At 41.5% G+C, this 257726-nt stretch overlaps 11 protein-coding genes and 3 non-coding genes across 21 annotated transcripts; 8 read left to right on the forward strand and 6 right to left on the reverse strand.

Annotated features, from left to right (window-relative positions):
- Nucleotides 1–5647: 5647 nt before the first annotated feature.
- Nucleotides 5648–9108, forward strand: fkbpl (FKBP prolyl isomerase like). 4 transcript variants are annotated; one of them, XM_049582388.1, is made up of 5 exons: nt 5648–5757; nt 6515–6588; nt 6831–6992; nt 7119–7411; nt 7712–9108. In XM_049582388.1, exons 3-5 carry the CDS (start codon nt 6833–6835, stop codon nt 8348–8350), a joined length of 1092 nt encoding a protein of 363 aa, XP_049438345.1. In that variant the 5' UTR covers nt 5648–5757; nt 6515–6588; nt 6831–6832; the 3' UTR covers nt 8351–9108. The 4 variants fall into 4 exon arrangements, with proteins under 4 accessions (XP_049438345.1, XP_049438346.1, XP_049438347.1 ...); XM_049582390.1 differs by lacking the exon at nt 5648–5757 and adding an exon at nt 5764–5941; XM_049582389.1 differs by lacking the exon at nt 6515–6588 and having other exon boundaries at nt 5673–5757.
- A 202-nt stretch (nt 9109–9310) lies between these two features.
- trnaf-gaa (transfer RNA phenylalanine (anticodon GAA)) lies at nt 9311–9383 on the reverse strand. The gene has a single exon. It is a non-coding gene; the product is annotated as a tRNA-Phe (tRNA).
- Nucleotides 9384–11086: 1703 nt separating this feature from the next.
- Nucleotides 11087–12686, reverse strand: LOC125892405 (EBP cholestenol delta-isomerase). Its single transcript, XM_049582410.1, has 5 exons — nt 12542–12686; nt 12027–12339; nt 11907–11943; nt 11693–11823; nt 11087–11614 (listed from the first exon to the last, which is right to left on the reverse strand). The coding sequence occupies exons 2-5, from the start codon at nt 12337–12339 to the stop codon at nt 11394–11396; spliced, it is 702 nt and encodes a 233-aa protein (XP_049438367.1). The 5' UTR covers nt 12542–12686; the 3' UTR covers nt 11087–11393.
- A 2342-nt stretch (nt 12687–15028) lies between these two features.
- trnah-gug (transfer RNA histidin (anticodon GUG)) lies at nt 15029–15100 on the reverse strand. Its single transcript has one exon. It is a non-coding gene; the product is annotated as a tRNA-His (tRNA).
- Nucleotides 15101–16235: 1135 nt separating this feature from the next.
- trnae-uuc (transfer RNA glutamic acid (anticodon UUC)) lies at nt 16236–16307 on the forward strand. Its single transcript has one exon. It is a non-coding gene; the product is annotated as a tRNA-Glu (tRNA).
- Nucleotides 16308–16695: 388 nt separating this feature from the next.
- Nucleotides 16696–20173, forward strand: ccdc115 (coiled-coil domain containing 115). Of its 2 annotated transcripts, none has more exons than XM_049582411.1 (5): nt 16696–17090; nt 17670–17773; nt 17878–17990; nt 18077–18283; nt 19680–20173. In XM_049582411.1, the coding sequence occupies exons 1-5, from the start codon at nt 16971–16973 to the stop codon at nt 19817–19819; spliced, it is 684 nt and encodes a 227-aa protein (XP_049438368.1). In that variant the 5' UTR covers nt 16696–16970; the 3' UTR covers nt 19820–20173. The 2 variants fall into 2 exon arrangements, with proteins under 2 accessions (XP_049438368.1, XP_049438369.1); XM_049582412.1 differs by having other exon boundaries at nt 16727–17090; nt 18092–18283.
- Nucleotides 20174–21723: 1550 nt separating this feature from the next.
- si:dkey-109j17.5 (zinc finger BED domain-containing protein 4) lies at nt 21724–25918 on the forward strand. 2 transcript variants are annotated; one of them, XM_049582371.1, is made up of 6 exons: nt 21724–22154; nt 22289–22383; nt 22622–22870; nt 22975–23234; nt 23329–23935; nt 24474–25918. In XM_049582371.1, exons 3-6 carry the CDS (start codon nt 22637–22639, stop codon nt 25314–25316), a joined length of 1944 nt encoding a protein of 647 aa, XP_049438328.1. In that variant the 5' UTR covers nt 21724–22154; nt 22289–22383; nt 22622–22636; the 3' UTR covers nt 25317–25918. The 2 variants fall into 2 exon arrangements, with proteins under 2 accessions (XP_049438328.1, XP_049438327.1); XM_049582370.1 differs by having other exon boundaries at nt 21724–22383.
- Nucleotides 25919–28158: 2240 nt separating this feature from the next.
- On the forward strand, nt 28159–32714 carry apobec2b (apolipoprotein B mRNA editing enzyme, catalytic polypeptide-like 2b). Its single transcript, XM_049582406.1, has 4 exons — nt 28159–28544; nt 30963–31143; nt 31310–31653; nt 31756–32714. Exons 1-3 carry the CDS (start codon nt 28279–28281, stop codon nt 31649–31651), a joined length of 789 nt encoding a protein of 262 aa, XP_049438363.1. The 5' UTR covers nt 28159–28278; the 3' UTR covers nt 31652–31653; nt 31756–32714.
- LOC125892375 (hemicentin-1-like) lies at nt 31896–53136 on the reverse strand. Its single transcript, XM_049582354.1, has 20 exons — nt 53104–53136; nt 52941–53002; nt 52778–52816; nt 51151–51222; nt 49101–49391; nt 48731–49003; nt 46343–46627; nt 44542–44805; nt 42177–42467; nt 40925–41197; nt 40488–40757; nt 39881–40171; nt 35399–35671; nt 35191–35317; nt 34949–35106; nt 34753–34854; nt 33799–33867; nt 33530–33589; nt 33327–33395; nt 31896–33199 (listed from the first exon to the last, which is right to left on the reverse strand). The coding sequence occupies exons 2-20, from the start codon at nt 52969–52971 to the stop codon at nt 33135–33137; spliced, it is 3303 nt and encodes a 1100-aa protein (XP_049438311.1). The 5' UTR covers nt 52972–53002; nt 53104–53136; the 3' UTR covers nt 31896–33134.
- Nucleotides 53137–56894: 3758 nt separating this feature from the next.
- Nucleotides 56895–83452, reverse strand: mybpha (myosin binding protein Ha). Of its 3 annotated transcripts, XM_049582376.1 has the most exons (15): nt 83225–83452; nt 82035–82085; nt 81551–81610; nt 81192–81257; nt 80527–80661; nt 79442–79609; nt 72424–72512; nt 72127–72322; nt 71569–71708; nt 69528–69687; nt 67254–67390; nt 61187–61373; nt 60806–60862; nt 57336–57378; nt 56895–57233 (listed from the first exon to the last, which is right to left on the reverse strand). In XM_049582376.1, exons 1-13 carry the CDS (start codon nt 83415–83417, stop codon nt 60828–60830), a joined length of 1617 nt encoding a protein of 538 aa, XP_049438333.1. In that variant the 5' UTR covers nt 83418–83452; the 3' UTR covers nt 56895–57233; nt 57336–57378; nt 60806–60827. The 3 variants fall into 3 exon arrangements, with proteins under 3 accessions (XP_049438333.1, XP_049438334.1, XP_049438335.1); XM_049582377.1 differs by lacking the exons at nt 81192–81257; nt 81551–81610; XM_049582378.1 differs by lacking the exons at nt 81192–81257; nt 81551–81610; nt 82035–82085.
- A 1661-nt stretch (nt 83453–85113) lies between these two features.
- On the reverse strand, nt 85114–233716 carry LOC125892374 (neuron navigator 1-like). Its single transcript, XM_049582353.1, has 33 exons — nt 231399–233716; nt 226649–226752; nt 195693–196600; nt 194863–194954; nt 180422–181246; nt 160653–160755; nt 158307–158633; nt 119628–119766; nt 112905–113208; nt 106874–107663; nt 106228–106755; nt 104578–104619; nt 103848–103996; nt 103544–103723; nt 103364–103443; nt 103124–103147; nt 102836–102913; nt 99540–99623; nt 97230–97338; nt 96998–97119; nt 94669–94853; nt 94397–94559; nt 94126–94303; nt 93948–94036; nt 93750–93848; nt 93466–93637; nt 90400–90665; nt 90162–90313; nt 90002–90073; nt 89683–89888; nt 89460–89578; nt 89158–89346; nt 85114–87758 (listed from the first exon to the last, which is right to left on the reverse strand). The coding sequence occupies exons 1-33, from the start codon at nt 231466–231468 to the stop codon at nt 87663–87665; spliced, it is 7044 nt and encodes a 2347-aa protein (XP_049438310.1). The 5' UTR covers nt 231469–233716; the 3' UTR covers nt 85114–87662.
- On the forward strand, nt 225483–234181 carry csrp1a (cysteine and glycine-rich protein 1a). The gene is made up of 7 exons (XM_049582426.1): nt 225483–225666; nt 225756–225831; nt 228837–228946; nt 230130–230298; nt 230384–230513; nt 230602–230698; nt 233726–234181. Exons 3-7 carry the CDS (start codon nt 228838–228840, stop codon nt 233800–233802), a joined length of 582 nt encoding a protein of 193 aa, XP_049438383.1. The 5' UTR covers nt 225483–225666; nt 225756–225831; nt 228837; the 3' UTR covers nt 233803–234181.
- An 842-nt stretch (nt 234182–235023) lies between these two features.
- phlda3 (pleckstrin homology-like domain, family A, member 3) lies at nt 235024–237448 on the forward strand. The gene is made up of 2 exons (XM_049582429.1): nt 235024–235811; nt 236849–237448. The coding sequence occupies exon 1, from the start codon at nt 235373–235375 to the stop codon at nt 235799–235801; it is 429 nt and encodes a 142-aa protein (XP_049438386.1). The 5' UTR covers nt 235024–235372; the 3' UTR covers nt 235802–235811; nt 236849–237448.
- Nucleotides 237449–250411: 12963 nt separating this feature from the next.
- On the forward strand, nt 250412–253657 carry tnni1a (troponin I type 1a (skeletal, slow); the record flags this gene model as incomplete). Its single annotated transcript, XM_049580966.1, has 5 exons — nt 250412–250471; nt 250711–250842; nt 251969–252058; nt 252196–252372; nt 253025–253657. Coding segments are annotated over 5 exons (564 nt in total), but the record flags the coding sequence as incomplete, so codon positions are not given.
- Nucleotides 253658–257726: the final 4069 nt, after the last annotated feature.

A 257726-nucleotide genomic window follows, 5' to 3' on the forward strand; every position in this document is an offset into this window, starting at 1 on the left:
CTCAGATCATTGTTGCACATAACACTACATTAATACACTCAGCAGTCATTATAAACTCGAAAAAGCAATCAACTGAAAAAGGGCTTTGGTTCCGCCTCACAGAAAAAAACCCAAATATATTCTTGAGAAGTGTGTGTTATCTCCTTAAGCTGAATAAACTTTTAAAAAACTCTCTTTGATCAGCTGGAAATTTCATCGTGTAGAGATCCATTTCAGAGATCCATGCTTCTTATAGAACAGCGACAGGTGTGATAAACTTATAGAATAGATTGTAAAGAGAAAAAAAACACTTTATTTACTTTATTTTGAAATACAGTGAATTTTCCGAGTTTTGACATTGAAGTGCTGTTACCTGCTGTAGAGTGAGTAACTAATGGACAGCTATTTGACAGAGACAACAAACTAGCTCAATAACATGACCAAACATAAGTATGATGCTGAATATATTAAACTGTGTGGACCTTGAACAAATGACTGAAGAGAAATTTGGACCCTGTGGCTGGACCAGTTTGGAAACACTGGCTTAAACTACCCAACAATATATGAAAGAGCTAAAATCAGCACAACTTTAAACATCAACAGACACATTAATACAGCAGTAATATTCATCCAGAAACATCAAAAATAACAGTAAAACACTGACAGGGAACATTTTACTGCACAATGAGCACTTTTACTTTTAATAAAGTAAATTTTGCTGATAATACTTTCACAAGTGTGGTTTTAAATGCAGGACTTTTACTTGTAGTATTTTCAAAGTGTAGTATTAAAGGCTACTTTTACTTAAATATTTTATCTGTAAACGTCTTTTGTATTAATAATAATAATATGACTAAAAAACAGCAAATGTTTCCCAATTTCCTGTATTTTAATAACAATTTTATTACATTTTTATAGTGTCACTGTGAGAGAAATGGGTCGATTGTAAACTCTAAAATAAAATATATATATATATTTCTTTTTGTATTTTTTTTAATTATTATTTTTTATTATCAGTAGTTTGTGGCATTTGTGGAGTCAGTTGCATTGTATTAAAGTGTCTACAAATGTTTATGCTTGTTTAAACAAATCTTTTTTTTAAAGAATTTAACATAGTTTCTCAAAAATAATATATATTGCAAAACTTTTATATTGATTTGCTTACCATTGACCTCCATTGCCATCAACAAACAAACTGAAAAGTCAAAAGTCATGTATTTTTAAGGTGATTTACTTCATGCCTGTTCCTCACAGGTATATACAAATGTCCACATGTTAAAATATCAGGTGTTCAAATTGGTTTCAGCAGCAGCAGCATTATCTCTGTAAGTCAGTTTATCCCAGGGCAATAAAACACAGTTGAGGAGCAGCCTTATGTCCTCACTTATTCACTCCACATAAAACATATTTTTTTTCCTTTTCTTTTTCTCTCCGTATTTGGCTGCAGCTGCGTGTGCACCGTACATTTGGGAGTAACTGCTACAAGCATTATGATACACATGCTGCAAGTCTGCTGGAGTTTATGAACATTTCAAAAACTTCATATTGCAAAATATCTGAAATTGGGTTACGTCACCCAGCCAGTGATACTGACTACACTGCACAGTCTATGTACGACTTTACCTGTCCAAGTTTTGTCGCGTGTGTGTGTTTATTGCTGTGAGGAGAGAGACCCCTACTGAAACATTATGTTCTTACAGTAAATAATGAAACAAGTGGCTGACAGCAGGCTTCTATACAAAAATACACTCACTGGCCACTTTATTAGGTACACCTTCCTTGTATCAGGTTGGACTCCTTTTGCCTTCAGACCTGCCTTAATTCTTGGTGGCATAGATTCAACAAGGTGCTGGAGACATTCCTCTGAGATTTTGGTCCATATTGACATGATGACATCACACAGTTGCTGTAGATTTTTCAGCTGCACATCCGTGATGTGAATCTCCTGTTCCACCACATCTCAAGGGTGCTGTATTAGATTGAGACCTGGTGACTGTGGAGGCCATTGGAGTACAGTGAACTCACTGTCATGTTCAAGAAACCAGTTTGAGATGATGTGAGCTTTGTGACATGGTGCATTATCCTGCTGGAAGTAGCCATGAGAAGATGGGTACACTGTGGTCATAAAGGGATGGACATGGTCTGCAACAATACTCAGGTAGGCTGTGGTGTTTAAACCATGCTCAGTTGGTACTAAGGGGCCCAAAGTGTGCCAAGAAAATATCCCCCACACCATTACACCACCACCAGCAGCCTGAACTGTTGATACAAGGCAGGATGGATCCATGCTTTCATGTTGTTGTTCTGACCCTACCATCTGAATGTGGCAGCAGAAATCCAGACTCATCAGACCAGGCAACGTTTTTCCAATCTTCTATTGTCCAGTTTTGGTGAGCCTGTGTGAACTGTAGCCTCAGTTTCCTGTTGTTAGCTGACAGGAGTGGCACCTGGTGTGGTCTTCTGCTGCTGTAGCCCATCTGCTTCAAGGTTGGATGTGTTGTTGGTTCAGAGATGGTCTTCTGCAAACCTTGGTTGTAACGAGTGGTTATTTGAGTTACTGTTGCCTTTCTATCATCTTGAACCAGTCTGGCCATTCTCCTCTGACCTCTGGCATCAACACTGGATATTTTCTCTTGTTCGGACCATCCTCTGTAAACCCTAGAGATTGTTGTGTGTGAAAATCCCAGTAGATCAGCAGTTTCTGAAATACTCAGACCAGCCCATCTGGCACCAACAACAATTTTCAAAGTCACTTAAATCACTTTTCTTCCCCATTCTGATGCTCAGTTTGAACTTCAGCAGGTCGTCTTGACCATGTCTACATGCCTAAATGCATGGAGTTGCTGCCATGTGATTGGCTGATTCGCTATTTGTGTTAATGGGCAGTTGAACAGGTGTACCTAATAAAGTGGCTGGTGAGTGTATATACAGTCTGTGGGTGGGTTTCTACTACAATGTGTTTACATGCTTTAATGTTCTCATACTGTCTGCCTGAGTACACCTGTGATCACTCTCTGTCTGACACGCTCAGTTTTTCTATCTTTATAGACCATTTCACCGGAATTACATCACTAGGCAACAGCTTGAATTCGTTTTCGCTTCCTGTCAGCTGATGTTGTTCACACACACACTGCAGAACATTCAAACAAGAAATCCAAAAGCACCCATTTACACTGTTTATGTTTCAAACTGTCTTTGAAGTACAGTTGTGACATCATAAAGTCACAGAACTCCGTGTTTGTTTGCGACTAAGATATTGAATTGATCATGTTGGAACACAGTTGCTAGGTAACCGCTGCAAAAGAAAAAGCAGCTACATAGTTCTTTTTATTATCATTTAGCAAGCTGTGACCATAAGACATCATCATCTGTCATGTCAATGTCATTCCTTTTCAGCAACAGTTTGCATCATGAGTCAGAACAGCAACTATAGATTATTGTTAAATACTGCCACCTACTGACATAAAAAAGCACAACAGGACACATGGTAGACAGCAATACTTACAGTTTGTGGTGGTCACATTTTTTTGTACAGTAAGACAAACAGAAGGGACTCATGTATAAATTACAACCTCAGAAATCTTATATGTAATTTTATGAGCATCTGTTATCTATTTATGAGAATTTCATCAAGGTATTTTTCAATGTTAGGAAGAATAGTTAACTCCTTTGATTCATTGTTTCATGATGTAAGGATAAACTTGGAACTTTATGAACCTTCTTGTGAACTCTTTGACACATGTGAAGCCTTCCATGATTTCACCTCTGTATGCAGAGACGTGCATGGTTCTCACTAGCTCATTAGTGAAGCAAGTTTATTACCTCGTCTCGTGCTCATCAAGGGTCAGACAGGCCCCATATAAGAGGACAGATTGCATCTCAGATGACCTTCCTTTCTGTCTCTGTTTCTCTCTCTAACACACACACACACACACACACACACACACACACACACACACACCACATGTTGGTCCTCCTCTGACAGACCTAATAGTCTCTAGTGTTCAGAAGATAGAGCCCAACTCATACTGACAGGACAGATTAACACACAGGCCTTAAACATGAGTGGAACAAGTCAAAGGTCAATACACAGAGAGAGATGTAAACTGTGTGTGTGTGTGTGTGTGTGTGTGTGTGTGTGTGTGTGTGTATTTGAGAGTGCAAACCATAGGTACAAAATCATTTTCTAAATCCTGTGTTGTAATCTAACACATCACACACTGCATAGTTTGTGTTACACTCCATGTAATTGCTTCAGTAATTTGAATTATAGCATATTTCAATATGTATCAGTAATAAAACAATCAAGCGTCTCTTTTAAACATTTTTCTGCAAGATGTACTGTAGAAGCATAGACCTTTTTATTACTTAAGGCAGAAATCTTCAAGATGTGTGTGTGCTCAGAAATCTGCCTCAGTGATGAGAGTTAAAACCCAATAACACAGTCTGTGTTTCAGACTGTTTCAACTGTACCTACGCAACGTTTTCCTCTTTTGCTGCAACTTCACAGTCATCTTTGATGCTTACAGACAGACGACATATAAAATGGTTGAGATTAAAGATTGTAGGAGGTTATATTTATGAGAGAGAAATTAGATGAAGTAGAGAACAAATAAGTCCGCCCACCATTTAGAAGGATTTTAATGCAGAGTGACGTTTCCAGCCTCTTCCTCAGACTTGTTTGTTTTCTACTTTGCCAGACGTTTCTTTGGTCCAGCACCCACTCCACTGGATGCTGGGATGTGTGTGTCTTTTGCACTGTTTTTGATTAGAGAAATTAGATGACACAGGTAAAACTGTTTATGATAAAGATGTGCATAGAATGTTGACAGGAAAATACATGAAGATTACAGTCCGGTAGGGGGGACTGGGGCTGGTCAGCAGCTGTTTTCTGGTCTTTTGAAGGTCACAGACACAATAATGTAACATCAGAATTTTGTATTCTTCACCTGCATCTCATCTAGTATGTTAAAACATCTGAGAGTCACTAACTTTTTGGTGAGGGCAATATTTCAGTTTCTTAGTATTAAAGGTCTGCAGTCTAAATGTTTTATAAAACTGTGTAAGACAGAGATACTGGAAAAGTATTACTTTGGCTTAATAGACAAACGAATCAGCTATATACTGATATAAGATTTAAGGGTCTGTGATGAGTGATAGTAGCTGGCTAAAATAATTTCATCATAAAGTTGGGTCAAATGTGAGCAGGGTTGGATGGCACAATTGTAAAAAATTATCATCTCTAACTGTAATTGTATTTTTGAGTGATTGGAATAATTTTAAAGGGTTTAAAACAATGTTTGTGTTGTTATTTTATCACTGATAATATCTTGAATGGTCATTGGCGAAAGTATTTTGACATTCCCACGGATAAAGTGTTTTTTAAATGGGCAGATATTCAGTGAAATGATTGTTTTCTTGTTGTTGTTTGGATTAAATGCTGACATTGTTTTTTATAGGTCACGTTTTTGAAACTATAACGTATTTATTCATAGCTGAGACCTTAAACTTTCATTTGCTGCTGGTTAGAATATTCTAACATAATTTTTGCCAGAGAAGTACAGCAGTGAAAAGTGTGCCAGCCAACCCCAGCAGCGCCGAGATCCCCCAGTAGGTGGCGGTAATGCTGTATACATCCATGCTTCGCACCTGTCACCACACACGAAGAAGAAGCAACATTAGGGGAGGGCGTAGAAGAAGAAAAGTACCCCGCGTTTGTTTACAGTTTATGTCCGACAGACTGAGCAGCCAGTCCTTCATGTCATACTTGTGCACTTGGTGAGATACATGTTTTAGTCACGTATAGCACGTTACCACTTTAACGTTACAGCTCAGACTTTGTAGCGTAACGAAATTTGGTAGCATTGGATTGCCGCCATAACGCTAGCTAACGTTATCTGATGCTATCTACCGTTAAAGGTGTCTCTTCATTGTTAACCACTGTCTTACCAGGCTAACTTAGGTGAGTTAATATACTTAGTAAAATGATGTTATACGTGTCTGTTGTAGTAACTGTCACGCTTTAACTACAGAGCCGACAACCCATTATTTACTGCACTGTCTCTGTTGTTATTGAATATTTTGTATGCAATATTAATTAGCGTTAGCTTGGTAATGTAACAGAAGCTAACTACGAGGTTGTAAATTAGCTGAGTGCTAATAGACAAGCTACATCCGCAGTTAACGCTGAATACTGGTTGTAAATCTCTCGATATTCTTCAAATCAAACGTCTAGCTTTCATAACTGACTTCTTAAAACTACAACACTGAGAAACACTCACTTCTTTGTGATTACATACTGCTGTTGTTGTGGCTGTGTAGCATGCTAATATTAAACGTGTAGGTACTGTTATTGTAACACTTTTCACCACGTAGTGTCACACCAAAAAATGTTTGCTTTCTTTCCAGATAAGAGAAGAAAGCATACCAAATTTTATAACGTCTTCGAGTGTCTTTTCAAAGCTTATCTTAATCCACAGAGTCTGTGTAGGACCTAAGATATGTATTTACCCTCTGTTATTTATTGTTTGTTTAGACTGCACACCTTCTATTGGTCACTTTTACTTCTGGTAGCTGTTACTGGTACCAGGCTGCTTTTAGACAAAGAGGGTGAGTTTTTGGCTCTAATATTTTCTGGTGACGTGATACTTCATTTCATCTCATTTTGCTTTAGTTATCTTAGTTGTTTGTTTAATAAATCATCATAAAATGCACAGTCACAAGCCTACTCGGCATGGTGCATGGTCCCTCAGGAAACACTCCTTGGATGGGAGCATTGGTGCATTCAAACTGGTGTCTGAACAGAAGAAATGATCATCTTTTATTTTTGTCTTGACATTTCATGAAACCAGGGATGGATACTGATTACCATTTTGAAACACTGCATGGCAACGGCGATCATGACAGCGGTGATGTCACCTCCTGGGTTTCAGTGTGTCCCAGAGGCCTCTGGAAAGTCCAGCAAAAGCAAACACACGAAGGGAGTCAGCAGACTAACTCTGGAGATGATGCATGTATGATGCTTTTCTATTACTTTCTTCCTCAATATGAATTATTCAATTTTAGTACATATTTTTGAAATTAAAGTGTAGTCAGTGTGTAGTAATGTAGCTCATATTATGTCCTTTTGTCTCCTCCAGCATGTTCATCCAGTTACTGTCCAAGGTTGGGTTCACTGTGTCAAGTCCGAGTGCGGCTCAAAGCCAACATGGATGAAGCAGACAGTTTAGTATCTGAAAAGGGAAATGAGCAGCTGTCAGCCCAACTGGAACAGTCAGCCACTGAGGTTGCAGAAGCTACAGCCTTCCCGAGGTGTCTGGACTCTGTGCTGCAGGTCCCACTGGGTGACTGGATAACACTGAGGCTAGGTGACGGGCAGTGCGATATCACAGAAAGGTGCGTGGAGGGGATGACAACGGGAGAGAAATGTGAGGTAAGAGTGAACAGAGTGTCTGTGTGTCAACTTTTGGTGGAATTCTCTGCAAATTGTCTTTAAAAACTGACTAAATCCATCATTTTGATCATTATTGGTTTTTAGTTTTACATATGTGAAGAGTGTATATTTGCAGTATCCTGACATATATATTGACAGCTTACAGTCAGTGGTGAAAGAGGGTTTCTCTCTTGAATATGGATTGCAGGCTCAGTAGTTGCACATATCTTCCTTTGGTCATTATTTTTCCAAACAGGTGAAAGGATCCAGTCAGTCTAATCATTGTGTCTTGCTTCTCAGATACTGATTTCTCCAGCGGGACCAGATGTGTCTGTTTCCCATCCCACTGAGGAAAACCTGCCTTTATGTGCCACAGTTGAACTCAAAGCTTTCACACCAGGCAAGGAATCCTGGGAGGTGTGTCCTCGTGATAAGTGGCAGTGGGTGAAGTCACACAAGGAGAGGGGTGGAGTGAGATTCAGAGGCGGGGATGTGTGGGGAGCAGCAGACAGCTACAGCCGCGCCCTCAAGCTTCTCATCACTCTCCATTACCACGTTAGAGAGGCAACACCAGAAGCGGAGGAGCAGACAGACACAGACACTGGTCACCTTCCTTCAACTAATGAATTCAGAACCATCAAAGCAGAGCTCCACTCAAATCTGTCCCTGTGCCAGCTCAAACTGAGCCAGCCAGAGCGAGCTAAGGCCAGTGCGACTAAAGCTACTGAGCTGGAACCAGGCGGGGCTAAAGCCTGGTACCGACTGGGCCAAGCATGTCAGATGTTGAATGAGCTGGAGGAGGCCAGGCAGGCGTTTAGGAAACTGTTGGAGATACAGCCAGAATCACCTGCTGCTTTGAAGGCCCTTAAAGACGTAGCAAGTAGAGAGAAGGAGAGAAATGCACAGTTGGGACTTAGACTCAGCAAAATGTTCAGCTGAGGATGAATTATGGTAGTGTATTATCGAATGTTACATGTGAAACGGTATGTTTCTTTCTCAACATTCACCATGAAATGGAAGTGCACCTACAGCCACTGGGCTCAAGAGTATAGCCATTAGGGTATGGTCACACATGAGCCAAACTAACACTGGCGAATATTCACCTCCTGCTCACTTACCCTGTGTGCTGCTATCCAATGCTGCAGGAATCTTAATTTCCCTGAGGGAGTCTTCTCAAGGGATTAATAAAGTTCTATCTAATCTAATCTCTAATCTTCCATTCAGTTCGAGGATAAAACATTTGCTTCTGGTGGTATCGCAAATTCACATCTTCACATCGCGTGGAACTTTGGTGAACTTTGGCCGGCAAAGTTGAAGCCTCAACCAACAGCAAAGAAGTATGTGTGGAAGACACTGACTGTTGCCAAGACTGCCTGATATGTGACATGATGACATGAATACGAACTGCCCCATGTAAGAGGTGCTACCTGGCTGGCATATGTTGGGAGACAGGCATGGCAGGCAACCAGTAACATCATATTTTACAATATTTAACAGCAAGCTAGCCTTCGGTGTTCGTCAGATCAGGCAGCGCCCACATTGAGCTAGAATACAGCCTTGGTTAGCAAATGTCACTGGCCTGCATTTGTTCATGTGTAACTGTACCCTTAATCTGTGACTGCACGATATTATCCCAGCTCTTGTGAGTGAGATGCCTGAATGTAACTTCAAAGTAAAAATGAGATGTGAAAAACTTATTTTGGTGTAATTCATAAATTTGAACAGGAGTGAGGAGAGTGTGGGATCATGGTGGTATTCTTTGTGTGCATTATATGAAATAAGCTCTGCAACTACAGTCGATGTAGTTCCTCCAGGTAGCCACAAGGTGTCAGACTTTGCCCTGTTACATGGTAAATGCTGTTGGTGGTCGATCACACTGTACAGCGTACTGTGTCAAAATGCCGAAACCCGGGATCGAACCAGGGACCTTTAGATCTTCAGTCTAACGCTCTCCCAACTGAGCTATTTCGGCGTGTTTCAATTTGGAACATATCCGTTTTAAGAAGTATTCATGTGTTAATTCGTGAAAATAGGTCGATTTTGCATTATGATAAACATATATTGCTCACACAACATACATATGGAGTAAATGTGGTTATGTCCTCATCAGGGCGGAAACTCGACGAACCTGTTATCCAGTTCAGTGCTGATGTAACGTTTCCACAGGCTGAGCTTTCTCCTATCTAACTCAAGTGAAATCAGTATTTTCTACATATTTCTGCTGCGTACAACTATGGAAGACAGAAAATGGCATAAGTATAAATAAATGTAGAAATGTATAAATAAATACATAAATAAGTAAATGTGGAAATAAATTATTAAATATGTGAATAAAAATATAAATAAATATATTTACATGTATTTATTTATTTTCTACATTTATACATTTATTAATTTATTTCCACATTTATTCATTTCTGTATTATTTCCACATTTATTTATTTATTTATTTATTTATTTCTACATTTATTTCTGTATTTAGTTATGTATTTCTATATTTATTTATTTATTTCTACAAGGACAAAACATGACAAGTATAAATAAATACATGTAGAAATGCATAAATAAATAAATATATTTATTTATATTTTTATTCAAGTATTTAATTATTTCCACATTTATTTATTTATTTATATATTTATTTTTGCATTTATACATTTATATATTTATTTAACTATTTATACTTGTCATTTTCTGTCCGCCATATACAACAACGTAACACATATTGTTTACTGAGCTGTGCCTCTGCCTTGTTACAAGTTATTAATATCCCATATTTCTTGAAAGTCTGCATTGCATTAGAATTTAAAGATATTTTTATATAACATTGGTGTGATTTTTATGAACAACCCTTTTGATTCTTTTGATCCATGGACCCTTCCAGACTAAAGGAATATGAGTAACTTACAAGTAATTAAGGAATGGACACATAATTCGAGGTAGCCAACAACCCATTTTTTTCCATCCAAAGATCTTCCATTAGAAAACATGAATTGCTTGGCAACCAGAGGAGGCATCTAATTGAGACAGGCCTTAATTTGTCAAAATGTGTAGCCACACCGGGCTAAAATAAGAGACTGGGTGTTTCATTGGGACTGGGCTTTTAATTGAAGTTTTACAGTATTCACAAATGTAAAATACCGGGGTGTAGCAGGAAATGGTGTAAAAGCACATAACTAGTGGTCATGGATATTTTAGTATGACTAAAAGGGATTAAAGATACTCAGGTAAATTTCATAAAGAGAGCTATCCATTACAGTGAAGCTTGTCAGTTAAAGCATCAAATACAAATACTTCAGACAAACACTTGAATATGAGTTCCATGTTAAAGAGTCACTTTATATCCCCAAAAGTAGTGTTGTTCAGTCTATTCATGATCAGAGTTGAGGAGTAACTAGTTACCTGTAATTGTAATCTCTTACAGCTAATGAGAAAAACAAGCAATTTAATTAAAGATAGCCTACTAATAAAAATGCCAATGATTTTGCTTTTTTTTCTGCCATGCAGGAATGTCTTGTTTTGCCACAGTCTATTTCCTGATATTTTTCAGCTTTATTGCCCAGTTTGAAACATTTGTTAAAAAGTAATCAAATGTAGTAGTAATCTGCTACATTTCAAAAGTAACCTTCCCAACATTGTATGTTGTGCAAAATCCAAAAACAAATGAGGATGGTATTGAGAAAACAGATCATTTATTTGCTCCTCTCCCTGAGGCTCCACAAAGCCTGAATAAAATAGAAAGCTTTTAATGTCACATACACAAGGAACAAGTTACACTTTAAAATGAAAATATTAGCTTGCTGACAATTATTGGATATTCAGATGTAAAAGGCACATAATGCAACAACATGCCACACCTTAGCTGAGGCATGTAACTCCAGAAAACTCAATTTCTTTTGTCCCCTGTTTTAACATAGTTGTCTTTCCCCTCCTATCTCCTGTATTCATTGTCCTACTGTCCCACAGTCTGTCCTTCCTGTTGTCAGTTCCTCTTAGACTTGTGTGTCCTGGTGTTGTCAGCGTGCGTCTGGGCTGCTGACAGCTGCCTCCATGCATCCATGATGAGTGCCAGCGGTATGACGATCCACAGCACGTTCATGAACACAAAGTAGAACCAGAAGTAGATTGGGTGTCCCAGCTCACTGTGAGCGTAACTGTCTCTGTGCTCTGTGTAGAAGTAAAGCACTGCTCCGTACAGCTGACCTGCAATCAGATTATGTAATGAGACACCTCATGGTAAGAAATAATCAACAGCTTTTTTGGTATTTTTTGTCATCTTACCTAATGAAATGATGAGCTGCAGAACAAATCTGTAGGGCTTGTTAGTCAAGAAGGCAAACACAGCCCAAAAGCTGAAAGGTCCCCATAACCATGCAGTCACAGTCTCCATACACACAGTGAAGTTATCCGCTCTAGATAGAAAAGACATATGCAGCTATAATCTTTATTTTTTTATGCAAACATTCAATATAGTTCTGTGCAAAGATGAACTCACATTACATATCGACTGTCTCCTTTGGAGTACTCTTTCCCTGTGACAGAAAAATACAAACATATAGACTCAGTTTACAGCTTTTGCATTTTTCCAAACATGTTTTATTCTGTCTATACTCACACAACTGTGACAGGAAGCTCTGGTCTCCTGGAATAACATGATAATACAGTGAGAACCATCCCTCAATGACACCATGGATGAACCCACAAACAGCAAACCAGCACACAGCCAGACGTCTCCACGTCCCCAGCCTGCCGCTGGCCCCTCTGCGGCCGGTGATCAGCCAGGTGACGAGCAGAAACACCCCAGACACAGAGAACAGGAACACCAGAATCTCTGACATAGATCGGTCATTGGCCACATATGTGGGGATGTGAAGGTCCCGTGGCCAGTAGGGATGAAGAACTCCAGTGTGTGATGTGGCGTCCATCATCTGTCAGGAGAGGATGGTCAATACACTGCATCCACAGTAGGCTTAAAATTAATTTAATTAATTTTACAATGTTACATTAAAAATAACACTTTGTCAGTTTAATGATGAAATAGCAACAAATGTACAAACTAAGTTATTACATGTAAGGTTTTATTCAATGAGCCCTATATCAGACTGATACATGTGTTTATGTTGTTCTTACCAGTGATGAAACAAAAACAGGTGTCCAGCTGCACAGAGTTTAACCTCTGTATTAAATATAAAGTATTAGATTAACTGAAAAGTATAACTATATTGAAGACCCAACAGTCCACTGCTGTCTGTGAGCCATATGAGTGCAGATACACTCTAACCCGGAACGAACAAGAGCAGTGGGCGGTTCCTTGTTGCTACAAGAACCAATCAGAAGGCCGTGTTCATAGAGCTAGCAGCAACTTGTGATCTGCCGGCTTGTTGATTGGCTCGCCACCTCGGAACATGGACGTTGTCGTTGGCAACCACCAATGAATATGTGGCTCTTACTCGAGAAGACCGTCCCCTCTTTTCACGGACAAAGTTATAAAGTATTTCAAATGTTGGTAAAGGGTGAAATACGGCGCCTGAAATGAAGCTATTGCATTTCAATAAATAAATAAATAAATAAATAAAGCTTTTATAAACTGTTCCTGACAAATATCTTTCACTTTGACTTTGCTGTACGAGACAAGGAGGTGAGATTTCTAAAAATTAAAATGACAAAAATCATGTCAGTAAAGGACCATAAAGCATCAGGCAATCAAAAATTTTAAATGAAAATTATTATTATTTACATTTTATTAATAAACACAATATATGCATAAACAGATAATGTCAGGGGATCAGCACTAACATCATACATCAGCTCATGAAACTTATATAGGGTGCACATATTTTTCAGTAGCTTTTCTATTTTTTAAAAAATATAATTGATTTAATGTATTGTTTGAGCTCATTTTCAAAAATTAAAAACTTAATTTATATCGCACCTTTCATACAAACATTCAGACCAAAGTGCTTCACATGGCAAAAACTGGAATGACAAAGACACAAAACAATAAAATATTTTAAAAAGCAAACCAACCAAAACAGAACAAATTAACAAAAAAGATTATTATCATTCCATAGAATAAAAAGAGACTAAGTACGTAAATAAATAAATAGAATAAAAATGAAAGGAGAGATAAAAAGAAGGTAAAAACCAATGATTAAAACTTAAAAATCAAGACTTTAATGTTACTCCACATTAAAAGCCAGATTAAAATGATAGGTCTTTAATATACATTTAAAAATACAGAGAGAAGGGAAGAATATGATATTTTACAAGTACTAGAATCAAATTGATGATATAGCATTGATTTGCTTTAGTAGAAGGGTAGGTAAAAAGCCAAACGATACATTTTCATAAGTAAGGGAAAATTCAAAATCAATGTACTGGGAAATTAAAGAACAGACATCCTGTGAAAAAAATATAAGAGTGGGGACAAGACCAAAACAGATGGCGTAAATCCTTTGGAATAAGTTGACAAAATGAGCAGTCCACAAGCATGTCCTTTTTATGTCCTTGTTGAAATACCTAGTGGGATAAAAAAGATGAATCATCGTAAAAGTCACTTTCTCATATAATAAGATATTTAGAAGCTAGGTCTGAAGTGAGGTTATTCCAGTAGGAAGCAACATTTGGGACAGAGACTATTTCATTTTGAAATAAAGCATGTACAGCACAGTTATTATTGTTCTATGCAGAGGAGAAACAGATCCTACCAATATCAACAAGATCCACAGGTAGTGAAGTCTACTGAGATACTACTGAGTTTTTAAGAAGCAATACGCTAACTAATACGACACCAGAAGGGGCTGCATCAAGAACTAAAGCATAATTCCTTGGTGGTGTAGAAATACCATACTTGTCCAAGAGTTCTAAAATATGACTTGAGGCTCCACTAGAGTTCATCACATTTTGGTTTACTGGACGTTACACTTCATTCTTCTTAACTTACACCTAATGTCCTCGTTTGTGGACGCTTTTTGTGCATAATACACTAATCTATGTAAAAACAAGATGGCAGCCATCTTTGCAAAGTCAGTCTACAGCTGACCCTGACACAAAAGAAGACAAGGTCCAAAACCTGATCACATTTTAATGTTTGAAAATTGTCTGTCTGTGATTATAATGTTTGTAGCTTGATATGGCAACAAATTTGACCAATTTTAGCAATAGTAACAAGCAGGCACTGTCAATTAGGAAGTACTTGTTTGAGGACATTGGGACTTAATTATTGTTTACAATGTTTAGCTTTTTATACTTATCTGGTTCTATTGATTCCAAAATAGCTAGAAAAAAACATAAAAATGCAAACCAAACAAAAGTTCGGGTCTCAGGAGGATATAATATGTAACGTTATCCATTATTTCAGATGTAATATCTGTGGGGGCAAAATTATGTTTATATAAATTAAAGACCAGGAAAAGAGCATCTGATTGTGAAAAATCTGACTATTTTCAGTGGATCTTTTACCGCCATTGTAGCTACAAAGAAAAAGAAATTTAAGGCCACTTCACTGATAAAGTTGTGTACATTGTTATTCGCTATTTTACGCAAAACACTCGCAGAGGGGTCTTTGTATGTACGGTAAGAAAAAGTAACTCCCAAGCCGTGTCAGGGAATCAACCCTGCCGTGACCCGGATTCGAACCGGGGTTGCTGCGGCCACAACGCAGAGTACTAACCACTATACGATCACGGCGAGCTACTGGGAGTCATGTAAGCGATGGGCTCAGTAGGCTTTATGAAGCCACATGAAGTCGGAAGTTGTCTTCTATATGGTCATATCACTCCATCTCTGTGAAAAGCAGTCTGCTGTCAGTTAACCCATGTGGCTCGCGCTCTCCAGAATCCTCCAGGACCTGTTAACACGACAACGAATAGGTTAGTTTGTTAGCATGCTAACTTATCAGCTACACCAGCGACTAGCGTTATTAAGTTAGCACAGCTCAGATAACATGTCTTTACTATTACTACACGTTTCTTCGACGTTAAACAGGCTTTCCACATCAAGTAGTGCTACATGAAACATTAAATTGTGAGTTCGTTAACGTCAAGTTGCTTGATAAGTTACTTTTAACGTTAGCAAAGCAAGCTAACCGTTAAGATAAGTTACAGCAAACTTAGCTAGAGGTTATCAAGGTATGGAATATAACGTTAGCTGTACCCTTCACTGCCATTGGTGGAATGTAGTTACTCAAGTACTGTAAGTACAGGGTGGTACTGTTTTACGCTACTTTATATTTTACTCTACAATATTAAGGAAGACAGTATTGTAGTTTTTACTCCACTGTATTTATCTGGCAGCTTACTTTGCAGACTCAGTTATTCATTATTAGCACAAAATATAAATCAACTAATAAATTATGATAAATGAGTGTAGATTTAACTACCCAGCAGTATATGAAGTTAGTGAAATAAGCTCCACTTTTACCAGCTGCAACAATAAACTGATGTACACATTAATGCATTAGCGTTGCATTATAATCCAGTGATATTACATAATGCTATATGATTATAAAATGGACCATTCTGCGTAATGGCTAGGCTAAAGTCACTTTTACTTTAGGTATTAAGTACATTTTGGTGCCATTACTTTTGTAAAGACTTAGATTTTCAATGCAGGACTTTTACTTGTAATGTTAATAGAGTAACGTTATTTGTAATTTTACTTTACTGTTACGTACTAAGTAAAATGTTTGAGTACTTCTTCCACTACTGATAGCTGCACATCGCTTTAACGTTTCCGTTACATCGTGGAGTATACCCTATTTTATGATACGGAGCTGGGGCCGTATTAACTGTAAAAGAAATGGACATTGAGGTGTGTACAACAGTCCCATATGGTCTAGCGGTTAGGATTCCTGGTTTTCACCCAGGCGGCCCGGGTTCGACTCCCGGTATGGGAACTACTCTTTTGCATTATATAGTATTTAATGTCATAGGATGCCTACCTAACACACAGAATTTATTTCATATTAACAGAGTGTGATTTTACGTAATATAATTTGAAGTCAGAACCAGTAAAAAAAGTGATTGATGGGACTGTTTAAAAAAACAACAACATTATTTTGTCATTTTTGAAAAGACAAAAAGTGGAGAAGCAAAGCCACAACTTTTCTCCACCTAATTCAATAATGGGGATACATTTGCTCTAGTTGCTCCTTTGAATAGGCCACAGGGGCACAGAAATAGTACAGAAATGTAGGTGTACATTCAAGATAAATGTAAAAATATATATATATATATATATATTTAAATATTGATGTCCTGTTTAATTATCATCTATTTATGTTTTTATCTATTAATTTCCATATTGTTATTTAGACATGTATTTAGTTATTATTTTATTTATTTATGTTTTATTTCGTTGTCGTCCTCCATACAGTTCTGCGCAGAGCTGTGTCATGTGATCTTAATTACGTGACCCCCGTGTCATGTGACGCTATGCGGAAGCAGTAAGCGTCTTCTGTGCTCTGACGTTACATGGGTCAGTGTGGTCTATTTTAGCGTCGAACGGGTGATTTTCAGTAGAAAAGTCGGCGGTATTTGAGCTGGTATAAAGAGTCGACATGGGTGTGTCACAACTGGAGGAATCTTCTCTGTTACTGGACGAAAAGCTGCTCCGTTTCATGGACCAGCTGGAGTTACTGGAGGAGAAACGAGCCGCCCTCAACTCTCTCATAGAGCAGGTAGCACTCAGAAAACCACCATTTGAAAGTGTAACGTTAATCCTTTTTGAAATCGAGCTGAAATACCTTTTAGCCCCTCACATGTAAGGCTCTGCTTTTTTTTGGTGGTAATCTAATACAGTGATGACTATTTCTGGGCTTTGTACTGTTGATGTTGCACCGTCACGTTTCAACTGTAGCCCAGAGTGGACAAACCAAACACAAGTCACTATAATTAGCATTCCCTTCATGACAAGCAGTGTTGGAAAAACACTGGCTGCCAGGCTTTATTTAATGATTTTACTGGTTTAAATACCCTGGTCCATTTGTGTTGGAGAGGAAGTGATCTCTGAATAATCCGACACACTGTAAAACATCCTGAATTTAACACAGAAATTGTAATCAGGTGAAGTTTCAGCTGGTTGTCTCTGCAGTCCTCACTGTTAGATGCCACTTAATCCCCCTAAATCTTACACACAATTGCTTTAAAGCTTTTTTTTTTTTTTTTTTAGTATTTAAAGGCTCGTATTTTACCCTGTATATTCTTCTCCCACTTAAACACCTGTGTAATGTAAGGTTACCATTGCATGTTCCCCACAGGGATGGTTCTCCATTTCCAAGGCTCGATATTCCATGGGAAACAAACACGTCTCTGCACTTCAGTATGCGAGTGAGATAGAGCCACTGGTCTGTGTTCATGCCAGGTAAGGAATTTGGCAAATTTATGGAATAAATGCTGCTGGGAAAATTGTTGTACATCGGAATTGAGTGACTGTCAATTTTTATGACTTGGATTTATGTGTTACAGAACACTGGACAGTGGTGAGGTGGATTTCTGCTCAGAAAGGGTCAAACAAAAGTGTAGTAATGAGGCTGAAAAAGATGCTAAGTCAATAGAGGATATTGGACCTCAAGAAGAAGGTCAGTCTGCCATAGTGCATGTGGTAATGGAAAAGGAATGTTTGCATTTACCAAAAACAAACACACTTTTAATGTAACAAATACAGGTTTTCTTTCTACAGGTGTCAGGAGAAGAATCAAACCAAAAAAGGATACCACAAAGAAAGAGGCGAGTGAAGAAGCAAGCAGTGACAAAGCTCCTAAAGTTACTCCAGTGAGGAAAATTGAGCAGAATCCTCAGCAAGATCCGCTGAAGTGGTTTGGGATTCTGGTGCCACAGTCTCTTAAACAAGCGCAGTCATCATTCAGGCAAGGTATGGTGTTATATTTCCCAAAGATCCTATACTTTGCTTTGGTTTTGCTTTAAAGCAACTGAATATTTGTTTTGCTAATATGTCAAGATATAGCCAGGATTATGTTATTATTTTGATTTCATATGTATGTACTAGATACTGTTAAGGATAGACATGGTTTTCTTTCTCTCCACATTGTACCAAAACAACCATGTGTCAGCAGTTGTACACATTGTATCTGTTGTCACATCAATTTATTTTTGCTGAGCTTCTTAAGGCGGCACTGAGAGCTGAACTCATTGCAGCTTAAGAAAACATATGCTTCATCAGTTTAACAGAATTTATGGATCATTTACAAAACACTGCAAAGAAATGAAACATGGGCAAAATGTGATACACACTCGGCAGTTTGAAAGCACATACACTCAGGGTTCCCATGGTCATGAATACGTGCTGCTGCACTGCATGACTGAAACGTGACTAGTGTCACATGATACATATTGGCACATGCAGCTCATTGGCAGGGGGGATGTCCACCATGCTAATAAAGTTAGCAAACCCTAGCAGTTTGCTTAACCACAAGTGCCTGGGAAGAGTGTGTATTAAAATGTGTGGCTTTTAAATGGCAAATATAATATGCAGATCTTAGCCGCGCTGGAGTGAGGCTCTGCCCCAAAACCTATGATGTTTTGTTGCAGAGCAGCATAGTGGCCAGATTTAGTTGTGGGGGAACAAAGTGTGTGTTCCTCTCCACATTTGGAAATGAGCCCTTCCTCAAATTGCCTTTTGTCAGAGAAGTATACAGGCTGATTATTTTAGATTACTGAGTCATGGAAAGGGCGGAAAATATTATGGAGAACTTTCAAAAATCCTGTATGCAGCATCACAAAGCACGTTGCAAATACAGAAACACACTTAAGTTGACTCCCTGGGAATCATGATTTTTTTTTTTTTTCTTTTCACACTGACAGCATGAATTAGAAATCATTGCAGATATTTGGTATGCACCTGGTGTTCACCTTACTAACCTCCTGATTCAAATAAGCTGACAAACTACAAACAGTTTACCAATTTGCCTTGGATACAGGCTAACCTAGCCTATATTTGTAGCATCTTACATTATGCGACATGAAGTATGTGTTATTAGATTGGTGAAGATGCTTTATTCATTTGCTTTTGTTTTGTATATTTGAATTCTTTAGTTGCAGTGTATTGAACTCTTGGTGCCACATTGGGTTCATGCACGACCTGCATGTGACATAATGCTCCTTACAAGGTGTTTAGGAAGAACGTTATCATTTTATTTGTATTTTTACGCATGTGTGCAAGATGAAACCTCAACCACAGCTCTTAATGACCCACTGGTAAATCCTTTTCCCCATCTTTAATTTTCTCTCCTTTCTCTGTAATATTACAGTGATCGAGCTGTCAGCTGAGATTGCAACCCTTCAGACTGCAGTGTTGAACACCAGACAGGAGCTGCAGCACAGCATGAAAAACAAACACAGTCTCCAGGAGGAAGCCTTAGCAGCCCAGTTGGACCAAGTGGCAGACTAAATAACTCTGTGGAGTCAAAGCTGGAGATGATCTGAGAAGAGTGTGTGGCCACAGAGAGTGACAGGTTGGAGTCAGTAGATTGTGCTTGATGGCCAAATGAACTCAAAAGTAGAGATTACAGATTGTTCTGTAATGACTTTGGGACTTAATAGTAGTAGATTACATTTCATCTTGTGTGTTTTTGACTGTCTCACTGTTAGATGTGTGGCCTGTTTGAGATGGATGTGTTTGTGGATGCTGGGTTTTAGGATTTAAATTAAAATCTGTGTTGTAGACTGTAAAATTAATTTATAAAGATAAACAGAACCTGTTTGAATTTTTTTCAATAAAAGTCCATTACGATTTCTAACAAGACGCTCTTTTGTAAAGGATTTTTATGTTATAATAAATGGATTTCTCTATTAAAAGTTTTCTAATACTTTATAGATCAATTATAAGCCATTGATAAGAACCAGTTTATGTTGCAGGGTTGTGAAAATTTCTTTTCAGGTCCTCTCTCTCTCAACATGATCTTGAGAAGGTCATCCATGCTTTAATTTCTTCACAGTTAGATTACTGTAACTCACTGTATTCAGGGTTGAGGGTTGGGTCTTCACTGGTTATCAGTCAGTTTTAGAATCGATTTCCAGATTTTAATGATCACTTTTAAAACACTTCATGGTTTACCCCCTAGCTGCAGTGCTGAGATGCTGCTCCCCTATGAGCCAGATGGCAGTCTCAGATCCTCCGGCAGCGCTCTGTTGGCTGTTCCTCAGGCCCAGCCCAAAACCAAAGATGACCAGGCTTTTTCAGTTGAGGCCCCTCAGCTCTCCCTGCCTGAGGATCTGAGGCTTGCTGAATCAGTGACATCCTATGACCTTATTAGTTCAAAAAGCCTTTTATTAATTTCAACACATTGTTTATTTTATATACATGTATGCCTCATTTGATTATTTTCATAGTTTTTATCTTGTGTTGTCAGCAGGCAATTAGTTGCCAACTTTGCTTAGCTGCTTCAGTGATGGAATTTTATCTTTTTTTTTGTTCTTTGTATTTTCTTAAAATGTATTATTATTTATTATTATGTTTATTATCATTATTATTACTATTATTAAGGTGTTAATAAATTGTGGTCTAGGTCATCTGCAGCCATTTTCCAGAAAGTAACTCACCCATATCACTTAGCATATCAATCATTTCAGTCATAATTAATCAGTACATTTTTAATGTTTATGTTATGACTCTCTGTTCTTAACTGTTTGTTTAGTATAAAACACTTCCTCATATTGGTTTTGAAGTGCTGTACAAAACAAAACAAAAACCTAAAAAATTACACTGTCCATAATCAGTAAGGGTATTTTTTTGCAACATTGTAAAGCATTGGTAAACAACTTATCAACCTTTAATAGTGCCATTATGATTATTATTATTGTTATTATTAATTCTTCACAAAGGAAGCCTTCTTAGAATGTGGCACTAAATTGTCTTTTAGACAGACAGACAGTAACTTGGAAATGCGTGTGACAGTAATATACATGTAAATATGAGAAGACAAAAACAGATGTAATGAAATAATAATAATAATAAAATTATGATAAAATATATGAGAATACAGAAATAGAAAATATATACAAAAAGAAGTAGCACTAAAATTTAAAATATACAAAACAAATATACAGGAATAAAATAAAAAATGTCAAAAATGCTTAAAAAGAGTATGAGAGTAGAAAAAATCAATTTTATATATATATATATATATATATATATATATATATATATATATTATACATAATATAGTGAGTGTATTTGTATTCTGTTTTTCCCTAAATAATTATTATTAACAATTATAATAAATAAATAAATGCTTAATAAAATAATAAATGGTTTATTCTATTCTCGATATAGAAATCCAGTCTCAATCTTATTGTTAGTATAATATCCGAGGAGAGCTCCCTCCTCTACACTGGGGACAGCCGAACATTGCCGAGAACTGCCGAAAGGGGAGACGAGACTCGGTTTATTGTGTGTACTTCCTGGTCCAATTATAATACTGTCTGTATGCCTCCATGAAACACGGCGCTCTGCCTCCCCTTCCCTCGCGTCCTAACGACGGCTGGGCGCGCAGAAACAACGCATGTAGCTTCACCACAATATCATTGATGTCTCCAGATATCCGCAGCAGCCCCGTGTACACAGATTGTGGTCGATTTCGGACGTGCAAGCGACGCAACTCCTGCTTGGAATCAATTTTCCTTTTGTCTGCGCAACTGGCATCAACATTTTTTTTCTTCTTTCTCATGTGTGATCAGAGATCGGGAAGTAAACACGCTGGCCTGCGCACATGATTAGAGGCGAGGTGAGATTGATATATCAGACTCAGATTGTCCTTGATCGCAAGTTGATTTCACTTCGGAGCAGAGGAACTGTGGGCTCCAATGGCGTCAGTTTCGAAGGTGTCTATTCTGGATTACTTTAATATTGTGTTTGAAGGTGAAAATGGCAAAATCGAGTCCAACTGCAAGGCGTGTGGCACCAGGATCCAGGCGAAGCGGAGTGTCACGTCCAACTTCGTAACGCATCTCAAGGTAATGACTTCAAAATGAAATGCTTTTATGGTGTACACTTATTCTCTGTCTTGTTATATTCCTGTCATCTTTATCTGTCAGCTGTATAAACCTGACAGTCTGTTGCTTCTGTGCTCACTGGATCCTCTTCCACAGATGTCACAACAAGACAGTATGGTGGAGATGACCAGCACAGTAACTCTTCTACCTGTCCGCCTCTAACATCACTGATCCTCTTCTCTGTCTCTCTCCCACTCAGCGGAAGCACCAGGCTATGTATGATGACTTTGTGAAAAGGAAGGATATGAAGAGAGAGGGCTACTCCTCCGGCTCCCTGCATAGTTTCACCACAAATGGAGGGAGCACCCGCTACACTGTCCCCATCAGCACTAGAGTGGGAGCTGGAGGAGGAGGAGGGAGTGTTGGAGGGATGGGAACTCTTGAGGGAGGAGTGGGAGGAGGCTCTGGAGGAGGGGTGACCAAGTTTGACAGGCATGACCCACGACAGGTGTGTTGTGATTCATCGTCGTTTGAGAAGCAAAAACTGGAGCTATCATGTCTGAAATCCTAAAAGTGTTAAAGGGTCATTTGTTGTTTTCTTTGTCGCCACAGGTTCTGATCTCCGAGGCGATAGCTAAGATGATCGTACGTGATCTGCAGCCAGTGTCCATAGTAGAAAACCAAGGCTTCAGAGAGCTGCTTCAGCTCCTGGAGCCACGCTACACCCCCGAGCCCCAGCACTACATCCAGAGCCAGCTCCTCCCAGCCTACGCCTACCAGGCCCAGCTTGCCACCCGTCAGGCCCTGACCTCAGCGCATGCCCTCAGCCTCAGCCTGGATCTCTGGAGGGGCTTAACTGGAGCCACTTCAGGGTAAGGAGGTAAAATCAACCAAAAACAACATGACCCCCTCTTGGTTTGATTCCCTCGCTGATGAATCCATTTCTCTTCCGCTCCCTCTCTGCAGGTACCTCGGTGTCACCTGCCATTTCCTCACATCTGATTGGCAGATGCGTTCAGCTCTCCTGGCGTGCCTCCCCCTGACTGGAGGCAGCTCCGGGAGCCGTGTGCTGTCAGATTTTGATGAAGTGTGTCACTCTCACGGCGTGTCAGGGAGGGCGTTTCGTGTGGTTGCGGACCCTTTTCTGGCAACGGCCACAGCAACTGTAAAGCCATGTTGTCTGCCCGGTTTCCTGGTTTCACCTCCTCTTGCTAACGGGCATGACGAGGATGATGAAGAAGAGGCGGACAATGGTAACAATGTGGAGGAGGGGATCAGGAACGGTCACGGTGAGGAAGGAGAGGAAGGGGAGTGGGAGGACTCGTGGGAGCAGGGTCTGGGTGTTTGTCGAGTGGACTGTTTCTCTCGCTCCCTTGAACAGTGTGTCAGAGAGGGGTTACGCTCCTCTCAGCAGGTCACCTCCACTCTGGCCAAGGCTGCGTGTTTCTACAACTACATTACCTCTGCTGTGCCACCTGAGAAGCTCAGCCAGGTGTTTGATGGTCCTGGGTTGAGCATGGGGGGACCAGGAAACACCCCGACTGCAGCAAGAGACTGGGCTGCTCAGCTTAAGGTATGCAAAGTATACAGGTAGCCCTTTACTGAAACTCCCCCTACTTAACCTTTACAAGAATGTAGACATTTAATAAATGATATGCAGATGTAAGGACTTTTTAATGCATGTTTAAAGCTTTATGATGATGTATTTTATTAATTACAACTATGTTATACTATCAATAAGAGCTGTGGTAGTTACTTGAGGAGTTATACTGACAAATATATTAATAAGCACTTGATACACTATGCAGGATTTTCCTGAAAACAAATGTGTGACTCATGAAGACGTAATCCCTCCCAGTCATCACTTATGGTCCTCTAGAAGTGTGTGCCAGTGTTTAAAGACTCTGCCCTCTACCTGTATTTTCTTATTTTCTGTGTTCGAGACATTTATGGGTGTGTACTCTCACAGTGCTTAGGTCATTGTCAAGACTTGCGTAGTCTTGACAATAGATGCGGCTGCTGCAATAACACCCCTGCAGATCTTGCCCATATGTCTGAGAGTATATTTCCATGGTTTTAAGTAGCATAGTTTTGTTTCATTTGTGATGCAGGTGCTTCGGCGGCTGCTGGACTCCGTGGAGTTCCTGGAGGAGGTGAGTGGTCCGGGGGAGCTGGCGCTGGGTGGTTCAGAGAGAGCCCTGCTGAGGGAGCTCACTGACACTTTGGAGCCCTTCACTGAAGCCTGGGACATGGTGCAAGGGGACAGACAGGCGGACATACAGACGGACAGACATGTCTCCATCAGCCTGGCTCTGCCGTGCGTTCTCGGCCTCCGTAAGCATCTCTCCGAGACGTCGACGCCCCACTGCCCCTCCCTCCTGGTGGGCCTCAGCCAGGCCGTAGAGCGCAGGCTGGCCCCCGTCCTGGAGGATCCTCTCTACATCACTGCCACCACCCTGGACCCCCAGTTCAAGCTCACTTGGAGCAGCAACCCTGACTGGCACAGACAAGTTCTCATAGAGGAGTTGTCCAAACATTCCACAGCCTCCAGCCCCACAGACCCCAACACAGACCTACACCCTCAATCCCAAACTCCTCCTGCCCCAGCTCCATCGCCAGTCTCCTCGCTTTCCCGGCCCTGTAAGCTGTTCTCTTTCATCAAGCAGAGACCCACAACACAAGCCAAGAGCCTGGAGCAGGAGCTGGCCGTCTACCTACGAGAGGAGCCCACAGACGAGGAGGCTTTGCATTACTGGCGGCGTAAGGCAATTGACTTTCCTCTGCTCGCCCAGGTGGCAAAGCGGGCGTTCACTATACCTGCTTGTGGCACTGTAGTCGAGAGCATTTTCACTGCTGCTGGGCGCTGTCTGCGGCCAGAGAGAGGCCGCGTCTTACCAAAGAACCTAGAGACGCTCATCTACCTCAAAGCAAACTACAGATTATTATGGACTTAAAGCTAGCAGTCAGGCATTTCTTTTACCAAAATAACAACTCACGGCTTTATACCTGCAGCAAAGTTACTTCTTGGATACGAACGTCTGTTCCTCTCGAAGGGAAACTGAGCTAGCAGCATAGCATAGTCCTCATCATTTGACGTGAGATGGAGTGAATCACCCAGAGGCTCAGTTGTCCAGGATTACTGTCTGTTCACCATGTAGCCTGCATACAGACTATCATACCACATGCTGCGGACCATGGGGACTAGAAGCAGATCAATACTAAAGCAGTTACTTCAACATTATTTTGCCTGGTCAGGGTCTTCAGACAACCGCAAGACCACAAAGCCTCCGCTCTCTATCCTCTGAACCCCGAACACAGCTTGTGTCTGTGCACTGACAAACCAACAATAACCAAATGGTCAATTACTGCATACTGTAGCACATGATTTATTTTCACTGATATACAATAACCCTAGAGGTTGTGACTAATTCATTTGTTGTTTTTTTAAAGGAAAGCATCAGCTGCTAAACAATATGCATCATCCACGTATTCTTTTCTCTCTCTGTATGTATGCCTCTTGACTGGGACATCATAATAAACGAGTTTCACTTCCTAACGCAGAGGTGTGTGCATTTTACAGATGCGGGTGCACTCACGCATGTATGTTACACACCTTTTTAAGCGGAAATCTGCTTCATATATCTAATTTTTGACCCTTTGACCCCTCCTTCATATTTTCCAATTCCAGTCTTAGTTTTTCCTTTTCCGCTCTGAGGGTCCAAGGACAGGAGGATGTTGTATGCTGTAAAGCCCCCTGAGGCAAACTGTTATTTGTGATACGGGGCTGTATAGATAAAATTGAAATTATTTGTACAGCCCTCTGAGGCATGTTTTGTGATTGGGCTCTAATGAACTTTGACTTGACTGGACTAATCAGCAAAGCACTTTGGATTGCCTTTGGGTTATGAAATGTGCTGTACAAATAAATTTGCCTTGCCTTATAACTCCACATGTGCTCCGTCAGAGTGGAGGTCAATTTCATTTCATTTTCTTCACCAGCACTTTCTTCCTTTTTCAATCAATGTCCAATTCTACTTCTGAACTTTGTGGAATTTAAATGGGTTTGACCCAGCGTCTGCCCCCAGACGGCTAGCTGAGGATGTTCAAGTGCGGCACAACTTTTGCTCTGTCTGACCTCACTGAAATATTTTGAAACCACTTTGCAGGGCACCGCTTTGAAGGAGAAACTGTGAACGTTGCTGTGTGCGTTTGCTTTTATTCAAGAACTCTGTTACTCTTGGCCGGGCCGGTGGGGATGCTGGGTAATTGCATGTAATTCCATTACAGTTAAATTTGAGTCAGCAGGCAGTCAGCAGTCGCATCCTACGCAGTCCTTTCCTTCAAAGCCAACTAGGCTCACAACATCTTATTACTAGATGGCAGGAGACTATATGTTGCTCCTGTACTCGTGCTGTCAAACACACGATCAGAGGGCACAAGCTGCTTCAATGCATTGATTATTTTTATGTGATAAATAGGGAGCAACAGCATCAATCGATATGAAGATGACTGGCTGTGAAGGAATTGCAATAGATCTGATTATAAAGACTGTCACGAGGATTAGATGTCTTCTTCACAGGCTGCAGAACAGCTTCATCCCCGTGTTACTGTTTTTGTTATAGTTGAAAAGCACTTCAGAGGAAGTGTGTTAATCTGTGTGAGATACAATGAGATTTCCCCCATAGATCATAATTATCAAAGATTGCTGTGATCCTAATGATTATCACCACGGGACGTCTCTGTGGATTTAGATACGTCGCTTGATATCCGTGTGGATGTGTCAGCGTGTTTATCTTTGAAAAGTGTTTTTGCTCATCCCCATGGGTGTGTTGTTGTTTGCGAGTGTATGTGGAGCAGCTTGAAGTGTCTCTCCCTCCCCTCCCTTTCCCTCCCCCCAGCTGTGACAGCTCATCCATTTGAGTTAGTCGAGCAGGCTGGGCTGCGGTCCTATTGGTAATTGCCTCTGAAATGAATTACTTGGCAGCGAGTGAGACTGAGGGAGGAAAGGAAATTGTAATTGAACTGCCCCCTCCCTCCCACCATCTCCCTTATGCCTCAAGTTATTACATCTGCAGTGCAGAAAGCCATTTTCTGTCCGCACATAGACACATACAGACGCAAAAATACACACACGCTTACAAAACCAATCTTTCCCCTTCCCCCCATACACTGGCCTCAGCAGAGGGCCATATTGATGCAGGGCGATTTCATAGATTGATTGTTCACGGGCACATGCACACTGGGCCACACTTCACTCTTGCACTCTTAGAGACAAATACTTACATACTGGTGTTTGTGTGTGTTTGTGCTGCACTGATTTCTCTTCTTCCCTATTTGGGGTGCCCTCTTGCTGGCCTTTGTGTATTGCTAACGTGCTGCAGGTCACTGGAGTTGGCACAAACAAACATGGTGTTCAGTATCAACAGACCCCTGGTTACCCCATACACACAGACGCATGCAGGCAAACATCGTTATTAATAACCTGCCTGTTGCTGGCCCGTTGACAGTTTAAGCCCGATGGATTAAAGAGCTGCCACTCATTTTATTTGGGGTTGTATATATTTATTTCTGTTTATACACAGAATATGGTACTTTCCTTTGTGAATTTGGCAACTTGGTAAAGTGTGTAAGAGATACAAGTCCAGCAACGCCCCTGAAGTTCCTCATGCAACACATGGTCACCCACTGTTGTGCTGTCCTTTGGCCTTTTAGCAGCCAAGGCATGGAAAGAGGAGGAGTATGTTAACCTATCCCTGCCCCGGCCAGACATGCATGTGTTGTGACTCCAACCAGGGCACACAATAGGATCTATTTCTGTAAGTGCACTAGGGTTATCACACTACTTACCCTGAGCTATCTCTCTCACTCTCTGTCCCTCCCTCTCTATCCAACACTCTCACCCACTTGCTCACAATCATGGCCGACAGAAACAGCCGGGTGTCTGTTAAGAAAAAAGACAAGAAGGTGGAAAACAAAACCAGCGATGAGAAGGACAAAGACAAGGGGAAAGAGAAAAGTGTGAAGAAGCCTGACAAACTTGTGAAAAAGCCTGAGCAGCCCAAGGCGGAAGAAGAGAAGAGGAATGGGGAAAGTGGAGGCGCAACAGGAGCAGAGGCGGCAAACAGTGAAGAAAATGGAGAGTTTCAGCCCATAGAACTGCCACCGTTTGAGATCATCACAGGGTGAGAGAGATTTAACACACACAACACAAGAGTTAGTGTGTCACACTTACCTGTTTTGCTTTTTAACACTTAGGTTATTAGTTGTTTTCTCTTGTATCTAAAGTAGTTTTTCATGTCTTTCTTTACATCATATTGTTCCCACTGCACGTTCTATAGTGGATTTTGGCGAGGAAGGATACTAATGGCTTGCACCTGCCATCCTTACTAACCCAACGGTAAGAATAGGGATGAGTCACAGAGCTGACAGATGCCGGCCCCTGCTTTATCACTCTGCCTAGCATCTGTTCCACAGTCTCCATCTCTCTGAGTATTAGCTGTTTGATACGAGAGATCTATTTGTGAAATCCATCTGGCTATTCATGCGCAATATAACAAAGGATTAATAAAGAAAGACAGGAGGGGAATGTGCTTTGTACAGTGGCTGAATCGTGAAGAGCCTCGCACATCTACAGATAATGGGATGATGTGGGAGCCAAAAATATTTATAGAAGCACCGGTTTACTCAGCAGTAGCCTCGTTAATATTCTATTCACTGTGTCACCATAGTTTATTTCCAAGACTCAATATCATCGCTCTTTTTTTGTGCCTTGGATGGTTGACAAATTCATCTCAAAATGAATGAGTCATGCTGCCACTGTTAAGCCTGGAAGTGAATGTCAGTCACGCTGTCATGCACTATCATTAAAGGTGACAGATAACTTTGGAAGTACTGTTGACACATCATGCTGATTGGGTTTATTTACTCTTTCATGCTCATCCAAAGGTCCAGTGTGAAGGATTTAGGGGGATATATCGGCAGGAATGGAATATCAGAAGTATGTTTTCTTTCGTTTATAATCACCTGAAAATAAGAATTGTTGTGTTTTTGTTACCTTAGAATGAGCCGTTTATTTCTACATAGGGAGCAGGTCCTCATCCATGGAGGCTGCCATGTTGCATTGCCATGTTTCTACAATAGCCCAGAACAGACAAACCAAACACTGGCTCTAGACAGGGCCATTTGAGTTTTTGCTTTCGCCACTTTAGTTATCAGCCCCTCCGCGATGAGTAGCATCACAAAAACATAGACTTTTTTTAGACATGAAACTGCTTTATTCGGTGTTTTTGCCGGTTTAAATCACCTGGTCTGCTTGTTTTGGAGAGGAAGAGACCTCTGCTGATAATTCGGCTCCTGGTAAAAACCTCCCGATCATTTGGATCGTAAGTTATCAGACAAAAAGATGAGCACACATAGCACTGATTTGTAACATGAAACTGCTTCATTCAGTGTCTTTATTGGTTTTAATCAGCTGGTCTGCTTGTTTTGGAGAGGAAGAGACCTCTGCTGATAACTCAGCTCCCTATGAAAACCTCCTGATCTATAAACACAAAAGGAATCCTAAGTGGGAGTTTACCTTCATGTTGGCACATGGGAAAAGTTTAAGCTGGTTGCAATTTGCAGTCCTCACCACTAGATGTCACTAAATCCTACACACTGCTCCTTTAAAGGAATACTTCACCCAGTAAATTCATAAAATAAACTTTGTTTTCCTTGCATGCCTCTGGTGAACAAAGAATAAAAAATGGAGAAATTTCTTAATGAATAAAGTCAAAGGGGGCTGTATTTATAAAAAGCAAAACTATATCAAAACGTGTGTTCACAAAATCTCACTCAACTTGTGCAGTACAAGCTAAGTCTCATTCATCTAGCTGTATGCTCAGTACTTCCCAAACAGACAGCCCTTTCCAATGGGGAACTGAATTCAAGTAAAACTTATTCATGTTCTTTTTAAAGCCAGACTCCATTGACAAAAACAGTCATTTTACCCCACTTAACATCAGAGCTGCTGATCTACTGCTGCCTTGATCAGATAGTTGGCTTGTGTTATTGTGTGACGTTGCTGAATCCAAACAAACACTTTAAAACACCAAAGTCACACAATGACACAAACAAACTAACTGATCAAGGCAGCATTAGACCAGCAGTGTCCATGTTCAGCGAGCTTTTTGTCAATGGAGTCTGGCTTAGAAGAGAAGACAGATAAGTTTCACCTTTAGTTCAGTTCCCCATCTGAAAGGGCGTCTGTTTAGGAAGTGCTGAGCATATGACTGCATAAATGAGACTTGGATTATACTGCATAAGTTTCTAAACTGATGTTTTCAGATAGTTTTGCCCCACTTGACTTCAATTCATCAAGATTGTTTTTGTTTTTTTGATTCTTTGTTCGCCAGAGGCATGCAAGAAAAATGTTTTCTTTACGAATGAAACATAACACAGGGTGCGTAATTGATATGGAAATGGGGGTGAGGTATTCCTTTAACCTCCATGCACTAAAAAGCCCCGTGATGACAGCTAGTGCTGTGCCTCATGAAACATTTGCTTTGGTATTTGCTAAAAGGCAAACATAGTTTTCAGATCTCATTTTCAATCTCCACCAGGGAACAGATGAGCCCGTTCTACTTCAAGTTTCAGTTCAGGAACGTGGAGTACTCATCAGGGAGGAACAAGACCCTGCTGTGTTTCAGAGTGGATACACCAGGAGGCACCACAGAGCCTCTGAAAGGTTATATGGAGGATGAACATGCCACAGCTCATGCTGAAGAGGCCTTCTTTCAACAGGTAATCCACGCTCTCACTTAGCTTTTCTTACTGGCCGTATCATGTAACACATACGTGAACTCCCTGCAAGCTTTGGTTTCTGTTAACTTCTTCTGTTGTGATAATGTTATATGATAATGTTTATTCTCTTTTATCCCTCTGTAAATCCCCTCTCTTTCCTCTCCAGGTGCTCCCTAATGCATCCCAGGAGTATGAGGTCACCTGGTACATAACATCCAGTCCCTGTGCAGCTTGTGCAGCCAAACTGGCCACCATCCTCCAGCAGCGCAAGAAGGTCCGTCTCTGCATGTTCTGCTCCCGTCTCTTTGAGTGGGAGCAGCCGGAGATAGTGGAGGGGCTCCGGGCTCTGGCGAGCGCCGGCTGCAAACTGCGGATGATGAAGCCGTCTGACTTCGTACACGTTTGGGAAACGTACGTGGAGAAGGAGGAGGAGAGCTTTGCACCTTGGGAGGATTGTCAGGAGAACTACAACTACTATGTGGAGAAACTGGCTGATATCCTCAAGTAGATGTGAGTCAGGGGCTCATTTGCGACTTGTGTGTTTAAAAGAAACATTGGATTTTGACGTTTGTCTGGATTATGATTGTCTCATACTTGTGTCTTTTGTTACAGGTGCACACGATGGACAAGATCTCCCCACTGACTGAACCACAAATCAGCCTACCTGTTATGTCCCCACTGGTTGAATGTGTGTTTCTTGCCGTCACAACTGACGGTGCAGATCAGTTTTAGTTTGAATGAACACTCATGGCGACATTTTGTATTTTTTATTTTGATAATTTCATCGGGAGACACAAATTGCTTGAATGGCAGTTGAGAGGAAGACAGCAATAACATAAACTGCTGTAACATTTAATATTAAATAAGCTGTGGTGTAGACTAACTTATATTTACTCAAATCTGGGGCCAGATGCACAACTGCGGCCATTTATAGCACCCATACCACTAATTCCTCACATGTACCTGTAAACCATCTTCGAGGTTATGTCTCAATCATCATTATTAAACATCAGAAAGGTTCATTTATAGCGCTCATATCATATCATCACTTCTTAAAGTGCTTTACAGTTGAGGATGAAAAGTAAAAAGAATGATTTACCACTCATAAATTATTTAAAAATTACTGTATAAATGTGCCTTTGATTGACATTTCACACAACGAGGTGTAGCCCGCAAATTAATAACATGACCAGTGAAATGTTTTTGGGCATACACAGTTTATACATCTGGCCCCAGGTGTTTGCTACAACAAGTAAAAAAACCAACCAAAGGAGGACTGATATATTCTCCTGCAGGTCAACACATATGTACAGTACACATAACTGCTAACAATGAAAGCCAACAATGTATATCATTGATGCATATCACATAATAATGTAAACAGTGCCTTTAACAGTTCATCAGTACAGTGACGTGGATTAAAATATGTACAGTTCTCAACAGTACTGTGCCGCCAGGTCATGTTCAGTGCAAAACAAATCTGTACACATTAAATGGCAGCCTGTTGTTCCAGGGTGCAATATTGTTAACTATTTTAATTTCCATTAAATTTGGTACCAATATTTACAGTGCCCGGAGGACGACTCCTAATTCATTTACTCGACTTTTATCCAGTACTGCAGACAAGTCAAAACTTTAAATTTTATATGCCGCTTGTAGCCTATAAACAGCGAGAAGGTCTCTCTAGTTTTAATACATCAAAAAAAAATTGTAACCCATCAAAGCCTCACAGGGCTGTGTCACCCAGTGGCTGAGTTGCTAGAGCAGGTGTCCCATATACAAAGGCAATGTCCTTTCTTTAGCAGCCATAGGTTCAATGCCAGCCTGCTGCCCTTTGCTACATGTCATCCCCTCTCTCCCTTCCCCGCTTCATGCTTAGACTGTCCTATCAAATAAAGACCAAAAAAAAAAAAAAATCTTAAAAAAAAAGCCTTAAACGTTTATAGACTTGTAATTATTTGCCAAAGTGATGCAATGAGAGCTTCAGTGACTCATTGTTTAAAGGAAACCAGTCCACCGTTGTTTTCTGTTGTGTCATGGTTCTCACTCGTCACAGCTAGAAAGGATGTCGAAATATGGATTAGAAATACTTTGTGTCTCAGTTATAAAGAAGTCAGCACAGAAAATGGGCGAAAAGAGGACATATTTCACTGGAAAGTGCATTTGGAGTATAACTTCATTACCTTGGTCCTCCTGTGAAGTTATTGGTAAGGGTGTTGTTTCACTGCAAATCGTGCCGTTCTCTTCTGCTTCTGTGGGTGGGATTGTTTTCAAAATGCAACCAAGCAAATACATCAGTGAGGGATGGACCCAGGGGACTTTACAAACACTCAAAGTAACACAGGATTTGTATCTTCAGCTTTACTTATCTGTGGGCTTTTTTTACCTTTAGGTGAAGCTCTCAGTTCTGCATCAGTAATGTACTTAACCAGTGGACAGGCTGCATCTGCAGGAGGGAGGAAGCAGCTTTAACACAACAGCACCAATGGCTACAGGCAATGAGAGTCAGACTGTGACTTGAAAATGTCAGTAGGTAGTTTCACAATTGGCATTTTCTACAATAGCTCTGAAATGAATCACTGGTGGAGCTGTATCTGCAGCATGTGTGGAAACGGTGACCAAAACCACAAGCCACGAGAGGCGGCGTCAACGTACCATCACGGTCCTTTAGCTGAGCCATGGTAGGAAACAGCTCTGTGTCTTCTGGCTTCTCATCATCATCAGCTATGAGGTAGAAAAGAATAATAGGTTGATGGGTCACCTCATTGTGGTTTTTGTTTAATTTGAGATGAAGTGGGCTGGCCACATCATGTGAAGCATGTCACATTTATACCTCCATTTTATCACCTTTTAGTTTATCATCTTTCTATTCACTTTGTGTAGTTAGGATGTCATAAAAAAACGTATAGTTAGTATGTCTTAAAAAACACAGTATAGTTAGTATGTCATAAAAAACACAGTATAGTTAGTATGTCTTAAAAAACATAGTGTAGTTAGTATGTCTTAAAAAACACAGTATAGTTAGTATGTCATAAAAAACACAGTATAGTTAGTATGTCTTAAAAAACAGTATAATTAGTATGTCTTAAAAAACATAGTGTAGTTACTATGTCATAAAAAACACAGTATAGTTAGTATGTCATAAAAATGTCATAGTATAGTATGTCATAAAAAAACAGTATAGTTAGTATGTCATAAAAAAACACATAGTATAGTTAGTATGTCATAAAAAACAGTATAGTTAGTATGTCATAAAAATGTCAGAGTATAGTATGTCATAAAAAACATAGTATAGTTAGTATGTCATAAAAAACAGTATAGTTAGTATGTCATAAAAATGTCAGAGTATAGTATGTCATTAAAAAACATAGTATAGTTAGTATGTCATAAAAAAAAGTAGAGTATGTCATAAAAAACGTCATAGTATAGAACAGTGAACAGTTTCATTGGAACTACTTGGGAATTAAGAGACACTATGCTGCCAATCAGAATCAAGTATTGTTTTCACATTGTAACTGATAAATTATTTAATAATATTGATTATAGGTGATTTAATTATGCAGATTTTTAGAATCCATGCACTCAAGGAGTCTCAAAACTTCATAACACCTGGTTTGCGGAAGATTCTGAGGGCAATGCATCCAATGAAGACAGCGATGATGCCAAAGAAGATACAGCCAGAGATGGAAAGAAGCACTCTCCTCTTCAAAACTGCAGATTAGAAATTAAAAACAAGAAGAATGAAAATGAGACATACTATTTGCTCTGTAATAACTCATTACTTCCAGACCTCAGTTATACTCACGAAGGTTCTTGGTCTTGAAAGAATCACTGATTTTTGAATATGATGGTCTGCCATTGCGAACGCCCCGGCAGGTGTACAGGCTCTGCTCAGGGTCATTCTGGGGTGTGACTGTATGTTTTTCAGTGAGCGGCTGAATGATTGGTTGGCCCTCTTTAAACCTGTGACAATCCACACAGTACACATGAGTGCATTCAGAATACTTCAATCTATAGTATTAAATTGTATTTTTTTCTGTGCATTACCACGTGTAGTTCCACACGTAGTTCAACTTGTCCGGACTTTCCTGCACCCCACATCTGAGCAGCAAGCTGTCGGTGGAGAAGACCTCGGACCAGCCAGTCAACAGGACGATATTAGCCTGTGGGCGCTCTGCAGAAACACAATCAAAACTGTGATGAACACATTCAACACATTCAGAAAAATGTTTGAGGGAAGTCTACAAAAACTTACCCTTAACCTCAAGCCTTGCAGCTTCACTCTCGTCTGAGAGGAACTCTGAACTTCCTACTCTTCTAACGAGGCATTGATATGATCCAGTGTTGGATGTTTCAACAGACCCGATCGTGTAATTTTTTCCAGATTCAGTGTTTTGAGTGCCATCTTTGTACCACAGGTATTCCCATCCAGACGAGACATTAGTGTGACAGCTGAAGGAGACTGAATCTCCACTATGCATCACATCGTGTGTGGGATTCTGCATCAGTCTGACTCTGGGTTTTGTATCTGTGGAGAGATAATAATGTCATTGCGATAAGTATGACAGCATTTTATTGGATATCACATTGCACAAACCAAAGTAGGAAGAAGCTGGCCTTTAACTAGATGCTTTAGGGGCCCGTACACATGCTGCAGTTTTTGTGCCCACACATCCATTGTTGTTAATGTAGATGCGCTCAAAAGCAAGAGCGATACCGTTCCCAAGCACCTATTTTTTTGCGCCCTGTGATAAAAAATGTCAACTTTTGGAATGCAGCAGTGCACACCACATGTAATGTGACAGGGAACAACCAATCACAGCTGGCAGATATCTTTCCTTTCCTAGTAGCTATCAGTCAAAAAATATGGAGGAGAAATTGATCATTTTGATGCAGCATTACCCAGAGGTTTACATCTGCCCCGAGACAATATATTAAACACCCTTTAAAAACAATGCCCAGCAGATAATCAGCTCCAAATTTGGCAAGTAGGTATTGATACTGTGATAGTTATGGTCGCAAAACAATGTCAGGAAGAACCTGCCTCTGTGCCCATCACAGACACTAAAATAAATAAACAAAAATCATGGCCTGTGATATAATGTCATAATATGTAAAAAAAAAAAAAAAAAGAACAAAACACAGTTTAGTGTGCCATAAGAAGTCAGTGTAATAAGTCATAAAACGTCATAGTATAGTTTGCCTTAAAAAAAAATGTCATAAGTCTCATAGTTTAGTATGTCATCGAAAATGTGACAAAAACGTCATAGTCTCTGTGATAAAAACATCATAGTATAGTACGTCATTGAAAATGTGACAAAAACGTCATAGTATAGTATGTCATAAAAAATGTGATTAAAAATGTCACAGTACAGTACATCATCAAAAATTTAACAAAAACGTCATAGTATATTATGGCATCAAAAATGTGATAAAAACATCACAGTATAGTATGTCATCAAAAATGTGATAAAAATGTCATAGTACAGTATGTCATCAAAAATGTCACAAAAATGTCATAGTATAGTAAGTCATCAAAAATGTGACAAAAACCTCATAGTATAGTATGTCATCAAAAATGGGTCCAAAACCTCATAGTATAGTATGTCATCAAAAATGTGACAAAAACGCTGTCATGAAAAATGTTGTAAAAATGTCAGAGTATAGTATTTCATCAAAAATGTCACAAAAACATCATAGTATACTATGTCATCAAAAATGTGATAAAAACATCATAGTATAGTATGCCATCAAAAATGTCACAAAAACGCTGTCATGAAAAATGTTGTAAAAAATGTCATAGTATAGTATGTTACCAAAAATTTGATAAAAACTTCATAGTATACTATGTCATCAAAAATGTGATAAAAACGTCATAGTATAGTATGTCATCAAAAATGTGACAAAAACGTCATAGTATAGTACGTCATCAAAAATGTGATAAAAACATCATAGTATAGTATGTCATAAAAAATGTGATTAAAAATGTCACAGTACAGTACGTAATCAAAAATTTAACAAAAACGTTAAAGTATATTTTGGCATCAAAAATGTGATAAAAACATCATAGTATAGTATGTCATCAAAAATTTGATAAAAATGTCATAGTATATAGTATGGCATCAAAAATGTGATAAAAATTTCATAGCATAGCATGTCATCAAAAATATGATAAAAATGTCATAGTATATAGTATGTCATCAAAAATGTGATAAAAACGTCATAGCATAGCATGTCATCAAAAATTTGATAAAAATGTCATAGTATATAGTATATCATCAAAAATGTGATAAAAATGTCATAGTATAGTATGTCATCAAAAATGTGATAAAAACATCATAGTATAGTATGTCATAAAAAATGTGATTAAAAATGTCACAGTACAGTACATCATCAAAAATTTAACAAAAACGTTAAAGTATATTATGGCATCAAAAATGTGATAAAAACATCATAGTATAGTATGTCATCAAAAATGTGATAAAAACGTCATAGTATAGTATGTCATCAAAAATGTGATAAAAACATAGTATAGTATGTCATGAAAAATGTGATAAAAACGTCATAGCATAGCATGTCATCAAAAATTTGATAAAAATGTCATAGTATATAGTATATCATCAAAAATGTGATAAAAATGTCATAGTATAGTATGTCATCAAAAATGTGACAAAAACGTCATAGTATAGTAAGTCATCAAAAATGTGATAAAAACGTCATAGTATAGTATGTCATAAAAAATGTGATTAAAAATGTCACAGTACAGTACATCATCAAAAATTTAACAAAAACGTTAAAGTATATTATGGCATCAAAAATGTGATAAAAACATCACAGTATAGTATGTCATCAAAAATTTGATAAAAATGTCGTAGTATACTGTATGTCATCAAAAATGTGATAAAAACGTCATAGTATAGTATGTCATAAAAAATGTGATTAAAAATGTCACAGTACAGTACATCATCAAAAATTTAACAAAAACGTTAAAGTATATTATGTCATCAAAAATGTGATGAAAACGTCATAGCATAGCATGTCATCAAAAATTTGATAAAAATGTCATAGTACAGTATGTCATCAAAAATGTCACAAAAATGTCATAGTATAGTATGTCATCAAAAATGTGATAAAAATGTCATAGTATATAGTATGTCATCAAAAATGTGATAAAAATGTCATAGTATAGTATGTCATCAAAAATGTCACAAAAACGTCATAGTATAGTAAGTCATCAAAAATGTGACAAAAACGTCATAGTATAGTATGACATCAAAAATGTGATAAAAATGTCATAGTATAGTATGACATCAAAAATGTGATAAAAACATCATAGTATAGTATGTCATGAAAAATGTCACAAAAACGCTGTCATGAAAAATGTTGTAAAAATGTCATAGTATAGTATGTCATGAAAAAATCCAATAAAAATGTCATAGTAAAGTATGATATGAAAAATGCAAGACAGATGTCATAGTGTATTATGCCATAAAAATGCAATCATTTCAAATCAAACATCTCATTAAATCACAATAAAATGAAAATATAATCAGGAAGTAAAAACCTCCTGAACATCTGGAGGTAAAATTATCTGCAAAGGTCACTTCTTCTTCAAAGCAAATGGACCCCTCCATGTAAACCAGTAAAAACACTGGATAATCTGACGTTAAAAAAAAATCTGTGTTTTTCTGGCACTGTTGCAAATGGCCCTATTTAGTGCCAGTGTTTGGTTTGTCTGTTCTGGGAACTGTAGAAACTATGTAGATATTAAAGGCTTATTGTAAAGTAACAAAAAGATAACTATTATTATTTTAATGTAAAGGAACATACTTATTATATTTCATTCTATTTCTGCCAGTATATCCCCCTGTATCCTACACACTGGACCTTTAACACGTAATTAGTCATTTGTTTTTTTCTGTCCAAAAGCCTTAGTGTGAAAATGACAATTTGTGATTTAATGGGAGCTTACATGCAACTAGAGCCCATCTGTTTCCCTTTACCTCCACTCTTTATGCTAAGCTATGCTAATTGTCCTGGCAGGACTGATAGTAGAGTGGTATCACAATCTCTGGCAAGGAAGTGAAAAGGTGCATTTACTGGTTTTGGTTAAAGGTTCACAGTGTGGGATTTAGGGGGATATATTGGCTGGCAGAAATGGAATTTAATATAATAGATATGTTTTCTTAAATGTATAATCACCTGAACATAAAAATTGTGTTTTCTCTAGATGGGACCATTCACGTTTCCACAGTGGCCACAGTAGTGAGCAGCTCCTACATGACAAGTAGTGTTGAAAAAACAGGTGTTTTTTTTTAACATGAACCTGCTTTTTTCAGTATTTTCACTGATTCAGATAACCGGGTCCATTTATTTTGGAGAAGAGGAGATCTCTGCGGACAACTCAGCTCATGGTAAAAACATCCTGAATGTCTGAAACTGAAGTTATCCAGCAAAGAAGATGAGCACACCTTAGCAGGTGCTGGACTTCAAGCCCATCTTTGTGTCAGAGAAACACTGATTTATAACATGAACTTGCTTTATTCAGTGTTTTAACTGGTTTAATTAACTTGGTCTGATTGTAATGGATTCAAATAGACCAGATCATTTAAAAAACGTGAACACTGAAGAAATTCTAACTGGGAGAAGTTTCAGTCAGTTGCTCACAACTAAATGTCACTAAATGCCTAAAAAAGTGTTCTGCTGAAGAACTGTGTAAAAAAACAAATCATCTCACCGTAAACATCAAGAGTTTGCTCAGAACTGAAAATGCTCTTGACAGGCCGGCTCTTGAGCTCTCCTAAACACTTGTATCGTCCACGGTGTGAGGGTGAAGCAGAATCGATGGAAAGAATGGCTCCATCCGACTTAAAAGACACACTATTTTTAGCCTGGACCTGCTGTCCATCTTTGTACCATGTGTACTTCCAGTCGGAGGTGCGGTCCATGTCACAGCTCAACTTCACACTCTCAGTGGGGAACACATCTGGCCATGGCGTTTCCAGCTTCAAGACTGGAACAGGAATTTCTGGAGAGAAACAAACACATTAGCCCATTTCTAATATCCTTAGATATATCCTTTTTTTTTAAATATTCATATCCATCTGGGCAATCATTTTTTGGCTTTTGCCTTTATAAGACAGAACTGATTCAAGCTAAGGGCCTAAATCAAACCCACAGCCACTGTGGCAAGGACAATACCTTATGCTCTAACCACTAAGCTACTGAGCGCCCGTAATATATCCTCTTTCTATTTCATTTTTAGCAAGACATTATATAACATAAAATCCATAAAAACAGATGAAGGCAGCATTACTCCTCTAACTCACACTGACACCACTTACCAGATACGCGCAAAGCCCGAGTATCACTGAACTCTGTACTGTACGTTGTTTTGTCTCTCAGGGCCACGCACTTATAAGTCCCACTGTCTGATACAGTGGCATCACGGATGGTATGAATACTGCTGTTCATAGAGAGTTGTGCTTCGTCTTTGTACCAGAGATACTTCCAACCAGACGAGAGTGTGACCTTACATTCGAAGGACACCAACTCTCCAGTGAACACCTTGTCAGCATTTGGCGTTTGAGTCATCGAAGGCTTAGGCTTGTTCCCTAAATACACAAAGAAGAAATATCAATAGTTATTATGATTAAACTGTTCATCAAAACATCCAACCAGCCAAATAATAGGATCGTATGTGACAGAAACACAACTGGAAAACTCGTTCAACACCTGCATAGTAAAAATAAGTGTTTCAAGGAATTAAACAGAAACGTACCTTCAACTTGAAGGCGTATAAGCTGAGTGGCGTCAGTGAGGAAGACTCGATCGGTGCCTCTTTTTACTTGACATGTATATAAACCACTATTTGTTGGTCCAACAGAGCTGATGGAGTATTTGTTTCCAGGTACGGTAAGTAGAGAGCCTCCTTTGAACCACAGGTACTCCCATCCACTGGAGACATTAATGTGACAGGTAAAGGAGACTGACTCTCCGGGGAACATCACCTTGTAGTCTGGATCCTGTGTCAGTACGAGTCTGGGTTTCTTATCTAAGGATATGAAAATGTGCCATTGCCATTAGTATATGACAGATATTTATCCTACGCCGACCCCCTTGCCCTAATCCCAAAAAATGTGTAACTGTAACTTAAATGAAAGAAACCATTAATATTATAAATTTTCCTTCAAATATATGTATTTTTATGTAAATTTAAAAAAGAAACTGAGTGCCTTTTTGCACCCAGGTGAAAATAGTCACACTGCAGCTATTCAGCTATTTACACCCATCTCGAAAGATTATCATAGATCCCACCCAGTGCTGTGATTGGCTACAACTTGTCATGTTGACAAGTCGAGGTCGGTTAGGATAAGGCCAAACAGATCATGGTTAGGGCCAGTACTAGATGTAAAAACAGAGGTAAATCAGTTAAATATTTATCCTCCTCAGACCTGAACTTTTGTTTGGAATGCATTTTTAATTCCCACTAGCTATTTGGGATCAGCAGGACCTGAGAAGTATAAAAAACTAAAAATAATCAACGATAATTAAGTCCCAGTGCTCTCAAATGAGACGACAATAAAGTCCCAACATCTTCAGATGAGTAGTTCCTAATAAATAGTGGCTTAGCTTACTACTGTTGCTAAAATTGGTCAAATTTGTTGCCATATCAAGCTACAAACATTATTAATCATAAATAAACAAGTTTCAGCCATAAAATGTGATCAGGTTTTGGACCTTGTCCACTTCTGTGTCAGGATCAGCTGCAGACTGACTCAGCAGAGATGGCTGCCATCTTGTTTTTATGTGGATTAGTGTATTGTGCTCTTACTACTACTAGGTGGCACAAAAAAAGTGTCCATGAACGAGGACAACAGGTCTAAGTTAAAGAGAACAAAAGATAAGGTCAAGTAAAGCGGAAATGTGTTGACCTCATATGAGGACGCCCAGGAATATACACCTGGGTGCAAATAACACTGTTGGCTAGAGACACCTGGGTGCAAACAGCATCTTCCAAAGAGAAAACTCACCATACACCGAGAGGGTAAGTCCAGAACTCGAGTTGCCTTTGACAGACCTTCCCATCAGGTGTCCCTTACAGTGATATTCTCCTGCGTGTGTAGCTGCAGCAGATCTGATGTCAAGGGTAGCTCCATTTGAGTGAAAAGACACAACAGCATCAGCCTGGACCTGCTGTCCGCCTTTTTCCCACGTGTAAGTCCAGTCAGAGATGCTGTTCATCTCACAGCTCAACTTCACACTCTCATCAGGGAATACGTCCAACCACTTTGTTTCCAGCTTCAAAGACGGAAGGGGAATTTCTAAAGAGAGAGAGACACTTCTGTCACTTTTTATATCCCAACCTGACTGTATTTGATTTTACCAAACAGGATAAAAGATACAAACTGATCTAAACTTTAAGCTTTAAGATGTCAAATCTACTTAAATACTGAATAATAATAATAAGTAAAAAGTAGATCCTCAAAAGTATAAGAAGCTAAATATATGGCAAGGCAAGGCAGCGTTATTTGTACAGCACATTTCATACACAAGGGCAATTCAAAGTGCTTTCGGAGCACTGACATATAAAACATAATAAAGGATACAGAAAAGAGTAAAGAGAAAAAGATATAAAAGGTAAAATTAATTACGTAATTAGTAGTAGTTAGTAATTTACAATTTAAAAAAATCATTAAAAATGGCAAACATGCAGACAAGAGGTGCAAAGATAAATATATATATTTATAATGATTTAAAATTGAGTTTTAAAATAAACTTGCAGTCATTACAAGGTAGAGTAGGCAGTGTAAAAAAGGAATGTTTTTAGCTTTGACTTAAAAGCGTTTATAGTCGGAGCTAACATCATCTAGGAGGTTATTCCAGGTTTGTGCTGCCTGATAACAAAACGCTGCTTCACCATGTTTTGTTCTGACTCTTGGGACAGTCAGTAGGCTGGCCCTAGATGTTCTCAAGGCGCTGAGCCACAGATTGATTTATACACAAGCAGCAAGATTTAAAATAAATTCTCTGAGTGACAGGTAACCAGTGTAAAGATTTTAGAACTGTAGTAATGTGGTCATATTCCCTAGTTTCTGTCAGAACCCCAGCAGAGGCATTCTGAATAAGGTGAAGTTGCAGAACAGCTTGTTCTGAAAGTCCTACAAACAGACCATTGCAGTAATCCAATCTGCTGGAAATAAAGGCGTGGATGAGCCTTTAAAGGTCTTGCTTTTTTCATTCCTCTGACTCTAGCAATGTTTTTCAAATGATAGTCGTCAGATGATGTCACAGATTTGATGTGGCTTTGGAAATTTAAATCTGAGTCCAGGATAACACCAAGGTTTCTTGCTTGACTCTTAGTTATAAGAGAGAGGGATTGGAGCTGACACTCTGTTTTTCTTGCTGTGGTCCAAAGACAATTATGTCGTTCTTATCTCTGTTGAGTTGGAGAAAATTTTGACACATCCATTCATTTATTTGCTCAGTTCAGTGACATAGGCATTCTACAGGTCCCTAATCACCTGGTGGTAGTGATATGTATATTTGCTTGTCATCTGCATAATTATAGAAGGCTACATTCTGATTTTGTATAATTTGGTCCAATGGAAGCATGTAGCGATTAAACAAGAGGGTTCCCAAAATGGATCCCTGAGGGACCCCACATGTCGCCGCCATCTGCTCTGACTTATAGTCACCAATATGAGAATAAAGTCAGAAGCAGAGCTGACATTGGCCACTTGGATTAACAATTTAATCACAGGTCATTAAATCTACAATGTGTTTAGACAGGTAAGTCAACCTGAACATCAAATGTACAGTGATGATGATGATGTCGACTGAAAGTACAATATTCCGTGACTCACATAGTTTATATAAACTATAAAAAGCACTGACTCATTTACGTTTTAACATGAAGGAAGCAGGGACCAGTTTCTTAACAGCTGCGAAACCTAAATGCCTTAAAATATAAAACTTTGGACTGAGTCAATAAACAGCAGGTCAGTTTTGTCCTCTAAACACTGAGAGGACAACAAGTTTAAAATGCAGCGGTGGCATGTTAACTGTTAAAATTTATAATTCTGACTTTTTTCACTTTGATAGCCAACAATCCCACCCTTACACAAATCATCCGTTTTCTCCCTGAGTGATATTTTACTGCTACTGTATGTACATATACACCTCTGAGCCATTCCTCATGCATCATGCTACACCACAACATCCTGTTTCAACAGGAAATGCATAAAATAACGGAAGCAAGATGCTCTCAAAATTCAGTTACACTGCATTTAAGAGCAGCATAGACGTTTCCTGACCTTGCAGTGAATTTTTACATATCTACAACAAACAATTGTACATTTTCTTAAACACAGTATTACTTTGCTTGTTTTTACCTACCAAGAACATCTTGTGGTATTTCCTCACTGAAGTCTGTTGATGTCATTTCATCTCTGGTGGCTGTGCACAGGTATTTCCCCTGATCAGAAAGACCAAGACGAATGCTGATGGTCTCGCTGGTGTGTTTAAGCATGTGTCCATCTCTGTACCACTGATACTTCCAGCCAGAGGACACACTGACTTTGCATGTGAAGGTCACAGTTTCTCCAACGTACATAGGGTTAAAAGCAGGAACCTTGGTCAATGTTGGTTTTGGTGTGTTTTCTAGAACAGAGAGGCAGTTCACGTCATTTTACTGCTACACAAAACTGTACCACAAAACCTGAGAAGCAGTCAAAGTATACATCAAAATTTCACAACCAAAATTAAGAGGTATGTGCATGAAGTTACATATTAACATTAAAAGGTATTAACTGTTTGACATGGAAATATGCTTTTTCACTCTGGAGAGCTGAGTAGATCGATACCACTTGTGTGGGTAGAGTAAATTAAATATGAAGCTACCGCCAACAGCCAGTTAGCTTAGCTTAGCAAGCAGACTGGAAACGAGGGAGTGAAAATGGATGTATTATAAAATAGAGAAACAGCTAGTCATGCTAGTAAAATATAATAAATCCATCAGTCTGGCAATCTCACAGTGATAATAAGACCCCATAAAATATCACTGTTCAGTGGTGTCTGTTTCCCCCTGTTTACAGTTTTGTGCTAAGCTAAGCTAACTTTGCCTGGCTCCACATCTTCAAATCGGCCCACTCCACTGAGTTCAAGTTGGCTGATTCATCTGGCATTGAGACATGAAACAGCAGTATGTTGGTTAAAATAAAGAACAACAAATAAGCACCGCGGTCAGGGAGATAAAAATGAGGGGAAGTCACAGCATCAAATTGCATCATACAAGTGGCATTTGTTTTTATCTCCAAGGTAACAGATATAAAAGCAAGAAGGTCAAGGTTTAAGGTTTAATGTTATGAGAAAGTGGTATGTCCCGATTGTGTGCAGACTGCACGTAACAGTATGTACTTTTTTAAGGACAGCTGTAGTACCTACTAAAAGTAAAAAGACAAAGTATGTGACTTGGAACGCAAAAGGCCCAATAGCTGGTGCACCATCACAGAACAAAGGTGTGTTTGATTCCTCTCTCTGAGGCATCCACAGCAGGCCGTGGGTCAGAATGTATTTTATGCAAAAAAAAAAAATAAAGATATGGGTGAAAATTACATCTCTGCAGTTACTGAATAGTCCTTGATAAAAGGCCATGAAAAAATGCTTTCCATATGAAAATGATCTATTGTACTTTTGTCAGGCCGAGAGCACCCAAAGATGCCAAAAGTAGAGCACCCAAAGAGCACCTAAGTGGATACCATCCCTTTATTTCAAGCACCATCTGCTGTAACCCTCCAGCATCATAGTTCCAGTTACACTGCGCATACATGTGACCCCATAACTCCCATGGGGTCAAAAAGGGTAACCCAGCCCTCGTTGAATAGCCTTGGCTGTACTGCTCAGTGCTGCATGGAAGACTGACACTGTAGTCAGTGTGGAGTTAAAATGACATTAGAATCAGGTTGATATGCTGTTTGCTAGTGATTGGTTAGGGAAAATCAAACCTCCCTCCCCGTGAAACATCAATGACAGACTGAAGATGGAAACACAGTGTAACAAGTTGACATATCTGTCTGGTATAAACCAAAAGCTAACTGGGTGTTGGTGGTATCTTGTTATGAGAGTGTTATCAATCTGCAAAAGATAGCTGAATTACTGTAACATTTGTGTAATAGTACACAGTGGAATGAAAGCTCACCATAAACGGTGATGTGAGTTGCATTGCTGATTCCAGAGCTGCGTCTCCTGGAACCGACTTGAACACCACAGGTATAGTCTCCTTGAGAAGCTCGAGTTATCCAAGTGATGTTGAGATATGAGTCCACTTTGTCAATGTTCATGTCGTCCGGTACCACTTCTTTATTTTTGTACCAGGTGTACGTCCAATCATCGTTGATGTCGACTTCACAGCTAAAAGCCAGCGTCTCATTTTCAAACACCTCCAGCCAGGGACTCACCATCTTCACAGACGGTCTAGGCTGGTCTGAAAATATGCACCGTGAAGAAATCTTAAAAAAGTTTAACGAAATGTAAGATAAAACCAAAATAAAGTGACTTGCTGCATCAGAGAAGTACTGAAGCCCATTTCCACTGCCAGTGCGATGAAAAAAAATCCTGTAAGTCATTATGATAGAAAACTTTGTCGAAATAATTTGAGAAAGCTCCTCATTTTTTAAAAAAAAATATTAACTCATGTTGAGATACAAACTCAATTTTTCAAGAACATTTCTCATTATAATGACTTACATGATCTGTTTTTGGTAGGAATGGACTTCAATACAAAAATAGGAGACAGGAACACATAAATGTGCAGTGTATTATTATTATTATTATTAGCTATTTAAACTTAAAATTTCACAGATGAAAATACTATAGATACAGGTCAGGGGTAGGCAACCTGCAGCTCTGGAGCCATGTGCTGCTCTTTAGCCCCTCTTCAGTGGCTCTCGACAAAAATAAAAAAAAATAAAAAAAAAAATAATAATATTTATTCATTTATTTTTTAAAGATTTTAATTTTTGTATCATTGTTGTAGGCCTAAAAAAATCTTAGATTCTCCAATTGTAAAAATGTGTAGCCTATGCACTGAATAAGAAAAACAACCAAAAGAAGTTTTAACATTTCGTCAACTACTAAATGTGCGTCGCACGTCAAAGGCCTAGCACCCTTTTTCCTTTAAATTTTGCCAAACCTCAACAGCAGTGGCTAGTCTTGAGTTCCCCTAGCTAGGCTAGCCATTGATTCATAATCCATAAAAATAAAAGTCTTAGAGGAGAATACAGAATTTAAAGGTGCAAAGAGAGATCTGTTTGCTTTCACCACCAATGCTGCAATGTTAAATTAGCAAATAATCATAAATTGCCCACTGCAGAGGAGCCATCTTGTGGTAAAACATATTTTTGAAAGTTCAGTTAGACCTATTTTTTATGTCAATAGGCTAATTTAGACCTAATAAGTCAACACATTCTCACTCTGACCTCGTAACATATTGATGTGTTGCTCGTGGACTTTCCATGTCCACATATGACGTGCAAGGTACCACTGTTGACGTTCTGGGACAATGTGTCAAGTTCTGCCTGTTACATGCATTGTCTTTCAAAATACACTTCTGTTTTCACAGGAAATTTAACATTTACATACAGTCTCTTTCAGAATAAATGCAATACGTCAGTACAACACTGCAAAGTGACATTTTTTTCCTTAAACAACAAGCACACATGGTTGGGTTTAGGCAGCAAAAACACGTGGTTAGGTTTAGAACAGGGTATGGCTTTACGGTGTTAAGTGACGTGAACACTGCTCTCTCGGGTGAAAGTCGGTGTTTGTTGGACCCATCCACCCCCTTCAACTGCCTCAGTTGGACTTTCACAACCTTAACTTTTGTCCTGCGTTTTTCCCCCAATGCTGCCGTATGTCGTTAAACTGTAACAGCAACCGGCCTCGTATCATGCCAACACTAAAGGACACCTTTGTTCTTGGTTCCTGAAGCCACAAGTCCTTGCCCAAGCACTGGATTTCGATGACTTCGGTGTGTGACCGCCAGGCTCCATAAGTAGGCATGTACGATAATATCGGCACATCATCGATATCGGCCAATATCGGTTTTAAAATGAACTATCAGAATCGGCCAGCAGGCTTTTTCTTATTTTGCACAATGAATGAATATTACATAAGAAAAAGAAAAGCATTGTATTTCATGTCTCCATCTGATGTTGGGCCATCACAATAAGAACATGTATGTATAATATGATGGTAATTCCGCTACAGAAGAGACTTGATGATCACTAAGATTAGGTGGGTAAAAAATGGATATATCGGTGTATTGGTATTGGCCAAATGAGTTGTTACATGTCTGATATCGGAAAAAAATCCAATATTGTGCATCCCTGTTAATAAGCAGTGTCACTATAAGGCTCAAATATGTTTTGCTGTTCCAGGCAGATTTTTTTTTAATTATTTTTGGTCAGAAATTGCTCTTTGGATAGTTCAGGTTGCTGACCCCTGATACAGATTAATGCATAAAGGCTAATGCGTGTAAATATGAATGTGTTCATACTGTAATGACACAGTTCACAAATAAACTTACCAAAGACCTGCAGAGTTTTTGTGTCACTCTCCTCTGTAAAGAATTGGTCTTTGCCTCTCTTGGCTTTGCAGTGGTATCGTCCACTGTCAGGACGATCTATAGACCCTATGGTATGAGTCGTACTATCAGCGGATTGAATTTCATTTCCATTATGGTACCACAGATAATTCCATCCAGAGGACTCGGTGACCTTGCATGTGAAGGTGACAGACTCTCCGAGGAACATCTTTTCAGTGTTTGAATCTTGAGTTAAACTGGGCTTGGGCTTGTTTGCTAGTCGGAGAGAAGACAGATAATTTCAGATATTTTACATGACATGCTGTCTGGACATTCAGCACAAATATAGGTGATGAAACATAACGAAACTTACCATGAACTTTGAGCTTGATTGGGATAGCAGTTCCAGTCATAACACTGCTCTTTGTTTTGTGATGACCTTTACAAGAATAACTTCCAGATTGTGCGTCTGATGCTGCGGTGAGTGTAAGCTTGGATCCCTCGATAGACACATTTGGATCTGAATCTTGTACTTGCTGTTCATCTCTGTACCAGGTGAAGGTCCAGTCAGAGCTGCCATCGACATTACAACTGAACTCCACTTTCTCTGAGAGGAACACCTCCGTCCATCCTGACAGTAGCTGCACAGATGGTTCAGGAGGCACTGGAAGTGTATGAAAAATATTAATGATTATAAAAGTATAAATAAAAAAACATTTTGCTGAAATAGCCATGCACATTTATGTCTATTAGCATCAGGAACCTGATTGTGAACATCTTTTTTTGTAGCTAGTCTTGTCTTGAGTTTTGGTCTGAAAGAAAAACTCAGGTGTTTTTTCTACTTGGTAACTTGTACTCATCTTAATCCTACTGTTACTCTTTTAGGCATTGGTTTTGCTTTTGCTCCTTGAAACACTTCTTATCTTGTATATTTGTATAGTTTGCCAGATATCTAATACTCTATCACTCTAAACCTGGGCCCAGTGAGTGGCCCTGAAAATTGTGATTACTGCACTTAATGTTACAGTTAATTAAAAGATCTTGGCACAAAAATTTGCCAAGGTTTGAAATTGGTTCAGTATTAAGTGAGCGGTGGAACGGGTTGCAATGTAACCACTCAGGGCATGTTTGCACTGTCAATTTACATCGACTAAAAGTACTTCTTTTTGCCACTGACAGGCTCTGATTGTTTTTTAAGTATCTGACAACATTATGAAAAGGATCCCTACAGAGGTCGACCTTTTTGTCAAAGAGTGAAATCCTTCCTGTTTAACTAGAAACAGCCTCAATTGCTATTGCTATTGCCGAACCCACCAGACCAAACACACCAGACAGCATATACATCTAACTGGGGTGAATTACGGGTTTATTTCAAGCATTCTTGGGTTGGTGATTGTTTTAAAGGTGGAAATACACAGCTAGACAGCCTATGTGAGTTTTATTTTGTTTCTGTCGACTTCAAATAAAGTGTGTTTTACATAATCAATTTAAATGGAGTCTGGTGGGTTGGGTGGCAGCAATTGCCAGGCTGTTTTGGCTAAAGACAGGGATCTTACTCTTTAACAAAAAGCTCTATCTCTGTAGGGATCCTTTCCATAATATCGTCAGACACTTATAAAAACAATCTGAGCCTGTCAGTGGCAAAAACAAACTATTCAATTAAATACTCATTGACAGTGACTTATGCAGTAATGTTGTTACATTGCAGCCTGCCAGCTGCAGTGCTCTTGCTCAATACTGGACCAATTTCAAAATTTGTTGTCCCCATTAGTCACTTAGACACAAGATCGTGGGAAAATGGGGCCCAGGTAGAAAAATATAAGTTGTTTTTTTAAGTGCAGATAAGAATGAATCACATGAGGAACTGGAAATTATCTTTTTAGAAAATATACAACATTACAAACTGTAGTTTATGTCAGAACACACGCTCATGAATAGAAGTGAAATAGAATAAATATTTAAATAACAAATTATTCAAGCAGTTAAACAGTTCAGTTTCATTTATCAGATTTTAACAGACTCCTTCTGAAAGGTGTGAGGACACAGTGCAGTGATGACATCACCTGGGTGGAAACCACTGCAGGTGGTAAAAATAAAACAAGTGTGAGAACACTTTAACAACACCCATGGTGATGAAACAGATGGCATCTGCTGACTTGCAGTTAAGAGGCCGTATTGTCAAAGAGATATAATTAAGATTAAGATTAACTCTGCTCTGTCTGTGGTTAGACAATCGATGCAATATCATTTTATAAGTACTGATTATGGGTGAATTTTCTTTGCACTGCATCACTTATCTTCTTTTTGAATGCTTGATTTCAGGAAGTAACGTTTTTTCCACATCAAACATACGGGGTTGTACGATCATGCTCACTCCGCTTTTTAGGTTTCTGTTCACAGCACAACTAAGGTTAAAATCTCACCATAGACAGTTCCAATACTCATTGTCATTGGAGTAGGATCAGTTGGAGCAGATTCTCCGGCCACAGCGGTGGCTGGTGGAAGACAGGAGAGGTGTGGAGAACAGAGTTTAGACAGCATGCATGTGTGGTCTACCTACATCTGAGGTGAGGATTTAAACATAAACTTAGAGCTGCAAAGATTAACAGAAGAAATAAACAACAGAAGATGAACTTTGATTGTCAGTTGATGCCAAACATTCAGTGGTACCAGCTCCTCAAATGCGAAGGTTAATACTGCTTTTCTTTGTCTTATATAACAGCAGCTGAATATCTCAAGGTTTAGACAACAACAATTTGAATACATCCCCTTGAATAGTGGTGAATTACATTTCATTCACACTTTATAAACTAAACGACTGATCGACTGATTGAGGAAAACAATCTGCAAATTAATAAAAAATGAAAATAACTGTTAGTTACAGCCCTAAATGAACTGCTGTGGTCTTGTATGAAACCACCATACAGGTGGACACACATACCCAATTAAATTAAACCCCATATAATTATAATAGAGCTGACATGTGGATTAAAATAGCTAAGAGACTGATAAAATTACAAAAACACCTGACCGCAGAATGCAGAGATACTCTCCAAAAAAAAATAACTTGTACATATCTTAGCAGCACCACACTGTGAAGTATATGACAACAGTATATTATCAAGTGTTACTTAATCCACCACACGCACTACCAGATGACACAGGAACAGGAACAAGACACAGACAGAAGGGTTTAGAAAAACATAACTGTGTAAAAACATAGAGCCAGAGCTACAGAATACCGAAATACGAATTTGCGTTTGTAGGTGTGGAATTGAAGGAAGTGCCTGACTCATGCCTGCAAAGTACTTCATGTTCCTCATGTTAGCTTTCCTCATGATTTAACTTCCTAAACATAGTTGTTTTCTGCGTCAGTACAGGCAAGCAAAACATTTAATAACAGATAGTTTAGTTCACAATCATAACTGAACTCCATACATGAGGTAGAGTGAGTATTTAGTGGATCACAGGCTGTCTACAGGTTTCAGGTAATGAACTTTATGCTTTTTAAAACCTTTTCAGGTCATTTTTAACCAAATTTAAGACTGATTTTTGGACAAATCATTGTTTTCTTATTGGAGCATTGCAGGTTAAGTAATAAGGGCAACTGTAGAGGTGAGTATATGCCGTGTAGAGGTACGTTTTATTTAGGAATATGGTTTTCAGAGTGAGTTAGGTAATCTACATTTGCAAACAGGTTAAAAAGACAGGTTTAAGGGTTTGTAACATCAGTAATGAGGACTCTGACACAGAAGAACTAGACTCAATTTGACAAAAAGAAAATAAAAGTTGGATAAATCAAATTAGATAAAACATTTGTGGCAATTAACACCACGCAGATTACAATATAAGACTATTAAATGACTTTTAAAGACTAATATTTATAAACTCTAAGACATTTTAAGACTTTTTAAGGACCTGCAGACACCCTGGGTCAACAAGGAAATGTGAAACGCTGTTAATGATTAAAAGAAGCACAAAAGTAGGAACTTCAAAACAATGCAACATGCACAACTACTTAGTTGTTTTTGGTGAATGGTTGTGGCTTACCATCTTCTTGATCCTGAGCGGCACAAACAGCGGTCAAATCTGTAAAAATAAGTGACGATGAATATTCAGTGAGGATTACAATTCAAAGTACATGAAAATATTCTTTGTACACTTTTATAAATCACAAATAAATGAATGAAATTGCCTAAAAAAATAAACTCACATATGACACCGAGGACCTTGACAAGCCACATTTTCCATTGGGCTGCACATGAAGAGGCTGTGCTGCGGGGTTGAGTCATATATGTGCTGTGTAGTGAGATTCTGTAAAGGAAATAGGCTGTGCACAACATGGGTGTGTGCAACAAATTAATTTCTAAACTCACCTCAGAGCAGCGGCTTTCCTGTCTCTGACATCTGCCTCTCTCTCTCTCTGTCATTTTTTTGCTTGTTGCAACAGGAAGTGTGTTGGTTAACCACACTCAGATGTTTCTGTTCTCAACACGAATTTGAATTGCTGATTTCTGCTGAAAAGTGACAGGGAGGATTTGGGGAATTGAAACAACCTAAAAAGCACCAATGTGTTAACAAGAGTTGCTTCAGTGTTGTTTACCAAACGTATATGTTTATTCCATACTGTGTGACTGAGAGAGAGGTTAAGTCAGGATCATTTGAAATATTTACTGCACTCATCTGTTATGACTTTAAAGAAATTACTCATTTTAATTTGAGTCAATGAACTATTCTCTTTTACATTCAGCCGAGACAGAACTGAAAGCAAACAGAACTAAATCCATCACTCTTACTTTAACTACAAGTTGCTAATTTATCTTCGTGCAGTCGAAGCGTGCTTTTGTGGCCTGTGGGTGTGACGTGATTTAGAGAACATGTGCGGAAGCTACATGTTTTTTTTCTACACTTCTCTGAATCCAGCCTATTAACCACAAACGACAGAGCCACATCCTTTCGTCCCCAGCTGAGAGCCGCTCTCTAGACATGCAAATACCAACTGATTCAATTCCCACTGAAACTGTTACATAAACTTTATTTGTACATTTTATAATAATCTACATGTTGCCAGGTGACGTGACCGGTGGCCATTAGGGGGGGTTTACTTTAGAAGTACTGCAGTTTTCAAGCCCTCTGTGGTTCAGTATGACTTCCTGTAGGGCTGAGATGTTGTGCATGAAGGTGCAGTGTGGTGCCTCTCTGTTCCTCTTTCACTAGTTTTGTCTCTCTGCAGCCACCATAGGGTGTCAGTATAACACAGAAAATCCAACCATCCAATCACACCTCTGACCCTGGGCCCCTTGCACACAGTGTGTCTGACAAAACACATGAAAAAAGATTCATATAAACCTTTTTATCCTGGTGACATGTTGCTTTGAGTATTAGTGGATAAATCAGTTGCCATGGAGGACAAAAAATATAATAAATAAATAAATTAATTAATTAATACAGGTTTAACTACGTTAATAAATAATTACAGAAATAAAGGAAAAAAAGCTGAAATAAATAAATAAATAAATAATTAAATGCATAAATCAAAACATAGAAATATAGACATATATATAAATGTAAATGTACAAACGTAGAAATAAATTTCAGATGTTTAATTAGATGATGTCCTGTTTACTTATCAACTTTTATTTATTCATGCATCTATTTGTATATTTATTTTAATACTTATTTACTCATTTATTCTTTTATTTTTCCTTTTATCTATTTATTCATGCATTCATTTATTTCCTTATTTATTCCTGTAATTATTTATTTCTGTATTTATAAATTTATATATTTATTTATTCCAGTATTTATTCATACATTAATTCAGTTATTTCCCCATTTTTCCTATAATTACTTACACATTTCTTTATATATATATACAGTACAGGCCAAAAGTTTGGACACACCTTCTCATTCAATGCGTTTTCGCTATTTTCATGACTATTTACATTGTAGATTCTCACTGAAGGCATCAAAACTATGAATGAACACATGTGGAGTTATGTACTTAACAAAAAAAGGTGGAATAACTGAAAACATGTTTTATATTCTAGTTTCTTCAAAATAGCCACCCTTTGCTCTGATTACTGCTTTGCACACTCTTGGCATTCTCTCCATGAGCTTCAAGAGGTAGTCACCTGAAATGGTTTCCACTTCACAGGTGTGCCTTATCAGGGTTAATTAGTGGAATTTCTTGCTTTATCAATGGGGTTGGGACCATCAGTTGTGTTGTGCAGAAGTCAGGTTAATACACAGCCGACAGCCCTATTGGACAACTGTTAAAATTCATATTATGGCAAGAACCAATCAGCTAACTAAAGAAAAACGAGTGGCCATCATTACTTTAAGAAATGAAGGTCAGTCAGTCCGGAAAATTGCAAAAACTTTAAATGTGTCCCCAAGTGGAGTCGCAAAAACCATCAAGCGCTACAACGAAACTGGCACACATGAGGACCGACCCAGGAAAGGAAAACCAAGAGTCACCTCTGCTTCTGAGGATAAGTTCATCCGAGTCACCAGCCTCAGAAATCGCAAGTTAACAGCAGCTCAGATCAGAGACCAGATGAATGCCACACAGAGTTCTAGCAGCAGACCCATCTCTAGAACAACTGTTAAGAGGAGACTGCTAATCAGGCCTTCATGGTCAAATAGCTGCTAGGAAACCACTGCTAAGGAGAGGCAACAAGCAGAAGAGATTTGTTTGGGCCAAGAAACACAAGGAATGGACATTAGACCAGTGGAAATCTGGGCTTTGGTCTGATGAGTCCAAATTTGAGATCTTTGGTTCCAACCGCCGTGTCTTTGTGAGACGCAGAAAAGGTGAACGGATGGATTCCACATGCCTGGTTCCCACTGTGAAGCATGGAGGAGGAGGTGTGATGGTGTGGGGGTGTTTTGCTGGTGACACTGTTGGGGATTTATTCAAAATTGAAGGCACACTGAACCAGCATGGCTACCACAGCATCCTGCAGCGACATGCCATCCCATCCGGTTTGCGTTTAGTTGGACGATCATTTATTTTTCAACAGGACAATGACCCCAAACACACCTCCAGGCTGTGTAAGGGCTATTTGACCAAGAAGGAGAGTGATGGAGTGCTGCGGCAGATGACCTGGCCTCCACAGTCACCGGACCTGAACCCAATCGAGATGGTTTGGGGTGAGCTGGACCGCAGAGTGAAGGCAAAGGGGCCAACAAGTGCTAAACACCTCTGGGAACTCCTTCAAGACTGTTGGAAAACCATTTCAGGTGACTACCTCTTGAAGCTCATGGAGAGAATGCCAAGAGTGTGCAAAGCAGTAATCAGAGCAAAGGGTGGCTATTTTGAAGAAACTAGAATATAAAACATGTTTTCAATTATTTCACCTTTTTTTGTTAAGTACATAACTCCACATGTGTTCATTCATAGTTTTGATGCCTTCAGTGAGAATCTACAATGTAAATAGTCATGAAAATAAAGAAAACGCATTGAATGAGAAGGTGTGTCCAAACTTTTGGCCTGTACTGTATATATATATTTTCCTGTAGTTATTCATACATTCATTTCCTTATTTATTCCTAGAATTACTTTTACATTCATTTCTGTATTTATAGATTTATCTATTTATTCCGGTATTTATTCATACATTCACTCATTTATTTCCTTCCCCTATACATTAGGGGAAAAAATACATTAAAAATTACATTGATTTCTGTATTTATACATTTATTTATACAGTATATTTGTTTATACATTTATTTAATGATTTATTCCTAATTTATTATACGTTTCTCTATTTCAGTACTTATCTATTTCTATATTTGTGTCTAGTTATTCATTTTTGTATTTATTTATACATGTATTTATTTCCATATTTATTTATACCTATCTTCATTCATACACTTACTTACTTCCATATTTGTGTGTACATTTATTTATTTATTCAACTCCTATTTTACCCTCCATAAGTTGCTTCCTACCAAACAAAATATATGTATAATAAGCACCTCTTTGCAAATTATCCAACACATAGTAACACGTTAGCTTCTGAGCACACATATATTAATAACAGTAAATAAACCTCATATGTGTTATTTTCGGTCCAAGGAAAGAAATGCACACAACAAAATGTCATCAATCCTGAAACTATGTGTCGCAATGTGTGAAATTTGAGTAGAGTTCCACATAATATGTAATAAAATACAGTTTTTATTAAACATCCATACAGTCATTGCAATAGCATGTCCAAGGGTTCACTGTTTTATTGAGTAGTACACATAGATACTGTAACAAACAGCACATGGACACAGGCAGAAAAAAAAGTAAATATAGCCTTACATACATGTCACCAACTAAAATAACATACAGCATTTGGCAAACTGTGATGGGTTGGGCGGTGTGGGTCTTCCCTGCATACTGGGGGGTGGAAACAGATAGGGTGATGGTGGTATGTTGCTCTGTCCCTTTCTTCATTATGTACACAGTGCTGCACAGACAGCCACGACTTTTTCTCTCACCTCCTCAAACACTCTGGACAAGATAAGAAAGACACACAGAGAGGATTGGAGGGAATTATATATACATTATTATATACACACGTAATGACACACACACACACTCACACAAACTCACCGTAAAACATAAGACCTGGACTTCTGATGGTCCTTTAAAAGCACTGGTGGAAAGATAATTAAAGAAAGAAGAGAGTTAAATGAGGTCATGAGGTGTTAAAAGCACTTCACCCAGGAATGTTCAGGAGAAAGTGTGTGTGGATTTGCTTGAGGTTGTGTGTGTGCGTGTAGACGGCGAGATCCACTACATATTTTCCATCAAGGATTATCTGGCTCAGTTTCTGCCCCCTTAGCCCATTCTCCCCTCTTCTCACAGCACTTCACTCTGCCTGTTGACTCGTGGTAATGTGAGGAGTCTGGCTATGTGCCAAATCATCTGGAGTAACTTTTAGAAGCTGTGGAGTGGCGTGCTGACATCACCCCTTACCCCCCCAACCCAAAGACGCTCCCTGCCTAACCCCTCGTTTTCCCCTTGAGGGGCTCTCTCATATTATGGCTGTGCAGCACGACACTCTGTGTACAGACTCAACAAGCGTGATCACGTCATCCATACGGCGCACTTAACACCTGACATGAAAACGTGTCTTTGGTAATGTGATCACAAATGGACAGCTGTAAATACAGGTGTGAATGCATCCAAACACACTGTGGATGCATTAAGATGTGATCGCTCAAGCCACACTGGCAGGCATGTGACTCCATTTGCAGTATAGTGTGAACACACATGTGTCCCTGACGGTACTGAAGGTCAGCTTTGTAGTGAGCATGTAGCGCAATAACTGCATCCAGATTATTGGCTAATGTCAAACAACTAAGATGGAGAACTGAGGCCTTGTGTTCAAGGTTGAGTAGCAAAATGACACCACAATCTTTCTCTGATTGTACACCTGATCCCAAAATGTTAAAGGAACAGTTCACACCAAAATCAAAAATACATATTTTTTCTCTTACCTGTAGCGCTGTTTATTAGACTAGATCGTTTTGGTGTGAGTTGCAGAGTGTTGGAGATATCAGCTGTAGAAATGTCTGCCCTCTCTCAAATATAATGGAAGTACATGGCACTCGTGGTGCTCAAAGCAGCAAAAAAATATATTTGAAAAACTCAGCAGCGATGTCTCTTTCCAGGAATCATGACCCGGTTACTCAAGATAATCCACAGAGCAGTTTCACATAGGAACTATTCTGTTCCTACCGAATTACACCTGCCAACAGCATCACCGTGCAGAAAAGCATGCATCTACTGCTAGCTCATATAGCACCACTGAGCTAGCTAACATTACAGTTCAGTCAAAGAGGATGCCGTTAATTTTAACATCATGCTCTGTCACAAGCATGAGACTCTCGTTCATGAGCAGATGTACGCTTCCTTCTGCATGGCAATACAGTGATAAGAGTGCTGACCCATTTTTAAGTGTACACATCTCTGGTAGAGACAAATGTCTTTTAAGCAGAGAGGAACAGAAAGGGTGACTGTGTCAGAAAGCACTGAGAGACAAACACACTTCATTTTGGCTTTTTTCCATAGGATTTGTTCACAATATAAAGAAAATGATTATCACCAGCCTTATCCTTTAAAAATGTTACTAATTATTCTGCACTTCTTGCAGTAGTCTTATTTCTGAAATGTCCATGTAAACAGCAATGGTGCCTTCCCCTTTCTCAACTTCTTGATTTAAAAATAATCCAGTTACAATTGTAACAATACTTCCTGGAGAAACAGGATCACTTGGTTATATATGCTGATTAGACAAAACATTAAAATCACTGGCGGCTGAAGTGAACAACATTGATCATCTTATTAAAATACAATGTTTTGCTGGGAAATCTTTGGTCCTGGTAATCATGTGGATGCCACTTGACACGCTCCACCCAAACAGCGTTGCAAACCTAAGTACACCACCTCATGGCAATGACACTCCCCGATGGCAGTGCCAGCAGGACAATGCTCCATGCCACACAACAAAAACTGCTCAAAAATGGCCTGAGGAATGTGACAAAGCGATCAGGCAATCGACTTTCCCTACAAATTCCTAGACCCAATCTGAGGGGTTGTGTCCTGTGGTGTCTGGTAGCATGGCATTGGATCCTGGCGTTGAGTCCTGTGGGTTGTGAGATGGGATACCACCACATCCCACAGATGCTCAGTCAGATTGGGGTCTGGGGAAGCTGGAGGCCAGATCAGTGCCTTGAGCTCTTTGTCACGTTCCTCGGGCCATTCCTAAACAGTGTGGTAGTGTGGCATGGCGCATTGTCGTGCTCGGGGGGCCCACTGCCATCAGGAGTGCAGTTGCCATGAGGGTATGTGTTTGGTCTACAGCAGTATTTGGCTGGGTGGAGTGTCTCAAGTTGAGTCCGCATGAATGCCAGGACCAAAAATTCCCAGCAAAACTTTTTTTTTTTTTTTTTTTTTTACATGTTCACGAAAAGTGATCTTCATTTAATTAATGTGTACTTCAATGCTGGTCAACACTGGTTTTAGTCTAGACCAGTTAATATTAAGGAGTCAGTCAGTGAGCAGAGAGGAGAAATGACACGAGGAAATATATGATGAGAAGAGGAAATATATGAGATACCTACACTCTTCAAAGTATTAAATAATGTAAGTGGCTGCTTGCTGACATGTTTTGAATGTACAGCAGGCATGTAAAGGGATAATGTTTCTCAGTGCTGTAAAAAGAAACAGTGGTATGTCCTTTACAGTAAGATAAAACCATTATCCTTCTCTCTTTTACAACCTTCAACTATCCTGTGCATTCCTTTACCCATGTCTAGTCCTCTGTCTCATTCTTCCTGGCTCAAATGTCTTCGTTTCAACTCTTTGTCTCTTCTTCTTGTCTGCATCCATCTCCCCCACCTCTCTAACCGCTTCATGCTTTTTTAAAACTCTCTAATGAGACTTCTCTTGTCAGCAGTTAAAATGACACTGTGAGCAAAGCCTCCTGGCACTCCGTGAAAGTCTACACCACTCAAGCATTTAAAAAAGCTTAAATCAGAGTGCCAATACCAAAACCAGAATGTGGCTGCCTAATAGTGGGGGTATAAATAGAAATGTTAACGCTGTAAAAACAGCAAATTTGGTATTTCTATTTGATCGACATTAATCTTTGCCACATTACCACATCCAAAAGCGGGGCTCGCAACATACAGTACGAGATGTACAGAAGGTGGAGAGGGCCGAACACACATGAAGAGGAACCAAGAGGGCAAGAGGGGAAGGACAAATGAGTTGTTATTGGTTTTAATTTGATGCTATGAGTTTAAGAACACCGCAATTCATGGCTGGTCAGCAGGCATGTGAGGATCATCAGTCGGCCAAAGTGAATCTCAAACAACTGTGTCAGTATCTCATTCATGTGTGGAAGCAGTAATGAGCAGTGTTAGTCATAACGAAGGATTAAAGGATATTTCATCTATGAGGAGATGGAGAAGGATATATAGCAATGAAATGTGCACCCACTGGTAACAACACTAGACCACCAAACAATCTCAGTCTCTCTTGCACAGGAATACATGTTTGTCTGTGTTCCTTACCTCTGGAGGTTTGGGTGTTGGTTTATTTGCCCTTCCCAGACTCTGGAATAACAATCTCTGTTGAAAGAGGAATATACAGTTTATTTATGTTTTTTTAATAATGTTTTTTTTTTTTAAATTTACATTCTGGTATAATATTACAGTAATAAGTTGGAGGTGTGGAAGCTGGAATCATCAACTGGGCCAAATGACAGGTTCTCCAAATCAAATCTTTTAGATTCATATTTAGCAAAAGTGCTATTGATGTTCTCATCTAACTCTTAGAAAGTAAATCTGTTTATTTTCTATAATGTACAACATTGAGAAGGTGATTTGTAACCTCAGCAGACTTGGGTTGTACTTACTCAAAACTTTATCCCCCATTTGTCTGTAAATACGTACGTTTGACTTCCAGCTTGCAGGAGACGGCGGCTTCTCCCTGGGCGTTCTTGGCTCTGCAGGTGTACACTCCACCATCAAAGCTGCAGGGCTTACGGATCTCGAGGGAGCAAATGCCCTGGTTAGAGATCTGACGAAACTTGGGGTCGTCACCGATGATCATCTGATTCTTCAACCACTCGATCTTAGGCTGAGAGGACGAAGGGAGACATTTAAAATTTAGCCATTTGCCAATCTACAGTACATCTCAAAGATACCTTTCGTTTTGTTGTAGTGACAAGCCTAAATCCAAACATTTCCACTCAGTTCATGGTGATGTTCTAAAAATATTATGTCAATTGTGCTGATTTTTTAGACAGCAGCAGTGATCAAATGTGAACTTTGAGATTTCTGCCCAATCCCATTTCTTATTTTTACCCCTACACCTCCCTTTGGCCCCCCTTTGCCCACTAAAACAGAGTTCAAAGTGGTAGTGGTGGACAACTCCTAAAGACCCTGATATGTCATCGGTGGTTGACGATGGCGTTTACGTAAACAGACGCAACAATGGCAATAACGGCAATTTAACAACCTAAGTTTCATGCTATCAATCGTTCAAACAAGTAATCACATGACTTCAAATCTCCCCGCTATTCACCTTCAGAGGGGGAATAGAACATGGAAATAATGTCAAAATGTGAGATAATCATGCACAAATCAGCAATAATTATGTATTGTTACCTAGCTAGCTAGTCACCTACTGAAACATTAGCATGCAACTAGTGATATTTTATGCTTTATAAAGAAAAGAACCAACATACATTGAAACGTCCTTAAACTAAGATGATACAATAGTAAGTGCATTTTTTAAATCTTTATGAACGAAGAAAATACAGTTGTAGATTTCTTCTGTTGCTTTCACAGCCATGTTGCCGATGATTTCTCCTAACACTCGGTTTGGAGTGTGCTGCTGAAAAACCTCCATTTGGAAAGCCATGTAACCCTTCACACTAACCCCTGGACTTGAACACGTGAACTGAGGGGTGAGGGCAAAGTGGCAGGGGTGTATTGGGATTGAGATTAAGGGTCACTTTCCAGTGTATCATCCAAAGGAAAGAAATTATTAAATGGCATAATGAGAGTTTTATGAGCTGTTTACTGCTCTCCATCCGAGCTGCAGTCTCTGAAGTCATATTTTACCATTACCACTAGAGCGGCAACTAGCAATATTTTTGTTGTTGATGTATCCATTGATTATTTTCTCAATTAATTGTTTGATCTATAAAATGTCAGAAAATGGTCAATCAGTGTTTCCAAAGCCGAAGGTGATGTCTTCAAATGTCTTGTTTCATCCACGACCCATAGATATTCAGTTAACTGTTATAGAGGAGTAAACAAACCAGAAAAAAATGTACATTTAGGAGTCTGGAATCAGAGATTTTTACTTTTGTTTTTCCTTAAAAAATTACTCCGGTTACCGATTGATTATCAAATTAGCTGGTGATTAATTTAACAGTCACAACTAATAGATTAATTAATAAATCATTGCCACACTGATTTTCAGTCTTTTCTGTATCGCATTTGATATCCAAATTCATCAGTGCACTTCTTTTCCCATGTTGGACCCGTTGATAAAAATTCCAACATTACACGTTCATTACAGAACCCCTGTTGAACAGAACCGCTTTTCTGTTTTCACTGAGTCAAAGAGTATTACATGCATTTTAAGACAAACTGAACATTTGAGTAGACTGCCACTGTCATTCTGTCGTCAGCTCGTCTTCCAGCGAGCGCAGACACTCAGTGCTGAATGTGACAGTTGGGTAGAATGGGAGTAACTTAAGTCTGCTCAGGTATGTGCTGCTCTGCGCTTCAGGGCCACAGATTTCCTCATGGTCCAGCTTCATGCAAGGTGACTCTGGTTATTAGATTTCAGATCAGCTGATGCATGTCAGAGAGGTTTGTTTCAGCTATTCCTCACCCAAGTGTGAAACATATTTAGTTCTGCTTTGCTGCTTACGACAGGGTTTCAGAATAGATGTTTCTTCTATTTTAGGAAGTTGGGGAACTGACGTATGAGTTTAGATGGAAAAGGTCAAACATTTTGCAGGTATGTAGATGATTCTCTGATGAGTTTATAACTGTAAACTGATTCTGAAGATTCAAGGATGCATTTAATTGAACTGACTTCCGTAAAATTATTGTACAAGTTTGATACGTAAGTACCAGAATGTGGAGGGGCACGGTACAAACACTGTAAAGTGCAAACTAATGTCATCCGATGAGTCCTCTTCACCCCCGCTACCCTCACTGATGGACGAGGTGGAGGATGAAGTAAATGAGGCACACGTTTTCATCCTGAGCTGTAAACCAAGTCCTGTATATTTGAGCCTTTGGCAACAGGGCGATGCTGCTGCTGAGGTTTATGATGTTGTTGCAAACCAACACCTCTAATAAATGGTAATGCAGCAAGTGCTGTTCATCTTGTTAGACCTGCAGGTTGTGTATGAGTGGAGCAGTTGGGTGTATCACTCCAAAATATATCATCAGATGAAATCCTAGTTTTGATCAGTGCATCAAAAAAAGAAAAAAAAAAGGATTTTGATTTGTAATGCATTTTTAGCTCAGCTGGTGGCACTTCTCTGTGGGTGGTAATGTAGGTCAGTTGGTCTGTCTAGCACTTTGGTCTGTACTAAACTCTCAACTATTGGTACACTCTTCTGAGAATTGCCACCTTAACACGGTGGAGGGATTTGTGTGTCACTGTGAACCTGAGAGCTGTGTTGTCTTGGGGCTGATAGCCCCTGGTAAGGTCTCCCAAGGCAAAGTGGTCCCAGGGGAGGGACCAGACTAAGAGTAATTCTAGAAGACCTTCATGAAATGGCATATTCACACTTTGAGGACCTCACCCAGTATGGGGATACTGGGGCCCCACCCCCACCCCCAGACCTGGGGGGAAGCTCACCAGCGAGCATTTGGTGTCCAGGCATTGGGCCATGGGGCCTGTTCAGGCTCAGCCTGAATAGATAACATGGAGCTGTTGCCCTGTGGGTCTACCACCCACAGGGACAGGATTCAGAGCTCCCTGCTTTCTGTGCCTGGTGGCAGGCTGGGACGGGCTCCAGGCATGCTGATCCCTGGCATTGCAGACTGGTTTTGGACTACTGGTACAAAATATTCATGGTCCCCAGAGGATGAATCTCTAATAGAAATACCACTAACACAAAAATACAGCCCTTGTCTTGTTTAATTGACAGACAGATATAAGTCAATGTAAAATCATCCATGTACCGCTCCTGGTCTTACTATCTTATCTTCCTTTCCCTCTCTTCTGTCCCATCATATTTCTGTCTATGGACATCTATGTGTGGACGTAACAGGGACAGTCGGTCCCACTGATAGTGATAACAGTGCTGCAGTCTGGACAGGTGGCAAAAATAGTACCTTCTGTGATACAGCAGCATCTCCACTTAGCCACAACAGGACAACAGGCTAAACTTCTTATCATTTTTCTCTTATTTGTCTTCCCTGCTTATCTATCCTCCACATTCCCTCTAACAGCTACCCATGTAGCCTCTGCCTCTAGATGTGACAGCTCTTTATCAGACACAGCAGGACAATGTATCATCACACTAGATGCCTTTCTGCTGGACCTCCCTCAGCAGTCCCCAGTAGGCTCTGGACTCTGAGGCACAGCTCATTAACCAACACATCCTGTCACACAAGTATGAAATAATGTACGAGTGGGTGAAAGAGACAGTGTTTGAGAGCGATAAATGAAACTGAATTTGTATTTATGCAATTCAGTTGTTTGTAATTACATATAATTATGTGGCTTATTGTTGTGATGGTTTAAGAACTACAGCCAGGTGTCTGTGAACGGTGACACTGAGGAGTTAACAGCAGTTTGACATCTATGCAGGGTTTCTGTTTGGAGAAACTGGTGCAAGTACTCCATGTGTCCTGGAAGATTTCAATTCAAGGTTTCTGTTGTCAAGTTTGAACAGGTCTATACTACTGTACATCAACAGCATGGTCACCTTGTACATCCTGCCAAACCTCGTTCAAACTTATAAAGTCTATATGGGAACAAAAGAGCAAATAGTTAGATATTCTTATCAAACAGCCACATCCCAATTAAGCTGACATAACTATGAGTCTGGTACAACCCTATGTTTCTAGCAGCTTTGCGCTCCAGATCAGACTGGAGATGTAACCACTTAAAAGATGGGCAATTACTTGCTATCTTTTACATTTGTACTTTTTAAACAGAAAGCACATTTCATTTTTTGATATTTACTGAAAATAAAGTAGCGAACAATACAGCCAATACCAAGTGGGTTGCTGTTATCGATTGGTAGGGATGCACAATAATATCAGCACGTCATCTCTATCAGCCGATAATGGCTTTAAATTGAACTGTCAGAATCAACCTACATGCTTTTTTTAATGTGCACAATGAATGAATATTACATACACTGAAAAGTATTTCATGTCTCCATCTGCTGGTGGGCCATCATGACAAGAGTATGCATGCATAATATGGTGTAAATTCCACTGCAGAAGAGACTTGTAGATGATACCTAAAATTAGGTGGGGAAAAAAGTCGATATATCAATATCGGTCAATCAATCAATCAATCAAACTTTATTTATATAGCGCCTTTCATCAAAAATGCAACCCCAAAGCGCTATCGGTGTCGGTGATATTGTGCATCCCTAATCAATGGTCATTTACCAGAAACTTTCAGCCTTGGCGATCTCCCTCCAGGCAGCCGCCACCATATTTATGTTTCTGTAGTGAAATGAGGAGGCACCGTATAGATAACTTCTTATTTCAGCTTCACGAATTATTTTTTTTCTCATCCATTACGAGCGACAGGAATAATATTAATAGGGCAACCAACAGAAGTTCAGCTCAAAATGGCACACTGAAGACGAGTCATTACCGAATAACTGAAACCCTGTATGTAGGGGGTCAAACTTGGGTTAAGTACACATTAAGTATGTTGCTCTCCTGTGTGAAAGAGGTATTGAATGTCTCTCCTTCCTCTACAGATGATTAGTGGATGTGTTTTCACACAGCTGCTACAACTCGGTTGCCTGCTGGTCCACAGGGACAGGCACTTATGACTTATTTAGATATAGTGGTGTTCTACTCCACTTGGACATGTGGGATGAGCCGGGTTTCACTATATGAACCATAAACATACTGTACTTACAGCTCTGGGAATTGTTCACACATAAAAAAATCTCACACCGAGCTGTCTGGGCCTTCTCAGCTGTCCCTGAAACATGAATATCTACTAGTACTTCTTATTTTCAGTCCTTGTGTTGGCTTGTGTCATCAAATTCAGGCTCAGTCATCAGTTCCTGTTTGCTTTTTGTCTCAACTACACTGGCATGTGCAGACTGTTGAACCGGCTGTCCTTGTTGAGGAGTCAAGGACAGCCAGGACACATAATCAACTGCATTTCCACTATGGCCTGTCACCTAAGCCGTCTGCGTCAGCCAGACAACTGTAAAGATATGTTTAACCAGAGCAGCAGCCGCAAAGAGCAGTGAGAGACATACTGAAACTTCACAGAGACATACCAGTGCAAGCCCTGCTCTGTTCCTACAGTGGATCTTTATAGCAGTGACATTAATACCCCATTTGAAGCACCATAACACACACTCAAATGATTTATTGAGGTTCCCCAGTAAGACCAAGACTGTTAAAATATAGAACAAATGTTGTGTCAGGAAAACAGAGTTCAACTTTCTTCAGTGTCAAAAATATCACAAACATAAACAAGGACCCTCTACCAGGTGTTTCCCTAGCCTGTCCTCGCTTTGTTAAGCAAGCATGTTGTTAAAATCTGACTGTTGGCATGAGCTATGAGGCAGTATAGGAGCACTATTGTGAACCTGAACACGATACACTGATAAGACACCCTATAGGTGGTGGAAACATGAGCACAAACTGCACGTTAACGTGAAAAGGGTAAAGTAGGGATCATGGGCATGACATGAAACTATATCATGATCCATGGGCTTCTATGCAAACTGCAGTGTATGTGTGTAAATGTGTGTGTGAGTGTCTGTCTGACCTTGGGGCTTCCGCGGACAGAACACAGCAGCTTGGTGGTGTATCCCACAGTGGCAGCACGGTCACTGAGGGGTGTGGTGAACCTGGGGGCTTCGCTGAAGTTGTGTTCTGGGTACTCAGGAGGCTTGTAGACAATACCTGCGAACACATGGTACAATGATAAGATCTCAATGTTGACTTGCATTGAAAATAAAATTACAAAAACTGACTGCACTTAAGGAGATAGAAAATCAGTGGTGGCACATCAAACACAAACACAACCATCGTGTGCTGTCATGTTATATTTTTCAGGATACAGACCCAGACCACTCTTCCCTGTGTGTTTTTGTGTGAAGTGTGACGTGTGTGTGTGCAGGGCTCCGGACTGTGACCATGGCGACACATTACTCACACCAATCAGTCCTTAGATGCTGCTCTTTAAGTATCACTGTGTGTCCTGTCATTCTGTTTATCAGAGGTAGGATTGCACAACCCACCACCTTATCACCACCCTGTCCCTCAGAATGATACAGGAGATTCAACTGGGAGGTTTAATTTTCCATGTGTCGGCTTTACTCCAACAGCATCTAGACCTTGGGGAGTTCAGCCTATCTCCTCACTTCATGGGGCTCTGATTAACGAGGATGCATCATGTCGATGGGTCCTTCAAATCACGTGTTGGTAATTATTTCCCAACAGCCACACTAGAAGGCAGTATGAGAAGGTGGCCTATAAAAGGTGCAATAATAATTTGAAACCTGCAATGATGGCAAACATTTAGAGACCGTCTCTCCAAAAGGATTTATAGTGTTGTACTTGATTGTTCCCATAAAAAGTAACAGAAATAGTTGCTTACTTTCTCACTGTTTAATCACGATGTGAAGAGGGGGTGAATGTCAAATCGCTGGTTTTGGAAAGTTACTGAAATGGTCAGACAGAGCTACTACTACATCACCAAATGATATCCTCTGCAGGGAAGGAGGTACAGGTAAATACTGTGTAAACACTAGGGGTGTAACATTCCATCGATCTGGATCAATATATTGATTCAATGATTAACGATCAAATATCATTAATGCAAAGTGAAAATCTTATCACCATCTTTATGATGCATCTTAATTTTGAAATTGCCATGGCACCAAGTGCACCTCCTTCCTTCCTGAATGGGAAGGAATCTGCAGTGTAGAAACATTTTGGATTTCGTAGAAAAGACGAGTCAAAGACAAAGCACATACCATATGCAAACAATGCCACTGCAAGATTAAACACTCAGAAAAAAGGACAAAGTTGGCTGGAAACCTATCAAAAAAACAAACAAACAAACAAACAAAAAAACATGGTACTGACCTTTGCGCTAGCCTAGCACGGGTGCGAACACCCAACTTGCTTTGCCTGGGGGCCATTTTGCAAAATGACAAGAGACCAGAAGCCAGTCTTGGCAGCGTTTCTAAGATTTAAGGCATGCGGTGGGTCCTCCTACAGCACTTGTTCTATTTTGATGCTTTTTTGTGCACTCTAGCACCTTATGTATGTTGAAAGTACAAAAACAATTCCCAGTGTGAATAACTGATTTTATTATGAATTAGAACATTTCTTTGGGGGCCTTCAGCACCCTATCAAGACCTAGATTCAGCCCACCGGCAAGTTGAGTATCACTGCTTCAATGTGTCAGATGCCTGCTCACCAGCTTTATTCTGCACAAGCTACACAACAACTCTAAAACTCTCTGAACACGAGAAATGTGGCACTTTGCAGTGAACAACAGGAAGTATATTTTCATTCTTTTTGTTAAAAATAATAGACTGTTTTTCATTTAAATGTCTGGAAGAGCTCAGTAAGCTACTACAATAAGATATCGTCGTCTATCAATTGCTGGCCGTTGAACTGAATCTCATCGAAGCTGAAACGTGGAAGACTTTGTGATATCAGAGAATAACACACACACACACACACACACACACACACACACACACACACACACACACACACACAGGAAGGGCAACATTTGCTCTGCCAGTTGTCTTGATGATGTCAGGGCCTCTTAAAAGATATTTCAGCAGTAGCCGAGCACTCGCCAAAAGAGCAACCCACTTTTGATTAAAGCAGTGCCAAGGCCATTTCCACTCCTTAAGTCTTTACTTTAAAACACACCCAAACACACACTCAAGACTTTCACACACTTACAGCAGCTCATTAATCTATAAGTACCCACTTGTGCTGCAGCCCTGCCTCTGCACTGTTCATCATATCAACAAACTGACATTCAGTGAATAAAGAGATGAATCAAGAAGGTCACCTGTCTTCTGGATGTGGGCCACCCCCTTGGTGACGGCCGCTTTCTCACTGATTCCCACTTTGTTCTCAGCGAACACTCTGAAGGAGTACGAGTTGCCCATGATGAGGTCTGTGACGGTGGCAGTGAGCCTGTGATAGTGCTCCAGCACAGAGAACCATACCTGCAGGTGGAGAAACAGACAGATAGATAACTATACTATGACGTGACCTTATGGATTGGTTATTACCAGTGAGCTACCAACCAACCCTTCATTAGCCTGATATCTTCAGGTTTGCAGTTAGATCCATTTTACAGCCACTGTGACCTAACGTTACCCAATCCATTCTCCTGATCCTTTCACTGCCTCTTTTTTTCTTGAACCTATTTCTTCTCTCTCTTTCTGTCTGTTCACTTCAGACATCTGCTGAGGACTCCCTATCCCATCATGACTGTATAATATCTGTACTCACTGCACCATCATGTACAAAAGAAAGACAGAGAGAGCGTGATACAATATGTATATCCTTGCCTACGAATGTAGCATGGGCTGTATTAGAGTGCTCCCTAGCAGCACTACCGTCTAATATCTCTGCCAGATCCCTCTCAGGACCATGAGTCACAACTTTAAAAAGACCTATTAGCAATTTGATAGACTGTTAAGTAAACCCCAGGGAAAAGAGAAGCAGCAATTTAAAGCCTAGTTCACACGTACATGGGTATTTTGGAAACAGGGCTTTTCCTCCTTTGCCCCCCCCCCAAAACCCAAAACTCAAAAGCCATGTTGGCCAATCATGCAAAGAAGGTGTTGGCCAATCAGAAGGCTGAAATGAGCTTTCACATTAGCTAGACTCATCTTACACACTAGCAACACTCATGCGGGTGCTGGATTATGTAGCAGTGACCTCTGTAGTGCACTCTGATGCCTCTGTTCCTCAATTTAGGGTGTAAATATGTAACAGTCCTGATAGCAAGGTCAGAATCAACATCATTTTGATGACATCCGTCACTGCATGAATTGTCACGTTGTTTGTGATGCCTCAGAAAAAGGAAGTTATGACACACGTGTTGCAAGCTGAAAGTCAGTGTTTCCTGTCTGCATGTCAACACTGAAAACAGAGTATGTGAACGTCCTTATCCTAGAAGGAGTTTCACAAAAAGTTTGTTTCCAGTGACCTAAAACACAGTTTGCGTGTGGACAAGAGGCCAAAACACATGTTAAAAAAAATAAAGAAAAGAAAAAATAATTGTGTACATCGGACTAAGTCTAATCCAGATCATCTGATTAAAGACCATTTCAACTATATTTTGAGAGGAAAAAAGGGTTTAGGGAGGAATTTATGTTAAAATCAAGTTAAATGCAGATCAACGTCCAAGTCTAATCTCACAATATGTATATGTAAGTGAAATCGTTCCCAGTATTGTTACCAGTTCAGGTAAATTTTCTACACTTTAAGTAGAAATAGACCAGTGTTTTTGCTTTACGTTATGATTATGTAGTAAATGTTAATGCACAATGTAACGGTTATAGAAAAATGTCACCATTCGCTTTTAGACTGCTTCCCTACAATTCTGAGTATGATCTCCCGACTCACTTTTACAGCTCAAAGGAAGTGCCTCAACTAATGTGCAACCAAAACAGGAAGAGGACAGCGCTTTTGTTTTTCTTGGTCACTGTCCCCAGTTACCAAATAGTATCAGTGTAAGATCTTTGCAGTTTCTATCCCCAGTAGCAGAACTGCTGCTAGCTGCTTTTTAAATCTCCCAGTGGTTGAGTCAGCGCTGTCACTACCTCCGCTGCTGACTTCAAGGTGAGAACACACTTGGAATAAAGGCGCAACATTCCCACTTAACAGGCAACAGGCCTGATCACGTATGATACATCTGTCTAGTGTTGAGGTCGTACCATCAGCATTACCCGGATAATTCAGACACTGATAAATTATTATAAATCAAAATCTACATCAAAGGCATCTATGGCGGGATTCCCACTGACTCTTGCGCTGAGTATGAATCTGGTTTATGTCTGCAGCTTCACACAGTCTGACAATATGATCGTCCATACCCCGGTCTTCTTGTCGGCCTTCTGGATGGTGTATCCAGTGATCTCCGTGTTGCCATTATCCTTGGGCGGGGTCCATTCCAGAGCAGCATTGAAGCCCCAGGTGTCAACCAGCTTCACACTGGTAGGACAGCCGGGCCGCTCTGAGGAGACATATTACTGTAAGTATTTATAAAATCATAACCGGTGCGTTCCTCAAAGCATGAATGGTGTCTGCTCCCAAGATCAAAAGCTAACCATGTACTTGTATGTTAATGCCTCCATCATGAGGCCCCACACTTTAACAGCAGCAGCTGACAGCAGGGTCAGACATATACATCATTGTTAGAGGTGTGATGTATGTTGGCTAGTGCTTTGAATGTCTACTGGAGCAAGTCACGAAATCGCAGAACCAACAAGTCAACTGCACAACCTGCTGAGCAGACTCAACAGGGAGGCCAGAAATAAGTCATTATTCACACCTCTCCCACACACACGTACATGTGCGTCCGTGTGTGTGTGTGTGTGTGTGTGTGTGTGTGTGTGTGTGTGTATGTGTAAACGTAAGCATGTGTGACTCACCCACAATCTGGAGGGTGATGTTGGCTTTGTCTTCAAAGCTGTCTACTTTAACCGTCATCTCGTAAACACCAGAGTCCTCCCTCTCGGCGGTGCGTATAAACAGGATGCTGTCCTTGTCACTGTTCCTGATGTTGACCCTCTTTGTATCCAACGGCTGACCATCCTTAAGCCAGGACACCTCAGGTTTGGGCTTTCCCTAAGGAGTTGGAAAAAGAGAGATAAGACGACGAGAAGATTCAACTGTGATGTCACGTTATTCACAGACTATACAGGAGGTGTGTGTGCATGCTGGCTTACAAGAAAGGGGATGACCACGTTGACCTGCTCTCCGACCTGCTTGACATAGCGGGATCTGAGAGCGCGGGGCAAGCGGATCCTGGGACGGTCTGAAAAACAAGACAAGTCAGACATGTTTATCTTCTGTCTCATCCATCATCGAGGGATGGGCATTAATGTCATTGGTATCAATATAAAATCTTACTGATTCTGTTTATCGATCTGATTCTTTATCAGTTCCCTTTTTGATCCTTGATCAGTTTTTGTTGGGGAAAAGGAGTCCTTAACAGGTTTTTAGCATTATTATATATTATTATACCATGGGATATTCACACTCTGGGAAGTAGTGACACTGCTCAGCGACACTATAATGCTGGTGTTTCCACTCTGCATGAGGCCTCGAGTACCTAATTTGGATGTCAGTATCTGTTCAATGCACAGTTAAAGGAGAAGTCCGGTATTTTGCACTTTGAGCCCCATTTCTAAACTTTATGTTTATGATGAAATAGAGTGGTTAAGACCAAAAATTTGATGATTGCTCATTTTCGGAGAATTTGGCTTTCCCCTGCCTGGCTTAACAGTGCTTTCTCTATTCATCTCGATTGTGGAACTATTTTTTCAGCTGCTGTAAACTTCAGCTTGATCGTTTGTTTGACCCTGAAGTGTTAAACACTTCAGCCCACTTGATGGCCATAATGCTCCTTTACGTGGGTGTCACCAACCGACAGGAAACCACTGCAATGTAATGGGACACAGAATAGAAGCAGAAGAAGAAGGTTGCCGTTGTGTTCAAAGGCATCATACTGCGAAGACTGTTTACAAGCCAGTAATAATGGGCAAGTTTTGTGCGGTCAGCGACTGCAAGAGAATCTTCTGCGAATAGGAGATGTCATCGACTTCCCTTCCTCCAGGAGCGCACACAGCACTGTCGAGCCGGCACTTTCGCAGAGCTAAAAGACTACAATGACTACAGCCTTGTCGTAAACAACCACCTTTCTGTTTCCGGTGGCGGATTACTACTAACAGACAATGAGGCTTCCTATAGAAAACCAATGGATTAGACAAAATGTCAAATAAATCATCATGAAAACCATAGTTTGCTACGATGTCAGAACGTCAACGAACACCACTGACCACTCGGTGAGTTTCACAGCTTTGAAAACAAACATTTAGAAAAACATTTAAACATTTAGGGTGGTTTAAGGACAGATTTACACATGGCCATAGACAGCATTGTTAAGCCAGGCAGGGGAAAGCCAAATTCTCCAAAACGGAGCAATCGTCAAAATTTTGGTCTTAGCCACTCTATTTCATCATAACCAACCCAGAAATGGGGCTCAAAGTGCAAAATACTGGACTTCTCCTTTAAATGTTGCTGCGCAAGTGTGAGGTCTGCATGGGGGAACAGATGCTGAGAGTCTGCCCACACAGAAACACACACAGTGACCGGACTGACTGTAAGCATCACGTGGCTAGTGTTACTAACGGTTGCTAACGGGTTTAACTACAGACTCCAGCCATTCTGGTCTTGGTGTGAGTTTGTGGGTCTTTTAAACGGCTCAGTGACAGATGTTAGCCAGTGCTGCTATGCTAGCTTGTGTTAACTGGGCAAATGTTGAACTGCCCAGGAGGAAAGCAGCGCTGTGTCCAGCTCCAGTGCTGTGTCTAACCTATGTAATGGCAGCAACAGAAAGTTTGCTGATTATTCTTATGTTATATTTGAATTTATGGTTTGATAGGCTAACTGAAGCCTGGTTGTTCAATAAACAAATGTCAAATATCAATTGTTTTCTGTCGTTGGCCAATTGACATTCCTACTCTGACGTTAGATTGTTTCTGGCGAGTACATAAACTGTAATAATTTAATGCAAGCACTTGAAAATGGGAGTTACTTAAAATACCAATCTCTACTTACTTTAACAGTCATTACAAGCGGCACTGCTGTCATCTTTATTCGTAAAATGAAGCCACGCTTTGGACCGTTTCTTCATTTCCGCTATGGTCCTCATTGCAACTTTCCAGCTGTGTAGACGCAGGAGTTTGACCTCATTGTTTTTCAGTGCTCAGCTTTCAGAAAAACGCCGGCATCAATAAAAGGAACTGAAAACTTGGAGCCATACAATTCTGATGGATCAGACAATTTGTTCCAGATTCCCATTCCTATCATCATCTGTTTTCTGTTTTGCTTTACTGATCTGTTGCATATGCTGGTAAATTTGATATACCAGGAAGTGACACCTGGACACCTAAATAAGTAAACCATCCACTTGACAACATTAGCTAGCATTACCAGTGTACAAACTGTGTAAAGTACACTTCCCGTTTGCGGGGTCAGTGGGGTCATATACGTTCATACTGACAGGTCTAAATAGAGCAGCCACTGAGGGTCAAAGCTGACAAAAGTGAAGGAGCTAAAATTAGCTCCAAACCGATGACAAAAAAACCAAAAAACTCTATCTATCTATCTATCTATCTATCTATCTTGATAGAAAACTTGATATAAATGTTTGATGACAGGAAATTAATCCTCAACTATTTTGACAATCAATTTATTGTTTCAGTCAATTTTGAAGCGAAAATGCTAAACTTTCACTAGTTTCAGCTTTTGAATTGTGACAATTTGCTGCTTTCTTTTCCCATATAAATAAAAGATTAAATAACTTTTAGTTTTGGTCTCTGGATCAGACAAAACAAGCAAATTTAAGGCATCAATGTGAGCGCTAAAAAATTTAAAAAAGCTATTTGTTTTACTATTTTCTAATATCTTAGAGACTAGAGGATTCATCTGAAATAATTGGTAGTTGCAGCCACAGTAACAACAACAAAAATGAAAAAAATTGACATCAGTGTTTCCAATGATATTACCATGACAAAATATTTGAAATTCAATCACAAAACAACACTAAACTCACAAGTCCACCATCTATGAGGTTATTAAAGTGAAAAATAACTTCATTTGCCAGTAGCAAAAAGTTTCTGTGGACAAGAGGAAAAGTACAGTATCTGGGCAGAGAGAGGCAAAAGAGGAAGACCCTACATCCAGCAGCTCTAAAAATAGCTATGGTGACGAGAAACTTGGATGAACCCTGACACGTGTTCCCTCCTGTCATGCACAAAGAAGCAGCAGAAAGATGTCATCGCTTTCATCTGACTGCGGTGCACCTAGAAACACTGAAGTACAACAGACTGGAAACTGTAGACATCCAAATCAATTGCGCTAACTGCTGGTGTGCTCAAGCTGCAGATAAAATGATATGGATGGAATTGCACCGTGGTTGGGACTTGAGTCATTTACTTATCAACCACACTGGATGGCTGGGTGCTAAGTATCAGGAACAGCATCTTTCGCATGTTTCTGCATAAGCAGCAAATGTCTGAGAAGCTCTCTGGGCTTACAGGACACATAAAACCAAGCTGCTGCCCTCCATCACCTGCTGCAGCTTGCTCCTTCTCATCCACTCAAAATGTCTCAAACCCTCATCCACCTCCTGTCCGTCTCTTTGCTCCACTTCTCATCCTGTCTCATCCTCCTAGTCCTAACATTTGTCACCATATCATTGAGGCAGAGGCTGAGATCCGCCCCCTGGATCCATCATTCCCCCCTGAGGATCAGGTCTGCCTCCAAATTTGGCTCAAACAGTAATCCCTGCTAATCAGTACACTTCCCAGCAATGCCCAGAAGTGTTGTTGGCAGTACAGCATCCAGCAGCCAGCCAGTCCTCCTGCGAACAATATATAATCTGTCTTTGTCTCTGGATAAAGTTTCTTTGTGGGGGGCTTTCATCATATGCAGGACAGTTTGTCTTTATCAGAGGCTTGTAGATGCTGATGGGTGTGGGGTCAGGACAGCGTGTGACTGACACACAGCTGAATTTACACCCCCCCCCCCCCCCCCCAACAAGCCACGTAGAATCCATCAATTAGGCTCATGTGTCGCTCCCCTCAGTTGACAATTCTGGTGGCATGACTGCAATTTCTTCATTTAAGTTTCCTGTTTCCTGTTTACGCTTAGAGACAGTAAGATGTCCTCCTGAAAGTGGATAACTGGGGCATGTCAGCTCAGGTCTGCTCTACGTCAATGTGACTCAGTGTGAGAGCCCTGATGGAAATTCAAGACTCGAGTAATGACACCAACTTCAGTTTAAACACGCAAAGAGGAGACTGGCAGTGCCACTTCAGTATTTTTGGGACATTTTTACCCTTTATTAGAGACAGTAGCAGAGAGATGACAAGTAATTAAGATCCATGTTTGTACTGAAGCCATCTGCTGCACATCTTAACACAAACCAGTATAGGTGGCTAATATTTCTAATCACATAGTAGTTACGTGGAGGTGAATTTTAAAAAGTGCACAATGAGAACTTTATATTACAGGACAGTTTATTTATTGTAAGACATTAAGTGATATGCATGCCAGATGACAGGACAGCTAGAGAGCCACTGACATAAATTTAGGTGAGACAGTGACTTCAACCCTCACTGGGCTGAAGTCAATAAAGAATATGGCTGCCAGATGGCTCATTAGCCAAACGCTTTCCTTTGCCTGACTCAGTCTTCCATTAAATCATCTCAACACGGATGCAGCAGAGGAAGAAGTTTCAGAGTCAGACAGTTAACCACTGCAGCAGCTATGTTTGAGATTATATGGTGCAGCGATGCAGCAGATCCTGAACACTAGAAGAGAAAGTACTTTTCATCCTGGTCTGAATCCAGTGTTTTTTTGTTTTTTTTTTTACATGTGGAGGTTCTTTATATGTACGTACATTTTCATAGCTAAAAATTTGGCAGTTAAAAGACTGTACAAAGTATATTATGCATACTGGTGTATAAATATATAAATGTATCATTCTTAGGAATTGGGACAAATCATGTCTTAACAACTAAAAAGAAAAAAAACCTTACACACTAGTTTCATTTCTGGGGTGAAACATTTTTCAAGGATTTGTGTGTGGAAAAAAACAAAAAACGATTTATACAACATTTTCGTTTTTTTTTTTAACTTTAAACTTGCTCTGTGCCAGAAAACGTTTTTGTCCCAGACCAGAATTCACAACTTAAATTTAAAATGTGTTAAAAGCCTTCAAAATCTATCTGATATCTGATAACATTGGTTTAAAAATGTACTGCTTTAATCATCTTTGTTTTAAAATAGGTTTTTCTATGAAAATGTTGGCCCTTTTAAGATGTGTCCAAAATTTCGGTCAGATTTCTACAAAAACATAATGCAATAAGGCATAAAAGGAGTTAGCTATATCCAAAGACTCCTGTTTCACTTCCTGGTTTTCAAAAAAGGTGGAAATGCTACTCAGGTACTGGTTAGCATTCTACTTTTTGATTAATTCAGTAATAATATTGCTATCAGGTGTGTCTCAACCATAACATGTCAACTTTGTAGCCCTACTAAATCAACCAGAAAATTATGGTTTAAAATGTGTATTTTGATTAGCATTACAAGAACTCTTAGCAACTTTGAAAAGTAAAATGGCTATTCACTACAACTCCTGTGAAATTAATTTATATATATATATGTCAACTTCATTAAGACATCAAGTCCGTCAGATCTTACCTCTGACATCCATATGTATGCTATTCAAAAAAAAAAATTAAATCACTGGGATACTGGCCCATTACAAGGTTTAATAGTCAATGAACAGTAGAAATCAACCCCCCAAAAAGTAATGTTTTGTCCCAGTTCTCAAGAATGATTGGTATACTGGTAATCAATTAATCCCTTTTTTTTGCTCTTTGATTTAAAAAAAAACATGAAAAATAAGGGTTTGCATGAGCCACACATTAGTACCTAGCAGTTTTTTTCTGCTATTCAGACAATAGGTTACATCCCTTGGAGTATGTAGTCCATTTTATCCAGTATTTTATATTATGTTCAAATGCTAGTCTTAAGGAGAATGTCAGTTTCTCTGTACAGTGCATTACACTGACTATTGCAATCCTATGCAGGATCTTCCTGAGTAATGGCTTTTTTTTTTGCTGGCAACCAGAAGTACTTTGTAAAGGTATTTATCCTGGGTCATGAGTTTGTCTGAGATTTTGCCCAGGTATAATGTGACATAAGAGCAATCAACTTCCAAAAACACCCCTTATTTCTCTGGCAATCTCTTGTCAATATAAACGGATTAGAGGGCAGCTCAAAATACATGAAAGTGGTCTGCCACTGATTTACCACGCTGCTTTCAGCATTCATCCTGTCCTCAAGGACCCTGCTGTATAAATTTAAACTTTGGAGATGAAGTTGCAAAATATCTTTATGTTCTTCCAGCAGACCTCCTGCCAGGATCTTGAGTTGGCTGACGCAGCCTGACCCTCCCAAATATCATTCCAGTCATCAACAGATATCTCTGATTCCTGGACAGCAGGACAACTTGTGGAGTTTTGTAATCTAATATATAGTTGTGATACAATATGTTTGCTTTCTTCTCGCTGATTTTAATAAGCGCTAAGTAAATAAACTTTATCATTACTGATTATTCTCGTAAGCTTTACACAGCTTTAAGTCCTTTAAGGTGCTACCAGCAATAAACAAAATGTCAATCGACTGCTATTCATTTAGTAAAAAGAAAAGCACAAGTAGAAAATCTGTGACTGCTTCACCGTCTTATTTGTGGTGTCAAACCTGCAGTAACGACTGAAGATGTGTGTACAAGTGTAAGTATGACTTACAGCTAATGAAAGGTCTTGTCAGCACCTTTGGGATTTATATACACATGCATCTGTGCAGTCCATCTTAAGCCCCTGGCAGTTAATACTACCTCAACCGCCGTGCTTGCAACATGAGCATTTTATGGATAGGTCATAAGTTACAACCCTCAGAGAGCTCCTGATAAAGAGGTTGGAGACTGACATTTTAAACGACGTCACCACAATCAGTCAGAACCTCAAAATCAATGTTATCTTTTATAAGGACGTTTTGTTTGGACCTCAGGAATTTTGTGGGCACCTTTGTAGGGAAATCCAACAACATATTGGGACTGTGTAGGTAGTCTGTTGTTGTATTTAAGGAATAAGATTGGTTGTTACTCACCGCCAACCTCGCGGATCTTCACAGGCTGTGCAAGTGTGCAAGGTTCACTGCGGCCACCGGCGTTTACAGCCACCACGCGCACATGCAGCAGGTCACCGGTTGTTAGATTCTTGATGCAGCAACGGTTCCCTGGAGTCAGCTGCTCTTGAGCTGCAACCCAGTCTGTGGCTGCAGGTTAACACAAGGTTTGTGTTAATATGCAGCTTTTAGTGCAGTTTTAACTTTGAAGTACTTGTCATAATAGCTTCAATCAATTCAATTTAATTCTATTCAGACTTTATTAAGGAAACAAGTGAGGGTCCATAGTGCAATAAAAAAAGAAAAAAGAAATAAAATAAAATACAAAAAAATAAATTAAATTAAAAATATATATAAAATAAAATAAAATAAAATAAAATAAAATTGAATTAAATTAATTAAAAAACATATCAAATAAAATAAAGCTAAATAAAATAAAAAAATATACAAATAAAATAAAATAAAATAAAGACATCTACAAAAGTCAGTCCACAATGATTATACATTAACATACAGGATGGCACACCAGTTGTTCCACATTCTAGACAGGAACTTGACGGAGCTCAGTTTGGGGTTGATCAAGGCTAAAACAATACTGTTTACAGAATCAGAAAACCCATATACATAAGATTCCTTATAACAGTAAAGCAGGTGGGCACACCAACACTCGATGAGGTCACTACATTTCTTTTAATTTTTTTTTTTTTTTAACATAAACATTCCTCCTTAAACTTTTTTCCATTTGTAACGTGTAAAACATCCCTTAATGGGACATGTTAAGTGGTTTATCGCCTGTCGACACACGTTTACAAACAACCTGCCCATAAGGAGGACCCTTTGGCCGCCATGATGAAATCTCACATGGCATGCTGTCATCTGAGCAAACGAGCGCTTCTAAAAGTGGGGTGAGGAGATACAGTGACAGCCAGTGAAATGCTGCCTGCCGTATACGGCCTGGGCACAGCTATGAGCCTATCTGCCCTCTGACACTCGGAGGACAGGTGCAGCCTCACACATGCACATGCACACACATACACACACACACACACACACACACACAGACTTACTTCCATCCTTGCGGTACTCGATGGCGTATCCATCCAAGCCGCAGTCTCCAATGGTCTCTGGCATCTTCCATTCAATGGTGAGGGAGGTGTCGTTCACATCTTCCACAGTTATGTCCAGAGGAGCGCTGGTGGGCACTGAAGGAGGTTCAGACAGTGCAGAATAATTAAGTGTTAAAGCTGACGGTAAGATGATCTTAAAAATACCAACATACCCTCCAGTCTACAACATAATGTTATGATTATCATCTCCATTAATCATTTAAGGAAAAATTTCCTTCACAATTTCCTAAAGCTAGAGGTAATGTCTCTAAATGTGTTGTTTTGTCCAACTAAAGGTAAAAAAAACCCCATCAAAAATATTAAATCTATGGGACAAAAAAATCAGCAATTTTTTGGTATTTTTGCTTTAATCTGCAACTATTGTCATTATCAAACTGTGACTTCAAGTCATTTTAAAAGTCAAAATGTCAAATATTTGCAGCTTCCACATTCTATAAAGTAAGGGTTTGATGCTTTTCTTTGTTTTACATGATAGTAAACGGAGTATCTTCAGGTTATAAGAGAAATGCTTCATTTGTCCCCATCATAACATCTGTCATCGTCCTTCACTAGGTGTTCAAAGCAGGACCAAGCTACAGTACCAGCAGAGCCTAAGTTGGTGTTACCTGCGGGAGGCGGGGGCGTGGGGGCCTTTGGCGGCTCCTCAATTACGACAGCTTCTGCTGGAGCAGCTAGCATCAAACAAGCAGGGGGTTAATGTCATTTTTAGAGACAAACACCAGCAATGAGGACCTGATAAATATTTAGAGCATCTTTTCAATGTGATCAGTGCAAATATTTTCAATGGAAAAATATATCAGGAGGCTCAAAGTTTTGTCAAGAAGCTACTAGTCCTCACAGCTGGTGGAAAGCGTGATGGATGGCATCTGCTCGATGAGATTTTCAATAAAGCAGTCATCATTGTTTGCAGTGTATTACGTGGTTGAGCAGTAATGTTGTTGTCTCTGTGGTGGTTTATGTTTACCGTCTGTGTGAGCATCTGCAGCGGGAGCAGCAGCATCGTCTTCAGCAGCGGGAGCGGCAGCTAGCGTTAAAATGCCATTAGGAAAGCCGATTAGTGACTTACATCATGGCATTACTCATGCAGGGAATCAATCAGTTTCAAGCTAATTTGATAAAGAAACACTCCACTGAAGCATGCAGTAGGACAGAGCAATGGGGACGAAACTTTCCGTATTCACAATGACAAGAACAGATGGTTTTATGACCCCAAAACTGACATATAATGGAGATCCTGTCAGACATTTGCACACAGTAGAAGAGAAATCTCATGGGTTGGTTAAAAAGACACAAAGATGATGAAGTTTACAGACAGAAATACAGAATAAACACAACAGATTATGAAGAACAAGAAACATACACACCATGTGGAGTGCACAGTGGGACACAGACACACACACGTCATGCATTACAGCTGAGCGTGCTAGACGCCTGTGGTGTGTGTTTACCCTCAGTGGGAGTCGTCGAGTCGGCTCCTTCTTCTGTGGCTGTGGCATCAGCTGAAGTTACATGTTGAGGTTAGCAGGCAAAATCAACACCAGTCACTCGGCTACAAATGGTTTGTGCAGGAAGCAGGGACTTTATAAATGGCTAATTAAATATAAATATACTGAAATTAATGACCAGGAAGTGTCCATTAATACTAATACTAATAATAATAATGGGATTTACCATCAGCTGCAAGTGTATTAGATGTTAGAAGCATGTTGGCAGGTGAAGAGATCAGTGGATAGAGGAGAAAAGATGGATAAAAGGCATTTCACTGATAGTTGGTGTTTTTCTCAACACAAATTTCAGGAAAGTGCAATGATGGTCTTCTGTGGTTTTAATATTGTTGTAATTTGCAAAGCCTCAACCACTCATGACCAGCGTTGAGTCAACACACTCAGTTTAATACTGTACCTTTGCATGCAAGACATTAGAGGATATACAAGCTCCACCGCTGAGTGCTATATTTCAACAGGCAACAGTTTGAGTTTGAGAATGATGAAGGTCACAGTTGCTGCAGCAGGCAGACACTTTGTGGCTGCTGGTGTCTCATTTGCTGCATGTGCAGTGAGTTGGCAGGAGCTGAACATCAGTCAGAGGACTAGTATAGATTGTCAATGCAGTGTTTGCACCATGCACTCACCTGTCATATCCGTTTCCATTAAAACCAAGTAGGCTAACAGATTACACTAATATTTAAGGCTGTAAAAATGTGTATCTACCGTAGGAATTTTTTGTTTGGTTAGCTCTTATTATTTTTCAATTATTTTATTATGCTGTTGTAACTGACATGTCAGTGTCACAAAAATGTTTTAATAAAGATTTAAGTAAAAGAAACAAACAACTAAGTAGGCTAAGTTAGCAAGTCACTGACAGGTGTTTTTGTTATTTAGCCTGTTGTTAGTTTTAGCTAAGTATACCTAATAAACTGGCAACAAAGTTTATGTGCCCCCAAATACAAATAAAATCAATAATAAACGCAGCAGTCATTACCTTCAAGTAACGTTAAGTTTTCCAGTCGGTTACACGTCAAACCTGTTAGCTAGCCTCACCTAGCTAACGTTAGTAAAGTTAGCTTGACCGTTAGCACTCCATTCCATGCTCGCGAGGGATATTCGCGGTTGCTATGGCGCCTGTAGTCCCAGGATACCTGGACCAGCCGCGGCGGTGTCCTCTGCTGGGGCTGCGGGAGCTGCCTCTGCCGGAGGAGCTTCCACAGGTGCAGCCTCTGCAGGTGGAGCCTCTACAGGTGGAGCCGGTGCAGGCTCCGGGGCGGGCTCAGGTGCCTTGTCGGCAGCCTTCTTGGCTGGGGACTTCTTGATGGGTGCAGGCTTGCTCGGCATCGTGCTGACAGATGGTCAGTCCTCTGGATGGAGGAGCCAGGAGGGATCTTATATAGCGAGAGGGTTGGTGGGCATGGAGACAACTCCACCCATCCCCTGACTGTAATAAAGCCCCCTCCCCACTTCAGTGTCATCCTCATGTCCGTCATATGGAGGATCATTTCCACCAGTGGGATTAAAACAAAACAAAACAAAAAAAAAGATCCTGTCAATTATTAAAATGAGAAACATACAGATAATAAGTCAATATTTTGAGATAAGTGATAATACGTTTTTTATTTCAGAAAATCAAGTCATTATTTTTGAGATAAGTCAATATTTATTTTATTTTGATTTAATAATCTATGATAATAATTCATTATTTTAAGTCATTATTTTGAGATGTCTTTTTTTTTTTTAAAGTAAGTCATTACTTTGAGATAAGTAAGTATTAATTTAGTTGTAAGTAGGTTATGTCAATCAATCAATCAATCAATCAATCACTCAATTTTATTTATAAAGCCCAATATCACAAATCACAATTTGCCTCACAGGGCTTTACAGCATACGACATCCCTCTGTCCTTAGGACCCTCACAGCGGTTAAGGAAAAACTCTTTAAACTCTTCTTTAAACGGTAGAAACATCAGGAAGAGCAACTGAGGAGGGATCCCTCTTCCAGGACGGACAGACGTGCAATAGATGTCGTACAGAACAGATCAGCATAATAACTGTCATTATTTTGAGAAAATGCCTCATTATTTCAACATACCAGCTGTTCATTTTATGGTACAAACTGATTATTTTATATATAAGTAAGTATTTATTTAGAGGTATGTAGGCTATGTCAATATTGTAAGAAATTTTCTCATTATTTTCATATATCAACTTTTTATTTTGAGACATAAACTCATTTATTTTTGACAGAAATATTTCTTTTTTAAAAAAAAAAAAAGTTAAAATTATTTAAGATAAGATTATTGAGATAAGTGTGTAATTATTTGAAATTACTAAGTCATTATTGCAAGATAATTATTTTTGAGAAATGCTCTCATTATTTTGAGACACTAAGTCTTAATTTTAAGATACTAATTTATTATTTTGAGATGAGTAAGCCATTATTTTTGAGATACTAAATCAGTATTTTGGGATCTTCATATTGAGGTCAGTAGGCCATGTCATTATTTTGAAATATGAACTCATTATTTTTGCCATAAGTAAGGCGTCATTTTTGAGATCCTAAGTCACTTTTTTTTTAGATGAGTAAGTTATTATTTTGAGATACTAACTCATTACTTTTAAGATAACTAACTCATTATTTGATACAATAAATCATTATTTTGAGACAGTTTCTCATTACTTAAGATACTATCTTATTACTTTGAGATACAAACTCATTAATTTGACATAAGTCATTATTTTGAGATAGTTAGTCATAGTTTGGAGATAAGTCCTTATTTCAATCAAGTTTCTCATCATATTGATTTAACCTATGCAGGAAGGAGAAACCCTGCCTTGTTTTCATAATAAACATGATTTTTCATGTGTACAAAAAATTACATCTACATCGAAGTATTGCAAAATAACATTTTTGCTTTGACAAAAGGCCCCACATACAGATAAAATGTTTATACAGCCTCCTAAAGTGATCAGGAGTATACAGGAGTATTAGTGCCCCACAGTGGATACCATCATGTAAGCACAGCCAACACAGGAAGTGATGTGAAGAATGGCATGACTTTATTGTGTTCATTGCTCAATGTTAGACATATGGGATTTGATGTGGTTATAGAGACATGCCATACAACCATTATTAGGCCCCCTTTTAAGCCAGGTGCTCCTCCCCACTGGAGGAGGACAATAAACCCATCGAGGACGCCCGTTTTCTGCATACAGGGGCCATGCCTTCTCTTAGATCTCTACAGGTTCTTTTTTAGTGATTGTTGTCGCAGATGCACTGACTATTTACAGTGTTTACAATAGTGATGTCATGTACAAAAGAGAAAGAAACCTTTACAAATATTTGCATAAGAAAAAACAAATGTCTGCTCTTAAAAGCAACGTGAAAAGAGGAAGATATCCAGTTAATAAAAATCCCTCCTGTGACAAGGTTAAGTGTGGTAGGTCCAATGAAACGAAACTTTGGGAACACACCAGGGATACATGCATCGACACTACATCTCCAGGCTAAAATCTGTTCTCACACTGCTTCCGACTCTCAGGCAACTCCACAAAGATGTCAAGTCTTTCACACTTTAAGTTTAAAATGGTGTCAAAGCACACGCAGGCAGCCCGGTCGTGATTCGCATTCTCATCTACTGCAGAATTAACTGACACACACATCATCTTAACAGCTTATCACCATGACAACAAGCCAAAGATCAAAACCGATAACCCATCGAGGTGACAACATTAGAGTGACATCAGAGTAGGTGAGAGGAAGTGATGATGTTTCCTCTGAATCGAGGCCTCCGCATGGTAGATTAAAGCACCTCGAAAGCAGCTTTAGGCCAAATCGTGTTTCAGGCACAGATAGACTTAGGCATCATGTCTCTACTTTACACCAGCACCCTGTTTGGAAAGTAGAGGAACGTCTGGACAGAGTATGGCAGTCTGAGGTACTTCAGGGTCAAAGGGGGGCACAGGGCTGAGAGGTTTAAGAATATCTCCACTACCTACAGTTTCCTCCTCTAAACACGTCTTTATATACCTTCTTCCTTCATGACAAGAACAGTCAAGGTGTGAGCAATAAATACTCTCTGTACTCTAGTACTCCGACATATATTATGTGCAAACGAACGAAGGAAAGGAATAGGAGGAAGCCACTCAAAATGAGTTTCAACCTTTCTTACCCGCAGCCCTTTCTCTTTCAGTAACTCTTAATACAAATGTGTGAGAAGTAAACCGTTTGAAAAAAAGGTGTTATCAAAGATATAAAGAGCAAATGCAATGAGAAAGGAAATGATCTAGTTTGTACAGATTCTTATCACTTCTTTCTTTTTAAACAATGCTGTCCACTTCCCCTTGAGGGACATTGAATGAGAAATGACTGAGCGAACAGTGACGACAGAAGTGTAACACCGCAGTCCATGATGGCGTGTTAGGTATACGTAGGTGATTGCTGCTGTATACAGATGACTGTTGAAGATGACTCAGTATAAAATCCTACAAAATCAAGATTTTTCAAAGCTGTATCCTCATCTATCACAAGAGAATTTCATGTTTTAAAACCCATATCTAAATACAGAACGTACGCAAGCATAGCCAGAAATGGTAGGCCGTTTGGGCAGACTAGATAAACAAGCATTTTTTTTGTCCTGTGTGTGTTTACAATACAGTATGTTGGTTGAGTAGGGTCAGTTTCTGTGGTTATGATGTCAGTATATTACTGGAGACATACCGATGATGACGTTTTCTTTACAGGCTGACCCTAAAACTGATTTTCATTCATTATTCACCCATGCATGTTACTCTTGCAGCTTCGGGGTTCTGATATTCGATCTGTGAATGACACAATGGCTGAACTGAAAAGAAACAAAAAACATTCAAGGCCATTTTTATAGTTGTGTTATAGAGTATGTGTTATATATTCTACTGAGCACCAAGTCAGAAAGCACACCAGGAGAGCACTGAGGCAGGAGTAGATGCTGCCATCTAGAGGAATTGCTAATGCACTGCATGATTCCTGTTTGATACACAGTCACCGACGCAGCCTGCTAAAACCCAATTACCACAAGTAGAAAATAAAGTGCATTTTTTGGCTGTCGTCGAGTGATGATCCTACTTTTAGGAAATCAGAGTGAATTTCTTTGTAAAATGAAGCCTTCAAAGAAAACCAGAACAATAAGCACCAATAGTTCGAAGGTGAGAGTTGTGGCAGTTAAAAAGAAAAACATGGGTCTTGATCAGTAGGATTATAGGTAATATTTTGCATCATACTATTCCGGTTACCATGCACTTGCAGATTCAACAACAACCAATCTGGAACTCATTGAGGGCAGAGAAGAGACAAGTCGATGTCTTTCCCTGACGTGATCATCACAGCTCCCTGTGAGAGCAGTTTCTTTCTGATAGCAGGGCAGAGCAAGCCCTTCGTCCATAATCACTCTATCTATAGATCCTTTACATTTAGCTTTGTAGCTGCTCACTGAGCACACAGTTAAGTTATTTATTGAGTCTTTAAAGTCTCACTGGGACTGCACCCGCTGTGTCAGCCGTGATGAAGAGTCCTTAGTTCCATAGCTTGACTGACAGTCGCATGTTGTTCTCAGAGTGTCGCCTGCAGAGAAGGATCCAGACAGCCTTCCCGCTCTGGAGACTCTATGTAGTTGGCCGACTCCTGGAGCTTCAGCAGCATGGCCATCTGGGTGGCAGGAGGAGATGGAGACGCAGATTAACAGACGTGTTTTGTTTTTACAGGGTGAGATTTAGCTTGGCACAGATGAAAATATCTCCTAAAATACATCTTGAGCATTATGGTGACTACGAATTGCTTCTCTTTTGCATAAAGGTATACTGTGCAGGACTTTCCTATAAACAAAGTATAGACTTCACACACAAAAAGTAATCCTTCTCAATTATAATTTCTGAACTACTAGAAGAGTGTGGTGGTGTATTTATCTGCAGAGACTCTATGGTCATGTACCCCCACGGCACTCAGGTGAGGTTGGGTCTTTAACAAACAGAGGGAGCAACCAGGTGCTAGACAGTAAACAGCAGGCTTCCAAGTGACACAGCGCCGAAAAAACGCTAATACAGCGAGGCGAAACGCTCAACAAGAGTGAATCCGTGGTTGGCTTTTACTTTCTCTTTCTTATTTTGTTGTGTTTGGAATGTTTCTTGGCTGCAACCTCTGGGAATTGGTGTGTAGACCCCAGCCAATAACAGCATGCAGGTGAGGTCAGGACTTCATAGAAAGTTAGTGTCCAGGGGTCTCATTTATAAACATTGAGTATGCCCAAAACAAGGCCCATGCAAAAGTTGTGATGTATAAAAAATAGACTTGATCAGAGAAACTTTGAGAGGGACTCTGCGAGGTGGAAGCCTGATTGGAGAAACTGCTGAATATATTTTGGAGCATGCCATTTTTGGCTTTTGTCCGCACGTACATTTTTGATATGGATCCTATGCATTGTTTTATCATTGAGAGCCCAGGTGCCAGATTGTAAGCAGCAAATTTAGTCAGGTCAAATGGGTTGGTTTCCATTTTCCTTGGCTTATGAAATGTCAGAGCATGACATCAAAAATTTCCAGAGCCTAAGAGGACCGCTTCAGATTAGACGTACTGTCCAAAGAATACTCCACAGTAAAAAAAAAACAAAAAAAAAACAAAAAAAAACTACTGTAAATCTAAATTAAACTGAGAAAAGTGGTAAATCCTCACATTTGAGAGGCTGCTAACAGCTAATGTTTGGTAGAATATTTTCTAAACATGCTGCAAATAACCATCAAGGGCACAAAATTTGCATCTGTGCAGTTTTTCAATTCAGTACGGTATCCAGACTGCAGCCACAAGCATGTTTTGGAAAACAATGGAACGGAAGTTTTCAGCTGCATCACTTCTGTTTTTTTAACCTACGCAAAACCTTAGCGCCTTCTCTTTGTAGGTAAGATCTTTATTTTACTCTTAGCGCCAACAAAGAGGCTGCAAATCCTTAAAACATGTCCCCTTAGTCTGTTATCAAAAATATTTCCCAAATAATTTTCCCCTCATACCTACGCATCATCCTCTCTACTCCTAACTAGTCCCCCTTGATTCTCACCAGTGGGTCTGACTCCAGTGTGCTGGGTGGAGGTGTATCTTTGGGGGGCTTCTTCTCCTCACTGGGTGGACCTATGCTGGGGGGAGGTAGGTGAAAGAGCCTGGACTGGTCCTGCTGTGCGTTGGGCCAGGGGAGAGTCCCTCTCACCCACTCCACGGGATCCTCCCATACTGCCTTCTGCCCGTGCACCTGAGAGAACAGATATAAAGTACATTGTAAAACAACATGTGAAAAAATAAATGAATAAATGTGGTTTTTAGCACTAATCTTAAACTTTGGAGGATGTCTGTATGTATGTTCACCTTGATGCCGTCTTTGGCTCCCTCCTGCAGGTACGGTATGATGGAGTGGTTCCACAGGTCAATGAACCACTGCCTGAACTCTGCCACTGATACTGGGCATGACAGGAAGAAGCAGGGACCTGCAGGAGGCAACATTTCATGTTAACCCCTGTTCCAGATACAATTAATCCCCCCCTTGTCCCTGTTTGCTGCTTTAACCAACCCTGTGTCCACTCTCTCTCACCTATGAGGAAGTCTGAAGTGCTGTGTTTCTCCAGGAACGTGTGGAGGTGGTACCAGAGCTGAGGGATCCAGTCCAGTACGCGGAGGAGAGCCTGGTGGTGTGCGGAGTCCTGCTCCTTCTCCTGGTAGGCCTCCACAGCTTTACGGTGCAGGTACCTCAGCAGGAACCCGTTAGCAGGTTCGACATTGTTGGAGAATATTACCATCCTGCGGCCACATGCAAGAAATGTTACTTTACTCCATCAGGTTACTTTATTTGTATTTGATCGTGTATCATAGTAAGAGGACGCATTGTAAACATTTCCTGGCTTTATGCTCACCTGAAGCTGAGGTGCAGACTGTGGTTAGACGTCATCTTCACAGGCTGATTGGTTGTCCCAATGATGTAAGGACTGAAACACCAACAGAGTAATTATGTACTTTCATCAAATCTTATTAAAACTCTTCGTTAAAGTACGGTAACATTTTAAAGTGACTCACCATTTGTGATACTTGCAGGTGAGAGCTCCGTTAACAAGCTCAGTGGTGGCTGCTGAGTCACTAATGTCGTCTATAATAACAACCAGCGGCAGTTCTCCTCCACTCTCTCTGTCGATCTCATTTGCTAGATCGGACAGATACAACTGCAACTCCTGTAAAAAGCAAAGGTGGGTGAATTTAAATCTCAAGTGTGAAGAAATCAACACATTTCTGACAAAAATCCTGAGTCTTGTGTTACCTTCTGTGACTGACGATGCATGTTGAAGGTTACGGCGGCGCTGCGGCCAAGGACACAGGTCTCGTGGTCGGCCTCGGACAAGTCAGACCGGCTGCGCTGCAGGAGGTAGTGGGCTAGACGTTGAGCCAGGTAAGTCTTTCCTGTCCCGCTGGGCCCAGACAGAACCAGACGCCTGTGTTTCAGCAGCAAGCTGATGTAGTGCAGCATCATTGGCTTAGGAATCAGAGTCTCAAACACCAGTGAGTCAACACATTTTTCTCTGAGACCTAAAGAGAGATAGACACAGGAGAGAAAGGGAGGAGAAGCAATTGGGTTTATATAGTACCTGTTATTAAATACTTGTAAATATGGTGTGTGAAAATCATAAAAGTGTTTGTGTCCTTGCTCCTTTATTTACAAATCACATGTACTATACCAACAACATAACTTTACTTTTTAAATTTTCTACCATTTAGACACAGACTGGTTTCTGTTTATTTCTGCATGGTGGAAAAATTCTTGCTCGAGCGAGGCAATCCATCACAATTAAGATTTCATTGCCTTTATATTTTCATTACAAAGCAATTCAGTGGTGAGCGAGACTCTTTCAGTGCATTCACAGGCACTCTGACATTCAACATTGCAGAGTTGGCTGCCACACAGGATCATCTTTACGCAAGAATCTTTGACTTAAGAGTCGTTCCCACGATGTCAATCTCCGATTATTGTTTGTTAGGACATCCTTAATCACAACTAATTACAACTGCATTACTGGGAAATTTTAAAAATGAGGGCAATTATATACAATTATACACAATTTTAAGCAAAACTTCTAGTATGATTTAGGACTAATAGTTCATGTGTTCATACCGCACCGTCACAGTCGGGTGCACACAGACGCATGCAGAACACACAGTATGAAGAATGCTGCGTGTAATACGGAACCAAAGTTCACAAGCATGACTGCCCAGAAACTTTAGTGATGCTGAGCTTGGCTCAACAAGCTAATTGGCATGATTGGCGAGAGCAAATTAAATACCGGGGCTGGAAGACACGCCTCAGACTCCTGGTCAGCTACAACAGCAATAGTTGTGTTTAAGATGAGGAGCATGTGTCAGTGTTGCTCAGCTGTTGTAGGGTGAAAGGTAACACATCCAACATGCTAACACTTACTCAAAGGCGTCAACCAGATGCGCCGATCACCCAGATGATAAATGTTTGGGTGCTCTGAATGTTTAAATAAAGACAACTAGTTGTAATTTATTTTCTATTTTCAATTTCATATCGTAAGAGATGGTTTTCAGTTTAATAGCCTGTTGTGACCTGTTGCCTTTTGGGAAAGTGTTTGTTATTCTGTTTTCCAAGTTTTTGTTTTGGAGGTTTCTGTTTGTGTTCCTTGTTTCATGTTCTTCATTCGTGTTAAATCTGCTTCCTGTTTTAATATGTAGACTCTCTCCTCATATGTCATGTGTCACGTCTGGTTTTACTTCCAGTCTTTGTGTGTTTTCCCGCCTGTTTTCTGTCACACCTGTCTTGTTAGTTCGTCCCTGTTCCAAGGGTATTCCCCTTGCACCTGTTCTGTATTAGCAAAGAGCATGGATACCAAGAGGCGAAGCTCAATAGAACGCCCCATAGCGACAAATTCCCCGATGGTTTCGTCCTACCGCCGCCATATTGGATGGACCGCTTGCATACAAAAACACACAGACAAACTGAAGTATATCGCTATTAATTATGCTTACAATGCTACTCACCTCGTGATAGCTTGGTCACAGCTGCTTTTTCACGTTTTTGTAAAGCAAAATATAGACTTAAAAAAAAAAACAAATCGAGGAAAAACGGCCGAGATGGCATCTCTACATATTACATGCACTTATGAGAAGATTAACTTAATTACTCCTCCAAAATCACACCATAAGCCAATCTACAAAATAAATAAATAAATAAATAAAAATCAATATTTTAACTACAAACACATTAATGGCGGCGTCACATAGTCAGGAATAAAGATTTATTTACAGTTTGTACAGTAAAGGGACAGTAATAATAATAATAATATACAAGCTATTTTAATATGATATATTTTAATGCTAAAGCAGTAATTAGTTCTGATACAAATGGTCCAAGAGGCCATATATAGGCCTATATATACATATATCTTCCCACCTCTGTCGGGATCCTTCAGGAAACGGTGGAAGGCCAGGTGCGGAGTGTTCCACCGATAGTTGTTGCAGTTAATTGCACTACACTGTTTTCTTTTACTTTTTTTCTCCTCTCTCATTGACATCTTGCACGTTGTCTGGGCGCAACAGTCCAAGCTCAACAGTTCAAAATGGCGTTAGCGCCCCTAGTGGCTGTTGGCAGAAATTCAACAGAGCTTCGCCTCTTTGTATCCATGCTCTTTGGTATTAGTCTTGTTTGCTGCACCCTAGTGTTCCCCTCCACACCCTTGTTGTTAGCCAATCTCCATTTCCCTCCTTTTGCCCGTGTCCTCCTACTCCAGCTGTGTCTCGTTCTTGTGATTAGTTTTCCGAGTATATATACCTGTGTGTTTCCCTTTGCTCCTTGTCAGGTCATCCTGTGTTCTTGGTGTCATTCCCTGCTTAGTGTTCTGTTTGGATTTTTTTTTTTTTTTTACCTGAGTCCATCGTATTATCTTGTTTTGTTTTGTTTTGTTTTTTCAGTTTAGTTTTGGTTCTGCTTTCAGTTGGGCTTTCAGTTACCTGCTTGATCTGGATGTTTTTTATCAGCTGCATTAAAGCTTGCTTTTTGTTAAAACTCCAAGCTGCCTGTTACTCTGCATTTGGGTCCTCCCTGAACTGATTTATTACAGTTCAGTCATACAGTGTAACACAAAAATGTTTGAAATGTTTCTTGTTTTTATTGTAAAAATAGTTTACCAATGTTGCCAGTGCGCAAAATATTACCTCAGTCCCCAGCAAGAGGATTTTGTCTGTTTTGCCACTCGCATTACTGTTTGTTCAAAAGAAATGAAAAGAAACATATCCCACTCACACTGAACCGTGACTTTTGTGTACTGTTACACCTCTACTACGGTTTCTACTATCAATCACGACACTCACTAACCTTTCAAAGTGACAAGTATTTGCGCTGAACCATTGCTGAGGCAGCGATAAGGTGAGGCTTGAGGTTTTTCCCCTCCTATCACCCTCTGCACTCCCTGGGTCAGCTGGTACATGTGCAGCGAATCACAGGACAGACCCAGGCTGGCAGTCGGGTCCACTTGCGTAAGGTAGTCCTGGTGAAGACGAGAACAAAAATAAGTCAGGACTGATGTATCAAATCACAGCAATACTATTTATCAGACCACAAATTGTCCACGCGATGAGAAAGGACAAGCACTGACTTACCTTGAAGGTCTTGGCTATGAGAGAGTCGAGACAGGACCAGTCGGTTCTCGCACCGACCAGCACCGAGCCAAGGTAGAACTCCTGCTGCTGCTTACTGTCCTGCAGAGACAGAGAGAGGAAAGAGTGTCTCCCAGCTGCTCTATTTGAGGCTGCTGACATTATTGGATATTGTGTCTATTGAAGATGTTCTGTGTTTACCTCTGCTTGATCTGAAATGTGGACAAGCACTCGTGCGCACACCTCATCCCGCTGGGAAGACACACTTAACGAGTCAACTGAAGACGCGTCTGAAAGAGTGAAGAAGAGAAAAATGGATTACAGGAGTGCTGAAATATAACTTTTATGTATATATTGAAATTCAATGTTTATCTCTTACCTGGATCTTTACAATCATTCAGACTGAGGCTGAAGGACTTGGTGAGGGACATGCTCATCGGCTGCCTCAGTGAGGGCCCCAGGAGAGAGGCCAGGCCTGAAGGCTGGGAAGTGGAAGAGGTTGGACCAGAGCCTGTTTTTAAATGGTCATTCTCCGCCTTTAGGTTCTCCACCGTTGACTAGGACATAAGAAGGTAAAAAAACTTTCAATTCAAGTTATATGAACACACAAACACACTTTTACTGAACAATGACATTCAGGCAAAACCAACCTGCATGCTGTTCATGGCTTCTCGGAGCTGCTCCAGCTGATGTGCAGAGCTTAAGGCCTCCAGTCGGATGTCTGTCAGTTCTCTCTCTTTCACCCAGAGTTCTGAGCGCAGGTCTGATACCGCAGTTTCCTCATTGTCACCCTCTTCTGTAGTCTCCATGATCCTGAAGGGGACAAGATGCACTCATCAGGGTTGGACACCCATGAAGGCTAAACTGGCTTTCTCATAATTGAGCTACTGTAAGAGCTGGATGAAGGTGTTAATGTACTTACACAGAAGAAGTGGCAGAGGCCGAGGTTTTGAGAGATGAAGGCTGGTTTTCGCCGTCATCTCCTCCTTCATGGAGCATCTTTGGGGAGTTGGGAGCCGAGGAGTCGGGGGTGGCGATCTCCTCGATGTCTGAGTATGTTTTGGAGCCTTTCTTAATGCTGAATGCTTTGTTGAAGGAGCTCCTCAGCTACACAGGTGGAGAGGAGCAGGGAGGAGGTGGTAAAGACAAACGACTGAACCAATATTCTGCATATGGGTTACTGCATTTAATAGTGAGAGACGTCATAAAAAAAGAAGGAGGTGTTACGATTGTTAATCTGACACATGCTAAACATTAAAGGGTAACTTTGGTATTTTCAGTCTCGACCCTGTTTCCCATATTTTTGTGTTAAGTGACTAACAACACTTTTTGAAACTGGTCCAGTATTGAGTGAGAGTGCTGCAGCCGCCAGCAGCAAAACAGGCTGCAATGTAACCAGTCAGGGAAATGAGCACTGTCCACTAAAAGTGACTGTTTTACCACTGACAAGTGCAGATCATTACTATTGAACTCAGTGGTTCCCAACTGGTCCAGCCACGGGGTCGTCCAGAGTTCTCCTTAGTCATTAGTTCAAGGTCCACACAGTTTAATATATTCAGCATCATACTTGGCATTTGGCCAGTTTCCTGTCTCTGTTAAGCGGCTGTCCGCTAGTCACTCACTCTACAGTGGAAATGAGCACTTCAAAATAAAAGCCGTGTGTCAGAAATTCACTGGACTTAAAAATAAACTGTATTTTTTTTTTTCAACGGATGACTCGCTTTTGGACTGCAACCCACCAGTTTGGAACCATTGATCTTAGTGTCTGATAGCATCATGGATATGACCTTTTTGTTTGACAAACAGCCCCAATATTACTATCATCAAACCCACCAGACTCCACTTAAAAAAAGCAATTATTTCATTGTAAAACACACTTCATTCAAAGTCAACAGAAGCAAAATAAAACTCACAAAAAACATCTTGGTTCGTCTTTCCATTGATCCAACAATCACCAACTCTAGTTTGGTTGAAATAAACTTTTATTTCACACAGTTAAAAGTGAAAATATGCTGTTTCTAAACAGGCCAAAATTGCTGTTTATTTAAATGGAGTCTGGTGGGTTTTGCCAAAGTGATTTCAAGGCTGTTTTTGGTTAAAATAAAAGGATCTTACTCTTTAACACAAAGGTCTTTCTCCATAAGGATCCATCCATAATGTTGTCACACATTTCACAACAACAATCTGAGCCCGGCACTGGTAAAAACAAATACTTTTAGTGGATGTCTCGCTCAATACTGGACCAATTTCAAAAACTGTTGTTCCCATTTGTCACTTAAACACAAAAAACATAGGAAAACGGGCTGAAAAATACCATGGTTACCCTAAGGAATGGCTTATCATCTTGGGAAATGCTTATTTACATTTCTTGCTTTGAGTGAGATGAGAAGGTGGATACCACTCTCATGTTTGTCTGTTTAATGTGAAGCTGGAGCCAACAGGCATTAGTTTAGCCAAGCTTCTCTAAAGCTCACTAACACACTTCCTGGTGTCTTGTCATAAACGTGACCCTGCTAGGCAACCAGCAGAGACTCCGAAAGTTACTGTACCCATCCAAGAAGAAGTAACACAACCTGTTGTTTCTACAGATCAAACCCCTTAGTCTTTATGCTACGCTAACAGGCGGCTGATGGTAGCTTCAAATTTATCGGACAGACACAAGAGTGGTATCTGCTTTTGCCAAGAAAACAAAAAAGCATACTTCCCAAAATGAGAAACTATTCTTTTAAGCTTTCAGTCATTTTCTGCAAATAGGTCAAAGTTATAGTCAGTCTGTTGGGTCAGAAAGGGTTACATGGAAAGGCTGTAAAAACAAAAGATTAATGGAAGAGGAAATACACAATAAAGCAGGGTGTAAATGAGGAGAAACATAATATGACAATCCAAATTAATTAACTGATGAGAACGCCACTTTTCATGGACATCATGTCTGCTGATTGCCACTCTAAGTGAATTACAGCCAATCAGCAGTCTAGGAGGTCAATGAGCAGAGATGGAGAGTACTTGAGGATTGCGTTGCAGTTTTAGACGGTCCGTAATGCTGTGTGACAGAAAATTATCGAGGCTTTATAGGAACACAATGAGTGCACTCACCTCAAAGACCTAAAACAGAAAAATAACACAACACAGAGGAGGGAGAGACTCGTCATACTTACTACTATGTAATTATCACTACGGAGAATGAGCTGAGCACATACAAACACAAGGTTATCAGAGTGAAACACTGCCTGTCATGCAGCACGTGCTCTTACCCAGCTCTTTTTCTTCTTCTTCTTGGCATCTTGGTCCTTCAAGCTGCCCACGCTCGACATGCTGGTCAGGCTGTTGAGACTGGAGATGCTTTCACATGAGTTCTGACGTCGAATCCGCATGTCTGGTAAACAAGAAAATCCCAACATCAAAACAGGCAAATGTGCAGAGAGACAATCAGATGTGCAGAGAAGACAGAAGAAAATAGAAAGATCAACTGATCCATCTCCAAACCTTTCATATTATCTGGGGTGTTTAAGGCTCCTTGTATGACAGCCTGGGCTTCTTCATTCTTGAGCTTCAGAGCCTCAATGGTCTCCCTCAGCTCCACCAGCTCTGAGTCCTGTACAAATAAATAACAAGTGTCAGTGAGATGGGTTGGGACAGAGCAGTCTGCAAAACTCAGAGCTGTGTGACTAAGGCTGGGTATTGAACTATACTTTTATGGCATCAACTGAACTGCTTCAGTACTATCGTGCATCAAAATATACCTTGTCATTCGATGCCAAATTTCAAAACCTAAGGGATAAATCTCATCAGAGCCAATAAGCGTGCAGCATGTTTATGCCAGGATCTATCAGTGCTAGTGATTGGCTATCTAACGCTCCACATCATAGAGGCATACAGGAAAAACACTACATTGCACCGAAGTATGTGTGTGTTGTTGTATTTTAAGAGGCTTGACTGCAGTGTGTGTTGCATAGATAAAAAAATGTCTAAGAAGAGATCAAAGATGAGGCTCCATTTTGTCAGGCTTGATTCCAGTAGCACACAATACAATATATGCGAGAAGACTATGTTGCAAGACTGGCAACAAGATAAATTTGATGAAACACTTGAATGTATATGAGTACATTTAAAAGCAGAAAGTTGCTCCATGTACGACTGCGAGAAATGGTAAACAGATTTGCATTTGTATCGCACCTTTCTAGCTGTCTAGTGGTGGCTGACGCCACAACACAAGGTGCCACCTGCTCATTAGACGCACTCTCACACTGATGGCACATCAGTGGCCCTTTGACATGCTGAATGGGGAAACGGGGATAGAACCACCGATGTTCCAATAATGGACGACCTGCTCTACTTCCTAAGCCTCAGAGGAAGAACGAACCGCAGCTATTTTCCTCTCGGCATTCAAGACTGCCTAACATTACAGAGCCAGACCTGGCTCTTGACTCAGCTCTGGGGGAGTTTCCTCTTCCACAGTCTCCTACTAAGCGGTGAGATGAACGTGCAGTAAAATGCCCGGCCTTCCAGAGCCCCATGGAAGTGGGTTGATGTCTCTCGGAACTCTGTGTCCAGGTGAGAACTTAACGTCAATACGTCTTCAAAACTGCTTTGAATGGAAAAATGCCAAGGTGCTAAAACATTAAACTAAAGAAAGGTAACTTAAGTCAAACCACACTGTGGTGAATAGATTTATATTTTTGGTTTTGACACTGCTTTGAGTGCGTAAAAAGCCAAGAAGCTGAAAAATGAAAGATCTGCACCATAATGTGTAATGTAATTTTGTTTTTGTTAAAATGGATTTTATAAAATTGGTATCAAAAAAGTGTTGTTTGGGAACTGGTATCAAAGTCGAGGTATCAAAATCACTACTGAATTTTTTTTTAACAATACCTAGCCTTATGTGTGACAGCTATATATAATATCTATATATACCAGTTTTATTATATTTTTATAAATTGCTCTTTTGCACACTTATACATTTCTCTTGTGCTCGGACCATGCTAATGTATGTGTTGTACTTACTTGGATCATTCTAAAAACACCAATTTTTATTTGATTTTTGTCTGTTTTTTTAATATCTAAAATAAAATCTGATAAATTCCTATATTTTGGGGGGAGGAGCAGTATTTCTGATGTTTTAGTAAAGCACTATAACTCAACCCCACAGTATGAACTCATACACCTGGCGGGCATGTTCACAGTTCAAAAGGACAAAGAGTCCGGAACAACAGAGCCTTTCTGTGCTGTTCATTGTGGGATAAAGTCGATCCCACTCTAAACTCTAAATAGAGCCGCCCATCTCCTCAAGGTTAAAGAGCCTGTGCTCCAGGCTGAGCTGCACAGGTCAGCGCGCCGGCACAAACAACAAAGAGTTTTTCTGGAGCGGTCTAGACGGGTCTTTCAGTGGGAGCAGCAAGGCATGAAGCACTAAGAGAGACTCCTCACATTTGTGCACACACTGAACGCCGCCTCGGGCGCTGATCAATTTATTCACAGCAAAACGGATACAAAAGCTGAAGAATGCAGGAATGTGAATGTTTGGTGTGAGTGCACGTGTGAGCTGTTTGCACTTCTCACTCGGCCTAAAGCGAAGGTTGTTCTTCATTGATCCTCTGTCCTCTTTTCACACTAAGTCACCCTGTGGGACGGCAGCCTGGGCCTCTAACCTACATTCTCCTCACCGCAGGCTGTGATCAAAGTCACCTCGCCCTGTGTAAGCACAACGCTGCCTGCTCTTAGCTGGCTGCTCATAATACGGATACAATGGTGGGATGCAGCTGGAATTCAGGTTTGTGTTTGAAAGTGTGACGTTACCTTCTGTTCGTGACTTATTGACAGACTCTGAAGCCGTGTCGTCATCAGCTGCAGACTTTGCTCAAACGCCGCCACCAGATTTGCCTGCTTGGAAAAAGTCAACAAAAAGTCAACAATGACAACATAAACAAATATAAATGTTATCAATGCAGTTGTCTGTGACAGGAAATTATTTTTAAATATTTATATCATTCACAACATCATTTACATGTAGACACAGACAGGGAGACCTAATACAGGAACAGATTCAATAGATTTCCTCTGCCCCTTCATCCCTTCTGTTCGAGGTGCTATAAAGCTGAATAACACACAAAGGCTGAACAGGATGTCTCCTGTGGAAAATTCTCCTCCTCCCTAATCTCCGTCTCACACACACCCACTTCAGCCTGGAGCAGGAAAATTAGTTTCCCCTCTCCTTCATAGAACGTATTAACACAATAAAATAATGCATACAGCCGAGACATTAATCCAGCACATAATCATGTTGTGACCTGTGCATCTGTTTTGCCTATTCACTGCCCTTGCATAATAAGGTCATGCAGTATAAAAAATGACACATGATCGATGTGTGCTGCATGAAGCCGTGCATAATGGCTGTGCTTGTATTGCTGCACGCGGACAAATGGAAATGCTGACAGGGTGGTCGTACAGAAACAACCTTGTAGAGTGGAGAGAAAGGGCAAGGCACCTGTGCTTGTGTGTGTGTGTGTGTGTGTGTGTGTGTGTGTGTGTGTGTGTGTGTGTGTGTGTGTGTGTGTGCCAAGGCTAAGTGGCTTGGCGAGAGGTTCAGGAGGAGGTTAGTATTATTGGGGCCCCACATGGATAAGAAATGTGCTGAGACTGCACAGAAATGATCTATGACTGACACACCTCAGCTTGGATTTTAAATCGCTCTCTGTGTGTATCTATCCTGTTTTATCTGAAGGGTAAATATCTTGCCTTGTGTGAGAATGTGAGAGTTTGTGAAGGAGGGAAGGGAGAGGACTGGAGTGGCTGGCAATGCTCAAATCTTCAAGGTATACTATGCAGATTGTCGGTTACTGTTTCTAAACACAGGGGAAGTGAAAGTAAAAGCCAACCCCAGATTCACATCACTTTGTGCGCTGTGTCACTTGGATGCCCGCTACTTACAGTCTGGCACCTGGTCACTACCTTTTTATAAAGCTGCGACCTCACCTGAGTGCTGTGGGGTGACACACCTTTAAATGTCCCGTACACAGAAAATAAGAAAACACAGGCAGAGGGCAGAGTCTCTATAGATAAATACACCGTCACACACTTCTAGTAGGTCGTAAGTAATGATTGAGAAGGATTACTTCTGTCTGAGTTTACACATTGTTTTTTCTTTTTAGGAAAATCCTGCATAGTATATCTTTTAAAACAGATAATGAAAATATAGTGTTGTCTTTTTTTTTTTTTTTTTTTAAATAAAAGACCAAATATTTTCCTTAAACTGCTGCACTATTAAATACTGCTGGACGAGCAACAATAAAAAAGACTGGAAAAACAGGCTGCAAACGCACCAACCTCAAAAAACAGATAAGATTTTAATCAATCATCAGCATATTTCATGTTGCAAGAAATGATGCCCTTTCAAAAGTTGAAAATCCCGTTTTTTTAAAGGATTGTTGTCCTACCTGTGATACAATAAAAAATATTCTTTTCTTGGGGTGCCAAGTAGCTCGGTGGGTAGAGCAGGCATCTCAGGCAAAGTCAAAGGCACAAAGACAGGTTCAATTCCAGCTTGTGGCCCCTAGCTGCATGTCATCCCCTCTCTCTTTTTCCCCTTCACACTTAATACTGTCCTATCAATTAAAGGCGAAAAAATAATCTTTAAAAAAAATAAAATTCTTGACAAAATGTCATGTAAAGTACGTTCAGTATGTTTAAGTGTAATTTTAAGAATTTTAAGCATTTATCTCATGATTATGGCTGGAGTAACTGTAACATATATTTTCATATCATCTCATGCCTAATGGAGACTATTTTCAGCTGTGGATCTGGTAGAGAGAGTATTTTTAGCAGCCGTGTGGTGCACATGGCAAAAAATACAGTGCTACAGTGCTTAAGTTCATCATAATAATGGAACATGTCACCCAGTGCACAGTGTGGCCCACTGATGTGTTTTTAATAATTTCTGTACAACAATGGAGCTCTGCATCACAGAGGAAGGTATAATAGGCTTTGGGCACACAGGTAGTAGTTGTTGGTTGGATAAATTCATTGTTATTGGTCTTTGGATAGAATTAGTTCGCAATAACAAAAATATAGAATACGACCAGACTCTTCTTTTGAAGATCTGGATCCATTGACTTGCATAAACAGCAGGAGCTGAACTCCCAGCAGCAATCGTTTGGTACACTAATATAATCTGAACAAAGTATGTGCTATGCAATTCTTTTTTTCCCCCCACATCTAGCAGTAGAAACAAAACAACATGGTTGAAGGCACCCTGATATTACTCTGTCTTTGCCTGCTGCCACTTGTTCAACACATGCAGCGTCTATATGGTGTCAGTTACCTCTGCCTTGGGGTAGATGTCATTAGGGTGGAGAGTTCATCAAGATGAGTGACAAGTATTAGGGTGTAAAATTAGTGGGAGGGGCTATTACAAATCTGTTGCCTCAAGGTGGAAGGCTGTTTTTGTTAAAGCACAGGAACCTTTTTGTTTAACTAGCAACAGCCCCAACACTGCAGCTGTCAAACCCACCAGACTCTGTTTCAATAAACAGGAACTGTATTGTCGTAAAACACACTTCATTCAAAGTCAACAGAAACAAAATACCACTAACAAAAGCTGCCTTGGTTCTTCTTTACACTGTTGAACAATCAGTAACTTTGGTTTGGTTGAAATAAACCCTTAATTCACCAAGTTAGATGTGATAATATGCTGACTCTATACACGCTTAAATATCTGTTTATTTTAATGGGTTTGGTGATAGTGATTTTGGGGCTGTTTCTGGTTAAACAAAAAGGATTTTACTCTTTAACAGAACGTTGTATCTCAGTAGGGGTCCTCTACACAGTGTTGTCAGACACTTAAAACAACAATCAGTGCCTGTTAGTGGCAAAACAAGCATTTTAATGGATGTAAATGAAGGGTGGAAACATGCTCACTTACATTCCAGCCTATTTTGTTCTCACTAAATACTGGACCAATTTAAATTGTTGTTCCCATTAGTCATTAAGACACAAAAACATGTTTTTTGAAACTACTACTACAAAAAAAATAAGTGGGTGTGCAAGTGGGCGCTTCCATTTATTAATGATTGGTAAGTTAGAAAAACAGTACATACGTTTGCTGTCAGCTGTGTCGTCAGGTTAGACACCTTCTCCTGTGACGATTCCAGCTCCCTCCTCAGCTTCCGGATTTGCTGTCGGGAAAAACAGGCATGTTACATCATTTAAAAAAACAAGCTTACTAAAGCTGAATATGGCTGAGGTTACACAAGTGACTTGAAGTGGACGCTCTTCATGAAATGAATGACAGACTTGTTCAACCACAGAAAACAAAGATGAGGGTGATGGATGAAAGGACAGACATGAGACAGAAGAGAAGAAAGAGTGGGAAAGAACACGCTTACCTCTCCCTGAATCCTTTCCTCAGCCTTTGGAAGCAGAGGGAATAAAAGTCAAGAGGTTAGGTAAGACAAAAGAGAGGAGAAGAAAAGAGAGGAGACTAAAAAGGCAGGGACCGAGGGAGAAAGTCTTGTCTCTCTTTAAAGTGTGAAGTGAGAGGATAGCATCACACAAACAACCCCACACACACACTCACACACACATAAACACAGCTCACACCACATCACAAACTGAAGTGTAGCTACCTGAGTCTGCATGCTGCCCACACTCACCGAGGAGTAGCTAGATGAGGCGTTGGACGCCAGGGAGAGTACCGACCCATGAACTGAGAAGAGAAACAAAATAAACACATTAGAAGCCGAGTTGCACAACGACGCCGACCAGAACGCCGTATAACAGATGTCATAATAATCCAGTGGGCTCACCCTCGTCTTGCTCCTTGTCCCTGAAGGATCCGGAGCGAACCATTCCCATGCTGCGGGGGCGTTCAGCCAGCGACAGTGTGCTGCCAAGCGGAGACGCTCCGTACAGCTCCAGAGAGGCATCGTGCGTTGGGATGCTGTTGGACCGAGTCATCCTCGGAGGTCCACCGACAGGGCTGGGTACTGAGAAGAGAGCAGAGGGGTTGAGTTAGTGATGCTGTATACTACTACTACTGCTACTAGTGATGATAGTGTACTACTTTTCTCGTCAGTGCTCTTTCAAGTGTGTGTACGTGTTTAAACTCACCCATACTGTTCTTAGAAGTGCGGGGCAGGGAGGTGGGTGAGGACAGCAGTGGAAGAGTGAGCGAGTCCGTCATACTGAGAATGGTATGAGAGTGTCTCCTCTCTCCTTTCTCCTTCCCTTCCTCCTCAACCTGAGAGGCACCGCTGAAACTGCAGACAGAGGACAACACCCGTGTAACTAAGGGTGATTAAAGAAATCTAAGTGCAGTGTTTAAGTGTAAAGGACATTTAGGAACATCATGTTTAAAACTATCTGACAGAGAGCACACAAAAAAGTCGCCAAAGAAGAAAGAGCATTTTGCTGTGATGGTTGTGTACTCAATCTGCTGGTCCTTGTGTGTTAGATAAGATGAGGGTTAATGTACACTACTTTTGACAATTATAACTTCTTCTATAAAGACATATTAAATGCATATAATTTTAAATGCTAAATGAAGGGGAGTTAAAATAAAACGTTACCCAGTACTAATATCTGAAGGTATGAGTGGAAACACAATGTTTCCAGTGAGAAACAATAAGATGTATTTTGAGTTACTTTGGACAGAGATGATGAGGATTAACACTGTCTGTAATCCATTATTCACTGAGGATCTTATCAATGGCATCTCTGTGTGAGTGCAGTTCAAGGACTGTGCCAAAAGTGTGTCAAACTGTCAGCGCCTGACAGTGTGTTGTATAAGAGCATGCATGTATGTGTGTGTGTGTGTGTGTGTGTGTGTGTGTCCACTTACCTTAAACCTTTCTTTGGCAGTGTGTTTCTGTCTCTCTGAGAGCTGTGGAGATTAAACAATGACATTATTTAACCACTGCTGCAGGGAGTTATTAAACCTCCAGAACAGGCAGAGGGCACAAAGAAGCACAGTACGACTGGCAGACAGCTGGTGTCAGCCAGTAATTACGACTTCAGTCACTGCGGCCCAAATAACACTGATAATAGGCCTGTAGTAATAATAGCCAAGAAACCCCTCACTCAGTCTGTGTGTGTGTGTGTGTGTGTGTGTGTGTGTGTGTGTGTGTGTGTGTGTGCACGCGCATGTAGTTGCCTTTACTCGTTGTTTCAGAATCAGAAATACTGAGCTTAAATTTTTAATCTCTCTCATTTAACCATATTCTTTAATTTGGACAATGTTTGGCATCTCATACAGCATTTACAGTGCATAACATGAAATATACAAAATCTTTTAGCGTGTGACTACTATGGGATGTTTGATGGAGGTGAGGCATGCTCTTGCAGTTGACCAGGATTTTTGTTTTGTCTCTGGATTTTTGATTAAAATCACAAATTCAGTCTATTTCAGCCAGGTTTAATTTAGTCTATGGTCTAAAGCACTGGTTCCCAACCTGGAGGACCTGATCTCAAAGCTTCCTGGGGGGTCATGAGACCTTCTTGATTTTAAGGGGTGTAAGTAAGCTTAAACATGTATATATAGTGGGCCTTTATCTCATTATTTCATTCATTTCTATGACGAAAACTAAATAAAATTGTTAATTGTTAAACTAAAAGTTTAGATTATTATTTAAGGTATGAACTTCACAAAAATCACACTGGATAAGGGCACAGTTAAGACCTGAACCCAACCTATATTCACTCGTCTTGTCCTGCATTAAAAAAGTATGTGGTTAAGACAACCAAAGAGCTAAAAATAAAATGACTGAATTGATCAGAGAATAATCCGTTTTAGTATGTGTGATTGCTAAAAAAACAAACAAACAAAAACATAATACAGACAGGCAATCGTATAAAAAATCTCTCAAAATATCAGGACTACTCATCTCTGACACGGTTTTCACTGAAATATCCCCAAAATTCATCCAAATCTCTTGTTTACATCAAGTTCCTGCAGTTTTTGCATCCAGTATTTGGGTTAATTGTGTTTATCAGTTGCTCTGCACTGTTACTGTTATGCACTGAATATATATGTCACTTTAAACAATATTAGAGAAAGGGTCTCTTAAGGAAAAAGGCTGGGAACAACTGATCTAAAATAATAATCCAAAAAATATTCTGTGTTTATCCTGACAAGACTGTTTTCATTCTGCGGCTCGTTACTATCTTGTCTTTGAAGGTTGTTTCTCGCTCTTCATAAGTGCTTCTGCAGCTAAACATGGCTCCATAACTCTTCCAGTATGTGCAGTATTTTGACTAAATCACCTCCCCTGTGCCCACTCAGTAAGAGGACAGAGATGCATGATTGTAGTGTGGAATAGAGAGAATAACATATTAAAGAACTGCCCTGATCCCTCACCAATGAATAATGTTGGTGCAGTTCCTCAGCTGACCAGTAGGTGGAGTTACATAGCAGCATTACAAAATATGAATGACAGCATGATCACTGGTGTGATGTGTATGGCTTTGAAATAAATGCACAGTTGAATCTCACCTGTCCGTGAGAGACATCGAGACTTTACTTCCAGAGCTCCAGCTGGCAGGAGGGCCTCTATCTTCCTGTCTATCTTTGTGTCGGGATTCCAAGGTGGTGTAGCCTCTCACTAAAGTCTCCCTCTCCCTCTCCTTCTCCTTCTCCATCCCCTGGGGCTCTGGGGCCAGACTCATCTGGAGCGGCAGCGACTCCATGCTGCGATGCAGCCCAGACAGACGAGGGTAGAGCAGGGGTGAGGTGCTCCCTCCGCTCCCTTGAACCCCGAGAGAAGAGACCTGCCTGGGCCCCAAGCCAGTCCCTGAGTTTGAGAAGCAGGCTGAGGAGTTCACATTGAGTAGAGGGGCAGGGCTGGGGGTCAGACAGGGGCCAGGGGAGCTGCCTGCTGAGCTGGCCAGGTCCTGGAGTTTGGAGTATGGAGGAATTTTGGGTGGCAGGGAGTCCTGAACCCCCACCTCTAGGCTGTTTGAGTTCAGCTTGTCAAGGTGGGCCATAGATGGAGGCTTTGCCAGGCTGCGTATCCCAGATAGCCTAAAGACAGAGACAGACAGTGGTGAAGCAAATGTATATTCACACTTTGTTTTGTGAGTTAAAAATTACTTGGAAATTGCACCATATGTGTTTTGTGGTTGTATCTCAAGTCCAGTACCTGTGTGTGTTGGGTGAGGGCAGATCCATGCCCTTACCACTGCTGGGAGGTCTCAGGCCCTGCAGCTTCCCTCCGTTCTCTGAGGGCGTCTGAGCAGGGCTGCCCTTCAGAGACCCACCTCCACACTCAGAGTCAGATACCACAGCTTTAGCTTTGGCCCTCTCTTTCTCTTTCTCTCTGTCTGTCTGATTGACAGGACTGGGACTCGGGATCCCACGACCACCTGCTTTACTCAACCCAGAGCTGAGCCCTGAGGCGGGCTCTTTGAGCCTGGAGCCCTGGGCCGGTTTGATCAGCCCAGAGCTGGTGTCCATCGTAGTGCTCACTGGACGAGCTGAGCTTGGCCGAGTTAGAGTCAGGGTGCTTGTCTTTGCTGGGCGAGGCAGAGAGCGGTACTGGAGAGATGTCCTGGCATTCGGAGATAGAAAACCACTCTGGTCGCTGCTTGAAACATCTAGACTTGTCTTACGTCCTCCTCCACCACCACCACCACCACCAGCCCCTGGTTTGACAGGAATACCCGACGATTTGGGAATCTTCCCCACAGTTGTAGAGCCACAGGGCATACTGGGATTGTTTGTGCCATTATTGGTGGCAGTTGCAGGCTTCTTGAAGCCAAAGTTTCCACCAGTTGAGGGCCTGACGAGGCCGGACGGAGGTTTACGTTGCTCACCAGCACCGGTGCCATTTCTGTGGTCTTTACCAGCATCAGAAGAAGAGCGCTGAAGGCCGGCAGTCTTCACTGCTAGCCGGGACTTATCCATTGGCTTCCCATCTGACTTGACTGTACCTAGAGAGATGGGAAAAAGAGAAGAGTCAGTGATGAGTAGCTTGAACAGTGTGTGGTGGTGAGTGAGACTAACCAAGCCTTATTAGGACATGATATCTTATCTGACCACCTACCAGGTCTGACTGTCTGCTGATAAAACCCAATCCCTGTCTGAGCAGACAAACAGTGTGTAGACCAGACTCTCAGTCAGCTTCACCCTCACACACACACTGTTATCATGTGGTTACTCCTCTTTTCCATCCTGATGAACTAAAACAGTTTTCTCTGGCTTTCCACTAAGTGCACGTCTGTGTGTCACAGCTGCAGAGCGCTGAGATTAACATGTGCAGCATGGCTGTGGAAAACTGGTGTTCACGTTCACGAAGCGTGTCTGCGGGCACAAAAGTGCAAGAAACACCCAGTTTCCCCACTCCTGAAGCCTCCTCTGGGAGAGAGGGCGGAGCCAGAGATAGCCTGGTGGAACGGAGGTTGAAGGAAAATTATGTGATTTTGCTCCCATCTGTATATTTCCCAGTTGGCAAATTAATAGGACTTGTTTGGAAGTTATTATGAGGAAAAAACTATTAGACACATGTGCACCGCCCACACAAGTGCGAGCCCACACTACCCATGCTCTTAATTTGTATCTAATGGAAGTTGTTATGGGAGGTTTATATACACGGCATTAACAGAGTCAAAGAACTGCTGTTGAATGGGACCCACCGGCGTGCTGCCTTGGGACATCTGGAGTCACTTAAGGGTATTGAAAAAGCCCACAAAATACACACACGCACACATAGGGCCAGACATATATATATATATACCACACACACACTCACAGCTCTCAGTGATTGGGTCTTATAGGAATGTGACACTGACAACACATTACGCTCGGAGCACTTTTGTAAATGTGAAAATTGGGTTTACATGTCAAGTCATAAACTCAATCCATCGTATAACCGCAACACGGCACGTTCCAGGAGCATTAGGCTGCAGGAACACACACTGCCAACAGGGCAGTGAGACGCAAACACACACACACACACACACACACACACACACACACACACACACACACACACACACACAGTGACAGAATCCAGACCCTTGTATTAATTCTGACATAAATGAAGCCTGATTTACTGACACCGACTGGCTATGGAGACAGTGGTGCTCACGGCTCGACACGGCAGCGTGTAGACACAGTGAATCACCACGTCTCGGTGCAAGAGGCCTCTGCGTGTCTGAGGAGATCTGAAGACACAAGCAGACAGAGAAATCCTTTGCATAACATTTCTAGCACTGCTGTCTCTGGATGTTCATTTATATTCTGCTGCCCTAAGTCTTCTTCTATTTAAGGCCACTGTAATAGAAGGGAGAGCAGTATGGAATGATGTACACACAAACACACTCATACTCTTGTCTATCATTCCCGGTGGTTTCCCAGGGAGATGAGCCGCCTCGCTCCTCCGCTCCATGTTCTCCCATCAACAAGTGTGTGCTTTCATTTGTGGTTGTTAGGATAAAGTATCGGTGTTTATTTGTGTGTACGTGAGAGGTATGTAAACATCTGTTGCAGAAAAGTGTATCTGCAGGTGTGTGTCTGTGTGAGTGCATGTGACTGTGCAGAGAGATATACATGATACATCAGCACTGACAGAATGATGAATACCTGCACTGTGTCCCACGCCCAAACTACATGCTGATTCAAACAGGTATGCAGCACATTCACACGAAGAGAGTCACAAAACCCAGTTGATGTTTGTCTGTACTGTTAGTGGACACTATTGTCCCATAATGCACAGGGGAAATAGAGGCGGTGCTCACAGCTGGAAAAAATTATAACAAAATGTGAACTTTGGTTCCAAAGCTCCGCCATCATCTGAAAAAAAAACAACAACAAAATAAACACCAAGTAAAAGTGAATGTAAACATAACTTATGTCCAGTGGTGTAGAGGTAGGCGATGAGGTGGGTGTACTCTCCTATACTTTCCAATGGCTTTTTGGCTGATAGGTGAGTATACTGTAAACAGCCAGAAAAAGAGGTGTGTATAACGTGTCTACCTGCGTATACCCTCCACTACACCACTGCTTCAGGTCAAATAGCTTGTGAAAAAGTTGTGCAACAGGTAAAAAATGTATTTATTTAAATTTACAGTTATGGGCATGTGTAGAAATGAACTGGCAGCAGGTGAGAACAAAAATAATCAGGTGCCCGAGCTGACCGCGTTGACGCTTAGCAGCTTCTGCCTGATACAACTCCATCACGCAGCCAAGGACGTTTGACAAAACATCATTCAGGAGCTGAAGATGCAGCTGACTGATTGCAAAGAGACAGTTCCTACGGATACAGATATGGACATGTGATAACCGCAAAATCAGTTATCTTTGCATCACCTCACCAAGTAGGATTTAACTGAGCGAGTGCTTTGCATATCTGGATGAATCAGTACATTATGCAAAATGGCTTCAAGGTAAAATGGTGTGTTAAATCACAGGTTGGGTCACAGGACTTAGATTAACGGCCGGGTTGGGTCCAGATTTTACTTGGAGATAATTACAGGTAACAGTTCAGTTCTGGTGCTGAGCTTTGTGGGTGTGGTTTGCAAATCTTGACCTGTGCAGGACTCTAATGTCCACCTTTAAGTAAATAAAGTACATAACATATAAATACCTAATCACATAAGTTAATTTTAAGTCAGTGAGTTAAGGAATTTGAGGCAAAGTGTTTGGAGTAAAAACTGTGTAGCATTTACTGTTTATTGAATCATTTTCTGTTAGTACAAAACAATAAAATTGGTGCTGAAACATTCGATCAGAAAATTAATCATCAACAATTTTTTTTTTTACAAATGAGTAATTGTATAGGTTATTTATCAAGGAAAAATGCCAAATGTTTGTTGGTTTCAGCATTTTAAAATGTGATGTTTTGCTGTTTTTATTTCTTTTATATCACTGTAAATTGCATATTTTTGGCTTTTGGCTGCTGGTCAGAAAAACAACCAGTTTGACGTAGTTACCTTGTGCTCCTGAAACTTGTAATGAATGGTTTTTTGCTATTTCTTACATTTTATAACATAACGCTGAAAACACACCAAGCAGTGGTGAAGCGCAGCCTGCTGCAAGATACCACGCAATGTCTATGGAAAGCTAGCCTGGTTCCAGACCATAGACCCCGCCCACTCAACTGAGTAGGCTTGCATCTCTGGTCTGGCATACTTCAATGAATTTGCAATTTATCTCGTCCAAACGCTGGACGGACCAATGAATGCCGGGGGTCTAGCGATTAGCCAATCAGCGCCACGCTGATGTCAAGCTGTACGCCGGTGGGTAACTGGTGAGGATAGCAACAATGGCGACCGCTACAGATCCTACAGACCACATTGACGATGCTATCGAGGTATTTTGCCACTACTTGCGTTAATGGAGGACCAAATTAAGGAAGCTGCTAAACTGGATTTAACGGCGATGCAGCTGGGCGTGCACAACGACGGAGACATTTTAAATGGGCAATGCTCGCTTGTTTTCGGCACCCCCGAGGCATGGATACTAATGACGTCAGATTCTGAGTGAGTCGTTGATCTCTACTGATTGGTTAGGGAAAAAATCAAATTCCCTCCCCCTTGTAAATCGCTTTCAATGGAAGCCATGTCAGACTGAAGGTTCTGAGAGCTTCAGTCTGACACTCTAATGGATAATGGCTAATGGAAAGCTGCAGCGGTCGCTCTGAGCTCAGTGAGCTGCAGACATTGAATTCTGTGGTGGCAAAAGAATACCCACAGCCAATCAATAAACAGAGTTCTGACGCTTGTGACATGTTGACCTATGTTACAAACAATTTCTTTCTGCCTGAAACTCATGAACACACCTCCCAGCTGCAGGACAATGTAATTATTACAATCAGTTAAGTTCAGATAAAATAGTTGTAAAATGACAAAATGACAATGAAAATAATCTTTAGTAAATACTACACAAACGTGTTGTACACAAGCGCTTTGTCTATTCTTGGAAATGTTGTTTCTTCAAAGATCTCACACTCTCTGTGTCTCCAACAATACCGCAAACATGCAGACAAACACAGACTTACAAACATTCACACACAATCCTGCCAAACCTCAGCAACACACTGATCTTCAGCCTGAGCAGCAGAGACCTCTCTAACTATCTAAGAATGTCTGACGCTTATTCGGTTACATTGATGAGCTCCTCCACACTGATGAGCTGCAACAAGTCTGCTTTCACTTGACTCCATCATCTGATGAATTACCGCCTGAAAGTCAGTGGTAGATTGAATAGCCCTGACAGCAGATTTGTATTGTTCACATCAATAACAATAACAGCCTGGCACACGGATCACAGGCTGGTTCAACACACAGATATGTTTGGCATATCTGTCACTTCAACAGCTGGCAACGCAAACACAGGACAGTCCCACAGAAAGAGGACTGTTTATACAGACACTGCAAATCTAGACTGGCACAGAACTAATATCCTGTTGTTTTGGATGTCTATATTCTAAGTGTGTGTGTGTGTGTGTATGTGTGTGTGTGTGTGTGTGTGTGTGTGTGTGTGTGTGCTTACATAAACAGCACACAGATGGTGTGCTTAAAAGGCAGCTGCACAATCCGCACTATTGTGCTCTTTGTGTGTTGGTAAGAGTGTGTGTGCGTGTTAAGTGTGATGGGTGACACTCTGTAAGGCTGGCACAATCTCAGACGTATCTGCACGCGCACGCACACACACACACACACACACACACACACACACACACACACACACACACACACACACACAGTCTCTGGTCCAGTTGTTTTGAGTACAAGGCCTTTATTTAAGTGCTATAAATTCTCTCTGTCCGGCACAAAAATAAAGCTTGCATAGGAAAGGCTGGACCAATAGGAAGAAAAAAAACACTGTTGGTCAGTGTGTGTCTGCGCCTGTGTGTGTGTGTGTGTGTGTGTGTGTGTGGTTGGCTGGCAGGAAGGGAGTGGGTGGTGATGGGCGTTTGATACATGGCACCACTTTCTAAAGGCCCAGAGGGTGGGCTGCTGCAGCTGTGGATGAATGTGTGGGACAAAGACAGAGTGTGTGTCTGTGACTGTGTGCGTGGGTGTGAGACTGCCAGAGAGAAGGGAATATTAAAAGGCAGCCAATGTGTCAGTCTGCTCAGGTTATGAAACCATTTCAAGTGTAGCTATATTTATTACACCTCACTGTGTGCATGCATGTGTGTGTGTGTGTGTGTGTGTTTCTCCTCTCACCTGCCACTTTCAGCCCACTCTGAGAGGTGTGTGTGATTGGAGAGGTGACTCCCACAGGTGGGTTTCGTCCTTTCTTCAACACATTTCCTTGACCCAAGGTCTGAGGTTTCTTCAGTTCGCCCTTCCCTCCTTCCAGCCCCTCCCCCTGTGTCCGCGTCTTTTTCCATTTATTGGCCGATTCGGACTTGAGACTTCCTGTATCGTAGACGCCACCGCCCTGGCTCTTGCGGCTGGGTTTGGTATCATCAGAGTCCCAGGACAGACCGCTCTCCACCAGAGATCTCTTCTCTGCATCTGTCCGCATCTAGAAGGAAAAAGAATGCCACATGCTTAGACGAACTGTGTCGAGAAAACGTTAAGGAAGTAAGTATGTGTGATCTGACTTATAGAACATGGAGACATTAATTATCCATATGTCTCTGGCATGTTGTTTGCTGTATAGGCATGGAATTATCTTTGGTGGTTTTGACCACCTAACCAGTAGAGTTAAAAAACAAAACTAAGCATCATGGCAACAAAGTGCCTCGAAAGAATGAGAGAGAAACAAAGCTTTTCTGAACTCACATAAAATTTGAATATGGCTTTTATTGTGAGGTTAGTGAAATGCAAAGACTCCACGCATTGGAATCGGAGCTCTCTTTTAAGATTTAGCTTTCTCACTGACATTTTGTTCAACACTGAGAAAGCTAAGTTTTATATGGATTTCAGCATCAAGCACCTCTTCTACTGAGGTTTTTTCTACTTTGCAATTTTTAAAGTAGTTTTACTAAGACTTAAAGGGGCGGTTCAGCCCCAAATCAAAAATGCATTTTTCCTCTCTTACCTGTAGTGCTATTTATCAGTCTAGATTGTTTTGGTGTGAGTTGCTGAGCACTGGAGATTGCGGCGGTAAAAACATCTGCCGTCTTTCGAATATAATGGAACTGCTTGGCACTCGGCTTGTGGTGCTTAAAGCACCAAAAATACACTTGAAAGAACTCAACAGCAACGTCTCTTTCCAGAAATCATGACCAGGTTGCTCAAGATAATCCACAGACCTTGTTGTGAGCAGTTTCATGTAGGAACTATATTCTTTCTACCAAATTACACCCACCAAACATATCACCACATAGAAGGAAAAGTGCATCTACCCATGGACAAGAGTCTTGTGTTTGTGACAGCACGAGATGTAAACATTAGCCCTTTTTAGATAGGAATTGTGCAAATTTGCAGGAAAGCCCAATCAGTCTTTTTTCAGCATTGGCAGTATAAAAACAAAATCGGGGAGTGTGGCAAAATGCCGCCTACCTACTTTTGTTGATACAGAATGCGCCTTTTTTGGGAAAATGGGGGGCGTGAGCAAGTAACAAAACATGTTGCTCAGTGTGTGACGTAAACAGTGACGTGGGAGGGAAACCGCGGCTGGTCAGTCCTTGGGGAGCTCCTTTGGGAGCTCTATGCTTTCTCTTGTAAGTCAGCCCGTTCTTCACCGTCCCTGTCATTTGATGGTTAATGGCCTCTTTGTTTGCGAGGACAAGGAGGGCGCACAATTCCTTGTCTCCTCAGTTGCTCATCTTTACAGTGTCTGTCAGGTTTGCGTTTCCGTCTTGCTACCAGCTGCTCGCTAATTCCTGCTATCAGCTGTTTCCTGTTTATCCACCGCCAGTGGGTCGCACGTGCAGCGTCATCAACAGCTCCTCCCACAAGTCTTCAACAGCCCCTCCTGTTGCGGATCGCCGCCTTGGTCTGCTTAAACTAAAAAGGGTTCCGCCAATATGACTACCCTACGAGGCGGAAAATTGGGCACCTCGGATTAACTCGCCAATCCGGCTCTGTGTGTCTAAATGCTCACAGTTTTCTGGCAAAATGGCCCAACATTTCTGGAAAATCTGGCAGTGTAAAAGGGGCTATTAACTTTAGCTAGCTCAGTGAGGCTAGGTGAGCTAGCAGTAGATGCACGCTTCCTTCTGCTTCCTTCCACTAAACGGCTCACAACAAGGTCTGTGGATTATCTTGAATAGCCAGATCCTGCTTTCTGGAAAGAGACGTTGCTATTGAGTTCTTTCAAGTGTATTTTTTTTTTAGCACTTTGAGCACCACAAGTTGAATGCCATCTAGTTCTTCTTTATTAGAGAGAAGGCAGACATCTTTACGGCTGATATTAACAACACTCGTCAACCCACACCAAAACAATCTAGCCTGATCAACAGCACTACAGGTAAGAGGAATAATGACTTATAGAAGTGCTATGAATGAAATCCCAACAGCTATTAGGCTTGTGTGTCAACAGATGTATCTCTGTGGCAAATGAACAAACTCTTCGCACTGATGAGAACCATGTGATTTGGCTGAAATTAAAAAAAGGAAATAGGAGCTTGTGTTGGGTCTGTTTTATCAACCTACATTTGGAGATGTTGGCCACTTTTTTGACCATTAGGAAAATGGTAAAGTTAAGAGCTTCAGACACTTCTTGCAGTTCTGGTGGACGTTAAAACTCAAGCACATGCAGTGTAATACAGGTAAGCAATGTATATCTGCGTGCCAATAAAAAGATTATAGTCAAATCAAATCCAATTTTAAGAACTGTACCCATTCATGTTACCTTCCGAATCAAATACTACAACATTTTGCTACTAAAAAAACTGGCTTCTCTTTGATGATTCTGAGTCATTTCCTAACATCCTTTAACATAATCCACTGTACAAAGTTAGTTTGGGACACTGGGAGGAATGAGCCAATGGAACAACCCACTGGATCATTCCTGCAAAAACATTGTGTATCCCTTAAATCTGTATTTAATGTTCTTGAGTGGCCACAAATTGAAAAAAATGTCATTTGATGAGGTGTGCGGACTCAGCCGGATCCTCAGACTCTGTCTCATATTGATGCCTTCTGAGCAGAAAAACATGTCTAACCCAGTCAGCTCAAAAACACTCTCTGATGTCTCGTCTCATCTCATATGTTGTCTAAATCCTATTGTATGCTCTATTTGAACACTTCAAAAGAAACAACAGAGGGAGAAAACACACACACACACACACACACACACACTGACCTACACAGAGGAATCAGACAACACGGCCTAAACATAATCCAATAAGAAAGAATGTCAAATGTTAAACTAAGGAAATATGAGGTCATTCGTGAGTCATGTGCTGTGACTCAATCAGGATACTTCCGTTAGTGCACTTCCTCGTACACTACTTGTGTGACAGGGTTGTCTCCACTGGTTGTTGTGCGCTTATCGAAAATTGACTGCTTCTTCTTCATTTTAAAGGCAAATTGCAACCAGGCGGACCTTTATCGCCAACTTTTAACTGTGATTGTCGACCACCAAAATATCTGCCGGCTTGATTGCTTGTTCACCAGAGCAACCGCTGCAGCTTCCTCAGCTGCCATTTTCAAGTTTGGTGATCTCTCCCCTTCTGCTAAGTAGCCAAGATGGTGACCATTGAGGATCAGAAGTGTCCAGTGTTCCACATGGAACTTTTATACCGTTATAAGTACACCATTAAGCCCCGATCACAGAGGACATGTTTTTTGCAGGTTGCAAAACGCGGGGTGCGCCACAGGTTTTTTTAAAATTAAATGCCACTTTTTTACTGTTGCCAGGCAACCACGGACACACCTCCTGTGTAATAAATCTACCGTTTATTCATTTATTTTAGTTATTTAAGTAATTAGTATCTAGCTCCTAAAATGTACTTGCTGTAGCTCTGGTTGAGGGTGAGAGGCTGTCAGTAAATAGTTTGTTGGGCACAGGGAAACGGAGATCTGTGTGGGTACATGAGACCCTGAAAAAGAGGGTGGATCATGGGGAGTACCACCAGTTGGTCCAGGAGCTTCTCCTCGATGATGGCTATTTCCAGGCATATTTTAGGGTGACATGGGGGCAGTTTGACAACTTGCTGTGTATCGTTGGGCCGTATAGCTCTGGGTATCCAGCAACAGCTACCACCAGATGACAAAGAGATGACATGGGGTGTTTTTCCACTTTGAGTTGAAGTTTTTTCAACTCAAAGAGTTCAGAGCACACTGGCAAAAACGCCAGGCACCTGAAGCCCAGAAACGCGAGGCACATTGCAAGCAAAAAGCTTCATTCTCATTTAAAGCGATCACAAAAAGACCCCTCCAGCTGCTAAAATGCTTTCTCTGTGATCAGGGAATTACAGTGCACTGCATTTTGCCATACTTGTCAGCGTAAACAAATTATAGAATGCTTTACTTACTATGTAAAACTATCTATTCCCTTTCCAAAGCCAGGCTCCATTCTTTGGATTTGGGGGAACTGAGCATACAACTGATTAAATGAGGCTTGGATTAAATTGCACGAGTTGTGTGAGAGTTTGTAAATGGATGTTTTGATGTAATTTTTTGGTGTTGCTAAATGTGGATCCCAGTCAATCTATAAACCAATATGCTTGCCATTTTCGATAAAGGCATGTGAGGAAAACAAAGTGTTCTTTGCAAATTCAAGGTAACTGACAAATTCATTTCAAATATGGTCATTTGTGGGTGAAGTATTAGTTTAATGCACTTAAAATAGCAAGTGTAAGTACATATGCATGTGAACTGACACAGAGCAAAAGTCCTCTGAGTGTGTTGTGGTAAAAACATGTGGAAGTGTACTAAAGACAAAAGATTTGAGGGAACGCAAAACAGTTCCTAGAGCTACTCAGTCTACAAGTCAGCTTTAATTAGATTTAGATGCTTCCAGAAATACACGCAATGCACAACATGCTTAGTTTTCACAGAGGCAGATTACTCTCCCCCCTGTAGGAGACTGACAGTTACACAATGTGTCAGACAGTGTGTGTTTGTGTGTGTGTGTGTGTGTGTGTGTGTGTGTGTGTGTGTGTGAGTGTATGTGAGTTCAGGACATTGTACTCAGCAGTTCTCATGAGGACTCATATGCTGAATTCCTTTTTTATTAAAACCAATAGACCCCATGGGCAGGTTCACATCACATGAGGAGGAGGTACGAGTGAGTGAGTGAGTAAGCGTGTGTGTGTGTGTGTGTGTGTGTGTGTGTGTGTGCGCGAGTGTCCTGTCTGACCAGACCTTGTTGATAGAACATTGTCATTTCCTCACAAACATTCCCTGATTATTGAAACAGCAGGGATGAGATACACATCTGTCCATGTAGGCAGTGGCAAAACATGATAACAACACAAACATACACGCTGATAAGCACACACACACCCACCTTGTAAAAAAGGTATTGGGAAAACAAGGTGTAATAACTTGATTATCTGGTCCACCTCCATGTGGAAATGAGGAAATCTGGGTCTTTGTACCACCTACACGCACCACTTTCTAGCTTTGATTCTCTCTCTGCCATGTCTTCTTTGTGCCCCTGTCTCTCCTCCACCCTCACATCCTTGTTGAGCACATTATGCAATACGTGGGAGAAATGAGGAGCGGTTGTAAAGCCCGAGCTGCCTTTGAGGGGATTAAAATCAACAGGAGCAAAAAGGGAAAAGGTGGAGTGATAAAACGGAGACAAAAAAATGGCTTCGGGACACAAAGACAAAGAGGAAACTGATAATCAGCTGAGAATGTCGAGGGAACAGGGCGCCATGTGTACGAGACAATGTGGGGTGCATGGTGAGGTGAATGGTTGGTTGCCATGGTAATGATGCCATAGGGGGGTAATGGTTGCTATGACTCCTGCAACTAGGCGTGGAGGGAGGTGCCCCGGTTCTTGCGGCTCGCTGGCCCGGATGCAGGACTGCAGATGGCCCTGTGTGTGTGTGTGTGTGTGTGTGTGTGTGTGTGTGTGTGTGTGTCTGTGCATGTGTGAATGCGTGTCTTTGAGTGTGTGTGTGTGTGTGTGTGTGTGCGCAGATGGCCGTTCTAGACCTGTCCTTCAATATACAGTAGAAGACAAAGACCCGCGCTCACAGTCTCAGCATCCCTGCACTTTCGGTTGCCATGGTTACACTGATTCCCTCTCGCTTGCTGTCTCTCTCTCTAAGATCCCACTACATCCGTCACATAAACCAAATTGCGGAGGTGTGACCTACATCAGACGCTCGAGGAAAACACACTACACACACACACACACACACACACACACACACACACACTGTCTGGAACCCATACAGCTACAGATGGAACTTAAGGAACCTAAAGCAGAGCTGCAGACGGGATTTTAGAAGCACTGAGGTCATGAGTCCCAAATCCTCCCATCCCCACATCAGTTTTTTAACACCATATCTCACGCATACACGAGTACGCTTCAATGTATTGTTACCACAAGGATAATAAATCAGGACAGTTGTTTCAGCCCAGCTAATTATACTACTGAACTGGGCCAAAACTATAGGCTCTGGATCAGGTGTGCAATCACAATAAAGATCAATACGGCCACACTAGTTTTTAGACATTCCTCTCTAAAAAACACCTCCACAAAAGCCCAAAAGGGAGCCTTGTGGAACAGTGCAGCTATACAGCATGCAGTGTGTGTCTAAGTGTGTTTGTGTGTGTTGCGGCGAACACTGATCGCTGCAGATGTGATAAATATTATGGGTGTGTGTAGAATACTTAATCAGGCTTTGTCTCTGATGCTGTCTGTCGTGTGTATTCATGTATGTCCTCTGTTCTCTGACAGAGGATCTAACACACCATTCAGCACCTCATCAATACCTCGCTGGATTAACAGCTTAATCAATACTACAGTAACCAACACACTGCTAATCCGTCTGTGTCAGAAGGCTGTGTATGTTCGTGTGTGTGACTTACCACTATGGCCGAGTTTCTGCGGGAGCCGATGGGAGTGGTGGGCAGAGAGTTGAGTGTGGGACTGGTGTTGAACTCTTCAGAGCTGAGGTTGTCTGAGCCATCGCTCAAACCGCTGCTGATGGAACTGCTCTCGTCCCAACTAGAAGAAACAGAGACAAAGAAGATGTGTCAGATTATCTTTTTTTTTCCTTTATAATATAGGAAATAACGTGAGGAAAAAAACATTAAGCAGTTATGATGATGTATGTGATGATATGATAAGAGGTCAGGCGTTCAGATTAGATCTGATCTGAGTGTGTGTGGGTGTGTGGATGTTTGGATGACAGGCAGGCAACGACATGGCCAAACACAAGCATGATCCTGAATATATTAACCTGTGGGACCTTGATCTTATGACTAAAGCCCAGTTCAGACCAAAGAGAAAGCAACAAGACGAAACCATTTTAGAACGTTGAAGAGAAAAGTTGTAGCGTGTGAACTGGCCGGTCTGAGCTCGACTCAAGCCGGCTGATGGTGTCACCTGCAACTCAGCTGGTCAAATCGCCGGCAGCTGGTTTTAAAACAGAAAGCACATCACCTGTTTCTACAGCCAACTGGCTTGTGGTAAAGTCCACTGGTCAATTCAAAATGACCGCAGACTGTGTGTTCACTTCCTGCGGCAGATGCTCCATCCCTGCCGATCACGACACTCATTGATGTTCATGCTACGAGCTGACACCATACAACACTGCATCGGGCAAAACAAAATTTTTATCATCTGTGATCAAACATAATTTCGTCAGCCTTACAAAAGCTTGTCTGTGTTGAATGTGAGACTGTTTGTGTACTGCAGTGATGAGGTTAAATTCAGACAGGCGGTAGAAATGTTCTCCTAATTTCAGGGGTGAACAAATTTGGCCAAGTGGTCAGAGTCTCCTAACTAGTAAATCTGAGTTAAAGCTCCAATGCCATCAAGCATCCACCTTTCAGAAAGTATCATCGATCAAGACATCAAATCTTCTCCAGCTCCAAGGCCGTACAGACGTTAATTCTGCTTCCCTGCAAAGATCGATCAGGTATCACATACCACCACATGCTCTCATATCCAAGAATATCTGACAAATGCAGTGTAAAATGAAGTTTTACACTGCACGAACTATCAAAGCTCCAGCAGCTCAGTTACATCAGCGGCTGGCTCACTTGGCTCCATGTCTCCCCGTTTGTCTTTTGATTAAATATTCATGGACCTCATTTAGAACACTGCCTGCTCTATATACTTAACTTTCACACTGCATGGGTTGCAAACACTTGGCAAACTGAAATTTGGAGCGCTCTCGACATCATCTCAACCCACACATGCACGTAAAAATAGCACTGAAGAACATATACACTGATGCATGCGCCCACGAGTGTATGCGGGAGGGGAGTCAGTGCCAGAACTGTGAAGTCGGTCCTCTTGGCACACATCTGCTTCACAGTTTTCCTTTTACCCCCCGCAAGAGAAACCGCTTTGATAATCGTAACATAAACAGGTATCTCTGTATACCTAACACAATAGTATCATTCGACATCATACTTCAAGCAAAATGACACTCGGTGCATTCAAGGACCTGTTCCTAGATTAGACTGAAGTCATGGTCTCCTGTGCAATCTACCCAGGAACCCAGGTACGAGCTTGCTGCTAGAATCTGAACCCCAACCAGGCGAGATCACGTTGCTGACGGCATCTGATACATTTGTGGCTTTTAAGACATTTTAAACATTCGTGTGTAATGTGGATTTTCATTAAGTTTCTGTTTATGTGCATTTTATTATTTCATTTTATATTATTTTCCTCCTGTGCTTTCCTTTTACCATTTTATCACACTTTATTTGTGTCTGTTTTTCTTACTGTTTTACTTTTCTTTCATTTCAATCTTGTGGAGATTGTGCTCTTTATTTTGTATCTAGTGGCTGCAGTGCATAACCGTTTGTCAGTGGAGAAGAAGGGACGCTACGGTGAGGCAGTTTCCCCACCTGTTCATTAACTTGTGACGACACTGGTTTTACAGATTGCACCAATGATTTTACACGAAAACATATTTGTCCATGACGCTCAGTATCTGTAGAGCGCATACTTTGATTTTTAGTGTTAGCTCTTTAGATCTTCCCTTTCCTTCAAACAAAACAGGAACAGTAAGCATGGCTGTGGCCGAACCTGCTTTTCTTGCCAACGTTTTCTTGTTCTTTTGGGCTGTGGCTCGGGGTTGGCAGCAGCTCCCTCCTTTTCTTTATCTCCCTCTTCTTTACAACCAAGGAGGACTGCTTCTTCCTCCATCATCCTCTTGGCTTCCTCAACATCCAGGTTGTAGTCATCTCCATAGTGCAGGTCCTTAAATGTTGCCTCGTGCATTTCTGCTACTGCCAGAGCTGACTGCGGTCTCACCATCTGCACTTGAAGTGTAAGTGTAGACCATGTGACTGCAGTCGGAACTCTGTGCTGCGACTCTGCTGCCATACGAAGCAGACACTTTGAGTTTATGATTGTACCATTGGTCATCTGGCTAAGTATCAGTAACTAGTGGGGTAACGATCCATCGATTTGGATCAATATATCGATTCAGTGATCGACGATCCAATATCATCGAATCGAAATCGTTTCGTAGTAGACTTTGTGATGTCAGCAAATATCGTATCGTTGTCCGAAGAATCCGTATAATATAGTATTGGGATGAAACTCGTGATTTCTAGCCTACAAACTAGAGTCTTATTTGATGAATGTGGTTATGATACAACGATGAATTAAACCGGTTTTATTTCTATTTTTACAGAAAGCAAAAGACGGTATGGGGTGGTGGGCAAGTAAGCTAATCAGTGTATGCCTGAACACAACATGGAACACTGGTAACGCCGACTGCAGCAGCCAATCTATGGAGAAATTGGCATTTTTGTTTTTCTTTGACAATAGATTTCTCATTCATTTTGGTGAATGGCACAATTAAAGCAATTCAATTAGGATTTTTCCTTTGACACATCAATTGTGGTAGACGTTTGACCATTGCCTATCCAGTGATAAAAGATATCTACAGTAATATGACCAATCAAGCATGTAAAACTCGATTACTACAGTGACTTGTTGGAATGAGGAAGGGGGAGAAGAAGGCACATCTGTGAGGTGTGTTGGGGTTAGTGGGTGAACATCTGCATGTGCTTGTATACATCAAGTAGGTCATGTTTAGGAAGTAAGGGGGTTGGGGTTGTCATCTCATCAGAGTCAATAGGTTTGACTGATATCGTACCATACTGTAAAACAAGTTAAGTAGGTGGGGCTCGCCTAATGAGGTCATGTATACTGTGGCACGGGGGAGAGAAAGCGGTGTTGGCCTTCCGGTTGGGTGCCTGTGTGGGTCACACTGCACCCTGGGGGGACTTGAGGGCGGGGATCAGGGGGAGAGGGGTGACGTGAAAGCCCTCGCTGTCTAGCCTGTGGATATGTAGACGCACAAAAAAAGAGCAGACGAGATTTTTACGTCTGAAGTGGCTGTCATGCTGCCTTGTCTATATGCCAGAGTGGGATTAAGGGCAAATTTAAGATCGGGCCAGACACATTCAGAGTGCCAACCTATACTTTCTGTCAACATGTGAAAGACTAAGGAATTTAAACATTGTAAAACTAGTTAAAAAATGGATTCTGGTGTATTTTTAATTACTATAGTATTATTTTTACCAGAGAGAAAGACAAAAAAAAGACATTTCTTGTGATTCCAGCTTTGATATTTTGCATTTTCACTGAATATTTGCAATGAAACTCACAAAGACCTGCACTAAAAACACGTGGAATTATCTTATGAGCTGGCAGATTACTTCACAGCTTGTTTTATGACAAAATATGCAGTTTTATGGCTCAGTTAGAGATTTAACAACTTTGTAAAAAGGATGTTGCTCTTCCATAAAAGCTGATGTTGGATTCCTGATTTATACCTAATTTCTATTTAGTCCTTATTACACAAACGCCCAAAGGAACTAATAAACTTTGAAGTCATCCAGTCATCCATTTGAACACAACACTCAATACTCATTTCGAGGAGTCAACTCGTCATAACACAGCTGTGGTTTACTATCAGCACGTCTCGAAGCAACACCTTTCTCCTCATATCCTGTTATTCACTTCAAAGCTATCTGTGTGTCCAGCGGAGCTTTTGTGAATGATATACTCTCCCTCTCTCTGATGAATAATTCAGATCTGATAGGAAACAGAGCAAACACAGTGTCTGCTGGAGTTGGTGTCACTCAGCCTGCAGATGTGAAAACAGGAACCCGCGGAGGAGAGCGACGAGGTCAGGGGTCAAACATCACAGACAGCTCCAGCGAAATGAGTGAGTAAAATATAAAACAGACAACGTTATCTCGCTTATCGGTAAGATCCTCTCAGACTGGATGTGAAAAAGGAATTATATGAGTCAAATATTTGAATAAAAATCCCTCATCTACCAGACCAGGAAGAGACGCTTCATTAAAGGCTGCTTAGATGAGACCAAAAGACGCCTCAGAGACTCAGAGAGTAAATAAGAGTTGAGACGATAAGGCCGCCAAGAAGAACATAAGGCATCGTACAGTTTGTCTGTGTGTACGTATGTGTGTGAATTTGTGTGACTGCCTTGGCAATGACTTGATCTGCCTTCAGCTTTGATCTGCAGAAATTATGATCAATCAGACTTCAATGACCCATGCTGCTCAGCTCCGTGAGTGGGAAATCTTCAAGTTCCAAAAAATCTTAAAAAGTATTCGCTGACGGTTTTAAGCTTAATCTGTCCAAATTAGTCTAAAGGTTTCTGGCTAAAAAGGAACTTTCTTATTTCCCAAGCTAAAACCTGATATCCTCAATCATTGTCTGCCAATATACTGTCATGACGCCCGGCTCTTCTTCGCCATCTACAGTCCTCCATCGACTCCACTGTGCGAGACAAAAGGAAGCTTTGAAAAGAGGGCGATGAAACACGAGGATACTCCAAAGAAGAGCGTGAAGTGGCGTGTGGGGAGAGAAGAAAGAGCTGAAAACGGCGAGCACAAAAAGAGAGAGCTTATAGTGGGAAGAGAAGTGCTGTCGATGACACACGGAAAGCCTCCTCAACATCTCAAGAGGATCGTCTCTCTCAACTCTCCCTCAAAACTTTCATTAACTTGCCTCCTCTACCTCAATCCGCTCCATCCTTCCTCCCTTTAACAGCAGCTTCTGAAATCTCCTGTCATAATCTCCCCTCGCTCCGCCTCGTCTTTTTTATTCTTAAGCAGCAGCTGCAGAGACCGGGGGATAATATTAGCACCCAATTCATCTACATAACCTCTCTCATAGATTAGCTAATGTTTCATGGCAAGTACCATTTTGGTAAAGCTGCTTCCCTGTCACATCTGTATTCATTTTAATCAGCCAAACCTACATTTTATCTTCCTCTAAAAAGCCAAATGACACCAGTCAGCTACAGTGCTTAAACACACACATTACTGTGTGATGGTATCAAAGTACAGGGTGTAAATGATGGTCGTAAACCACATCTGTATGTCCAAACTGTGGATGTTAAATTTCATAGGTTTATCGTGACTTAAGACCTGATCTGAAGCTGGAGAGCACAGCTGGAGGGAAAAGATCAGGGCGCTGAAAAATGAAACCCAATGACTGTAATTTTATGAGCGAAATGAATATCAACGCTGATTCAATTCAGGCTGCAATAAATGTCAATTAATCTGAGATGCGCTTGATTAAACTCATTCTTCACCTCCACCTGACCGATGATGTCTTTCCGCGCACCATGTGCAAAACGCAGCATCCAACTGAGCTGAGAATGTGCCACATGGACACGCTGCACTCTGTCATCCTGAGCCAGCGGCACACAAGTGGTTTCCTACTCTAAGAAAAGCCACAACGAGTCCAGAGCAAACTCCGAATGCGTCATGTCTCAGAAATTGAGAGTGCTTAACGCAAGCTGCAGAATATTTCAAATGGTTTGAATATTTCATTTCAATTTTCCGGATTGATAAAGGTCATGGTGGTCAATACAAACAACATCCTCCTTTCACAGAGACATGATTTCTTTGTTCCTCATAGTCTGCGGAGAGGACCGGCACACCCACACAAACACTGAGCCTCACAAACTATCAAGAGAACAGTTGAATAGCTGCTGCTGAGCTTAATAGTCAGCTTTTATTAACAGGCTTCTGTGTTCCTCCACTATTCAGACTATGGAGCTAATTGCTCCGATCTCAATGTGAATGGTCTTTTTTTGCTGCTCATTATAAGAGCTTGACATTCCCACTCCCCCTGTCTCCTCCTCTCCTCTCCTCTCCTTTCCTATCCTCTTCTGGCTTTTTAGAGGTTTGAAGGATGGCAGAAAGAAAGTGAGAGAAATAACACACCAGATCCAGGAGGAAGAAAAAGCCACTGCAGAGACAAAGCAGATTTGCCTGCGGTTTGTGGAAGCAGTGCTTGCTGGGAGTTGGAGTCCTGCCAGCCTCAGGGAGCAGACTTAACAGTATTGGCTGATAAGCTGTTCCATCTAAACAAACATTTGTTAAAACTGCATGGAGGACATTTGAAGGAATGTGATGCTGAAGCTCCCCTGCGTTGGGGCGAATAGAATTAAACAAAACAAATGAAGTCATGTTTGACTTTGCTGCATGGTCAAGAGATGGGCAGTGACTGTGGAGACATGAGGAGACAGACTTACTGCCCTACACAGAGAGGATTATTAAGAAAGCAATTAAGTAATTACCTGATCAATAGTCAATGTACATTATACAGAATGTTAGTGCACTTATGCAAAGCCTTCCTCTAAACAACAGATCAATAACAAGGAGGAGCAAAATGCCATTATCAATCTTGTTATCTAATTATAGCTCACTTTGAAACAAAATCTGAATACTCCATCAGACCAGCAAGGGGAAATGATTACGGATGTTCTGTAATGTCACCTTTATGGTTCCCCGTGGAGGTTTAGACTTGTAGTAGCGCTACGAAACTGTCCTTCTATCCCTGTTTTGCTCATCCTGAGCACGCATGCACGATACACAGTCCTACAAATGGTGTCACACTATTCCACGGATCAACAGGTGCCACAAGCTATGGAATAAAAATACTGGTATGTCAAATGTTCTATGAGAAATGAAATGCATCTGACATGTTTTTCAGACCTTAAGGAAACACAAAAAGTGTTTTGATGAGTTGCACTCAATGTAAACTTAACTGTTTCTTGTTTAGGAGAAAAATTGATAGTGTAGCCACGTGATGGATGCCATGTTGCTATTGCATCAGTTGGCACAAATTCAACCGATCCCCATGACCTTGCACGACCTTGCAATTTTGTCCAATCACCACAACTTTTCCACAAATTCAACTAGCTATTGTAGTTTCACCAATCATAGCAGTCCCCTGCATAATGTCACCAAACTCACTTCCTTGTTTCAGGTTGTAAAGGTGCAGATATGAGTGACATTTAACTCACAAAAATTACTGCTAAAGATTTTGCAAGACAATTCCATGATGTTCTGCATGAAAGCAGGGGTTAACTGTTTTGCGCCATGTGCAACATTGTGATGGAACACAAACATAAGTCAACAACAACCCAGAGAATGGCTAAAATACATGGACAAGTGACAAGACAAATCACCACAACAGAGGCTGCTGCATCAGCATCTATTGCAAGTGCTGAAAGAACCGAGTTGACTTAGATTAAATTTGCATGGTTAGTGGTAACGTTAGTGTGGTATAAATCACAAACTCAGAACAGTGCGTTTTTATTGTCTCTGGAACAAGTTGCTATTTAATGAATAAAACAAAAAAATAATTGCAACTACATTTACAACTTTCACTTGCTCCTGGAATTTCATTGCAAAAGACCCCTCAAAAAAAATCACAACTTTGAAGAAAAGCTGCTGTGAAATCAGTCATTTTAGGCCACAGAAATCCCCCCGAAAACACCCTGGAGGGACTGTATAGGACACCTTTAAGCCAGCGCCAGTGCTGATGCAATCTGGCTGATCAGGACCTGGCAGGACGGAGCACATAAGATGAGAATATAGAGAACGGCTGGAAACCATTAGAACTAATAGTAGAGGACACGGTGTGTAAAAAGGATGCAATGATACAGGCACATCAATACAGAGAAAGGCTCTAGATCTTGTCCAGTACAAATATAATGGTGAGATGAAGAAATGGTTTCAACTCTTTGTGCCCTCACGGGGTTAAACACTTCTCATTCAGGGTGATATTTGGACACAAAGTCTCTCTCACTTGCGTAAAAGCATGGAAAGTGTTTCTACAGTCCTACAATGGACAGGAACTTTCCATTCCTATTAAAATCCAGTGTCACATGGCAGAACCCAAAATGGCTAAATCAGACGGGTTCCTGGTTGTAGTGATGCCTTTTCAGGCGAATGGAAAGTAGGGCACTGCCAGACTGGCACTGGGCAGTCGGCTCAGAAACCGGAGGGGGCACGCATGAAAGGGCTGCTGAAGTCATTAGATTCTCTAAATATGTGCGACTGTGACCAGTGCTTGAGATGACAGTCAGGTGAGAGGCATTGTCTGTGCTTGTGTGTCTCTCTGTGCAATTCAGTATCTGCAGAGATCGATCTCAGATCTGCTTGAAGAGGAAGAAAACAGCAGGACACTTGGCCTCAAAGACGTGCGAGGGACACCGAGAAGGCACATCTGCCGATACACAAAAAACCATCTTGTCAACGATGGCACATTCTACCTTACAGCAGGTGTAAGGATGCATGAATTATGTTATTTATCATGCTCACAAAGTTTGACAGGCAAAGTCTCAAGAAAAAAAAAGATGAACTCAGAGGTCAACCGTAAAAAGAAAACCAGAAATTCAACAGCAACATTATGACTCTCTGTCTGCTTCAACATCCTGTACAGGTTTCAGTGTGGAGACGTAAAACAGGATGTAACAGAGGTGGCAGTTATCTAACAACACACAGCAGAAAACATAATGACTCATTGACAGAGGGGAAGAGATGCATGACCAGCCACACCTATGGTCATGTGATGCTTCGTCTCCACAACACAGTCACAGCAACACTGACCATCCCAGAGTCTTAGAAATACTCCCGAGTTGATTTAAACCTCATAAATTGTACAATAAAAATCACGCTGACTTTGTGCATGAGCTCGCATCAAAAACGTGAGGCCGGGCTTCCACCTGATGAGATCGAAAGAGAGGGGTGAGTGTGGTGTGTGTGCACAGATGGCTAACAATATGGGTCCCTGGACCACTTCAGCAGCTTATCACCAGGAACAAACACACACTCGTACACAGATCTGTGATTCATCCTGGTGGCTTATAAGCATGAAGCAGGCTGTCTGAACAAAAGTGTTACTGAAGAGTACAAATATTCTTCGTGGCTGGATGAGAATTCTATAGGTCACATTGATTTATTTATTTTTTTTTAAAGATGCATAGGATTATCCATCACTGCGGCACCATATAGGGCCATGGAGCAATTCTCTCTGCAGACCCTGTTATATCTTGAAAGCCTCAAACTCTGACACACACAGTAAAGACTGTGAACACCCAGCCACTGCAGACTGTAGCTGCAATCATGGTATACCTATCTGCAATTGTACTTCAGACGCAGGCAGATTGATTCTAAATGTCATCTCAGCTGCTTATTTCCATATTTCCATCGGCCATCTGCTGCACTCTGGAGCCACGGTATGCTCTTATAAGAGAAACACAGCTATACCTGGTGCGCTGACCTCCACTCTCACTCATAAATAACCACTTTTTAATGACGACATGTAGTTGTCTGAGCGCTCGGGGCACTTGTAGAGTAATTAGCAACAAATCTGTCGTTAAAAATGGCTTTTAATTAGACGCCCAATACAGGTTCTCTGCTGAGTTGTATTGTTAAACACTTACAGTAAATCACTGACAAGAAGACCCAATTAAAAACTAGATTGTGCAAGCAGCCTGCCATTGGGTACACACTCAACAGAGAAATTAATTTCCTCTGCAGTGTTATTTATTATTTCCTCTCCGTCCCATTTCCATGATGTGGAATGGAACAATGTGTGATGGCTGCTCGGACAGTCCTTTCACACACACACACACACACACACACACACACACACACACACACACACACAGTAGTATTTGGGCATTACAGGGGATTACAGAAAAGGCTGGAGTTAATGAGCTCGTAATTACTGTTAATTCCATCTGCCACCAGGATCAGAGCAGGCCAAAGGCTACAGCCAGCGGTCCTGTGAGTGTGTAAACGTGTGTGTGTGAGTGTGAGTCCATGGAGGGAAATAAGAGGTCACATCCCTAAATGGCCATCACAGAGGAGAAACCCTGTTGTGCCTTTGACAGGCATATCCCTGACAGCGATGGCCTGGGGGTTTAGGACACGAAGGCACACACACACACACACACACACACACACACACATTCACACACACATACACTCACACAAACATGTACATCCAATGCACTAAATTGCAGTTGTCCCCTGGAGTGGAGCTTGAATTAGCTGTCAGATGTGTGTGATGTTAGTAGCTAGTGGAAACGGCAGCTTTGCTCAAGTCACTGCTCCACTGAGGGTTACGCTAAAGCCAGCCAGGCTGCGTTTTACTGGCTTTAAGGTGTGGGTCTGTGTGTGTAAGAATATTGAGGTACATCATTCTTCCAAGGTTTCCTCGCAAGGACAGGGACACATTCTGCAAATGCTTGGGGCTTTTTAGATGGAAAGTTAAAGCACTGAAAAGGCACTCAGACACATCAGGAATCCTGGTCAGTAAAATGTTATTTTCTGAGCATGGGGGAGGGTGGGGATAGATGGGTGAAAACTGCACAGCTTAAGAAAAATTGCTTGAGTAAAATTCGCCCCCGACAGCAAATTTATCTCTGAATCTCATCTCTCTCACTGACCTCCCCGGGGTGGATGGACGAAGTTTGCTCAGAGTTCAACACATCGCAGCTGAGAGTCGACTTGGCTCTGAGCTACTTCATCCCCGTGAAATGAAACAGGACATTCAAAACGGCGGAAGGCTCCAGGCTTCATATAAGGAACTTCTGAGTGGTGAAATACTCCTGGAACCAAAAATTGTGTGAATGTTGGTCACGCTGACGCCAACTGGGTCATCTTGATCTTTTCATATTGTAAGCCCCAAAAAGGAAAACAGTAGGAGCAGGGAGAAGCGTGCAGATGGTTCCATGAGAGGAACCAGACACATACGCTTCGTCTTTGTGTTTGTCTTCTTTTCACTCAGCTCAAATAGGGTTGAAGTCAAAAGGCTACTGCCCCCCAGTCTACACAAGGCTGATGCAGGGCTTTGAAGGCAGTCACAATACAAACTAAATATGAATAGGAGAAAACAGTTTAAAGGGTCAGTTCACCCCAACACCAAAACTGCATATTTTTCTTTTTACCTGTAGTGCTGTTTATCAATCTAGATTGTTTTGGTGTGAGTTGACGAGTGTTGAAGATATCAGCCATAGAGATGTCTGCCTTTTCTGGAGTATAACAGCACTAGATGGCACTCGGCTTGTGGTGCTCAAAGTGCCCAAAAAATACATCTGAAAAACTCACGTACAAACAGTAATGTCCAGAAATCCTTTCCAGAGATTGTGACACCATTTCTCAAGATAATCCACTTTCCAGGGTTCCTACACATTTGGAATTTCAAAATTCCATACTTTTCCATACCCTAATTTCCAGACTTCTTGGCATTTTTTCAGAATATCCGACATCTGAGTAAATATATCAGTGTATTATATTCCACATCATATTTAATTATTGTTAATAGGCGATTGTTGCCAAGTACCATAATGGCATGCAAATAAAAACTCAGGTAAGTTCAATGTCTGGGCTGAGGCAAAAAGGTTGGGACTCTGGATGCAAGAGATGCAGTAACGAGACATTGGTGTTTTTTCCTTTCATGTGGCTCAGAATCGCCTTCTCCCCCATGTTGGCGATGTCAAACGATTTCACACAAAGCTTGCATCTAGCTCTGTGTGTGAATTGGGAATCCTTGGCCAACCAGTATTTATATACGGTATTGTCAAGCCATCCATCCAAAAACTTGCATCTACCCATTGTGAACCACGTGAAACTCGTCTTCTTGTCACTGATGCAGTGTTGGAGTGAAACTTGATACCTGGGGGGCTGGAGGAGGGTCATGGGGCAGCGGACTGGACATACCATTTGCCAATCAGGTAAAAGGGGCGGTATGTCTTCTGAGACGTTTGCTCTCACACAAACTGTGCTTGGCCCGGCATAAAACACGATCCGGATTGATTAAATTATTTTTGGAAATACCTAATTTTCTATTTTAGAAAACAGTATTTTAGAACAGTGGTAATAGTCTGGAACCATAAATATTTTTCCATACTTTATTTTTCATTTTCCATACTTTTTAATACCTGGAAATTGATCAAATTTATTTCCATACTTTCCATACTTGCGTAGGAACCCTGACTTTTGACCGAAATACACCCACCAGCTGTGTCACCGTACCAGAGGAAGCATGCATCTACTGCTAGCTCAGCTAGCACCCCTGAACCAGCTGACCTTACAGCTCAGCCAAGGAAGATACCATTTGTACACTTTTTTTACACAGAGATCGTGTAATAGGGCCGCTACAAAGCCCATTCTTTATGCTGCCTTTGCATTTTTACCTAGAACCAAACAACATCATTGGCATCATTTCGCTCCTGTGTGGGATTTTAGACAGCATCCCAGCATCGTGGAATGTGACATATAACATATGTGTTGGCAGCTCTTTATAAACAATAACAATGGCATTACATGGCAATAACAGCCATTTACCACCTCTGTTACACGGTGGTCGATCTCATCCTCTACTTTGAGGGTAAGGAGCTCCCAGACCTCATTGTTTTCACAATTTGTGGACATTTTTGGCTGCTGTCCTTCTTCTTTGAGTTAGCCGCTAACTACTAACAGCTAACAGCTGCTTTTTATATCTCCCGCGGTGGGCCGCATGCATAACACGTCGTCAAAATGTCACACCCTGAACGCCAATGCTCCTGTCCTGCCCACTTTATAGTTTATGCAGACATCATTTCTGCACTGTTACTACCTCTGTTCTCGGCTCAGAGGTGAGACAACTCCATCCACCCATTCTGCGATACACTGTCACAAGCACAAGCCTCTCATCCATGAGAAGATGCACGCTTCCTTCTTCAATGTGATACAGGTAGTGGGTGTAATTTGGTAGGGACAAAACAGTTGCTATATAAAACTGCTCACAACAAGGTGTGTGGATTATCTTGAGTAACTGGCTCATGATTTCTGGAAAGAGACATTGCTGTTGACTTTTTTAGATGTATTTTTTTTTTAGCGCTTTGTGCACCACAAGCCGCTTGCCATCCAGCTCAATTATATTCTAGAGAAGGCAGACATCTCTATAGCTGATATATATCCAACACTCTGCAACTCACACCAATCTAGACTGATAAAAACCACTACTAGCATAGAGACGACGAAGAAATTTAGATTATGGTGGAATGTAACAAATTGGTAATATTGTTGAAAGTCCACATGTTGGGATATATTTAGTGGCCGCATGGACCACCACAATCTACAGGGCTGCCTCCATTTAAAGGTACAATATTACGACCACCTTCACCATCACTTTGTTTCTTGTTTTGTGCAATTTTGCCATCTATTGGCTGTATCTCTGCCATCTCACAGGACATAAGTTTGAGGGCAGTGACGCTTCTAACATCTGAAGCGGACGTATCTATTTTCATAACTAAAGGGAGTATAAATGAGCCTTAAGAGGAAAAATGTGTTGATTTTGGGGGCAACTATCCCTTTAACAATCTTTCCACAAAGTGTCCATAAATGTAAAGGGCATGAAAAATTAGGTCAAAGCGTGTTAGATTTCCAAAGACATTAAATTTGTCTCAGTATGTTAAGAGGTGACCAGCAGAGCTCTTATATGACCCAATAACCCTTGACCCTCAAACTTCCCTGAGTTTCTTCCAAAACCCTTTTCTTCTCTACAAGAGTGCAGGAAGCAGAAGAGGGACAGCACTCCTGGGACAAGGTGGAACAGCCTTTTAAATCACCTCCATAAGTAGTTCAGTCTGGGGTGCAGTGTGGAGCGCTTCCCAGCCACAACTCAACGGCTAAGAACTGGGGAGGAGCTAAGAAGGAGAACCCCGGGACGCAGAGGCCCAGTACAGGGGTTCGGATCCTGGGGTAGAATTACCTCTGGCCTCCTTCCAGACTTGTCAATGACAACAACACAATGTGAAATACAATACAGCTAACCTGGTGGGTTTTGGGAGGGGAACATGCCGCACAAGCCCAAGTTTAATTACTGACATTAACTGTGAAATCTAATAATGATAGGCTGGTGATCAGTTACAGTAACAAGGATGCTGTCAGTGTTTGCAGCAATATCAAATGCATCCCAATAGGGAACTATCTCCCTCTAACACACACACACACACACACACACACACACACACAAATATGCATACACATATAGCAGATGGAGGAACTATGATATCAGCGTGACGTTCATGGGCAGTGGCTCGAGATGGCAAATGCCTCAGTCACAACAACTGGTACGGATCCATGAATAACATTTCAGGGGGCACCCTCTCCCCAGGCTAAGAATTATCTTTCCCTCCCCTGCCTTCAACGTTATGGTCAGTTCTTTATTTTCTGATGACGACAGCTAATCAGCTAATGCCACCACTTGATTATGTGTTAATCTCCCAGATTAGCAGAGACAACAGCAGTTCATTTCCACATTGCTGTGAGAGTTAAATGTGCTGACTGGATAGGATGAGCGGATTGTGGGACTGATGGTGCTTAAGAGCTGCATCTCTTAAGTCAGTTTTGCGGTAAATAAAGAGAAGATATGTTGAGATGGACAGAAAGTAAAAGACTGAGAGAAAGACAGAGAAAGCAAAAAGTGAGATTGCTTTTGTTTAAATCAAATCAAGCTGCACAAAGAGGCTACAGTTCGGGCAGAACACCACTAAGCACCTGCCAAAGGTTGTCCAAACACCACCTGAACAAAAAGGAATGAAAGGCCCATTGACTGGGGCAGAGATCTCTTTCACTTCTGGCTGAGATAAAGCAGACAACTATTAAAACACACACATTACTCCCCTGCTGTGGAGGGGACGGACAGGTCACTATATGTGTGTGCGGTTTTGTGTGTATATGTGAACACATGTGGTGGTGACCGACGGGCCCCGGGGGCGCACCCTGCAGGAGCACGCACCCATCACCTGCTGTCACTCATAACACGCACTCTGGTCATGCCACTTAAAGTTGTTACAGTGACTTTGGGAAACATTCCTTGCCCTCGGGCTGCTCAAAACACACACTTCACATTCCAGCAAGTGTATTCTGGGGTCCCACTCCCTAATCCTCCGACATATGCAGACACACATATTGCATACCATCGCACGAGTGCACAGATACACGAAAATAAAATGATGGATCCAGAGGTTTCAATAAAATGGAAATCTGCAGGCTCAAGCTTGTTGCCAATCGTCTCGCTTTTCATTTAACTGAAAGAGAACTCTGAAAGTTTCAATGCGGGACATTGTCTGAGCTTTTTACTCCTAGAAAACCAGCTTCACTATCATGTGAAAATGACATCCAGAGGTCATTACTCTCCACGGCCATTGAGGTCCGGCTTATAGCTTTGCTCCCTTGTCCCCTGCAAGCCTGTTAAGGTGCACTGTAGTCTGGCTGTAGGTCCTTCTACGGCTTTGATGTAACAGAGAAACTCACTAAACCACAGGGGCACCACCTCATGAAAATATGAGCCCTGTTTGTGAACACAGGCTCCTGTGTGTACAATAAAAAAGTGTGTCTTACAAGCACAGGTTACAAGCATCTGTTGTTTCGCTCTCAGATCTCCCTAATGACCTTGTAGGCTGGGCAAGTAAACCTGTTCACTTGATTGCAAAACATCAAGAGTCAGTGGCTGCATGAACTGACTTGTGTTTTTTATTTTTATCTTTTCATTTTGGCCTTTCATCAATGCTGACCTGACCTTTTTGGCCAACAAAAATTAAGCAATTTGTTGATAAATCTGAAAAAACTGGCAGCGTGGATGCAAAACACCCCAGGCATCAGAATAAAAGGTTGACATTGTGCGTTTCTGCAAACCATGGACATTCGTACATTTCATACATATCATATAAACATCCCTAGAGTGACGTAGTTCAGATTACACGTATATGAGTTTCTCAGAAGTTGAAGGAGGGGATGGTAGATGGCGTGACACCTAGGTCAAATGGCTGTCAAACCAAGACCAATGTTGGAGACCAGCATACAAGAGTGAGTATTTTTTAACTAAAGTTCAGGACATGTCCAGCCATGTTTACAGCAATGAAAGCATATGTTTAACGATGGTTTGTGCAATGTTCAGTCATGGTTGTGGCAACAAAAATTTTTAACAAGATGTCGGGATATTTCCAGTTGTGTTTGTGGTGACAAAACTGGGTATTTATAACAAGAAGTTGGGAAGTTTCCAACCATGTTTGTAGTGTAAACATGATCTTTTCCTGACCCTAACTAAGTGGTTTTTGTGCCTAAACCGAACCACACGTTATCCACAGCGTTCAACATATCAGCTACATATAAAATGCACAAATTTAACATATGAAACATTTTCCTGCTGATTGGGTTGTGGTAAACCTTCTGTAAAATATTCATACGCATAAACTGTCATGTGGTCCGGTTGGTAAACTGCTGGATGTCGTCTCCTGCACATGCCTAGTAGAAGAGATTTAAATGTTTTTGATTACTCTGCAGTTTCTATGTGAACAGGAATAAAAAAAAAACCCATCCAAAAATATGTCTGTGTTAATGGAAAGCTTTCAACACTGAATTTGACTTTTCACATGTTTCTGCGCGTGTGTGGACATGTTTGTGTGCTTAAGATTAATATAAACTTGCTCATGAATCATGATTCATGAGGGCGTGAAGACGCAGTCAACAGGCCAATGACCCTTCCAACTCATCCAGGGTCTGAGTCAGCAAAGTGTGTTTCCAAAACAACTAGAAACCATCTTTAACCCTGCACCCTTCACACAAACACACCAGACAACATATGTGTGTTTGTGTGTGTGGATAACAAACAACTTTATTTACTAAAATGTCAAAGTTAGAGGACATTGGTGCTGACAGGTCTTTCCCAACAGTGCTGTGAATGTGCTGCTTTACTGCACTGCGCCATACAGATGGATATAATTATGATGTATTAATTAAAAACATTACGGATTTCAGCTTTAATTACCGTGCTGGGTCTCCAGTGAAGCAGCTGATGGCAGGAAGCTATTAAAGCATTCAACCAATCAAGAGCTGCTCTGACCAACACTTGCCACGCACAGCTAAGTGACATCAGCTGTGGCATGAGTCTGGTCTGCGTCACAGTGACCTGCCACCGCTGCGCTGTTTTTATTGAATTTAAAGAAAACTGAGAGGACTTGGGTGCGACACACATTAATGAGTGATGTCATGTTGCAAATCAGTTATTTGGACTGAAGCTGTGTTGTTAATCACGAGTGGATCTCCACAGGGGTGGGCCATGCTGAGCAGGCTATTTGTGTAGTGTTCAGATGACAACACACAGGGACAGACAAGTTGATGTTGGACTGTTTTCAATATGACTAATGGAGTTGATCAAATCTCTGTGCTGCCTGGAACTGGTTAGCTAATGATGCATGCTCAATGTCTCATTGTGCAAACTCATATCTAGACTGTATGTGCGGAGACTCGCACACTAACACCTCTGGCCTCCATCATAGTTTATCTGTCTTTTGACAGCCAGTCTGTTTAAGTGTGTGTGTCCAACTCAAACACAGATAGAAACAGGCTGCTTGGTCCTCTGGGACTTGAAACTGAAAATGTGTGTTTGTCAGTGATGGCGAAAGTGTCCGCTGGGTGTGTGTGTAATGCCCCGATACCAGACCAGTCTGCTCTAATGGGTTTACATAAAGGGTCGATGGATGCTATAGGGGTCAGTCGAGCAAAAAGAGCAAAGCTGACCCCCACCGTCCCCTTCAACCCTATACCCATCTCCTACAAACACACACACTGAATCAATAAGAGCATCTCAGCCCATATTGTCATCTCTACATTACCTCCATCTCTGTCACAAGCCTTTTAATGCAGCTCTATCACCACACCACCAACAGCCTACTCACACCAGCTGACCCACATTAGCCCACACATTAAGACATATACAATTAGATAACTCTCACACGGCGTGGGTAGAAAGCTGGTACCGGAGGAGGCTTGCTGCTCTTGGCCCAATCACAGCACATACACCGGGAGAAGGCGTCTTTCAGAATGTAGGTCAGCCGTTCGGGAGAATGCGGTTCGGGTCCTGCAGCGGATCAATGCGAACACACCCACCCACTCACGCACTCGCATGCATACCTGCCTCTGCCCACTGCCCTCCAAACACCAGCAAACCACTTGTCATCGCATGCAGCTTAAAACAATGGGCATGCCAGCCGAGCGTAAATCACAGAGACACTTAATGCGCGCAGGCACATTATGCGCGTACACACCCACATGGAGCATTCAAATCCACTGGCACTTTACTATTCTCATTAGATGATTAGCTGTAGTGTGCTTCCTTTTATATAGATTCCTTTCAGGCTAATGCAGGGACATGATCCAGCCTTTTGCCTCTAATATATATAATAAAAGACAGTGCTGATTCAACATATGGCTTTGCGCATTGAGGTCTGTGCCTATATGCTGTGTAGCCTATAGCTCCATCTATACGCTCACCAGCAGCGCAGTCTTTCCCCTGCGTCTAGACTGACATGCATCCTACACCAGCAAATGCGAGCGCAAATAATGAAACGTGCCACCATGCAGCTGTTGGAGTTTTATCAATGAGACGTGCTGCTGCTGCTGCTGCTTTTTACGCACTGGCTCCGCCGGAGCTTCCACAACCCATTCACCACTATCTGATATCGCGTTAATAGGAGAATCAAAAGCAGTGTCACCAGCGTGTCAATTAGCTTCTCATCCGGCACTCTCAGTCACATGCACCCAGCCTCTGCTCTCATCTATTACCTTGACAGAAAGTGCATTGTCCTCCCCGCGCGCTGCGGAGCCGGGAGCTGCAGCATTTTCCCGTTCAGCACGCGCCCGCTCATTCTACAACCGTCCAGCTTTCACGCCGCTTTGTTCCCGTTTGGCATATCCCGGCTCTGAAGCAAGAGAGAGAGGAGAGAGAGTCCAGCCCGGTGCTTTCCGCCTGCCGCTGATAACCAGGGAACCGCCTGTAAGAGTCAGCAGCGTTAACTGACTGACCCACTCCCGCAGTGCCTCCACTCACACACACTCTCTCTCTCTCTCTCACACACACACGCTCACACAGAAGGAGGGAGGGGAGGGAGGCGATGAGCAAGGGAGGGAGGGAGGCACGGATAGAAAGGCAACACCCCAAATTCCTCCTCCTCCGGCCCCCGTTTCACTGATCGCGACCAGCTGTGCCTTTCCCAAAAGCGCATAGAGGTTTTCACGCGCATTCAGTCGCAAGATTAAAAAAACCCGCAGTCATCATCACATTCTCTGAAGGGACATGTCAAAGACATTTTCACACTCTTAAATCTCTAATCAACACACAGGAGACAGCCCGCTGACACCACTCAGTCAACCCTCTGATACAGAGTCTGGTGACGGCTGGCACTCATGCTCATTTGGTTTTACAGTCTGTGATTAGATCCTTTACTTCAGTAAAAGTAAGTACACTGCAAGTGAAAGCTTTCCATTCAACATTTCACAAAGGACAAAATATAAAGGGCTGCCACATATATTATTCAAGATTGCCCTTTCTGGATCAGGCAGAGGGTTTACTAATGGTTAATAATGTATTCATGCTTTATATCAGTAATAAGACATTTGTAAGAACACACGTTGGGTTGCCAGGTTGTGACAAATGGCTTTGGGTGGGATATAGGCTATCCTCCTTCTGCATATCTTGCTTTTCCTTTTAGCTCCTTAATCCATATCATCTGGACGAGCTGCAGAGTATCTCCACCAATATCCATTTATTAAAACTGCAGACCTGGCGGCTTATTGCAAAACGAGTAAATCATTAATAATGGGTCATTTTAATGCTGCAGCAAGTGGAGGTGGAGCCAGTTTTAACTACTTAATATGGTTTGATACTTCAATCTGTAAAGATGTATTAGTTGCTAGAGTTTGGTCATTTGTTCGGTATGTAAAATCTTAATCTGCAGCACTTGTCAGCGACATGTTGTTGAGCAGAAAGTACAAAAAGCCCCTGTGAAATGTCAGAGCACAAGTATGAACTGGTATATAATGGATATGCTGAGGTAAAGTACTGTTAGGGCTCTGAAACACCATGGCATCAGTCGGCAGTCGGTCAATGTCCAGCCGTCAGTGAGCGTCTGTTGCTCTAGCTCGTGTGGTGTTGGCACTAGCCGGCTTTTGTCGGCCTATTTTCAGCTGATTCAGCTTGTTGAATCAGCTGTGGAGGTGGCGAGGCTTGTCTGTGAATAAAATCACTCTGATTGGCAGTTCAGTTCAGTGCACAAGAAGTGAAACAAAATCAAGGATAACAAACAATTGACTTAAGTAAAGAGGACGTGAGATCGAAACATTACTTATTTTTAGCCATTGGGCTTTTAAGCAAAAACGGTTCTTAATTGTTTGTTAGCATACAGTAAATATGCTTTCTTCTTTCAATATCGAGTTGTGTTGTTAACGTGCTAACTGGCTAACTAGCATCTTGAATCCGTCCTGTGGATGTATAAAGAGACTTGGATACAGCGTTGGAGGCAGGCTCACATTCATTCCAATGGAAGTTGCTCAGTGGTGCATGAAGCCGATATAGTTCAAATGCCACATATAAAATTATTTGGATGATCTGCACTGCTTCCGCATCGTTACCTATTTGCCTCACTGTGATCATCTGCTGCTGGTTTATTGGAGGTACCCAGCAACAGCCAGAAGAAGATCAGGGATGCAACCTTTGTCAGTTACGCCCCCAAGCTATGTAACACACTACATATCAGGGAAGCTAGCTCAATATTATCATATATCAATATTTTAGTGAGCTCAATATTTATAAAGGAAAGCTAAAAATGTATCCGTTCACTTCAGCCTTTAACTAGCTCTGACTTTCCTGATATAGGTCTGACACTCTTTCTTTTTACACTTTTACTTTCTATTTACACTGCTGCAACTCTTACTTGATTTTATGATTCATAGTTTTGCAATTCCATGATTTTATGAATCAGTTCTGTTTTATGTTCATTCTATTTTCATGTGAAGCACTCAGTGCTCATACTGCCCTTATTGTAAAGCACTTGTGCTGCATTTCTTATATGAAAGGTGCTGTATAAATAAAGTTTATTATTATTATTATTAGGCCCTTTAACTTGAACAGGGATAAAATGTTTCACTTGTGTGGCTCTTTTAGACTCTCTAAATGTCATCAGACTGTACGTTAAAATCCTGATAGTCATTTTGTTAGGGTTACGATGCTCAAAAAAAAGACGTCTTTTTCGCCATGTAAGTCAATTGGAAAAAGTCTTTTTCGGCTACATGGCATCACATGACTGTTTAATTACACTGTTTTGCCACTATGAAAATTAGCTTCAAAGCCTTACATGTCTCCTGGGAGCCTGGTCGGTCCTGTTGGTCTTCCAATTTCTCTTTCTGAATTACAAATACAGACTACTGCTGCCTGCTAGTATGGAGAGTTATTTCTTCCCATGCTGGCGCAGAACGTACATGCTAGTTGGCCGTTGGCTGTTGTCTTTGCAGTGTGTTCATGCGCAACTTTTTGGCCAAGATACAGGCAACATGAGGTGACGCAACAGTTCTTTAATGTTTGTTTGGTGTTTCTGGGCCTTAAAACTGCAGTATAGTGCCCGAGTAAGTGAATATACTTTCAACCTCTGTCCAGTGATTAAAAAAAAACTTTAAAAAATATGGACTGCATTATGGAGCGGCCATAAGAAAACGCAGACATCTCTCTGAAATTAAAAAAACAACTTTGATTTCATAGGTATAAATATTGTTCAACAGTTGCCTGCTGTCTGGGAGACATGCTGGCTAATGGCCAAACCAACAGTGGCATAAATAAGCCTCAATCAGGATGTAATGAAGCAGCGAGGGTAAATGACTCCAGTGTTTCTATTGTAACAGAGTGTGTATTGGGTATTAGAGACTAGCAGAGGAATAGAGTGGGTATCATGTATCCACTCCCCCCTGAGCTCTGCCCCCTCACATCCAGTGGTGTTTAAACACTTTAGGCACTGAGTGGACCCCAGTGAATAGATGTGCCTGTCTGCTGGGTCTGTTCAATAAATGAATGAAGGGTGAGACAGAGAGAGAGAGACAGACAGACAGAGCAGGGGGGAGATGGAGATAATTAACACTGTCCTTTTGGTGGAGAAAGAAAGAGATAGGAATAGAGAGATTGGAAAACAACCCAGCGAGAGAGAAAGAGATCATTAACACACTCTTTTTAAGTGCAGAGGGAACAAAGACAGGATTCTTCAGGCTACTGCTCACCCGAACCATCCAGGGCCAGGTGGGCACACAGTGTGTTTGTGTGTGCGTGTTTGGGGGTCTGATTGGCACATTGGCATGCTCAACCGCAGGTGTGTGGAGCCGCTGCCATCGTTGTTGCCTAGCGTTACTAATAAAGAGAAAGGAAAACAGTTTCTATGTGCACGCATACACACAAACACTCCCACATTCACCCAATCCTCCTTAAGTCAGCGTGAGCCTTCGCTCTCATTTATGTCATCTCTCATCCCAGTTTCTGGAAAGGGTAGTTGGACAGCGCTCCGGGTCTGTCTGGCCGGCTTTTACTTTGACCACTGACTCATGCCCAGACATGCTCCCTGTCTCCCTCTCTGTTTATTTGCCTCTGCGTCCTCATCAAAGAGCGTCTCTTTTTTCACTGCCACCCTCCTTTTCACTCAGTATCTAAGACCACAGTGCTTGTTTTCAGTGTCCATGTGTGTGTGTTGGTGCAGCAGGCCAGTATAATTAGGTGGTGATGTAACCCTGTAATGACAGTATACAGGCAGGGTCATCCATATGACCCTGGGAACCTGTCCCTCCTCTGCTGATGAAAGAGAGAAGCGACCTGGGAAAACTCATCCCCCTTATCAGACCAGGAACACACACACAGGCACACATGCAATACTTGCTAGGCCACAAACTGTATGTAAACAAACATAAAACAACCCCCTCCACACACACACACACACACACACACACACACACACACACACACACACACACACTTATATCAAATTAAAATACTCCTCTTCATGATCACACACAGTGTAGCTACTATCAACTTTAAATTTTCTCTGTCATCCTGGGACATCTTTTTTTTTGCTTCATCACTGGAAAACCTTCAACAGTTGCTGTCCTCGCTCACTTCCTGTCTATACTCACACACATGCACACACACACACACACACACACACACTGGGGCCCTTAAAACAGACATTGAAAACACTGCTGATCCTGTTTTAGTTTGAAAACTCAATTTCATTTTAGTCTTGACGGTCATACACTTTCGCTTCCTGATGTGTCAAGCCCAATCAGCATAGTTAGGTCTACATACCTTCTGTGATTTCATCCCTCTTGTGTGGGTACTCCTTCTTCATTGCTATGACTTTCTCTGGGCATAGATGATGCTCACGGTACCGCTCTAATATGTTGCCATATTTGCTTTGCAACGACTCCCTGTCCGTTTTCTGCCACCTTGGCCACCACACTCTCATTAACAGTTCCACCTGGTCATTGGTCCAAGCAAAGAAATCTCTGGTCATGTTTCTGCCATGACACACCAGGCCATTAGTCAGCTGTCAGTCAATGTTGGGGCATTGGTGAGCATCTGCCGCCCTAGTCGGCATGGTGTGTTCTGCACCGTTGCCCTTATCAGCCCTCATCAGCCCTCATCAGCTTTTTTTTGGCTGATTCAGCATGTTGAATCATGGGTGATGGCAATCGGTGAATAAAATCACTCTGGCAGTTCAGCTCAATGCAGGAGAAGAGAAATGAAAGTGAGGAAAGTAAACAAAAACTAAAGTCACAAGGGAGTGAGACCAAACAAGCTTGTTACATAAGGTAAGACTATTTTTCTTTAGCCATTGAGCTCTTTAGCAGAAACAGTTCCTGGTGGGTTGTGTTATTGTTAACTGGCACATGGTAAGTATGGTCTGCTCAATCAACATTGGATTGTGTTGTTAATGTGCTACCTGGCTGACTAGCGTCAAGACTGTCTTCTGGTTTCCCTTTTTGCATTAGGATTACAGACCACCGCCATCTGCTGGTGTGGAGAGTTATTTCCTCTAATGCAGGCGCAGAACCTGCAAGCTGCTAGGATGTCGGATGCAGTCTTTGTGGTATGCTTTTGTGCAATTTTTGGCCGAGACACAGTGACGTGAGGGGATGCAGCATAGGGCCTTTGTTGCCACTAGTTCTCAGAATTTAGTTTTATGTTTCCTCTGCCTTTGTTTTTTGACATCTCCACAGTATTTACCATAACTAAGCAACGAACCACAGACAATCTGCTTTATGTTTACACTGATAAACGCGTGCCCAGTGTGCGTGAATGGTCATGTGATCTGTGTTTTCAGGTCTGTTAATATGGAGGTAGATTTATTCTGAAATGGTGCTAAAAAGTGCACGGAGATTATTTTTGTATTAAAACACCATTTTAAAACAAAAACATACTAGCATGAATGTGGCCTAGGGGTTTGATGAACAATTATAACCCAAACATATTCTTTTTACTCTCATACAGGAGTAAAGCAACCAGAAAATATTCTGATTTAAGAAGCTGGAATCAAAGAACTTTGCCTTTTTCTTCTCAAAAAAATACTTAAACCAATTAATCAATGATCAGATAGTTGACAACTAATCGAATTTGATGAATCGGGTCAGTTCTAATACACACAGACACACACATGCAGACACATGCACACACAACCACAGAGTCTTTAGTCTGATTTTCTGGCAAACAGCCTCCTCCCCAGGAGAAAGTGTCACATCATAGCCTGTGCACCAGCCTGCATGCTCAGTCTAGTAGCTCACTAACATAACAACAGACCACGGTTTTAAAAACCCAAGGCTGAAAACATGACCTCACAGGCACACACCCGGGGTTGAACATCAAAGTGTGTGTCCCCCTGTCTGAAAAGGTGCTCTTGTGGCTAATTGGGGGACCCTCCACATCTGAACCACCAAAAACATCTAATTAGGCCTTTTCTTGGAGAGGACGCTATTCTCAAGGTCTGCTGAGGACAATGCAAAGTGGAACTGCTCAGAAAACTTGACTTCAAAGATGATTTGTCTTTCAAGAGACAGAGAGGAACGAGAATAACCGCTAACGTATTAAACAGTTCAAATACGGCTCAACAGGTTTCTGCAGCCAGTTCAGCTTATGTCTCCTGGGAAAATAATGAGGATGTGTTCACTGGTGGGAGCACTGGTTCAGACAGGGAGGGATGAGATTAGGAGGTGGCGTAATGAGGAGAACAGGAAGGGAGACCGATGGCAGGAGGGCAGAAAGAAAAGTGTGTGACTAATGTCGAAACAACTCCAGAGAATAACACGGTGGGAGTCAATGGGAGGGAAGCAAAGTTAATTCTTATGCGCATTACAAACCCCCGTCACACCCCACTGTTAACCCTCTAAGGCTCAGCTCTAATGTGCATGTCGTATGAATGTGTGTGTGTGTGTGTGTGTGTGTGTGTGTGTGTGTGTGTGTGTGTGTTTGTGTGTGTGTGTAGGATAGATTTGATCCAAAAGCTTGTCCTTAACCATGCAGTTTCATTTACCCCCTATAGAGGAACTAAGCATGTGCTTTAAAGGCTGTATAGATGTAGAGGGAGGGCATGAGTGAGGGAAAGGTGAGGGGTGTGTGTGTGTGTGTGTGTGTGTGTGTGTGTGTGTGTGTGTGTGTGTGTGTGTGTGTGGGCTGTCCCTTACTGTGGGAACAAGCCTTCAGGAATGAACCTGATCATTTCCTCAAACTCCTCTCCTGATGGGAGATAAAGGCACTCTAAATGCTGGAAACAATGTTTTGTGTTTACTTCTTATTTTATTTTTAACACACACACACACACACACACACACACACACACACACACACACAAATCTTCATTTGCCACTGCTGGTTTCTAGGGGTGCAGTCATTTATTTTATTTTATTTTGTTTTAATTTGAATTTGAAATGTTTGAGATTTCTGCCACTACCGCTTCAATACAATAAGGGTAAAAAACAAATAAAAAGTCATGTTAAAGGGACAATTGACCCTTCACTAAGCCCCGCCCCTTTGTGATGTGGGAGTAAGCATGGAGCCCTGGAAAGCACTGAAAACAGTGATTGCAGAGAGAATCAGACAGAGGGGTCTACAGTCTGTGTTTGAAGGATACATCCAGGATGTCAAACTGACTCAGCAGCAACAACAGGTTAAAAAGACAAAGATAGTTAGAAGCTAAAGCCAAACTATAGGCTACAGATCACAGTGTAAAAGTGAACCACCACATCACTGCTGATCACCACAGAAGACAATGAATATAAAGGGAAACTCTGCTGATATTGAACCAGCTGTGTGGCATCACAGTGTGTGCAGATGAACGGTGTTTGGCTTTGCCCCCCATGCAGCTGCCAGCACCTTGACCTCCGCTGCCAGACAAGCACAATGCAATGACACAGAGCTGGTTGAATAATAGCAAAGTTTCCCTGCTTCCCTTCACTGGTGTTATAATCATTAAAAAGCAAAAGCAGCATGTGTATACATTCAGTAGGCTATATCTTCAGTAGCTAGCTAGCTAACCCTACACTTTTCAGGGTTTGATTTTGGTTTTGGAACAGGGAAGAAACGTATATCTTTTTCCAACCTCTCCAGGTAACGAGTATCATTAATACACAATGTGCCCCAGGCACAACATTTAGCTCCAAATCCACAAAACCAGCCTGAAAATGAAGGAAATCTGCAGCAACTGCATTAGAGTCAATGGAGCACAGTATTGTTGTCATTGCTACGTTATGATTGGCCAGTCTGCGTCAGGGGCGGGACTTAGCAAGGGGTCAGCTCACCCCAAAATCAAAACTAGGCCTAGATAGTTTTGTGATACAGTTGACTGGTGTAGTTTGGTAAAAAAAAAAAAAAATAGTTCCACCATGAAACCTTCTTAATTTCGGGGTAAAATGTCCCTTTAAGCATGGCAACATTACAGGCTTAGGTTCACATTGGTAATGCTAACATAATGATGTTTAGAAAGCGTAATGTTTACCATGTTATTCATCTAAGCTTAGCGTGTTAGCATGCTAACCTTTACGAATATGTACTACACACAAGGCATGTTGATGCTGATGGGATCTTCATTGGTTTTTCAGGTATTCCGTCATGAACTAAAGTATTTAAGTATTGTATCTCTTCTAAAACCATCCAATAGTTGAGATATTTTAGTCTGGAACAAAGTTATAAGCAGACTGACAGTGCCATCCCTGAAGCCATGCAGTTTGGCTACAAGTACATACAAGTACTTTCTAGGGTCTGTATGTAGAAATACAAAAAAGCTATTGAAATGTAAGATGGTGTAGTAGTAGATTTAGCGGTTCAACTGTCATTTTATATATTCTATCATGTTTTATTGTGTTGTTGACAAAAATCCTTTGTCTCGCCATGTTTCTTGTTGTGGTCTTCATACTCAGTAACTCAATAAATCTGACGCCTTCCTTCAGAGTCTTAAAAGCAAAGGTTTGTTGACTGAATGATGTCACTCTTTATGGTTTATATCTGTGCTTGTTGGTTTAGCATCATGTTCACCATCAGTTGTTATTTTCAGGTCACTTCCTCCTTTTCATGTCCTCTTCAGGTCAGGTGTCAGTATATCATAATAAAATAAAATAAAGTGAATTCAGTAAACGTCTGCAGGAAGAGCGGGATTGCTCTCTTTCCTTAAAGGAAATGGGGTGAAATTGGTCATCGGGCAGAAGTCGTGACATTTTAACCTCTGTAAGTTAAGAGGAGTCCACTCACACACTCACACACACACTCCGTTTATTTCCTTTGCACGCTCATATTGTTGACATGGTAACACATCCCTCTGAACTACGTGGGGGTCCTCCACATGCACACACACACATACGGCCAATATAAGCCCCCTCCAAACCCCCTTCCCTTTGCAGACCATGTCCCTGAGTTCTCTTATTCTTTTCCAACCCTGCCATAAGAGGAAGCCAGAGATTAGCGGGGATTATGCCGTAGCGTCTCCATACAGACTTACCAGGCTTCAGTGGGTTGGGCGTCTAGGCAACAGTAGCCGTGACATTAGGGGTGGGAATCTCTGAGCACCTCATGATTTGATTCCGATTCAGGGGGCAACTGTAAAATAATTATCAATGCATCTGGATGCATCAACATTTTTCATATTTGTAATAATCCATAATTAAAATACACAAAAAGGTTACTATGTGTCACTATCCAGTTGGTTCAGTTGTAAGGAAACGTACAGTCAGGTCTTTGTTACAGGCAATCATATGTTGAGAACTGGGTTTTAAATTCAGATTATTATTCAGATATTAAGAATCTATCCCCCCTCTCACCCTCACGTGGCAGCGGTTTTGGTGTTTGGATGGATGAAGTTGATTGACGTGACCTTCAACAGAGAGAGCACACTGGGAACAGGAGATATATGCTGTAGAAGTTCAAGGAAAAGACAGCAAGGAAGCAGAGAAAAAAATGATTTTTCTCAAGTTTCCCAACCGTCTCTTTCATTCCAAGGCAGAATGTGGGAAAACTGGTCAGAGGGATGTAAGTGTAGTTTCCAAACTCCGATCCAGAACATGTGTTTGTTGCTCAACGCCAGTATGTTTCACAATAATGAAATGGCCTGTAGTCAAACTAAACATATCCACGCAGAGTGACGGGAGGCATTCCTCTTACAATTGACTGTAAACTTGGACATTAACACTAGTGTGTGTGTGTGTGTGTGTGTGTGTGTGTGTGTGTGTGTGTGTGTGTGTGTGGACAGACAGAGGGAGACACAGGCAGAAAAAGAGAGTGACGAAAAGAAGTACAGCAAATATTTTCTTAAGCAACAGTGAAAGTCGCCACTGATGGACTCACAAGGACAAGAAAGTCTCATTCCCTTTTTGTGCCTTGTTTGTCTGAACTAAAAGTAAACTATGTAGTGTAACGACAGTGAATTAAGAAGGTTAATAATGAAACCATATGGCTCAAACAGCCTGAGCAAACACAGGAGAATTAAAAAAAAGGGTACATAAGTACATTGTTCTCACTGAAAAAGGAGGCGTCAGGGGGTTTTCTAGGACTGCAAATCCCCCTGTAGCCCCATATGTTACTCCCTGTTAAATCTTTTAATGTGTTTGTGTGTATGCCTCTATATGTGTGTATGAGTACGTGCGCGTGTGTGTGTATTTGTGTCACTTTAGCACACAAACAGATTAATGCCATTATTGTTTGTCAGCAGTGTTGTCCTGCTGTTACAGCTGGAGCTGATTACATCATCTCTGAGAAAAACACAGACTCAATCACCAGAATAAATGTTGGCATTGTATGTTTTTGCAAACCACAGCTTTGTTACAGTTGCACTTTTCATATGTAGCAGATATGTTGAAAAATGTACGTTTTTTAATTTTCAAATTTAGGTGGTGACAGTGCTGTGGTTAGGTTTAGGCAGAAAAATCATCAAAATCACTTGGTTACGGCTAGAAAAACATCATATTTAGGCATAAAATACCCTTTTTTGTTTTGCTATGAACACGGCTAAACCTGTCCCGAACTGTTGTGAAAAATCATCCACTTTTGTTGCAACAAAAATGGTTGAACATGTCCTGAACTCTCTTTAAAAAATACCTGTCGCTACAAACACAGCTGGACATGTCCCAAACTGTTGTTAAAACACTCACTTCTGTTGCTACAAAAATGGCTGGACATGTCTTAAACTCTCATAAGAAAACACCCCCTTTTGCCACTTCAAAAATGGCTGGATATGTCCTGAACCCTTGTTAAATAATAACTGCTTTTGTAGCTACAAAAACATCTGGACATGTCCCAATCTGTCGTTAAAAAACACTTGCTTCTGTCCCTACAAAAACAGCTGAACATGTCTCGAACTCTCGCTAAAAACCATCCACTTTTGTTGCTGCAAAAAAGGTTAAAACATGTCCTGAACTCTTGTTGAAAGATACCTACTTTTGTCGCTACAAACACAGCTGTGTTCCAAACCATGGTTAAAAACACCCACTTTTGTTGCTTAAAAAAATGGCTGGACATTACTCAAACTCATTTAAAAAACAAACAAAACAAAAAAAAGCTACACACCCAAAGCTACACACCCAAAAAAACACCCCCTTTTGCCACTACAAAAATGGCTGGATATGTCCTGTACCCTCGTTAAAAAAAAATACTGCCTTTTGTAGCTAAACAACAACAAAAACGAAAACAAGCAAACAAAAAAAAAAACACTTTTGTCACTACAATCTCAGCTGGACATGTCCTAAACTGTCATTAGAAAATACCTGCTTCTGTCACTACAATCTCGGCTGGACATGTCTCTGATGCTCATCAAATAATAACCACTTTTGTAGCTACGACAACAATTGGACATGGCCCACACTGTTCTTGAAAAACACCCGCTTCTGTTGCTACAGAAATAGTTGGACATGCCATGAACAGTTGTCAAAAAAACACCAGACTTGTCTCGAACTCTCACTAAATAATAACCGCTTTTGTAGCTACAGAAACGGCTGGACATGTTCCAAATTGTGGGTAAAAACCAGCTGCTTCTGTCGCTACAAAAATGGCTGGACATGTCTTGAACTCTCATTCAATGATAACCACTTTTGTAACTACAAAAACGGCTGAACATGTCCCAACCTGTTGTCAAAAAATACCCGCTTTGGTTGCTACAAACACAGCTGAACATGTCCCGATCTCTCGTTTAAAAACACCCCCTTTTGCCCCTACAAAAACAACTGGATATGCCCCAAACTGTTGTGAAAAAACCATTCCCTTTTGTTGGTCTCAAACAGTAGTTTGCTGCTCTGCAGCCATCTTGCCTTGGTGTCACATCATCGACCGTCCCCTCCTACTCCTGGTGAGAATCTCAGCTGATACATAATCCGAACTCCGTCATGCATATGAAATGTAAAACTGTAACATATCCATGGTTTGCAAAGACATACAATGCCAACATTTTATTCTGGTGACTAGGCTGAAAACAGCCAGGCAGATAATCAAAATATTTAAATACAAATTCAGCCTCCAGACATGAACTAAATGTAATTATCCTACAGTGTAAGTATGGCTCTCACGTTTTGTTAACTCAAAATGAAACAGAGAAGCCTCTCAAACTGCACGTAGACCACAATACGGAATGTCTACGTAATCTCCATATGACTGTTCAGACATGTGATCATCATGCTGAGTGGCTTTTATTAATTAAAAAATGCTGTGAGTGTGTGTGTGTGTGTGTGTGTGTGTGTTCTCCATGGGTGTTCTCTCGAGTGCTTTGCCCACACGTGGTGGAACAAAGAAAGAGCGCACTCCTCCACTCAGTCAAGTTCCCCCCGTAATGACAGGAAAAGTAATCGATTACACGCTGCACTGCGCAGATAGAGCCACAGGAGCGCCGTGCAGAGCCAGAGAGGCCCAGAGAGGAGCAGGTAGTGGATGACAAGAACAACACACGCCCCATCACCCCCCTGAGCCCCACCTCACTCTGCCTCTCATCAACTTTTCATGAGAATCCAACTGTCTCTGACACACAATGTCGGAGAGACAGAGAAAGACACGATGAGAGAGGGGGAAATATTGAAGCAAGAATTTTAATCTTAACTTTTGTGATATCAGTTGAGCAATTTTAGCAAAATATTGACGTATCATATGGAAATGGCATGAAACCACTCACTGCAAGGTTAGCAGTAAATGGACCTAACATGCAAAATTACTGGTACAGTCTTTTAATGACAAGTCCTAAGACTAAACGACGAGGGTAAAAGTGACTTAGAAGAGAGGTTAAGTTACCAACAGTACTTTTTATATGCATTTTGGAGATATTTAACGCAAAAGCAAAGCATAAGCAGTCAAAGTTTTCAGTTGTGATCAGATATTTAGAGCAGATATTCCCGTATTTGAAGCTGCGGTGTAAACAGAAGTTAAAATGACCTGAAATGTCACCATTTCACCACAGTTTTATGTTTCAAAATCCTAAAATGTGTCTTAAAAATCCCCCCAGAGTCATATCCTTTTGTAAGAAGACAAATTTCACTGTCTTTAACTCATTAGAGGTGCAAATAAAAAGCATTTAATCTCCTGTGCGTCAGATTTTAGGGATTATATATGTGTCTTTCAACTGTATCTCACAGTTCAAATTGCAGTCTCCCCCACTATTTCTCACATGAGCCCATTCTGATCTCAGCCCACTCACAAGACTGCGACTAGGTCGGGGGAAAGTGCTGTGCGTGTGACATGCGTGTGTGCTTTGGGAGGGGGTCTGTAACTGGACCGCTGCATGAGTCACAGTGTAAAGATCTGGCTCTTAGCAAGAGGGAAGCCCGGGGTGTGTCTGCTGAGGATCACATCAAGAGGTCGCGTGTGTGTGTGTGTGAGGGAGAGAGAAAGTGAGAGTGAGTGAGGAAGTCAGAAAGCGGATCCATCACCTGTAACGTAAATCAGATCCAGATGTGGGAAAAGGAATTCATTAATCTGATGTGTCAGGCTGCATTAGGGTCTGTGTGTGCATATGTGTGTGTGTGTGTGTGTGTGTGTGTGTGTGTGTGTGTGTGTGTGTGTGTGTGTGTGAGGTGTTCTAGTTTTTGGCCAGTAGATGGGGTTAGAGTACAGCAGGATTGATCGAGCCTGACCTGACAGAAACAACCCAGCCCTTTCCACACCCACACACACATACACACACAGGAGTGTGGTGGTCAGTGGCTACCCTGTCTCAGTGGAGTCAAGGGTTTAGAGGCAATGACAAGGTCCAGGAGTTACACCTAATTAGAAGTGTTTAACCATCGATACAGTCAGGTAGCCATCAGTTAAGGGCTGGATAATGACCTCCAGTGTTTGAACAGCAGCAAACGCTTAGAGGCATGCATGAGGTTAAGTTACGACTGAAGACATCAAAGCTTATTTCAGGCGTCTCTTGTGTTCAGAACAGTTTACTTCTCTGTTAAAGTGTTCCTCTTTCTGTTTCAGTTCCCTGTACTGTGCTGGAGTGACACTAAGGGCAACCAGCTCACTTCTGCTTTTCTAGAAAGCAGACAGTGATAAACCAAAACACTTAAACCAGGAAGCTTCAGGGAGCTTAGTGCGTGTCTGTGTGTGTGTGTTTATCCTGCTCCAAACAAATGTTTTCATAATTCAGACGTTTAGTGCAGTGAACCAGCTTGTCTCGCAGCGTAACCATGGAGACTGCGTGTATACTAATGGGAGGTCGCTGAGGATGGGAGCTCTTCCATCCAGAAACAAAAACGTCTGCGCCCAGCAGGGCAGAAAATGACACACACTCATCCAATCATCTGCACGTGTGTGTGTGTGTGTGTGTGCATGTTGAGCCCATTATCACCACTCAAACGACAACAATGGCAATCAATACCACTATCAAAGCCAGATGAGGCTCTGATGCGTACTGTATGTAGACTTAATACTTTGTGCAGCTTTGCATGAAATCACACGCACTCATAGAGCCATTATCCTCCTATTCTTTGACCACAATATCTTCAAGGCACTACTAAATTCCTCCCTGTGTTCTTTCACACACTCAACAGCACTACAAAGACTAATAAGTGTTGATCTCAAGAGAAACAAGCAAATGACAAAGCACAGCATTTGCTCTGTTGTGATTTGTGGTGTTATATTTTCTCCAGACAGTGGACTGCTCATTTGTCTCTATTATGAAAATGGTACCTACTTCTTCGTGTCAGTCACAGGCTGTGATGCAGACGAGGTGCAGTTCCTACCAGTTTATAATAAAGGTAAACAAACCACTTCATCCCGGAAACAAACGTGAAAGAATTTGGATTTGTCAACATAAACAGGTGGGATAATGACAAGATGGATAATGGAACTAAAGTGTCTTGAAGGGGAATTTATTTTCTGATGCTCTGCTAGAGGATCTTTGGAGGCAACAGTCTGCTAATACGTACGGGGGCTGGAGCCTATCCCAGCTGACCTTGGGTGAGAGGCAGGGTACACCCTGGACAGGTCGCCAGACTATCACAGGGCTGACACATAGAGACAGACAACTATTCACACTCACATTCACACCTACGGGCAATTTAGAGTCACCAATTAAGCTGCATGTCTTTGGACTGTGGGAGGAAGCCGGAGTACCCAGAGAAAACACACGCTGACACGGGGAGAACATGCAAACTCCCTACCCTGGGTTCGAACCAGCTCGGCTCTGTTGTCATGAATGTTTTGTACACAAACCAACTAGCCATCAAGGCTGAGGAGTAGAGATGCATGTCCAAAAGAAGAAGAAACACACCTACTTAAAGTCTTATGAAAGACTTGGACATCAGCAGGTTTTTGGATATGCGCAAATATCGCAACACTGACCTTTTCAAGAGGGTGGCTGAAGGAATGAAAGAGGGAGGCTGTGTTCGTACAGTTGAGCAAGTCCACCGTGGAAAACTTTGAAAAAAATCTAAATGACTTGATTTAAGTGAAGTTAGGGCTCTTTAAACAGAGTATGCACGGCTCATTTTCAATAGCCACGTAAACTTTTTCGGAATAAGGGCAAACACTGGAATATTTTGTGCATGCAAATGTAGTCATTGTTTCCAAATCTACCTATATTGGACCACTCATTACTGTTAACACACTCAGGGGACTGACCACTTCACGCTGTTTCCTGGTGAGAATGACATGTGTGTGAGTGAGAATGTGGGGGGACACTGGGAGGGGTCTGGTTCCAGATGTAAGCGGTACTCTTCAGACAAGAAGAGGCCCGGGCTAGCAAAGAACAGGAAACGGATAACTGACTTCAGGGGTCCTGACTCAGTGTGTGTGTGTATGTGTGTGAGAAACAGAGTATAGAATCTGTGTGTCAGGCAGGTCACAGCACAGTCACGGTAACTTACCTTTGTATGGGAATGTGAGTCATGCCTATACAGTATAACTCAAGTGAGTCACCATGAGACCCTTAGTGAGTCAAAGCCTGCTCATCAATATGTTTATGGCCAAACTGCAATATTTCAAGACTCTGTCTCCTCACAGTTTAACAGAACAAAGAGACGAGGACGACACAACCCAAACAAAGACCATGTGTGTGTTTGTGATGCATTATTTATGTGGGGGAATCCTATGTATTATATATGCTGGGATGAGATATGGTAATGTAGGGTGACCTCTGTTTGACAGGGGCAGTGCCTTTATGTATAATGAATGAGTGTGTGTAATAAATTATGAGATAAGGGAGAGTAATCCGGCATGGGGGTACTTCATGTTGACTGGGTGGAGAGCAGCAGGGAGAAAGGGAACAGCAGCCATAGCCTGCCCTCTAGTGGTAAAGATAATTGGGTTGGAGCTGCAGCAGGCACCAGACCACAGCCTCAAAATCACCATGTAAATGATTCAATGAATGCTGACAGTGTCATAAGACGTCGCTCTAGGCTCAGGGAATTTGTGAGGGGCATATTTCACTATCTTTGGGCATTTTAGTAGAATAAACAATTAGTTTTATTGGATAAATATTCAACAGATTAGTTGATGCTGAGATTAAGTGTTTGTTGCAGCCTTATAATCAACTTCTCTTTAAAACAAGGGAAGGATTCTTTAACGGAATATTGTTTTGGATTACACTGCACACAATATTCCCTGTTACTTGAACCATAATCTAATGCATCTTTAAAGGTTATAAGGACATCATGATACAGTTGTTTCAATATCTTAAAGGGACAGTTCACTACAAAATCAAAAACACATATTTTCCCTAGTAATTGTAGTGCTATGTATCAGTCTAGATAATTTTGATGTGAGGTGCAGAGTGTTGGAGATATTAGCCGTAGAGATGTCTGCCTTCTCTTAAATATAATGGAACTAGATGGCACTCAGCTTGTGGTGCTCAAAGCGGCAATAAAATACATTTGAAAAACTGGACAGCAATGTCTCTTTCCAGAAAACATGACCCAGTTACTCAAGATAATCCACAGACCTTGTTGTGAGCAGTTTGACATAAAGAAGCAGAAGGAAGTGTGCATCTACTGCTAGCTCACCTAGCCTTACTGGGCTAGCTAAAGTTACAACTCAGCTGAGGAGGACTTCTTTAATGTTTATATCTGGGGCTGTCACAAACCCAAGCCTCTCGTCCATGAGTAGATGCACTTTTCCTTCTACGTGGTGATACATTTCGCAGGTGTAGTTCTGTAGAGAGAAAACAGTCCCTATATAAATCTGCTCACAACAAAGTCTGTGGATGATCTTGAGTAACTGGGTCATGATTTCTGTGTTGCTCAAAGTGCCAAAAAGAACATTTGAAACACTGCATCCAAACGCCAAACAGCAATGTATCTTTCCAGAAAACATGACCTGGTTACTCATGAGTAGATGCATGCTTCCTCCTCTGCGATGATACAGTTGGCGGATGTAGTTCAGTGGAAAGAAAACCGTTCCTACATGAAACTGCTCACAACAAGGTCTGTGGATTATCTTGAGTAACAAGGTCATGGTTTCTGAAAAGAGATGTTGTGTTGAGTTTTACAAATGTATTTTATTGCGGCTTTGAGCACCACAAGCTGAGTGCCATCTAGTTTCATTATACTGGAGAGAAGGCAGACATCTCTACAGCTGATATCTCAAACACTCAAAAACTCACACAAAAACAATCGACTGATAAATGGCACTAGAGGTAAGAGGGATTTGGGGTGAACTGTCCCTTTAATTATATAGCTTACAATTTGCTCTGTAGCAGAAAGAGACAAACACATGAGCACAGCTGCATTTGCTTTTTTCCTTTGTTTGTAAGTTTATTGTTTTTGTCTATCATCAATCTTTCTCAGTCTTTCTCCTTTGGCTGCCAACAAATGTTGCCTTTTGTTTTGCCTCCTCACACAAAGCTCAGCATAAACCTGTATAACAACTAATTGAGGGCCATGACCAGATACACAATAACACTACAGGGACCTGAACTGTGTTGCAATTGATTTCCTGGTGACTAGGGGTGCATTTTTGTGGTTACCATGGAGACGTCAAGCTGTGGCCAGAAGTAGAGGAATTTTTCTTAGTTTGGTTGGACAAGCTAGCCAGCTTTACACACACACACACACACACACACACACACACACACACACACACACACACACACACATAGACACACAGACTCTCCCAGAATCCTAGTTTACAGTGAGATAATGTGTTTTTCTTCGCTGTACTTAGAGTTGGTCAGTGAAACATGAAGCTGTGTGCAACTGAGTCAAATTTTTTGTGTCATATCTCCTCACGCAAGTTCTCCAAGACTAACCAAGGAAGCACAAGGAACACAGCTGAAGTCATTCTTCAACAGACTCTGTGAATTCATGTGAAAATCAGTTAACGTAATTCTTCTCCATTGGTCATCAAGTCACAAGGTGATGTGTTGTCTTAGTGAGACAGATTGACGGAAACTCTGTCAGCGTGCTATGACCTGTCCGTCTGATTCACGAGTCAAAGAAAATCAGTGTTCACAAAGGCACATTACACAATCAATAACGCCCAGACAGACACCCAAACACTTTCACATTAACATGACTGGGATATTCCTCTGTAGTCCATTTTACAGCAGACGACAAATGAAGGTTAGAGACTCTTTTCCTTCAAACTGCTCAGTCTTCGCCTCGTGGAGACAGCCAGCTTTGTGTGTGTGTGAACTGAACAGACAGGTGTGTATGTGTGATGTCAAAAACAATACATTAGAAGATGTTCCAATTATAGGAGACTATGACGTTTCAAAGACTTCCACCACCTGGGTAACAACCACTACACAACACAACAAACATGCCGAAGCTAAAATAGCTCACATTGTTTTCCAAAGTGATCTCAACATGAAACCTTTTGATCCAAGGAATCGATGGCTGGTTTTAAGCAAAGCTCATTCTGCACTCGACAGCTCTGACTGATTCCACATTGGCTCGGCAGGAAGAGCTAGCATTTTTTCAAAGACATCTGCATTCTAGCTCTGCCAGGGGGCTCCGGTGAGCCAACGCTGCGAGGGGTCCTCCACATGGAAGCCTGTTGGCACAGCCAGCGGGCTCGCAGCTGAATTTGACAGGATGATCTCTGCAAGGGGGCTCGATGATTGTGACATCATTCCCTGACTCTGCCAGAGGGCTGTTCTCTGACTATGGCAGAGCCAGCTGCACCAGGGGGGCTACAGCTGCCAGTGTCAAGGCAGACACTGTGAGGGGGGCTTGTGATGCATTACAGAGGAGCTGATCAAGGCTTTGTTGTGCTGGTAAACCACTAGAAACAGGCCTGACTGCAGCTGTGGGGTTGTAACAGTTGGCAGGTGGAAGGATTCACCTCACAAGCAACGCTAAGATCATTAATGAGACACAAGTGTCCTAGTTCCGGCAGGCTGCAGCACCATGAGGTCATTAAATATTCTTTACGCTACTCAGGTTAATGAAGCAGGTGTAAAAACAAATCATTTTCAAATAAAAGATAACACAACTTACCCATTCCCCAGATCGTCAATATCATCATCATCTTCATCATCCTCGATCGGGCTCTTTCTGCTGAGGTCGCTGTTGCTGAGGTAATCCCCCTTCAGAAGGGACGGGTCCGAGTCGTCCAGCGCCTCGATGAGTTGGATACGAGCCGTGTGGCTGATCCGGAGCGGGACGTCCGACTGGGTGTTACCTGTGGACGGAGCTTCGCCAGCCTGCAGACGGGGGCTAGCCTGACCCTGGCGCCATGACAACGGAGAGGAGCGATTTGACAGGCTGGAAATTGAGAACGCAGCGGCTTCATCGCTGTCGTAGCACACGTTCCCCTCCACACAGCTATGGAATGAAAGGGAGCATACATTTTAGGGTTTCTTGAGAAATATCACAGCAATGAGCTCCCCTACAGAGTTGAAAAGGTCAGGTACAGTTTAAACACACAGGAAGTAAGTGTCTATATTCCATTTCCTCTTTTTTGAAGGACCTGCTTCCTCCATCCAGACATCTTTCCTCCTGTCCCCACCCTGCATCCTCTTCTCTCAGAGGGACCTCGGGCTAAGGGATTATGCTGCGTTCACATGGAACTGGGCAGAAGGTAAACCGGATATCATTTAAATGGACTAGAGCAGGACAGTAAAATAAGGTCAAGCCGGCACGAGGCAGGGTACACCCTGGACAGGTCACCAGACTATCACAGGGCCGACACATAGAGACAGACAACCATTCACGCTCACGTTCACACCTACGGGCAGTTTAGAGTCACCAGTTAACCTGAATGTCTTTGGACTGTAGGAGGAAGCCGGAGTACCCGGAGAAACCCCACGTTGACATGGGGAGAACATGCAAGCTCCACAGTAGTCATGTATGTATGGCAACATGGCATCACCATCGCATCATATCATCATGCCATTCTGTCACACTGTTTGTTTTTCCTATGTCATCCAGAGGGTGTTGTCCATCTGCTATTCCATGTGAACACAGCACTCGTTGGGTTCCAGGTGTCTGTGTATGAGTGCAGTGTGCTCCGTTGTATATTTGTACACATGCATAAGTAATATGTGTATTCATGTTATTTTCCTGTCAGCAAACATGCCTTTATTTTCCTCTGCGCCCTGCTGCTTTATTCCGGTGCACGTTTGTGTGAGTCTCTCTACAAATACCAGCCTCACTAACGTCATAATATCATGCATCCCCTGTGCTAAAGCAGCACATCACCGCTCAGTGCTTAGGGTGAGAATGATGAGCATTAGCGTATTAGAACTTCCTGGCTCTCAAACTGTGTGACAGTATGCTACATTAAAATTAATCTTGTCTGCAGGATACAGAATCATCTCCACAAAAACCATCAATGGAGACATTTTCAAATGACACGCTGAACCACTAACATCAAACTGGCAGGAAAGACGTGGAGAGAGGATGAGAGTGAGGATGCTCCCTGTCTTGTTAGAAATGGATTTTCACAGGCTTTCTGCTTATTATGCACAGTATATATCAGGAGAAGTATGTGTAGACAAAACAGTTCACTTGCTCACCAACCCATTTGTTTAATTCATGCAAATCTCACACTCTAAACACTCGTTTTTCACAGGAAATATGACATCTTGTTTGCACAGGAAACTTCCGCCGACAGGCTGGAGGCCTCAAAGCAGAATGTCTTTAGGGACAGCAGGGAGTGATTCAAGGTTATTACAGTACCATAAAAGTATGAATGGCAAAGGAAATGTATTCCAGCGGGGAACCATCTGCTGATTTGGTCTTCATGGAGGGAGCTCCCACTGAGGGACGGAGAGAGGATACATGGCAGGAGACGCATGGACAGGCAGACAGAGGGGAAGCTCTCAAGGACAAAATTGGAAGGCGCGCTGAATCAGTCAATGAAAGACAGGAAGCGGAGGGAGGGCGAGGACACACGAACACTCACATACACTTAATCACAGCATTATTGCGTGTCTTGTTGTGTGCATGAATACGACTCGTGAGTGTGCATTGGCAGGGTCGGCTTTGAAGTCGGCTTTGAGCTAATCCTGCTTCAGTTCCGTATTAACAAACGCAGAGAGAGAGCAGAGCAGGCGGAAAATGACAGACTAATGGCGACTGGTCTATCAGGAATACTGATATTGATCTGAGAGCCCACAGGCAGTTAACCACCACACCCTAGCACACTGTTAGCAATGTCAATAAGAATCTGCCCATCTCAACTGCTGCTCTTTTTCACTTGTTTGTTTTCTTTGTCCTTTCTTTTTGTCTCTATCAAACAATACTATGTGGTCCTGTTTGTGTGTGTGTGTGTGTGTGTGTGTGTGTGTGTGTGTGTGTGTGTGTGTGTGTGTGTGTGTGTGTGTGTGTGTGGTGACTGACCTGTGGCTGAGCTGCACCCCTCTCAGGCTGGTCATGGTCTCCTCCAGGTTCTGTCGAAGGTCCAGAACATTTTGCACAGTCCTCTTCCTTTGGGACTCCGGGTCTGCAGGGGAGCATGCACATAAACACAAAGAGATATTTTTAGACATAAAATGCCATATTATGTTATAAGTGGATGACAAATGATGATGTTTCCTCTACTGGCTATTAAAAATATGCAGACTGACAATCATAACTGTTCAGTGGCCAAACCCAGAGACCAAAATCGAATCATCTAAGGCTGAAGCATAAATCTACAAGAGGGCCCAAGTTAAAAAAGTATCCTGAAGTATACCTAATTTAATTATAGCTAACTTGCTTCCGTGAGCACATGATTAATGTGCTGGAAGTGTGCTATTTCATATGCACTTACAATGTTTCTTAATGTACTAATGCTAAGTCATTAGTGCTCAAGACACACTGAATTACAATAAAGTGTACTTAAGATGCACTTAAATTAAGTACACCTTTTATTACGAATACTTTACTTTTAAAATATGTATTTTTTTCTACTTTAAATATATCTCAACTAAGTTTTCAGACAAATGTTAATATATTTATATCATAATATTTTATAATCAGATTTTTAAAAAATTAATCAAATTTTAATTTAAAAATAAAAAATGTGTTGACAATATATCTTAATTATCATTTCTTTTAATATGTAATTACTTTCAAGAGCACTTAAAATATAATTTAAAGAAACTTCAAACATACACAAAGTTGTTTATTTTTGATAAATAATCATCAGTAATAAGTGGGTAAAGGCAAATAATAGAAAAGCTACAACAGTCCAATAGGATAAGGGAATTTAGAGCACTTTACTGTAATGCAGCCTTTAAAACCAGGAAAAGACAATGCTTATATTACGATATCTAGTCTCATATCACAATATCAATATGATATCAATATACTCTCCAGCCCAGTTAAGTACACTTGCTTTTATTTTAGTGTTTCTTTAATAAATAAGACTTAATTATTCCCACGTCACAGAAATTCACGTTACAGCAGCTCAAGAGTCAGAAGCAATAGAAGAAAGCAAAAAATGATTGAGTGCCAAAATGGGTAAAAAATATTACAAAAATACAAATTAGATTAAATAAAAATAAAATAATATAAAATCTGTATACACCTTTCACTTACACAGATACGATATGTTCATGATTGATAGTTGCACATACTAAGTTCATTGTTTGTACATTGAAAATAGCACACTTTTAGTACATTGCTAATAAGCACATTAGGTATACTTAGATTAGGTCTAGTCCAGTTTACTCTTTTTTCCTGGGGCTAACAGGCGGAGATGAGGAGAAGATGAGGAAAAGACCCGACAGAGGTAATAGTGGCAGCGTATGCACAGTTGTTTTTCCAGATGGCAGTGGAGCAAATTAAATTAAATATGATACCAGTCAGACAGAAAAAACAACAGAGGAGACCTTTAAGACCAGACACGTCTCATACTCCGATAGTATCCAGCCAGTGCACAGTCACATCACCTGCCATCTGTCTGCTCTTTCCCTCCTCTCCAACCCACCCTCAGTCAGTCTTAGTGCCCGCTCGCTGCACTGTGCCCCTTTGCCCCTCGTCCAAAATAAACCAAAAGCCTTTCTCACCAGGGGACACATTGGCATTTGTCTCACCCCTTTCCAGTTTGCTATAATCTGCTCAGATTGGGCTATATGGATTCATGCTGGGCCATTCAGCCAGACTGCCGTTTCATGTTTGTGTGTGTGTGCGTGTGTGTGTGTGTGTGTGTGTGTGTGTGTGTGTGTGTACAGGCAACTCCCCCTGGGGGTTGGAAAATTGGATGCAATAAAACAACCAAAGTGATTCAACCACTTAGTGCTACGGACACCCTGTATCCTCAGGAAACATGTTTCAGTTTACCTTCTTTATAAAACCATGTCAATCTGAGAGCCTAATCTGGAGTTCTGCTGCCGCTTTTGTTGCTACTATCATAAAATCTTCTCAGCTGCAAGCTCACACCCATCTCATCACATGTATCCTCACATAAACTGTAAACTAATCAAAACACCTAAGCTGCATCACATGACCTTGACCTTTGCTCTCTCCGCTACTCTGGGTGTTTACGTATGATGTCAATGGGGGGATGGTGGTGAAAGAGTTATGGTGGTAAGATATGGGACAGTCTATTCACCCCTGAGGTTCAGCTCAATAGGCCATTAGAACTGGCCAGATGAGCACAGCAAGAGATTTGCTATAACCAAGGTGAAAGAGAGGGTATGACAAAAATATAAAAGTAAAGTGTGTTACAAAGTCGTTCTTGTCAAGAAAATACACTATATCTAATGCTCATCATTTTCTAGTTTATATATCGCTGATTTTTATCTGGACTTCCTGTTTCCACATTTAGAAATCTGCTTCAAAATGTGCAAGATGTAACTTTACACAAAAGTGACAGCAAGTAAACAGGGTCGAGCTGTTGTGGTCAACGAATTCAGTCCATTACTTCTCAACGACATTCATGATCCAATGAATCCCAATTATGTTTGGATCCATTCATACATTCCCTCTAGTTTCACTAGCACATTGACATTTTTGGCTTTTAGTGAAATATCTTGACAACTAGTGGAAATCTTTCCAGGGAAATCTGGTACATCCTTCCATCCATTTTCATCAGCTTATCCGGGGCCGAGTTGTGGGGGCAACAGGCCGAGAAAAACACCCCAGACGTCCCTCTCCCCAGCAATGCTTTCCAGCTGCTCCTGGGGGACCCCACGGCGTTCCCAGGCCAGATGAGATATGTAATCCCTCCAGTGTTCTGAGTTTGCCCCAGGGCCTCCTACCAGTGGGACGTGCCTGAAACAACTCAAGCGAAAGGCGCCCAGGAGGTATCCTGATCAGATGCCCGAACCACCTCAACTGACCCCTTTCGACGTGAAGGAACAGCAGCTCTACTCCAAGCTTCCTTGGGATGTCCGAGCTCCTTGGCCTATCTCTAAACTCATTTCGGCCACTTGTATCCGCAATCTCAGTCACTACCCATGGCTCATGACCATAGGTGAGGGTTGGGACAGACATTCATAAAACCAGAGAGTGATTCCTAACGAAGCTCAGCGTAAGTTCAATCAGGGAGACTTTCTTTATGCTATATCCATTCACAATTCTTTCTCTATCCTACTCCTACCACTTCCACCAATCTGCTGACTATGGGTGTTCCCTGTCCTGGTTAGCCAATCAAACTTTCCAGTGGTCTCCTTCAGCCATTCATGTTGCTGCTGTGAACTTTTTACTCCTCTTCACATCTAGATCTTCAGCTCCCTCTTCATCTCATCACCACCATCACCACCACTAGCATCTAGACTCCATAGGGGGGAATTTCAGAGTTCCTAGTCAGATATTTCAACTGGGACGCCCCCTGAAACCAGATTTCTGACTTAGAAACCAGAGGAACCTACCCAACCTCAAAGTTGGCTGCTCTTTGCATCAGCAATAGCACTTATATTTGTTGTGTCTCATTTAATCAGTCTTGCACACACTTGTGTCCATCTTCTATCTGTAGACATGTTAATACGGTGTTTGGATGCACAACATAGAGTGCAGTGGGTTGTTATCAACTGGTATTGCTAACAATGGCTAACCTGGCTAGAATTAGCATTGTTACAAACATCTTGGTTCTTGGTTTTCCCAGCTCCTACCTCTGACTTCTGAAGTAAATTGAACGCAGCATAATGACATTCCCATCAGCCTCATCTGTACTTTTTGTTTAGTGTTAATTAGAAAATGACAGCAAGCTAGCCCGTTCAGCTAAGATGGTGAGCAATGGTAAACATCACATGTGGACAACATTAGCATGACAGCAGTGCCATTGTGAGAGCATGTTAGCATGCTGTCATTAGCATTTAGCTCAAACCCCAGCTGTGCCTTAAAACAGCCTCACAGAGACTCTTAAACATTCAAAATAAATCCCTTTTTATATACTGGGTCAGTATATACAACATATTCTAATGAGTGAGGAGGGCAAATCATGCGCTGCCAGGGATGTCAATCTCAACAACAGCTGCAGACTAAACACTCACGCTCACATACACACACACATATGTACTTGCACAGTGTGTCTACTCACATGCACACACTCACCAACACACCGAGAAACACTCACACCAGCTCTGATTTATAAAGCTGGATTGATTTGTCCTGAAGAGAATGGCCTACTGGACAATTGATTAGGCAGCCCTGGGGACAGGCAGCTCAGTGGAGAGATGATGAAGTCATTGTGATCCAACCTTCTGCCACTCACGCACACAGAGCAAATGTTTCGTAACAATACATATATATATATATATATATATATATATATATATATATATATATATATATAGAACTTTGCTCTGCTGGCATGAAAGGTAGTGATGCACAGAGTTTAAAGAGACACATTTCAGCTTTCAAATGGTGCATTTTTTGTAATGTGTTCATACAAGAGGTTTAGTGGGAACAAAGAACTCCTTAAACATGCAAATACAGACAAAACCTGACACATACTCAGCCACAAGCACACACACACGCAGGCTTTAATTGGCCGATTTTAATTATCCTAAACGTGAGCTTTGTTTAACATCGGCGTCAAATTGATTAGATACGGTCTGCCTGATTGCGCATGTGCCTATGTGTATATGTGTGTGTGAGTCCGTAGAAGACTTCCTGTTCTGCCTCTGCCCTGGCCCCGGTGGTCCCAGCTGGCATGGGGTAGGGGTGTAGTGGTTGTGATGGGGGAATTAAGGATGCAAATATCCCTGTCAGCCCTGGCAGCTCCCCAGGGGTGCAGATGAATTACACTGATCTGGTTTAAACAGAGTGTGTGTTAGTGTGTGTGTGGAAGTGCCTGTGTGTATGTATCTGTTGGGACGGGTGTCCTCCACCTGCCTCGTCTCGATACACTTGTGAACACACACTCCAGCTCTGAAGAGGCTGTGAAACTAGCCGAGGAGCCTTTCATAATGGCCCACTCAGACTCTTTGAAATGAGAGTCAGCAAGTTAGAGTGAGAGTGTTATTGTAAGTGCGTGCGTGTACTGCATGTGCAGGACAACCTCTGCATCCTAATGTGGGTCTGCTCTCAGACAAAACAGAGAGACAGACAGACTCAAGGGAAATAAATACAAATTTAAAGGTGTAAAGGACGAAAGAAAAAGGTCTTTTTCATCACAATAAGAGTAAAGATGGCAAGACAACATAAATGTCCAATGGCAATAAAGAGAAACACAGCCTTTCTCTTTTACTGTGTGTGCTGTCAGATCACAAGCACATTAAACAGACTTCCTGCCTTTTGAATTTGCAGCAACATTAAGGAGTTTGTTTCTGAATCGTCAAGACAGTGAGGCTTAGTTAGATGTCCACATGGTGCTGAAAACTGAGGATACATAAATCTAGAAATGCATTAAAAATTACTCGGAATTGTCTCATGTCAATCCCATAAAAGGAAAACAACCAACGATGCATTAGTCTGGCTCTCATTACTTCCCCACTCCCCGCCCCGTCTGCAGCTCTCAGCACTCATTTGCTCTTAGTGAAGATAAAAGATAGAAAATGAGCCATGGATATATTTTCTCTTTTTAAAAGCTAAATTATCTCCTAAAATATCTGGACACTGTAGTTTTTAGCAAACATAGCTCATAAAGACGCAAATGGGTTTGCTGAGGACTAATATCAGCTGAGGATTAAAGGAATACCTCACGCCCTAAAATGACCATTTACATATCAATTACTCACCCCATGTTACATTGAATTTCTGAGGAAAACGTTGTTTTTCGTGAACGAAGAATCCAAAAACATAGAAAATTCTTGATGAATTGAAATCATAGGGGTCCATGTTTAACAGCAGCAAATCTATATCAAAATTTCATCATGATACGATATTATATTGATTCTTTGGACAATACAATATTTGCTGATATTACAATGTCTGCCACAATACGATTTCGATTCAATGTAATTTAGCGGCCTGCGATAGATATAAGACGATATCATCTGCCCATTCAACACAGTCTGTCACAGAAGAAGCTGCCACCCCTTTGTTTTTTTGCTTTTGGCCACAAAAGATAAAAACACCACATAAATAATGTAAATAATACTAACAGCGCAGTAAAGTTTACTTTAACCTGACTGCACTAGCACACATAAAACAGAAGAAATGTTTTGATTTCAACCCAAACCATCATTTTTCCTAAAACTTCAGGACTATCTGATGTAAAGCCCTGAAGGCAAACTTCTCCCAACAGTCATAAAACATGGATTAAAACAACAGCACTGTTTAAAATAAGTATCAAATTCAGTTCAATAATATCTGTAAAAGTTAATGGGGCAAAACAGTTTTTCTTTTGATAGAGACTCATTATTAGCTTTAGCATGTTTACATTGCATATATTAACCTAGCGGCTAGCGGACTTTTTTTCCTCTTTTCATAGCTTAACAATTTACATGTAACGTTATTATTTTTTGTACTCACTGCTGGTTTAAGTCACTGTATCTCCCAACAGAACAGTAAGGTTGAATTTCAGCCTGCATGTACGTTTTTTCAGTATAACACTGTTGTAACAGAGCAGCTAATGTTGCTGTAGTGAGAAGTTAGCAGGATGAGATGCCCGACCAGGAAGGTAATGTTACATCGTGTTTAATCTCGTAACAGCATTGTTTACATACACCATGTGCCCTGTCTGATGTCCTGTATTTTCTCTGAAGCCCAAAATATTTCCACATTACTCATTTATTCCCAAGTAAATAACGCTATTGCCCATTGTCTTTCTCTTGGCTGCTCATCTTCCTGTCGCTGTTTGGCATTGGATTGTTGATCATTTAATCGATAAATCGATCCTGATCGATGGGTCATTACACTCCTAATTAAATATCAATTTACAAACTTTTACACAACTCATGCACTATAATCCAAGTGTCATTTATGCAGTCGTATGCTCAGTACCTTCCAAACAAACAGCCCTTTCCGACGGGAAACTGAACTAAAAGTGGAATTTATCAATGCCCTCTTCAAAGCCAGACTCCATTGACAAAAACATTAATTTTACCTCTCTAAACACGGGAGCTGCTGGTCTACTACTGCCTTGATCGGTAGTTTGTGTTACTGTATGACTTTGGTAAAACCTGCCTCTTTCAAAGCAACAAAGTCACACAACGACACAAACAAACTAACTGATGACCTAAATTCATCAGGAATTTTCTCTGTTTTTGGATTCTTCGTTCACTTGAGGCATCTCTTCACAAATTCAAGGTAACACAGGGTGTTACACAAATGTTCATTTGAGGGGTGAAGTATTTCTTTAACATACATTTAGTGTGTGAGTGAGTATTTTCAACAGAAGGACAGTGCATGTAGGTTTGATTAAAAAAAAAACAAAAAAAAAACATAGTGCCTGTGTTTACCCATAATAAAGGAACATGTCACCCAGTGCGACAGTGTGACTCATCTATGTGTTTTTAATAGTCCTTGGACAACAATGGACATCTGTGGTACAGTTAAAAAAAGCTCTATCAGACAATAGGCAATATTATTCATGCGATTTGTTGACAGTAAGAGAAATACAGAATATTGGAAGCCTTATCTGTTGAAGTGTAGGAGGTAGAGACAGTATGTTTTATGATGCGAGAGTCTGATGGCTAGCAGAGTGAACGAAAAATACGAGAGTGAAACTGCTGTTCACTTGGTTTCCTCTCTTGGGTCACTTGACTCTGCTCTCCATTAGAAAGAGAAAATAAAACTCCCCAAAGACAGTAGTCTGCCATTGTGTAGGTATGTGTTTGTGTGGTAACATCACATTCATCTTTGACAGCATGTTTCTGTGCTGCGACTGTAAAAGCGTGTTCGTGCATCTGCCCGCACATGAATGTGCATCTTCGGTGCAGTTTTGCAGAATATGAATGTACGGCTGAGTAATGGCTCCTGTTTCTATTCTTTCCTTCCTTCCCTCCGGAGTTCATTTGTCCCTGTCGCGTCCACGTGTGCGCACATACGTTAGTGTCACCTCGGGCTACAGTGCCCTTATGGCATGATAGATGTCTGTGATCGAGCGCCGCTGCTGCTGCATCGTAAAAGGTCTGTACCTCCAGCGACGTGTGTAAGTCTTTACTATAGTCTTAAGCTTCCGAAGTGTTTTCACGGCATTCCTGACAAGTGACATACAAGAATCACACAAACAGGATGTTAGTATAACCTGTGATTTTTGTCATTGTTTAGGTTTTTACGTCAAACTCTGAGGATATTTCTTTAGGGCATGTTGAGGCAAAGGTAGAGGATGTGATGACCCAGATATGCACCTGTCCCAATGTATGTATGAACCTGCTAAGCTACTAGTTTTTTGTATTTTATTTGAAAATACATCTTCCCTCTTTCTCCTCTCTGGCCACTGTCTCCACTCAGAGGAGCTCCTCAGCCATCTGCCGACCTCAGACAGTTTGCAAAACAGGAAGCATTACAACATACAGCCATTCCTGCACATCTGGACAGAGCGGACAAACACACGCTTAAGCACCCAAATGTGCATCCATGCACTTGCACACACATATGCACAAGCAACCGTGCGCTGAACTTCATCCGTTTCACCGGGATGTCGCAACAGGATATTAGACCCTTGAAGATCATAATCCGATATGTGACATGAATGAGCACGTCGGAGCACAATACTGCATCTGTGTGCGCTAAATTCGAACAGTTGTTGGTTAAAATGCGAAGAATGCTCACATGAGAAGATGCTGAGAGTTAGCCAGTGGTGGTTTGGGGCAGCTGACTGTGTTGAAATCCATTTAAAGATGGATTCCATAACGGAGACAGAGAGGATGAGCAACACACTGTTTCAGACAACTCAGACATGTGGACAGACAGATGAAAATATTACTAATAGGTTCAAAATCCTCTGTCCAGCATTTAGCAAAGTTAAACCCTTCAAACTTCTCTGTCTTATCCTCTCAGTCCAGATGTCCACCCCCCCACTTCCCCAAAACCTGGCTCTGAACATTGACCCAGACACGAACATGCAACATGTAAACACACTCCCCGTATCTCCTTAACCACAGCCCTATCTGCTTAGAAGTCAGAGAGCTATCTGCTTACAGTGGAAGATGAGGAAGCTTTGAGTGACTTGAATGAAGTTTACTTTCTTAGAAAAAGAAGGTCGAGACCTCACCAAGGTAACACCAAAGGAACACATCACCTCTAGCCCTGCTGATTAGGCTTCAAAACACAGAAACAAGTGTGTGTATGTGTGTATTCCTCTGTGTCGAGCTGCACTGGAAAAGATTAAAACACGTGTGAGGTGCTTTGAGGGTTAAAAGATAAAGAGGCACGATCTAAAACACACACACATCGCACATGAACGCACATGGTATGCAGATGAGGCTGTCACAAAACCATCACCATCACCTGGAGGAAAAAACTGTTTGATGGAAACGTCACAAATCCAGAGCTCTCAGCAGTATCTCCTGTGCTTCCTGTGTACGCTTTAAGACTTGCATCTAAATCAGAGCCAATCTAAATACAGACAGATGCACACACACACACACACACACACACACACACACACACACACACACAGCCACACAGCCACACAGCCACACATTCACACACATGCTGCATAAACCCAGCAACGAGCCTCGGCAGACCATAATGTGTGGCAATGTTTGGGTGTATTTTTGTTCAAGAGAGTTGTTTCCTGTGGAACTGTATTTTACGATGTGCTTAAACCGAGCAGCTGCAGCTCTGCTCTCACATGTCAGACAGACAGTCTGCTCTCTGTGTGCAGTGCCTGCGCTGTTAATAAGGTGATGGGTGAGACAGTTGAACTGATGACAGCAAGAGAGCAAGTAGCAACTGAAAGTTTACAAAACGATTTAATCCCTTGGTTGATTGATTAGTCTTTCGGTCAATATAATATAAGAGAATGGTGGAGGGTGACAGCTTCAAATGTCCGGTTTTGTCTGACTAACAGTGCAAAAGATATTCAGTTCATGATCACAGAAAATTAAAGAAACCAGAAAATATTCACATTTCGGAAATGTGAACCACATGCTGGTAAAATATGCAAGTGGCTGGTAAATTTGCTTTCCTCACTCGCAAAAAAGAAACCTAAGAAAAAAAACTACGGTAATGGATTGAGTGGCTGGTAGATTTTGGAATCCACCATCCACAGTGGCGGATGGTCAAAAAAGTCATTTCCAATCACGATATTCTGATATCTATGAATATGTATGAAGATACTGTACATTTTCTGGAAAATGAGAACCTAATATAACCTAGATATTTTCAACACTGCACCAGGCCAACAATATCTTCCTTTACTGCCCAAAAAAAAGTGTTTCCACTGTTTTCATTCTGCAGCAGTGCAGCGAAATGAATGACACAAGTGTCTGTGGTGAGTTCACATGTCTGTAACAACAGCAGGACAGTAGAGCGTCTGTTAGCTTAAAGGGATAGTGCACACCTGAGCACAGTGCACAGAGAGGCAGTTAGAGCTACAAGTTGTGTTGCTACCCACTCTCCCCTTGGAGTGAGCAACGTGCCAGGCTCAGTTTAAAATATTGCCTGTTAAATGCTGTAATGCTTGTCAGCAAGTAGTAAATTTGGCCATGTGTGCTCCAATTAATTTGGCTCAGCTTTAACACACCAGTCATGATTTTGTTTTAATGGAAACTCAACGTCTGGCATTTGCTCCTGGTGTTTTCACCACCGTTTTGGAAGAAGGAAGTAACAGGTGCGACAGGCGAACCAGCTGTAAAAGTGACATATTATCTTTTTAAATAAGCGCTATGCAGTGGATCCAGAAAGTGATAAATATTCAAAAAAGCAGGCTAACTAAATATATAAAGAATATTTGAAGTGTTAAATTTGAGAACGGAGTTCGGTGTGGCAGTAAGTGTTCAAATGTGTCACATGTAACCACTAAATAATGATGGCTTGTGATCAACCCTGAAGTATATTTATAGATAAACAAACAGGACCTGAGGAGGTGACCCCAAGTAACGTCCCTGTTTGCCTCTCCTTGTTGGATGAGTTTCGGCCTTCACCACTGACCACCAGCACTGCCACTGTAGTAAGCTCACCACAGCACTGTCACAAGACTCGGTCGGATGCATGTGTGTGCGACTAATCCTGTGTCCTTATAGCGGCTAAATCATGCAGAGGGCTACGTCAGTAACAAAGGGGACTTTTATCTGAGACGTTACATGAGAGGAAAACACAAATAGAACAGAAATAGATGAATACTAAGCATTCCTCATCACAAGGCGACCCACATAACTCATCTTGTGTCTCTGTTTTTGGTAAGATTAGAAAGAAAATACATCAACAAAAGATAAAAAAAAAAAAGAACAATAGTGGGACTGAAATACCTACATTCTCCTAAATGTAATGGTAAATAAAAAAAATACATGTCTTTTTTCTTTATCAGTCTTGTTTATTCCATCATTATATTAAAGCTCAGCACTTGCACCAGTGTTTTACCTGGTAGCAATTTAAGGGTAATTTCCCCATGACACTAATTGTAGGTAAGTTGAGTTTAAGTGTGAGAGCTCCAGTGACATCAATAAGCACTTAAATCTTTCAAACATCAATACCAACGTTAACAAATACACTCGTGCTACTGTTACACTGCTGGCTACAACAAAACAGTGTGTGTTATAAATTATATAATCCTAACAGAATAATAACTTGCTTGTTGTTTTTGATAAATTGTGTGTGTGTGTGTGTGTGTGTGTGTGTGTGTGTGTGTGTGTGTTACGTAAGAGCTGATGAAACAAAAACACAGAGAGTACTAATATGATTTAGGAGGAGGATGTCAGGAAGCAGACAACACTAATGCAATGGCTCCTGCATTAAGTCCTTAGAGACTGACCACAAGGCATTGTAAACACACACACACACACACACACACTACTTACATTCAGCTTATAGCACTAATATATTGTTACTTCGAGGAACATTGAGAGCCGGATTTGCAGTATATTGCGTGTCGATGACTGAATGACGCTCTCAGCTGTTGTGCCAAATGTTTATTATTCATTAAAGTACAATTTTTGATAAGCGGAGCCCGCGAGTCCATTTTATTTATTGTTTTAGTTGTGTGGCTGTACTTTATTTGGTTTATTTATTTAGGAAAATTTATTTATTTATTTTACATTTAAATTCCAATGTCTGAAAGGTTTTTTCTTTGAAGGGCTTTATTTGCATTATTATGCTGTTTTTACACTCAGTTTTGTTAAATAATCAATCCTGATTGGTCAGTTACAGCCTTCTAGAGTCTTTTCCCTCTGGAGAACGTTGTGATGGATGCAGTTCTGACGTTTAGCGGAAGCACTTAAACAATTTTAGATCAATAAATTTGTTTTTAATTCAAAATTTTGCGTCAAATATTGATTTTTTTTCATTAGTAGCCATGTAATAGGCACAATTATGTACAGTGAGCAGGACACTATTGCGCAGTGTTTACCCTAGGATATTTTCCAGCAGTGGTGCTGAAGTGCGTTTTATTTTGCAAAGCTGGAAGATACTTGGCGTGTCTACACTGACACTGGAAGGGCTTTTGACACACACTGTACACAATTATGGACGTCAAATTACATTTAATAAAATGTTTCCCAAACACAATATGCTGTTACAATCACTCCTGCACTCGGGGGCGGATGTAACATTTGACATCAAGTGTTTTAATCAATATTGTGACTCTAACATTGCTTGTAAAAACAACTGATGACTATTAACAAGTAGAACACAGTTAGAAGTTACCTACATAAAACATTCAAGAGGTTTTTGAGTAATGACATCGAAACCAAAAACTGTTACAACTGCCCCCGGTTTCCCCTGATCAACACTGCGTTTCTAGTCACAGAGACAAAATGACAAAAAGGTTTCGAGGTAAACTATGAGTGTAACAGACAGTGACTGTTCAGTGTGAGCTTCAGTTTGTCAGAACTGCCAGACCAGTGACGCTACTTCAGAGAAATGGTGTCATGTGTTTTTTGACATACGATCAGCCTTCAGACTACTTAGAACAAACATCCGCCGATAACAATCAGTGGACGATGGATCGGAGCACTCTTATCTGTGGTTGTATGCTATATAACCCTTGCTAGTCCCCGATTCTGGCTGCCCAAAGTAGAGATGGTGAGTTAATTGTGTATGCGGGGATTTCCAGCAATAGCAGCGTTAATCATAGGGAAAAATTGTGGAAACACCGTTACGTAATAAAACCCTTCAGGATGATTCAAGACCTCCCCCTTTCCGGCGGGTTCCTGCGTCACCCTGTCAGGGTTTATTTCGCAACAATGAGCTGCTCACAGTACGTTATTTATTACACGTTATCATTATATCAGTGGTATAAAATGGTCTCAAAATGGCAATAACATCATTTATCGCAATAATTTGTAGGACAATATATCGTCCAACGAAAGTCGTTATTGTGACAGGCGAACACACACAACAATGAAAAATTCTTCTGTCTATGAATACTCCCAGTGACAAAATCCCTGTCACACTAAAAAGATGTCCTCTGTCCTCCTCCTGAAACACTTGTACCAGAAATATCCTCTCTGCTGTCTGACTGGTGACAGAACACTGCTACCCGTCAACTCACATCAGAGTTGAAAGGGAGGAAGAGGAGGGGAGGGAGAGAGAATCGGAGGGATGCTTTATTCCTCACTTTCCTTGGGCGTTTGCATTTATTTGGCTTGTCACCGCCTCCTCGACGGGGAGGACGACTGCCCTGAATCCTTCAGTCAGCGAAGCCCGGGGTGGAATCAGCCGCTCCGGCCGCACCCGCATCACATTAGAGACTCAGCACTGCGATCACAATGGAGGGACCGAGGATGAAAAATACCCTGTCACTGCCAAACGGATGAATACAGGCAGAGTATAGACAGGAGAGGATATCAGTGACTGAATGTGGCACACATTGAATGTGTGTGTGTGTGTGTGTGTGTGTGTGTGTGAGCTTTGGACAGTTAAAGCTGCAGCTGCTTTGTTGTTATTTCCTGCAGCGCTGTTAAGTTCTCTTGAACAGGATTGTGTGTGTGTTTGCCTCTGTGTGCGTTTGTGTGTGTGTCTCCTTTTTTTTAGGCTTTGTCGATTTCTCTGTAGGGTTTATTGTTCCGCAGACAGCTGACGAGGACGCATCGTCTCCCACGAGTAGCCATCAACCACACAAACATGCCCACACACACAATACAATGTCACACTAAAATAATAAGCACGTTGGTGGTAGTCAAGGCTACTTTTATGAGCATTCATGTGTCACTGGGTGTTATTTAGTTCTCTTCTGCCGAGCCTTCACGGTCACATGGAAGTGATACAGTCCCCCAATTCCTACAACGGGCTCAGCCAACACCAAAACCGCACAACACCTCCAATCTTCTAACCTAAATCTACATTCTCTATCTGAAAATTCCCCCAAATATCTAAATCTCCATCCAAGCAGATGTCCTTTGGGTTTTAATCTGTAATTCATTTTAGCTTTGGTAGCTGGCCTTTTCCTGGGTGATAGATCTGTGATTAGTGGAGTGGGGGCTGAATCTTCTCATTATCTTTATGCACGGTCTAATCTGGGTGCTTGCTGGTGTCTTTAGACTGGATCCTCTCTAAACCGAGCCTGCCCCATGCTGGGAGAGGCCACTGCTTTAGGGAGCTTACCCTCTCGCATACACCTCATTATGGGTGCTGGATGGGACCGGGAGGTGTCATTAGTGGCACACATCTGAGGTTCAGTGCTTTAGATTACTCTGGCAGTATACGCTTTACAAGGTGCTGTTCGGGTCGGCTCGTTTTATTGGCAGAATTTTACAGAGTTTATCATTCCGGCGTCTATGTCTAACCTTGATGCTAATACCGTTAACGAGATATCTTATAAAGCGTGCTGCGTTTGGGAGAAGAGAGCTGCTGTGGACACACAAGTCAAGTAATTCTCTGAATCCAATTAAAGAAAAGCTCTTCATCTCTCTGTGGTACAACATGTATGTCCGATTAAAGAAAAACGGATTATACTGAAACTAATCCTAAATCACCTCGCAAGATAAACATATAGGCCTAACCTTGAGATACCCTGGATTGTTATTTTTTGTTCTTTTCTTCATTGTGTGTGTGTGTGTGTGTGTGTGTGTGTGTCGGGGGAGGGATGTTATCCTTTTTAAAGCCTCACTGCGGTTTATTTTCGCACTTTTATGATATTTCATATTTTTCAGAGTAATTTCCTGACAGTGTTCATTAGATACAAAGTTCGGCAAATATTTTTTGACAAATAATTTTGTGCTTTAGGTTAAAAAAAAGATGATTGTTGCTAAAAGGGAAAGATGAAGTACTGTATGACTATAGTAGAAGCTGCAGGTTATACATAATCCTCCAAGCTCGTGCAGGTGAGTTGTCATGCCCCTTTGCGCCTGAGTAAAACCAATACACATTGTTGTGAGCTAGCTTGTCATCTCATTTTGTACTTTAGCCACACTGGAGATAAAATGAATGTGGGCCATTCGCTGAGCAGATGTGCTGTGGATTGAATCTTTTTACTGGAGATACATACAGATATGGCGTACAGTTGTGTGAGTCGCAGGCAAAACAAGATAGTGAGCTTTCTTTTTGGAATTGTGTGGGATTATTCCTTCAGTTTTTGAACCCAGCACAGTGCTGTGAAACTTTTTCACCAGGTTTGTTAACATCTATAGAATACAGTAAGCTATGTAGGGTATAAGGGCGGTGACACATGCAGCGTTTTCTGTGCCCTCAAGTCCATTATTTTCAATGTAGATGCCTGGGATACATGCGAAAAAGAGGGGGCATCACTGTTGCAACACAAGCGTTTCTGAGCGCCTGTTTTTCAGAGATAAATAAAGTTTAAATCATGGAACACACTGCATACCACATGACGAGGAACAATCAATCACAGCCATCACATATCTTTCCTGTCTTCTGTAAATAAAATTTCATGATAAATATGGAGAAGTTCAGGACTACCCAGAGCTTTACATCTGTCCCATATACAATAGGCCTAAATAGGCTTAGCACACTCTTAAAAAACAACGGCTGGAAGAAGATCAACTCTGCACTTGGGATTTCTGGAAAGTAGGCTATGATACGATGCTGGTTGTGGTTGCTTAGGAACCTCAGATGCAACCTGCCACCACGTACTCCAAAGTTGGCACAGATTAGGCACAAGAGTCGCATCCAACCTATGGCATGTTTTCCAACAGTTAAAGATGGAGCATGAGCATCTGCTAGCCGGTACTGGCAAAATGAATGCCGACAGTGTGATTAGGACCCCAAAGCGGAGGCTGTGTTATGGCTAGTTTACTTTGGATAATTTTAAATTGACCGGAAATACTGATTTAAAATTAGGGTATTTCATTAACATGTTGTTGGCTTAAACCATGGCAGTGGATTATGTGTGTCTATCAACCACACCCCTTTTCTCTGATTGAGGAAGAATGTTAACCGAAAAACAGGAAGTAACACTGGCCAGACCCGGATTTAAATAAGTATTTCAGCTCTGTTAAGACAGTCTTTTCATAGGCTGTCTATGCAGTAGAAAGATACTTTTGAAACAAATGCACTTTTGAAATTGATGCTATATGACCAGAGAAAACAGAGAAAAGAGGCTCTGGTATTTGCTTTTGCCAAAGAGGTAGAAAACCTACAACTAAGAGACACAATGCCAACTGGCTGGCTGGTAACACTGATCTCATATTATAGTTGTGTTACAGTAAGTTTAAAAGTGTTTATAAAAACATTTGAGGCAAGAAATAGGCAACATAGTGACAAAATCTTGGTTTATATTAAAACAACAGAGTGTAGTTTTTAGTGTTTGAGCTCAGTTTTTCCAGCCTCTGTTTTCAATGTGCAGGAAACAGTGTGGCGCCCACTTCCTGTTAACAAATTCTTGTTATTACAGCTAAACAGGGCACTAAAATATGTTTCTATAGATCATTGTAGGTGAGAAATAGGCAATGCAGTAACAATTCTTGGTCTATATTTGATCAGCATTGCCTAGTTTTAACATTTGGCCGGTGTTTCGTGTGAGTTTGAGAGAGAGCAGCAGGTCTGCCTTTCGATCCACTTTGATGTACTCTTTGTGTCCGTGGTGGCAGCACGGGTGGCGTGCAATACAAAAATGTGGGCGTACAGCCAGAGAAACTCCAATGAATGACACCTTTTACATCATCTGGCAGAGTTTCACCGGAAAGGGAGCAGGGAGATCTAGGCACCGGTTAAATAGAGGATAGTTTACCACAGTTCATTTACACAGACAACCCACATTATTATGATACAAAGCTGTTTGAAAATCAGCGAAGCACTCTTGTACTTGCACGGCTGATGGTCTTTGGTTGTACATCCTGATTAGACCTCAGTGACATCCTCCATTATCTTTGCCTACTACTGTAGGCTAATCTCAAAAGGACAGTGTCACAGTGCATGCTGCTCGCTGTCACACAACGTAACATGCTCGACACACAGGCCCATTTTTCACTCCTTGTAGCTAACAAAGCTAACATGTAGCTTCCACAACAACAGGCTGGGTTAAGGTTGATTTTCCATGGTATACCACACTGTACAATGACATGTCGCTGTCACGTATGCGGGAAGCAGATGGGGAGAAAGTGGGACTGTGTATGGGAAGGGGAGGAGTGGATCACTGGGAATGATCCATTGAACATCCATAATCTATCTTCCTATGACAGAGCACACGGAGCAGAAACCAATTAGCTGTGCGTCCCATCGGAAATGGAGAAGCAGATACGATAAAAGATGAGCCCACAGCCGCAAGCTACAGGGCAAGTTACAATTAACCTCTCCCTTACACACACACGAATGAGTGTACACACACAGCCGTCCTACACACCTGCTGTGGTGTCGATGATAAACCTGGGGCAGGTTGTGGTAGACTGTAATGACCCAAAGCAACACTCGGTCACTAGGGATGCCAGGTAAAAATTTAGGTCACTGGCTATTACCATTATTTTACTCTTTCTCTGTCTCCTCCTCATTTATCTCCCTCTGTGAATGAAGTCGTCCCCTTATATATAAATCTCAAGTCTTACCCTCTACTTTCTTCCTGCCTGTTTGTTTTTTCCATCCTCCTCTCCCTCCTCCCTACCTGGCTGCCTGGCATAGGTGTGGCCAGCAACATTTCAACAAGGACTGGAACAAGGTCACACACAGATACACACTTCCCACACACACACACGCCGTGCAGAGTAAACACACACACATAGGGCTGCTGGGGCAAGGTCACACAAGCTGTGATTTGGGGTTGTGCTGCGGGAGGTGAAAAGAGAAAGAGGAAATGAGGAGTCGGGAGGAAGACGGAGAGAGGTTTGATGATGGACGGAAAATTATTTCCTCGCATCAAGCCTGATGTAACGACCCACTACACCATTCTCTCCCTATCTTCCTCGCTCTCTGATGCTATCTGCTCCCGCTGAGAGGTAGGGATGGAGAGAGAATGAGCAATAGATAGAGACGGGACAAAAAAACACAGAGAGAGAGTGTGTGTGTGTGTGTGTGTGTATAAATGAATAATGGATGCTAGGTGCAGATTTAGACCCCGGTTTGACCTATTAGTCACAAAATAAGTCGTCATTCTCGCAATACACCCCCATTAGCTGAAACTTATGCGTCCTGGTACATCCGCCCCCCTGATGTGTACGAGAGTGTGTTTTCATGTGAGGTACGTGTTTGAATGGCAGCATGCTAACTACCTGGCCATGCCACCCCCTTTAGATTCCCCTCCCTCCTCCCACACGTTGCCCCCGGTAACAGGAGGAAGAGGTGGGGGTATGGGGGGGGGGGAGATAGTGACCATCTGTCAGTGGCCCGGAGATCAATGGAACTGGAGGGGAGGTGGGAGGGAGGGAGGGGGGGTGAGGGAGTGGTGCAAGGCTAAATATGTGGCCCGCTGTGACCGGAGCCTGACTCAATATGCAGCCGTTTTATTTACCGAGTGAAAACACACACCCCACGAGCCACACTCACACGGCATTTAATAACGAATGGCTGATTTCTCGGCCCGAGCCAGGAGATGCTGAGGCTGTGGTGTTGATATGAAGCGCCCAATTTAGGCTCTAACTACCACACACATACGTGCATACATGTGTGATTTCAGTTTCAAATACAGGATGGTAGAGTTAGAGATAGAAAACCTGCAAGGCAGCGATACACTGAGAGGAGAAGGAGGGAGGCAACTGATAGGTTAATATATATCTAGCTCACTGTGGCAGTGGGTCAAATGAGACTAGGACAAAACGCTCCAGTGCTGGCTAATGAATCAACAACAAAACAATGTCAGCCCTCTGGAACTGCTTACTCCAGCTGCTTCGTGGGAGCACACAGAGCTAGTAGACACACATCCACACATATAAATACAACATAAATCAATTTCACACATATACACGAGGTGCTTTTGACTGCTACAGTGATGTAAACACGGGGATTTTCGGCACCTACAGAGCGAGGGACCTCGTCATCGTATAGTGAAAAACATGCTGACAGTACGCTCTGCTGCAATAGAGACTGAACTCATTTAAAATTCACTGTTGATGCCGAGGCTACAGCCAGACCTGGAGGGAACGGTTTGGGTGTAGAGAGGGGAGGATGTTTATCTTATTCGATGTCCACTAAATCAATAAGTAAGTGTTGTTAACATGTCGACATAAATGTACCCCGTCCTAAGTGGTGTCATGCTTGAATCTGTGTGTTTTTATGTAAAATAGAGATAAAAAAGCAGAAATTACCGAGCATTTGGCTGAAGAGCAGCTGCTCCAGGTCTCCCAGAACCGTCACCACCAACTCTGGATCCACCTTCAGAAAGCTCTTATCGTCTTCTCCTTCTACCCCCTTCCTCTCTTTCTTCTCCTCTGTTGACAGGGCTGCAGATCTCACCTTCTCCCCTAGTTTCTTACCATTAGTCCCAGTATTCCCAGCTCCATTGGAGTTAGCCTTAGTTGGGGGGTCTGCAGGGTCTGTGTCTACACTCTGGCCTGCCTCAGAGGCCTTGCTGATGGGCTTGACCTCGGCATAAGGTCCCCGTGGTTTACCAGGGGCTGGGATTCGACTCGGCTTGCCCCCGTTTGAAGTCACGGACGGGGAGCAGAAAGGTTTGGGTTTCCCCTGGAAAAGAGACTGTTCGGACTTTGATAGGGTCCGTGAAAGTGGTGGTCTCCCACCCCCAGCCTGTCCTGCCTTAGTCTGGCCCGGCTTGTTGGTGCCAGTGCCAGGCCGGCTCGTATCGTCACTCCAGCGGGGAGACTGGTACAGGTGCAGCTTCTTCTCAGCATCAGTGAGCACACACAAGTTGTTTAGTGATCGCTGCTTGCGTAGCCTGGACGGATTGGGGATTGGGATAGGGATAGATCCAGAGGAGGGCCGGTAGACCTTGAGCTCTGACCCGGAGGGACGTGACGGTCCCTGGGGCAGAGCAGAGGGCTTGGCCGGGGGCTTCCTAGAGGCCATGGCCTGGGCTGAAGTTTCCTGGCAGGAGACAGCAGCAGACCTCAGGTCCAGTTCTCTGGGCTTGGCCGTCATGCTAATGTTAGCCACATTAGCCTCCAGCATCCCTCCTGCGGAGAGCCAAGCAACAGCATCAGTGAGACACTCTGAGATACACACAAGCAGACTGAAAGAAATGGAGGGAGAAAAGGGGAGAAGGAAAGGTGTGAAAACGCAGAGACTGTCTGGTTCACCCTCCCTCTCTGCCTCCCTGTCGCCAGTGGGTCCAGACTCCCCGCCGTGCGAGACTGTGGGTTCACCCCTCTGTTGAAAATGACGAGTGGGTTAGTAGAGTGGCAGCAGCAGTCACCCTTACTCACTGCTGGTAATCCATGGATCTGCAGATCTGAGTCCGGTGCCTAAATCCACTTCCTCACAGAGTGTCTGCGGCTCTCTCTGCCACAATAGCGCAGCTAGAATAAAACACAGCAGCGACCAGCCTCTTTCTCTGTCTGCCTCTCTGCTTCTCCCTCGCTCTGTACTCCCTCCTGCTTGCCAGGCGAGCAGCAGCCGACTGACAGGAGAAACAGTCGCAGCGGCAACAGCAACACCCCCTCCCCTCCTCTTTCTCTCCTCCCCTCAACCTCTCCCTCACTCGGTGGTTTGCTCACTCTACCCCCGCTGGCTCATTCACCCTCCCTCTCTTTCTTACTCCTCTATCCTTCCCTCCTTCGTTCTTGTTGTCTCTCTTTCTCTCTCCTCCCACTGGCTGATTCACCCGCCAATCCTCTATCTCTCTTTCTCGCAAACACGCATCGCAGATGCTGTGTTATGCTGAACACCAGAGAAGGAAGAAAGGAAAGAAAGAAAGACAGAAAGAAAGAACAACAGAGAAACATTTATATTGAGCTCAGCTGTCTGTGACTCAAATGATCTCGATGCCAAATATTGCAGCCAGAATAAAGACCCCCAACACACACACACACATGCACATCAAATCATTCATAATCACATTAGCTGCTCTATTCATCCATTCACATTCAGATTTTCTTATGTGCCCTAATCACAAGGGGCCCACCCATGATTAAGCTGATTCAAATTATCTGTAAAACAGCCGTGACTGCAGGATCAGCTCAGAAGAGGAGAACAGGACACACATTTACCAGCTCCTAATGCACAACCAGATAGGTCACTCACTAATTATGCTTCAATTAGTCGCCAACAGACCTCAAATCACCATCACACCCCCTCCCCATCTGCACCACATTACCTCTCTATGCATCTCCATTGCTCTTTTGTCATTTCCTCCATTCCTTTCCTCCCGTCCTCCAGACCTACAGTATGCCAACCCCCCCTTCCAGTTAACGGAAACACAGGCCATTAAGTTTTGCAGGGTATAGATTCATCACAATCTCATCCATCCCTTCAGTGTTTTAAAACAAGCACACGTGCACATGTGTGGGTGTGTGAATGAGTTTTGGTGTCACTATATTTTTGTCCGTCCTCCGCTGTATGAGTGTGAGTGTGTGTGTGCGTGGGTCTGTCTCTACGAGTGTGTCACATTGATGAGACAGGCTCGGAGAAGCAAAAGCTCCCATCCAGGGACTCGGTTAGCTCTGGCACGGTCAACTACGTCATCTCGTCGCTCTGGACATCCCATCTCAATCGGCACAGCACACAGGCGGAGCTCCTCTTTATTATTTCGTTTTATCACTCGGTCGTCATCTCAGATCCTTCGGTTCAAATGCTTACAGAGTCTATTCCTGTAATTCCTCGAAGCACACAGAGCTGGGTGGAGATCCCATAAGAGAGGGGTGTTAAAGGAATACTTCACCCTCCAAATGACAATTTGTGTATCAATTACTCACCTTGTGTTACGGTGAATTTTTGAAGTAAAGTTTGTTTCTGTTGCAGGCTTCGGGTGAAAAAAGAATCCAAAGACAGAGAAGACTGTTGGTGAATTGAAGTCATAGGGGGCCACGTGTAACAACAACAAAACTATATAGCAAATAATCCATTTACAAACTCCCACACTCTTGCAGTATAATCCAGGTCTCATTTACCCAGCTGTATACTTAGTACTTCCAAAACAGACACCTCTGTCCGATGGAAAACTGAAAAAACAGATGACAAAACCAATAATTTTACCTCACTAAACATGGGAGTTGCTGGTCTACCGCTGCCTCAGTCTGGTAGTTTCTTTGTGCTATTGCGTGACTTTGGAGTCTTAAAGGGTTATTTCAGATCAAACAAAGTCATACAACTGATTGAGGCAGCGGTAGACCAGCAGCTCCTGTGGTGAGTGAAGTAACATTACAGTTTATGTCAGTGAAGTGAAAGTTTCCCATTAGAAGTTCCCCATTAGAAAAGAGCTGTCTGTTTGGGAAGCATATGACAACAGATGTTTGCGAACACCTATGACTTCAGTTCGTTTTCTCCTGTTTTGGGGTCATGCAAGGAAAGCAAAGTTTTCTTTACAAATTCAATGTAACACAGGGTGAGTAACTGATATACAAATGATCATTTGGTGGGTGGAATATTCCTTTAACAGAGACAGAGAAATAGTTTGTTGTCGTCATTTCTCATCTGCCTTTATTCCCATTACAGCTAATCATGATGACTGCGCATAAAACGAACTTTTAGCCCATCATTAGTTATTAACAATCAATACAACTGTAGAATTTGTTTTTGTGTATTAATGCATCCTGTCTGCATACAGGTCTTTTAGCTCTGTGCTCTGGCTGTATACCATTAGTGCACTTTCTCCCAAGCAGCAGTGCCTGCAGCTGTGATGTTATCAGGTCTCAAACTGTTAGCAGTAGTATTCAAACAAGCTGGCTGTTGGGCTAATGCCCATTTTCTGTTACATTTGCATAAATCGGTTGACACTAAACCAGAGCGAAAACAAGTGCTGTCTTGTTTGCCCACATTCCACACTCAGTATTAGATAGGTGCTTTAAAACAGCTTATTTTCCGATAGCAACCAAACTGGCGCCAATTGAGCCCAAAAATGACGACGACACGCATTAAGGTACGTGCACAGTGACAACCTAACATCCATCTGGCCTTGAATGAGTGTGTGTAATACAGGAGCTCAGCAGCAGACAAAAACACAGACATACATTGGCTGTTTTATTGTGTAAAGGCCAAAGTCATTAATTAGAAGCAGCTAGCTTTAATAAAGGGCCAATGTTGAGGTGGTTATGCCACACCGAGGCCAGGGCTGCGTGGTGACAGTTATGGGGGCTCTGGGGGCCGGTAGCAGGCCAGTAGGGGGGTAAGGGATGTAATTTAAGGCTAATAGGTGCTGCACGTCAGCTCTTATACCTCCCTGATGAGGGATTAAGGTGAGTCAAACGAGAGCGGCCGCGTACAAGGCGGGTCTGTGTGGCGCACGGATGCATGTGGGGCAAAGATACGCGTCAGTGCTCTTGAAAGCACGTATACACACAGGTAAAAGTGTGTGTTGGCAGCACACAGCTACTTGTTTGTTCCAGTACTCGTCTCTCTGGCTCCACAGTCTAATCACTTTAATATATGGCCGATGTAAACATATATTCTCTCACCCTCTTTCTGCTAAGTCTCTCTCCCTCTCCACAAACACACACACACATACACACAGAGCACGCTGTCTGTGCAGGGTGTCTGACTGACCTGAGCAATCTGGCCTGACATCAGAGAAGCTGGCAGAGTGTGATGAGTGCCAGTGCTCAGTATTAGCCTACACATTCATCTCAAAGCAGACTCACACATTCAGTGCGTAACAGAAGTGTGTGTGTGTGTGTGTGTGTGTGTGTGTGTGTGTGTGTGTGTGTGTATACACGTTTGTGGGCTGACCGCAGTGGTAGGTGGGAAATTTGCTGTGATGACGGGCAAACAGTTCCACACACACATAAAGACACTTTTAAGCAAAGGTTAGTAAAGGTAAAGGTAGGAGAGACAGGTAGACAGAGATACAGGTATGAATGGCTATATTGAAAACACAGATTTTAATAGAAGGAGACAGACAGACAGAGAGACAGACAGGCAGAGAGAAGCACGGTGTTTCTGTACTTTGCATGAGCAAATTTGCCCTAGCATCTCTAAACAGTTAGGAACAGATTCGCCACTATATTTCTGCAGTGCAGTCATGTGACGTAGCCAGTAGGACACACAAACACAGACACTGTGCAGCGCATTATATGCATGTTTACAAGGTTACACAAGGTCTCCAGCTTTGAAAGGAAAAGTACTGCGAAAGCAGACTGCCGCTTTGGATGCAACTAATTGTATCAGAGCGACTTAAACTATAAGAGGAACGATTCCCACTCGGCTAAGCAGATGGCCTGCATTCTCGCTTTCACCCACTCCCTGTTGTCGCCTACTCCCTCTTGGTTCCTCTTGTTTTGCCTTTTTATGTCGAAGTATAAGGGAAAAAATAGTTGTTCTAAAGATGAGACAAGCGCGAACGGGGCGGAGAAGTGAGAGGAAAGTGAGTGTGACTGAGAATAGAAAATGAAGAAAAGGGGAGCGAGTCAGAACAGAGCAGACACCATGAAGGAAGCCTACTGGATGCTGCTCGTGAGGAAAAAGAAGAATGTAAGAAAACTTTATAGCAGAAAACAAGGCAAAGAAGAAAGTGAGAGGACAAGGAGGAGGAGGAGGAGAAGGAAGAGGAAGGATCGCTGTATGTGTGCCAAGGAGCAGAGGAAGCCTGTAAGACAGAGAGGGGATATCCTGCCTCGCCACTTCTGCTATGTTTGCTTGTGTCCACTAACACGCTAACGCATAGGGTCCACAGGACACACTGATGAATACCAGACCATGACACACACGTACACAAGGGAGAGGCTCACTCAGTGACACACACTCTGGTACAGCACCAACACAATACCATGGCTTTTAATGTCCTGTTTACACACAAAAATACTGAGGCGACACTCTGATGCATACAGTGTGTGGCTTCCTCGTCTGAGTCAAAAATGTAAGTGTGAATGAGAGGAGGGAGGTTCGGTGGTCTGATGATGCGCAGCATGAGTCACCGGCTTAAGCATTTGGACAATTCAGCCACTTCTGTCCATGGTAATAGTGCGAGTGTATCACTCATACCAGCGCCTGATTCCGGAGGCGCAAATGTTAATCCAACAAAAACACCATTCTCTCTCTCGCAGAGCGAATGTCACACAGTCATCGTGAATCACGCGCAGCTGAGAGCTGCAAAACGTCAACTGCCATCCGGCGGATGTTAAAAAAGAAGAAGAAGAATTTGTGTGTGTTTTAAAAGCTATCGCTCTTTGTAGGCGCTCCCTCAATGTTGACATTCTCAGCACACTTCCCAGGGGTATCCCACAATGCTGTGCTGCAGAGGCTGGTTGCTTAGTTACAGCGTGGTGTGCATACAGCAGCCATGGATATCGTCAGCATGTGAGTGTGTGAGTGTGTGAGCTTGTGTAATTGTGCCTCAGTCGGCAGAAAAAAACCCTGCCGTTGCAAAAATCAGATTGGATAAAAAATCAAAAATTTGAATATAAAGATTTATAATGAAGTCAACATGAACACATGAATCTGTGGCATCAATCTTGACTCTAGAAGCATGTGTTAATATTCATGATTCTCCACGGGTTAATCATTTAAAAGATAGATGTCTTCAGGACTCTGTTCCTGTGTGCATGTGTGCGTGTGTGTGTGTGTGTGTGTGTGTGTGTGTGGTCCCACAGAGAGGTTACACACATGACTGACTCCATAACTCGACTCCCTGGGTCGGGAGTCACCCCAGAGGTCAAAAAGGATCTTGAGTGTGTGCACTCATTCACCCATTCCTCAATTCACCCGTGTCCCTCCTTTCTTTCCTCCTTTATCTCTCGCTCTATCTAATGCAGACATAGGAAGGAAGGAAATGTCCCTGGGGTGAGAGAGGAGGAGGAGACAGGAGGAGGTGGCAGCTCTGTCTTAGTGCATCGCCACACAACGGGTGGATGGCTCATTGTGTGAGACGAATGGGGGAATGAGAAGCCTCTGAGTGTGTCTGAGAATTTTTACTTACTCATTCACACGTGTATATCCACATGTTTCTCTCTGCTCACGTATGGATTATGTGCATTCATGTGCACTCACTTTCCCACAGTCATGTGATGTCTTCGCCACAGCTGTAGTCAAGTCCGCCTAAACTGACACCAAGTCAGGATCAAGACCAGGGGGGATCAAGACCAAGACAAGACCGAGACTTTGAGGGGTCGAGATCAAGACAAAGAGACAAATAATTCAGACAACGAAAAATCCCTGCAGGTGTGGTCTTAACCGTCCTTGAAATATGATCCAGAGTCCTCTCTGTCTGAGACTGAGAAAAGACCTAAGAAAAATGCCTTCAATTCTGAGATAAGACCTTCAAGAAATGATCTTGACACAGTTCACGAGACAAAAAACGATCAGCACTACAACACTGCTTCCCCATCAAACTCCCAAACATAAAAAACTAGGCCATCCCTTCAGCTGTCCCCGGCCCTGGACTACAGAACTCCTAACAGGCCACAGTTAGGGTCAAATCAAAAGTAAGCCATGACATTAAACCCTAAATAGTGATTACTGCCTCACTCCTGGTGATGAGTGAGGACATAATCTAGTCCACGCTTATGTCTGATCATCTTCCCAAAGCTACTAAACCACTCATCACTGTCCAACGCCAACTCGGCATATGTCTCTCTGATTAGATTGGCCCAAAGAGGATTACGCACTGTCTAAGAGTTGATGCAGCCGGGGTTATCAAAATGCTATCCACTTCGACACTATCCAGGGGCATTAAAGGGATGGCGAGCATGAAATTTATAAACTGCAAGCTGATTTCATGCCTTCATTACTAAAGATTTGCTGACTTCTTATATTATAAAAGTGGATGGCACAAGGCGGGTTCAAAAAGTACTTCTCTATGTAAAGGGAGGTCTGCAGGACAAAGCTGCCCTTCAACATGATTGAAAAAATAAAAATATACTGTGTCTCTACTTGTGCTCTTTTACACTGTATATGTTGTAGACTCATCTTTTATGTCTATTCCAATTGCATACAAGCTGTAAATCAGTATGTAATAGCCTTGAGTTTATAATAGAAAAGACTTTAAATTGTAAAAACTGCTGCCTTTACAGCTATTTCTGTTGGCTATAAAAAGTGCAACACTCTCTGGGGTGAATTCAGGAAGGGGTTGTGCAACGTTTGGGTCGCTAAGCCTGCACAGATAAGACAAAAAGAAACTGTAGTATTCTCAAAGCACCCACAAAGAGTGAAATGGACACGTAACCATGCTGCCAACCACATAGTGTCTGCGCTCCCAAGCTATGCACATATTTAAATGAGGTAATATGCATACATTTAGGGCTAAATTGGCCCCTTTCTATGCAAATGAGCCTCATTGCTAAAACAGTCCAGTTCTTAAAGATCAGCGCTTAGAGCCACACATAGGTACAGTGAAATTGTCAGTGTCTATAGGGAGCTGGTGGTAACTGAAGCACATTTATAAGGGGCTGTCGTGCCAAGATTTTCCAGCGATGATTGAAAATCTTACAATTAAAACTGGAAATCAAATATATTATGATACATGCAATTCAACAGCATCAAAAACTACACACTCCAGATTGACCATAAAGTTGAATCAACACCTCTTTTTAACATTTTCAACAAAAACAGAATATTATAAAGTTATCTAACCTTCTTAGGATGCTTTATTGCCAGACTGTTGTATTAGACTGCTGTTCAGTTTTAGTTAAGTTTATACTGTATAATGAACTGGCAACTGAGCGTATGGTATATATAAAAAGGTTCTCAAATGTTTTCTGTCATATCCCCCTTTAGAAGCCGAAAAAAGTTCATGCCCTCAACCACAGTTTGTCAATCCTTAAAATAAAATTTAAAAAAAGGATCCATGTTGAACTTTTTAGTGCAATAAAGGCCAGCATGATAGCATCAACAAACTCTTTTTGTTCATTTTTCCTACATAAATCGTGTTCATTCAACTTTGTTTCACTCTTATTACACTCCTGATCATCCACGACCCACCTGCAGAGGCTCTGTAGCCCTGTTTCCACCAAATACTTTGGATGTGGTACCTTTGGATACAAAAGTAACCCTTCAGGCATGGTACAGAGACCCTTGCCTTTCCACCGCAAACAGTACTCTTAAATGTGGGTGGGGTTGTTGTCACTCACTGCTCCGTCCAGCACTCACTGTATTTCCTTGTTACCAGTGACAAAGAAGGAAGGCTGCACCTCGTTTATTGTCTACAGAATGAGGCTGCATGCCGACATTTCCGGAACAAAAAAAATTAATCGATATAAACACTTGAAGATCCACTCATTACTAAAAGTGTATGTCATATAAACACCAAAGTGATGGTCAAGTTGTCATTTGGAATATTTAAGATGTGCTGATTGAGTCACGTCGTCAACTCATGCTTTGAATAACATCACAAGTTAGCCTTCCACCTTAAAAGTCGCTGGCAGTCGGCCTGTTGAATCAAGTCATTTTTTTCTCAGACTCCAGCTGCTGCAAGAGGAAGCAAAACTGTCTTTTAATAGTTACAGTCTACTAATAAAACTCTCCACAGTATGAACAGTAGTTACATGAGCCTCAAAACCAGCCACAGCTCAGCTCTGAGCAGAGAGACCGTCCTCTATTGACCAATCAGACTGCAGTGTTCACAGCTCCACCTTTTAGTACCAGATCTGTGTGCTAGGTACCCCAACAGAGGGGGGACCAAAAATGGGTACAGTGTGGAACAGTTCCATTGGTACCATCCACAACATTTCACAGTGGAAACGGCAAAAAAGCGCACCGAACCAAACTGAACTGTACTGGTCGGTGGAAATGGGCCTTATGACTCTCCAGGGGGGACCCGTCAAACTGTTTGAGAACCACTGCATTAAGGCAAATGGGGCCATTATTAAATTCAGTATAACACAGTGCAAGTTGGCTCATGGCCACTGAATGCAATTTTTGGCTCGCCTTGGAAAACACATCATAAAATCTCTGCTCCAGGTTGTGCGACTGTTTCAAATGAACACAAGCCAGTTTATTTTAACATAACGTGTCAGTGTCACACCTGGCATATCCAACTGTTATTGTTTTCTACCTGTGAATGCCAGTGTCAGATGAAGGAGGATGTGGGGTGCTGTGCTGTGTTTCATATCCTCATGAACAGAGTTCTCAGACCAGATGTACACATGACCTCCCCAAGGTTTGGAGGCGCTTGTACAGTACGTGCATGAGTGTATGTGTGTGTGTGTGTGTGTGTGTGTGTGTGTGTGTTTGGGAGGGAGAGAGAGAGAGAGAGAGAGAGAGAGAGAGAGAGAGAGAGAGAGAAAGAGAGAGACAGCTGACAGACTACGAGAGTGTCCGTAGGGAGCACCAGGCCATACCCTCACTGGGAAATGAAAAATGATACTCAGTCCACATCACATTTATCTTTCAAACACCATCTGTGTACTGTCACACACGCACACATACACACACATGCTCAGACATGAACGCATGCTCAAATACACCTCTCCAGAGAGCCACAAGGTCAAGAGGTCTGTGGTCTAATTGAAAGACCACATGGTGCTACAGTCACATTAAATGTTCAGGTCTTCATTAGGGGCTCGAGTAGAAGATGTACGAGCTGATTATATTACAGCTGATTCAATCTGAGTGAATGCAAGCCTATGGAAAAAATTTAATTTGTGGAAAACTATTCTTTTACCGTAGACAAGAAAACCATGACCAAACCTGATTTGGCCTTTTGTTGTGTTCTCTACCGGAGCTCTCAGCTTTGAAATATTCAACCAACATTCAATCATCTTTTTATCACGGCGCACACATTTACTGTTTGTTCTCTTTCCTCCTTAAACAAAAGGAAATCCATCAACCCCCTGACCTTATCAGGTCTCCTCTTTTCATCTCTCACCCCTCTCGCTCTTCTTTTCCTTCCCTCCAAACTTTGGCTTCCTCCCTGTTCCCTTCCTTCCCTCTGCTTCCTAAATTACAGTCATTACAGTGTCAGCCCACCCTCCATGTAAATGCAGCTTCAGAGGAGTCTAAGACACTTGAGTTCTCTTTCTAACGCCTTCTAGGGACCAATTACAAGGCCACAACCATGGTCCCGAGACAGCCAGAGGCTTTTAAAGACAGGGGCTGGTCCACCAAGAGCTCCCATCCCCCCTCTCCACAACCAGCTGGCTGAAACCTTCAAAAAGCTTTTAAAAGGTTATTTGCAAACAGCTCCATTCTGGTGGTGACAGTTTTAGACAGGCCAGGGAACAGAATAGAAAACGATGAAGTCAAGGAAACTGTGAGATAAGATAAGATAAGATAAGATCATGTCATGTCATGTCACGGTAAATCATCTTGTATTGTATCACATCGCATCGTATCATACCGTACCGTACCGTTTTATAAAATACAATATAATGTCAGATAATATGAACATACAAATAAGACAGGGAGAACATTTCATTGTACTAGTCAGGGCAAATCTTTGATCATAAAACTGGATAATTCTGAGGGGTGGAAATAACGAAAAAATTAATTGACAAAAGTGAAGGGTGATGAAAATGCATGCAAGTTGAAAAACAGAGCAGTAAAACTGGATGTGAAATGAAAAGCAGGGGGACAAATAAATAAGTGATTTGATTGATTTAAAGCCAATTTGATTAAAACAGTCATATGATGAAAACAGAGCCACATATCATCCATTTCCACATCTTATGTTCCTCATTCACAACGCACAATTGCCGTTTATTATGAAAAGAAAGTGGCTGCAAGAGCGGAAGTAACAAAAAGTGATGAAAATGCTACGAATTAATAATGGAAGTGATGAAATGTATGCAAACTGAAAAAAAGTGTATCATTCACAACACCTAACTGACAATTACCTTTTAAAACAACATTTTTTGTTACTTCTGCTCAAAATATCACTAAAAAAAACAAAACACGCCAAATGACAAACTGATTAAGTTTTTGGTTCTCAAAACCTTTGCCGTGTACATTTCTTTGCTGCTCATCTAATAGCGGTGATCTTGCAGTCTGCCATTGGATCAGTGGGGCCGCCGGGAGCAGAGAGCTCCAGTGAGTACAGAACATAGACAGTAAAAATAACGGACGCAGCTACTATAATGTCACCTATTGGCTTGTGGACTCCCATTTTGAAGCCACAAGTTCAGCATTATGGATGCCTGTCGCTACCTTGTGTTTTTTTGGAGCCAGTGGTGAAGATATTTGGGCGAGAGGCTGAAGCTGTGGAGGAACAAGGGGCGGATGTGACTGAGAAGCCAAGGACACTATCAGCAGACAGCCTGTCAATCTGAGCAGCCAGCCCTTAATTATGCATAACTTTAAGCCTTAATAAAATGTAAATGGGTGACTTATATAAAAATTCATCCTTGTACAGTTGTCATGAAGGGAGAAATTAGCTATAAAGAGAAAAAACGTTTTTTGTACCAGGCTGTAAACATGTTTATTCCTGCTGTAAAGTTGGGCATTTTAACATGGGGGTCTATGGGGATTGACTCTGTGTTGGAGCCAGCCTCAAGCGGCCATTTAAGGAACTGCAGTTTCCTGGAGGTTGTCGCTTGGCACAGAGATAGGTAAAAAAGAGCCAAAAACTTGTAAAGTCAGTTGGGTGTTGAGAATGATGAATGGCAGACAAATTAATCTACTCATCTGATAATTTATCATTTTATTTTCCATTTCACATCCATTCTTACCCCTTTATTTTTCAATTCATGCATATTTTCCCTCTTACATTATTAAATCCTAGCATTTTCATCACTTCATTTTTTTTCAATCACTTTTTGTTATTTCCACCCTTGTGGTCTCTTTCTTTAAATGATAAATGGCGTTTTTGTTTTGTAAATAATGAACGAAAGATGTGGAAAGTGATGAAACATGGCTCTGTTTTCATTATGACAGTTTTAATCAAATCAGCTTTAAATTAATCAAATCACTTGATACTTTCTCAATCGATTTTTTATTTCACATCCATGATTACTGCTCTATTAATAAAAAAATTAAATTAAATAAAAAATCAAATAAATTATTTCCACCCCTCATAAAAATCAGCACTGTAAACCCATTGTCATTGTTTCATTTCAAATCCAACGTGCAGGATTACTGTCAAACAATGAAAAACCATCCTGATACGTTCTGACTACGCTGTCTGACTCATTGTTCAGATGTGTATAAGATAAGAGGGATTTTGGCCATTAAAGTGTAATACACACTTACTCTGGGCTGCACATTTCAAAGCCATGCAGCTGATCCCCTCCTATCCAACTGACACCACATCAAAAAGAATGATTCACTAAGCCACTGATAAAGTCATATCTCTGAAGCGCGGCCACATCCCTCGACTCACGCTGACCACGACAAAGCATGACTGGAGCTGTGGGTGCAGAGCAAACCGTTACTCAAAAGGACGGGGGGGGGTCATGCTGGGACTGTGGCTTTTTAGGTCAATGAAGCTAGAAAGGACGAACTGCATAAGAGAGGGAAGGAGAGAAAGTGTGAGGGGAGGAAGGGTTCAAACTCTTCGACAGCTCTTGGATGTAGCTGAAATCAATGTGCATATAATAATACTCCCTGGCAGCGAGTTGAGAAGTGGCCCATTTCATCCCATTACTGACCCACATCACCCCTGTCATCCTCCTTCATTTTAACATCCTGAGTCCATCTCTCTTTCTCATCTCTTCATCCAGGAACCACTGCAGTCAGCAGAGCCCCAGGCCAAGACACACACACACACACACGAAATTACACCACCTAACTTCAGACATGGCTCCTGAGGCCTGATGAGTAGGAGTGGGGCGGACATGGATTTAGACAGAGAATGGTTGTCCCTTGGTGTTCACTGGCTCTATTCAGGTTCCACAATTAGACCCAAAGGTCGGCTGCTGGCATGTCTCATCTGACGCCATTTATGACTCTGCTGCAGTAAATGCGTCTGGCTACCAGCAAGAAGGCATCTGACCTGCCAAAGGGGCTTTTGGTCTCTCGGAGCCTGATGCTAACTAGAGTCGATTGCCAGTTTTGTTGGTCCGGTGAGAGAGCTCAAATCGGTTTGATTTTATCCTAACCTGCTAAATTGGCATTTGTCATTATGCCACGTTCTGGCACATTTAAAAGTAGCCTACGTTCGGACACCTCCATAGCTTACTGGGTAGACCACATACAATTGAGGCTACAACCCTCCCACAGACGCCCAGGTTCAAGACTTCCCTAGGTCCCTTTGCTGCAGGTCTCACAATAGAAATAAAAGTAGTCTACGTCAGCTGTGTCACAGCGCCAAATCCAACTTGTACTGCATTAGTAATAAGTGATGTGATGATGTAATTGACATAATATTGTGTTTATAAACAGACTAATGTAGCCAATGGTGGCTGACAGGCTGTGTGCAATTTACTGCTGAGCTAAGACCAGCAACATGAGGCAGATCAAATTTCAGTAGAGATGGGAGGCGCGCGTAGCGTGTTGTTTACTAAAAATTTAATGTGTTCTTTGGGGTGACAAGAGGAGCCAAGACAAAGCTAAAGAAAGCGAAAACTTCACAAATATGGCAATATTTTTTTTAAATTTAAGCCGAAATGTATAAATTTATCATGCTGCTGAGTGAAGTGCAACACCCAGTGGTAAAATCTGGTATAGCAGTCAGGTGTTCAGCTGAACTAATGTCAAACCCTGACGCTAACTTGGCAGACAGAACTAGGCTACAAGTTTTATTCAGGTGTGTGTGTGTTTGTGTGTGTCCAACCTAGTGTTAGGTCGTCACAGCAGACTTCTATGGATCCAGATGAGCAGTCACTGAGTTCATCCACTGAAAAATCGCTGTCCTGAGCATGCAGCCTGTGGACACACGAACACAACTGTCACATGTCCGTTACTGTACATGCAAATTACTGATGTTAATATCACTGATTACAATCAAACACACAAGCTACTATGTATGGCAGTAGAAAGAAAAAGCTGGTTTTCCATAGGGTTTCACATTGATTTATTTAAATGCAAATCAAAAGGAACAGAAAATCAGATCAGATAATGCGTATATCACTACAGATATTTTCATCTTTGTGAAAGTAAAATAGGCTCAAGAATTAAAGTTGTTGTCTTGCATTTTTCTATTTTAATATTTTTTGATATGACATTGTCAGAGACTTTGTGTGTGTGTGTGTGTGTGTGTGTGTGTGTGTGTGTGTGTGTGTGAGGGAGAGAACAGTACTCTGAGTCAGCCCAGAGGCTGTCAAGAGGACACTTAAACAATCAGCTCTGCTCCAGAAAACACCAAGTATATATATGTGTGTGTGTATCCTTGCACACACGTGTATCGCTGGAAAAGATACAGAGGAATTAGGGTGAAATGGCACTCCTCTAGGGCTGGTCTTTAGAGTGGGAGGCAAAGTGTGTGTACATCAGTGGAGAGGGGGATCATAACGTGCCATGAGGAGAGAGAGTGATCTTGTAATAATGACAGGAGAATGGCTTTACAGTTTGTGTCGGTAATTGGGGGCTTGTGGTGGAAATCTTCATAAAGTGACAGGTGTGTGTGTGTGTGTGTGTGTGTGTGTGTGTGTGTGTACCACCTACCTGTAGCTGAAGGGAGCCACAGTGGCCATGTTGACTCTGGGTGTGTGTGCCTCTGTAGACGCTGCCTCCTCGTCTAGGCTTTGATCCAGCATATTGACAGCCGCCTTGGACATTACTGGCATGGTAAATGTGAGTGGTGGCAGCGGCAGGGGACAGGGCGAGCAGGCTGGACTGCTGTCCTCAGGAGTCCCCATCTCCTCGTCTGATTGGCTGGTGGAGTCACTGCGACCTCTGATGGCCTGCTCATAGCTTGTTTGCGGAAGACAGGAGCGGAGGTTACCGTTGTTTGATATGGTGGTCCGGGCTGGGTGGTTTTCTCGAGGCTCTTCCTCTCTTTGTGGCACGACCTCACTCGTTGCCTGGGATACAGTGTTGGAGTTGTCTCCTCCTCTGAACTGTAGTGGTGGACGCAGGTTGCTGGCTCCCCATGTTTGGTTCTTGTTGGTGAGAGTGTTTCTGTTGCGATTGCTGTCATGTGGAAACAGTGAGGGGATGAGAGGCGAGGTGGGTTTTCCTAGATCCAGTGTGTCTTTGGAGTGTGGCGATGGCACCCTACGCTGGGTCAAAGGGCTGCTGTAGGCAGAGCGTGACACCTGGGGAGCTGGGAGAGCTCCCGTCCGGTGGAAGAGCTGGCTTTTCAGGCCGACGTCTCTCTTCGGGTCCCTGGAGGAAGGCCCAGGGATGCTGGAGCCCCGTGGGCAAAGTAAAGGAGAGTGCCTAGGTGTGTGTGTGGGAGTGTGTGTGGGTGTGTGTTTAGGGGTCTGTGTTGAGGGCCTGGGTAGTTCACTAGCCCGGCGGCGGGGGTCTGCTTTGGGGGAGGAGGGCAACAGGCTGTGTGGGAGTGGGATTCCTGATGAGGGAGGAGCCCTGGGGGCCGACTTTACATTGACACCCCCACTCATACTGACCTGAACGGAGAAACACAAGAAGAGAGAGACACTTACAATGAGTCGAAACATCAAACCACTTTCACCGACAGTATCCCAAAGACTTCGTTTATCCATTTTAAGAGATACAGTAGTTTGCTGATTTTCAACCAGCTCTGTATCATAACAATGTGGGGCAGTATGTGTAAATGAACTGTGGTAAACTTCCCTCTCTCAAACTACAGATTGTACTTTTCTTATGCTTGCCAGCACCGAGTATAGAAGTGGATCGAAAGAGAGACATGCCTCTCTCTCACAAACTGAGAACACAGTCCAATCAAATGATAAAACTAGGCAGCACTGATCAAATCAAAACCAAGATTCTGTTACTGTTTCTCACCTAAAATTACATATTTTTACTTGCTGTTTAACTGTAATACGAGACTGTTAGTTATTAATTGGCCGCCATATTGTTTCCTGTGTTAAAATGGCCAAGCTGGAATTACATCACCCACCAGTGGGAGCGTTTGTTGGCCCAGTGTGGTGCAGTGTGTTCTGGTAGTTGTAGGTTTTCTATCTCTTGAGCCAAAGTGAATACCACAGCTCCCTTTTCTCTGTTTTCTGTGCTCATGTAGCAACAATTTTAAAAGATTTTGCTTCTTTGCACTGCCTAGACAGCCCAGCTTTATGAAAAGACCATCTTTCCAGCACTGAAATACTTCTCAAAGGCTTATTTATGCTTAATGTTGCATATACGCTGCAGTGTGCTGGGGAGGCAGCTTGATGGACAAAAAGACCAAGCGACTGGTTGGTGGTTAAAAGCTGGTTAAAAAAGCTGTCTCAGTGCTCGGCACAAGACTGGACCCACTAAGAACTGTGGTGGAGGGCGGCACACTGAACAAACTGAAAGCTATAATGGACAGTAGCAGACACCCTCTCCTCAGCCTCCTGGAGTGACAGAGGAGCAGCTGCAACAATTAGCTTAGTTAGTTTCAGGAGATCCTTCGTCCCCACGGCAATAAGACAGTTTAACACCTTGTGAATGCAGCCACACACATTAGCCACAGCTGGCTGGACAATTTTAGTTTAAATTGATTTTTAATTTCTATTTATGTACTTATTTTAACTTATATTATTTAATGTCTGTTTTAATACCACAGTGGTGTTGTTGATGAGGGGAAGTGTGGTTGTTGTTTTTTGTCTTTTATGAGCTGCTGGACAGCTGAATTTTTCTGGACAAAGTTCTTTCTATTCTTTTCTATTCTATATATACAAACAAAGACGGAGCTTTCTGTTCAGATTCTGCGTTCATGTCATCCATATTTGTGCATGTTTTTTGATACAGACAAAATAGAGCTGTACCACCAGAAATCGTCGTGGCAATGTAACACACTTCAAGCAAGACCCAACCGTAGAACATGATGATGACATTTCAAAACTGTCAAGCGACTGGATCGGTAATACAGTGAAAAGAATTCTCTGTCCACATGCTGCGATGTATTTAATGGCCTCACAGACCACTGCTGTCTGCAACGCAGCCTCTGTTACAAGGTGCATTATTATGACCATCTCCACCGTTGCTTCGTTTGCTGTTGTCAGAATCTTTTGACTGTGCTCTCTGGTGCTGTCTAGTTAATGTGTCTATGCTAACATAAAAGACGCATGGGAGTATGTGGGCAGTGACGGTTACAACCTTTGTAATGTACATATCAATCTTTGTACGTAAAGGGAGTATTAATGAGCCTTTAGAAGTTAATTATTCTGTTAATCCCACTGCTGCTTGAGTCCTCACTAAGACCAAGAAGATCGCATTACTCCAGTTCTGAGGTCTTTACATCGGCACTGTTGGTTTATAAAGCAAGAATGGTTTGGGGGCCAACATTTTCTGCTCTGCTACACTATGAAACATTGAGACCTCTCAGGTCATCTGGTACAGGTCTGCTTTGTGTCCCCAGGGTCAAAACTAGACATGGGAAAGCAGCGTTCAGTTTTTATACACACATAGCTGGAACAAACTCCCACAAAACAGCAGGTCTGCTGCAACTTTCAGTTCTTTTCAAATAAAGGCTGAAGATTTTTCTCATGCCGCAGCCTTTTGTTAAATAAAAAAAAATCATTCATCTCTTACACTGCATTGTAACTGTTACTATGGTATGTTTTACCTTGTTTCTATTTTCTATTCTCTTGGCTCTTTAACAACTGTTTCTAACTGTATTTAAATGTCCTTTTATAGCACTTTGAATTGCCCTGTTGCTGAAATGTGCAATATAAACAAATTTCCCTGTGTTAAAGTTTAATCCAATCAGGTAAACCAGAATTTGCTGTTCTCACTAAGAGACAGTTAAACATCCACGGTATGTGAACATGTGAATCAAGCACATATGACAAACTGAGTCATGGTAAACCACGAGTTGAGCTTATTTTCGGCAAGTCACTGCAATCAAACGCCTGCTGGAAGTAAATAAACAAGACAACAAAACCAGCTTCACACACAGGAACATGCTCATGGCTAACAGCTGCTTTTAGAGTGTTATGTTCTCAAATAACTGATTTTCCCCACATAATGAATTCAAATGCACACTCGCAAAGACGCCCACAGACATACATCACTGCCCAAATGCGCCGCTCTCTTACACATAAAAGCTTTAGAGGACGTATGAGATTGTTCTCACCTGATTTGTTTTGATTCCAGACATTCACAGTCTCTGTCACCCTCTCTGAAACGCACAGCCCTCTAAGAGTCAGCTTGATATTCTCTCTGCCCTTCTGCTCTACACCAACCGCAGTGAATGTACGTCAAGTGAAACATTTCGTGTAATGTTGTATAATCTTACTACCTCGTGATGCTCTGCTGGAGGGAAAGAAGACGGGCGGCAGGGAGGGAGGGGGAAAGGGAGAAAACAGCACATGTAGAGTGAGAAGGATCAGAGCATCTGAGAGAGACAGATACAGTGAGTTGCTATCTGTCATGAAATGTCAGAATTTCACATGACAGTTTTTGGTATAATCTAACTTTATGTTTTCAACTTTTGGAGCCTATCCCAGCTGACATTGGGCGAGAGGCAGGGTACACCCTGGACAGGTCGCCAGACTATCACAGGGCTGACACATAGAGACAGACAACCATTCACACTCACATTCACACCTACGGACAATTTAGAGTCATCAATTAACCTGCATGTCTTTGGACTGTGGGAGGAAGCCAGAGTACCCGGAGAAAACCCACGCTGACTCAGGGTGAACATGCAAACTTCACACCTGGGCTCAAACCAGGGACTTGCTGTGAGGTGACAATGCTAACCACTGAATGAATGCTAACCAAGGATGGTGTGAGGTCAAGTAGGCTCACTTAGATATAAAAATGTTTGTTTTCATTTTAACTTTATTTTTTCTCTAACAAGGTAAGCTCAGTATTTTATAGCCTATTTTCCCATGCTATTGTGTCAAACTGGCCAATGGGAAACATTCATTTTTGAAACTGGTCCAGTATGGCTGCATTATAAGTAAGTATTCACGGCATGTTTGCGCCGTCAATTTATGTCCACTTTAAGTGCTTGTTTTTGCCACTGACATGATCAGATTATTATTTTAAGTGTCTGACATTTAATGAAAAGGATCCCTACAGAGACAGACATTTTGTTAAAGAGTAAGATCCTTTTGTTAACCAGAAACAGCCCCGATATCACTACTGCCAAACCCACTAGACTCCATTTTAATTAACAGTAATTTAGTCATTGTAAAACAAACTTACATTAAAGTTGCCAGAAACAAAATAAAACCCACAAACGTTGTCTTGGTTCATCTTTCCACTGTTCCAACAATCAATAGCTCCAGTTTGGTTGATATATGCCTTTAATACAGCCAGATAGGTGTGGAAAATGTGCTGGCTCTATTCACATTAAAATGAGTGTTTATTTAAATGAAGTCTGGTGGGTTTGGTGATGGAGACTTTAGGGGCTGTTTCTGGTTGAACAAAAAGGATCTAACGCTTTAAGCAAAAGGTCTACCTCTGTAGGGATCCTTTCCATAATTTTGTCAGACACTTATAATAATCTGAGCCTCTTAGTGGCAAAAACAAACACTTTGAAGTGTTTAAACCGCAGCCTGGACCAGTTTCAAAAAATATTGTTACCAAACTTACCCTTTACATTTTAAACAATCAGTTGTTACCAAGTGTGTTATTTAGTGTAGTTTCTCAATTCTGATTTGAGTTGGACATAAAGAGATGTAAATTATACTGTATTTTTATAAAATATTTGGTCATCAGTCGGCCCATAAAAAAATAACAGTCTGAGATTTTAACTGTGAAAAGTGCTTTTGCTAGACTTTCATGAATGTGTCACAAACAGAATGAACAAATCATGCTGCTGTCCAGATGTGCAGCAGCAGGTCAACAGCTGCTCTCACATTCAGCACAGACATAAACATATATATACACACATACATGCACATACACAGTTTTACTTGTACTGCACGTTTGCTTTGGACCAGTGAAGTATAAGTAGATTTTATTATTATAATTATACACTAAAAAAAAAAACAAAAAAAAAAACAGATTTAACGCTTAACCCGACTTGCCCTTTCTTAAATAGCAGACATTTTGCTGCCAGAAGACTTCTCGGGAAGCTGTCTTCAGTAAATCAGAGATGTGTCAAATTAAGCCGTCAAAGTCACGAGGATAAAATGTTGGATTATTTGACTGCGCATCTAATCGCAGTGTTGCTCACAGGGTAACACACTCACACACACACACACACACACACACACACACACATTTTCCCAGCAGCCTGAGCAAAAGGTTTTTCATTTTACGAATCCCTGCAGTAGAGCTGCAGGATATGAGGAAAATAAGTGTTGCTGATATGCAATAAAGATATTACTTGTGATAAATAAGCAAATATTAAAGTATACTCGGCTCTGCCTGTTTCTGCTGCTTTTAGTTCACCGCTAGAATACAACAAATTGCTACAAATTTTAGAAAATGAAAGGAAATTATTTGACTGAACAAAGTGAACATTGAACTGAACGCAAAAGGTACAAATAATAAAAAGATGGTTACAGTCAAAATTGCAGCTTTCTACTGATGCTCTCTTTCAACTAGCTCAGTGCAATATTGCAGTCCCTTACAATGTGTTTGTAGCACAAGCTGACACTGCGATGACAATAAAATATATATTGTGCAGCACTTCTCTGCAGCAGAAAGAGGCTGACTGCTTTGGCTCACAAACTCAAAACATACCCAAAAATAACCTTTAAGTTTCTAACGAAGCTTCTCTGTAGAAGACCTTCATTTCACCCTCTCATAATACCAGACATAGTGACACACAGAGAATGGAAAATGTGGGTATTTTGCCAAGGATTGATGCTCCATCATAGCTGACTCAGTGCTAATGAAGACCTGCACAGCAGCGTACAGGAGCCGTGATGCAGCAGAAGGTAAACAGAGACAGATGTGATCATCCATCCTGCTTTTACCTCATTTCTCTTTGTAAATTCCTTTTCTTCCTCCTCGTTTCCCTATCTCTGTGTCTCTTGCTCTTTTTGTCAGGAGGGCCAGGTCACTAATAAGCATCAGAATTTCTGTCTGATACAATCCCCACTCGGGTTTCCAGGAGCACAGGTGTGGTCTGGCTCTGTGTCTATCTGTATGGAAATTGGCTATTCTCTGGGGATCCAGCGGGGTCATACCGGTACTACTGCAGCCCACGTCGGGACATACCGAGGCTCAGCTGGTGGTGGGGATGTCTGCGTGTGCATAGATCTACAGAGAGAGACAATGAGACATTTCTCCCGACTGAAAGCAGCAGCTGTAAGCGAATTAAAAACTGGCAAATCGATTTGAAGTCTGACTCCTTCTGGCATAAGGTGATATTTCACAGCACAAGCTTGTTAACATCTGTAGGGTATGTTCTTCGTGTCATGTGTTCAGACTATGTACAGGAGTCGAAGACATTATTACCCTGTTACATAACTGCATTTACAATAGTTAGATTGTTAGTTTGTTGACGCTTTTCACAGTAGGTGCTTGTGACTCGTCCGGCTACTAAAACTTATTTCAATACAGACAGTGTTTGTAAAACTCTGTGGGGAGAAAAAATTTGGTTTCGGCCAGTTTAAGCCTGGTCCTAGGGCAAAAAGGAAAAACTACATGAGCTGTCAGGGTTGTTGATCTATAAGTTATTTATTAAATTAAATGATTAATCAGATACTCCCTAAAACATCATAAAAAAGTCCAAAATAAGATTTCCCGAGTCTGAGGTGATGCTATATTACATTAATAATATTAATTTTACAGTGACTATATAACAGCACTTTAATATAAAGCAATATTTTTACGAGCAGAAACAGACTATTCAGCATTTTCCTTTGAAAAATGCCTTAATGACTTAAACATCGATTAATATAACGACTAATCCCTCCAGTGGCTATGTGCTTAATGCTATAGATGTGAGCCTCTTGGCTGATTAAATAATATGCATTAGCGTGTCTGTGTTATTCATAGGTACAGACAATACTTTTAATGTTTAAAGGAGTCAGCGATTCTGGAGAAAGACTGTTGTTTGAACTCAATGCCCAAATAACTAGAGCCCATCCTGCGATGGGATCACTGTGATACAACAATTCGCAGTTAAAGCAAATGTCAGCCAGATTCATAAAGTGGTGAAGCCAATGGAAAGCCATTAGAACTACACACCTGTGAAGCTTTCTGACTCTATCTTGCACAGCTGTGATGTTATCGTTCTATCAAAATCTGTGCTCAAACACACAAACATATAAACACCTGGCAGAATACTCATAACGGCTTTTATGGTAGTTGCTGCAACAACTGGTGTCACCTGGACCACGTTTTGCATTGATAACACCCATATAGACTCATGAGGTGAAAATAAGGACTGGTAAATACTACACTCCGCCTATCAGTGCTCCTTCAAGAAGTCCTGTAATATCTCCGATGTTATTTAGGTTTCATTACTATCATGGTGTTACTCTGTTATTTGTAGGCGAGTGTGCAGCTGAAGGAGAGTAGCTGGCAAAGTGCTGTCAGTCTTGGTCCGAGCCACTTTATTTTCCCTTTACAGCGCCAGAACACCAATATTTTTTTCCCAGCACACAGAACGAACAGCTGCAGACTGTGAGAAGATACTCGTTGAATCTGACATTGAATGTCAGTGGTTCTCAAACGGTGTGCTGTGATGCCAATCCAGGTGTGCCGTGGGATTTTGTGATAACCACACACTATTATAGCAATATTCAACTGGGCCTACACAAAAAGTTATGAATGAATTTTCAATTGACTTTATCAGCATGTTGTGCGCAATCATTTCCTAATTAAGTGGTAAACTCTAGCTAAAAAGTGTAATTTAATTTGATCTAATTTAATTTAAAAAACCTTCACTGGGAACCTAATTGTCACCGTTCGTGCGTGGGAATTATAAGTGTGTCGCGCATGAAAAGCCCTGACTGCCAGCCAGTGTGAGGGATGATAACATTTAAAAGGATAAAAGGAGAAAGCCGTGAGTGGGACAGTGGATCACTTTATTGTACAGAGCAACTTACAACAAAGCACCAGCAAAGACGACCTACCACCAAAAAAAAAAAAAAAATTTCAGTAGACAGTATCACGAAAGCTACCTGTCTTATTTTCTCTTATTTTTATTTTCTTATGTCATATTAAGAGTGATAACACATGTTATACAAGCTATTGTGCATGGATATAAATACAGGTGTTAGATATTAGCTTGCCCTTTGGTGCGCCTTGGGCTCAGAAAGTTTGAAAACCACTGGATTAGAATTGCTGACTGCACTTTTAAATATATTTAAGTAGAAAGGCGTAAAAAGTAAGTGCATTTCATCATTAATTTTGTATAATGGCAAAAACACATGGATAATTTCTGTATTTTTGTTGCAAGTGAATGTGATGATCGTCAGTTGAGCAAATTTTTGGCAAACTGCTGATAAAGAGCATTTGACTAGTCCTCAGTTATTCTGCTAGGGTGGTACTGACATCTGCTGGACACTGTGTGCAACAGCAGCAGGGACTTTTACTCTCACTGATCTTCCATTCTGTCTAATTATCTAAGTATCCACATAGCTGAGCGGTAAACTACAGTACATGAGGTGACTGAAAGCACTTTTTCACCTCGGTCATAAATAACAGCAGGTCAGAAATGTACTTTGTGTAAGGAGGAAAAGAAGAAGGATAGAATGGCAGCCAGCATTAGATGTTAGTTCCTAACTTCATTATCATATTACAGTATTTAAGCTCATGTGTCCCATGACATACTCCACCTGAATTCTGTTACTGTATCTCTGATCAAACAAACATGCAACCCCCCTCCGCTCTCTCTTCACACACTCACCCTTGTGACAAAAAAAACCCTCTGACTCATCACAAAATCAATACGTGAGGTGGTAACACAGGCCTCTCTGTCTGTGAACTGAAGGACATTAGCAGCGCCTGTGTGTTTGTGTGTGTGTGTGTGTGTGTGTGTGTGTGTGTCACCCAGTCTGGAAAGTCAACGATAAATGAATGTAATTACCTCCTTAATGACAACAACCAAAGCAACAGTGATAATGTGCTGTCATAAATCATCATACAGTATGCTGGTGACACACAGAGGTGCAGAGACACTTCAGTGAGCTGTTCCTAGAAAGACTCAGTTTCCTCAGAAGTTACAGCAGAGTAAAAATAACAACATCTGAAGCTCATACGCAGCTTATTATAAAAATGTCATGTGCCAGATCTGCTGTCTCCCGAGTGTCCTACCTGTCAGTGGAGTGCCGCGTCCTGCAGTGTGCCGTTAGGCCGAGCAGCCAGAGCCGGCAGGACGGTGGTCACACTTCTCCGACGTCCCGGGAACAATGGGCTGTTTTTTCCTGGATCACAGTTGCATCCTCACCGCTGTCCTCCCATTGGTCAGCCGCGCCTCACCATTCAACGAGACAGGAAGCTGTGACAAACAGGAACGACATTTTTGTCCAATCAGAGGGCTGGAGCAACGAAGTGACTCATTTTCAAAGTCACTTTCTTGGATGAAATCAGTGTTCTCATCTTTTAGGGGAAAAAAAAAAAACTCATTTCAGACACGTGAAAAAAATGTGTGTTTGAACAATGAAGACTGTTTATGTTGTCGTGAGTCAGTGACCCAGATGGAAATTTATATGGCTGACAGTGACCTGCTATGACACATATTCTGTCATCGCCAAAAATCACCTAGCATTTAGGTCATCTACAAACCTTGTATCTCCAGCTTGTCGACAGTGCAGGGACACGACTAATGTTTTGGTTTTTGTTTCATCACGGCGTATCTTTGATTTCACACCAGCATTACTACAGTTTAAGGCAGGTTAGGTTTAGGACTGTTTGAGATATTTTAATGGTAATCAGAATGAACTTTGAGACTTTACAATAACCAAAACTGACGAAAAACTATAATTATAGCCTCACGATTGCATGACGTCACAAACAAGTCAAGCTGTAGTTACAGTTTACATCCATGTCTGTCCAGACCCATATGTGGCCATGACAGTTGACAATAGCTCAATTATGGATGTTTCTACACATTCTAAAAACATGGATGCTTCACACATATCTTTAACCCGCCAGCACAGAAGATCTATACAGTCAGCAGTCAAATGATTAGTGTAACTAATTCAACATCTGACCAAATGTCTCCCCTTCTGTTCCTTGGTTATGGCACTGAACAATGGCCAGAACATTATGATACCACAGTGAAGTTGACCTTTGACCTTTTCGATATGAAATGCCATCACTTCATCATTTGACCTTTGACCTTTGATCATCAAACTCTAATCAGCTCAGCTTTGAGTCCAAGTGGACGTTTGTGCCAAATTTGAAGGAATTCCCACAAGGTGTTCTTGGGATATGGTAAATGGTAAATGGACCTGCATTTGTATGGCACCTTCCTAGTTATGCGACCACTCAAAGCACTTTTTTCACGAGTCACATTCATACTCTGGTGGCTGAGGCTACCACACTACTCACACACTCACACACCAATGGAAGCGCCATTGGGAGCAATTTGGGGTTCAGTATCTTGCAAAAGGATACTTCGATGTGCAGACTGGAGGAGCCGGGGATCAAACCATTGATCTTCAGATTGGTGGACGACCCGCTCTACCTCTGAGCCACATCCACCCCATATCACGTTCACAAGAATGGAAAGGATGGATGGACAACCCAAAAACATAATGCCCCAGGCCATGGCTATCGGCGGCAGGGAGGCATAAAGACATGAACCCACATCAGTGACTTAGGGATAGGGACAATTTTACCGAAATATTAAGCGGAGAGGATAAGGGTAGAACAGAGCAAGAAAATATCTGCTATTTGTTGGCCGGTTTTCTTACCGATTTTGTGTTTCTCACTCTTCATGTGGGATTCAACTACCTTGATTTCCATCATGCCGAGTATGAAGAACTTTATGTAAAATTTACCGAGCCTTGAACGCATGTACACGGGAGAACTTTTCTTTGCAGGATTTCTCTAAGACAGCAATTTCTGACAGAAATCTATTCATCTATTCAAACCACGACTTTGTTCTTACGTTAACGTAGAGATCCCTCTCTGGTAGAAAGCCCTCAAGGAAAATTTCCCCCAACTGCCGTGAGCACTGCATTGTACCAGTTTCAGCCATGCTGCAAAATCTTGGTAATTTAACCACAATTTTCCAAGTTTTTGTTGAGTTTGCACTTCTCCACATTGTCCAGCTATGCAAGAGGCATTCGGTGAATAATCTAAAAATAAAAACAGATGTTACAAAAATTCAGAACTTTAAAATACAATGTCAGAAAACCATGATTCATAAAATCCTACTTCCCATGTCTTAGCATTTTTAAGACTTTTCAAAGGGTGATTAAAGACATTTTAATACAAAGACCTTACAAGACCTTATTCAAAGATAGACTAATCTGGCATTGAATTCCTGTGTTAGACCTTGTCATACAATGCTCTCATTCACTGAGGATGACCACTGAAGTTACGTGAAAGCTGGTGTTACGAGGTTTTTAATGAAACCTAGTACAACCACATGGAGACGTCATCAGATTGGGAGTTTCACAAGATTTCTGTGAAGAGCGTGAATCACTCCCGACCTGGAAAAATGATGCATGTTTAACACACACACACCACACACACACACACACACACACACACACACACACACACACACACACACACACACACTCATTACACTGCGCTCATTATAGCAGCAAAGACAGACAAACACAAGCACCCACACAAACTAAACAGGAGAGAGACAGCTGACCACATAAACATCTCCATGTGTGCACCAACAGTTTCCCTCCATTCTGATTCACTGCTACAACTCCTCATGTCGTCCAACACTCTCTACTGATCTTAGACACACACTATAGTATGCTGCACTGAGTCATACAGCCCCTATACCGCTGACTCAGGCCGATCGCATCACGTCACCCCTGGTTACGGTACACCCCCTCCTCTATCACCCCCTCTCCCCCTCTCTTCATCCCACTTAAGCTCTGCCTTTCTCTCTGTTAACCTCTCTCTTCCACTCTAACGCCATCTCTCTGTTGCGCTGCTGACTGCGTGAACATGTTTATCACTTAAAACACAGTGTGAGTGTTTATCTGTTCACACAATTTGGCAGTCATAGTTAACACTTACACAAATGAGAAAACACAGATACACAACAGTTACATGACAAATGCATAAACATAAACCTAAAATATGAACCAAGGCTGCACTCACCCTCTGCAAGCATCAGGACAGAAAGCAGCAAGTGAGTTTGTCTCCGATCTGTATGCTGCTGAGCGCGTCAGGCTCGCTCCCTGCCTTCCTTTGCTTCTGTCTACTTTTGGCTGGCTGGCCTCCGAGCTGCGAGCATGTGCATTTGTGTGTGTCTCTCTTGTCTGTCATTTCCACCCCTCTATCACGTCATGCCGCTCTGCTGCTGCCGCAGTACGCCTGCAGCCGTGTCTCCGCCCCTCTCTTTCTGTTTTTTCCTCCCCTCATCACAATCTCTGTCTCTCAGTAATGGACCTGTTGGCTGCGCTCCCTCCCTCCCTCCCACCCTCCCTCTTTCTGAGGTGAAATATAAGCCCAGCAAAAGCAAAGACAGGCCGGTCCATTAGCTGGATGAGTGTGGTTTGTGTGTGTGTGTGTGTGTGTGTGTGTGTGTGTGTGTGTGTGTGTGTAAGAGGGGTATACACACATGGTCTGTATAGTGTCAGTAATACATTGTAATTAAGCAGATGTAGCCACACATGTGAAGAGCTGAAACCCATCAACTGGCTTTCGAAGTCTAATTGGTGGTCAGGAAAAAGCGGGATGAAAGAAGACAGAAAAAAATCAGGGTGTGCAAATGATAGATCCTCTGATGACAAATGAAAATGTGCACAAACACGCAGAGACACATGCGTACATCTGATGTCTAAATCTGTGTCTGCTGGCATGCTCAGTGCGCATGCCTGCAGGAGAAAGCATCCTGAAGGAGGAACGGCCCATCCATCACTCCTCTGATTTGTCCCACACCTCTAATGAAAGACGACAGAGACAGAATGAGAAAGATACAAAGCAGGAGAGGGCAGGAGGGAGCGATGGAGAAATCAACAACCTCTCCTGGCGTCTTTTTCCCAGCTGGCAAATTCAGAGTAATGAAACACATCCCGGGTCTGACCTTGAACTTCTTCGGCCCATCTACGTCTATCCATCCTCACACACCACACATGCTGCAAGAATCTCATCACGTGCGGCCAGTCCAATGGAAACATCTGATCCAGTTTACAAACAGAGTGAAATGTTCAAATGTAACAGCAGTGAGACACAGAGCTGGGACCTCGCTGTTCGCAGACACGGAGGTGTGAAACTGATTTCATCGCTTGTAGTAACCACCTGAAAAGCTCCAAAGATGTTTTTTTATTTGCTATTTCGTCTACTGGGCAACAGATTTTCTCGTGTGTACTCACACGAATAACAACAACCTGCTTACTTTGTGTTTTTTTGCTTTTCAATCCCTGCTCCCTCCCCAGGCACTGTCTGTCTTTCTCTGCATCTCAGTCTCTTACTCTTTGTCTCTATTTCTGTCTTCTCTCTGCTCTCATATTTCTGCTGTGCTGGCTTACAGTTTGACACACTGACATAAGGGACTGTGCTGAATATTTAATAAGGGTTGTGATACACAGCAGCATCCGACTCATAAAATAGGTCTGTAATTGTGTCTTCTTTTTTTTTCTACAGCGACCCCTCTGCAGCTTCACAGATTGTCAATACGTTATCTGTAAGAAGTTGTGTTCAGTAGTCAGTGGTCTGAACGGTCCATGAGGGTCCTCAGAGTCAGAGCTCTCTGGCTGATCACGTATTGATCAGGCATTGACTGGCTGTGCTTACACTTGACTTATCTGCACTGAAAAGATATATAAATAATAAAACACATGTGCTGCTTCACTGCAGTATGCTAATACACACATCAACTGCTCAACCGTCCATGATAAATTAATAAATGCTATTAGGACACAGCCCACAGCCTAACATGCACAGCACCTCCCCCACACATACAGAACACATGCACACTGTACACATGACCCCCCCCCACCCACGTCCCTCCTCCTCTTCCTCCCCCTCACACAGTACAGTATGCCCTTCATGCTGTAGACCACAGTCACTTAATTGCTCACCTCCAAATACTCACATTAACGTCAGGGCCGCTCTTGTGTGTGTTTTCAGCTCCCAACTGGGGATTCAAATGTGTGAGAGTCACCCTGAAGTCAGCCCCCAGCACAGAACACACTCACATGATCTGTTGCTTTGTCTCAGTGGCTCATGAAACGGGAAGTGACTTGTAACAGAGGGATTATGGGTAGGAGTGTGCAAGCGTCTGTGATGTGTGTGTGTGTGTGTGTGTGTGTGTGTGTGTGTGTGTGTGTGTGTGTGTGTTATGGGCCAGGGGGTTAATGTCATAGCTAATCTACTGATGTCCCCCAAGGCACGTCCTCCCCCCTGAGAGACGCTGTTGTGACAAAGGGACACTTGTGTCAGTATCACCCGGAGGGACATCTGGAGGGATGGGGGGGCGGGGGGGTCTACTCTAACATGTTGACTGTCTGGAACACGGGGCCTCAGATGTGTCGCTTAAATGAGATGGGTAAAATAATCACACACACACACACACACACACACACACACACACACACAAAATACAGAAGTACTGAAACACAAAACACAGCAGGTTAATGTAGCCTGGAGGAAGTTACCAGTTCCCTGTGAATGTTTGTATCTCATTACCACACTGCTCCATCCACCAAGGTCACCAGCAAACTGGGGTTTGTCTGTTTACAAATATGCCTTGTGAGACTGCAAATTTAACACTAGATGGCGTCAGAGTGCCTCATCTTACAACACGCTGTCCCGGTTTAAAAGTGAGACTAAACATATTTCACATTACGAAGACTGCATACCACAAGGCCAGAAAGAGTCTTAATGGTTTTGAGAGGAACCAGACAGAGCTGACCAATATATCTACATTCTACATTTGTCTACATCATCATATAAGTAACCAATCTTCTTAAGTTGTTTAGAACAGTTGTTCTCAACCCTTTCCCAACACATACCACCTCTGAAAATACTGTGCTCTCCAAGTACAACAACTATGACCAGTGTTAACATACTGTAGTGTAGGCCTCCCCTACTCAGCTGTGGACAGTCCGCACAGAAGGCAGGTTTATCTCTACTCACAAGACTATTTATTGCTGTCTGCCACAGCCATGCTGTAAGGGGAGGCACTACAACTGGCACTTAGACTCCTCCACATAACTCTCACACCACAAAGCCAGCCCTCCACCAGATGCTGTGGAGACTTGCGCTAGGTTGCTCATCATCCACCTCAATTTCAAAAGGGCTGCTCGAGATACTCTCCCTGCACTTCTGTTAGTAATAGTTTCCATTTGGAGCCACAATTGCGACTCATTTTACCTCGACGTATCTACAGGCGCTCTATGTTCATGATCGTGATGATGTAGCAGGCTGATGAAACAAAAATATTACAGGAAAGGAAAACTTATTTTACATTTCAGGGATCTCATAGTTTAAGTATTTCATTCGATATTAAGTATTTTGATAGCATTATATGCATTTGATTTCATTTCTATAAATATTTCAAAAAATTTCGGAAGTGCCACCACGTACCACTAGAGGGAGCTTGTGTTACACCAGGGGCACATGTTCCATAAGCCCCTTTTACACCGCCAGATTTTTGGAGGATGTTGCCGTTTTGCCGGCAAGCTGCAAGCGTTTAGACACACAGAGCCGGATTGGCGAGTTGATGCGAGGTGCCCGATTTTCAGCCTTGTGGGGTAGTCACATTGGCAGGACCCCTTTAGTTTAAACAGACAAAGGCGGCCTTCCGCAGCAGGAGGGGCTGTTGAAGACTTGTGGGAGGAGCTGTTGATGACGCCGCACGTGCGACCCACTGGCAGTGGATAAACAGGAAACAGCTGATAGCAGGAATTAGTGAGCAGCTAGTAGCAAGAGGGAAACGCAAACCTGACAGACACTGTAAAGATGAGCAACTGGGGAGACAAGGAATTGTGCGCCCTCCTTGTCCTCGCAAACGAAGAGGCCATTAACCATCAGATGACGGGGACAGTGAAGAACGGGCCGACTTACGAGAGAATCGCCGAAGGACTGACCAGCCGTGGCTTCCCTCCCACGTCACTGTTTACGTCACACTCTGAGCTACACGTTTTGTTACTTGCTCATGGCCCCCATTGCCCTGAAAAAGGCACATTGTGTATAAACAAAAGTAGGTAGGCAGCATTTTGCCGCACTCCCCGATTTTGTTTTTATACTGCCAATGCTGAAAAAAGACTGATTGAGCTTTCCTGCAAATTTGCACAATTCCTATTTAAAAAGGTCTTGAGTTTAAGATCCTCTGGTCTAGAACAGTGGTTCCCAACTGGTCAAGCAACACAGTCCAGATTTCTCCTTAGACATTAGTTCAAGGTCCACACAGTTAAATACATTCAGGGTCATACTTGCTTTTAGCTATGTCATCGAGCTAGTTTGTTGTCTCTGTCAAGTAGCTTTCTGTTAGTTACTCACTCTACAGGAGGACATGGCACTTCAAAATAAAAGCTCTGTGCCGTAGAGTCACTGTACTTAAAAATAAAGCATGTTTTTGACAAACTTGACATGTTTGTTTGGAAATTATTACATCAATCTTTCTTTAATAAAATTTGACTTTTGGACTTCACAACACTCTGGAGGTAATGAGAACATTTTGACCACAGAAAACAATCCTAATTCTATTTGATACATCATAAAAACATGTCTCATATGTGCTTTGAAGGAAAAAAAAATAGTTACAGTGATACACTCAAAGTGGCACGTTTACTGAGGCTGATACAATATTGTCATTTATTTCAATAAATTGTGCTATGATTAAATAATAGAAGACTTATTGAAGCTATATTTTATTTCATATTGTAATACTGATTTTAACTATCTGACCCAGTCCTGGTTGCGACCTGTTAGCAATATGAAAGAATCTGTTGACCATCACCTTTAAAATGTTGCCCTTCAAAAGAAAATGTCGCTGCCTCAGGCTAAGCTAGACTCTTTCTGCATTTACAATACCTGTACTGACAAGTTAAACCAGCTCAGACTACTGGGAGTTAAAATTCCCACCCATACCCAATGACAGCACTGACAGTAAACACAAGAAACAGAGAGGAGACTGTCACAGATCTTCACAGGTAAGCACAGCTGCAACCTCCCTCTAACCATTACTTACTCTTTCTTTTTTTTATTATTGTTATTTTTTTATGTGACTATTTGACATTATTTTTCTGTTAACCCTGCTAAAAATTTAAATTATACTCGGTCAAAGTTTAATCTCAATTGAAATATGTAATACATGACATAACTTAACACTAGATCATACTCAGAAAAATTTTACATAAAGAAAGAAAAACAATTCCTAAATGTTTAGAATTGTAGGGGGAACAGTAAGTTTGATATATCATCAACCCAAAGTTTAGTCAGAAGCAAAGTCATCCATTATCCAAACTCATAAAGTCAAAAGCAACGTACTGTACAGTAGATAGAAAAGCTACTTTGCTAGCTCATGGTCAGATCTAAAAAGGTTAAATGTTGAGGAGCCACAAACATGACTCTCTTTTCCCTCCTGCCTGAGGGTCGCTCTCAAGACGAGCTGCATACCTCTTTAATAGCAGCCCTGCAATTTGACATGTTTCTAGTTACGACTTGTTTAAACACGGGGCAGTTATTTACATCCAGCATTTGCAATTTACCCTACACCTCACCATTGATCCATGTGTTGCAGATTGGATTAAGTGGTCCATTATGATCTAATCTGTACCGACAGACATGGAGGAAAGAGAAGACATTACCACGAGTACCACATGCGGTACATGTCTCTTTGATTCTTAAAAAAATATATAGTCAATAGAGTCCTTTCATTTCTCATTAATTTCAAATAATTCATATTTTATCTTCTTGTTTTGCTCTTTTAGGTGCTGTCTCAGAATGGAGAGCAGTGTCCGATCCAAAACAAGCTGGTTGGCTATTTTCACAAGACCTTCTCCACAGCAACAGAAATTCAATCAACCTATTTCTGAGCGTGGACATCAGACAAGACAAAGAGGAGCAAGACCAAACTTTAATCAAGTTCTACAAGAGAGACAATGTTCGGTGGACATCGCCACTACGATGCAAACTTCTAGGTAGTCCCTGGTCAAATAAATAGTACTGCTTTAACGGGGTAGTTCAGATATTTTTTACATGGGGTTGTATGAAGCACTTACCCATGGTCAGTGTATTAATTGCAGTAGATAATGGTCAGCGGCCCCCCAGTTTGGAGATGCAGACAGGATTGCCACCACAGAAGCTAAGAAATATATCGCTAGCCACCTAAAAAAGTTCCACCAACAAAATAAATCTCGGTTTAGGTTGCCGTCAGAGAGCCCTTTCCGACGGGCAACTGACTGGAACCTGAAAATTATCTATGCTCTCTTCAAGGCCACCAGACTGCATTGACAGAAACAGTAATTTTACCTCACTGAACACAGTAGTTGTTGGTCTACCGCTGCCTCGATTTGTTAGATTGTCTGTGTTTTTGTGTGACTTTGTGAATCCAAACTAGCCCTTTCAAACACCAAAGTCACACAATAACACAAACAAACTAACAGATCAAGGCAGCAGTAGACCAGCAGCTCCTGCGCTCTGCAAGGTAAAATTACTGTTTTTATCAACGGAGTCTGGTTTTGATGAGAGCATAGGTAAGTCTATTTTAGTTCAAGCCACTTTCAGAAAGGGCTGTCTGGCCACAAGGCAAAGCTGTGAAAATATTCTTAAGACATACACTTGAAGTGATACTGATTTTTTTTTAGATGATAAGAATACATTTTTGCAGCTGCCCCCGTCCACAGCAGTACATTGCTCAGCTTCCATGGCAGCACTCCTGCCTGCTTCTCCAAACTGGGTGCGCGCTGACTGTCATCTACTGTAGGCAATATACTGACTATGGATAAGCTCCTCATACAACGCCACTTGAAAAAATCTGAACTATCCCTTTAACAAATAAAAATAAATACCATTGGTCAGCAAAGTGATTTACATAACAAAAATGTCTTTCTTTACAGGTGATGTTGCATCAGGAAGTGGGGTCGACCGTCACATGATGTCAACAGTGATTTTCAAGCTTATGAGTGGATTTCATATAAACCTAGGTCAGACACCAAAACAAACACACACAGCTACAATGCTGATTCAGACTACAGAAGTCACAAGCCTGCAGATCACTAAATATAAGTAATAAAAAAGGAAAAGTTTACATCATTACAGAGAGGTAACTTCTGCTGCTATCTACTGTTGCAACCAGTTAAACTGCAAGTTCAGAATTTAAGAGAAATAACTCTGTCCAACCTCAGCTGAAAGATTACTGATGTCATTGAAAATGAAACAAAAATCAGATTTAACAAAATCTAAATCAAAACATTTTAAATGTAAAAAAATTTTAAATGTAGAAAAATAAATTGAATATTTCCTAACACTCCATCAGTGCATTGAACTGAGTATGTTATTTAGTCTTTGAGTGGCGCAGTGACGTCATCACGATCATACGATGTGATGTCACAGAAGGCAGAAGCTTTCTGCTGTCAAAGAATAAATGTTATAGCTGTTACAGTTTTTATGTTAGATTAATATCTATACAGGATTATGCAAACAACAATTTGTCACACATTTTATTGATTTTTCTTCCCTGGACATTTCATGAACTTTTTTTTTTTTTTTTTTAATTTCGGACATTTAATAAATATTTTTCAGAGATTTTATCAATATTTTTTCAGACAGTTTTGTCATATTTTTTCTGACATTTTATGAAAAATTTTGAGACATTACATAAATATTTGTGGGGCATTTAATTGATTTTTTTCATACATTTTATTAATATTTTTTCTGATATTCTACTAATTTAATATTAATAAAAATATTAAGAAAATGTCTAAAAAAATATTAATGAAATTCCCCAAAATTATTAAATAAGTTAAGTTATTCATAAGAAATTACTGACCATTTATGTGAAATTTATTATGAATAATTATGGTACGATTACAATACACTTTATCAGATATCATGTGAGTGAAGGATCCAATTCATAAATGACAACAACCACAAAAAATAAGAGATCTCATATCAAAGTCAGTACTGACTTACTATCTCTGCTCAAATGTATTTTTCTTCCTTCTTTGTTTTCTTTCCTTCTTTCAATCACCTTGTGTTCTGAATCTTTTTTAATACTCTGTTGCAGGAAATGCAGCCATCACAAAAGTCTTCGAAGGTGAGCCTGATCATCTCGTCCCCTCAGTTTCAGAGTCACTCCTTGACAATAACATGTTCGCAGTCGCAGGCCGGATGATCGGCCATTCCTTCTTGCATCATGGCCCGAGTTTCCCTGGACTTAGCCCAGCCATAATTCACATCCTCTTTGGCGGTTCGTTGGAAACAACTCCTGTGACAATACGAGACTGCCCTGACCTCGACGTCCGAGACGCTGTGAAAATGGTGAGCACTGACTTTAACTATGATCAATACACAACATGAAAACATATGATCCCCTAAAAGGCTCTCTATATGTCACTTAATGCAGTGAACTCAGCATCATGAAACTGCAATGTAATTTATTCTGCGTATGCTGCATGAATAAAACATGTTTTTCCATTATGTTTTATCCAGCTTGATGGAGATGCCGAATTAAACGAATTTGACGCCATCCATCAGCTCTGCCTGTCGTGGGACCTGCCAGCACCAAATGCCACCAACAGGAAATGGCTGTCTAAAAAGCTTCTCCTGCATGCTGTAATGTCAAAGTGTTTCTATTTATTCTACTTTAGCTTCTTAACTTATGTTAACTTCTCCACACTGGTGCCAAACACACTGAATGTCACTGTAACATACAGCATCATTTCACCATGTCCTTAAAGAGTATTCCAAAGGGCATTGCCTACATCCTCATTTTAAGGAAGCCCATTAGAGACTTTATAAAAAGGATAATGTAAAGTTGAAAATGAAAATGTAATTTCACACTAGCATTATAATTTTTACATTATTTGAGTAAAAATTACAATAAAAATGCAGTAATCCAATTACCATTTTAATTTTTACATACTCGCATGGGCACTCTATTACATTGTTAAATTTAAATAGAAAAGCTGTTTGACATTTAATTAAAAAAAAATGTACCTCACTTTACAGAGGGCAATATTATTAATTATTATTATTATTAATTATAATTATTATTATTAAATTTGTATTAAAATTTGAAAATTAAAATGCAATATAAAAAGTGTAACCTGATTTTCCATCTGTGCAAACATTTTTAAAGCACAATTAAAATGCCATTTTCTAACAATTTGAAAAAGAAAATGGCATTTGACATTTTATCTTCAAAGACTTAACCTGCTGTATTGTTGATCATATTTAAATATTAAATCAAAATTGAAAATTAAAATGCAATATAAATAATGTAGCCTACTTTTACATTTGCATTTTAAGACACAATTAAGGGTAATATTTCAAACCATTTGAAAATGAAAATGAAAACATTTAACATTCTATTTTCAGAGACTTGTTTGAAACTGAAAATTGGATTATTGCATTTTTGAACTTTTACTATCACATACAAATGTGGAAAATTATAACGTGATTGTAGATGTACATTTTTTATTTAAGTTTACATTACCATTTTATTAAAGTCCCCTATGGGCTCCCATACTTATCTTGTTATATTTTTAATAACAGAGACATATGCTTTTTTTTTTTTTACAAACTTGATGATGGTTCAGAAAAAATACGTTCTTTGCTGCCTGCCATTTCAGCAATTTATTGCAAATGGCGTGTTGTCACCCAGATACAGAGCTGAATCTTGTCAGCAAGAAAAGAGGGACATCAAAATCTAATCTGTTTACTTGTCAACTAAAGCAAAATCTGAGAGAAGTCTGATCAATAAGCAGAACAGCCACAACAAGACCGGCATTGGCTGTTTTCCAGTTTATCTTTCAAGACAATTTTAACCCTCTATCGTCACAACCATCACAAGTCCTTCTGCATCCAGACACCAACAATAAATATTATTGCTTGGTTTCCAATTATCTGAAGCCAGAGGCCTTTTGTTTGGCTTTTTGCATGTAAACTATCCAAACGTCATAACTTGGTCATGTCTCTGAGTTTTAAAAGTTAATTTTGGCATTGTAAAATAAGGCACACATGAGGACATTTAATAGGTGCCTATGAAGATATTCAGTTGTGGTTAGGTCAGAAAACACTTAAAACATTTGGCCATGTTAATTAACTTTCACTTCATCACCTCCCACTTTAAAGCCTCTGATGCCCCTTATACACCAACATAGCCTGAGTGTCAGACTGAAGCTCCCAGAACCTTCAGTCTGACATTGCCTCCATTGAAGGCGATTTACAAGGGGGAGGGAATTTGATTTTTCCCTAACCAATCAGTAGAGATCAACGACTCACCCAGAATCTGATGTCATTAGTATCCATGCCTCGGGGGTGCTGAAAACAAGCGAGCATTGCCCGTTTAAAATGTCTCCAACGTCGTGCATGCCCAGCTGCATTGCCGTTAAATCCAGTTTAGCAGCTTCCTTAATTTGGTCATCCATTAACGCGAGTAGTGGCGAAATACCTCGATTGCATCGTTAATGTGGTCTGTAGGATCTGTAGCGGTCGCCATTAGCGTGGCGCTGATTGGCTAATCGCTAGAGCCACCCCCACCCCTGGAGTTCATTGGTCCTTCCATCGTTTGGACGAGATAAATCGCAAATTCATTGCAGTATGCCAGACCAGAGACGCAAGCCTACTCAGTTGAATGGGTGGGGTCTATGGTCTGGAACCAGGCTAACACCAACATGGAAAGGGTTCCATTACAGTTTGAGCACCTGGGGCCACCTGCATAAACATGTTAAGTGAAGACTGGTGAAAACACATGCACATTCACTAGATACTGTAGGACCATGGTTCCAAGAACCCTGAACAGAATCAGTTCAAGAGGTAATTTGGTGGAACAGGGATAAGAGAGATGATAACTGATGAATAATTTTGTGTACAACATGCCGTGTCTCCTGTATTGCAGGTTATCGAGCAAACAAGGCGTCAAATCAATCAGTTCCGAAAAGGCTTAAAAGAGACAGGACTGTGGCCGCTTCTCGTTCACAGAAGAGACGTAATCCCAATCCTGTTTCCCAGGGAATCAGAAGCACAAGTGACACCTCAGGTACAGCAGCAAAAGCACATATATCAGTAAGCTAATACTGCAAACAACTGGTCCTTATTCAGACAAGGTTTCTTGGACCTATGATTGTTGTTGGTGCCATTTACTTTTGCTTCATAAACACTCAATTCACTTATTTGAGACTGTTGCACCAATGCCAAAAACTACTGAGATAATGTAGTATCTGACGTGCCATGTTATGTGATGACAGGGTCTTTTATGGTCAGTTAGGGGCCCAGGTCAAGACTTTATTATGGCCTAGGTCAAGGATTGATAAGCTAGGTTGTAAGGTTGGATTCCATCTAGATTGTCTCTCTGTCACCTGTCACATTTTGTCTCAAAGTTCACAAAAACAACCGCCCTATATAGGCAGAGTATTTGGAGCTGATATTCAGAGCAGTTCATATTGGCTTCGAACCCTCTCTCAGGCATCCTAGGCACTTGATTTGATGCTGTACTTCTTGTAATAAACCTTTCCTATATACAAGCAAGACGGTGTCAGCGGAGTCTCCTTCATCACCTTCACATCATCGCTATTTAATAAACAACAATAGTAGATTGTTTTGAATACAGATGGAGTTACATGTGATTTCAGATGGTCTTGGATTGCATCACATGGCCAACGTCTATAACTGTCTTCTTCGAGAGCAACAAAGTTGAAGACGATGGCGAGTCCAATGACATGGATGTATGTCGAGTATCTGGCTACTTGAAAACATTTATCGAAAACGGTATGTGCAATAAAACTACTGTTACTGTGACATCTTTCGAGCTGCTGCAGCATGAAACCTTTTCAGTGGATTCTGTGTCGACTAATCAGCTGCATTTTTAACACAGCGTCTCCAGCTGAGCTAAAGAGCCTCATAAAGTTCTGGATAGGATGGGAGGTGCCGGCCACAGAGATGAAGGTGGAAATAGTTGAGGCCAAACTTCCGACAGCTTCAACATGTTTTGAGAAGCTGAGACTGCCGAGGCATTACACGGCGTACAAAGCATTTCGTCAGGATTTGTGTGCGTGCATATCAACCAGTTACAGTGGTTTTGGTTGTGCCTAAAGTGGGATAATGCTCACTTTAAATGTGTGTGGATTGAGTGTGTGGAACTTGCCAAGGTGTGTGTTGCACCGTGTATAATAAACCTATCTTTGATTACTGTTGTTTCCCTGAATATTTTTGCCTCTATAACATGTTTTACATTTCCTACTGCAACTCTTGATTTTCACTTCTCATGGCTGAATTTACCACGGCTCTCCTGTGGGTGTCCTGTGTGGTCACTAGGGGGCGGTTGCACAAACACCTTAACATTAGATTCTCCTTAAAGTCCTAGTTAAGGTTTCCTCAAAATAAGCCTTCTCCTTAAGGTTCCTTAAAATGCTTACTTAGGTATTTATGTTTTTCTCCTTTTCTTGGTGTTATACTTAAGGAATTCCTTAGACCAGCAGTGTCAAACATACGGCCTGGGGACCAGAACCGGCCGGCCAAATACTGCCTTAGAGGCTGAATACAGCTCTCTGAAATAACAATATGTACTTTCTGTGGTCATACTTAAAGTTATTGAACATTGTGCAAACTATCAACCAGCAGCTTCAGTACAAAAGAATCTGTATCAGAGTTCTGTCTTCAAATATTAGTGGAACCCTGCTACTGAGGCACTGACAAAACTCCCATGTAATGAAAGTGCGTATTAGACTGACTGAAAATGGAAAAACTGAGACATACTGTTGAATTTGCACATGATTTTTCTTTCTACTTTGTTTGGTAAATGGATGAATGTTTTCGGAATGAAAGAAAAATTTGAAGGGGTTAATATTAATAGGTTATTATGCAGTGGTTTCAGTGGTCCAGCCTACTTGGGATCAAACTGGGCTGTATGTGGCCCCTGAACTAAAATGACCCCCCCGCCCTAGACTGTTGCACAAATGACCTTAGCAACCAACGCAAAACAAACAAACAAACAAACAAACTTGAGATACCTCTGACTCTACAATGGATACACCTCGGATTTTACACTTAAGATTTGACTGAATTCATTTTTGTTACAATTTCTTTCTACAATTGTTTTTTTTGTTTTCAGGTATTTGGGCATCAAATTTACTTTGCAGTATGAGCTTTCTATGATTGTATTCCTCCAGAGGTATAATATTTTCCTCCACTGACCAATATGGTTTTCTTGTCTTCATTTCATCTGCCCTTTTTCACTATCTAACTATAAGCCAACATTGTGAGACGATAAAGTCCAAGCAAACAAACAATCTCCATGGAAACTTTATCTGCTGCAAAATCTCTTTTAACGCAGTAAATGAGTTCATGTTTTACCGTAACTAAGGAAACCCTCTAAGAGATTCTGTGCAGATTAAGCCTTAAGCATCATACATAAGAAGAAAACTGTATGAGGCAGTGAAACACTCCTTCTCTTTGTAAAACATGATGTACCCAAAATCTCCTCTTCTTTTTCGAGTGAGGAGGAGGAGGAGGAGGACAATGTTATCATCTCTGGAAGATGCTGAATCCATAATTTTTTCTGAAGAAAGAGCTGGTGCGAATCTATTCAGATATTCTATTTAGCGTTGCAACTGTCGCAAATTGCTTCCAGTATGAATAGTTTTAACACAAAATATTTGCATGTTCCTGTCTTTTATTCATCATGTCCCCCAGTGTGTCAACGCCTTCTTCACTCTTGTACCTTTGATTACTCTTGGTTTTAAACTATTGTTATCGACAGACTTGCCTTGAATAATGGCCGATCGCTGTGCAGCCTCCACCAGTCACGCTGGGACATACATCACCAACCAGAGCTGAAGAAATCAAACCAGAGACATTGTCTTTTTTATTCTGTACATTCTTCTTTCTGTTTGAAATCTGCCCCCTACATTACCCACAATGCAACTTTACTGCTCATAGTTCAGTTAAAGATTTAGGTGTGTTTTGCTAGCGGCAGCTGATGTAGCCTCAAGGCGCTAGCCTCCAGCAGAAATGAGGAGCGAGCTGTAGACAACTGGTGACATCGCTTCTTTTTAAGTCCACACACCCAGATTTTTTTCATTTTCAAACATTTGGTCTTCAGCCTCAGGTGACATCACCTTCAGCAGTGTATTAGATTTTGCGCAGCTCTCTCTGGAGCAACAAAAGGCTTCATACAACTTTTTTTTTTTTTTTACATAGACAGTAGTACTACCTAAGACCTGTGAACTGTGGAGTTCACCTTAAAGTCTTTTTTTTTTTTTTTTTTTTACAAAAATGCTGAAATAATCTAAAGCTCCAGCCTCTCAAATATTTGCTGGGAAATATTTGCTGAGTTTCTATCTCACTATCTCAGTCCTCTATGATAGAGGACAAAATACACTGACTCAGAATGTTTGTCAGAAAACACATTTAACTTTTGGAAATGTCACTTTGGACTGTGTAAAATTGTGACTTTCCCTCTTTCCTATTTTCTAAAAAACAGGAACAATCTGAATGATCATGAAAAACTCAATTTGAACATTTATCAATACTTAAAACAGCCATTGCAGCCCTGCATTTAAACAAACGGTAACTGATGTGTTCATAATGATAATGCACATACAAGTCAGCATAAAGAGTCACTGTATTAAGTTTCTTAAACTTCAGCCCTGGTGTGCAGTACCCACAGTGACCACATGATGGTAGCAGAGGTCAATCACTGAAGAGCTGAATCCTCATCATCCTCTCTGCTTTAGCAAGCAGCTCCTCAGTCAATTTAATGCTTTCTCATCCATTAAGCATTTCAGAGTGACCTTTACCAGCTCGTCCCTAAAGGTCACTTAAGACTGTGGTGATAAAATACAAAGGCTGGAATTACTTTGAGACTGCGTCGTATTTACTGTGTATGAGAGAAAACAGACGACTTACCACTGGACTCCTCAAATTGATTATCAGTTAAAGGTTAACCTCGAGACAGATAAAAAGATAGTGTGACAAATTTACTGCATCATGAGATAAAACACAGAACAGAGGGGAAAAAATACCTTCAGTCAAAACATCAAAAGGGAACATGAGTCATTTAAGATAATTCTTGACACAGTCAGCTGGGAGGTTAGTGTAGTGTAAACACTCACTCTCTCCCACCCAGGGTTAAGCCTTTGCAATCCACCAAGGACATATCCTCCTTATATTCCTGTCAACAATCTTATTCTCAGGTTTAAGTATGTCAGTGCAATTTCAGGACTGGCGACGATGCTTTAAGACAAAGACAGAAAACTTAAACAGCATAACAGCTTCAACAACGTGTTTGATTACCAAGTTTTGAAAATCTCACGGTAAATACTAACCAGTATCAAACAAAACATAGCAACAATCTTCCAGACGCAGGCGCAGCACACAACATGGGTTTGTTTTGCTGTTCTCTTGTGTACAGAGTGGGTGTGTTGCAGGCAAACCCAGTGATGCTACTGACACTCATCTACAGTGACAAGGAAGCATTTCAAAGACAGGCTATCTTTAATGTTATTGCACATTTGATCAGGGGTGGGCCATGAAATTGATGCGGTAAAAAATCGTATTACTCATCTTGAAATACATTATCAATACTCTGGCATCGATTATCGATATTTCTATTAAAACATACAGGAGCTCTAAATGGATCCCTCTGCCTTTTGACCTACCAGAGTCACTATTTCGTGACTCCTTGTGGTGGCGATTATCAAATGAAAAGAGGTAAAAGTGAACCAAAGATAACTAACTTGCGGTGACAAAGAAACTCACATGGGGGAAAATGACAGACAGTGCCATCATCTTTTAAGTTGAAAGTCTGGGCCCACTTTGCTTTACAGCACAGATAAGACAAACAAAATCTATAAAGACTATGCGATTATACATGAATTGTCTCCTGAAAGTTAAGCACATGGGCAACACAACGAACATGTACAGCACCCCAGACGTCCCCCTTCCCAGCAAGACTTTCCAGCTCCTCCTGGGGGACTCCAGGGCATTCCCAGGCCAGATGAGATATGTAATCTCTCCAGCGTGTTCTGGGTCTGCCCAGGGGCCTCCTACCAGTGAGACGTGCCTGGAACACCTCCAGCGAGAGGCGCCCAGGAGGCATCCTGATCAGATACCCGAACCACCTCAACTGACCCATTTCAACGTGAAGGAGCAGCGGCTCTACTCCGAGCTCCCTCCGGATGTCTGGGCTCCTTACCCTATCTCTAAGGCTGAGCCCAGCCACGCCACGAAGGAAACTCATTTCGGCAGCTTGTATTCGCGATCTCATCCTTTCGGTCCCTACCCAGAGCTCATGACCATAGGTGAGTCATGGCCTCAGACTCTGGTGCTGACTCTCATCCAGACTGCTTCACACAAACCTGCCCCGTTCCTGCCCCCCGCTGCGTCTCGAGATCATTTGATCCATTTGAAATGGCTTCATATGCTTAAATAAGCATGTTTATATATATTTCTATACATATATATATATATATTGGCTTTGTCATTATTTTAATGTTAATGCAAACAAAAAGTGCAAAATGCTGCTAATTTTATTGGTGGTTTTTAATATAAAACTTGCTGAAATGGTTTCAACTGTGTGTCAGTGCTTTGGGGACATTCAGGCACATTTTAACAAGACCTTGATCATACTGATAACCCTGATAATTTTGTTCACTAAAATCTTGATATGAAATTTTCATACTGTTTTTACAGTAGAGTTCACCCAGTTTAGCTCTTTCAAAGTCTGCAGAGTGGGCCTTTTTCATGATTTCATGTACAGTACAGCCCACAACCAAAAACAAACAGCTCAAATAGAAAGGGGAAGGAATTTATGAAAGATGACAGACATTTTCATACATTAACCTAGCATCCTGTCACTGCACCAGAAAGGAAATTACTAAAACGGCCTGCAGTAATGTGACACAAAAGGAAAGGGAGATTAAAAAATGCATTTCAAAATGTAGGAATTTGAGAAACTGAAGAAACATAAATCCTCTTGCAACATTACAAACAGCGCACTTTATATTTTTTTCTGTATATAGTTCCTCTTTCTTCCTCACTGTGTTTGTGGCTCTAATTCTTTGTCGGCATAAAATATTTCCACTGTGCAGGGGATACACGGCTTTTCAGTCCAAGTCCCCTCCCCATTCACCCCCCCCTCTCTGTCTCACACTCAGCCAATCACTCAGTCAGAAACTCCACTCCTGTTACTCAACACGCATTAAGTTTGCGGACTGAAGCTGCAACAAAAGAGGCTCCTTCCTTTCAGCACATCTGGAACAGAGTGGAAAAGCGAGGGGACACATACCAGCAACAACTCTGTCTGAGAGCATTTGTATCACCGGGATAAAGTCGCAAAAATCAGGTTAGTGAGAGAAGTTACTTTTCTCCTGCAGAGTAAAAGTGCAACTCCTCCACCTAACTTTGTACTGCTGGTTTCCTGAACACACCCAGAGCTACATTTCACCGACCAGGGAGTCAAGCTGTAACCTGTCCATCACCACTGACTGACAGCACCTACTAACTGCAGGTAAGAAATGTTAATATATCACAGCTTCCTGCTTTCTGCTTGCTTCTATCTAATTTCCTACTTTCTGCCGATGCATGATGGGAGAAACACTCTGCCACAACGTGACAGCATTTTCAGTGCAAGTGAGGCCAGAATTTGTTTGAACAGCTATCATGTATTAGAGTTTGCCAAGAGGTGTACAATTAAAGTGTGCAGTTAAACATTAACACAATTTGGAACACTGTGTGTAAGAAAACCAAATACAGTATGCTAAGATCGTTAAGCTCACTGGTGAGAATGACAAAGGTGTAAACGTTAATATAGAACAAAAAGCAACTCCTATTATGTTGTTTATCTCAGCCTAAATCACAAAGATGTCACATGCAGTCACATTTGCTTCATGAGCGGACTTCCTGATTTGTCACGAAGCTTCCACTTCTTACCTCACATTCACTATTTTAATTGAGCATTCCTGTGCAAGTATCTGCATCCCCACAAGTCCAAACTTGCAGAGCTAACATGATAGCTGAGTATTCATGTAGTGAAAATACAAGTTACTGGTCTAAGAGAAGCCTTAACATTAATCATAAACCTCATGCTTCTAGAAAAAAATGGCCCCAAAAACCATTAAAACTGTTAAGTGAGAAGTCTCACCTCTCTAAAAGTTCCACCCTGTGGTTTAAAATGACACCTGTTAACCCTGTCACACCCATCGCTGTCTGTCAATCCTGTCAGATGCCTTGTCATAACAAGTCAGAGCAGCCGGTACCTGCACAAGTCTAAATAAATATTGACGTAACTAACTAGGCTCTTTCATCATATTCCTCACCTTCCTCACCTTCTCTTTACTTGTTTTGTGCATCCTGCAGCTGGGAGTTGGAGTCATCGTCACATCACGACATCTTTTTCTGCTCCTCTTTGATTGTCTTGCCTCCAAATTTGCTGCAAAACAACATGAAAGAGTTGGAGAGTTATTGGACTTACCACTTTGACTCCTATTTTCCTAGCTGGGCAGCTGGAAAGCTCTAAAAGTATATATTTCTACCAATGGCCGGTACAAAAACATCCCTGATATTTCCGCTTTCACTGAAAACTCTGGTCTTGTTTCCAGGAGTGTAGAATACGCATATAAACAGCAAGCCTTTGAATAAAGTAATCCTCAAAATGTCAGTGTGGCTGTTGAGGCCTTTCACTTTCCTCTGTGTTTCACATCCTATATTTCTCCTGCTTCGCCACTGTTTCCCTGAATCTTACCCTCGGTTCGGACTTGTGCGGTTGTGCTCCTCAATTTGTGACTTGTTGTTTCAATTTTAATTTTTGAAAGCACAGACAGAAAGTTGACAACTGTTGGAGCAGTAACAGATAAAGCCAGAAACTCAATGATCCAGCACAAACAACTTTGGCTTTATATTAATTAGCTTGCCTGGGCAATAAAACTTTTTACATATGAGACAGACTGTGTGCAAAAAAACTTAATAAGTGAGGATCCTTTTTGTATCCTGTAAAGTATTTATATGTAACACATACATGTTTAATGAATGTACTTCCCCAGCGATGATATTCACCCTCCAATCCAGTTACACTCAAGAAAACTGCAGAGCTTTTTCTTCCCAGTCAATTATTCCCATATCTCTTTTAGGATTTCACTGCCTGGCCTTTGAATAACCCCCAGAAACAGACTGAAACAGTCTGTGCTTACAATGACAGAAAGCCACGGTGCAGCAGCAGCCAGAAAAACTGCTCCACCCATTACTTCACTCCGAGCTATGATTTAATGTCATGCAATGATCTCATATTCACATTAACTACCAATCTGGTGACAGCGGCAAAGAGGTTATGTTTAATTTCGGGGTGTTGTATTTACTTTGGCGAGAGATAACCTGGTGGGCTAAGCTCCTCTAGGTGAGTCTCAGAATCACACACTATGTATTTTGACTTGTTTAAAAAACAGGAAGTGCGTCAAAAGGTGATAGGAAATGGCCTAACATATCTGTACTCTGCTCTGAGAGCTCAGCTGCGTCCTCTGACCAAAAGAAGAAAGAGCTGACCCAGGTAGATCTGCAGCTGTTTCTTCATCTGACATATTTCCTGCCAAATAGAACAAACCTACAGCTCGGATTAAGAAGTCTGCTGAAATGATGCAGAATGACACAGACAGGCAGGGAGTAGATGGTGAGAGAGAGGTGGGAGGGTTTACCAGTCAGGAATGTGGATACGGATACACGAGATTGGACAGAGGGTGGTGCTGGGAAACACTGGGTAGAAACAGGCAGGATGCCAGGATCGCTCACATTCCACCAACTTTAAGACTCCTCGGAAAATCACGTTTTCACGTTACTTCCACGCTGGCTGTCTCTACTTTTCAAGAGAGCAACAACTACCATCTCTAGTAAATGACCAAAAAAAAATCTTGCATTTTCTGCTTCCCTGCTGGCTTATTGGATGGTTACAGAAGCCACAGAGAACTGGCAGGAGTGAAATTACAGTCTCTGGGACCCGGCTTCACAAGGCCACAATTACAGGCGACCAAATCTGGATGCTTAAATGGGGTTGTTAGAGCAGAAACTCTTGTAAATGTGTTTGCTCGATGGTTGTGTCAAGGACTTTATTCGTTCATTGATACATTTGTTTTTCTATTTAAGCCCTAGTTCCACCAGTAAATTACAGGCTTTTAAACCAGGTCAAGAAAGAAGCATTTTTATTGTATAGCTTGGAAAAACACACTTATAAATCCTTTTAGCCACAGACACAGATTTTTACTCCTCTGGCATCTAGTAACATTTTAAATTGTATGCCCTCAATGCATTTTTCCCCCTGTGGTATCAAGGATATTATCAAATACTGATATTTTTAAGGTATTGCATCAAAATTCCAAATTCTAGTCACATGACAACTCCACTGTTAGCTCCTACTCTCTGAAACAACAATCACTGTCTTTATAGAGAGCTTCTAGACAACTAGGATAAGCTGAAAAACAAAAAAGCTGTCATCACAGTGTGTCTGTGTGTGTCTGTGTTCACGCTAAGGATGCCACTGGGAGGAGGAAACAAGTGTGTCTGCTGTAAGAAGACAGTTTACTTCGCAGAGGAGGTGCTCTGTGATGGGGGGAGCTTCCACAAGTCCTGCTTCCTGTGCAGTGAGTAAACTCTTTGCTGCTTCCTGTCATTGTGAGCATGGTAACCGCCAAGCTGCGGACACTTGTCACTTGTAATTAAAGTCACACGTAATACTAAACTGATAGATTGGTGCAGGAATGAGTCCTAAAACCCAGAAATGAGTCAGCATTGTAGCACTCCCGGCTCCTTGTCTTAAAGTCAGTAGGTCTTTTGAATGGGTTTTTGGTTAGGTGCCTGAAATAAGGTCTGTGGTTTCCTTCTACTGCATGAAATACGTCAGCAAATCCCCCACTCTTAAATGTTCATGCTTTTAGGTGTCTTATGAAAAGGTGGTTGCTAACAAGTGGCTAATGGGACTACAGAATGTCTTCACGCAAAACACGCCTTACAGCCTCGCTGTGGTGGTGACGTTAAGTCTTGTGACCGTAGTGTAGTTTCTTTATAGCCTAATATTAGCTTTTAACTTTTGGCGACTACATTTACGCTTCAAAAATCATAACAGTGCCGTTAATTTGTGAAGATTATTTTGCCTATCATAACTTGTAAGTATCATAAACTTGTGTTTGCCACAGAGCTTATTTTCTGCAATAATTCCAAAATCCAAAAATGCATGTGCACAGGTGGAATAGTATAATAAAATGCAGCTATCCCCCTGTATGATATTTTAACATTGGTGTTGATAAATAAGATCTATAAGGGACTGTCACTTTTTGATTATTAGAGGTCGAAACTTGTCATTTACTGTTGCTAAGTTAGACTTTTTTTTTTTTGTAAGAAAGGTTTCTAGCAAGCACCTCCAACTCATCTGCCTACACTTTCAACAGTTAAGGGTATATTTTTGTTTTTATTTTTATCTTAAAATCATAAACATGCATATGAAGTGTAAAAAATTAATATAATTTAAATAAATGTATTGAGTGTTTCTCTGCCTCAGCGGGAAAAATATGTGGGGTCATGGAGTTGAGTGAAAATATTTGTGTTCCTGCGTTGTAATCGCACATTCCTATGATGGAATTTTGATGAGAACATGCTTCTTTGATAGCACTGTTCCATATATGGAAACAGTTAGGAGCCTATCTAAAGATACAAATGTGCTCGAAAACATGAGCGCAAATATGCAAAACAATAATATACATGTACGTGTGTGTGTGTGTGTGTGTGTGTGTGTGTGTGTGTGTGTGTGTGTGTGAATGTGTTTTGCAGTGGTGTGTCGGAAGAGTTTGGACAGCACGACTGTAACTGTTCATAAGGATGAAGTTTACTGCAAGGCGTGCTACTCCAAGAAATACGGGCCAAAAGGCTACGGCTATGGCCAGGGAGCAGGGACACTGTGCATGGACAAGGGAGAGTCTCTGGGCATTACACCTGAAGAGTGAGTTAAACACAGACAGACATACATTCCTCAACCTCTAACCTTTAAAAGCCTTTAATGCACGGTTCCTTTCTTTCTCCATCAGACCGGCTCCTCATCGTCCCACCACCAACCCAAACCCATCCAAGCTGGCTCAGAAGTTTGGCGGGTCAGACAAGTGCCCTCGCTGTGGCAAGGCTGTCTACGCTGCAGAGAAAGTGATCGGAGCTGGGAGTGTAAGGGAAAACACACACATGCTCACACATGTGCAAGCTCGCGAAAAAACCCCACCCTTTTTATAATGGATATTCTGTTTAATTACAGGCGTGGCACAAGCAGGGATGTTTCACCTGTGCCACATGTAAGAAGAGCCTTGAGTCAACGACACTATCTGATAAGGACGGAGAAATCTATTGCAAAGGTACAACTTCCCTTCCTTTACAGGAATCAGTTAAAAAACCTGCACCTAAACTACCGCTAACGGTTAACTAGCTCGTAGCGAACACTAGTGTGCTAGCGAACATTAACAATTACAAAACCCTTTCTGCTAAAGAGCTCGATGACTAAACAAAATCTTAAATAATACATCAAGTTTGTTTTGATTTCACGCCCATTTGACCATAGTTTTTTTTGCTTTCCTCACTTCCATCTGTCTTCGCGTGCACTGACCTGAACCGCCAATCGGAGTGATTTCTTTCAGCCCTGGTCCAATGCCACTTCAACATGCTGAATGGGTTAGAAAAAATTAACAAGAGCTGACTTGTACCAATAGTGTTGGACACAGTCCGCAAAAATTAGGTGAACAGACGCTTGCAGACAGCCCAACAATGACCAGCATCCAACCAAACCATCAGCTTGGTGTGTCAGAGCCCTAGCGCAGCACAGCATCTGCTAAACCACACAAATATACCTGACCTAATACAAGTAGTTTTTGCAGTTTTATAGGGTTTATTTTATTACTTTGGTCTCTTAATGGAAACTTAATAATATACACTTACATCTGTGTTTAATTTCACTCTGAGATTTTATAAGAGGCCTACAAGTTGTGGTCAATAACATATCTATTATAGGTACATATAGTGTTTTACTGTATGGTAATTGAGTAATGTTATACACCAGACCTGTTTTCAATGCTGGTCCACAGTGGTGAAGACAGGCAGGATGACCCATGTTGATCCATTCAGGCTGCATTTGTCTGAAAGAGATGTGTTATATGATGCATCATACACTGCTCACGTGACTGAGAACAAGACTGCTCTTCCTGAACCAGTGGTCTGAGTGGGTGACTAAGTTGTAATGAACACAAGCATACAGCAGAGGGCTCCCTAATACATAAAGATATACTCAAGCGCACAAGGATAATACAGTCAGGAAAAAAAAATCGCTCAAAGCTTGTTTAGATTAAAAACTTTTCCATTAATGATTCTGGATATATTGAATTGAGAAAACTAGCTCAGCCCTACACAAACTAATATTTTGTTTAGCATTTGTGCAGGGTGTTTATTCATTTCAAGTTCTGTTTTTTCATATGCTACTTCTACATCTAATTTTACATCAAAGGAAAAAAGCAAACACCGCAACACATAGCTTCTGTCCAAGCTTTGTGACTCTCTTTTGCAAACTAACCTGGTTCATGTACACATAAAAGTTAAAAAGTCCCAAAATTGGGCTGTTATGATATCTCAAAAGACAAATATACACATGCATGTTTATCACACCTCGCTGAGTGGTCAATAAAGCCATTTCATGGCAGACATTTTGACTTAGCAGGAAAACATTAATGATGGCTGCATTCCGTTTAGGGGAGCTAGTTTCAGGGCTCTGATATTATGCACACTCACTCCCTGATATGGCTTCATGGAGCTATCTTTACACATTTGCTTTACTGCTTTGACAATTCAAAGTCTTCTATGAGACAGCTCCTCCATATCCACTGAATTTGTGACCACGGAACTGGAGTTGTACATTTCTCTGTGATTCGGTACAGCACTCCCAAAGTTAAAAGTCTTAGGCAAAAGAACAATACAAGAGGAGGAAGCAGGAGAAGCACAGCTGCAACTGACAACATTAATGATGGCTGTGCTCCACTTAACTGAGCTAGTTCAAGGATTTGGAACTGTAGATTCTGGCTCACTTGAGAGCACAGCTGCAAAGAATAGTCGATTTATCAGTTAGTCGATCGACAGAAAACTGTCAACTATTTTGATCATTGAAAAATCATTTCATTCATTTTTTAGGTGAAAAGCCAAATATTTGCTAGTGTCATGCTTCTCAAATTTAAGAATTTCAGGCTTTTCTTCGTTATACATAATAATAATAACAGTGACTGTGGCTCGGAAGGTAGAGCAGATTGTCCACTTATCGCAAGATCAGTGGTTTGATCCCCGGCTCCTCCAGTCCGCACATCTAAGTAGCAGGTGGCACCTTCAATAGTAGCCTTGGCCACCAGTGTGTAACTGGGTGGATGTGATTCATAGAGTAAAAAGCACTTTGAGTGGTCAGAAGACTTGGTCCATATAATAAGTTGAATAGCTTTAGTTTTTTGGACTTTTGGGTCGATAAAATATAGGCTATGTGACTTGGGCTCTGAGAAATTACACAGGACAGACAAAACAATTAATCTAGAAAATGATACGACTAGTGAAGCAATAATAAAAACAGGCTAATAGTAAGTTGCAGGTCTAGATGATACCTGTAGGAAGAGAGTAACATAGTGTTGAAGCCACCACTTCAAAGACAAGATCCTTTTATTTTTATGCTTGTATTTTTTATTTTACCCAACGAACATTCTTAACTCAAGCATATCTTGACAATAAATATTGATACTCTGAATAGACCATGGATACAAAAATAAAATAATAATCATTTTTATTTCGTTTTATATTATTAATATACAAAAAATAAATTAAAGGAATGAATTACATAAACTATTATTATTGTTTTTATTTTTTAGTTTACATTATAAATATTATTTTATTTTACTTTAGTTTCATTACATTTTAAATAGGTAAAAACTAAATAAAAGTAAAAAATAAATACAATAAAATAAAAATAATTATTATTTTAGTTTAGTTAAGTTTAGTTCATTCCACCAAGGCATGTAGCGGCACGTGCATGTTGGTTACGTTCCAGCGTACAGAGAGCGGAGCTACACGAAAATAACGTAGCCTATTTCAACATTTATTTTGCCCAGGCGAATATTTACCATTCTAGACAGCAAGTAGACACCCTTAAGTTCATGAAATGCTTCTAAAAACGTAACCTGTTGCAAGATACATTTACGGATAAAAATAAAATATTCCCCCCACCCCCTGCTGAGGTCCAAAATGGGGCTAAAGCTTTAGCTAGCTAGCTTTAACTTGAGCCGTACACCAACTGTGGTTAATGAAGGATATGACGTTGATACCCTAAAGTGGAGTGTTTCTGACATTACCTTTCTTTCCAACAGCTTGTTATGGCAAACACTTTGGTCCCAAGGGATTTGGGTACGGAATGGGAGCTGGGGCGCTGTCGCACACTCAGTAGAGACCTCACTGGGATCAACGGTGACCTGTGCCCACAAAGCTGCACTCCTGTTTTTCTCCTGCAGGGGGCAGACTGCTGCACCTGGCAGACACATATACACATGCTTAGATTAAAAAGCTGCATTAAAGGATTGTACAGTGGAAACGATGACATCATCTCTGCCTCATAAAGGCTCTAAATGATCATTAGTGCTGTTACAGTAAATCTTGACACATAACCTACACTTAGTACTGAAACATTACTTATTGTTTAACGCTGCTTTGATGATTTGCACTATCTGCTCTGTTTCTCTATTTAACAATAATGTAATGGAGTAAATGCTGTATGTTCTGCCTTTCATTCAGCATGATAATAAATAAAGTGAAAACATTTTACTGCCTTTCTTAATTGGTGCAAAGATTACATAAGAACATGTGAGTGAAACTGTGTCTGTCCGTGTTTAAGGAATAGGGAAGTTAATTATCAGAGGGTGACATCATGTGTTTAAGTTTCAAGACATGTCACATGTCCATCTATCCATTCCTCTCATAACATTGCAGTGACACATCACAGCGCTGGGACATAAGTACAGGATCTTGTAAAGTTGGGGGAATCACAGCTCCGCTCCACCCATACAGGCTCATGTGTCACATTAGAGCCATGTTACTGTAAGGGATGTGAAGAATGACAAGAAGGCTGTTAAGTGTCATAATTAAGCTTTCCCTCTGTGAGAGAGCAGTGAAGTGAAACCTCTTTTGTTAGGAAAAATGTGACCAGTATCTCCACCTAATTTAACTTTAATCAGTGCAGCCAGTTGTCTTTCATTGGAATCAAACATGCCTGCTTGTTCAGGATGTGTGAATGTTTTATAATGTATTAAACATATATAAATAATATATCAGAAGTGGGATAGTCATCTGTTTATATCTGTTCAGCAAATCTTTATTTTGTTTCTCTCACATATTACAACATCTGACTTCTTTACCTCCCACTCACATTCCAGCTCTCAGAGACACACAAGATGAAGCAGCTCACCATAAACACTTTTTTGGCACTTGCATGAGCAGCTACATCTGATTTAACTGACTTATTTTTAAGTGTACGGTCTATTTATACTGACAGGTGTGTGGCAGGTTTTTATAGCTGCACTGTGACCTAAGTGGGAGGTGGCTAAACCCACCTACCTGTCTTTCTGTTAACACATAAACACACAGAGCTGTAAAATCACACTGTATCCGTGCGCGCACACAAGCAGGAAATTTCATAAACAGCCCGGATCTCCTCCTGCCGTCATCAGGAGGAGGCGGGGAAGGTCCACAGCAGAGCCGGGCATGTTCAAACATATCCAGGCAGACCAGCCTACCAAGCTCCACACACTGCTGTCATTACGCATGGAGTGCATTGACACACAGGCTTTGGGAGAGCTGTTGACTTCTTTCATTTATGTCATAGCTTAAAAATATGTTTTCGTGAGAGACACTTGGCACCGGCACATATTAGATGTGTATTTGATGGATTAATGTTGAGGCGCATCACTGTTGAAGACTCTCCAAGTTTCGGCTCTGTGTAAAGACTCGGGCTCAGTGTAGCCATGTCCTTCCCGGCCAAAGTGATGAGGGACGGGCTGCTGGAGAAGCGCAGCAGCGGGCTCCTCCAGCTGTGGAAGAAGAAGCGCTGCGTGCTCACAGAGGAAGGGCTGCGTCTGCACAACTGCAAAGGTGGTGGTGGCGGCGGTGATGCTCCGAGCGCAGCGTGGAGCTCCAAAGCCAAGGAGCTCCGCTTTGAGCGCATGGCCACGGTGGACTGCGTGGAGTACAAGCGAGGGCTGGTGTACTTCACCGTGGTCATGGCTACGGGGAAGGAAATAGACTTTCGGTGTCCGCAGGACGGCACGGCGTGGAATGCGGAGATCGCTCTGGCACTGGTGCGCTATAAGAACCTGCAGGCCGTGCAAACGGGGCGGAACAGGCACCTGTCAACAGCACACCTGGGCAGCACTGGGGAGGATGAGGAGCTCTGACCCGGTGCAGGTAAGCCTTGAAAAGACTCACCAAAACGTAGCCAATAAGGGTTCTTTATTAATCAACTTATTTAGGCTTACATAGGCGTATTTTGGGTCAGGGAGACAGTGTGGCACCACACCCTCCCATAGCTGGAGTGTCTCAGGCAGATTCACTCCCAGTACCAACTTTGTGTCAATGAAACAGTTAAACCCAAGTCACAGCATCACTTAAGCACATCAAGTGTTAAATGACACAAGAGATGCTCAACTATTTGCCATCAAAGTCTCCTCTAAGTGCTGATATCTCCCCTCCTGTGCCTGGACTGGTGCTAATAGCTGAAACAAGCTGCAGCAGTGATTGGATGGAATGAAAACATCCATCCTCCTGGGAATTGTGGTGGCACATGTCTGAGCAGCACTCAAGGCTCAAGCTGAAAGTTATTTACAAGCACCACTTGAGTGTTTAGATGTTCCAATGTAGAGTCAAAGCCGTTTCAGTTCTTTCTTACTATGGTCATCGGCCTTATCTGCACCTCAGTCGTCTTAGGACACACACCAACTCTCACTCCAGGACATAATTACGATGCAATGTGAGCCTCCAAAATAACATCTGCCTGCCTCTCCCTCACGAGGCAGCCAAGTATTTTTAAATACGCACACGCTCACACACACTTACAGCGTTCTTCCGTGTATTTAACAGACCCTAAGACAACTGGACATGTGGGATAACCAGAGCTGAGCACCCTATGTGTCCTTTTCAGCTTTTCCCACATTTGGTGCCGGCACATGACAGCGGTGTTATTTAGTGAAACGGGTCACTGAGATCTCAAATGTTCATGAACTGTGTGTGTGTAAGTCTGAACTATGAGCTCACGGTCCAGGAATCCACAGCGATGCTTCCTTAAGAGAGCTGCAGTAGTCAAGTGCCCAAATTAACTCTAGTAGCCGTGGTAACAGTGTCACATAACTCACTACAAATGCATTTTGTAGAACACCATCAGCTGTCACAGTATCGAACATATACATTAAGGATTTGATATTAAAAATTTGCTTTTCTTTCTTCAGCCTTTTGACTTCCTGGGAGGGAACCAATCAGAGTGGAGCAGAGCAGAGGACACCAGATCCATCAGCTTGATTCTGTGGTGCACAGCATGATGGGATGTGCAGTGCGGCCATCAGTGAATATGGATTAAAGGACTGAGATCAAGTGTTACAGTCACTCTTCTTGTCATACAAAGCCTAGGATTCTGACATACTAAGCATGGATGAAATTGTTTTTTGTTTTGGTCATGACCTCATTGCTTGAGGTCACCGCGGAGGCCGCTGCGAAAGGAAAAGATGGCGTTATTTGGGCAGAGACTGAGGATCTGGGACACCCTTTGTGCCTTGACGTTTCAAAAATATCTTCCATTTTGGACATAAACTCCCATCGTCCTCTGACGTTGCTGAAACAGGAGTCACTTTCTTCAGTCTTGCTTTTGATGGAAACAAACTGCCATTTGAAACCTTTTGTTACAGACTGAACGGGTCTGCATGCTTTTTCTAAAGATGAACATGAAGAACAAATATTTTGCTCATATACGTTGCACACTGTATTCTATATATTTGCTGAAACCATGTACAGTATTACGCTCTTCAAAAGATTAAATACATTTTTGTCGGTAATCTTGAAGTGTTTCTATTTTTGAGCTTCAGTTCCCCACACTGGAACATATAATATCTCTTAGAGCAAAACAGTCAGCTGCAATTTATTTTAGGTTCAGACCATTAATTGCTAAGCTCATCTGTTTCCAGTTGTGGTGTAACCTTGCTGTTAGAGCCTCCAGAAAAAACACACATCCCCAGACACATAGACACACACGCACACAGCGGCGTTGCTCTCCAGTTCTTGCGTGTGTGCTGAAGTCAGAACACCTTTTGTTCTGAGCAGCGTGGAGGACTAATGAGAAGCACAGGAGCCCGAGGCATGTGCACACAAACATCCACCCACACATACTCACCTACAGGAGCCTTACGTGCACACCCAGCATGAAATTCAGCAAGGCCTCAGCATCAGCAGACTCTCGTTAGCGAGGCCGAGCGTATATTGTTCATTCAAGTGCATTTTGTGTGTCAAGAATAGAGCAGTGTGTGTGTGTGTGTGTGTGTGTGTGTGCGTGTGTGTGTGTTTGTTGTGTGTGTGGGGCTCAGTGTAGGTCAAGAATAAAGGGTTGATTGTGTAGCGACTTCTCCCATTACTGTGGAAAACCCCAAAGCTAGCCACACCGCATGAGTCAGCAAGGGACCAGGAGCACCGCAAGGAGTGGATACACCCAGTGATGGATCATTGGTCTAAGCAGTGTGTGTGGTTGTGGGCACGGGTAAATACACACAATACTTTAAGTGAAGAGATCTGTGGAGAAGTACGAGGTATTGGTTATGTGTTAGCCTATACGTCCTTTAACATTCTGTTCAGGTCAAATGTGATCCATTTTCAAGACAGTAAAAACAGCCTGAATGCCATTCTTTTAGCCTGACATTTGATGACTTTTCCTGAGGTAACCTAAAATGTGCAAAAATTTAAATATTACATTTTTTCTACCTTTGTACAGGTGCAACAACTTTTTGTTCACTGAGGTTGTTCCGGATCAAATTTGACTTGTATCTGTTAAACTTGATTTTAGACCCACACCAGTGTGAGTCCAGTCAAAGAAAATTATGGTTTTAGGGAATCTTGAAACTGTAGATGTCATCTCTGTGTATATTTTTATGGTGAAATAGTGACAGAGTTCAAGGGGGACCATGACATTGTCACAAGAACTGCCTTAGACAGGCACCTGTTGGTCTTTGAAGTGTCATAGGGGAGTCTTGAAACAGTGTAGACTAAAACAGCTTTAGGCACAATCATACATGGTGCACATAAGGAACAGAGGTTATAGGGTACCTTGACTATGGATGTACCATGAAGAGACCTGGATACAGCATTGGAGGCACAGCCCTGTTCATTCATATTAAAGTATGAAAGCTCGATTTCAATGGTATGAAATCACCCTGATCTTCCACAGAGCAATCGCAGTAGAGACTTAAGGCGACCAAGTGTTTGACTTCCAGTTTATCCCTCTGCTAACGTGGATAGGGATAAAATGATTTAATTGTGAAGCTCTTCTAAACAGTCGACATGCTTTCAGACTGAATGGTCAAATCCCGATAGTGAAATGAGTCATTTCACAAGGGTTGTGACGCTCAAAAAAATGTATCCACTGATTTACAGACGTCTCTTTCACAATGGAAATCTTTGGAAAAAAGTTGTTGGCCAGCATAGCATCATGTCACGCATTGGTTCCCAACTGGTCCACCCATGAGGTCCAGATTTTTCCTTAGCCATCAGTTTAAGGTCCACACAGTTGAAGCTGTTCTGCCTCATACTTGCGTTTGGCCATGTCATTGAGCTAGTTGACTGTCTCTGTTAAGTAGCTGTCCGTTAGTCAGTCACTTTACAGCAGGAAATGGCACTTCAAAAAGAAAGCTGTGCCGGAAATTCACTGTACTCCAAAGTAAAGTGTGTTTTTTTACAAACTTGATACATTCACAAGTCACTTATGGTACATTCAGAATGGACCCGTGACCCACTTTTGGACTTTTGGACCGGTCCGTGACCCACCAGTTCGGAACCACTGATGTAACAGACCTGGACGTGGACTATGTCCACTTTAGTGGAAATAACACGCACATGCTCATACCCTTATTAGGGATGGGTGCTGGACAAAAAAGGCCACATGTAGAGCAAGAAACAATGTCCACACACCAAAAAGCTCAAAGCTCGAAACATCATGCTGAAATAAATACTCACTCTATTGGAGCTTTTTGATGTGCAGACATTGTTTCTTCTTCTACACTTAAGTGCCGGGGTCAGCTGCAGACTGACTTGGCAGAGATGGCTGCCATATTGTTTTTGCATGGATTAGTGTATTGTGCTCATACTGCCACTAGATGGCACAAAAAGGTGTCCACCAATGAGGACAGCAGGCTTAAGTTAAGTAGAAGGAAGTATAAAGGTCAAGTAAACCCAAAATGTAATGTCGTCACATGAGCAGGGTCTCAGGAGGACATAAATTTAACCTGATGATTGACACTGCTTTCACACTGTGTGGCCCACAGAGCAAGTGCAATGCAGACCTCTGCCATCCAAGACGACTACTTCCTGTTTAGCGCTCTGCTAACTTGAATAGCAATAAAAAGATTAAATCATACGGCTCTTGTAGACTTCCCTACATGTATTGGATCGAACAGATCAAAGTTTGATAGCGAAATGATGCTTGAAAAAATGTATCCACTGGTTTACAGAAGTTTCCTTTGCTATGTAAGTCAATGGGAAAAAGTCTTTTTCGGCTACAGGGCATCATGTGAAGCTGTAATTATACTGTTTGGCCACAACCAAAAATTGGCTTCAAAGCCTGGCACACTTCCTGAGAGCCTCGGCTTGACCCTGTCGCAAAATCTGCACCTGCAGGCATGAGCACCTGCAATGTAAGATAACTTCAAAATAAACTAATTAAAATCCATCAATTCCCAGCTACCCAGCAGAGATCTAAAGAGGAGTGGAATGGGGTTCATAAGACTGCTTTGACAGTGACTGAGGTCATGACAACAAGATTTACTGTCCCAGAGGTCACTGATATGGTCCTCCAAGATGAGACTGAAAAGATTATTTTCAAATTAGTATTTTTTTAATTGTTTGTTGGGAAAATGTTGGCTAATGTTAAAAGAAAAGTTAATAGTTCTAAATAGATAGTAGCTATGAGGATATTTTTTACCAGTGAGCACAGTGTGTGATGGTTGTAAAGGTGCTGAATGGTCCTGTAATGAACCCCAGAATGTCCTAACCATTTTTAGTAAAACATATTTAAATCATTATGACTGTAATATTTTCATGTATCACATAAAATAGGCAATAATATTGTCCGATACTGTGTAAATGTCTTTCTCTCCATTTACGAGTGGTGCAAACCCTAAGAAACACAATCTCCCTGCTCTCTGATACATTAATTATTAGTCACTCATTTATTAATGTCAGATAGGCTATTTATACATTCCAATTAGATTTGTGGTTAAAAATTTGGTATAGGCACTTGATATGTGGAGATTCTTTGGCCGGATCAAATCGACCCAAACCATTCTGTGAAGGGAACGAACATAAACAGTGTGTAAGGGTTAAATCCAGTCCTGCGGTGTGTATGTGTTCACACCACTCAGTGGAATGTACTGTCTAAACATCATAACCTCTGTCCAGGGTGTCTGGTTTTCTCAGCAGATAAACACACACAGACAGTGACCTGTAATTCCATAAACCAAACCATAGAACATGAATGTTAGAGCAGTACTGACGATGTGTGCCTTACACTGACGGTGATGTTACGGCAAATAGGACGGACAGCTGATTAGGTTATCAGTACTAGAAAGTAGAAACAGAAAGAAAGGGAACATATGTGTGTGCACGTCTTTGACAAGGACTCAAGATTACACTTCAAAGTGTTTTAAAGTCTTCTGTTGAGGCTTTACCAAACGGAGCTGCTGTCTGCTGTGTGAGTGTCAAACCACTAGAGGTCTGTCTCTCTCCTGCTGAGAGAAGAGAGCTTCTCTGTTCACTGTTGTTTGGTTGTAGGTGTTCGTGTGTGTCTGTGAGGCATCTCTGTGATTTGTACATCAAAGTTTATGACAAGTCTTTATGTAGTGCAGGCACTGATGATATCTGTCTTCAATTGTTTTTGTCTGTATGTCTGTTATACATTTGGTTTACATCATCTTCAATCGACCGTTTACAACATGCTGTAAAAACTTGAATTCCATATCACTGTGTGAAATGCATCACCCTCTTTTTTTTCCCTCTTTCTTCTAGAGCAGGGGTCGGCAACCTGTAGTTCCGGAGCCACACATGTTTCTTTAGCCCCTCTACAGTGGCTCCCTGTGGCTTTAACAAAAGATTATAGAAATGAAAAATGACATTTTTTAAACATCTTAATTTTCATTTATCATTGTTGTAGGCCTTAAGAATTTTTTACATTCTCCAGTTGTTAAAAAAAAAAAAAAAAAAAAAGTGAAGCCTATGCACCAAATCAAAAAAAAAAAAAAAAAAAAAAGTTCTAACATTTCGTCAGCTAAAATGTGCATTGACTCATACATCCACAGCCTGGTGCCTTTTCCTCAGGATTTTGCCGAACTTCAGTAGTGATGGCTACTCGTGAGTTTCTCTTGCTAGACGAGCAGCTACAGACAGATTATTTAAAAAATTATTATCATTGGTTAAAAAATGGCTCTTTTGATAGTAAAGGTTGCCAGTTTGGGTTCTTGGAATTGGTTTTTGAGCTTCATAATTTTGGGCGTGCGATTTTCTCACGTTCTTGGCATCTTAAAAGCACTGCAATTTAGCTTTAATCTAAAGAGGCTATGGCTTAAAATTAAAATTGGCACAGGAAGAACTGTATCTCTAGAAATGGGAGCGATATCATGCTTGCATGGATATGAATCGGTAGGGGTGAATTGTCATATGGCAAATACAACTTAGTGAGAGTGACTTTGTAAAGACCATTTCCTATGTGTCTTAACTATATGCTCGATTGAACCCAATGGTAATTTGACAACCTTTTAATTAGTTGCACGATAAGTACATATTTGGGGCCTATTCAGATTTTGATCCCTGGTTTGTGAGCATAATGGGAAATACGGTTCTGTGATAAGTTTAAGTTTAAATAGCTAAGTAACATTGGCACAGCTATTAAAGAAAAAATACAAACATGTTGAGAAAGGGAGCAAAGTAGAAGTGAAATATATTCAAGGAACATAAAGAAAGTGATGAATTATATTGCACATTAAACATTAAAATTAAAAAGACATTAAATTAAAGTACCATAGTACCATCATAAAAAAGGTTTTATTGTAATTTGGTCACTAGGTCAGTGGTACAATTCCATTACCAACACCCATGTATCAGTGCCTGGTTATGTAACATTCATGGTAGTGACTGAATGACCATGTCACAGTACCACAGTGGTAGAAATCCGCCTGTTAGCATTGTGGAAAAGCTAGCACTGCACTACAATATGTGTTGAACAGCTTATATGACATGTACAGCTCAGTTTACGTGGGTAAACAACACACTGAGTATTTAACTTGAACTTAAAATGTAAAAAATGATTGCTGAAAAGGCACCGCATGACAGAAACCTAAAACTAACATAATGGTACAGCAAATGCAGCTCTGTGTGAAGATGTTATTAGCGTTTTTGATCTTATTCGTTCACATATTTAGTTCGATATTTCAAATATTTAATTTCTGAATTTGACCTTTTGATAAAACAAGTGTTTTGTATGGCCTGTTTTACCTCTCATATGGAAACACACCTGTTATAGCCTTATAGAAGTTAATAACCATAGTTCAGTTGTGTGCACCTGCTGGTCAGTGTGGAAGTACTTAGAGCCAGTTCTGTGTTCTGAGTTCTGGTGATAAGACTGGCCTTTCATTTTCATTTGGGTGCCCTGAAGTTTCATTTAGTCTGTCAAGAAGGTCTGTCTGCGAGGCTTGAAGCAAGCCAAACAATTCCCAAAGGCCTCCCTGCAAGCATGTCTAGCATTTTGATCCGCCCTTCGAGGTTTAATCATGAGTAAACAAGACTAAGATTCTACAGCCAGAGTGGCAGCTCTGGGATGCAGCAATGCTTTGAGCTAAATGCTAATGCCCCCATGCTAACATGCTCACTTAACAATGTTAACATGCTCATGATTAGCGGGTGTAATATTTGCTATGTTAATTATCTCTGTTTAGTGTGTCAGCATGCCAACAACAGCTGAGGCTGGTGGGAGTGTCGTTAGCTCTGCAGGTTTTTGGTCACAAACCAAAGTTCTGACCTGATGGTAGAGTTGGAGGAAAAGTTAGGGGATCGACAATGTTTCATGGCAATCAACCCAACAGCTGTTGAGACATTTCACTCAAAACTAGAAAATACAACCTCATGGCTGCACTTAAGGAAAAGTAATGGGATAATCACAGACCTTGGGATTCACCCTCTGGGGACCACGAATGTCTGTACAATATTTCAGAACATGTTATGTTCCAGTGTGTAAGATTTAGGGGAATCTAACAGGGAGGATTGTAGATTGCAACCAGCTGAAACTTCTTCCACAAGAATTCCTTAAGTGTTCATTGTCCAGGAGGTTCTTAACGGAAGCCGAACTGTCTCTTCCTCTCCAAAAGAAAAAGTATCCGTGAACGAACGTCTGGAGTCTCAGGTAAAAAAAGAGGAGCCTATATATTGTTACAGGGATTGTTTACAACACTAAATATGTGGTTTTAGTAGGATTTTAATTTGTGCAAAGTTTATTTCAGCCTACAGTGATTGCTGACAGTGTTGCTAAATTTACACCCTGATTCCATCACTGCAGCTCAGAATAACACGAGACACCTGTGTGTGATGAGAGCTAGGAAAACAAAGATCAGATTTTATTAGAGTGATAATCCACACACTGCTAATTGACTCCTGTTATTATAACTGCAGCATTTCGGTCATACAAACCTCATTAGTCATTAACTAAGCTTCTTTTCCACCCTTTACTTCAGCAGCAGAAACAGTGTGGTGTTACTTCAAAGTGTTTTATGAGACATATTCAGAGTAGTTTCATCATCAGCCAATGAAATAGCAAAAAATACTCTACACTAATGTCACATACAGCCAAGTGGTACCTACACGTAATGTAAGTCTCAGTGGACGGTGAATTTTTGGATGGTATTTTCAATGTTCCTACATTGTCCGTTATACATTTACAGAGTACTGTTCACATCCCGTGCCACCGACATTTCAACGTCTCGCAGCCCCAGACACTTTCAGTAGCGTTTCATCTCATATCATTTGAAGTAGCCCACATCATTCATGGTTCTGATGAAACTGGGTTTAGAAATAGAAATAGAAACTGCTTCTTGTTCTTGGCTAAAAAGAGACTCGTCTCTGCAAAATTCTTGACTGTGCTTGATTACAGGGATGTAATATATATAAATGCACCCACCTAGTGTCTGCATGCTTTGTGCTCGGTGTCCCATGGTGCATTGAGATTTATTACCAACTGTAAGCCACTAACTCATCATTGCATCCTGTAGGTTCAGGTTGGCCTTTTCATTAGCATTCTCTTGTGTACAAAGCTATTCTTGGCTTACTTCCAGCATACTTATGTGCGTACATTAAGCAAAAAATTGAAAATGGCTATGCTCTCTGTTCACATAACATGTTTTTATTGTCTGTACCGAGGGTACGTACAGAGTTTGGCAAGTGAGCATTTATTTATGCAGCTCCTTATGTGTGGAATCTTTTTCAGAGGGACTTAAAGTTGCACTAATTGGCTTCTCTCTGCCGTTTCAAAGCACTGTTGCAGGATTTTTGTACACAATCTTCTATATGCCAATGTCACAGTGTGTCTGAGCTGGTCTTTGCATTCACATGTAGTTGCTGTTTTTTGTGTTTTTATGGTTAATTTCTAGTACTAGTCCATACCCATTGGTAGCTTTGTCACCTTCTACCTATGTCAATCCTCAATGCCTATGTGCAGTTTCACATAGATTGACCACGTCAGTGAGTAGAAAAATGTGAGACTGACAGAATGACACACTGACACTTTTCTTGATTATGTACAACATACCATACCATGACTTAGTCATACCAAAAATTAGAAAAAAAACCCCACCATTCAGCCACAGGGGGAGCCACAGCGATTGGTCGCATTTTAGCTATTTTTAAGCATTTTTCTGTTGTTATAGCGCCACCCAGTTGCCAATTAGAGTTAAATTTCTCCAGTCACCTTGAGGCGTCCTGTTCTACCTATCTACCAAGTTTATTGATGGGGTCAATAATGGAGGGGTCCCCTCAGATTATGTGTGGTCATATGCCTACAAAGTTGTGTGGTGATCGGTGAAACCCTTGAGATGTTATACACCTTTATGTGATGAGCCACGCCCTCTGCAATATTCATTGCCTTATAGAAGCTCAGTTTTAGTAAGTTTTCCAACTTTTGCCAAGAGGGAACTTTAGCTATTGGTCTCTAGATTATGTTCACTGAGTTTCATGCAGATCGGTCAAACTTCCTAGGAAGAGATCGATTTTAAGTGTTTTTCAAAAAATTCAAAGTGGCGGAAAATCTGTATAACTGGAAGTTATGGGTTCTTGGGGCATCTCTGTGCAAAGTTTCAAGTCTCTATGACATACGGGGCATGAGATATGTCCATTCAAAGTTTGCAATTTCAATCAGTTGCTATAGCGCCCCCCTTTGGCCAATTGATGTAATATTGCTTCATTCGCATCCTCCCATGACCCTCTACCACTGTGCCAAATTTCACATGGATTGACCAAGTCAGTGAGGAGAAAAACGTGGAACAGACACAGACACACAGACAGAGACAGAGTTTTCGTCATTATATAGTAAGAAAAGAAGATAGAATATATTAACATGCTTTTTGGCTTTTCTGTGTTGTAATCTTATTTTGTGTTTTATATTGCTTGTTGTAGAGCTTTACATTTTCTATTCTGTATTTTTGTTCTGTGTTGTCTGTAGCCAAGACAGAGCCAGATTTTTAATCTCATGAGGTTTTTCTGGTTGAATAAAGGTTAAATATATAAATAAATAAAATAAAATAAACACCCGCCTCTGTCATTTGAACCTACTGTAAATGGCTGGATATGAAAACCCAGAGCTGACTGAGCTAACTGATAACAAGCTTTGGAGTACTGGTTATCCAGACGGCTGATGTTAGGGTTAGTCAAGCTCGATACTGAAAAGATATCCTGAGTAAGCTGAAGTGGCTTCATAGTACAGGCCTCGGCTGATCAAAACACATAATAAGGCAGTTTACTGTTACAAATCAGTGTTTCTTCTTCACTGTTCGGCATGTCACAGAGGTCTCTTCCTCTGCAAAACAAATGGACCTGGTGATTTACCTGGTATCTGAAGGGCAGCTAACAATGGTGACCTACGCCTAAACACAAATGGCCCTATCTAAAGCCAGTGTCTGTGTGTTTGTCTGTTCCGGTCTACTGTAGAAACATGGAGGTACAACACGGTGATCTCAGTGGATGAGGACTCACTCCCTATGTAGACATAAACAGCTCTTTCTACAGTGACAAAAACATAACTATTTGTATTTTTAGATAATTATACACTAAAGAAAACATATTTATATTCAATTTCTGCCACTATATCCCCCTAAATCCTACACACTGGACCTTTAAGATATTTCAGTCTGGACAAAGTAGTGGACCAACAGACTGAAGCTGCCATCAATGGAGCCACCAGTGTAGCTAAAAATACTGTATAACAACATAGAGGACTCTGTCATTACATGGCACAGGTGTTGTCACTCTCTCTTTCTTCCAGCACTTCTCACTGAAATACTTACAAGTGCCAGTTTTCTCCTCACATATTTTCAAGTGTCAGTTCCCTTTCCAGACAATCTTCGACTGGAATGAACACAAACTCCCGCCTATACGTCATTATCTGGCGCGCCTTTATCCTCCCGTGTCGTGCGAGGCCAAATCTCCCAGCTGTAACTGCTGGCCCCCGGTTTATAATGAATCTGCCACAGACAAATGGACAGGGCAAGATTAGGCAGTAAGAGAGATGGGGTTGACTAATTATAGCTTCCACTAACAAAAGAGAAAGAGAGTGTGCGACAATGGGGGCAGTTAAATAGAGGGACACCAAATCGCTGCCCTCATCTCTGATCTGTCCCTCCTGCCTCTGCTGTCACATCTCTCTCCTGCTTCTGATACTGGTAAGGTCCCTTCATAGTGTGGTCTGTGAAACTTGTCAGTGTGTGGTGTTAGGCCTGTTTCTTCCTTCTGTGCATATATGGTGCATAAACTGAACGGATGACAGTTTGAATCGATATAGATTTGCCTGATACAACCATCTTTTGTTGAAAATCTGTAGACTTTGTTCAAGTTTTCAGACAATTCTGGATCTAATGGTTTATGAAATGGAAATATAGTTTGATGCCAATGTAGAGATGTAGAGCACTATGTAAATGTTTTGATATAATTTTGTCGATAGCCTGTTTTCATCCTTGGGGCTGCGGTTGTGCTTAAACCATAAGTGCATTAGCTAGAACATTCTGCAGGATGATCAACTGAAATAACACAAACTAGTCCAGTTAACTCCGTAGCCAAAGCAGCTCTGTTCAAATCTAAGGCTGACGAGAACTTTCCAAAGCGCCTTTGGTTTCTTTTTTTGCATTGCCAAGTTGGCTGCACCACAGACGCTCATAAGCATCCATGAGTTACTGTCAGTTAATCCCTGATCCAGGCTGGGCACCCCAGAGCACAATCACCCTGCACAGCTGTCTATCAGATGTCCCCTGATCTATTTGGGGAGACAGGCCACTCTAAATTCCTCTCTCCGAGATAATCCTGAGGAGAAAGATGGGGATGAGAGACGGGGGAGATGGATGAGGGATGGCTATCAGTCAGGAATTTTCCTAATCCATTGGAGCAGCTTGTAACCCCATCATGCTGGGAGGTCTTAGGTGCCCTCATTCTTAACTGGAATCAACAAGTATAACGGGAGAGGGAAATTAGAGAGAAAGGGTGAGATAAGGTGAGACAGAGCCGGGCTGAGTGCTGTACTTGTTGATTTGTTAAAGGCTAGAGGGCCATGAGACTGAGGGAGAGGTGGGGTAAGATAACGTGATGACACGAGTGAAAACAACACTAAAGGGCTGAGCTGACGAGACGACTTATAACACAGTCTCACCTCATGCCTTGTTAAATGAGTCACACCTTTCGGGATATTTTACACTTGGTAGACAATGTGTCTCATGCAAAACTATCCACAATGAGGTCTGAGAATTATTTCGGATAGCTGTGACACTGATTCCTGCCATTCACTTCCATTTGGGGCGGACACAAGAATGAGCAGAATGACCTTAAAAGGACAGTTGACCCCAAAATCTAAAATACATATTTTCCTTCTTACCTGTGGTGCTATTAATCAGTCTAGATTGTTTTGATGTGAGTTGCTGAGTGTTGGAGATCTGCCCTCTCTCCAATATAATGGAACTAGATGGCACTTGACTTGTGGTGCTTAAAGTGCCAAACAAATAAATTTGAAAAACCCCAACAGCAATGTCTCTTTCCAGGAGCCATGACCCCATTACTGAATATAATCAACAGACCTTGTTGTGAGCAGTTTCATGTAGGAACTATTTTCTTTCTACAGAAATACACCCGCCAACTGTATCACCACGTAGAACGAAGCTGCATCTCCTGCTAGCTCACCTAGCACCACTGGGCTAACTAATGTCACAGCTCAGCCAAGGAGGACGGCATCAATGTTCGCTCTGTCATGAGCTCTAGCCTCTCGTCCATGAGTAGATGCACGCTTCCTTCTGCGCAGTGATAACTTTGGCAGGTTTGGTTCAGTAGTAACAAAATAGTTCCTACATGAAACTGCTCACAACAAGGTCAGTGGATTATTTTGAGTAACCTGGTCATGATTTCTGGAAAGAGACATTGTAATTTTGACGCTTTGAGCATCTCAATCTGAGTGCCATCTAGTTCCATTTCATTCGAGAGATGGCAGACATCTCTACATCTGCTATCTCCAACACTCTGCAACTCACACCAAAACAACCTAGATTGATAAACAGCACTACAGGTAAGAGGAAAACATGTATTTTTGATTTGGGGTGAACTGTCCTATTAATGCTAGAGTTAAAGCTTAATTTCAGGTTGCCTAGACCACCCATCCTTTTTGACAGATGCACCGCCGCCATTTAATTCAACCATTTATGCATAATTATACCTGGCAGCTTTCAGTGTTTATCCAGTGGTTTGGCTGAATGATTTTAACCATTTATCCATTATGTTAAGGTCACGCTTTATATCCATTACTTTCAGCTTACTATTTCAAATGTATATCAATTACTTTAACCTATCGATTTCATCCATTTACCTTTAGCTGTTTCAGCTTCCATCCTACCCACCTTTCATATACCTTCAACATGTGGTGGTAAGGTTTTGTGAGACATTAAAAGTAGAGGTCACACTTCTATGAAGTATGACTTTCAAGTGTCAAGAGAGTTGTAAGAAGCAGAAGGGCAGAAGTCAGTGTGTTGTACGATTGACCTGCCAACAACTAACAAACACTGAAACCGACTCCGCATTCAGAGATGGCGCTCACATCAGAGACACGTGGAAACATGATCCGACCCTCCAAAAGCTAATGAACACACAGTGCCAAGTGTTCAGTGTGTGTGTACGTGTGTGTGTCTGTGTGTATGTTTATAATCTCTTCTGTCTTTCCTCCAGTTAGATCTCATCAGCAGGATGCCTGAGCACATGTGAGTGATCTGGTTTTGGGGTCTTTTTATAGATCATTTAATCATTCACACACATATAGACACAAACAAAACAAATATTTATGAACTTTGTTTATAATCTTTGCACTTTCCTTTCCTCTAAATCTTGTCCACTTTTCTTTACAGGCAAGAGGTAAGGCCTTTTTCATTCACTGACTGTTAAACAATTTCTCAATGCTAAAAATATTCCACAGAAACTATTTAAATAATTATATTTTAAGCTGCAAGTAAAGAACTAACATTTCAATTGTGCTGTCCTAAATTGTGTTGTCCAACAAGAGGAAGCCAAAGATCTCAGCTTCAAGGAAGCTGATGCTCAAGGTAAGCTAGATCATGGACTATGGACCATAATGTCATGTATGTGTTTGACCACAGGAGGGCAGTAGAGGTCATGTTCTCAGTGGCTGTACTGCACTGCAATCTACTGATATACAGATACATCTGAATATCGAAAGTGTGTGCCATGAATGTATCTAGAAGACTTGTCTTTATGTGCTGGTGTGCTCAGAGACATGTAAGAGCATCCTGAGTTACACTGTGTTATATGTCCTTTTGTGCAGAGTCTGATGGTGGCAAAGGCTAAGGAGGAATTGGAACAAGAGGTTGTGGTTAAAGAGGAGGAGAAACAGAACTATCTATCAGAGAGAGCTCCTCCTCTGAACACAAGCGGCCTGAGCCTTGCACAGCTACAGGTAACTTCTCCTCTAATTGTACCACATCCATCCCATCCTTCACTCCCTCCAGCGTCTCTTCAGCAATGTAAATTCTGTCAAAGCTACTAAAGAAGTTCTTCCATTTGTTGTCAGTTCAGGCTGCAAACATCCTTTTCCCAACCTGGATCTTTTCAAGAACTGTGCCACATAATTCTGTTGCACTGCTGCTTCCTCCACCTCCACATCAAAAACAAAAACACCTCTAAATATAGATTTCTACTTCAGCAAATTCTCTCAAAGGAACAGTGTGTAAGATTTAGGAGGATTTAGTGGTAAGAACTGCAACCAGCTGAAACTTCCCCCATGTCCCAAGTGTGAACTCCTGGTTAGGATTCCATCAGTGTTCACTGTTCAGGAGGTTTTTTACCAGGAGCCCAATCATCCGCAGAGGTCTCCTCTCAAAAACAAACAAACAAGGTTTTTACAAATGATAAAAATGATGAACGAAGTTCCACGTTACAATACAAGTCAATGTTTCTCCAACGCTTTTTGGTTTGTCGTAGACAGGCCGCTATCCCAGCAACTGCTAATGTGTGCTCACATATTTTCTCGATAACGTAAGATCTAGACGTTCGGGGAGCTTTTACCAGGAGCCGAATTATCCACAGGGTTCTCTTCCTCTCCAAAACAAATGGACCCAGTGATTGAAAGTGGTAAAAGGTGTTTCTCCGTTGTGAGGCATTGCAGAGGGGTTGCTAACTAAGGTGGCTGATGCGAAAATGCAAATGGCCCTATCTAGAGCTGAGCTACTGTAGAAACATGGTGCAACATAGTGGACTTTCTGTGTAGATATAAACAGCTCATTCGAAGGTAACAAAAACATGATGACCCTTTTTTTGAGGTGATTATATACTAAAGAATACTTGTGAAATGACATTCCATGTCTGCCAATATATCCCCCATAATCTTACACACTGGACCTTCAAAAGGCAAATTCGAGGCTTTGCAGCTCCTTCATATGGTAGATATAAAGGATGAGCATCTAAAAGTAAAACTTTTCCAGATGCACAAATTTGAGGTTGCTCTGGAAAGCAATAATGACTGACGTGATCACTTTCATGACATACATATTTTTAACCTTTGTGTTTTATGTGTAAATGCACAGGACCTCTGCAAAGAGCTCCATGCCAAGATAGATGTGGTGGATGAGGAGCGATACGACATCGAAGCCAAAGTCATGCTCAACACACGTGAGGTATACATCACTTTGTCTGCCTGTTTCCAGAATTAAAAATGTAAAGATCATATAAGCTCATGCAGCTGAGCAGTCACCATGAGAACATCCTCCAGCACTGATGGTAATTGCCTTTCAATTCTCTGTCCCTGCTCCAGATTAAAGACCTGAACATCAAGGTATTGGACCTCAGGGGGAAATTCAAGAGGCCTAATCTTCGTCGCGTTCGTGTGTCTGCTGACGCCATCCTTCGCTCCCTGCTGGGCTCCAAGCACAAAGTGTCCATGGACCTCCGAGCCAACCTGAAGTCTGTCAAGAAAGAGGACACTGAGAAGGTGTGTGCAGAAGGAAACACACTCGTACATGCACGCACATGAAGACAAACAAACCGGCCCACACAAGATGTGTAACCCTTCCTTAGGGCAAGTGTGCAAGGTATAGCTACTGCGAAGTTTCAGATACACACATGACGTCAGTGCATCAAGTGCCATGGGACACCTGAAAAGTGCGTTTGTGTGTGTGTGAAGGGTGTGTTTGAGATACTGAGCAGTAGGCCAGTGCAGGGCGGCGACCTTGTGTGTGTGTGAGAGAGAGAGAGAGGAGGTACGGCACACAAGACAATGATCCCATTGTACACAGAAGAGAAGCTTTTGTGAACGGTTCTGCTCCCTGATCAGTGTGTGTGTGTTTGTGTGTGAACATGTGCAGATTAGCCGGTGCTGGCATGTCTCTGTGTGTGTGCTTGAATAGATGTGTGTGTCTTTGAGTGTGTATTAAGCGCTGTAAACCAGTTATACTAGCACGGTTATACAGTACTCTCATAGGGGATTCCCAGAAGACAACATGGGGCTCAAAGGCTTTGACTCAACAATGATGACAAAAAGATTATCTGAACCTGCTCTACTTCTCTGTCTCTTAAAAAACCAAATAAACACATGACTGTTCCAGTTCTTTCTTTCCTTTTACACCATTTAACTTTGTCTGCAGAAGAGGCCAGTAGAGGACAGTGACTGGAGGAAGAACGTGGAGGCCATGTCAGGGATGGAGGGAAGGAAGAAAATGTTCGATGCTGCTAAGGGGCCCGCCCAGTGAACCCAGAAGGCGACAGACGGGGTGGTGTCATGTGTGCGACATCACTCTTCCTGCCTCTGAATTGATCTTGTTTTTCAACGGCCTATTGCAGCCTCTGCATTTCTGCTGTCATTCTTGTGTATGCTCCTGCCATGGAGGACTCACTCCTAAAAAAGTTTTCTCCACTTTCCCCAAGAACTGATCTGCTTGATAAGCGTTGACATGGTTATATAAATGAACTTCTCATAACTGATATTGCACCTGAACCCCAGGAATTTAAGCTTATGTTCGTTACAGCTAAGTCAAAAAAGGCAGCTTGTATCTCTTTAAGACAACAGTGGATAATACTGTAACTTAACTGGTAGGTCAAATGATATTAGAGCCAATAATCATCTGACCAATTTAAACTGCATCTTCGATATTCTTGCTTGGTGATAGACTGTAAGCATGACCTGTGGTTTTGTGGACTGTAACAAAATGATGTGCACTTCATAAGCTGGATTTACAGCAACATTAACAGCAACAGTAAAACACATAAATGTTTCATAATTTCTTTGTGTTTTTTTTCTTTATATCTGTGTGCTCAATAAAAATGGCTTTCTTTAAATAAAATAAAACAATATGTGAATCAGCCCTTCAAGGTTTTTGGTGCCTACTGCTTTGCAGTAGTGCAAGTATCATATATTAGAGATCAGGTAAATTTTTCTTTTGTCCAATACTTTGGTTTATGACCAGATACCTGCAAAACTGATGATGTTCCCATCAGCCTCAGCTGTACTGTTTGTTTTGTGCTAATCATTAGAATGGTGAACATGATAAGCATTATATGTGCTAAAAATAAGCATGACAATGTCATTGTGAGCATGTTAGCAAGTAGACATTATTATTTAACTCCAAGCACTGCTGTCTCGAAGCTCAACAAGTTGCTAGCATGGCTGTAGACTAGTGATCCTCAACTTAGGCCCACAGGCCACATCTGGCCCGCGATATGGTGCCAGGTTACCTGCCCACCTTTTTTTTAATTCACAATGAATATTGATTTACCCTGGGAATAATTTGGTAATTTAAATGTAGATAATGTGTCAGGGTGAATGAAAAAGCATCAAAATAGAGCTTGTTCATCAAAAAACAAAGTGCGAGGATCCCTCAGAGGTAAGGGCTCAGCCCGGAATGTCCGTAAAACCTAATAGCTAAAAAACAAACAGCTAATTAGCCAATCACGTGGCAGTAACTCAAGGCATGTAGACATGGTCAAGACGACCTGCTGAAGTTCACCCCGAGCATCAGAATGGGGAAGAAAGGTGATTTAAGTGACTTTGAACGTGGCGTGGTTGTTGGTGCCAGACGGGCTGTCTGAATATTTCAGAAACTGCTGATCTACTGGGATTTTCACTCACAACCATCTCTACGGTTTACAGAGGATGGTCCCAAAAAGAGAAAATATCCAGTGAGCAGCAGTTCACTGGGTGAAAATGCCTTGTTGATGCCAGAGGTCAGAGGAGAATGGCCAGACTGGTTCAAGATGATAGAAAGGCAACAGTAACTCTAATAATCACTCGTTACAACCAAGGTCTGCAGAAGACCATCTCTGAAACAGCAACACATTGAACCTTGAAGCAGATGGGTTACAGCAGCAGAAGACCACAGCAGGTGCCACTCCTGTCAGCTAACAACAGGAAGCTGAGGCTACAGTTCGCACAGGCTCACCAAAACTGGACAATAGAGGATTGGAAAAACGTTGCCTGGTCTGATGAGTCTGGATTTCTGCTGCCACATTCAGATGGTAGGGTCAGAATTTGGTGTCAACAACATGAAAGCATGGATCCATCCTGCCTTGTATCAACGGTTCAGGCTGGTGGTGGTGGTGTAATGGTGTGGGGGATATTTTCTTGGCACACTTTGGGCCCCTTAGTACCAACTGAGCATGGTTTAAACACCACAGCCTACCTGAGTATTGTTGCTGACCGTGTCCATCCCTTTATGACCACAGCGTACCCATCTTCTCATGGCTACTTCCAGCAGCATAACGCACCATGTCACAAAGCTCACATCATCTCAAACTGGTTTCTTTAACATGACAATGAGTTCACTGTACTCCAATGGCCTCCACAGTCACCAGATCTCAGTCAGTTGGGATGTGGTGGAACGGGAGATTCGCAACAAAGAATTAAGGCAGTTCTGAAGGCAAAAAGGGGTCCAACCTGGTACTAGGTGTACCTAACAAAGTGGCCGATGAGTGTATACTGACAAATATCATTAATATTTGTTTGTTACTGGTCCCTGGCTTCCTGTCATTTCACAAAAGTGGCCCCTGGGTAAAGCAAGTTGAGTATCCCTGCTGTAGACTCTTCATCTTGTTTCATACTCCTATGGACAAGCATGATCTCAGACTCCACGAGATGTATCTCACACAGAGGCACTTCTGTGAGAGAGCACATTTCTGCTGATATGCTTATGCGTCTGCCAGCTGTCTACATCAGCATCCTGTCCACAGCTGTAAAACATTCATCTTTAGTTGCCGTCTGTTTTGCATGTTCATAAAGCACTCCCTGAAAAGTGCTTCCACAATGGAGCTTTAATCATTATCACCTTATCCCGGTGGATGCAAAGAACCTGCAGTAGTCATGTGTCACTAAATACAGTTTCCCATCATATGAACACTGCTGCAGCACAGAGACACAGACACACAAAACTAAGTCTTCGGTGTTTACAATGACGGCGCTGTTGCAGGCTTTCCCTCTTTGGCCAGGGAGTGACATGCAAACTAGTCTCATCAGATAGCATCTTAATGGTACAAGATATAAGCCAGCCTTCTCCAAATATGAGTGAAGCAGGCTCATGTTTGCTCAAACACACAAAAGGACGGATCAAAAGCTACAATGTAATTATGATAGCATCTCATCCTGTTTATTGTGGCCCTGTGGTCTGAGCAGAATATAGCAGGTGAATGTTTGGTAATAAAGCCAGGTGAGGTAGAGGGTGTGTGTGTGTGTGTGTGTTGGACTGAGCCCGAGCCTGGGGCAGAGTCCGACACACTGGGCTCTGAGGACAGGTGTGGCCGCACACAGCAGAGCAAACAGTCTGACTCACACTGTAAAAAGAATCACTGCCCAGTGCAACCATAGGCGGATTATGAGACAATGGGCCCCTGGGCACAGACATGCAAAGGGCCCCACCACCTCTCCTACATGAGAGCAAGACACACAGAATTTACAGTTACTTAGTCTCTTTTTTGTTTTTTTGTTTTTTTGTTATCTCCTTGTAGTAGTTATGCATCTCTCTGTGGTTTTGTGTCTATTTGTAATTGTTTTATGTGTCTTTCTGTCGTCATTCTGAGTCTCACTGCAGTTGCTTTGAGTCGTTTAGTGGTCTTTCTGTGTCTCTTTGTTGTCCTTTTATGTTTCTTAGAAGTCATTTTAGGTCTCTTCCTGGTCAATACCTGCCTCTTTGAGTGAATTTTGCAGGTAAGGCCAAGTGGCAGCTTCCAAGGCAAAGAAATTAAGCCAATGTTGAAGTTCCAAAAACTGCAGTTCAACAAATGGCCACTTGAGACTGGCTCCAAAACAGAGTAAATCCCCACACACCCCCATGTTATATTGCCCAACTTAACAGCATAAATAAACATGTTTATAGCCAACAATTTTCGTCTCTGAAGCTAATTTTAACATTCATGACAACTATGCGAGGTGTCGCAACCACCCCTCGCTTCTCCACAACTCCAGCCTTTCATCCAAATGTAGTCACTTCTGGCTCCAAAAAGCCAGTGATGGACAAAGTACAAAACTCTATTACTTGACTCAAAGTATAGATAATCCTTGTCAAATACTGCTCCCATACAAGTGAAAGTTGCTGAGTCAAATTATTGCTTCGGTTGAAGTACTGGAAGACTTGCTATTACAAACTTAAGAATTCAAAGCTTTTATTTATTTTTATTCTCAACGCAGTGCTGTGTACACACACCCACACACACATGCACACACACACGCATGCACGCACACACACACACATCATCGGGTCCTATTTGAATTCACGGCCAAATGCTGAGTAAAAATATTCTTTTTTTCATGATTTTTTTTTGGGCTTTTCACCCTTATTATGGGTGGGGGTGACAGGAAAGGGGGAGAGAATGGGGATGACACACAGCAAGGGGCCGCAGATTGGGATCCAACCCAGGTCGCTGCGGGAGACTCAACCCACATGGGGCGGACGCTCTACTGGCTGAGCTAGAGGCTGCCCCTATGATCATATTTCTAACAGTGTACAACAACTTCGTGGGCAAATCCATAAACATTTGACCAAACAAAGCACAAAAACTGCAAACACTACAAGGACAGACAACTTCTTGTAAGCCGCGATAAGGTTTGTGTGCAGTAAATGGAGCAAACAGAGTAATAAGTGTCCACAAAAAAAAGAAAACCTCAAATAAAGTACAGATACTCAAAAGCTGTATTTAAATACAATAATAAAGTAAATTTACTTCTTTACTGTCCAGCACTGAAAAAAAGCCAAGATGGCAAACGCCAAAATGCTGACTCGAGACTTAAAAACAGCAGTCCACCAACCAACAGGTGTTGTCACGGTAGCTACTTCCATCATTTATAGTCTATGGTGAAGGCCA

The sequence above is a fragment of the Epinephelus fuscoguttatus genome, linkage group LG7 (genome assembly GCF_011397635.1).
Source record: "Epinephelus fuscoguttatus linkage group LG7, E.fuscoguttatus.final_Chr_v1".
NCBI classification, from domain to species: domain Eukaryota; kingdom Metazoa; phylum Chordata; class Actinopteri; order Perciformes; family Serranidae; genus Epinephelus; species Epinephelus fuscoguttatus.

Coding starts and splice junctions, on each gene's coding strand:
- si:dkey-109j17.5 (XM_049582370.1), top strand. CDS start 22,234: ATGGCGTCAGTTTCGAAGGTGTCTATTCTGGATTACTTTAATATTGTG. Junction 22,384..22,621: donor ACTTCGTAACGCATCTCAAG/GTAATGACTTCA, acceptor TCTCCCACTCAG/CGGAAGCACCAGGCTATGTA. Junction 23,936..24,473: donor ACTGGGCTGCTCAGCTTAAG/GTATGCAAAGTA, acceptor TTTGTGATGCAG/GTGCTTCGGCGGCTGCTGGA.
- fkbpl (XM_049582388.1), top strand. CDS start 6,833: ATGGATACTGATTACCATTTTGAAACACTGCATGGCAACGGCGATCAT. Junction 6,993..7,118: donor TAACTCTGGAGATGATGCAT/GTATGATGCTTT, acceptor TGTCTCCTCCAG/CATGTTCATCCAGTTACTGT. Junction 7,412..7,711: donor CAACGGGAGAGAAATGTGAG/GTAAGAGTGAAC, acceptor CTTGCTTCTCAG/ATACTGATTTCTCCAGCGGG.
- LOC125892405 (XM_049582410.1), bottom strand. CDS start 12,339: ATGATGGACGCCACATCACACACTGGAGTTCTTCATCCCTACTGGCCA. Junction 11,824..11,906: donor GGAGACAGTCGATATGTAAT/GTGAGTTCATCT, acceptor TTTTCTATCTAG/AGCGGATAACTTCACTGTGT. Junction 11,615..11,692: donor GCAGCTCATCATTTCATTAG/GTAAGATGACAA, acceptor ATCTGATTGCAG/GTCAGCTGTACGGAGCAGTG.
- LOC125892375 (XM_049582354.1), bottom strand. CDS start 52,971: ATGTGGCTTGTCAAGGTCCTCGGTGTCATAT. Junction 33,868..34,752: donor CAGAATCTTCCGCAAACCAG/GTGTTATGAAGT, acceptor TCTACCTCATAG/CTGATGATGATGAGAAGCCA. Junction 33,396..33,529: donor ACTGAGAGCTTCACCTAAAG/GTAAAAAAAGCC, acceptor TCCCACCCACAG/AAGCAGAAGAGAACGGCACG.
- LOC125892374 (XM_049582353.1), bottom strand. CDS start 231,468: ATGCAGCCTGAATGGATCAACATGGGTCATCCTGCCTGTCTTCACCAC. Junction 106,756..106,873: donor CCCTCACCCAACACACACAG/GTACTGGACTTG, acceptor CTCTGTCTTTAG/GCTATCTGGGATACGCAGCC. Junction 94,854..96,997: donor AGAAGAAGAAAAAGAGCTGG/GTAAGAGCACGT, acceptor CCACCTGTGTAG/CTGAGGAGCTCCTTCAACAA.
- csrp1a (XM_049582426.1), top strand. CDS start 228,838: ATGCCACTGGGAGGAGGAAACAAGTGTGTCTGCTGTAAGAAGACAGTT. Junction 230,299..230,383: donor CTGGGCATTACACCTGAAGA/GTGAGTTAAACA, acceptor TTTCTCCATCAG/ACCGGCTCCTCATCGTCCCA. Junction 230,699..233,725: donor CGGAGAAATCTATTGCAAAG/GTACAACTTCCC, acceptor TCTTTCCAACAG/CTTGTTATGGCAAACACTTT.
- ccdc115 (XM_049582411.1), top strand. CDS start 16,971: ATGGGTGTGTCACAACTGGAGGAATCTTCTCTGTTACTGGACGAAAAG. Junction 17,774..17,877: donor CTGGTCTGTGTTCATGCCAG/GTAAGGAATTTG, acceptor TATGTGTTACAG/AACACTGGACAGTGGTGAGG. Junction 17,991..18,076: donor TATTGGACCTCAAGAAGAAG/GTCAGTCTGCCA, acceptor TAACAAATACAG/GTTTTCTTTCTACAGGTGTC.
- phlda3 (XM_049582429.1), top strand. CDS start 235,373: ATGTCCTTCCCGGCCAAAGTGATGAGGGACGGGCTGCTGGAGAAGCGC.
- mybpha (XM_049582376.1), bottom strand. CDS start 83,417: ATGCCGAGCAAGCCTGCACCCATCAAGAAGTCCCCAGCCAAGAAGGCT. Junction 79,610..80,526: donor CGAGTACCGCAAGGATGGAA/GTAAGTCTGTGT, acceptor GTTAACCTGCAG/CCACAGACTGGGTTGCAGCT. Junction 72,323..72,423: donor ACGTGGTCATCCCCTTTCTT/GTAAGCCAGCAT, acceptor CCAACTCCTTAG/GGAAAGCCCAAACCTGAGGT.
- apobec2b (XM_049582406.1), top strand. CDS start 28,279: ATGGCCGACAGAAACAGCCGGGTGTCTGTTAAGAAAAAAGACAAGAAG. Junction 28,545..30,962: donor CCGTTTGAGATCATCACAGG/GTGAGAGAGATT, acceptor AATCTCCACCAG/GGAACAGATGAGCCCGTTCT. Junction 31,144..31,309: donor AAGAGGCCTTCTTTCAACAG/GTAATCCACGCT, acceptor TTTCCTCTCCAG/GTGCTCCCTAATGCATCCCA.